Below are 243606 nucleotides of genomic sequence, written 5' to 3'. Positions count from 1 at the left end.
GATCAAGACTTGGATGCTGAAAGTGAAGTTTGGAGAGGATGGGATCAATTTACCATTATGTGGCTGAGTTGGAAACCTTTTGGTTGGCTGCAGCAGACAAACCCTGATTGCTTTGTGCTACTGGGCTCATGTTTATCATGATGTTGGGAGCAGCTTTCAGTCAGTGCTCAACTGACATTTTTTATCCAGGATGAAGCTGATACAAACTTAGAATTTTCAGTTTGTGGGACATTCTGAATTCCACATTTTGTTTTTATCTTAGTATATAAATCAATGCACTTTCCAAAACAATTCTCAATGCAGCTTTGTTTAAACTGACACATTGGTGGCAAAAATGGTCTGTGATAGTCCAACATAATTTTTCCAATGGCTGCTTTCTATGTAAAGCTTCATTCTGGTTTATTCTGGGAAACTTCAGATATGTAACTATGTGTCTTCTGTCCTTTGGGAAACAGAGTGATACCATTGTCACAAAACATACAGGACACTATGAACACTGCAAGTTTTACTTCTGAAGTTAAGTAACAGTGTTGCCAGTTTTAACTTTTGCTTTGGATTATTTAGTTTTCCTACTTTTTGAATTGCAAACTCCATTTAATGGCCAAATTCCTTTATTTTCATAGCCATTTTTCAATGTTTTCAGGAAAAACCTGTTGAGGTGTAAATTTTAGATCATGACCTCACTCTGATGGGTCTTCTTAAAGCTGAAAGAAAAGAGATCTTGTCCTAGAGCTCTGTGAAGTTATTCTATGTCTGTTTGTCAGAGAATGGTCAGTCACATTGATTGTGTTAGATCTTCCCTGGTTATCAATTTACAGGTTATCAGTTGCTGTGTGGGTAAACCTTCCTGCAAAACCTGCTGAAAATTGCTGTCCCCAGTATTTCTGTTACAGTGTCAGGTGCAGCTCTTCAGTGATGTGGATGTGTCTTGAAGCCCAAACTTCACAAACTTATTTAGATGAAAATGATTTTATGGTTTTTAATAAAATAATTATTTTCTTTAATGCTTACTGTGTAATTAGATAATATGACTTATTTTAATGTTGGAAAATAGAAATAAGACAAAAAGAAAAAGAAGCTGGGGGTGTTGACTTCTATGAAATTTGTGGTCCTAAGGCAATGATCTGAAGTAACTTATTGTTAATGGTTTTTATCAGTGAGCATAATTTAAAAAACTTACCATTTCTTTCTGTGGCACTATAGAGTATAGACTTTAATTCCTCTGTCAGTGACTGTTAATACAACTGTACATCAATGCAGCCATATTCCATAGGTGTTGATGAGAGCAGTGTTGTGTACATGCTGATTTTCCCACTCCCTGATCTGTGCCTCAGCCTCTCACAGGTGCCATAGGAGTAAATGTCTAGGAAATGTTGGTGGATGCTCTTCAGCTGTCTTGATGACCATGGAGACAGACAATTTTCTGTGTTGTGGGCTTCAATTTTGGTCCTCATCACTGGTTACCACACTCAGGTGTTAGAGCTGAAGAGCCATTATATCTCTGCCATCTGTTTGGGCTAGTTTAGACTTGGAAAACAAGAGTAGTGAGAAACTTTTCAATGATTGTTTTTAATGGCAGGGTGGGTTTTCAATCAGTTTGTTGGTAACTATTGATTATCTTCTCATTCTCATTGATAAATACTAAGGGAAAAGAAATAGTGTTTGTTCATCTGGTGTGCAGGAAGTATAATTTGACACAACCAAGTGGATTTTAGGTGGTAGATTCTTATAAATAATTACATAGGAGTTACTTTAACTTAATTATATTTAAGAAACAATGCAAAATGTAGGTACTTAGCCAATTGTCTTCCAAGAAAGAGGAAATGTAGGGAATATAATAATATGTTACATTTAGAAATCCACAGAAACATGACTTTTCATTGCATTCATTGTTTTATTACTACCAGATGAAGTCATTATCTCATAGACTGTGACTGTCAGCTCTTCCCTTCAAGAACAGATTATTGACCATTTTTTGAGTTTACTGTTGGTGAAGAAGCTATTTTAAATAATTTTAGTAGGATTGGCTAAAGTCCATAAGTCACATGCTATTTGAGCTTTTTATCTTATTGAATTCAGGAGCTGAAAGTGACATAGTAATGAAAAGTCAGAAGGGGGAGAAGTGGATCAATATATTGCTAAATTCTTATTGAAATTCTCATGCTTAGACTGTTCTAGGTGTTTTTATTTCTGCTTAACATTTGCTGAGTAAAAGTCATTGCCCTAGAGATGCAAGATTTATTGACACAGAGAGATGAAAATGATTAGCTAAAAGGTTTCTGCACAAAGAGAATCAGAATCAGCTGAAGCACTATAGGGTGGCTCATATACAGGAGGCTGAGCTATTTCAAATAAGTTATTAATGTTCAGAGCTGAAAGCTGAGGTTGGTAATATTATACCAATTGTTTATTCTTTGCTTCCTTTGTAGAGACCATAAAATTCTGAAAAAAACCTAGCTATATATATATATATATATATAGGCTTATATACTCTATACACATACATTTGGCTTTTTAGAGTTCATAAAGGCTGTATTATTTTTCCACAGATTTATTTTCTAATTAAGCCCATGGCTGTTTATTTATAGACACCAGCTTTTGAAGAATTGACTTTATGGAATGTTCCTGCGGTCCTGACAAAGGTAAAGCTCTATGACAATATATTCTGGTTCATTAGGAATCATGCACACTCATTTTTTATTTGATTTCACATGCCACATACTCAGCATCTTGGTACACCCTGTTTAGCTTTTCAAACATCTGAAAGATGTCAGCATGATTTGGCTTACAGTGCACATGAGCCTGCCAGGAACACAAGGCAGAATCTCTGCTTTTTGGCCTAATGGAGAGCAGGTTTTGCCCTCAGACTTGACTTTCTCTTGACTTTGTACAGGCAGAGTATAATAAAACCTGGAAAGTTTAATTGTCAGATAGTTCAAATTGAATTACAGTGTGGTTCAGTGCTTTCTGACTCAGTGGCATTCAAAACAGTTTACTATTCTTACAAAAGCTACTTAAAATCCCAGTGTGACCACATTTCTAGTGATAATCTCTGGTGGGCCACATTTTGCTTCCTTCATCCAGTTGCTGAATGGACTGTCACCCACAGGAAATTTGTGGTACTTGGTAAAAACCTGCTGTGTCCTGCCCAGCACAGGATGGGTCTGGGATAAGCAGAGAAGGTGCTGGAAGCTGAGCCCTGGAGCCCTGAGCTGGGTTTGAGGAAGGAGACATTTCACTGTTGAGTCTTGACCAAAGAACAGGGCTTTATCTATCTTGCTGTTTCTCCTTATTAAAGCTGGAACATTCTAAGCAAAAAGTGCTAAATAAAAAAGATTAAATACAACTCACAATTCAGAGAAAATGAGATGAGAGATTACTGAACACCAGACAAACCTGGAAGTATTGAATAATTATATATATTGTTGCAGGCAATGTTGTATGAAATTTAATTCTAGGTTTCTCACAGGTTTTAAAGCTCTGAGCAGGTTTTATTTGAAATAGAAATGATTAAATGTAATTTTTCAATAGTTTTACATGATTAATGTAATAGGCTGATTTTCCTTTGAGTACATCGTAAATACCATTCACATTGGTGTGCTATATATGGAAAATTTTATTGCTGCAGCACTTTATGAAATTATTCTTTGGGAAATTATAGATATTCAATGAATAATTCAAGAGGAAGAATAAAACAAAATCTAATAAACTCTGTGTATGACTGAACTTTGACATTATTACAGTATATGTGTGTGCACAAACCTCACTGTTATTGTGGAAAAATGATCCAAGTAGAGACTGACTTGTAAGAAGAGATGTTTCCACACTTCAATTGTCAGAGTGGAAAAGTGACAATTATTAACTAATTGATAATCTAGACTCCAATCACACTTTCTTCCCTTCCCAGAAAAGTGAAGAGCAAGAGATATAAAAGATAAACTGTTGAGGAAATACTGGAATTTTGCCTGGGGTTCCAAGCATTATAACATATCCTGTAAGTCTAAAATACTCCTCTAAATCAGAAAACTAAAAACCTTGCAGAGAGTCACACCTTAGAGGACTATACCTAAAAAGTGCCTGTACCCTTGTCTCCCTTCACTACTTTGGGGAAACTACAGGGGTGAGGCAGAGGTGTTTACAACAGGTAGGGAATGGAAATGAAAAGACTGGGGCAAGAAATGAGAGAGACTGAGCAGGTAACATCTTGCTGCTTTTTTTGTGTTAACAGCTGCAACCCAATTTCCTGCCTCTACTTAATTGCTCAGCTATGGAAAATACTTCATAAACTCTTTAATGTGTGCTTTAGTGTGTAGTGTCCCAGGCATGAACATTGTTTAACTCCTTACAGAAGCCTTGGGTAGCTAGAAAGGATGCACCCAAAAGCTTCTCATGTTTTTACACTCTCACCACCCCAAAGGACAGTGGAGCAGGGCAAGAGAGGGGCATTTCCTTCTCAAAAGGGTTAAAGCTGATTCAGCACCATACTCCTGCTCTTTTATCTGCCCTCAGGATTTTGTGCTGCCTCCCTCCTCACTGCACAGGTGTCCTGTAGAGCCTGACCTCCTGGCTTAGCATAGAGGGGACACAAATACCTGAGGTAGCTTCATGTTATGCACTGAATTTAGAGACAGTTTTAGGCAAAATACCCCCATCACTTCAATGGTCCTTGAGCCTGGGAAAAGGACAAAGCCAAAATCAAGCCCACCCTGTATTTCAAACAGATGCAGCAATTTCAGACATTTGTTAGAAAAATAAAGTCTTGTAGCTCCTCTCCCAGAAATTTCCTACAAATATATCAAATTTTTCTATTTTATTTGGTATATAACATGGCAGCACTTCTTTACTGACTGTAAATCAAAGTAACACCACGGACTTTAAGAGCAGTATATGAATTTATTCCAACTGCTGGGCTCATGAGTAACTTCAGTAGTCCCAGGGAGATTTATGTTAACTGGAGGATCTAATGCACTGATTTCAGTGGAGCAGTCCAACTCACTCCAGGTGGAGAGCTGCCTACATCCTACCACTATTTCTTTCAAATTTGTTAAACTAAAAAAAGTAATCACAAGACGCAGAAAAAAAAAAATTACAAGTTTGACATGTTGATGACTGTCATGGAGTTTCCTTAATGGATATTTAGGTATGGAACTGAGTCTTGCTTTCTCCCTACTGTAGATCCCCAACTCACTTTGTTCCTAACTTGGATCAAATGAACAATCTGACTGCAGCTGAACCAGACATATGCCATGGGACTGTGATGCTGCTGGAGTCCCTCCACTGAAAATAATTGACAAAGTTCTCTAAAACTAATGTAAAAGAGAGTAGGATCAAGTCTTTTTCTGGCAGTATTTGCTTCCATTAGAAAAGGGGAAAAAAGAGGGAATGGTGAAAAAACAGGTAACAAGTGTTCTTATTTGCCTGGAAAAGGCACTGGTGTTTTTTTGGAATTGCCTCCTGATTTGTTATGAAACTCTAAAACTTTTATTTTTAGTTCAGTTTCATGACTAATCACAGTTTGACAAATATGGAAATTTGTAAGTGTGGGGGAATTGATGTGCAGTAGTTTTTGTTCTTTCCCCTGTTCAGTTTGAGGATCTGCATGTTGATGTATTTATTTTGAATTAATGTTTATTTCAGTAAGCTGAGGGATTTGTTATGATTATTATGAAAGGGCCTGGTATATATGTAAATGAAATGCAGAGAAGTAGGAGAAAGCAACTAATTTGCTCTTGGAATTGGAGAATAAGTTAGCTTGGTCAAAGCTTCTAGGTAAATATTATTCCACATAGCAAACCTGTTTCCTCTTTGTCTTAATGAATTCTTGTATTATAAATTTGTGTAAGGGAAATTGATTTGGAACACCAACATTAGTTTAGTCAGTCATTTTATATGTTACTGGAATGTTTTCAGTTACAAGCAGGACAACTTATGTCCACCTTATTTTTAAGGAATTTAGGGAAACAATATTCTTGTCAATGTGTGGTGACTGGGTAAAGATCTGGGTCTTAAAGTGCAGTTAATTTCTATTTCAATTTATTTTGCTTGCAAGGATTTTACTTAGCTAAACTGCATAGAAATGTGGTTTTAGGAGACTTGGTTCTTTAGATTTAAGACAGAGAAAGTGCTGTGCTTTTTTTGTTTGAAGAAAACTTGTTTTAATGTGAATTACTTTGATACTTGCAGTGTAAACAACACACAGTGGGATCAGTTATCAAAAAGGTGACTTTCTAATGCAAGTTAAAGGCTGAAATGATGAATTTCACATCTGTTAAATAGGCTTAATTTCTGGTGACATTATAAACTGAAAAGGGCAACAAGCTCCTTCTTCATCTCATGCAGATCTCTCCAAACAGATTACAATTTAGAATGTGTTCAGAATTGAAGGTAAAACTGCTGAACGGTCTGAAGAATTCAAGTTACCCTGTCTGGGGAATATTTGCTGACTTTTAAGGATTTTGGCTCACTTTCTTGACAGATGGATGCAGTTTTACAGTTACAGAGATGGGCTCTAGGAGCAGATATTTGGTATCAGTAAATATCTACAGTAACTTGAATTATGTGACACCTGGCAAGAGTCAGTCTCATGTTAATCCCCTGTGTGGTTGAAGGATACAAACATCAGAAACATACATGAATCATAATTTATGGTTAATATGTCCTATGAAAGACATAGTCAAATTTTTTTACATCAGGACGGGCTATGGAATTATTGCTGGTGTACACTGAAGGAAGCATCAACAAGTTATAGCTGAATCCATTACATTTGTGCATGTGTCCAAGGTGCAAGAAAAAATTTGCAGAATCAAGTTTGTAATGCTGCTTTTCTGAGGATACTGCACAATGAAATACCTGCAGGTTTGATGCATTCTGTAACAATTACTTTGCAACAGGATTTCCTATTGCTGTATGATTTCTTTTCATGATAATTTGCCCCATTTTTAGTCCACTTCCCTCCAAACCCCTTTTCTCTCTTCAAGGCAGTGATCATATATCTACTATTTCTACTTATCTGATGAGTCTGTTATAGTACTCATCTAATTATTTCCCTTTCCTTTTATTGCTTGTGAATGAGATATATTCTAGCTTTACAGCTAAAATTAATTTGGAGGATTTTTATAGCTGATTATTTTTATATTCATTTCTGAACTATAATTCATGTGCTACTAGTTAAAATACTTTGTCATGGGTACACTTCCAAGTTTTTAATTTAGTGATATTTTCAAAGACATTTCAATTGTTCCAAAGCTTTCTAGCAGAAAAATACACTTGTGGAAATGGCCTAGGCCATTTGTTATTTTGTGGTTTTCATAATCTGTACCAGCTCTGGTCTACATTTTCAGAGAAGATTTTTCTCTTCCAAAAAGACACTGTTTCTTTTATGTAAGAGCCAGCTCTAGGCTCTGAACCATGCAAATTAGCAAGGTGGCATCTGTGGAACAACCACACATCCTCCTCAGTGCATTTGTCTCAATTGTTACCATTTCTCTGAACCTGAGGAAACAGAGGTCAGGAAAACACAGCTGTAAAGGCACCACACCTTGACCCTTCCAGAACTGCATACATGAGAAGCATAACAAGAATTTAGAGAATAAAAGTTCTTTTTAAACATTTGTACTAAATAAAAATATGCTGCAAAGTCACAGCTAAGAAAAGGACAGAAAGAAGTTCTCAACTTAGAGTGGCTGACTTATTTTCCAGCATTGCTATTTTGCAGTCCTTTTACTTCATCCCTACAATTTCCTTCTGAGTTATAACATAACTGCCCATCCTCACAATTCCTTTTGTAGGTACCATAATTGATTCCCATTCAGAAAATGTGATGTACTAAAGGGCTCAATCATGGGCCTTGCTCTGATTCAAAACTGGCATCAAGCTGCTTTGAAGATTGCATCACAATCCCAACACATCCCAAGACAATATGTTGAAAATAAGGATTCAACAATATTCTAATATCACTTACAGGAATGTGCCAAGATCTTTGTATCTTTCAAGAAAGGGAATGTCAGCAATGGGAAAGTCTGAGGGGTCAAATATTTAGCATGGTAATACTTTGATAATACTCCTGAGGTTATTAGTTGTCTTTTACTTTACACTTGTGCCCTGTACATTTTAATTAAAATCCTTTTCTCAGAATAGAAGGGAAATGATAAGTATGAAATTTTAATCAAATGCTTATTTTTATGAAATATTTATACTTTTTCATTCTAGTAAACATTTTTCATTGTCATTTTGGGACAGCAGGTGCTTGAAGGGCTTTTGTTTTGTATTTTCAATGAAAGTTTGATGTTATTTGATGTAAATATCTTCTGACAAGCTAAGGGTATCACTGGGTCATAGCAAAGGTAGTCACCCAGAGGACAGATTCACTGAGGTGTGCTGTCAGACTCATTTTCCATGCAGCCAGTTATTTAATAGGCAAGATGGTATCACTCCTGTTTAATAAAATGAGTTTTACATTGGAGAACCAACAAAGAACCTTGCAGAGTTTGACATTTACTGTTAGACAGAGAGAAGAGTGATGCAGTTGCTAATGACTGTGTTGTCACCAGGTGTCTGAGAATCAAACATTATAGCAACAGGTTTTTTGCTCAGGCCTAATGATTCTGTTTCAACACTGAATTAATGAGCAAAACAGAAACTAATGTCCTGTTCAGGTGTACCTTTAGTCCTACAGAGCTTATTTCTGAGAAAATCTGCTTTCTGAGTACTTTATAACCCATTTTAAGTATCCACTTAAATGTCAGAAGGGTTTTAATGTAGAATACAATGTGGCAAATGATTACGGAGGGCCAGCTGATGGGAGGACTGAGGTCTAGTAGTCAATCCCATATCTTGAGTTCCATCCTCATGGTTTATGAGTAGAAGGACCTTCACACTGTTTGTCTTGTATATTACTATGAAAAAAAAAAAAAAAAAAAGAGTCAAAATTGACAGAGAATTTCTGTCCACACTGGATTGCAAGCAGTATGTTTTATGTTTTGAGTTGGTGCCATCCATGGAGATGCTCTGGAGTCTGTCACACATGGGGGCTGCAGTCTGTTTGTAGTAACAGACCCTCAGAGCTGCTGAAACAATCTGGTACAAGCAGCCCTGCTAGTGAGGTCTAGCATGTGGCTCCTCTCTGCTTCAGACAGGTCTGGCTGCTCAGTTCCCTAAGCACCAAGTGCGATCCTATCATTTATCTGTCTTTGCTCCCTCTTAGACACTGCCATTGCCTTCCACCCTCTCAGCTGCCTCCATCTCCCTTGCAGTTTTTTGCAATAGCACCCAACAGTAATAGAAGGGATGGCTGAGTAAAGGCAGACAGAAAATGAATCTTCTGTGGGATTTTTTATGTTCAGTAAGAAAGAACACTATGGAGCATTGAGACAGTGTGGCTCCAAAACAGAAAGTCACAGAGTACTGTGACCAAAAGAAGGGTTGTTCCTCTGATCAGGAATAAAGAAATGGGGGAGATGTTTTTGTGGGACCAAAGCAGAGGTGAGTCCTGTATCATCTAAGACATTTTCTCCTTGAAAGCATTGGATTTCTTCTGATCTGGGACAATCTGTGCTCTTACTCAGTCCTCACTTTAGTAAGTACTCATCCAAGCTAGTGCCAGAACTGAAGTCTTCAGCCATGAGATTGCTCTCAATTTCTCATAAAATGCATTGCTTTTTCTTCCTCATCATATCATGTCATATCAAATCAAGACAGTGCAAATATCAGTGCCATCTAATGAACTGCAATGGCAACTCATTGGTTCCAGACAATAACTTTTTATTTAACTCTATTATGCAAAGATTAATATTAGAATGATAACTTCATCTGATTATTATTTTTAAGCTGTCCCAATTTTATGGACGTTGTTTGACTAAATTGTATTTGTTCTTCTTCTTCCCCTTGCAAGCACAGTTTCCCTAATATTAAATCTTCCAACATCCTGCATCCTTTCTATCAGGGTGTGCTGTTGCTGAGCAACACCAGATTTGCTCTTTAAAATTATCCAGGTTTCTTTAGCCAGCTTTGTGAGTTGGTGCAGCAGGGAAGCAGTAATATGTCTAAATGCTTTAAAAATACACATACTTTTAATTCAAATTATTTATTAATATTTCTTGTCTTTGGGCCATCATACATGGGTATGTGGTTATATATTTAAAAATAATACAGTTTCACATAATTTTTTAATTTTGCTATGAGGATTTTTGTAATTATATAACTGTACTTGTATAACATACATTAACTCTTTATACATAGGTGTGAGAAGAGAGAAAAATTAAAACATACATGTACTTGGGAAAGTTTTTTTGCAGACACACTATTAACTGATATTTTTTTTTTCCTCTAAGGCATATATTACAGCTTAACTGCCTATGCTTAGATGGCCATAAAAGATGGCATCTAAATGGCATTTAGATGACAAAAATCTTTATTTTGACTGTATAATTGAGTGTTGCATTTTCCTGTAGATTAACTGGTATTAACTATTTCAATTCAGACCCTGATATATGACCATAATATGTTCCAAATGTTTTATTCTTTAGTGTCAGTTTTTAATGACAATAGCAAAAACTTTCATCACATATTTTAGTGAGCTGTTGCTGTGAATATGACCATTACCAGCAAGGTTATAAATGATTAGTGGGGTTGCAAAGCAGGGCAGAGGCTGAGGTTTTGCTTACCTCAGCTCAGACTCCTAAGGACCCTTGTGAAAATTGGAAACCTCAGCCTCAGCAGAGGACTGGCAGTGCCTTTCTGCTGCTGTGCCATGGCACAGGAATGCTTTGGGAGAGGAGCCTTGAGCATCTGAGCTGTGTACCAGGAGCTGAGTCTATTTGAAGCATGTTCTTGCCTGTGTTCAGCAGAAAGCAATGTTAGCATGAGTTCAGACTGTTAGAACAAGGCACTGAGAGAACAAACCAGTGGCAATAAGTTTGGAAATGAAGCTGCACTTTCAGGCACAGGAAGGAAGAGACTGGGCTGCAGCATCACACCTGCTTTCAGATGATTTTCAGCTTGCTGTTACTAAACAGAGCAATATCTTCAGACTGGGCTGCAGCATCACACCTGCTTTCAGATGATTTTCAGCTTGCTGTTACTAAACAGAGCAATATCTTCAGTCCCTGCCCTTCATCCTCAGCAGCATATGTTCAGTGTGCTCCAGAGCTGGTGCTTGTAGAGTCTTGCAATGAGTTATATCAGGGAGCTTATTTGACTAAAAATGAAAATTCAGGGGGGTCCTGCTGGTTTGATTTGCAGTTGCATCAGTTTCTGTGTCAGACTCATTGTGCAACCATGGGAGAGTTAAAGCCAGGGTTAGTGAGGGAATGAGAAGGAGCAGCTTCATAGAGAGGGGAATTTAGAAGTCCCCCATTTCCCTGGCAGACTGGGTTTATGTTGGATTAAAGCAGCTGTGTAACCATGGCCACAGATCTCCTAGGATAGCTCAAGGGTTTTACAGGTGCTCTCTGTGCTTTTCTGTGAAGCTTGTAAATACCTGCTTTGCAGAGGAATAGTAGTGCAAGAACCTCCTGTGTGAACCCATGAAGGTTTATGGAACTTCTTTTGTGTGATATAAGAAGAGGGAGTTCTGGGAAGATACTTTTGCATAAACCAACAGTGTATCCATCAGCTGAATGTCTACGGAAGAATCTTGCCTATTCTCCATCATAGCTTCCTTGTTATTGACTCTCTTCTTGTGTGCTCAAGTCAATTTAACGATTAGAGATCAATTTTAAATTAAAAGCAGAGAATATCCAACTCCTGGAAGATGAAAAGAAGTAGACAGTTGAATACACATGCAGAACACAGACAGCTATAATAAATCCTTTGGCAGCCATTGCAGAGGAGGCAAGGAAAAAAAGCACAGCAAATAATGATCTGAAAATGTTGATTACCACATTTTTAAAGCTGCGAGAGCTCCTTGAAAATGTTGACCCAAGCAATGATTACACCTAAGAGAAACAAAAGGTAATTACTTAGGAGATAATAAATCCAAGAAGGAAGGCAAAAATAGTATCAGGGGAAAGTGTTAAAATGTTGTGCAAAGGATGAAAGGATATTTTAAGTCCAGATGTTCCTTTATGAATTTATGGGAAATGAGCCTGCATTTGGATAGTACTTTGAAAGCTCTCCAAGGAGAGGAGAAAAAAAAGGGCATTTTAAAATTCTGTAATTCTAATATAGCTGGGAGAATTCTTTTTATTAATCAGCTCTCAGAAGGATGCTCTCAGATACAACTTCGTATTTCTCTTTAAGAATCTAATTTCTAGCAATATTTGTAGAAAGAATTGGCTGCACTTAGGTTGTTGATGTACTTGCACCACAATTTATGACACTAACAGGCAATGTCTGGATGTGCTTGTTTCATTGTGCTCTGCATGTGGCTACTCACCTGTCTCCCACCTCTTTGCAAGGGTGATAAGCTCTCTCTGGACAGGGATAATTGTTGATCCTCTGTTGCTACACACGTTGTGTGTCTGGGTCCCAGCCCTTGGCTACGAATCTGCTTCGTGTCAGAACAAGGAAAATGCCATTCAAATACCACTAAACTTTGCCATGTTTCAAAGTCTTCTGGCCTCTAACCTGTGCCCATAACAGCAAATTTCTGCTGCCATTTCTGAAGTAAGTTTGGCTGCCTTGGACTCCTGACCCTCCCTGACCCAATTTATCAAACTGAGTGACAGTAATTCCATTAAGTTGAACAGCTAGTTGGAGAAGAGAAATAGACTAAGAAGTGAAACACACGGGCTCAAGAAGTATTAAAACAAAGAAAATAGATCAATGTTTGTCACTAAAAACACCCCCAAACCCTAAGATTTTTCAGTTAATCTCTTTATAAGGTGTTAAACAAGTAGATGCTATGTACTTTGCTGAATCATAGAGCATGAAAGGAAAATAATTTTAAAAAGACATAAATCCGTGCAGTGGACATGAGAAGTGGCACTGGGCATGTTCCTTATGATGAAAGACAAAGTTAAGTATACTATCTAGGTTCTAAAATTTACAAGTCACCTTGTATTTAGTTTCCTTTTTAGTAGAGCATTGAAGGTATTTGCATGTGGCCACAATCTCTTGGCAGCACCTTTCAAAAGCTGACAATTTTCTTGCTGCCACAGGTTTACATTTTCACATTACCAGCATACAAAGTCTTGGAAGAGGACCATGGCCAGTTAATTAACTGGAAGAGTTAGCTGAAGGTGGAGGAAAAGTGGATTTGATAAATGAAGCTGTTGTTTACTCAGCAGTTGAAGGGATTGGAAGCTTCTGGCCCCCTGATGCACAGCTCCTCTGCAGGTCAGAAGAGCAGCTCACCAGTTTGGTGTTGTGTACTTCAGTTCTTATGAAATCAAATTATATCCACTCAAGTAAGTGAACTTATGCTTTACTTAAATCATACTGCAAAGCATTCAAGAAAACATTTCTTCCAATTACATGAATATGAAGCTAGCAAAAGTCTTGAGCAGTGAAGGATATTTTAATGATATGCTTGATATTTCAAGATCTTTAATTTCAGTTTTTCAAAGTCACATGAATGCTGCACATCATTATCTAAAACAAACACTTCATGATTTCCCTAAGCACATCCTGGAAATAATGATCAGTTGCCGCCTACAGAAGATAACAAACAACAAATACTGCACTGTAAAAAGAATGAAATTTTGCATTGAAGCTCTTACCCTATGCCTTTTTTCATTTGCACATTATTCAGATGGTATCTAACAGAGTATTTATTTATACACCAAAAGTTAAACTCATTAAAAAGTGCCACTACACTGGCAACTCAAGATGTGTATTTATTTTCCATAATCTCATTAAGCTCAGGTAGTTCTTGTACAGTTCCTTTCATAATAATGAAGCACGTGCAGCATTTCTGCTTACACTGAACAAGGAATTTTTTAAAATAAGGTGTACAGTTCTTAGAGACAAATCTGTAGGACAAATGGATTCTGCCTCCCTTTCTACTTTTGACTTAGTGATCTGCCAAGGACTTCTTTGCACACTTTGCCTGGTCCCCTTCTTCAGATACACTTTACTACTACTACTTAAGTTAAAATGCTTAACTATAATAAAACTGCATACTATTAGTAATTGGAAAGAAGCATGAGACAATAACAAAGGCTTCTAAGTATAAAGTTGACTCTTAATGTGGAGTGTTTTGGGGGTTTATATAATTAAAACCAGCACTAGATCTCAGAAAGGCAGTTTGGAATTGGTCAGTCAAGTTATTCCCTCAGCAACATCATCATTTTATTGCCCTGTCAGGAATGTATGTATTTATCCACACATGTCAATAACTCCTTGGTAGTAAGCCTGTACTCACAGGTATATTTATAGAATATATAAATATAGACAAATAGATAACATTTATAATAAAAAAATAAATAATATAAATATTAAAAACTCATACAAACACCCCACTATCTATTAGCAATTGAAAAAAATGTATGAACTTTACATAACTGACTTATCTAAATGTTTTGGCCTCACCTCAAAAGTTTCACGTTTTTCAAAGTTGTTTTCAACTGGAATGACATTTCAAATCCCTCCTAGTATGAATAATTGGACTAAAGCCTGGCAAGTGTTTGTTACAGTGGAAAAAAGATTAAAAAAAGGTGCAACTTCCAGTGATTTTTTTTTTCTTCCCTCCACCTCTTTTTCCTGAAAGGTTCTGTAATTTAATCCAAAGAACAACATCAAAAGAAAAAAGTTAAATCTATCCTCTCCCCTTGTTAATGTGACAGTGATATTTATTTTTGGCTTTTTTGAATTCTCTGCAGATTCACCTTATGTTCATTTATGAAATAGTCTTTTGAAGAGATGTTCAAAATTGAGATGTTTAATGGAAATGTGTGATTAACACCCAAGCATACCCGAAATGTCCTGGGGAAAAAGTCTATTGTCTGTAACAGTGATTAAAGTATCTCTGTAAATTCTCTATAGCAAGTTTGCCAACTTCTTTATAGCTCAATCTCCACTGCAGGGGGAGAGCAGGGGATTAAGGAGTGGGAGTTACACTTCTTTATTTTCATTATTGTAATAAAAGATAAGTATTGTTTAATAAGCATGTGAGGATGAATTCAGCAGTAGGGCTTGAAGACTAATGAAAACATTAACTTCATAATCTTCCTAGAATTACCATTTCCATAGTCCAGGAATATTCCACTTAATCAGAACTGTTATAGCAGTTCCTGATTCTCTTTTCCCAGGAGTGGTACCACAACCTGACATCACTTCCTGAGAAGTCATGGTAAAAGTTATTGTGCAGCATGAATGTCCCTTCTCATGCCCAGCCCAACATCTGTGCAGATGTGATGGAAGTGAATAATACAGAACATCATGAGGCATCATAATATTAACTGAGGAGGGGCTTGTTGCAGCCAGAGATGTCTCTGCTCCTTGAGATTTTACTCTGTACCAGAATAAGGGTGACTTAATTTTCCAAAGATCATCAGCTTGTGGTAAGGACTTGGTGGGCAGTGCTTGTAACCTTTGTTTAAAACCTGTTATTGAGTTTCTTTCTAGTGATGAAGTATTCACTGCTGAGAAACAATCCTGAGCACGATGATAAAACATTGCAGATGCCTAGCTGGGGATGTTCATCTGTAAAGGTGGTGTTTTTTACAGCTGAAATATGTTATGCTAAAGTACTCCCAGTAGGCCTAATTAAAACTGGGAAGCAAGTGAACGCTGTATTTGCCATCTTTATGTTCTGATGCTCTTAACCTATAGTATATGCATTTATTCCTCAATAAAATTCATTAAGAACAGCATAACTCAGAGATAAATGGCTTTGTAATCATTGGATTATAAACCCATGACAGTATTTTACAGTAGTTATAATGAATTTCAGAAAACTCCTTCCAGTAACTTTGGGTTTAATCCAAAGAGTATCATAAAGCTCTAAATGGTCCTTTAAATGAACAAATATTGAATTTTCTTCATGTTGTTGTACACGTGAGCTACTGGCATAGAAGCCACAGTAACTAGAGAATCCTTTTCTCAAGGCATTAGGGTGAACTAAAAAGAATTTCCAGAAGGGAAATGCCCTTGTCTCTCTGCCTTCAGTGTTAATGACTGAATGCAGTTATCATTGCTTTCCTGTTTGGTTTGATATTGGCTTTCAGATTTCCAGTTTCACATCAGATTTTACTGGATTGGGAGAAAAATTTAAGTCATCATCTTTGTTTTTGCTGTATCCTTTGTACCCATTTGAGGCATTGCATTCAGATTCAGATCTCTTGCTGAAGGTACATAATAATTAATAATTACTCAAGAATTAAAACTCCATGTTAAAAAGAGAAACATTTTAAAGACAGTATTTCTTTGATAATTAATAATTAATTATTATTAGACTGTCTACCTAATACCTTACTGACCTTTATGCACATATAATTGTCATGTTCCAGTAGATTCTTTATTTTTCTTGATTGTTTTTCAGTTTTCTACAGGATGTGTATATCAACAAGCTCTTTTTAATGTTGATTTGAATAGTAGCTTGTATCTTTATTGTTTATTAGGCTTTCAAATGCCTTCTATGAGTCTGTATGACCCTGAGCTAATAGCTGGGTCCTAGGCAGGACAGTGACCTCTAATGGTAAATGAGCAGCTCACAGAATGAATTGCTGCTGTTTTTCTCATTATACCTGTAATGAGACTGCCTTTTCTGTGCCTTTCTTCAGGGCCACAGGAGGCACAGCCAGAGCAGTGGTCTCCCAAGGCAGCAAGAGAATTAGAAGCAGCAACCAAGAGCCCTGAGCCGCTGGCAGGTCCTTGCTGCAGCCTCAGGAGAAGCTGGTGTGACAGCACAAAGCCCTTTGCAAAGCCTGTCACCCCATTTTATACCATCCCATCCCTCTGAACAGTGCCAGCAGAACCCAAGTTTTGCTTCCTTTCCAGGTCTCTGCCTGACTTCCCCCTCCTTTTTACCCCTTCCTGGGAAAGGTGTGCCCTGGTCCCTGTCCTAGCAGATCCCAGTGTTCCCTGAAGTGTTGAGAAACCCTGGGCCAGTTTCACTGCTCCTAAAAAGGCACTGGAAGCTTTTCATAGGTGAAGGTACAGTCTAGAACACAGCTGGAAATTAAGGACAGGGATATGCTTGAACCCAGAGAGTTGAGCTGGGAAGTAATGTGATAATCCTTTTTTTTTTTTTCTGGTTAAATGTGGCAAAACTTTTACTATTTTGTATGCAAAAATCACCGACTCACACAAATTCAACTCCGTATCTATGTATAGAAATCATAACTTTGTGATTATTTTGAACCTTTTAATAGCATTTCCCAGATCCCATTGCACAATTACCCATTGTTATTGGAACTGGGATGATGCTGTTGGTAGGTCACACACAGATGTGCTCCACCTGGATCTTTCAGCCCCAATCCCACCCTGGTGCCAACAGTATCCAGCAGTGCCAGCACTAACACAGTGCTTTGCACTTTGCACTTGTGGGTGTAATCACCAGGTCAAGCTGAGAAACATTTCTTCCCCAGTGAAATCCTGAACTTCCTGGGCTGCAGAGTTTGATTTGTTCACTTTTAGCTGTGTGGGAAACTGGAGATGGTTTAGCCAGGAAATGTCCCAGAACCTCGAGCAGGAACTGCTCTTCAACTGCTTTGGCTGAACTTACCCTGCATCTCAGCAATGTCATCTTTTATTTTTTGCTGAAATTCACATCTTGATGTTTCTAACAGTTGGCAGGGATTTTATTTTGCCACTTGGTGTATTGCACAGATATAGGCTGCAGATATAGGCTGCAGTTCCCAGGAACTCAAGGTTTTTTCACACTTATTTCTAATATTACTGTAATTTTGTGTGTTTTGGGTTCTGGTTTTCTTTTTCTTTCCCCCACAGCATTATGATCTGGTTTGCTTTTAGCGGTTGTAACAAGAATATCAGTGTTGACACCTTCTGGTTTCATCAGTGAGATTGTCAAAACTAATCTGAAATCTCAAATCTGTTCCTGACTGTTTGCTTCTGCACTGATATCAAAAGGGTTTTATTATTCTAAATTTTTTTTGCAATACAGGATCTTGAATATTTCTAGCATTCTGGGTAAAAATTTTGTGGAAAAATCTGTGATTTGAGCCTTAATTTAAAAATGGATTTCAAAGAACAAACTGTTCCTGTACACATCACTGGATAGATACACCGCTGAGAACATATCAAATGCTTGTACTTATATTTAAGGCTCCTATTTTAAATATAAATAAATAATAGAGATTCATTGGGAACTGGTAATCAGTAGACTGAAGAACTTCACCAAAACAGCCAAATTTCCATTGTGGTTTTTTTCTGCAGTAAGAATAATGATGTTGCAGAGACATGCTAAAACAGCCAAAGGAGAGTGAGACAGAGTTCATAACTTCCAAAAATTTATTTCTTGATGAGGGCAGAAAATCTGATATTTTAAGACTTGTGTGATGGCAGAGAGTAGATTGAAGGTGTGCAGAGAGATCATGAAAATTTAATTTTATTATTTTTCCTGGCAGAGTATTCCTTTTTGTCAAAATTGTAAACTTCAGGTTAATGTTATAAACTGAGATTTAGGTTAAGGAAGCACAAGCAGTGCTGTATGGGCCTTCCTGGTTTAATAAGCATATTAAACTAGAGGGATTATCTTGGAGTTTTCTAATCTACACTAACTGGATCATTTGAGGATAGACTTGAAAATATTTGATATAATAATTAGCATTCCCAAATATATTTTTCCTGAGAACTACTGGAAGATTTAATTTAACCAATAATCACTTTGTGACAATTCTCCAATATATTAAAAAAAAATCCAGTTACTGTTTCATAATCCTGTAAAAAATTGCAAAAGGTTAGGTGGTCAGAAAACTTTAGTGCAATTTCAACTTTAATGTGAGCAATTACATTGAGTGCTCTTGTATAGTCAGTAAAAGAAGATATAAATATTTACTGTTGCTCAGTTGTTGTAAAGCAGTTCTTAGTAATTTACTATTCTTTTTTGCCTTCATGTTTCCATCTTTTTATATAGCACTTGTGTGTATTAGATACAAAAAAAATGTAATAGGGTATAGAGGATATAGGTAATACAAGTATTTCTGTGGTGTGTTTCCATCAGTTCATATGTAATATTTTCTACTTTCTGGTCAAAATACATAGTGGACTTTAGAAGTACTTGCTGGAATGAACTGTTTATACTTTGCCTTTAAAATCCAATGTGATACATGATTATATGAAAAATAATAACTCAGTTTAATTTAAAAAATTTGGTTAATAATCTTTCGTAGTTGTGACAAATACTGATATATATACACTCCAGATTTGTGTATTCACGTATCTGCAGTTTAGGAGTCATTATGTTTTAACAAGACATGAGCAGCTAATAATACAATAACAACACATTTCATCTGTGTTCTGAAATTACAACCAGTAAACAATCTGAAGCTAATAACTGTGCAGTATTGTGTAGCTCTGTATTTGGAACTTCCTGATGATTTGGGCTTCTCTGCAGTCTTTCTGGGGACAACTGTGTGTGTGTTCAGCACTGGCAGAATGAAAAGATAAAAAAGTGCCAAGGATGTTAAACTCTACAAGATAATATACAGGAATAATAAAAATATTGTAGGTGACCTGACCTTTGAGTTGCAATTATACACTAACAGTGGTGGATTATTAGAATATTCTGTATGATTCTATCAATCCAACTTTAAAATGGGCCCTGGGAAGAGCAAACAGAAAGGCATTGCATGGATGTAGGCACACAGAAATAGCTGCCTGCCTGAGTCCTGCCTCTGAGGTGCCACAAGCCTTGTTCTGTGGGAGCTCAGAGTCTGAAAAACAAAAACCTCACCCATTTAACAATGAATACTTTTCCAAAGCTGTTTTCAGGAGCTCCCACCCGTCACAATGAGGTGGAAACAGAGTCCATGTGATAACTGCAGTGGCCTGTCCAGGAATCCAGGTAAAAACCCTGAATCCAGGTCCCAGCTGAATCCCTGTGCCAGGTGTGGAGTGCTGTGTAAAATGATGGAGCAGCCTCAGTGTCTCCTGTATCTGTTCTCTAAATCCTGGAAGAACTTCTACATGTATCCCTGATTTTATGACACTTTATGATCTCCTGTTACAATTTTATAATGTGGAACTTGAATTTTCACAGAACATATCTTCCAAAAGAAGGCTTTAAAAATCACTAAGAAATGTTGTGACTTGAAAAGTGTGTGTGCAGTCATTGAGTTATACAGCACCCAGAGACACAAATCAGTCACACAAGATTATTTAGGAAATATGACTTCAGTTCTTAAATTCTTGAATTTGGAAGTCTATATTGCAAGCATGAATATGCACTGTTTAAAAGACAGAGAAAATCTGTGATGAAATTTTTTGTGGCTTGTACCTTGAACCACAGATTTTGTGGAGAGAACATACTTTTTCTATGAAAGGAAGCAGTTCAAATTTAGGACAATAACCACTTGGAGACTTAAAGAGTCTAGATACAATGAAGTTGTACAATTAACCTTAAAACTATGTAGAACTGCAGGTTAATCTTATATCTCAATCAACCATGAACAAGCAATACACTGCATTGAACAAAAGAATAGCATATTTCAGCATAGCAATAAATTGGATTCTTAATGTATTTGTAATAGGAAATTTAATCCTGTAGTTCATCTGTGTCACTAATTTTACTTTAGGTTATGGTAAGTGATTCCCAAAAATTTCTTAATCTGTTCATATTATATAAGATGGACATACATGTCCTGTTTGACAAGTGTGTGTTATTTAGAAACACCTTTTACTTAACTGTAAACATCAAAATAGCTGATAATAGCATCATAAGTCATTGATAGGGTGGAAGCACTATTAAATTTGTGAAAAGCACTCTGAGGCAGATTTTTAAATTTAATTTGTACACCCTTCAGCATTTCAGCTGGAACTGGAAAAAGAGCTTGATTTGTTGTATTATGTGAACAGAACACTTATTAATCCAAATAGATTAAAATCTACAATGACAAAACAGGGAAAGGACTTTTTTAAAAACGTATTTTCTAGGAAACTCTCAAGGATGTGAAGTTTAAAATACATGCAGTCAATAACTGCATGTTATATAACATTAGCTGTGAAATTGTAGTGAAATATGAATAGTGAAATTGTATTGAGTTTGGATGGGACACATTTAAGGGTTAACACTGTTCAGGTGTCCACTGTGGCTCTGAGGTCAGCCAAGTGTGAGTTTGTGTCTCATGCTGAAGGAGAAGTGTGATGTGATGTGATGGTCTTTCTGCCTTTCTTCTTGAAGCATCCAGATTTATTTGAAAGGGGTGAGCTGTTGTACTCAATGTGTTCACAGCAGCTCCCTTCCTATCTTCATCCTTTGCTGCCATTAGCATTAACTGCAGGTATGCACAGAGAAAGGAAATTAAATGTCTTAATTTTCTTGCATCTGGTAGACAGCTGTACTTTTAAAGCACAGCATAGAGGAGAGTGAGGAGAGAACAGCACTTCCTTTTATCTGCTGATCCCTGCTGTAATAAATACAGGGTAGGGAATGAAGTATTACAATATCCAACTATTGCTGAAGATTTTACAACTAAACCCCTGGGCAGCATGTTTGAAAGGAATTAACAAATTACTGTTCAAAACTCACTGTGGACAAATTCAAATAGTACATGGCAGTTTGGGAACATAAAATTGGACAGAGTTAATGTGAAAATATATATTCTTCTTCCAGTCTGTGCATATTTATGGTGAATCCATGACATTCCTTTTTTTTTTTTTTTTTTCTGAAAGTGAGACTGCAACATCATTTTCCTCAACCACCTCTGTACCCAAGAGTCTAAAATTAGCTGGGTGTTATTAAGTGTTGCCTGTGACAGGATCAGACTCACAGCACCAGGGATCAGGGCTGCTGGCTCATGGAGAAAACCAGGTTAAGGAGGAGTTCTTGATGTTAAACTGTGACTGAACTGCCCACAGCTGGCTCAGACACCCTCTGTGTGTGTAGCCACACAAACCCATATTCAGTGACCAAACACTTGATACTGATCACAATACAAGGAGTTATCAGGGCATTCTAGGACCCAACCTAACTAAAGTTAGTGTTTACTGCTCTGTTGTGGATGCAATGTTTTACTTTGGATCCTTTTTCATGATCACACTGAGGTGATCTATGGTGAATGGCCACTGATCTCCCATTTTTCAGCCTGACCAGGGCAGAAGGTGGGACAGCCCATTTTGGTGACAGTGCAGTTTTAGATTGGATTAAACTGATTATGAAACCACATCCTTACACAGCAATGTCAGTCTAATAGGAATGTAGAAAACAATTGCATTGTCATATGAATAAGCAAATTATTTTCTTCAACAAAAATATTAAATTTTTTATCCTAACATATGCCTTTCCACCTCCTGCAATTTGCCATTCACCATAGTGCAACTACAGCAATATTCCTAGTATCCTAACATCCATTATACATGGATATATAACAAAACTTGTCTTTTACCCAAAAGACCTCACTATCTGATCAGGAAAAAATAAGCTCCAACCTCAACTAATCCTTCTCTTTCAACTCCCCATTCAGATTAATATGTGCAAATTCCCTCACAGAATCCCTAATTGCTTATAAACTTTTCCATCTATGAACACAATTTTCTTTTATTTTTGTTTGCAGTGTAGAGCTCTTCTTAGTGCATGCATTTTCAGCACATCCAAATAATCATCTTAATTTTTCAGTTTCTGTATAGTTTTGAAGAATTGCCAATTTTCAAGTGGTCAGTCAGACAGTGCTCAGTGTGTGCTCTCTAGTAGACTGTGATAAATTTTTGCTGATTTTTCTATGTGAAGATTATTCTAAAAGGGAAAGTGGGCACTGACAATTCCTCAGAGTGGTATGTATTTATTTTTGCTTTGGACTCAAATAGGCCAGTCCCTAGCCACAGTGGCAGATATATCATCCAAGTTATGTAATAAATTTGTCACTTTTAATTCTGTTTGGGAAGATTTAAAGAATTTAGGGCTTTATGATTTGGGACTCAGTCAGTACATAGTGTTCTTTCTGCACCAAGGGAGGAATAAAAGGTCTTGCTTTATGACTTGGCTGGTTGTCCTGTCTGTGATAGTTTTCTCAGTGTGTGTGTTTTTTTTATTTTTTTTAATAGAATTATGAATGACAAAAGAGAACCAGACATAGCAAATTGCCAAATGACAACTTGACTTGAAAGACCTGAACTGACCATGAATGAAGTGAGAACTCTTTCAACAAGTGTAAACACCTAATTCTTTTCTCATGTGAGTATCAATGAGAATAACTCCTGTGACCTGCAGTGATTCAGCTCAAAATGAAAGATGTGCAGCAGCCTCATTGTCACTGTTTGCAGTATGATGCTATGTTTGATGGGACATGGTAAGTGATGTCAGAATTAAGACATTCAGAGTAACAGCAGGGGGTAATCTCAAGAACTAAATTTAAACAGAAGTACAGCCCAGACATGTCTTGTTCCATTTGAAAGATGGGATTCTTAGAGCATTTAAGCTGGCTGTACAAAATCCAATTACTATTAAATAAATGTTTATGGTAACAATTTTGCTGAAGCCAGTTAGAGCATCTTTGAAGCAGATCTCAGCTAACTTCTCTTGCTTTTCCTTGTTTGCATTTTATTGTCTCATCTTGTGCTCTGCATAGCTTGAGAATCACAGTCAGCTGACAAAAATTCCTGCTATAAACAGAAAACCTTTTTTTCACTCAGTTTCCAGAGTGTAGTGCTTCACTGAAGCAAGGGAGACCTTCCCAAAGAACAGGGCACTGCAGAGATCAGCAATATAATTGCTTGGCTGCTGAGCACCTGAAAGTTTCTACAGGGCTTTTGAATGCCTTGGCATAAGGTGGGGTAAAACATGGGTCATGTTTACAGGGTGTTATTATTCCTCTGTAATGATGCCAGTGTACCTCTGCTTTCCTGGGAATGCTCTGTTCCAGAATAATCCTTTAAATCTTTTATTTGAAAATAGAATGCCTGTAGAAAGGAGAAACATGACAATACTTTGGATCTGATACCTGTTCATCTGCAGTTCTCCTGAGTCAGTATAGCCATGCAGATAAGATTTTATCATGGTGTTGGAAAACCAGAAGGGTTTCTCTGTTTTGCACTATAACATATTGATATTTCTGAATCTCACAAAGATTTTCTCCCCATGTTACAGTATGTGATGTAGTAGGCAATGCTCTTTTAAAACATTCTCTCATGTAATGTTATTTTAAAGAAAAAAATCTCATGTACAAAACAAAGATACACCATTACAGCTGCTGTCTAATTTCCTTTATCTCTCTCAAATATTCTATTCAGCCTTGATGCATCTCCTGGGTATCCAGATCCAGCTGGTGAGCTTTGACTGTCCTATTCACTCTTTACTTTCTTTTACCTCATATGATCACCTAATTCTCAGTGCCAGCTATTTGTAATCCATCCTTGAAAAGAAACAAAGCCTTACAGCACAAGGAGCATCTTCTAACATACATATCCAACTTTTCATGTTTTTCATGTTTTTTTCATCCAACTTTGCCTGTTTGCAGGGGAGAGCTCCTCTATCTGATCACCTTGTGCCTGTTTCTTTCTTCACACCTTGCTTGACACTAAAACCTTCTGAGGCAAGACTGGGTTTTATTCTGTGTTTTCATAGCAAAGGGGTGATTTTTTCCTTGTCCTCCAACTACTGCTAACATATGTATTTTCATAATAGTAATGAAGAAAGGTTCTAACACTCCAGAGAATAAAGAAAGAAGAAAAATTACAATTAAAAGGAATGGTGGTAGGGATGCAGAATTCAGACAGAATGAAAGTAGAAAGATGGAAGAAAATGCTGGACTTCCCAAAACTCCACAGTTATACAACTTCATATAGATTTCAGAGGAGTGTGAATTTATGTCCATATCATTATCAGATCATTCTACTTTATTATTTACTTTTAATAAAAAAAAAATCTCCTGAAGAGTGTGTTTATCCCTGCAGAGTTCTTTCAATAAAATAAAACGAAAGGCAACAGCTAAGTCATTATTCTGCATCTCTCAGGTCTATACCTGTCAGAAAAAAAAAAAAAGAAAATGGCAATGGAGTAAAACTGTCTGATCTCATTTTACACTCAGACCTGATTAAGTTTTTACATAAGATGATCAGTCACAGTAACCCTACACAAATATAATACTTTTAAATTCAGATAAACTGAATTTTTAATTTATATTTGTAAAATAGCTACTTTCACTTACTAAAAACACTCCCCTGACTGAGATTCACTAAAACTGGATTAAAATCTGAAGTAAAGCAAATAGAAGCTAAAATAAAAATATTGATTGTTGCAGGGAGTTGGGACAAAACAGTTTTTGAAACAGATCAAAACTGCTATAAGGTAGTGGCTTGCTCTGACCAGGAAGACATGAGCAATTTTTATTTTCCTTTGGCTTAACAAAACACATTGGGCAGATAATTTAAATCAGATGAATTCATCTGATCCCAGCACTCTTTGCTATCCCTTATGAAATCAGTAAAAGAAGGGAAAGAATAATGGGCTGAAATGAAACATTTTCAGTATGTTTGTCAGTGTGATTCATGCCCTCTCCAGGAGGGAAGTACCACAGAAATCAGGAAACTCTTCTGCTGATCCCATCACTCCTTGGAGGCTGGAGGTAAAAATCACTGGCCATGGTCCAGATTCCCAGAAACTTCACTGATTAATCAATAGGGTTTAAGAAGAAAAAAAGAGGATAAAACAAATTCCTTAAGAATTCTGTCACCATTCACTAAACCAATCACAGTCTTTCTGTTGAATTCCATTAAATTTTGGATGTGGCCTTAATAAAACACAATGCTCCACGGGGCCATCACAAAGCTCCTAACTAGATCTGTCTTTGGGAGGATGTTTATATTGCTTAAATACATTACTGACAGAAATATTGACTGAATTATAGCTGGCTTAAATAAAAAAATTTCTGCTTTTATGGAATCATTTTACAACCTTAAGTGAAAAATGAATCTCTGTATGATTTTTGAAACTTCTTCTGAATTTTAGTGAGAAATTATATCCCTATCAAATTCCATTGAGAATCTGAAAGGTCCATTACAAATATGGAATTCTCTGGCAAAATCAATAGTTCTCCAAATGTGTCCTACAGAGTCCAGTGATATCACAATGAAACCTTGCTGTTTCATTCTACTTGGAAATATTTGGTTACACAATTAATGGAGCAAAACTGTCTTTCAACACTCACTATCTCTCTCTGGTAGCTGCAACCCATGACAGAAACCACTGAGCTCCAAGCAGGAATAATGGCATGGAATTCCACTGAATTCCATGAAATTCTTTTATGTTGGCTCTCCAACCACAGGCCTCAGGTAGCTTTGAAAGCCACCATGGTCTTCAAAACTCTTTCTTCCATAGGAAGAAAATAAAATCTAATTCAAGTTTTTTACATGTTCCTCTGAAATATTTCACTGACCATTTCAGGTCAGTTCTTCTGGATGCAAGGTTCTGAACTAGCTGCTTAAGTCCTTTAGATTTTTTTTTAATGGAAAATTTATTTCTTTTTATGTAATTTTTTCATTGTTATGGCTGGAGATCTCAGCAGGGAAGTAGAATTTTGCAACAGTTCTTCAGATTTCACAGACGTTGATCTGCCCAGAATTGAAGCAATGAAAAGTGTCTCCAGAACAAGGTGTCCTAGCTGAAAAGGAATATAATAGAACATAAAATACAGAAAACTCAGCTGTGTTATACTGCATCTTGGAAAAGCTTGCAGTCAAAATCTATTCTAAGAGACATTTAGAAATTGTGATTAAAAGTTATTTCATTTAATTAATTTTCATCCAAAATACAGTAATACCTGAGTGTGATTGCCTCTGCTGTGATACCTTCTGCAAAAAACAGTCATGGATCAACTTGATCCCTGGTACAATTATATGGTGTTGAACTGTCAATTATGCTTAGCACACACACACACAAAGACAGGAGGTCACCGGTGACAGCAAAGCTTGAGAACATGGAATCTTCTGCAAGTGGCTGTTGTTTTGTAAGTGATAGTTGTCACTTCAATAGCTCTTCTGCTGTCAGGACTTTTGGTTGAAGCAATTCCTCAGTGCTGTTATTGACTGGGGGATGCAGTGAACGTGCTGTTGCTGGGAGACTGAGAAGGAGAGGCAGAAGTGAAACATGGCAGGTGGTTGCAGCCTGTGGAAATGGTGGTGGTTCCTTTCAGTCTGAACAAGGTGTCCTTGGCTTTTTATTAACGTGCCCCTGCTGTAGCTGTCTGTGAAGAGGTTGGGGAAGGAGGTGCTTGGCTGTCATTGGGAAGTTGTGGTGTGGTCAAAGCACAAGGAGGTGTGATTTCAAGTAAAATGTTACATTGCTGGCAGAATTTTAGGGGAGGAAATGTTTCAAGAGAACTATCTAAATGGTGATTTTGTATTTTCTCTGCTTATTTAGGGTAAAGTTGTACCCATTTAATGGACTGTAAGGTAATGAAGAACCAAAAAACCACAAACAAGCCAAAAAAACCCAGAATAACTTGGGGTGAAGTATCTCAGTTTTTAATCAGAGGATTGTCAAGAAAACGCCTTGACTATGATTCCAGACAGAGATCTGCAAATACTACTAATACATAAATTAAAAAATAATGGGAAGATAAAGAAGAGGGACAGAAAACATATTGGATACTATTTATGTTTGCAAGAGCAGGGCATGTTGATGCATCATGTTTATCCTGATGGATCAAACATTTTTGAAAAGGATATGGTAGGAGATAAAAATGACAAAAAATTTTATTTAGAATAAATTTGTATATGATGGCTGGCATCTTGGTGGGAGCTAAATCGTGTTGTCCAGAATGAAAAAAATTAGATAAATTTGCCTCAGAGACTAAGAGACCCTGAATGAGGTTGTAGGATTTAAACTCTACAAGCTGGACACCAAGGGAAACCTTTAACCCACATTCCTCAATGGCAGAACTCAACAAAATGACAAATAACATTTTTGGATTAGAGCCAGCTGAGTTTTCCTCTCATGCCCCCCACTAATGTAGGATCTACAGGGAGTATGTTAAACCTAGAAGTCAATAAATTTCTTACTTGATTTGGAACAAAATCGGCAGGGAACCGTAGGAAGTATGAACTTTAATTTTAGACACCCATTCCAAAGATAAAAAGCTTTTTGTCTTCCAAGGGACAAACTGACCTAGGATGTTACAGAAATCTGGTTTTTTTTAGTACTCACATAATGGGAAATGAAAAGTTCCTTTTTTCAGTGGTGGAGATTACAGAAAAAGAGCTAAGGACCTTCACATGGGAAGGAATATGTTAAAGCAATTTAAATATAGCACAACTTCCTTCATGTGCTATCAAGGAGGCAGGCTGTTGTTTTTTGTCTTCTGAGAGAGAAGAGGTAGTAGGGGGTAATCTGGCTGCTGTAGCTCATGGGTACAGTCAGATGATCTGAGACAGTATTTATGCCAACATGTGAAAATATAGTAATATATAAGGGCTATACATTGAACCACACAATTAATACTGGAAGATATAACACTGAAACTGCAGTAAAATAGTTTCCCAAATTAATATGTGCATCAGATAACAAAGAGAATATTTCTTGGTATTATTGGAGGTACAACTGACTATATAATAAAGCAAGGATCATAGCCTGAATAGATTTTGAATAGATTTTTGAAACAAAAATGGAAGTGAGGAGAGTGCTGCCAAGAAGTTAAACGTGGAAAAGGAGAAATGTGCCCTGGAAACATGCTGTGTTTTATATTGCAGAGCTTTATTAGAAAGAAATATTTCATTAATCAAGTCTGGGGCAGGGAAATAGTGAAATATGCCAAAGATGACTATAATAGGTAATAACATCCAAAGAATAAGGGCAAAATCTGCCTCATGGAAGCCAATGAACTTTTGCCATTGATTGAGTAGGATCAACATCTTCCAAAAGAAGTCACATGTGGGAAATCACTATGAGAAATGTCCAGTTTAAATACACTGAGGACACTTACACTTGGATACCAAAACTTCTTTAAAAATTAATTGTTAAACCTGACCCACTGAATATAAATTAAGAAAGGAATCACTGTCCATCCAAAGTTGCTCAGTCCTCATTCTGCCAACCTTACTCAGAAGTAAAATCAATAGGACTCTTCAAAGGGCAAGGTACTGCTCATTGTAATGCAGTGACTTGCTAAAATGTATTAGGAACCATTTCTAGGGACTGTTTAATTTGTGCAGATGTTGATGACAAATAACTTAGTGAATAAAGTGTTATTTTACATACGTTTCCTTGAAGTCATTCTAGTTTCCAAGCTTTGCTTTGATGTAGAGTTCCTGTGATCCCTTGGCACATCACAACTCTGACTGCAGCTCAGACAGTGTAGGTACTCTCATTCCAACCTTCCATACACTAAGAATAACTGCAAAACAAGTTAATGTCCAAAATGCATGAAATATTTTGGGGTCATATGTATTTGGAGTCATGCCCAGCATATGTATTGCAAGCTTTCAGCATGTTGGAAATGCTAATACATTTTAAATATATTCCATCAGATTCAGCCAAGACATGCCTATGAGCACAGAATGATGCAAAAAGAAGGATGTGCCAATTAAAGCTAGTAGCAAGTCACTTCAGTGTAGGCAGAGTGCTGCTTTCTTCCAGGTGAAAATCCAGCTGAATGACATATCCACAAGTCATCTGCTTGTTAGAGAGTATGGCAGGAGGAAATCTGGCTTGTGTTATGCTGTATTGGCAAAATGTATGCAGAAAGTGAATCAAAGCAGCATAGGCAAGAATTAATGGAAAACCTCTGAGCTTCCATTGCTTTGGCTTCTGGAACAGGCCAGCCTTGAGCCATGTCAAGGGAAGCTGAGAATTTTTTGTGACACATGAGGGGATGTAATGCTGTGGTACAACCTTTTGGTGCCATCCAGCACCAAAAGAAGAAAGAAATTTAAAAAAAAAAAAATTTCCAGTAGGAGCTGCAGTGCCAGGTTCATTCCCTGTGGTGCTGGACACAGATGTAGTTGGCAGATAAAGGATAGATGGGAGCAGAGAGTGGGAAGGAGGCAGTAGAGCTGGAGACTGGAGTTTCCCTAGCTAAGGGAGAACCTTGGTGTGAGGCTCACACTCAGGTTAGCTGACAGGTCTTGAAGGCTAAATTTTAAATTTAAATGGACAGCTATTAGAATTGCAGATATTGGCACTCTATTTTGGGAATTGAAACAATTAGTATATAACTCTACCTGACTTTAGTGATGGCTGTTGTCCTTTTCAGATGGAGACAGGAAACACTTGTGAAGAACATTACAGTATTCAGCTACAGGGAATCAGAAGAATTGTCTCCAGAACCTAAAATAATAAAAATAAAAATAAAAAAAAAAATAATAATGTTAGAGAAATTCCTAATCTTTTAGAGTGTTTGTAAGCAGTGGAATTTTTTACCATGGTGCATAGTCTCTCAGCCTTATATTCCTTTAGCAGAGAATTCCACCTGGAAGCTGCTGTAGGTAGAAGGTGAAAGAGGAAATAACACTGTCTACATTTTGCAAATGGAAAATTAAAGAATAATGCTCAATGGCTAGATTTGCAAAGAGTTATTTAAAATCCCCTGGAGTCGGATGTCCAGATGCCCATAAAAACCTTGCCCTGAGCAACGTGCCAAAGGTCACAGGGGAAGTCTGTGGCAGAACAGGAATTTAAATCAGCTCTCCTTACTCTCTTAAACAACATCATATTTCCTTTGAATTAAGCCATACTTTTCCAGCCACAGATTGCTGAGCTTTTCTGGTTTTATGAAGACCCCAGTTCTACAGTAAAATCCATGTCTCCCTCAGCTTCCTTTATGGCTAAAGCAAGACACTGAAGTTAACCTGCTCATACCACCAAATTTAGATATTTAATTCAGCTGCCTGCAATAGGACCTCTGAGTCTGCACATAATCAGGGAATGGATTAGGTGGTGAGGATGCTCTGAATTGCTCTCCAGACTCCATTGACTATATTGTCCATTCTACTACAGTTTATTGTTAGATAGTTGCCTAAAATGAAGAGCCATTGGAAATAGGGAAGTTCTTGCCTGTCTCTAAAGGAAAGTGGGGCAGAAGGGTAGAGAGACAAACTCCTTAAATAGATTTTTACTGTATTTTTATCTGCCACACTCGTTATTCAAACAGAAGAAAAAAGAGTGAATAATTTTTAAGAACTAAATATCACTTTGTGAAGTCAGTCTAAAAATCAATTAAATGTAAGAGCCTTATTTATTAAATAACTGTTCTTTTATATTGTTCTTAATGCTGATTAGAGAATGATTAATTTTGAAGTAAATGTAATTACCATAGTTAATTGATGAATAGAAATGGTGGTGAAAATCTCAGGGAATCCCTTTTAGTACTACAAAGGTATGTATTCCAATATATAAGTATATACATTTATGACAGATGGATCATTTTAGGAATTGATCTCTATTCACCACCTTTATATACAGTATAGAATTCTGCACCATGTACTGTACTCTAATTAGGGTAGGTGATTCAGTTAAATGATCAGTCAGATAATTTATTTATAAAGCTGTTATCCAAACTGTGAAAAAACAAAGACATGAACAATTAGAGGGTTTTTTTTTTAGCCATTCCTTAAATGCTCTATTTTTGAATGAGGACTCTGTCAAGGGAATGGTATGATTTCCTCAATTTTGTTATTGAAAGGGGCATTTTACACATTAGATTTTAAAAGACTGATTCTAAGCTTATTGTTGTCAATGAATTGACAACTTTGACAATTTACTCAGCCCATAATTCGAGTGTGAAGAACAAGGGAGAAGCCCTGAGTGCTCATTGCAGGGCAGGAGGAGGGCAGGACACAGGCTTGTCCCTCACAGTCACATGTTTCCAAAAAAGTTTTTAACAGGAATTTCTCCTAGCAAATTCCTACACTGAAGTTTGCCTTTTAGAAGTCTAAGGTTTTACTACTGAAAAACAGCAGAAGAAATTACAATTGTTTAGAAAACTGATTCAGTAACTCATAGTTCTGTGGGATTAGTAAAACACAGAAAAGTAGCAAAAACCCCCAAGCGATCATTATCAGAATCAAACAGATAAATGTAAATTTTTTGGGGAAATATTTGTTCAAGGCAGTAGCTTGGATTGCCACTGAAAAATTCTCTCTTCAGAGGGAACTACTGTCCCTGTTTTAAATTGTCTGACTTTCCTCAAGGGTAGAAGTGTCCCTGCCCAGGTGGGCTGTGCTCACAGCTGGTTAGATAAAGTACCCAGTTAGTCACATGTATAGAAACCCAGGGCTCCCTGGAGGGGGCTGTCAGGGTTATAATCACCCTGGGATCTGCCTTAGGAAATAATAAGGCATGAGGAGAATAGTTAATTCTATGGAAAATGTCACAGAAGAACTGAACATCAAGCTCCAGATAAAAATTCACGAAGTAAAAGGAATGTCTGTATTCAATGTGAACAAAATCTCCCATTTCAGAATTAAATAGTACTAGAATTCTTAATATCAGTACAAAACTTACAAGCTGTTCCATTTTTTTAGTCTTAAACATTCCCAAATATATGTTATAATGTCTACAGTGCAGAAAAAAAAAAGCCCAACAAACCAGTTATGCTTGAATTATGGCTTCAAGGGACTTGTACTTCAGAGCTCCCCACAGAGGAATCAGTGGGAGGATGCAGAGGCACAGCTATGTTATGGGCATATGGCAATGCCTGGAAGTGGAAGATGCATTCCCTGGGTCAGGAAGAGCCTTTGGGTCCTTCATGCCCAGGTAAAACCACACTCAGCCAGCAGCAGCTACTTCAGATTAAATGATGGCAACAGACTCTCTCTGTTGTTCTCTGTTGTTGTGCCTGCATCTGCAGGCACATTGTTTTAGGCACCTGTTCCTGATGTTTCCTCTCTGCCTGGGTAAATTTCCAAAAGTTTAAGACCCAATATTGCTTGGAGTTTCCCTGGGGCTTTGCTCTGCAGCTGCCCTGCTTTCTAATGGTACAATCATAGTCTAAACTGACAGGTGTTGCAAGCGTAAGGGAGCAAGGAGAAATAATAAAAAGGAATCTAAAGAGCTCAGAAATATGTGCAGGAAGCAAAATGAGATTCAAGCTGGAGAACTGCAAGCTGATATATCTGGAGGAATTGATAAATTCAGTTCTGGCCAGCTCAATAGCAGAAACGTGAAAGGAATTTAGAGACGACCGACAAAAATGGTTTAGAGGCAGGAGAGTGTAACTTCTGCAGACCATGAGTTGCACAAACTGGGCAGTCCCTGCTCAGCACATGGAGGGTGATCATGGACTTCCAGGATCCAGTCCTGTTCTCAGCCCCATAAATGACAGAATTAATGTTCAGGTGAAAGGTAATGAGGAAAATTCAAAGGGAAAGAAGGCTGAGGGATAGGAAGTGACCAAACTAAAGTGCAGGAAGCCACAGGAAACTCAATATTTTCCATGGATCAAATCTGCATGAGCATCAGGACAGGTCTGAAAGAAAACCAGAGCATCTTATCTCTGATTTCTTGTTCCATAGGTTTTTTGGTTGCTTCTGCGCGTATTACCTAGATGTGACTTTGTTTCTAGTGGCTGGAGGAGGTAAAGGATGATAAGTACTCAAGTAAAAATGTGAGGGAAATGTGGGGTTTTGAAACAGAAGCTAGAAAGTTTTCTTGCGCGTTTAAAATGGCATATTTTTGTTTGGTATTACTTGTCTGTGAAATGGTCAAAAGAGATTGAAGTTGCACTTGATCTCAGATTAAAATTTATATAAATGAATTTCAATTTCTCATATTATAGTTTTATTTTAAAATTGTTTTATGAAAACGAGCACAATAGACAACTCTGAAATATTGTACATATTATTAAATACTTTAAAATTGTATATGGACATTAAAAAAGTTCAGCTGCCATAGTTACTGTTTAATTTAAAAGAAAACCTTGGTGAATTGAAAGATAATGTTTTCCAGGACACCTGAGCCTCACAAGGCACTTTGAAAATTCATTTACAGCTGGTATTTTCAGTGTGCATTTACTTCAGAATAATTTTTTTCACTGCTACTATATACTTTATTCTTGACATTTGCTTTTGTTCCTAAGTACAATAATACAAAAGAAACAATTGCTGTACTTTGTTGTGAACTATTTGAATATGTCCATGGTTCCACTGTACATGGCCAATGTTTTAGACACAGACAGCTCCATATAAATCATGTACTCCTGGAGGATGATTTTAGGTGACTAGGAAGCTGAACATCTGTTCTGTAGGTGAACAGAATGGCAGCTAATCCCATATTGCCAGTGTGCTGATTCCCAGCCTTATTTTGTTTGATGCTTGGCTGTGCCTCAGTGTGGATGATGCAAATGGCATCTTTTGAGAAGTAAGAGCACACAAGTCTTTGAAACACGGGCAGGGCTGATTTAAAATCTTTTGCCACTGGTTGATCATGCCAGCTGTTGGGAAGTGCTCACCAGCAGCCATATGTTGTGAAGGAGATAAGCAGCTACTGTGCACCACCCAGGTTTTGTACTGACCAGGGAAATCTTGGCTGTTGAGGCAGAACTCCTCAGGAAAAGCATCACCCCTCTCCCTCTGTCTGTAACCACCTATTAGAGGGCATTGTATCTAATAAATACCATCAGTAATACCTAGTGAGAGATCACTGAGCCAAATAATACAGTCACTGCATACCCTAAGGTTATAATTCCATGTCTCTGCAGGGATAATTTTCCCCAGCAAGAACTGGATGGGGCTGTGTTTGTGTTATTGTTGTTTCCGCCTCACAATTGTTGTTTTCATTGTCACTGAGCCCTCAACCATTTGTTAACAATTTAAGTTTTTGTCAGAGGTGTGGCAGAGAATGTGAGTTGTTTTGGAAAAAATAACAGTTGGAACCAGTTACTTTAACTGGTCTATAGAATTAGTCAAGATGACAATAAAAACAGGGATGCAGCTCCAGGCTGTTCCTCCAACAGTGAAAGACAGGCCCAGAGGGTCTTAGTGGAAGTTTTCTCCATGTTTTTCCAGGAATCTGGTGAGAGCTCTGTTCCCCCAGCTGCTGTTTCCCCAGCCTGCAGCAACACAGACTTGTTGAGCAGCTTTGTCCTGCTGTCTGTGGCCCTGAGCAGACACTTGCAGGTGAAAAAATATGGGGAAATGAATACTCTGATTGCTTTTGCAAAGGATTTGGGATTATAATATGGGATGTTCTGTATTAGAGGATATCTAGCAACCTACCCAGAATCATAATTTTTACAATAGATTTCAATGATGTAGAGGACATTTTTTCCTGTTAATATGCAGTAGGGCCAATATAGAGATTGAAATGCCACTGCTAACATTTGCAGATCACAGTGCCTTTTTCTGTTCTTCACCCATGTTTGTCTTCCTTGAGCTTCAGGAGAACTTTCTCCAGTTAATATGTAAAAGCAGATGCTCTGCTGAGTTGCCTTTAGTCTGTCTCATGCAAGGCCATGCATCCTGAAGAGGATCAGTGCAGTCACACAGTGCCTTCAAAGAGCTGACTGACCATAGGATAGTTTCAGATACTAAATTACCCTCAAAAATGTATAGAAGGTCTTATTATTTGTGTATGTTTCTGAAAGGGATGTACTAAATTATCTTACATGGAATAATAGATATTGATGTGACCTTGCAGTCCATGAAGAAGACTATCAAACCTCATGCTTTTTTATTTCCATAAGTGGAGAATTCCACCTGCTTCAATAACTATACTTTGCATTTGGTATAAGTTTGGGACTTGTTTAATAGTTTGTTTAACAGCTCATAGAGCTGTTGAATTTTGTATTTTGCATTCATAGAATTTCTGCCTAATTTTGGGGTAATCACCTCAGATATTCAAATGGATTAGTGAGGAAATGGCTTTTCCTACAATCAAATCCTTTGAATGGGTATTTTTACTGGAAGGGGCTGTTTTGGGGGCTGTAGTCAGACAGCAAAGCCTGGATTTGTCATATTTTGATGAGAAGGAATTGGGTTACAAAGCAGCTTGCCATTGCTTTGGAGAGGCTGAGAACATTGCAGTGCTGTGGCTTTTCTCCTGAGACCCTGAAACTGGAGCTGAGCAAAGCTGAAAATCAACTTCACCATGTAGGTGCTCTGCACTCCTAGAAACCAGTGCCAAAAAAAGTCTCCAGAAAGGGACACATTCTAATGACAACCCCATCCATGAGCAAATAATGTCCTTTTGAACTGTTGTCTTGTGCTGCTTCATCTCATTACATTTTATTTTGAGGCTTCACATACACAGATGCAGAACAGTTCAGAATAAGAAGCTAAAAAGGCTTGTATTACGGATAGCTCAAGAATTTTTTATATAGTTACAGAAGAAATTCCTCTCCCACCCTCCTGAAATGTGATCATTGCAATAACATATATTCCAAAAGAAAGCATCTGTATCAACACCTCCTGACATAAATGAATGGAAATACTGACTTTGCCTATTATTATTGTAAAGGTTGTTAGTTCTGCTAATAAAATGTTTCTTAAGCTCCACAGCTAGATGGGTTTCCTGTGGAATTGTCTGAACCCTTCCAATGCTAACTGTTTGCAATATTCAGAAAAGTATTTGCAGAACTGCTGTACCAGAATAAGGCCACCTTTCCCAGGAAATACAGCTCCAGTTACAGTTGTATTGAAAAGAGGCCAAAGAGGCCAGAGCAGAGCACTTATAGACACATTTCCTGGTCATACATGGAATGCTGAATTATTGCTGCCGTGCAGTGCTTGGGTTTAGAACTGAATTTGCAAGGGGAAGCTGAGTGCAGCAGGACCTAAGGGCATGGAGACAGAGTCCTGCACACTTTTACCACTCCAAACCCTTCTGTCCCACACATACAGTGCACTTTAACTGCTCATGGTTCTTGTCTCTTTTCCAAAGCCCACAGGCTGCCTCGCCCTTCATCTTCCTGAATTCTTTACCATTTTCTGGCAGCCATCTGCTGTGTCTCAGTCGGAAATGTCTGCTCCTCTGTCTTAATCTAAAAAAAAAAAAACAAACCCACAACATTTTCTTCCAGTTCTTTTGGAGAGCAGTGCACACCCTGGGCTGCTGCTCACAGTGAGCTGTATCTTTGTCTCCATAGCTGTAATTTTGTGCAGAGAGAAAATGGGCAGATGTAAGATCAGCTTGCAGAGTAAAAAGTGGATGAGCCTCCAAACAATCTTGTATTCAAACCCAAATTGATTGCTGAACTTTCAGCTCCATTTTAATTTCCCTTGATGCCTTATTTTTAAAATAAATTTGCAGAGCTTTTTTTTCCATTGGTATTATCCAGGCTCCTATGGCAGCTGTTGCCAGGATGTTCCAAGCAGCCACACGGGGTAGATGTGAGAGGTCTCAATATCTGCAGATTGGTTACAATAACAATCTGCCTTGTCCCTCAGTTCAAACAATTTAAAATGTCATGTCAGGAATGGAAAGATATTAATCACTGCACAGCTAGAGAGAGTTCCTAGGAAGAAGTCAAAGTGTGGATTCAGAAGCCTGTTGAATAAGATGAGGAGAACCTTTGCCTTGGAATCTCAGTTCAGCTGATGTGAGATCCTGTAGGTTCTGATGCAGGTCCACAGAGCTCAGCTTCTCTTCTGCTTCAAAGAAAACACCAGGTTATCTGCAGGAGCATTGGCACATGAAGGATAATATTTGGCTATTTTGAGATAATTGAAATGCAAAACTAAGCAAAATAGTTTCTTTTCACCGTGATATAAGTAGCATTTTGTTTAAGCAGCATTTAGTGATTATAACAGCAGGGACCAATGATTTTCTTTCATAATTAGCCCTATTAGAGTGAAGACATGCACATGGTTGACCTTGAAACAAGAATCAATATGGTTTTTTTTCTTTTGTGTATGTTTTCCCTTTTTCATTTCTTTAATCATTTAACATACTCTTTGATCAATATCTGATGTGATGTAATATCCAAGAAAGGATTAAATGCAGATGTTTAATGTAAATTGCATGTTCTTTCACTGTTCTGATGAATCAAATTACAAAACCTTGTAAGAGTGAACAAATGTTTATCCAAGTGTAATGCAGATTCATTATGGTGATGTTAGATTATGTTCTGAGGTAATGATTACATGGTCCATTGAGACGTGTTTATTCTTGATTTTTTTTAGCTGACCTATTGTATGATTTTAGGCAAGTTATACCCTTACTCCCTGCCAGTCATTTTCCTACCATGTTTATCCTGTCTGTTTATGTAAATAGTAAGATATTTACAAAAGAGTGAGTCATTGACTGTATTTAATGGGATTTACCACAATATGTTCTGGTCTTGTTTGAATCTGCTTTGCATTAAATAATTACTTATAATCATGGCTCTTAATCCACTGCAGTCACCAATAGCACATTTTCTTTAGGGAATCTGTACATTAATCCTCTCTTATACTGATATTGTTGTAATGATATTAAAGTTGTAAGAGGTTAAACTCTAAAATTCAAATCTGGTAATTTAATAACCTCAGTGAACTTTGAGAATTGTTTGGTTAGTAAAAATTGGAGTAATGGGAATATCATTTTGTGCAGTAACACTGGTCATCAGTAGCTCAGATTGTCCTTCACTTCTCCCTTCAATTTGAGGGCAGAAGTTTTAAGAACTGGTCAGATATTGCCCACCCTTTTGTTTCCATAAGAATGAAATTCTGTTTTGCAGATCATTTCTCTTTTGCTGTCCTGCTTGCAATACTCAGTTAAATATAGGAGAGTATCAACTTCATGAGAAGCTTCAAGTTTTTATGATATCATAGGAATGGCTGAGCTAAAATTGCAATTAAAGGCTGAAGCCAGATGGAACACCCTCAGTAAGACAGGGTAACATTGGAATAGGGAAATTTCTAAAGAAACTCAGAAATGAATAAAACAACTCTTTGTCTTAGAAACTTGGATAACCTTGGAAAAAGCAGCATTTTAGAAATACTTAGTCTGGTCATAAAAACGTTTTTTTTTCTTTCTTCTCCCATGGAACATGATAGGTACTAGTTAAAATACAAGGCCAGCTGGAGGAAGAGTACAGCAGATTTCTTGCAGACATTAAAAAAACCCAACTGCTTTTCCCTGACCAGAATTGGTCATATTTTGATGCATTCTTATTCAGTAGCAAATAATGTTTGAATAATCACTTAGAGTGAAGGGGTGAAGAAGTAATGGAAGAGGGTTTGAAACTCTCTAGGAAGAGATTCTTTTTCCATGTGGACAAGGATTTTTCTAGATTTGTTTACCAATTGTGCTCCAGCTTAATTTCCCCTTTAGCTCTTGATGTAACTTATTTCATAATCAGCATAATTTACAGTCAGAGCTATGTCTTGAGAGATCCTACATAAACTTTAGTACTCTGTATGTATATGAAAAATTCCGTGATTACCATAATGATAAATTATTAATTTAACTACTGACATGATAAGTATGACATTTATATAGAATATTTCAAGCTTATTTCTAAAAACTGATACAATTCAGAAGAAAATTTGGCTCTTGTTGAAATATTTAATTGGAGTCACTTTTAGAGCCAAAGTAGTTGATGTCTGTTCCTTAGTTTGTGCATCTGTATTTGTGTGTACACAGCCACAGGGAAGGCAGGTTTTACAAAGGGAAGGTACAGAGATGAAAAACTGATTAATTTTAAGAACCTCCCCCAGAATCATGTACATTGGTACATGTATATTGTACTTCTTGCAAAACCTGCCAGGCACAGAATGAAATCCCTTTTCTGAGGACAGCTGGAGAGTTATGCAACTTCAGGAGGATTATGCAGATGTGTATACACTGTGAAGTTGCCTGATGGATTATGAGCCTGTGTAGGTTTGATTTAAAAAGAAAAACTACTTAATTCTCTGCTGTAGTGAATGGAATGTTTCCAGAGAGGGCCAGAAGCCTGGAATGTTGAGAACTGAGAGAATCTGATGAATGCACTGAAGGTCTATCCTGGTGTCTTCAGTTAGACCAGCAATGAGAATTGACTGAGGTTCAGCAGGACCTGTGTTACTCTGTACTCCCAATAATGGAAATTATGTTCACAGTCTACAGAACATGTCCAAAGCTCAGTGTAGACAAACAGATTGTGAATTAGCCCTACTGAAATCCTTTTTAATATGCCACCTAATGAAGATGGGTATTTTCAGTTTTATTAAACTGTAAAACATTAAGTAGACATGTTCTATCAAGAATTGTTGTAATTAGGAGGCAGATGTAATTTTACCTGCTGTTTCACTGGGAGGGTTTGATCCTGTTTGTACTCAGGCATTGCTCTGGCAGAACTGAGTGCCACAGTCTTCAGCATTTGCAAACAGGAATGCTGGAAGCAAATATGCAAAGGGAAAGGCACAGCTATTTCTGGTGACTGAGGGCTCTGTCAACTCAACCACAACACTCCTTTGAGATGGAAAAAGCTGCAGGGAGTCCAGCAGGTCCATCATGGTGTTTCCACAAATGCTTTGGAGAAATGAAAGGCCTTGTACTCATGAGCATAGATCAGAAACTAGAGCTGTTTCTGCTTTTAAAGAACTCATCTTTGACATAGAAAAGATTCACGGACCACTTATGAAGTTCAGCAATCCACATACAGCAGTGTCTAAAGAAGACAGAATCCAGAAATTATTTCAGGTGGAAAAAGTTGTCAGGGAATGCAAAGCACATGCAGTTTGATCATTGATGCAGTATCCCTTATGTAGTATCACATCATTATTTTGAGCATAAAAACAGATTGATAAATACTCCACTGCAGTTGGTTAAGTATTCTGAAACTCAAGCAGCTCAAAACCCCCCAAACTGCCCCATGATGCCTGAGGAAATAAATTGTAGGGCATCACATTTAGTAGATATACTTAATATTTTTCTCCTGCTTCTGTGTTTAGGGATTCTTTGCTGTCTGAATATGAAATGCACCCTAAATAATTGCCCAAAACTACAAGTTAGAGGCAGGGATGCTGTAAGCACAGCAGGCTGAAATGATTCAAAACCACATTGCCAGTAGGTGATCCTGATTGTATTAACATCCATTTCACATTGTATTAACATCCTTCACATGAGGGTCACAACTTTTAGTTCAGTAAATTTACTCTTGATTTATATGTCTATAAAGGACAGGAACAATCATAAGATACTCCCTGTGATACTCTGAAATCAATAGAAAGGACCAAAGAACAAGGAAGGCTGCTAACAAGCTTTCAGGTCATGGACTGAGTGCTGCAGTCTGCTTGTCAACCATTGGTTGAATGTGGAGCAAAAGCCAGTTATAAATTTTCTAAACATAAGGTGTCCATTTGAAAGTGATTTTATTATATTTGTGAAATGAAGAAGGTCATTAGAAACATTAAGATTTTCCCTTTGTTGCCCTGGGGCACTGAAATGCCTAATGTGTGATTTGCACTTACTGCACCAAGACAGCTTTCTGCAGCTTTGAATTTTCAGGTGAAAATGATTTCTTATTATACTTTCTGAATGTGTTTTCTTAAATTTCCATTTCTGTGAGCTTGGTCTACTATTATTTCCACTAAACTGGACATTCTGAAGCTGTAGCAATTCTTTTTGTGTAACATAGAGCAGGCTTACCCAAGTCAAAGCTCTTCATATTAGGCTAGACCCTGACACGTCATTTGAAGAATAAGCTGAAGATCAGCCAGAAACATTGTGTTGTTTTACTGCATGTATTTCAATAATAGCCTTGGGCTTACTAGAGATTTTCCATGCTGTTTTCCTTTGATGCTAGTGTGACACAATTTATAGTTCACTCTTAGGAGTACCAGTTCACACTCAAGTAAGTTCTTTTCAGGGATTAAATAGAAGTCAGGGATAGGAATCAATTCCTGCATGATAAAAATGAACAGGAATTATTCTATTCTTAGTCCTTGTCTCAAATTTTTCTTAGTGACAAATGATGCAAGTGGTTTGCTAAAGAATTCCTGCCCTCATTTCCTCATGTGAATGAGTGAAGGATTAGGTAGAGCTTCCATGTGCAGTGCCACATCATTTGGCAGGCTTGGAGACTGGAGCAAGAGGAAGTGCAAAATTCACAATCTTAACATAACTCTCTTTTTGTAAGGTAGAAAATGCACATTCCCAAAAGGTTCCCATTTCCCAACAGCCTGAGAATTGTTTTCCTTTATCCTTCAGGCACTGTGACTGTGACCTTCCCCCTGAGTTGGCAGTTCTCACTGAGTTGAATTCCATGAACCTTCTGAGCTTGTTTGACTTGAGGCTGCAGATATTCCATATTGGATAAGATCCCAGTAATCTGCTGTGCTCTTCCTTCTGTGATACTTATATACTGAAACAGCAGCTACAGAAATTCTATCATTTCTGTGACTGATGAAAAACCTCTTAAAATAAAGGGTCTTGGGTAGTAGTAAGTTTTCCCTACTCTAATTTGTAAGGCCTTTTCTGATGAAGCGTGGTGGAGCATATGAATTCAGTATTTCTGCCACTGCTCAAAGCTTCAACTCATCTCTGAAGATGCAATTATTTACGGTTTTCACCCTTGCAGCTTTATGGCTCCCAGCAAGCATGATTAAGGGGGAAAAAAATAAAAGAGGCTGAGTTGCAAACGCGCGGCATCTCTCGAGGAGATGGAGTAGGCGGTGAGAAGGGAATTAGCTTAAGACTTCTGTTGTTAAAGGATAAAATTATTCAGATAAACTGTTTGCAAATGTAAAGAATAAATACTATTTGAAAAGTTGTGCCTACGAGTAATAGATAAGGACTGCAGAGATGATTTTTTAAAATATTATCCAACCCTGTTGGGATTTTGGGATGGAAATCCTTCTTTTTGTACTTGTCTCACTGAAATGCTATATTGAATTTTGTAATTAGGGAGGTCACTTTCTTCACTGTCTTACTAACTCAATAGACCTCAGTCTCAGCTGGGCCTTCCAGGCATTACTTCAATACAAATATACAAATAATGATTCTGAAACTGGAAAATCTCCCAGTTTATTTTAAATAGGTATTTGTTTTTAGTGGAGATATAAATTACTAAGAGGTCCTATTATCAGAGTTGCAGCTGTGAAGCAGGCAATAGGAAAGTAAAGTTTGTTTTATTTGAAGAGAGAATTGAATCCAAACATATTGATAAATTTTGATTTTCAAAATTTCTCTGTTTTAGGAATAGTCTTGCTTTTTGGTTGTACTCAGATTTATTAATAAATATTTCAGAGGCATTTGCTACTAGATATTAGGAATACTTTAACTTTTTCTCTTAATAGATACTCTTTATGTGCATCTTGACACAAAAATACAATGCTTAAACTGAACAAATGACCGATTAATATCAGCAGTGGGTGAATCAGTGAGAATGAGTGGTGTGGTTTTTCTGGAGAGTGAAGAAATCTGCATGGCTGAAATGCTTCTGAAATGATTTCTTTCTAGCAGAAAAATTTGTAAGTATGGTTGGTTGAAACTGGTCCATCGAAATTGTTTCTCAACAATAAGTTAGTATGTTGACTAGAAACATGTTTTTCTTCCAGAAATGTTTCCTCAGGAAGATGTTGATCCTTCTCTTTTTAAAAAGTCATGGTGCACAAAGCCAACATATTTTGGCCAAAGCTGCTGAATGTTTTTCAGAGAAAATTATATATGGCAGGATTTGCACAAGGGGAAAAACTTTCAAATCCTTGTTTGGGGCCTAACTTCCTTTAGAGGTAAAGCTGACAGATCTGAGGGCCATCAAACTTTATTATATTTCCCAGATCTTCCACAAATCTGAACTTAGTGACTTGTCCCAATTTGTTCCATAATAAGATGTTAAATAAGGCCTGTATTTCTGTAAGGTTGGAAGCATGTTGATGGGCAGGATAGGAATGCTTTATTGTCACAGCCTGTGTACTTGATGATTTTGAGATTTTTGACCTAGGAGAGTTATTTTGGCATCAGATTGACATGAGCAATATGAAGAAGAGTAGAACAGTATTGAAAAAGTGTTGTTCATTCAGTGGCTCTGTTCTCTCCCCTTAAAATAGGTGTCTCATACTGGGAAGGAACTGGTTAGTAGCAAATGAGAATTCTTCAGGAGGGAAATCAAATGTCCCAGTACTAATTAGTTGAAATTAGGATCATTCAAATATTTATATAGAGAAGGCAAGTATTCTGGGAACATGCTGGGATAAATCACATGGCTGGAATATTAATAGTGAGGCAATAAATCTGAACAGAAAGAATCAAGGTGAAAACATAGGGGAGGGATTGTACTATTTATCAAAAGACAATTACACTAGCTGATAAATACAGATGGGTAGTGGAAGAAGTGGTAAACGATGAAATTTTGCCTTTTCTCTGTCAGCATAATACATAAAGGGGAATTAAGATGGAACATCTACCACAGGCCACAAAATCAGGACAAAGTCACTGAATCAAATGCTGAAGGTGTTGAAGGAAACTTGGATCCATCCCTGCAATACTGTTACTTCCTTCCCTGGATCTGAGTGCAAACTTGTGTGTGTGAACAGTTCAGATGCAAGGCTGAGGTCAGGCAGCAGCCCTGGGTCAGCACAGAAGGAATTTGCAGCTGATTTATCAATGAGCACAGACCTGAGAAGGTGCCCACAGCTGGTCCCTGTGTGAGAATCTCCTGGCCTGAGAGAATTGCAGGCAGTGTGACCTTTTTGCTGTGCCAGGCTGCTGAAGGCTGCTCTGCTCTGTCCTGGAAGAATGGACACTTGAATCTTCGACAGCTAAAGTGAGAGCTAAGTCCCATGGTCCAACAGTGACAGGCTTCAACATGTAAAACTGCCCAAGTTCTTCCAGGTAAAGCCCCTGAAATTTTGGGGTATGTTCCATGCTGCTCCTGGCTCAGCAGAATCGTTGTCCCCCAAGGAGCCTGGGCATGCTGAGCATGCCTGGGAAGGGCTCAGGAGCTGGATCTCAGAAATCCCAGCATGGACAGGCAGAGGGGATGCCCTGCTCTTATACCTCCAGTCAGTAGTTTACTGCTGAAGGCAGGATTTTATTAGTTAAAGATGTTATATCTTTTTTGATATTACCTGATTTCTCACTCCAAGAATCTAAGGGACTGGTCTGGGTATTACTGCTTCAATTTGGTTAATTTTTACTTCACTTATCTTAGAATATTTCATTGGCACCTTGTTAAAAAAAAGTAGAAGTGAAATTATTAGCAAGTGCTGAATAATTTGATAATTTATTAATAGTTCAATTTACCTATTTTTTGTGCGATGGATTAATTTTTTACCCTACTAAAGTAAAAGGGGGGGAAGGTAGGACTGTTCAAATTTTAATTACTGCTCTTTAGCTTGCAATGCTTCAAAATCAGCATTAAATACGTGCTTTTTTTCTTAGGTAATACATCATAGTGCTGCATAATGGCAAAAGGGTCCCAACAATATGAAGCTTGGAAATATCAAGTGTGAAGGAAATGAATTGGCACACTGTTTTAATTTTTCTTCCTTTCTATTAAGCTTTTTGAGGTTGCATAGCCACAAAGTGAGCACGGCAGTCAAGGGTGGGAGCAAAGATAATCATCTGCATGAGAAACACGAGAGAAACACCCTGCAAAACACAGTCCTTGTGCAGACAGGCACCATCCTCCCCACCACGAGGTCAGGAATGAGAATTCCCCTTTTGGGGAACCTTTCACCTGAGAGCTTGGACTGCTTTGAGCCATAAGCAGACCCAAAATTACCTGCTTATGTGTTGGTGTGCCCTTTGCAGAAGGCACAGTGCTGCAGTTCTGCATCTCCCCTTACAGCCCCACTAATAAAAGGAAATGAGAGATTTTTCCCTTGAAAACAGCAAGAGATCTTAGAAATTCTAGATACAGTAAATTTCTCATTGCAATGTACAGTTATATGTGCTAAAAACACCTTCAGATCAGTATTGGTTATTAAGCTTAGGATCTATTAATTTTCCTAAGCAAAATTAAATGTTGTGAGAACATCTCCAAGGGAAAGTCTGGCTGCAGTTTGTGCAGATGTACTCTAGCTGGAACAGGAGCAGATAGCACAAACTTGGTGTGGATTAGAAAATGTGTAAATCCAATAAATACTCCACAATTTGTGCTGAACCCCATATCTGTTCAGTTACAGAGCTGTTCATACCTCTGCTGGCTTCTTTAAAACTAATTCAGGTGTTTCAACTGCTGGAACACCTTTTCTTCATTCTGGGCATTCATTCAGGACACCCAGAGCATCATTTTCTCCTTTCTGTATGCCTGTATCCAGTGAAGGCAAACATCTGTGTTACTGTAGTCATGGCTGGCAGCAGCACAGCCATAATCTCAGACTGAATTATCCAAGTACAGTTGCAGTATCTAGTCCTTCTCCCTTCATTCCAGTGAAATAAATATGGTGTGACTTCATTCACACCAATTAATTTAGAGGGTTGTGGACTATAATTAATATAGCAGTCCATACATACCACACTGACTTTTTTCTAGTTGATTTTAAAATGTATAAAAGCATCATTCTGGAGACAGCCATGGAAATGCCCCACTAAGGAAACCCAGGCCACAACCTCATCTGTCTGTGGCAAGAATCCCAGTTTAAGAAATGAAGAACTAGTTTTGAGGAGGATATTTCCCTGAATTTCTCTGCTACAGTGGCATAGTGGCAGGGATGTGGCAGGACTTTTCTTGAATTTCACTGCTCTGGGCTCTGTGGTGGTTGGCACGCTTTGGGTCACCTCCTCAGGGTCAAACGTGCATCCACTTTTCCTGTGGAAGGATAACAGGCCCACTGCTGTGCCATGTGGCATATCCTCAGTTGGTCTAAATCTCACTGAGAATTTATTGCAGAAGATCTTGGCTCTGCTGAAGTCAATGGCAAAACTCCCACTTCAGTGGGCATCAGGATTTATTCCAGAGAGTGCAGTGGAAGCAGTTCTTACCAACTGCAGATCTGGCTCCACTGTTTGACACTGGTTCTTAGTTTGGTTTTGTTTAAAATTTTAGAGGAGGTTGTAAAAGAGTTCCCCCAAGCCCTGGAGCCCATGGAGCTTTTGTCTCCATGTGATAAGGTGACAACATGTGCGCATAGAGCTTGGTTTCTGTATAGAAATAAACTGCATGAAGGCAGTTACTGATTTTTTTGTTTATATCATTACTCTGCAGTACAGCTGTTATCCATATTAAAGCACATTTTCTAACCTCCAGTATTTTTAAGAGTAAAAATCCATCTTAATTAGTAGAACTAATGGCTGGGTTGTTTTGTATTTGTATAATCTACTCTGTCTCTTTTTTTGTTGGATGAATCACATACAAATAAAAACTTTGATTTCAAATATAGAGGGCCAACCCCTCTCCCTTTCAAGTTTATGTGCAGAAGTTATTTCAATTTGAGCAGGATGGGATGGATGAAACATAAAAAAGCCACATCATCAGCTTAAAATACAAGTCCAATAAAAATGGAGTTGGAACTTTACCAGCTGTGTACTGATGAAAGCATATGAGATTTTAAATAAGAGAAGCTGCTCAATATGGACCCAAACCCAAACCAAACCAAAAAAAAAAAAAAAAGCCAAACCAAAAGGAAGAGCTAAGAGAAATCTGGTGCAGACAGTAATTCCAAAAAGGGGTCATTTGAAAAGATAAGAAAAGGCATGTTTGAATTCAATGTACAAGTTGATCTACCTCATAATTTGAAATAATCTTTTCCTTTATATCTTTAGCCTAAAAAATGGGAAAGCCAAGCCAGAACTTCAAACCAAGCAAGCAGAAATCATATACTGCCATAACTGATCAGGGGTTGGGTCCATAAAATCTCTTCTTGGGCTGGGAGCAGGGCTGGCTTGCTTTTATTTTTCTTCTATACCTTTCATTTGTATCCATAATATAGGGGTGGAAGGTAATAACTGGACCCTTAGTCATAAAGGAGCAAGAATAGTCAAGGATACCCAGGAAAATTCCTTGGCAGAAGACCAGCTTCCTGCAGGAAGCCATTGCCTGCAGCTTTCCAGAGAGGTCTAACACATGCAGATACAGTGAGAATCATCCTGGGCTGGCAGGGCTGTGGGCTGGCAGGGCCAGAGGGAGCACAAGAAGGGCCAATAGGATTCTGCAAGGTTAAAGAGTAAAGTGGTGAAAACAGAAGATGATCCCAGTAATGTAAAAGCTGAGTAAACAGATACATTATTTGAAGGGAATAAGCAGTATGGCATATATCCTGGCCATATGGAAACAAATATAACTTGTTTTTTACCATAAAGGCCACTCTTGATTATTTAATTATTTAAAAATCCTTCTTCTATATTGTATTTATAGTATTCCTAAAGACTTTCAGGATCTATCTCTCTGATTGCAGACATTTAATATAAGATTACAAGAAGCAATTTCAGTCTTATTAGCAAATAATCCAAACAACTTTTCCTGTGAAATGGCTGCTTAGAGTAATTTATTGGATCAGATGAAGGTCTGTGACCGTGATTTGCCTCTGCTGGTGGCACTTTTTCCATTTGGGTCCCTGCTCTCAACTGGAAACCAAGGCTGCAACAAGCTCATGCCGAGGTTAAGTTTGCCAGCCTGGTGTGTCCCTGGTCGCTCCGTTAGGGATGCAGAGCCGGGACGGCGCGGCCCGCGGGGCTCGGGATGGGGACGCTGCCCCGGCTCCCGGGGGCTCCCGGGCGGGACTCGGGGCGTTTCTTTCCGCCGTCCCGCGGGCTCTGCCAGCTGCCGTCCCCTCGGCGGGCCCGTCCCGGAGCGGGGCGCGGCGCGGGGCGGGCGCTGCCGGCCGGGGCTGCCCGGGGCGCGGCGGGGGCGGCGCGGGGGCTCCCGGCGGGGCGGGCGGTCCCGTCCCCGCTGCCCGCGGCCCGTCCCCGCTCCCCGCGGCCCGGCTGCGCCGTGTGGCAGCGCCTCTGTCAATCAGCCTGACTTCACTCCGCACGCCCTGTGCTTCCAGTACTATACCCCCGCCGCCTCCTGGTGTCTCTGCTTCGCTGCGAGCCGGGAGCGCGGCCGCCACTGCCGCTGCGGCTGCGGCTGGGCGAATGCGCGGGCGGCGGGGCGCGGGGCAGCGCTGAGCGGCGCGGAGCGGCGCGGAGCGGGGCTGCCGCCTGGCCCGCCCCGGCTGCGGGCAGCCCGGGACCGCCGCGATGGAGCCTCCCGCGGGCATCGCCTGCGTCCTGCTCTGCTGCGCGCTCGCCCTGCCCGCCGGCGCCCTGCGGCGCCCCGGGGACAGAGGTAGGTCTCGGCCGGGACGCCTTGGGGCTGCTCGCCCTGCCCCGCCGCCGCCGGACGCTGCCCGCAGCCCGCCCGTCCCAAGTAGCGGCTCGTCGCCCCGCGGCTTTCGGCTCCCCTTGAACTTCTTCTGCGGCTACTTTTGCCGGGTTTCCAGTTGTTTCCTGCGAGCGGCAGGCGGGGACGGGGCAGCCGAGCGGCCGGCGGGGAAGGGACGCGGGAGCGCCCGGCAGTGACAGCGCTGCGCCGCTGCCCGCGGAGCGGGCGAGCCCCGGCGGGCAGGGAGCGGTGCCTGGGGTTCCCCGTGCGGGCTGAAACACATGGCAGCCCGTCTGCCTCCTCCTCCTCCTCCTGCCCGGGCCATCGCCTCCGTCCAAAACTCCCGGGCTGCCCAATGAGACCGCTCCCGATCTCTGCCCGCGGTGTCCCCATCACCGCTCCACTCAAATCCGCCGCACCGGGGGTAGTTTGAGGGACGTGCCTTTGCCTTGCGGGCTTACCACCTGCAAAGCCAGCCTTTACCCCTGCCCCTCGAGCAGTCCCGAAGTGAATCAAAGCCCTCTCTTCAACGCTGGCCACCCGGGAAAGCCCCAGAGCCCCCGAGGCGACCCGGTCACTGAGCGGCTGTGCAGGGCTGCGGGGTCCGGGCTGGGTGGGCGGAGGGGAGCGGGACCTCGCTGCAGGGGCAGGAGAACGGAGTTCTGGCAGGGGGGAAGGCTCACGCTGCCATCTGGTATTTTAGGGAAGAAAAGGCAAGTTTGAGTGAACTCTGCACACTTCATGCAGGTGAACCAAGTGCCTGCAAAGAGTGCAGTGTCCATCTGCCTTATGTAAGTGTCTGCTGTGCTAATGAATAATGGAATAAAAATCCCGCGGCATCAGGATATGTTTAGTTCTAGTATCTCTGTCCTCTCTTGCTTTCTCCCTGTAAAGATTCAATCCTGAGGAATCTAGAGGAGTACAGCCTTGTCATCCCCACAAGCACCGATTCAGAGGGCAGGTTCCTGTCCCACTTGGTGTCTGGACCGCCAAAAGCACGCTTCAGGAGAGCTGTGGAGGACTTGCAACATGAAGCAGCAAATGAGCAGATATTTTACAATGTCACTGTTTTTGGAAGAGAGTTTCACTTCAGGTTACGGCCAAACTCCAGGCTCGTGGCCCCTGGAGCAACAGTTGAGTGGCAGGAGGACTCTGAGGAGACTCATATTGAACCTCTCTATGGGAATTGCCTCTATGTTGGGGATATCACTGACCTGCCAAATGCTTCAGTAGCTATCAGCAATTGCGATGGACTGGTAAGTTACTTTTGTTACTATATCAAAGATAATGGTATTAATTTCCTACAGTCTTCAGATATAAAATGTGTGGACTGTCAGAAACTCACACCTCATATGGTAACTGTGAATGCAAATTAACTAATGTTCCCTTGTGTGGGAATAGCTGCGCTGCACCACGAGCTGCTTTACAGACAGTGGCACTAGAAGTTTGAGTACATGCTCTGAGGTAGCTGCTCTGGAACAGCTGAAACCAGCATTTATGTTGATTTGTGGTAAAGTTACTTGAAGGGTCTGATGCTCTAAACCAGAAGGTTAAATGCCAAGTTCTCAGCATCTTCTTCCACTTCTCACTTTCAGCCTCCAAAGGTAACTGTTAGAAAGAGTTAATCCCAAATAATGGGCTGGACTACCCTGGAAAAAAAAATTGATAGGTAAAATATGGTTTTGTCCTGGAAAATTTTAATTTATTCAGAGTCTGTTTTCTTGGATATTTCACTTGGTGAGTTTCATTGCCTAATCAAGTGATTGATGAAAAGTTGCAGAAGACTTTGAGTTTTATGAGCAAAACAGCCCCCTGTGATACATTTGTCAAAGCTGTGTGTTTTAAAACTGGCTGCAGCTTTCTGTTCTGGAGTGCATGTTAAGCACTCAGATTATCACTGTCCATCCCTGACATCCTAAACTGTCACACTGTCATTTGAGCAGTAATTACTGCACAGCAATTTGTTTATTGAGAAGAGGGCTATATTTTTTATCATAATGACCAGTTTATCCAGCCTGTATTTCCTTGCTATGGCCTTTAAAGTTTGTAATTTTGAGATTGCTTAATTGTAATTCATTCTGCCTCTGCATAAAGGGCCAGTAGGAGTCAGTTGTATTTCTATTTATTTAGTCATAGGAAGTTGTTCATTTGCTGTGCCAGGAAAATGACATGTATGGAGATAGTATGTTGGCTATCTGAGAATGGAAGGGAATCAAATTCTTTTCCCCTTAGTCTTTCCTTTCCTGTGGTTTCTCCTAGCCATGTGCATTCCTGTTTTGAGAAGCAGGTTTTAATGTTGCAGTTGTTTGATGTGGACAGCTGGCTGAGGGTAAGAGAAGCACCAGGACTGAGCAGGGAAAGCTGTTCAGAGAGCAGAGTGTGAGCCTGCAGTTCTGCCTCGGGGGGGAAGCAAAAGTTCTGTGCTCTCCCTGTGTCTAACACAGATCATTTTGTGTAAGGCAAATTTACTCGCTCTTTACTTTTAGAACTAGGGCAGAGCCAAAGCTCTTTGTTTTTCATCTGTGCTGAAAGGTGGAGGAAGATCCTGTTCATGGCTCCTCCTTGCCTTGTGCTCCTCTCCTCAGCACAGGTGTTGACTGTAAGGGCAAAGGGGAGCTTGTTCCTGCTTCCTTTCAGTGTTTGGTTCCGTGTGGGTTTCTAATATTTAGAAAAAAGAGTTATGATAACATAGAAGTGAAACCCATACTCCGGATGAGACCCTAAAGGTCCAAGGCCTCGTGTTGCATGTAAACATGGCAAAGAATGAGAATGGTTTATAAAATGAAAATATAAATGAAAAGGCTTGATAAATTACTGCTATTTGCACATTTATAAATACACTCATAAATGACTGGAATCCAGAAAGCTACCAAAGGAATTGTAATTTCCAACCATGGCCCAACCCTTGTGCCTACTTTTTCCAGAGTTCTTGCTTTCATTAGAAGAAGCTGGAGAGTTGGTCTGGGCTGGGAGGTGCCACATTGTAATCTGTATGATTTTCACATGGAATTATTACAATTTCTGTGGTTCTGCTAATGCATTTGGAAATGGATTACTGCTTCCTCCAGGGTGTATCTACATGGTAGATGTTGCAGGGCAGAGTTTTTTTTTTTTTGCCCAGGTCACTGAAGCCTTCCTGCATTGCCTCAATACCTTTAGGCTGTAAAGATTTCCCTGAGATTGTGCAGTAAATCTGTTTTGGAACAACAAATTGAACTCCAGTCCCTTGGGTACCATGTTCCATTTCTACCCTTTCCCGCCACCTCAATTTCTTTCTTTCTTGTGGCGTGAATGTATAAAACAGATTATCAACAGAATTACATAAACTCGAAGGAATTATATCATTTTTTCTTCAAAAGCCATTGCTATGTGGACAGAAATAAGCAAGTATAGCAGAAGTTAATACTGCTTGTAACTGTCTCTCCCTTTACCTTTTATTTCTTGTTTTTTGCAAGGAATATTGAAGAGTCCTTGGAGCAATGTGTTGCCAGCAAGACAAGAGACAATTGGGCTGTATGCTTTCCTGGGGTTATTTGATATTTGGATGTGAATAAACACATGGACAAGGCTATTCTCAACTGTTTTTCTATGTCTGTTTCTTACTTCACACCTAATTTTCTTCAGTGGACCCAAGCTTTTCCATCTTTTCTAGGTTATTCTGGAGATAGGGACGGTGGACTTCTCTTACAACTGAGTTTTCAACTGATAAGTGTTAGAATTTTACATTATAAACTTGATTAATTTAATTCCTAGTATTTATTTTTGAAGTGCTTGCTTTTGAAAGTGGTTTGACATCTCTCTATGCTTCTCATGGTCTCCTGTCTTTTGCATGAAACATCAGGGCTGAAGCAATACTGGTCTTGAAGTGCCCTACTTTGATTTTTACACTGCAAACTTTTGTTGATTGAATCTGGTTTAAGCCAGCCAATGCATCTGCCACCTTGCCAACTTCTGATGTTATTTCCTTTGATCATCCCTTCTGGTTTGCACTGCACTGCCAACTATGTCTTATTTTCCAATTTTTGTCTTAGAAGAGTCTGGCTGGTGGATTTGGTAGTGCCAAATGAGAAGTTGTTGGAAGGAATTTAAATGAAAATAGCAAATGTGTGAAGGGACTTTTGAACCATACTATAAATGATAAAGATCTGCTGCCCTGACTGAGGAGATACACATTAGTTAGGGTACTCTTGGTTTCCTGTATCAGAAGTAAACAAAACATTTATTGACCTAGAAATCAAATCTTGATTTTGAGGCAGATGGAGAGAGCTTCTGAAGCATGCAATCTAGGTGTGTTGTCACCTGATTGCATGGAGTGGATCACTAAAAACTGTGGGTGAAGACTCAAAGTTAAGCTAATCAATAGATTTTTAACAGCTTTCTGAATTATGAATGTGATTTTTACCATAGTAAAAAAAAAAAAAAAAAAAAAAAAAAAGCACTGTGAAAGCTTTCCCACTTAAAATCATTTTGGACAACTTGTTATCATCTTGGTTGGCCTGATAGCATTCAAACTAAGTCTCCACTGAGTGGACAGAGCAAGCATGGTCAGTTCTCCTGGCTGCAGGCTGTGGTGGAAGATGTACTTTGAGTTTGTTCTTGGTACTTGGCCAGATTTTTACTTGTGGATGCAGTTGGAGGATGAGGGAGCTGGCTGTCCTCTCCAAGGCTTGTGAAGGAGAAGTGGTTGGAGGCTTTAAAAAATGCTATAAAACAACAAAAAGTTAGGATTATATTAATCCTTCCAGATTACTGCCTAACTATGGGAACTGTCCTTCTTCACCTCAGCATATGAACCTGCCATTGTAGAAGAACTGTTTATCCATATAGATTTTTGATAAATAATTCTGCAGTGCTTGAGGCAGATGTGTCAAAAATGTCTTCTTCATGTTGACAGGATGGCATTCTTTGTTTGTGGAAATTCAGAGGCATAAACTCTCTCCCAGTCTCCTCATGACATTAGTAGTTTGTGAGCTAGAATGTGTGCTCAGACAGGAAAAACACAACATGAACACCACACCTGAAGTGGATAATGAACAAATGATTAACTTAGGCTGCAGTGCAGAGTCAGATGTACTGACAGGACTGAGAAGACTGAGGATCACTACTCCATGATGAACAATCAATGTGGTCTGATTGCACCCACTGAAGCAAAGGAAGGAACATCAGTTTCAGTAACACATCATGTTGTCCTAGTTTGGCTCAATTTGTATAATCTTCCTTTTTTAAAGCCAGAAGATCAGATGTCCAAGAATTTCACAGTATTGTCATTAAAATGGAAAGTTATTAGAAGCAGATATGTAGAAACTGAGCTTTTCAAGCTATCTCTGGGTGATTGTTTTCTAAATGAGCTGTAAGCATCACATGGTTGGGGTTACCAAGACAGACTCCTTACAAGTGCAGTGGACTTGTTTCTCCTGTGATGAACCAGGCAGGGTTTGCTCTACAACATTTCAGTCTTCCCTGTGCTCTGTGCTAACCCTCCCAAACTGTGAGAGAGCAGCCTGCTGGCTGCTTGCCCAGACTCTGTTTCTTCTAGAAATGCTTGGAACACCAGCAGTGCTTTTTTGCCTCATGCCCAATGTGACATTATCTGTAGCCCTGGGTTCACCTGGGTGGGTTTGTGGTGATCCATTCCCAAGCACTCATGGATCCTCAGGGACTGGCTGGTGCTTTGGCTGCTGTCAATACAAGTGCACGTCTGTCAGTTGTCCCAAGATGTTGTTAGGTATTTATATTATGGGTATTTTCTTTCCTGTTTTGAATGAGAGAACAAAACTTTTTCACAAAGCTGTATTAATATAATCTAATTTCTCAAGTATAAATGTAGAATCTCATGTTCAGATCCAGTCAATGGTGTTTCCTAGGAGCAATTCCAGCTACCCATGTGAAATGCCCATCTTTCTCCTCTTTCTCCTCCTACCTTCCCTGCATTCCTAAAGGCATTTAGACTCCTTCTGAAATCTAGCTTTGTTTAGTATAGTTCTTCTTCACTTTGAGTATGAGTTTGGTCTCTCAGAAGTCAGTGAATTTTAAGGTTATATTGTTATATACTGTCCTGACAGAGGTGCTTTCTTGGGATTGCCCACAGAGTGGAAGGTGAATCTAACTCACCTTAGGTGGAACATGGAATTTACCTGGATAAGAGGGTGAAGGAGCTGCTCACAATGAATATACCAGGAGAAGACAGACATGCTTATGTAACCGTGTTATTTTTCCTTTTAGACATCCATCTCCTGCTTTCATATGGATTTACAATTTAGTCGTGTTTCTTTTTGATCTGGTTTTTGGATTACACTGGTTTGTGATGTAGCAAAAAAGCAGAGCTCAAGGTAGCACAATATTATCTTCAAAGTCTGGTCAGGTCTAGTGCCTGACAGTTAAAACAGATGCCTGCTACAAGTAATTCCAGTAATTCCTTTTCTGTATGCTAAATTCTTAGCATTTCTATTATGATGGGGTTGCTCCATTTTAAGGAGATCAAAATTGGTCATATATAATCTTTTCATTTGGGAACATTTTCTCATTAAATTAAACCAAAATCAAACCAAAGTTGCCATCTGTGGGTTGTTTTTTTTTTTCTCTTTCTCAATTTTTTAGTGTAATGGCAAAATTCACCATGGGATTTTTTGATAAGTAGAACTGCAATACAACGGCAGAGGAAGTGCAAATTTCTGTGTCACAGTATAGAACAAAATGTAAAAGCCATTCTCATTAAGGAAACAGCAGCTCTTCCTCTGCAGATGATCAGTGGGATCACCATTAACCCTTTACCAAGGGAATTTTGAATTCAGCTGGAATTTTCATATGGGTAAGCCAAGCATGAATGTGAATTCTAGCACAACCCCATCTACACACATCATTTGAAAGACCTGTATTGCCTGGCAAAGCAATGGTGCAGTTTTCATGCCTATTACTCCACCATGTCCATGTTTTCACAGGATGGAGACTTTGCTTTGTAGCCCATTCTCTGGGTTTCTGCTGTTCATTTCCTTGGCCAGCACAAGCCTGGTTGGACAGTCCCTTCTGCTGTGTGAATTGCACAGGCTTTCCCTTTTAAAAGTTATGGTGTGAAAGACAGAGTGTAAACACTATGATTCAGCCTCCAACTGGAGTAAATTATCCTCTGCTGTCCTTAGAAGAGACTCTGTCATCAGTAAATACTATTTTTATTTCTTTGCATCTTCAGTGCATGGATCATCTCACCTATATTTTATCTGGGAGCAGAGCAAGTAATTTCCTACATCATACAGGTGGACACCATCTGGACAGAGTATCCTCAGGCAGTCAAAACTGGTGTCTTTGTGGTATGTTATAGGCCTTTGGATAAAATATAAGTATTTCTTTATGTTCTATTTGACCTTGTGGTGCATTGTCCTCATTGTAGTCGTGTCTCAGCTGTACTATACCCTTTGACCACACAAAAACTAATTTTCCAACCAGAATATTAAACTCTCTACATGCAAGCAAAGGTGCCTGGTGTCTCTTGCTTCACATCTTGAAATACCCAAATATAGGAACTAATTTTGATAAGGTCGTAATTAATTTCTGGGGTAAGCAGAACATCTATTTTGAGAAAGTCTGTCCCTCCTTAGCTTCCAAAGGTGTGTCCCTCAAAAAGTGCTATCAGCTCACTTACCAAGGGGCTTGCTGCCCCTTGGTGGTGTGGCAAGGGTGAATTCAAATGGCAAGGCATTACCACATTTCAGATTAGTTACATGTTTACTTTTTGCTACAGAAGATTCCAGCTCTTGCATGGAGCAGGACCTTTTCTCCAGAGATCACACCAGTGTTTTATTCGACCTACTTCTGAGTACTTTTTATTTATGGTGACTGTTGCTTTGTAAGCAGGTCATGCCATTGCTTAATGGCACACCAGGACATTTCTCACACCGGGTCTGATTAAAACAGAACCAGGAGCAGGTCTTGAGTGTCTTGCAGGGGGTTGCACAACCTTGCTCTGATGTGCACACCCTCCTTTTTTGGATCACCTTGTCCCTTTATTGCTTTCTTTCTTTCTTGCAAAGTTTCAGTAAGTTCTCTAACACATCACATCTGGTTCCTTTAGCTCCTTTATCTGAGTGTGTTTTAAACTCATCTTTGTTTGCAGAGTCTTGACACAGCGGGTTCCCAGTTTTAATAGTCTGCAAATGAAAGGCCCACATTTCACACGCTATTTTCAGCACTGTTCTATTAAACTGTAACATTGAAAAGAAGAGTATCCTCTTCAAGTGCAGAAGAGCACATTGCTTCCTCATATCTAAATCCCAGCTTCTGTTATAGATCTTCTCAGTTATTCCCAGCTCTCAAAACGTCTGATACTTTCTTCAGATCTGGAGTTCTTGGAGTTGTAACTGTGAATCTCAGCATTTATGTTTCTGCTTTTTCTTCTAAGTAACTGGTTTTTGTTTAAAGAAAGAGTTTTAAAGTGTTTCCCTCAAGGAAAAGACAGAGATGCCAATTCTCCTTCTTGAAGTCTCAAAAACCACCAGTGAAAATCATCCCAAGTATGTTGTTTTGAAGGTGTCATTTTACAGTACAGATCAGTTTCTCTTTGCACCTTGTTTTTTTCTTGTGTGTGCTTCTGAGAGATGTTGTGCACTGGTGTGGGTTCTGTGGGCTGGCTGCCCCTCAGGTGAGGGAGGTTTGTTTACTGAGCATGGTGACCTCAGTATCATTTTATCCACTCTAATGTCACAGAGGGAACCTTCCCTCACCACTAATTCCTATACTTGCTTTTCCCCCCTGCTTCATGCCCCTTGTAGGACTGATCTGTTTGTTTTCCAAATCTTTGCCTGGCTGAAATGGAAGTCCCATTTGTACAACTTGCTGTTACTTTTTGGTCCTGGCATCCCAAGTGTGTTCAAGTTTTTCAGTGTTAACCATCAAGTTTATATTTTTTTTATTCCTTTTAAGTTGGTTTATGTAAAATTTAGTATTTTGCCCTTTTATTGCTGCATTTGTGACCCTTATTTTCAAAATGAAGACATTATTAATTCTTCACTTATGCAGCTCTCTGTGGAGAATTCAGACCTTGGAATTGCCCAGTGTCCCTGGTACTTTCTGAATCTTCCACCTGCAAAGTACAATTTTACCACTTTTCTTTTGATGTGCTATAAATACAGCAACTTTAAATTCTTTCCTACACTCATTCTCTTTAACTTTTCCTGTAGTTGCCACCTCTGGGTTTGAATTTCATTATATGGTCAGTCTGCTTTTTCCCAGCATTTAACCTCTAGCCTACTGGACCTCAGGGGACAAATTACAATCTATTTTCCACTGAAATTAAGTGTGAAGCCAAATAATCCTGTAATGAGAAAGTCAGTGGACATCACTGGTATCTGTGGATGAGAAGAGTTTCTTCTACCTGTAACTGGATGCAGCTAATTTATGCATTTAAGTTATTTCTTTTCACTGAGTGTGTTGATCACAGGTTGCTGTTATTTCCCTGTAATGAAGGTGAAAGATTTTTAGAGATTTTTGAGGCAAGAAAACTGGAAAGGAATACCTGGCATATGGTGAACAGTTAAGCTGTTTTTTTGAAAAACATGAAATCAAAATATCTACCTAAGTTTAGGGTAGCACAGAGCCACACCTTGATGTAGGCCCTGAGTCTTTAAGCCTTTATTAATGTGTTTTCTGATTTACTGTCACTGTACGAATAATTAAGTGGATGTGTGGAGAAGAACCTGCCTGGCTAATGAGCAGGCCAGCAGCTCTTTTCTTTTACCCTATCACTTACAATCCTGACAAGAAGCAGTCCATGAAATGGCAGGGGACATTGAGTTTTTGTGAATGATACAGCAAATTTCTACAGAGCCCTGAGTGCAGCTCTCTCAGCCTGCTGCTTCCCAAGGCTGTGGGCAGTCCCCCTTTCACCCCTCTGTGCCCTGGGGGCTGCTGGGCAGCAGCTTCCAGAATGTTCAGGGGAGCCCTGGAGAGAGCAGCCTTGGGTTTCTCAGGATGCTCAAGGACAAGAAATTATAACAGTGATTAAACACCTGCTGAATATGTAAGGAACATGCAGAAAGCAGGTTTCCAAAGAGGTGTTGCCTTCTTGGACCAATGAGCCTTTTCTATGCTGTACTACCCTATATAAATGTAGTGTTTCCTTAAATAAATTTCTCTCTTTTGCTTCTCCATTACACAAAGAACTGTGTTGCATTATCCTTTTTGCTGCTCTCCTATAGCCTCAAATGCAACAGGCACCTTCACACCACACACCCAGGATGGGCACTGCAGACTCAGGGCTACTCTTGCACAGTTTGTTCCGTGGGAGGGATTTCTCTTTCAAGTTTTATTTCTGAACATGTGCTTTTCTGGCATGATTTAATGAGTATTGTAGAGTGTAGAATGGAGAAAGTCAAAATAATACATCGAGTCCAACAGGAAAGAAAGGCTTACTTTCTTGGGAGTAAAACTATTTCAAGAGCTAAGCACAGTAATGCACCATTTGCATTTTAATTCAAATACAGTAAATAATAGAATTTAGAAAGGGAGAGCGGAAAGCACAGATTTTACTCCAAGCACTTGCTGAATTTTTAGATTAGATGTTAGGAAAAACTTCTTCACCAAAAAGGCTGTCAAACCTTGGAACAGGCTGCTCAGGGAAGTACAGATGTGGCACCTGGAGCCAGGGCTTATAGTGGACTTGACACTCCTGTGTTAATAGCTGGACTTAAAGATCCTCCAAGTCTCTTCCAACCTAAATAATTCCATGGTTCTGTGATTCTCATTTTTCTGCTCTTTCCCCCATATGCAAAAGACAGAACTAACATCCAGTATCTGCCCTAAGCAGCTGCATCTTGCATTTCTCCCATGGTAAAGTGTGTGACTCCCAAGGCTGGTCCCCTTGGCCATCACATCACCTGCAGGGCATTCCCATTCCCAGGACAGAGCCCAAGCTTTGGAAAAAGAGCCTACAGGAAACACAAAGATTAACCAAGGGTAGGTGGCAGCACAGGCTCTGTGGTTGGTGTTTTAATAGTGGGTTTTTTTTGTTTTAAATCATGGGGGTTTTTTTTGGTAAATCATGTTCATCCAACTCATATGCAGAATATACTTCTTCATTTTTCAGAGTGCTAAAATTGCAAGGCTTTTCTCTTTCTCCAAGCAGAGGGACTGTGGAAGGAATGTGAGGGATGTTGTATTTAAGAAACAGTCTTTGAGAAATAAATCACTACCTGATGATGAAGACAGCAGAGCTGGGCCAGGAGCCTTTCACATGCCAACACTCTCACATGACAGGAGTTATATTGGAAGATGACAGGCTTTGCAGTTTACAAGGCTGAAAAGGTCTAAAAATTTTTATATACCTAAAGTAATAGCTGGATAAAATGGTGTCTTTCAGACCTCAAAACACTCTCTGTAGAGCACCATGAATATACATAAGGTCACAAAAAACCCACACCCTAGAACCCAGAAGCAGAAATTTTATGCCACCTCTGTTCAATACCAAGGACCTCAGGGATAAAGAAGTTTTAGAGGTGAATTTGGATTGATTTCGAATTTATAACCAAGCTTGAAATCAAAGTTTTCTAATAGTTTTAGGTTTCATTGTAAAAATGGTAAATCCACCATTCATCAGTAAACCAAAATATTTAATTCCCATATAAGTGCTAAGAGGCATCTGTCAATATTAAATTTGTTTGCAAAGTTACAGCACATTAAGGCTGACATAAGCAGCAAGTGCAAAAATGGGATTAATCAAAGGATGATTTAGTACTCTGAAAGAAGAATATGAAACTCAGTCTGGATAAGTAATAGACAAGCAAAGAAAGACAAGACCATTTACAAGATGTTTTGAATTAATTTAAACTCCTCAGTAGGAGAGTGTAATGAATTTCTGTGAAAATGAAGTGCTTAGTTCACTGCAGTCAAATTAAGCCCAACAATAATCATACACATCTTATAAAATAGAATGAAGATGCTGGACCTAGGAAAATACAGTGTAATCTTGCTTTTATCTAAACAGAAAATCACACAGGAAAACACCCAGATCTCTGTCAAAGTTTGTGTCATGATCCAGCATCATTTTACATAGGGGCCAGGGAGGTCCCATGGCAAGTAGCTGATTTTTGGGTCTGTTCCAAAGCTGCTGAAGTGAATGTGTTTCGTTTCACTGGCTCTGTTTGGCTTTGTGTGGACAGGTTGATTAGCAGAGTATTTGGGACAAAAAGCAGGCCATGGAGTATTCCACATCATAACCTTGTTTTTCACCTTGTTCTCCATCTCCTGGTGCCCTGGTGGTGGGGAGGGAGGTGAGTGTGAGAAGCTCAAGTGCAGCTTTTCCCATGGCTGTTTATATCCCGTGTGCTGGATGGAACAGGACAGAACTGTGTGCCTCTGAACCTGAAATAGCTCTGCTAAACCTTCTTCCCCTTCTGCCTCACACCACATCCCTACCACAGAAGAGGTGATGCATTAAGTGAGGGGGAGGGATCAGGAGAAACCCTCCAGTCCATGCCAGGAGAATGAGGCAATTCCAGCTGCCTTGAATTTGCAGGCTCATTCTGACAATTTTCTGTCTCCATCTTCCTATGAAGATGAGGCCAGAAGGGAGAAAGATTTTCCTGCTGAGACTTCCTCTCTTTGCTTCTGCACTGCTGAAGGAATGGTGGTGGGAAAAGGAGATGTTAGCTTTGACCTCAATAAAACTAGCATCACTTGCATAAAACCCACCCAAACGCCAAATACAATCCCCCAACAAAAAAACCCCAAGTCACAAGAGAGAACAGCATGAGAAAAACTCTAATTGCACATCTGTTCAACAGACTTTTGTGATAACTCAGCAACAGCTAATTGAAACTCCTAGATCATAAATATGCTTTCAGCCAAACTGGAGTTTACTTTCCCTGATGCTATCTCCTTTCAACTCCCCATTGCACTCTGAGGTTCTGGCAGTCAGGATTCCAACAATCTGTCATTAGATGGGAAAATTAGAAGTTGGGTCCATTCAATTATAATGAGCCAAACCTCTGTTAATCTGTATCATCGTGTCTCCACGGGTTTCTGGGAGCTCTGTCACTTTGCATTAGTTGAAGACCTGGCCTTATGTAATTCGATGTTTTCACACTGGTGTGGAGATATGCCCTCCTCCAACAGTCTGGATTACAGGCTCCCGTGGTTTGAAAAGAGATACACTCCTTCTTGGAAGGCAGGACATGCCAGATCTGTGTACATGTTTTCATGAGATTTCACTAAGTAACATATTTAGGGTTTGCTTTTTGGAAATGGCAAAGTGCATTGGAAAGGGAGACCAGGAATCCCAGGATCTTTGAATGGTTCTGGGTCTCGAATGGGCAGATGGGTGAAAGACACAGCTCCAGGCTGCTTCTTGTCACACAGAGCTCTCTGAGGTCCTTGTGGCTCCCTGTCTCTGCATTGCCATTCTGATGTAATTTTTGTGACATTTTCATGTTGTTATGCTACCCTGTAGAAATCATGACAAGACTAGGGAAACTGTTGAATAAATGTGATGCTAGTGATGTGAAATTCATCTGTGATGGATATACTTAGGTCTTTGAAGGATTGAGCTGCTTCTGGCAGTTTTGTGTTCCTTTTGGGTGATTTGAAGAGGTGTTTGCTTTCACTTGTGGATTTAATATTTGTGCTTAGGTAATGCTTTTATAGTGCACTTCCAGAATGAACTCCATGCAGTCTTTAACCCAAGGATATAATTTTTAGAGTAATGAATCACTGCTTGCAAGTTCTGCAGTAGAGTTTAGCTATCCCACTGTGGGAAAGCATTGTTTTCCTCTCTTTTAATTTTATATTTGTTTATATTAAGACCACTTTTCACTGACGTCAGAGATCTATCAGGTCAAACCTAATCCTCTATATCTCACAGTGTGCTGGCTAGATTAGCCCTAATACTTGTGTCATCTAGTCTATGTGGAGGCAGCTTTCACCTTGCAATGATGTCCTCCCTGGAGCTGGTTCTAAGGGATGGTTGAGCCTGTAGATTCTCACTCCTCACCTTCACAGAGCCAGGAACCTTGTCAGCATCCCTCCTTTGCTGAGGAATGTGGAGCAAATGGCCATCTTTGAAATTGCTGCCAGGAGCTGGTGAATTCACTCCACCACAGTGAACAGGTTTGGATTCCAAAGCTGCACAGATTGTGTGGAAGTCTACCTCCCTCCCTCTGGCTGCTGCTGGGCTGCTGGGCAGCTCTGCTCTCCTTTTCACGAGCTGGAAAGACTTCATTCACTGGGGAAAAATGCACTGTGGTTCCTGTGGAGAAGTGCTCGGAGCAGTGAGATGACTGTCTCTGTGTGGGATTTGGGGGAGAGGAAGGGATGTGTCAGAAAGAAGGCCAAAAGAAAGAGCAGTTGGAGACATCTGATCACTGTTAGCAGGGCAAGATGCTGAGCACTGGCACTGCTGTGGTGGGAACAACTTGCAAGTGGCCCATGCAGCAGGAAGGAGCAGAAAATGCTCAATTCACAACAGCATCCTTGCTCAGTGAATATTCTCCTTTAATGGATCACTCTAGAAGGGAGCATGAAGCAAGAAGTGATTTCCCCATTAGTCCTCAATGCAAGTTTGCAGGGCAGGGCTGGAATTTCTCCATGGGAGAGCAAATGGAGGTTCCTGCACCTCCCAGCCCTGCACGTGGCATGGTGAATCAGGGCTGCTCAGAGGCACTGGGCACATGGGAGCAGGGAGCTGGAGACACCTGCCCACATCACCAAGGTGTCCTGGTGTGATCCAGGATAGTCCCTTCCAGAGCTGCTGTGATTGATTCCATGGGAAGTGTCACAGCTCCAGCCCAGAAGAGACTGAAACATTTCTCATCCTCATCCTGAATTTTCTTCTATCTCTATTAACATTCTACTAAAGTTGTTTTCAAGGAAATTTGTCCCCCAGCCTACAGTGCTGCCTGGTTGGAATAGTGTGAAATGAAAAAAACACATTGAAACCAACAGCACAAGTTTGTTTTTTTTTTTTTTTTTTTTGTTTGTTTGGGCTTTTGAGAATTAAAAAAAAAAGGATCCTGTGGCTCTGCTGCTGAGTCAGCACTGGCTGGATGTGATTTCTGAACGTGATTTCTGTGGTCAAACTTTACACAGATCTTTTGATGTTTCATGTGCCAGTCAATTAAAGCATGCTGCTATGCTGGAAATGGTGTGGTGGCTTTGTGTGGCTTGCTTGGTATTGCCAAAATGGGTCAAAAGTATCAGGAGAAGGTTTAATCTCCCTGTTTACATAGTGTCATTTTGCTTGCTTTGTGGTTCATTGCTTTTTGCTGTGACTGGGGTATAGTCTAAGAGCAGGAAGCCTCCTCTCTCTGTGTGACAAAAATATCTGGTGCTCTCTCCTGCTGGCTTGATTAAAGTGGTTGTGGATGCTCAGCTGTGCTGCTCTGGAGCTGCTGTGCTGAGCAGAGCTCCATCAGCCGGGCACTGCCTGTCCTGGTGCCCCTGATCAGGTGTGGATGTCCCTGGCCAGGCAGCCTTAGTGGGTGAATCACACAGGTGAAGTTTTCTGCAGAGCAGCCCAACAGACCCAGTGTTGGCACAACTGTGGTGGTTGCAGAAAAAGAATAAATGTTTGGGGCAGAACATTTTAAACAGTTCTGTTGCCAGGTCTGTCCTCCCAGGGTGAGCCCTCCTGTCCTTGCACAGCCCAGGAACCCCAGGAAAAGCTTCCCACCTTCTGCTGTGGGAAGGTTTTTCACAGCAAAGCTCTGCACATACTGCCCTCTCACACTTTAATCAAAAAAAGAGCTGTCCAGCTGTTTTTGTAAGATGCTCAATAATGAGATTTACTTTAAAGAGGGTAAAAACCTTAGGAAGGTTTTAAGATTGTACTTTAAAGTGTAAGCTTGGTATATCTGTTCTTTTCCTAGGGGTGTTTTATTTGATTCTGGTTTTAAACCAGGAGTTGGTCCAAAGCCCGTTAATATAAATGAAAAGAGTTTTATTGACTTTGATGGGATTTGGATCATGCTGCACTAATTAAATAGTAAAGTATCCATTAGTAGTGAAGAAAACAGAAGAGAGGAGAGCCAAATACTGTTGTGATGAGCCCTGTGAAGTTGAGTGAACTGCATCCAAAGTTTCAGCATCTTTCCAGATGAGCTTTTCCATATTTCTCTGCCTCTGACCTTCTGACACAGATACATGGTAGATTTGTAAGAGAACTGAATTTATAAAGATCCTTACATTTATCCTGCCTATTTACAAGTCTTCATAGACACATTTAGTCAATAAATATTACCTTATTCAAGAAAAAAATGGGAAGGGAGGTGTGACAGAAGAAAAGGTTATGCTTTAAACAACATTGAAATTGAGTACTAATAATTTGCACTTACTTTGCCTGAGTATACAGATTCACTAGATCCCAAAGAAAGGAGAAGCAGTTTTTCACTGTTATTGATGTTGTAAGTAGAAGGTAAAGTAAAAGTTAATATCTTATGTGTCTGGAACATCTGCATAAAAAGTGGGTTTTATTCAAAAAATAAAATTAAAAAAGGCTGTTGTGGAACTGGCCAAAACCCAACCATGTACAGACAGCTTAAAAATACAGTAATAAATGAATTTATATGGGCTGCTGGATGGATGTTAAAAGGATCTGGCATTTAAAACCCAGAAATGCTGTCCCTCATTCCTCTTGCTGTGACCCTTTTGCTTGGTGGCAGCAGTGGCCCTGGAATTCAGTAGCCTGCAGCCCTGCTGAGACAGGAGGTCTGCACTCACAAAAAGCATTTATGGGAATCTCCCTGTGACAGTGGGATGGTTGGAAAACACCCTCATTTGAAACAAGTTGGATGTACTGGGATTCAGCTGTAACCATGTGAGCTGAGGTTTGGAGGACATGAGGAGCCCATCTGTGTTTGGCTGTCAGTTCTCCTTAGACATCTTTGACAACACAACCCTAAATGAGATGTTTTCTAAAAGCAACTTGCTGCCATTGTTTGCCTGCTGCTGCATTTACTGAAGGACAGTGCTCTCATACCAGTTCATCAGGTTTTTTCCATTTCAGATATTGTCATCAGGTTTCCTAGCACCCTCTCTCTTAAACTTAGCAAAAAAAGAAGTTTTCCCACCTTCACTGTTTAGGTATTTATGAAGAAATTAAGTCTGCAATTTGGTGTAGATTTTTACCAAAGTTATCAGGCAAAAATGTTGATCATGCCATGCCCATACCATGACCCCCTCTTCTGTATTTATAAGTGTACCTTGGTCTTCTACTTGCAAAAATCATGAGGTCTTGTCAGCAGCAGCTGCAGATTGGAGAGTAATTTAAGTTGAATTGTAGATTAGTACATTTTTCAATTCTGTGATGGTCCAAACTCCCAAACAAATAAATGTTCTAGTAGACTGAAATTTTCTAGAATACTCAAAATAGGAAAAGATTAGAGTCAGTCTGAGGCCCAGCAGCTCAAATGCTCTTTTGTGCTTCTAAAAATAAAGTGTCAGAAGTAGAACCCTGTGTCCCTTTTTATAAATCTTTACTTTCAAATCCAGTAGATAACTAATAGAAAGTTTTCAGAAGAAAAAACAAGAGGCTTTATGCTTTATGTAAGAAAGATTAAGTGGAGAGAGGTTTTTTTCCCCCTTGAGTACATGGGTGTGTAGGAATTGTGTTTTAGAATCAGGCTTTTCGTGAGACCTTCAGAGTAAAACTGTTACTTGGGGAATTCAAAATTGTTCCTGTGCTTGTTGGGAGGGCAGGGAATGAAGCAGAAGAGATTGGCATTGAAAGATGCCACTGCACAGCAATACCCCAGAAGGGCAGGTGTCACCTCACAATGGTGACAGGTTGCAAACAGGGTTATAAAACAGGGCTTAGGAAGCAACTGAGAACTGCCAGACTGCCCAAGAGTGTAATTCTGCTCTTTTCTGATCAGTTCTGTATTTGTTCTGTTGGCCAATGTGGGTACACAGGCAAGTAAGGTTATATAAGAGTTAAAGGTTTAACCCTTCAAAAACATAACCATTCATTAAAGTGGTTTAATTAATTATAAAAAGAAAATTAGATAGAGACTCCAGCACATACGAATATAGAAATGGATTTGCTTCAAAAGAAACTCTTTCAATATAAAATTACTTTTTGCTCTGAGACAAGGAAAATAATCCAAAATATAGGGGAAATGATTTCATTACATTTAGCTCTATTGTTTCTAAACAAAAAATATTTCTGTCTGAGAACAAATGACAAACTACTTTTTCCCCATCCTAAATCTAATTTGGCAACCAACTAATTTGTTGGTCCAAGGCTGTTTTTTAAAAAAATTCCCAGTGTAAAATGTTGCCTTATGTTCCAGGGAATACTGCATGTGTTTCCATAGCAACCTCTTCTCATGTCTTGAACCTGTCAGCATCAACATATGACATTTTAAACTACAAAGCATTTGCATGTGCTGCTGCCTCTGGACATGAGTGAGATTTGCCAAAACCTGGGCTCTGGCAGACAGCTGAAGTTAGGGAAAGGTGATGGACTCAGACATTCCTTGTACCTCCTTGTTTACAAAGAATGAGAAAGTTCTTTGGGTTCTCACTGAGCTCGGGCAGTGGGACACAGATTCCTGCTCCCAGCTCCAAGGTCAACAACTAACTCAAAGTCTGGTTTTCCCCCAGGACTGTTTGTCAGTGGGTTCTGTGTCTGATTCTCTGCACTGTGTGTTTTTGGGCAGTCTGACTTCTCTCAGGTGCACCTGCTTCTCTGTTCTGTGCTCAGCAGAGTTGTTCTTGACCCTGGGCATGCACAGGCTTTGGACAGTGATGTACACCAGATCTCTCTCTCTCTGTTGCTCTGATTCTTTTCATTTTAAACCCAAGGAATGGCGAACCCTTTTCAGGTTAAGTGCAGCCTAATCCAAGTGACAGTGTTTTGCTAAACATTTGTGAAATAAAAGAAGTGAAGAAGGGGAGCAGAAAAGCCCTAGTCAACTTGGAGGAAATAGAAGAGATAGTGTTTCAGTGAGCAGTAAAGAGAAATTGGTTTGACTAGCCAGACATAATTGTAAAACATTCTCTAGGAGGGAGCACAAATATAATTATATGATATGTCTTTTACTGTCTTCCTTTTTCTGTCTGTAGCATGGGTTGGCTGCTGATTTGATCTTCTAAAATATATATTTGCAGATATGGACAAGCTGCCAAAAATGTGACTAATACAAAAATGCTCATTGATCTCTTTCTAAAGCCTGTATTAACACTGCTCTCTGGAAGATAATGATCACTTCTCAGTCTTTGTAGTATTTATACTGACACCTTCCTGAAGGATAGCTCTACTTTCCCAAAGAGAGAGGAACATTTGTATCAGGTTTGTGAGGCCAGGTTTTGATATTGTGTGTGGGGACTAGAGGGGTGGCTTCTGTGAGCAGCTGCTAAAATCTGCCCCCATGTCCTCCAGTGCCACTGGCTCCAAAAGGGACTCCCTGCTGGCCAAGGCTGAGCCCATCAGTGATGGTGGTGGTGGATAACATACTTTAGAAGAAGGGTAAAGTGGTCAGAGGAGTGAGAATATGTGAGAGCAGCACTTGAGTGGCCCCTAGGTCAGTGCAGATGAAAGGGAGGAGGTGTTGCAGATGCTGAAGCAGAGATTCCCTGTTGTTAGGATACTTCTGGGAACCAAGAAAACAGCCTTTTCTCAGGCTGCTCAAGGACAAGAAATTATAACAATATAATTGTGAGAGGTGTGATGTTTTGCAGAAAGCATGTTTTCAAAGAGGTGTTGCTTTCTTGGACCAATGAGCCTTTTCTGTTCTGTATTGCACAAACTATTCTATGTAAGTGCAGTGCTTCTTTAAATAAAAGCTGTCTTTTGCTTCTTCATTACATGAAGAACTGTGTTGCATTATCCTTTTCACTGCTCTCCTATAGCATCAAATGCATCAATTCCCATGTGGGTCTCAGTGTCCCCATGCAGCCCATGGAGGAGCAGAGATCCACCTGCAGCCCAAGGAGGATCCCACACTGGAGCTGGGCAGAGTGTGAGGAGTCCTCAGCAGCACAGACAGCATGTGATGAACTGACCACAGCCCCCAGTCCCCATCCCACTGCACCATTGTGGGGAAGGAGGAGAGAATTCAGGAGTGAAATTGAACTTGGGGACAGAGGGATGAGGTGAAAGGTGCTTTTAAGATTTGGTTTTATTTCTTATTACTGTACTGTGATTTGGTTGGTAATAAATAAAATTAATTTTCCCCAAGTCGAGTTTTGCAGGTGGCAGTAATTGGTGAGTGATCCCTCCCTATCCTTATCTCAGACATTTATATTTTGTTATATTTTATCTCCTCTGTCCATCTGAGGTGGGAGTGATGGACTGGCTCTGGTGGGCATCTGGCATCCAATCAGTGGCCCCCAACCACAATATCACTCTCCTGTTTTGGCTGTCAGTGTGTATTTGGATTTATCCTTCACACCATTACGTAGGAGAGAGCTGATTTATGCAGTAGGGCCTTAAACCCTCACTGCATGGTGCATCTCCACCTAGGAATACAAACAGGTCAATGGCTTGTTTTGCCTTGATTTATGACTCTATGGCTTGGAGCAGGAGACTCCTTTTATTGATGACTGTGCATTCAAAAGATGTGGGTGTAGATTCTTTCCTCTGTCTTCTCTGAAAATAGGTATCACAGTGATATTTGACTCCTAGGAATCATGCTGAAGCATCTCCCCATGCCCTGCTCCTGACAGGGTGTCCCTGTGCCATTCACTGGCCCACAGGCACTGACATTCCTGGGGGAGCTGTGACCCCCTGGTATTCATCAGAAGGGATGGTTTTTCCAGGAATGGAATAGAACTTTCTCTGTGAGACCTGGCAAGAGAAGTGATGGTGGAATGAACTTTAGTGATTTGTCTAGGATTGGGCATGAGCTCTTCTCCCAAAGCAGAGCAGTTACTGTTCATGCTGAAGTAATAACTGCAACAAAAACCACTTATAAAACCATCTGGGCATGTGTCTGTCAGTACAGGGCATGAAGAACCCATGTTTATTTTCTGGGGTAATAACTTTATCAGGAGGGATGAGAAGTAGATGCTTGAATTTCTTGTGGACTTTCTTCATAGCTAATCTGGTACAGTATGTTCTTGGGCCAGTGCTTTGATCTATCTGGGATATAGCCAGAGGAAAAACAATTTCATACTTTCAGTTTGCTAATCAGGAAATGAGATAATTCATATTAAAAAATCTCTTTTTGGAAAAAAATTTGAAGCCTTCTGGTCAATTTGCAGGCATTAATTTTTAGATAAAGAATTTGCTTCTGAACCAACCAAATCTTTAATACAAATAACATAAAGCTCAGTGTTTTCTATGTTCCTTAAATCCAGTTTCAGAGAAGAAACTGACCTTTCCTTCCTTTCAAAATACAGCTGCTCCTCTTGAAAATCTAGCTGTGTAAATACACTTGTTGCTCTTTTCTGTTAGCTTTCTGCATCTTTTGCTCACTAAAGTGTAAAACAATAAATGCCATCTTCAAATCCTCTTTAGAAGACTGGGATAGTTCTGTTCTGTGCTGCTGGGAGAATTACCAATTTCAGTATTGCCCTTTTTTTGTCCCTGGTTTGTAAGGAATGCTACAGTTTCCCAGAGTTGTTCTTACATGAGCAGTTCTAAAGAGTTTGTCCCTTCCTTGGTAAGTTCTCAGATTTCATTCTCTGCTCCATGTTGAGGCCCAGGTTACAGCATCACCCACTGCTGCTGTGAGAAGGAAATTTGGGACTCCAGTGTCCCAACATTTATGTCTGCTCTCCCTTGCTGGAACTGTCACCCTCTGAGCTCCTTCTGCCTGGCAGCTCCTTGAAGGATGCTGGTTCAGCCTCCCCACACAAGGACAGGGTAGAGTTGGGGGTGGCTGAACACACAATTTTTGGATCATAAAGAGAAAATGGACCAAACGTGGCGTATGCAGTGGCTGCTTGATCTCCCTCTTTTAATCTTCCCCAGGCCATAGACATGAGCCATGTGAGGAAGAGGTAGTAAAGCATCCTTCTCTTTCCCATTTGTAGGAAATCAGTGAAAGTGGCAATGCTGTGGTGGTTTTAGAGGGGCCAGCTTGGCTGAGTCCAGCAAAAAGTGACTGTAGTATTACCTTGCTTTCACACTGAAGTGGTTGCACCAATTTTGTGAGTTATTCAATTATTTGGGCCAGCAAAGTTAAAAGCAAACAGATGAAAGTTAATAATAATTTTCATTTTGTCAGGCATCGGGTCATGTTTTTATTTTTATATAACTTTTATTTGAATCTTCTGCATAGACCTTACCACGTACATATTGCTCTTTCCTTTAAAAAAAATCTTCTCAGTTTCTGGGTTAAGATTTATGGAAAATAGTGGAAAAGGGAGGTTTCTTGGAGTAGTCTGTGTATATCATTATATTTCAATGTACTTGAAGCATTATATTGTATATTGGTCCAAGTACCACCTTTTGCAAAAGAGAATTGACTCTTTGTGGAACTCACAGAAAATGAACATAAAACACTGGTGAAATGAAATTTGGGCTGAATAGGTTAGACTTTTGTACATTCAAAATCCCTTAAATACTTATAAAATGTAATAAATTGGCAAATGATGCTAGTGCACCTCTAGAACATATGGGAAAAATGGGTAAAAGAAGTAAATCTCTGTTACTTTCAGTACTTACAAGGAGCATAATGTCATTAAGAAAGGAAAATGCAAAACATGTGATAGCAGATGCCAGACAAACCACAGTGCTGCAGCTCTCACAAGAAGCCCGCTTTTCAAGCTGAATGTGGCCCTGGCCTAAGCATTCTTTTTGGACTGAGATTTTCATTCCTGGTTTTAGGCCAAAGGTAAATTCTCCTCTGTGTGGAAACTTTGAATAAAACCAATTTAATAATTTTTCAGATTCTCCCTCTCATCAGGGTTCCTGCCCCTTTCCCATTGCTGTGCCAATGCTGCAGCAGCTGTGAGGACTCTGCCCTACCTTCTTTTGGAGTGTTTTTGCACATGTTCACAAAAATATTGCTATGGTCCTTGGCCTTTTATTTCTAATATCACCAAGAATATTTATGATGCTGCTGATTGATCTCTTGGACAACACAAACCACAAAATCACCTGAAGATGTGCTGCAGCCAGACCAAGAGAGCAGCTGAGACCCAAATCAACCATCTCAAAAAAGCAGGAGCTTGAAACTTCCACTGACACCAGAGGTTATGGTGCATTTTGAGTTTTTGTAGAGTTATATAGGGAACTAAAAAAGATATGTGGTACCTAGTGACACTTCACATTCACCTGAGCTGTGATCTTAATTCTCTTGACCTCCAGGGGTTTAAGTATCTAACTCACTGAGGCTGGGGCTTTGCAGATCCCACCTGCCTCTTTGCTGGTGAATACCTTTGGTTATGTGACCCCACACAGATGAGTTTCTGAACTGTTGGCTTTTGCTCCTTCTCCTTCATAGGCTCCAGAAGAAGTGAAGTCATGTGCTGGGCTTCACTGTCCTGTTCTGAATTTGACCCCAACTCCTTTCAAAATGCTTTGTTTAGGTCTTGTTTTTAGTGCTTTAAAAAAAAAAATTGAATTATCCCTACCTCTGCAATAGCAGTGGTGAGCATCATTGTACTTAGCAAAGAAGGAAAAGTGGAACCAAGGACTTTGAAGTTGCTACAGCTCTTGAACAGGTCAAGCAAGAGAAAGAGGAGCTACAGCACATTTCTAATGTTACTTGAAGGTAATTTTCAGTTTCATTTGGTCTGGCTGGTGGAAAGACATCCATTCATGAGCTTGCTTGATTTTAGAGATTTCAGAGCTCTTTTCATTTCAGTGACTTCACACCTTGGTGCCATCATTGTGTTACAGGGACCTTCCCCTGCTCACTTGGATTTTTCTCATCAGACAAGAATGGTGGATGCAGAATGGGTCAGTTTGGGATCCTTGACAGGCTTAATCTAAACAGCCAATTACTTGCTGTGGCTTATTTAATTTCACTCAGTTTTTTTCCCCTGATGGTTTATAAAGTATTCATACCATGTTTTCCCTAATTGACTTAAGTTAGCTCTTCCTTTTCCAAAAGGAAATATGCCAAACTAGAAGGTTTCAAATGAAGACTGCGCTAACATTGTCATTTTTTCTTCATCTTGACTACAATATTTAGTAGTGGAAAAACTGCTGGTGAAATTATATGGTAAAGTGCTATCAGACATTTAAGGAAGGCAAAAGCCAAATGGAACTGTCAGGAGACAAATCTGGCCACTACAGCAGTTGTATCTCATGCAAGTCTCAGCTGTCAGCTGGGTTTCCATTCATTGAATAGCAGATAAGGAATAATCTCTTCTTAATGTAATAATGTGGGCACTTGTATTTTTTTGAGAATTAAGACTTGTGTTCTGAAGAAAGAAATGCTTTATTTCAATTTGGCTGGATATTTTGAAGCTTTTAATTAAGAAAAAAGGAGAGCCTTTTAATCTAAAGAAATAAATGTTGAGTTTCCACTTGAATCCAGAGAGAAATTTACTGTTGCTTTTACTTTGTTTAGTTAATTTATTTTTTTTTTTAAGTGCTTGTGCGTTGAAGGCTGTAATTGGCTCTGAAGAAGGCCTTTTACTTGTGTTTCCCAGTCATGGATGTCTGCACTTATCTCATTCTTGGCAACCTCCCATTTCAGAGTAAGACGTGGCAGTAAAGAATTCTGAGGCAGTGCCAAAGAGCAGATTGTTGTAGGGAAAAAAAACTGTGCCTTATATGTTATGCTGAACTCTTAAGCTTTTAAGGAATTGAACTTACCCATTTTTCGTATAGCATTACAGGAAAGGTTAGTTGCCACCCAGCTAACAAGTTGCTCATGGGTGTTTTTGTGTACAGCTCATGTATTTGGGAGAGGAATGACTTCGGTGTGTGTCCCTTTACCTGTTCCACTCCTGAGTGTGGCTGGGCTGAGCTGGAAGCAGCTGCTGCAGGAAGCAGGGAGGTTTCTGGCATCACCCATGTGTGCTCTGCTCTGCTCAGGCTCCAAGGCAGCTGCTGGGGTGAGCAAGGTGGTCATGATGTAAGAAACCCTGTGAAAGTCAGATTTGCTTTGTTTTTATTAATCTGATATTTTTGGGGTTTTTGCAATTGATTTTTTTATGAGGTGGAAGTGAAAATGAATGAGGGTTAACAAAGGGGGAAAAGCTGCTGATTTTAAACATGTGGTAAGTGTAGATCAGCCTTCCTTATAGCAGGATTTTGCAGAAAATAAATCCTCTGCTAGTTTCCTGTGGGATGGATTAAGGCATTAATTAATGCTTTTGGATATAACTCTATTCCACTGTAGATCATGTGCCTGAGAATATGGAGTGTGGTTACAGAAGGGGCGGAATCTCCTGTATGTTGATTCATAAATCCATGTGTATTAATCTGTGGGAATCTACTCTGGAAATGGAAGGGATCACACCACATTTTGGTGAAGTGTTGAGTTGGGGTTGAAGGAGAAAGGGGTGGAAAATGTGGCTGGGAAGAGGAAATTGCTTTGCTTCAGTGTCACTGGGCCATCAGCAGTGCTGGGTGAAATGGTGCAGGAGAGCAAACTGGGACTGTCTACAAAGAAACAGGAGATGAAGGAGAACAGTATTTTTAATTATGTTTCATTTGAGGCACATGTTCATTGTCTCAAGGCAGATTTTGAGATTTTGTCCATATTTGAACTGGAACAGGAGAACAGTTTTTCTTCAGTTTTGCATCTGACTTGCATCCAAAGCAGATTTGGATGGGTGCCCCACCTGAATTGTTAAGGACTTGGAAGAAATCTTTTAGTCTTGGCCTATTTCTGGTTAAAATACATTCTTCTGCAATGGAACAGAAGTATTTTTTTAAATAAATGAAACAGACAGGAGGCGGATATAATCTCAAGAGATGAGTTTAAGATTTCAAACATCTTTTAAACTGATCTGTTTTTGATAGGCAGATTACTAAGACTTGACTGTTGGGCAGGTTTATTTAAACTCAGTAGTGTGTGGTTTTTGAGAAACCTGCACCATCAGTGCAGGGAAATGTGAGTTTGGGCACATCATTTGCCTTATTTACTTGAAAAATCTCTCAGTGCACTCACTACACAAAACAGTTCTCCTGCTGATTATGTGTTTCCTGTTCTGTTAATTAGGATGTCACTGCTCTTCCATATCTCATTTCTTACAGTAATTTCTTAATGAGTCATTTGAAGTTTTTTGGGCATGGGAAATCTGGTGAACTGGCTAACGTTTTCCTCTGATATCTGTTTTGATATCAATTATGCTTCAGCTTCCAATTAAGCAGGTCAGGGTGCATTTGCAAGTCTCCAGTTCATGGCAAAATACAACATAGAGAGATGGCATAAGACTAAATTCAAGATTATCCAAAGTAATTGGGACAGAAAATTACTTAGTTTGCCTTGCTGGAATTAGTCTGACTTATTGTTGAAATGCTGCCCGCCTTAGTTCAGTTCTCTCTGTAGTTCCAGGCAGAAGAAAACCATTTGCAGCAGACTGTAATCTTTAATAAGGTTGTATTATGCAACTAAGTAAACCAGGGTGAGGAAAGACTGGAGCTGAACTCCCTGAAAAAGTATGGACTGAAAATGCAAAAGAGATGAACTTGCAATTAAAGGGCAAAAATTACACATGATCTGTTGGACAATAGGCTCTTATATTAAAGAATGGTGACTGAGAATATAATTTGGGAAAAGAAAAATAGACAAGTCTTATATCACTGAGTTATTCATGAACATGTTTTGTGCCTTTTTAAAATATTTCTAATAGCATCATAGGCAACGTTCTTGCATCTTTGTCATATAGACTTGCAGGACAAGTGAAAATGATATCTGCTAAGCTTTATTAGAATATTTTAATTTGGCCAGGCTGTGTAGGATGTGCTTGGAATGTAGCAATTTGTACACTAAGGAAAACGAGAATTTTTTCAAATTAAGTGATAAAATTTGGCAGCATTTCTTAACACAAAATGTATGTTGGGTTGTATCTAGAATGAAAACATGACTTTTAATTTGAAAAAATTGCTTTGCACTTATCAGAGATTCTTCATACATCTGGTCATGATCAGAAATGATAAAGGAAAAAAGTCTAAAAATCAGTATACATCTTATACTGCAAAGTTCCAGAGTCTCCATTGCTTATTTTTTTTAACTTGTTTTTTGTGATGACTAGAATTCTACAGGATCAATCAAGTGCATTAGTATAACTCTTATTAGTAGTATATATCTTTGGCTCGGGTTCTTTCAAAGTGAGAGACCTCTTCCCCCTCCTCCCATATGAAAAATGAGATTTAAATCTATGTATATGCAAGATTGTTCTATGCAGAGTTCCTGTTCTTCTCTCACTACAGTTCAGCTCTTGAGACCTCAATCACTGATGTTGAGTGAGGCATTCCACAGTTGTCTCCAGGCTATGGACTGGATCCAGGGACAAGACAGTGAATTTTTTAACTGCTTATAAAGAAGTTTCATATGTATTGATATATTTTTTGTGCAGTTTTGAAACCTGCCTTTTAAAACCTTATTATGCCCTAGGAAATTACTGGATGCTGTTCTACCAGATGTGCATGCACCAATTTCTCCTCTTTAGGATTCTGCCTTCCTGCACATCTAACAAAAAATCTCTGCACCACAGCTGTCATTTAGCACTTTGAAATCGAGCTGTCTTTCATTACAATTGGTATTTCTGACCTTCAAGACTGAAATTCTGAATGTGCCCCCTTGTTGGCATTGGGTTTTATGCTGTGCTCTAGGCAGTAATTTGCTGAACCACTCCTGTGCCTTCCAAAAGCCATTTTGTAATTAAAAAACTCTTCAACAGAGATAGCTGCAAGGAAAGTAGAGGATACAGAAGACTCCTAGGGCTTCTAGCTTTTTTTCTGTATCAGGGAATGATTTTGGAAAAACTTTGATTCCTAAAGGCTTAAACAACAGCAATAAAAAGTGAGATGAAATTTGATGAAAAACTGATATAATAACTCATGAGAGCCAAGGTGTTAACCTCCATAAATGGAGCACTTCCTATAGACAGCACAACTTAATGCTGTGTGTAAAGTGCTGGTTACATTACATATGTGTCACAGAGCTGCTTAATTTTCTTAAATGATGATGGGATAGACTCTTCCCTATGTTCCTGCTTAGCAGATAGACTCATGCATGGCATTCTGATACCTGTTTTTGCTTGGTGTATCCTTTCTCTGTGAGACAGGGTGGTGTTGTTTTACTCAGGGATAAAATACCTAAGGTGTTCTTAACCCCTTCTTTAATTGTCTTCCAATTAGAAGTGCTGCTTCAGGTGTAATATCAGGGCTGTAGTTTCCTTGGGTTGATGGTACAGGCAGCTGCAGTTGATATTGTGGCTTGTCAAGCTCTGCAATTTAAATGGAATGAAAGGAAGTTAAGTGTCTAAAACTAGGCCATTTTTTAGTGTTTAGTTAAGATTTTGAAGAGCCAAACTTACACACAGAGCTCAGTGTTCCAGTTTTAGTTTAACTAGTGGTGATGGTGTTTGCTTTGTTTTGTTTTCCTTACACAATGCAAGAGGATTTTAAACTACTGCTGCTTTTGTGAAGAGAGGAAAAAGGGGTGCTCATGACACCAGTATGCAGGCAGAAAGAGAGCAGAGATGTGCACAAGAGTAAAAGATGTTCTTTTCTGTAAGGATGAGCCCTTCTGAACTTAAAAAGCTTCTTTTCATTTCTTAAGGCAGACCTTTGCTCAGATTGCAATGTTAAATTTCTTGTGCTGATCTAAATCTTCTATGTGGTTTCTTTTCCCTGGACTTTTTATGGCCTATTAACTAAAAGGAGAAATTAAAAAGCATCTACTTGTTTACTCTGGTCCTGTCAGCTGAAATAAATGTCCCAATTTATCCCAAGCCCTGCTTACACTAAGGAAGTTCAGTTAGCTGATGGTAAATGGGCCTGGGTCATTAGTTTCTGTAGCTGGACAGACTGTTCTGTGTTCTGCTCTACCTTTTTTCCCCCCTCATACTTTTATATTTAAATGCTCTTGTTCAGGATGGGCGTTTTTACTCTGTCCCCTGAGGCTCCTTATGAAAATGAGATGATGCATCTTAGCTTATTCTGTTAAGCAAAGCTGTCTGAATAAAATACAGATCCATGTCTTATGACAATAGCTGACTGCCATGGTAGGGAACACAAGTCCCTCAGGTCTCACACACTCCTTCACACTCTCCTTTGATCTTGATGAAACAGATGAAAACTTCCTTTTATTTTTAATTACCCTTCCCTTGCTCTGCTGTAGTTTGGATTGAGATTTCAGAAAGGCTTTAAGTGATATTAAAAGACCACCATGAGGCACTGCTAAATCCCTGTGTCCCTCCCTTTGCCAGGGGTCACCTGGAGCATCTGTGCCAGTAGCAGAAGGAGCTGGAGAGTCCCAGTTCAGAGACCTGCAGGAGGCTCCAGCAGCAGAGCATTGCTGGAAATCAGTGCTGGAATTTCTCCTCTCTCCTCTTGGCATATTTTGCTGTTTGGCTCCCAGAGGCAAGGTCTACCTCTTCTGTGATGATGATGCTTCCCATTATGTTAATACTAATTTATGGCCAAGGCAGGGAGTTGTGGTAGCAGGCTTAGGCAGTGGGCTTGCTGTCCCAGCTAATGCATTTATGCCTGGAGCTGTTTTGATATATTCCCTTGCTTCCATTGTGATTACAAATGCCACATCTCTTTTTTCACTGCTCCCAGCCTACAATTTAAGAGAAATTCTGCCTGAAACTTCAGAGAAGATGATGAAAGAGGGAGGGATTTTTTTCTCTCCAGTTATCCATTTGTTTCTTGACTTTATGTGAGTTTTTTTCTTCTTTCTTTCTTTCCTGTCGTACAGAGATTTGCAGACAGTTTCTCATCCTGGTCCTCCTCCTTTGATCTTCCTCCAAAATAAAAAAATAATAACTCCCCTTCCCCTCAAAGTCATGTTTTCTTTAATGATTATTTGTAATCCAGCTGTAAGAACTTTATCTATTCGCAAAATTCACAAACTGAGATTTCACAATCTATTTTATTTATCTATTTTATTGCACCTGCCAAGATTTTCATCTCAAGATATTTTCCTTTGCTCCTGAATTTTGGAATAACTGCTGTCATGGCCAAATCACATATCCCAGTGCTGACATCCACTCTGTCCAGATTACTTGCCCTGCACAGAATGTACTCTTGTGTTTGGTGTCATCCTCCAGCGTGACATTGCTCTGTGCAATGGAAGTTTCCTTGTAAACTGCAACAGCTTCTGGAACTGGATCAACCAAAGCTGGAGATAAGCCTGGCTCTTATAGGTGAGGAACTGAAGGATAGTATTTACCACTTTCCTTAAATTGTAACTTCTCTGTGTAGCTCAGCTTACTGTGATGGAACTTCAGTGGAAGCTGCTGTTGGGAAAGGCTCGTGAACAGGTTGGAAGTGGTATCTGGACTAATGGTAAGCTGCAGATACAGATAGATACATCTTGAATTTGGGGTTTGATTTGGTTTTAGAATTTAAGTTACAGTTTCTTTTGTATACCTACACTTTTCCACGGCAGTAGAATACATCTTCTATTGGTCTCCTTTGAACAAGGTAAATCTGGATAAAGTTAGAATAGTAAGAACGCTGGTCAGATTATATTCCTAGCATTTCGAAAAATTATTTCCTTCCCTTTTATTCCTCATAGAGAATTGATGCAAAGTGCCCTATGAAAAGAGCCTCCATTATTTAAGGACCTCAAAGAACTTTATGTAAGTTAAGGATTTTTAAGAGCACAGAGTGGAAGAAACCTCCTGAGCTGCCGTGTGCCGCTGGCGCGGGTGCCGCGCTCGTGCGAGGTTGTCCCTTCCTCATCTCCGTTTCACAAACCAGCAATCTGTGGCAATTACACAGATGGGTCAGTGGCAGGGCTAGGACAAAGCCAGGGTTTTGTATTGCAGTTACACTACACTGCCCTCTAAACAGAATACTCACCAAGTGTAGAAGTCCCCACAGCAGTTCTGCCAGTTTCTACGATCAGTGTTATGACTGTGAAGATTACAAACAGCATGGGACAATGCCAATAACTTGTTTTACTGTAGATTTCTGAAGCAAATGGAACAATTCAACTGAAATTCATTCTGTGATAGGTATATTAAGCAATTTTATTCTGAAAATGGTCTTTGGTGTTTTACAGTGGAGATATTGGAAGGTACCTACCCCTGCTATGCAGTGATAGGAACAGGCACTAACTCTGTTGTGATCAGTGAAATTGTTACATGAACACAAAGAGCCTAAGGGCCCATTTTATCATCTGGTGTCTGTTTAGAAAGCTGGTTGAGCTAGAGGATAGGGTTCTGTCTCACAGATGTGTAGCCACAAGTCATTATGAGCTTCCTGCTAATTCAGAAACTGCAGAAACCGAATCATGCTGCTCCCAGTGCTGTGTTGATTTTGCAGCCACTTTTTGCAGGAGTCTAAGAGAAAGAGAAGTTTTCCTATATGTAGCTCATTGTTAGGAAAATAGCAAAGAATAAATATCCAAAGGTAAAGAAGTTGCTGCTGAACATCATGGAATGTTGCAGTTAATCAAAGTGAACATGCAGCAGTAGTTACTGGCTGGTGGCCTTTCCAGCCAAGAGTGTATTTCTTAGGAGGCTGCTTCATGGGCTGAGAGTAATTAGTAAGTTTAAGTGCAAAAGAAGGAGGAGATGAGAATCTTTTGTTCATTACTAGTGCATTTGGAAAACAGCTGAAAATGGTAATAAATTTTTGCAAAGCATTTAGTATGTAATTTTTCTGATCAACTTTTTTTGCAGCTAGTTTACCAGCAAAAGCTCCTTTAATATCAATTCAAACTATTGTTAGAGTTCCTGAAAGGTTCTCACCCTAACTTGTGGCTTCAAGTGGATTGCTAACCTCTTAGCACAACACTTGAGTAGTGTGGATCAGGCCACAGAAATTTCCTTAGTCTCCAAAGGTATGAATGTTGACATTGGACCTGATTTTAGGAAGTTGAAGCACTCCAAAATCCCAAAGATGTTAATAGAAAAAATATGGAACAAAACTCTCTTTCTGCTAGAGGTTTTGAAGCTGATTGGTAATGGGACTGGGAAGCAGAGGGCAGGATTTTCAGTTCAGATCTTAGAATACCTTTGAATAAGATAGAAGTGGTAGTGAGGAATGAAAATATCTAGTGTAGTCACCAGGTAGAAAGATATGAGAATTTTAAACTCTGCAGGATGTCTGCCCTTTTCTTTGTGGAAGGCTTATGCAGCTAATTTTACAGAGTGGTTTGAAACTGTTTTGATTTCATTCATCTGTACTAGAGATGATGTGGGGAAAAGGAGACAAAATTGTTGGCTCTTAAAAAGACAGGAAAAAATGTCTTGTCAATATAAAGATATTTATTGATATAAAAGTGTTTGTGAAGTACATGTGTCAGAATCATGATGTGCAGTGTAACTGCTAATGCATATATATAAATACTATAGTGAGCAAGTGGCATTATAAATTCTAGGGCACATAACAATGAATTATCCCAGTGACCTAAATAATTTTCTGTCAGAATGTTTTTCCCTTTTACATTTTCAAATTGTCTGTTGTAAATCTTCCATGTGTTTCACTGAGATTTATTCTTAAATCCTCACACTATTTACCCCTTAAGGTTGAAAGCTTGAATTTAAGATAAGCAGCTGTAGAAAAATTCATGTTTCCCTTCCAGACAAGCAAACTACTTCTAACACTCACCTGACTTTACAGGGAAGGATGTGGAGACATGAGCCTTTGCCATTTAGGCTCCATTACACATGTACATTAGTGCTAAAACCAGGATGTTTAATATTGTTCTCACTCCTTGCAGTTGTTGTGGCTTGGCAGGTGCTTTTGATGGTGTCCTTGGGGCTGCAGCCTTGTCACCAAGCATGTGTGAAAAATAACTGGTTGAGATTGCAATACAAATGGGGATTGTGAAATAAACTCATTGTGGTATCCTGGAATTATTGGCCTATAATTAAATATTCTATTAAAATATGCACTTTATGTGGGGTAACAGGGGTCACAGACAGGGACAAATTTCATGTGCATAAAATATTCCATTACTCAAGCAAAGCACAAAGGAATAAGGACTATTCTTAACCAGTCATTATTTGATTGTAATACAAAGAGGAATATTAAGATTTATCTGCTTTTCTGGCAAGCGTGAAATTCACTAATCCCTTCGAAGAACTCAAAACCTGCCATATCACTGCCTTGTGAGCACACTTTATAGGTACTTTATATTTCTGCTTGCAGTTATTTTGCAGAGAATTTGGGCAGAAACTGCTCTAGGAGAGGTCTTCCATGTCAAAGTACAAATGCTTATGTGGTTTCATGATTTCTTCTGTAACCTTTGATCCAGACAGCTCCTGGGCTGAACACCAAGGCTTCTGCTCTTATTTTCTGGGTTTAAATTCTCCTGGGGATGTGTTGCAGTAAAGCCAATTTAAAGCATTCCAGCCCAATCCTGCTATTCTACCTCCAAGTACAGAATAATGTAAAAAAATAATAATAAAGATTTTTTTTAGTTATTCACATTAATTTTTGCCTCTTGATGCTGAGCATACCTTTTTGGTTGTACTAAGTTGTTGTTTACAAGTTGTGATTGCTTTTTTATTTACTTTTTTTAAAAAAGGCCCACCATATGAATATGAACATATAAGTTTAAAGACAGGAACTAAAACTTGATCCTGTGGGGCTTTGGATAAAACCAGAGGAGTGAATTTACAGTTGCTTACAATTAAAAAGGCAACAGATTTCAAAAACTTCAGTAATTGATTTTAGGTCTGGGAGTCTATTAGATTCCTTCTGTACCAAATCCTGTTCCCACTGGGAACTGGAGGAGCAAGCACTCTGGTTGATTCTCAGCTCCTCAAAGAGCTGCTGTAATTTGAATAATCAGTAAGGGCTGTAGAAATCCTTCAGTGGGATCTCCAGTGCTCCCAGCATGGCTCTGTGCTCCACCCTGCAGGCAGAGTCCTTCCCCTGGGAGTTTCTCCCTGGCACAGTGATGGCTCAAATGTCCCAGAGCTCTGTTTTTTCAAGAGCCCATCAGTGGACAGTGGCACTTCTCAGCCCGCCAGCAAATATTTAGGAAGTGTCAGGATTTTCCCCTGAGTTCTCATTTGTTTGCTGTGGATGGACAAGGCACACAACATCCCACCATAATATGAGATTTAAATATTTAATGAGGTAGAGAAAAGCATCTGCTTTTGAGTGTTTCAGTTCCCATTGTGAGCTCGAGGTGAGAATCCAGTCTGACAGGGTTTTGGTTGCTTTCAGGATCTGGAGTTTGGGGATTTGTGATTCTGATCTGTCCTGTTTTAAGCCTAAGATTTCCCTGTAAAATTTTGAGAAATAGTGGTGTATTAACCAGCAAAACCTGATTTAAGAGTGGGAGAGTGGAATGGCTTCATGCTTGGATATATCCCATAAAAGACCACTAGGTTATTCTGTGTCTAGGATTGTGTGGTTTTGTGAATGCACTGGAAGTGTCTTTTTCTCTCTGCAGTCCATCATCCATTGGGATCTGCAATATGTTTTGAAGAGGGTCACAATAACACTAAACCCACCAAGTCTATAATAGTAGATAATTTCTCCCTCATCTGGTGCCCTGTTTCCCTGGAAATTGTTAGATGTATGCATTAGAAAATGTATTGATAACAATGGCAAAACAAAAATTAATAACCACCTCAGCTTTCACCAAATACTGAAATAAGTATTCTGAGCTTTCCAGAGTCTTTGCTCATTGGAATTGATTTTCTGCTGGAGTGTGCCTGCTGTGCAGCACTGGAATGAATTCCTGTAGTTTTACAAATTGGCTAGATTAGAAAGTCCAGCTTTACATGTCAGGAGTGGTTGTCAGATTCTCCAGATAAATGGGGTACTGCTTGTCTCAGGATTTTGGCTGGTTCTTAAGGCACAAGTGTATTGGGTTTTGGGGCTTTTTTCTTCCTTTCTTTTACTTTCATACTTTCATGGAAATGACTAGAAACTGTCAAGGACCACAAGTGGTAGCTGGACATTCAGAGGCTTGGATTGCTTTGGCTGCAGCTTGTGCAGCTACCAAAAGGTTCCAGGTGATGAGATGTTGAGACTTAAACCAAAGCAGGAACTCATAGGAGTGTCAGTGCTGACTTTTCTGGAAGATGGATGGGAGGCTCTTCCTTTTGTACCATCAGAAGTACACACCACAAGGTCCTCATGGAACAGCACTCCCATCCTTCTCCTCTCCTACCCAGTGATCCTATGAAAATGACATTCTCCTTCAGAAGGACCAGACAAGCTTAAAAGTGGTAAAATTGTAGAGTAGACTTTGCTTTCCAAATGCCATTTTCCCCTTGCCATCCCATGGAAACACTTCCATGTGAACTCTGGGCTCTGGGAATGGATAGAGATGGTTTGTAGCCTGTGGTTCCCTCATGGATTTCTGGAAGCCTGAGCTAGCTGGCCATTGAGAGGGCAGTGATGTGTGTTCAAACACACAATGTTTAAAGGGAGGAGGAAAAAAGCACCTTTCTTTCTAGAGGAACATCTGGAATATAAAATCCTGGTGTGAGAATTGGAGCTGGGCAGAGTTGTCTTCTTCCAGTTCAGTGTAGCTACAAAAGGGAGACAACTAAAATAAGCAATGTGGGAGCAACTTCATGTGGTCTGTATTAAAAAATAGAAAAGAGAAAACAGAAAATAAATAATTTGCCATCTCACAGCTGGAATATTTCCTCAGAGAGCTACCTGGAAAGTTGTGAAGGGATTTCCCAGTTGTGTTTGGGGATATGTTCAGACATGGTTGGAAACAAGAAGCTTGAATGCAGGGCTGAGGGCAGCACATCAGTGTTCAGAGTTGACCAAAGCCACAAATAAATGAAAGGGGATGGATAGGATCAGTTCCCAGAGCTGGGCACAAAATGCAGCTAGTAAGCCTCTGCTGATCGTGCCTGGAACAATTGTAGAGCAGTTTTATAATGTTCAGTGTTAGAAGCTCTCTATCTTCAAACTCCCCATTTTTCTCATTTGCTGTAAATAAGTTTTGTACATGCCAAGATTGTCAAATAAATGCCTGCTTGTTTCAGCCAAGCATGTATTTAGCTGACTTCTAAGGCATTTTGTTCAAATGAGGACACATTCATGGAATGAATCATAGAATGGTTTGGGTTGGAAGGGAACTTAGAGATCATCTAGTTCCAACCCCCTGCCAAGGCAAGGACAATTGCCATTTATATTTATATTTATAAACTTTGCCATTTATATTTTCGATTTGAGAAGACAATTGTGACTCCAGTTTAACTCAGTTCATGATTATGTTTTCATGACAGAGAATATTCTTCATATTATGAATATAATGATCTGTATGTTTTCAGTGTTGTGTAAAAGCTGCTAATAATAATTCAGAGAAAAGAAGTTCTGAATCAAGTGTAAACAAACTGTAAGTGAATATCCATTTCCTGGAGCAGCTTTTACCATTTTTAGGTTCCCATTTTATGTAAAGATTTAAAATATGCAACAATTTCATATAAACAGACATAAATACATGGAAGTTAGATACAAACTGCAACATGAATTTCGAGTATGTGAGTATTATTTTGTATCTTAGTGTGTTGTGCAGAATGGAAAAGATGTTTCACTTGTATTCTGAACTGTGTGAAGCAGCAGAGCGAAGCTCTGAGCTGTTAAATCCAACCTGGAGTCCTTTTGAACTCAATTTAGGTCTGTGGCTCTTGGGTCAAGGGTGTGATTGCAGCTTGTGTAGACCACATGCAGCTGCTGAGACACCAAGAGCTTGAAGGAGAGGCTACAACCCCTCCAAAAAACCTGTAACTGCAGCCTCCCTCTAGCCAAAAAGGCTGGTGAGCCTGAGCTGAACTTGTGGTGCAGTGAATACCCAGGGAACCTGTTTTAAACCTGCACGAGCTGCAGGAAACAGACGGATAATCCGGAGAGTGTAGAGGGAGGTTCATGTGCTAAATCCAATTGCTCAGAAAATGAGATTTGGTGAAAAATCCTCAGATTTGTTGTTTAATTTCTCATCATGTTTGGGTTTATATCTGCTGCCTCCCCTGAGGTTTTAAGATTGTGTTAAAGTTCAAACGTTTCTCTGCAAGCACAACAGCTCCAGTTGTTTTGTTTTAAGTGCAGGGAGAGAATTGCAGGGAGGTATGCTCCTGCCAGAGCAGGCTTTAAAAGAAACCCCTGCTGGTATCATAACAACAGTGATAAAATTGTGAAATGAGTTCTTTCCTCTAAGTATGAATTGCTTGAACTTTACAGTGGTAGAAAACAGACTTCACTGGGATAGCAGAAGCTGTGGTCGTGTAAGGATAAACCACTAATTTTGCTGTCTGTCACTTTTCATCAACAATAGTGTTCTGTCAGCTTGAATTATAACTTGCAAATCTTATATTGAGATTGGAGCTTAACCTTGAATTGAGACTAAATCTTTAGATGGCACCTCTATGACCAGTTTACAGGAGGTATGATGTGTAATACCAAAATAATATAAAACAAACCTGTGGAATGTGGCACTATTACAGAATTGAGGATGTAGAGTAGAACAGCCAGTGAATTGCAGTGATAATATGTAACATTTCCACAAAACTCTTCCTCATCTCTCTGGAAGACCAGACTGTTTGTATGGCAGTGTGGGAATCAAACAAAACTGTTCTTGGGCCTTGAGAGTGGAACGGGGACTGTGATGGACCTGTCTCCAAGTGCACTTTAAAGAGTGTTGCAAAGGACAGGACAGTTCCAGAGGAGAGGAGATGGAAAATGATACTGAGATCAAGATCTGTAAAATCATGAGTATCAGGAGAAGGTCCTATGTCTCTTCCTATGTAACAACTAAGAGACATCAAGTAAAACTTAGAGAAAGCAGTTTCAGACAAGGAAGCCATCTCAGCACAACAAAGCCATGGAGATATTTGCTGAGTGATACTATGGATGGTAAAGTGCTGCGAGAGTTCAAAAAATCATCAGAGATTCACAGAAGGAAAATTGATTAAGAGCTGGGAAATATCCATTCACCAGCACTGCTGCAGGAAATCCCAGACTAGCATTTTGCTGGAAGTAGGAGGTGTATTCTGGAGAACATCACTGCTTGCTTGCTAGCAGGAGATATGATGTTTAGTACCACTTAGTCTTACATAGTTTCTTAGGAAGGAGTTACAGAACACCTTTGGAAACAGGATATTGAACTTTTATTTGGGAGTCTCAAAGTACTGAAAATATTTGTTCTTATTGCAACTGAGGACCCTTGGGGCTTCACAGGCAATCAGTTGGCTCACAAACACTGCTGTCATATCTTTCTCTATCATCCTCTATTTATACAGAAAAACTCTGTGTCTGTCTTTGCCCAGTGAGGACAGACATTTGCTCTTGTGCATCATATATTATAAAAAACCCCTCATATTTCTCCACAATCCCATCAGCACACCTTATTATTGCAGTTAGGAGTGGCTTGGAGCTTTGCTGTTAATGTAGTTCTCATAGCTTTCCTATATTATATTGCCCAAATATCCCATTACTTTCCATGTAATAAAATCTCCATTTCTTATTATGATACTTCTCCCATCTTCTGTTAGTTGGCATCAAAGCTTTTCAGACACTGGAGAAATTGTTTTCTTTTTCTAACTCACCATTTACTTTAGCAGTATGGGGTTTGTGTTCATTGTGATATTTTTAAGATATTTTCTTGGCATAATGATGGATTTGCAAGAAGCTGAGAAGATTCAAAAAAGCCCAAGATGGGAATTTCAATTTGATTTAATTTCTTGGCAATGTGAAAATTCATTTCCCCAGCCTTTCCACTTAACAGGGAGAAATTTCAGCCTGTTCTTGAGCTATCAACATTCTTGGGTCTTCCAGTGGCTGCAAATCCATTTCTCACGATCTGTGTTATTGGGACAGGGTGAGAAGTGACCATGTAGGCTGCTCCATCCCATGCTTTTATTGCTGCTCTGACTAATGGGTGTTCAGGGACCCCTTGCTAATGGGATGTTTTGCTTATTCATAAAATCTCATCAATGCCAATTTCTGAAGGAATGTCTTGCTCTATGTGCAGCGCTGAACCCAGAGGCAAGAATTTGGCAGGCCTCATAATAAGTCTGAGTGTTGAGAATTGTTATGTCTTCCTCACCAATATGTCTAAATAATGGCTCATAATTAACTCTGGCAATCTCTCTTGTCCAAGCAGAATTCATCATTTAGTAATTCTCTGGGGCTTTTGCCAGCTTTCCTGCGAGGAGTGTTTGGACTGTGTGTGAAGAGGTTGCAAGGGCAGCTGAAACAGGCAGCAGATGATTCTTCCAATTAGTGTGGAGTGGGTGTGATGCCCATCCTTGCTGGGAGCGTGCCTTTCCCACCCTGGCAGTGGGACAATCACCAGTCCCTCTTTGTACCAGAGAGCACTTGGCCTCAGTGGAAAAGAAAGCCTTCAGGCTTTTCAGAGTTTGCTTGTTTATTGTGGCATTCATGGGGGGTGAAAATGCAGTGGAGGTGGATTTGAATATTTCACTTGAGGAAGACAGATTAAATTTGAATTTGCTTTCCATCTTTCTTACCATTTTGTGATCATGCTGTAGACTATTTGAGATTTGTAGAGGACTTTTATTCTAGCCTTATTCTGGGTAAGATCACTCATCATTCTTCAGGAGAAATTCCAGGACATTGGTCTCAGACTGAGAAGATAATGTGCGTTTCTTTGGATGGCTCACAATAGCCATGTATATCCATCTGGTCTGCATTTTTACCAGGCTTGGCAAAACAAAGTTACCACATGTCTTTAGAAGGATGGACTGAGAAAAAGATCTTGGAGTTTCTATCTCCATTCCCAGATATCACCATTACAGGAAAATGCTGGACTCAAGTGCTGACTCAAGATGGAAAATCCCATGTGCACTTGGGCCATATGCAAAGGATTTGTGAGTCACATGGAATTTACACGTCACTTGCTGAACTCAAAGCTTGGAAAAGACTAATCTTCTATTAATTTATGTAAACAGGAAGCTGTGTTTGGCCATTTCAATGTTCTTAAGCTGCATGCTTTACCCTTTTAAAATGTTAGATTTCCCAAGAGAATTGCAGTGTCCTGTCAGCATGCCAGTCCTGATTTGTATTTCATACCTGTACATTGACTCTGCCTGAATGCCTAATTCCCCTGCCTAGGTTTGCATTATTTTAGTTTTCAATTGGAAAACTGTGTACATCTGTAAAAACAGAGTATAATATATGGCAGTGGTCTGATATTGTATTCGTTTGAATTAATGTCCCTTAAAGTGCAAAGGCTGCAGAATTCATGCATTGCAAGACAACAGAGCTCTGTGTATTTAAAGACAACAAATCCTGTTTTTATAAAGGCAATTTTATAACTTGTTCCAGGTTCATTTAATTTTGGTGGTGCAAAGAGGAAAAGTGGTGGCAAAAACTTAGATTATCAGTCTGAATTCACAGACTGTACAATCTTGTTTTTGTTGCCTCTCCACCAACAGGAATTCTCCATGTTCACATTCTTGATTCTTCTCATCTTCCTTGAGGAAACACAGCTGTGGAGCAGGACCCATGATTGTATTGCACTTCTGAGGAGGACAGGGGGAATTGGCACTAGATGCAAATGGGATTGCATTATTTCTGCCTGGCAGCAATAAGTGTTTTATCATATCAGTTACCATCTGCTTTCCCATTAATCAGGTTTTTCTGTCTTGAAAATGGTCAAAGACAAAAGGCTACAGATTAGTAGCAGGTGTAAAGTCATCCCACTCTGGAGCTGTGAGTTGTTGCTTATTTCCCCTGAAATATGATGACTTATTTATTTGGTGTAATAGCCTTAAGAATTCTTTAACAATGCTTGAGGGATGGTTTATTTGAAGAAAAATTTGGTCATAACTCCCTAAAATTGTGACATTACTGGAACTTAGCTAGAGCATATCAAGCCTCTGCCAGAATGGTCTTGTCTGGCAGTGAAGTGAGTCTAGTTGCTGAATGCTCGTCTGGGTAGGATTATGTTATGACAAACAAATTCCTCTTTGAGATGAGCATAATCCCCAGCACTTAGTGAGCTTTAATTTATGTGCATCAACTTTGTGGAATTAGTTGATTCATTTGCTTCTGCTTTTTCTGCTCATCTTTCTGGCTTTGGAGTGTGATGCTTCTTTATCTAGTAGGAAGCCTGCAAAGCTGGAATTTCTTTCCAAACTGCTTCAAGCACCTTAAACATGTCTCAAATGCAGATCTCATTGTCCACATTTTCCCTTTCATGCATTTTGAGATCTGCTTTCCTGGTTGGTGCCTGAGATCCTTTATTTAAATTAGTTGCAGCAACATCTACACGGTGGAGTGTCTTCTTTCTAAATAACCTGGTCCACAAAAAATGCTGGCACAGATGTGATGTTGGCTGAAAATGGGGTCCCCTCAGCCCCTCACCTCTCTGCTCCTGGATCACAAGTGAGAGGCTCCTCTGGGTTCAAAGCCTTCCCCACCTGCTCCCTCATTGCCAGAGAGGAGATCAGAACTTTGATCTGTGAAGCTCCCCTCAGAAACTAATTTTCTAATAATGATGGAAGTTGACTGTTATTTAGAGATGGTATTTCCCTTTATCTCTACACAAACTAAAATAATCCACAGAGTGTGTTAATGCCCAGAGAAGGTGTGTTTTAGAGAGAGAACAGTGACAGTGGAGAATATTGACCTGAAATTGTGAGTTACAGGGTTGATACTCCATGAGCAGAAATATGTGATACAATATGGGACCCAGTATGTGGTTTCCATTTACATGGTAATTTTCTTCTTTTTAAATCTGTTTTTCTCCCCTCCTTTTGCTTTCTATCACTAACTTTTAAAGTTCTTGGAAGAAAGGTCAAACCATTTTCTTTGGAGCCAACAGCAACACTATGGGGTTTTTCTTTTGGTTTTGGCAGTCTGCTAGCACTTTGGATTTTGATTTCCTTTACCTACTAGATATGTTTAGATATGTAGATATTAAAATAGCACAAAATGTATTTTGTCTGCTTCTGTTCATCTTTAAAACAATGTGCAGCTGTTGAACTGCACATGAGTGTTCCCTTGATGTGGGTCATTCTTGATGGATATGTTGTATTGCTGTGCCAGGCAGTGATGTCTCAGAACAGTGAGATGGGCTTGGTTCTCTCTCCTTTAAAGACATAAAATTAATAAGAAATAATTCCAGGTATGTATATGGTGAGAAAGAAACTTTGAATTATGTTCTTGGCATAATCAGTTTTCATCACCTTATATTTCCTGTGATAAAAATTTCTCATTTCTAAAAATTCACTGGTTGCAGCTGTGTAAAAAACCACTTGTGACATTTCAGTTGGAACCCTGTTCTCCTCCTTGCCACTCCATCCTTTCTCTTGGACCTTTATGCCATTTACTGCAGGTTCTGCTTTCTCTCCCATTCTACCTTTGCCATATCTTTATCTTTCCTTTCTTCCCTTTGGAGTTTTAAGTTGTGGGTCATCCCATTCCATCTTCCTTCCTGCTCACAGCAAGTAGAAGATTTATCTTAAGTGTTTTTCATCTGCAGGTCATCAGACACTCAAGGAAAATGTTTTCTGGGGTTTTAGGCTGGTACAGAGTAGACATGAGAGGTCAGTGTCCAGCATTTTGAGTGATCAGACTACTCCAGCATGTTAGTCATGCTTCTTGGATGCAAAGAGGAGGCTGTGGCTGCATAGGGTCAGGGTAGTGATGTAGCACAGGGAACACAGCTGTAGATCCATTAGGGTTAGATGGAAGTTTTTAGTCTTTTCCCTCTGAAAAGAACACTTACCCTCACCCTCCCGAGCCCTAAATTTGCTCAGAAATATCTGTGTAAGATTTAGATTTTCCTTAAAAAATGAGAAGCAGCAACTTCACTGGGACTTGTAGAGAACTCAAACACTGCAAATGAGAACAGAGGATTTGAGAACAGAGTTAGTTTATTTAATGCTGACATATTTCTCAGAAAGGGAATGGGGACACCCTTTATAGCTTTTCAAAGAGCCACCCTGCCTCTGCTGTCCTCTGTTTCTCCATCCCCTGTGCATAGCAGCACCAAGCACAGCAATGCCACAATCCCCTCCTCAGTGAGCACAGGCTTCCCCTCTGTCACAGCAACCTGGAGGGACAGAAGTTGTTCTGAGGTGCATCACAACCTGTCCTGGCTGCTCTTGCTAATTGTCCTGAAATGCAGAATTATGTTTCTTTTCCTGCTTTTGCATACTTCCATGCTTACTTGAGCTGCCATCAAACAACTGGCAATCTGGCTAAGACTGGGAAAGAATGTAAACATTAGATTTGCATTGTGAATCTCCTTCTTTCAGTGCTGCCTGGCATTTGGGATCCCTGTGTGCCCAGAGCAGGATGTGCTCAGAGCTTTTCTGCTCACATGTGCTCCTGTCCTCTGCTGTGGAGCTGCATTTTGTTCTCAGGGCTGGGACTACAGCAGTGCTCTGTAATGTGCTGGTTTGCAATTCCCTGACATATGCTGGTTACAATGATCCATCAGGTTTTGGGAAAACAGCCCTGCTAATATACATGAGAGATAACACAGCAGATGACTGCTCTGAGAGAGATCTGAGACATCTTATTTAACGTAATTGCAAACCAAATGGAGAAACCTTGCAGCAATGACTGCCAGATTATCCTCTGTGGACCACAGCCTGGCTATTTGGCTGATGATAAAACTGCATATTTTTGTATTTACTAATATGGGAGAAGTGAACTCTCCATGGTGAGTAATGCAGACAGCAGCAGCTCCAGTTCTCTTCATTCATCACTGCACTGTGTTCCCCAACAGAGGTCAATGAGTGAGTTTCCTCTGTTGTAGGATTTAAGGTCATGAGTCACTAGAGGGTCTGTGGTTGCATCCTGGCAGTGTGGAGCAAGAGAGCTGCTGTTCCAGGAGCCTGAACCCCTCTCCTGCTCTTGGACAGACCCAAGTGATGATTTAGTGCAAGGGGAAGGTTGGGATGTAGAAAGTTTACTCTCTTAACCCGTGACTCACCTGACCTTAAGCATGTTCTTTCACATGGCAAGGGAGCAGTGTGTGACTTCATCCTGAGTTTTATGATATCCAACCACTGCCAGAAAGGCAATATCTTCTAAGTCTGCCCATGATTGTCTGGGAAGTAGGTCAGTAGGTCATGCCCAAATATCTTTTGTTTCTTTTTAAGGATAGCACTTATATTCCAGATATTGGAGTGTCCTTTAAACTGCAGGTAAGAGAAGACATTCTGCATTTGTGTAAAACAGGAATTTCAGATGCAGAGCAGTTGGTTGTAATGATCAATCCGTGTGTGCTTTCCTTCAGGGTTCAGTTAAGTTTATTTTAATGAATATGGTATTGAGCTTTTCACAGTAGGGTTTAGTGAACAGATTGGAAAGTCTGAAAAAGATATTAGAACTGGGTGAATAATTCATAAAGAGTAATTTATTTTATGAATGTCACCTCTTTCTATTTTGAATTGCCTGGGAATAAAGCATGGCTTACTTGAATTTAGTTGTTAATTAAAATTATACACCAAATAATTTCTGTCAGTAATCCTTACTTTGTAACTCATTTACAAGAGTTTTGTTGTGAGCACTTGATGTTTAGAAGCTCATGTGTTACACTGGACACAGAAATCCCAGGATTTATTTTTCTATTTTTTAAATTAGATTATCATAACTTGCTAAGTTTTGCTTTGTTGAAAGAACTGACTAAAATTCCAGAGTATTCTGATTCATAAGTTTATGGGAATATTGTAGTATTTGTCAGAATTTCATGTTTCAGCTAGCTATTCTGCCAAAAATTATTTAATTATAAGTCAGATGAAGCAATTGTATCGTTAAAAATGGACTGTCACATTTGTTTCTGTCTTCTACTTACTTTGAAATGGAACTTTTGATTTTGGGAGTAACCAATGCAAAGGCTATCTCCTGGCAATATTATCAGATTCCAGTGTTGACTTCTTCTGGGCTAAACTGGATGAATAAAGAAGAACTCTGACTTTTTGTGTGTTATTCTGCTCCTAATAATGGGTCAGAGCAAATCCATGTCAGGCTCAGAGAATAAGAGAGTATAAAATTGGCTGTAAGTAGATTGGTTTGTAGGTTTTTTTTTTGTTGGATTTTTTTTTTTTTTGTTCTTTTTAATTAGTTTCCTTATTTTTTATTTTATTTGTTTTAAAAACATGGACTTACTTGCACAGTAGCAAGAATTAATTCCCTTCAACTGTCTTCCCCATAATTTTTACCAATCTTGTCAGCTAATGAAAACTAAGTATCTTTACACCTTTTCTAAACTGGGAGCTAACATAACACTGATGTGCAGAAATTGCTGCAAACTTTCTTGTGCCCATTTTGACAGGCTTTATTAATACACCAGATTCCAATATACAAAATTAAAGGCATTAGACATGTACACTGCTGCTTATTTGCAAGGTGCTGTGCATTCCCTGGTTTGCTGGCTGCAGTGGCTCAGGCTGCACTTTATTGCATGTGCTGGGCTGGCAAGAGAAGCTGACCTTCTCAAAAACCCTGTTTTTCTGCCCCTCTTTCCAGTCTGTACTGATTGAGTTGTCACTATAAACGCAATTTAAAATCCTGTAAGAACTTCAAGAAATGTGTGTAGTTTTTTCCCAACTCTGTTGCTGGAGGAGTCCTGAAAGGGCAATTTCAGGAGAGCACAGGCTGGCAGCCCACGCTGCTGGAGTCAGCTGCTCCCCTGGTAGTGCCAGGTAGACTCTTCTTGAAATAGTTTTGCCCACAGGGATCGTTTGTCTCATTTGAATTGATAACTCTGGCAATCTGCTGTAACCTGTGTTGCTTTTTCATCATTTCTTGCATGGTTTTATGCCCTCAGCCTGACATGTGCCTCCCATATGCAGTCAGCCCCTGGGGCTGTGTGCTTTGGATCCTGTGTTTTAGGGCTGGACTTGATGATCTTAAAGGTGTTTTCCAGCCTAGATGGTTCTGTGATTTCATGTGCAAGCAGCAGCTCTGCACTGGGTTTGGGCACACCCAGGCTGCTGTGGATTGGCAGATTGTAATTCTTTCTGATTACCTTGTGTTTACCCCACTCCTGGTTTGTTTTTTGTATCTAATCCTTGTGTGCAGGGCTGTAGTTTGATCATCAGCAATTTGTGGGTTGTATATTTACACAATGCCTCTTTACTCCTGAGTGACTTCAGCTGAAATAAATAGTAATACTGCATGTTCAATATTTGTTCTCCCTTTTCCACAGAGTAAGAGCAATATAATAGGATCTATTTAGCTTTTGTTCCTTTGCTTTGCAGAATTCTTCCTTCTTTTTCTCTGATTCTGTAGGTGTCTACTATTTCTCTTAGCTGTAGATTGTACTGTGTAGGTTTTCACAGAGTAAACACGTACTGAAATCTGTACAAAAGATTCTTGGTTAATAATAGATGTGATGAACATAACCTGTTTAGATTTGACATTATACATCCCTAAAAGGGATGTAGGGGAGGCAAAATGTGCTGTTTGAAATGCACACAAAGACAACCTCCCCAAATATTTATATATATTTTTTTTTTCAATGTGAAGTTCCTTATACTTGGGACAAACAAAAGAGAAAAACCAAATTCCAGTAAACCTATGTGTATTATTAATGAGCATTCACTCACTCAATAGGACGTAGTGCTTAACTAAAAAGATGCAGAACAGATCACTGGAAAACAAATTGGAAAAAAAAATCAGCCCATTAATTCACCCATTGTCTTCTACAGAAAAGCAAAATGAGACCAGATCCCCACAGATATGGACTGCATGGAAGGATGAGCTCTTTTAGGCAGTGTCTAAGTAATTTCTACAGCCATGGATACTGATATTAAAATTAAGAGTGGCAACTATTCCAGGTCAGGCATTTCCAGTGAGAATTTAGAGTATGGTTAGTCCCTTCCTTGCTGAGAAGAGTTACAGGCTTAGCCTGACTTAGACTGAGACTGCACTCAGGGGAGGGAAAGGTGACAGATGGAGGAGCTTCTTCCAAAGTTTCTCTATCCTTGTGTTTTCCATATGAATCCAATGCTTTTGAAAAACTTTGTAGTCACATTAGATAATGCAATCACATGGTCTGCCCTGTACTTACATTCTAATGATCATTTTTTTCCCTGTATAATTCCCAAGGGTCTTCCAGTATCAGGTCCTGGCTATTGTTTTAGACATACATGCCAAGTACCTGGCTGGCCTTTGCCTGTGTGCTTCACTGAAGAAAGATTAAGTTCAGGTTTGAAAAGAGAGTTACTTTTATATGCATACAAATATTTGATTATATTTCAGCTCTTTTTAAAGTAGTATTAGTAAGTAGTTAAGAATACCTTCATGTTAATTTTAGCCCTCTGTAAAGAAATCTGTAAATGCCCAAGTTTGCCTTTGCAATGAGCAAAAGGAATTTGGAAGTAAGTGGGTCTTTTAGCAATTTCTCCCCTCTGAATTCCTTGTAAAATAGGAAACCCCTCTGTTTGCCCACATCTTTCATGTGTCCCAAGTGTTTTGGTTGCTGCAGAGTCTTGGAGAAAAACAGAGCTCCAAAGCCCAGTTTCTGCTACCTGAATTTTGTAGTTTTTGAGGTTTTGCTTTTATAGCCCCAGGAGCTGAGCACAGAGAGCTCTGGCCATCGTGAGTGACTTTGCTTTTTGAAAGGAGATGTTAGGGAGAATTTTTAAGGTGTGATTTAGTTTACCCCATGAGATAGAAGCAATAAAAAAATAGTGCAGAAGTTGTATTAATGTTTGATTTTTAATTTATTCTTTTCCAAGGAAGTTAAAAAGTAAGGGAATTTGAATAGCTGCTGAAAGGAGGGCTCTGTTATCTTCTGTAACTCGAACTTTCCAAGGTTTGGCCAGTATTTATATGTCTCTCTGCTGAGCTGTATTTTTGGCACCAAAATATTGGTTGTGGTTTGCATAATCATGTGTTACACTAGCTGCCTCAAGAAAGCTGAAGTTATTATTATTTTAAAAATGGAATTAATTTTAAAGCATTATACTAATTTTTAAAAAATCTCTACAAGATGTGGAAAAAAGTGAACTTTTGTTCAATCTTGAGGGATATATAAAGAGGCTTGGAAAGAGTAAAATAAAAAATAAGTAGTTTTCAGTTCCTCTGAGACTGAATTAAAATGACTTTTTTTCCTTTTATTCCAATAAACTATAAAAAAAATCAGCATAAACTCTGTAAGAGAAACCTTAAAATCTTGTAGGAAATTGTTGGCCTTTACTATTCTCTTCTCATTTCTGCCTCCTCTTTGCCCAAGGTGGGAAGTAGATCCCAAAGACTGTTTCTGTCAGAGCTATTGTTAAGTGTCACTACCTTTAGTGACCAGTTACAAATACAACACACTTGTGAATGAGTGTAGGAGTTGGTGGGTGGGTGAATAAGTTGGTCCATGCTAAAATCATTTGGTTCCCATGAGCACAGTGATGTGCTTATAACCAAGGATGTGTTAATACATTTGAAGTTTTGTCTGTATTAATATTGTCTGATAAAGCAAAGACATCCCAAATGTACTGCTTTGAGGATCACAAGTCCAATGGAAATCCAGGAGGAGTCTGAGCTCTGGGAACACAAAGGTATTTTATTAATCCCTTTCTTCTACACAGGTGTTTTTCCCAAAGCAAGACCTCAGAGCTCATTACTTCCTTATGTTTCCTCTCTTCCTCCTCTAGTATTATCTCCATGGGTTGAAAAATGACATCTCCCTCTCCATGGTAATTTATCATGTTTCTAATGGGAAGTATCTCAAATGGAAACCAAAAATGTGTATCTGAAAATTCCTTACTGAATTGAAGTGGCCTGAAATATTTCCCTGTGGTCACTCTGGAATGGGATGGTGAGTTTGTGGAAGAGGAGGAAAGGCTCCTTCAAACACACCTCTGGTTGCTGATGTGATCAGTTGGAAGTGTGAGCTCATCATCTTCTTTCTTTTGTGGCAGTTGTGCCCAGGAGAAATCTGGACCCCTGGAGTTGCCACTCTGGGCCCTTTGTGCACAAGAGCCCACCTGAGGAAGGAGTGGGTCCTGTTTGTAAGCAGGACATGACCTGGCCACAGCAGGGTATTTAAAGGCTGTTTCACACATCACCAGGCTCAGCTTTCAGAGATGGCTTGCTCCATGTGTCTGCCAACACAGCAGAGTGCTTGGCAGGCCAGGGGTTAATTGTCACTGCTTGGCTCTGTTCAGAAGCTCTGTGATCCCAGTCTGCTCTCATGAGCCTACATGGCCTCTGGCTTTCCAAGATGGAACAAGTTCCTTCCACAAACTGTAATTCTGACTGATGGGAGGCTGCTTAAGAAGTTGAAATATGGTTAAAAATGACAGTACTTATCCTCAGGCTCTTCTGGGAGAGTCAGCATATCTTGTTCTTTTGTTCTTCTAGTTCTCCCTAACTCCCCTTGCCCATTAATCCTTTCCTGAGGTTTGTTATTCTTGAGGACCTGGGAGGAAGGTGTCTATTGGTGTTTGATCCTTGTGCTGCCAGCTGGGATGTGCCATGTGTGTGCTCATCCAGGCTGCCCACAGGCCAGTTTGGGTCCAGGGGATCTGGAGAGTGCCTGGTGCTGCCCACTGCCAGCTGATGGCCACAGCATCCCTGTCCTTGGCTTGCAGAGCTTCAGCTCACCAAGCAGCTGTGAGCAGAGCAGAACAAAGCAATTGCATTTGTCCAGGTACTAAAGCAAATGTGAGCGTTGTGCCCTCTGTTCTGCAGAGACAAAACCCAGAGAGCTCTTTGGAAAAGGCACAGAATATTTTCAGGATCTGTGGAAAAGATGGATGTGAAAATAAGATACTGAGAATTGGAAGGAGCCTGGATACCACCAAAACACACCAAATACAACTAAACAAACACTTGCAGGAGCAAACACAAGAAAGAAAACTGCCTTCAAGTGCAAGAAAACACAACATTGATTGGATTTTTTGTCTTGTATCTTTGTATCTGCCTTTCATACATGTGGTAATTTTTTTCCCAGTGATTCCACTCAGGAGAGCAGATGCAGAGGGCATTTCACAGCTCAGAAATGCCATGGCAGTGGGGGGGAGTGGTCCCTCCTGGCTGATAAGAAGCCCCAGATAGCTCAGGGTGACAGTGGCTCACCAGCCTGGCTTGGAGCCTCCTCTGCCTGCTGCCAGAAGTCACAGCTGTGATCCAAAGCACAGCTGTGGACCATTTCTCAAAAGCCAGGAAGGAGAATTGCAGACTGTGTGAAAAATGATAAAATCTTGGAAAACTTTTTAAAACAACCTTAATAGTTTTGTGGAATTCCTGCTTCTCCAGAGTTCAGGTGAATCCCATGGAAGTGCATTGGTGTGAAACTCCTTGTTGCATGGACAGGCAGGGCTGGTGGCTGTGCTGGTGGTGAGCAGCTGGCAGAGAGGGTCATCCCTTGACCGAATCCTTGCAGCTGACTAGAACAGGAGCAGCAGGTAATGAGATATCCCACACCTCTCCTGCTTTTTAAACTGAGAGAGCTGGGTTGGAAGTGGATCTGATGCTGAGAGATTCTGCTGGTAGGAGTGAAAAGGGCACCTTGTGGATCATGCTCTTGGTCTTCAGGACATTTGGTTTCTCATCTCTGCCAGAGTTCCTACCTGTCCTTGTCAAGTCATGCAGCTTACTCTCCTCTCTTTCCCCAGAGAGGAGTGGGGATGGCTCTCCTCCAGCACGGGGCTGGAGGCTCCTGGAGTTGGCAGTTACCATAGAGATGAGGGACCTAAATAGAATTTGAAACCTGTTGAAGGAGAGCTGGAGACCTGACAGTGTTACCAAAAGAACAGCTTGGCTTTGGCTGTGTTGTGTGGGGCAGCTACAACAGGTTGTAAAGCTGTCAGAGTAGGTGTAAGTCCTGTGAAACCTGGGTCATCTGGAACACTGAGTTGTAAAAACAAAAAGCTACTAGCACAAAGTCAGCCAGTAAATATGAAGCAATATCACTAGTTAAACAAATAAACTAAAAGAGATTTTCTCTTTAGGATCCTCTGGACATTTTCATTTAATAAAGTTTCTTGGTTTGGCAGGAGTCCAAAACCAAGAAGTCCAGACCTGCTTTGGTTCTTTCTGGGGCACCTGGGAGCTTCTGAGGCTCCTCACTGTTTGTATTAAAGGTCTTTAATTTGCTATAAAATGTCAGCTGGAGAAGAAAAACTGTAGAGTTAGTCTGTGATTTGTTTTAGGCAGAAGGAGGCAGGGGAAAGAATATTTAATCTAATTGATACCCTCTTTATTGTGAAGACTTTCAGTCAGTTCTTATCACACCATTAATTGTGTTTCTCTGTCCTGCTCATTCATATTAAAACAAATATTTAATGTTTTCAGTCTCCCTGCTGAAATGGGGATGGGTTTGAGATCCTGGTCATTCCCATTCAACTTCTTTGGGAACATTTCAGTTTGGTTGTATTTGCAGGCATCCTGCATCCAGTGCTTTCAGTGCAGCTATAGGACTGACTTGTGTAACAACAAAACAATGCAATCTGTCTTGTCTTTTTTTATCCTGTATTTAAACACACTTTATTTTATTTTTTTTTTTTTTTTCCTGTTTTGGTGCTGATTGAGTTTGTAGACTGAAGTGAAAGGAAATATTTATTGAACTTTTTGCAATAGTTGTCCATCCCTCACCTGAGCTGGAAGTGGCTAACTTAGAACTTTGTGAGATGCATAGGTTGGTTAAATGTTTCTAACAAAGCATTTTGGTTTTTTGTCAGTATTATCTTCCATGTGACAGGTTCCTGTGCCTTCATTCCTTGATCTTCCTGAATTCTGTCTCTTGGGCTCCTAATACTGCTATCTCTACTCTAAATTGTGTAGCTGGCAGCAAATTCAAAGTGGAAGTGCAAAGATTATGTTGACTTCCTTTGTACTTTTTCAAAATCTTTTGGAAATGCGTTGTGAAGCTCAGTCCTCACTGGTCACAACTCACCACTAGTGTGTAAGTTCACCTGTCTGGTCTGGGATAAGCAGGAGTTGGTTGGAACCTCTGTTTCCTGGATGAGGGATGTTTCTGTCAGGCCCTGGGTGCCCCATGTCACTGCTGGGTGCCCTCAGTACCACCCTTGGTGTCCTCAGCTGTTTTGTCCTCTGCTGGATATTTGGTCCTCCTCTAAACAGGGCTTGGAGACACAATTGCAATAATTGACTTTAGAGTGGGGACAGGGTAGATGCAGATTATGTGATAATTTATTTTGAAAACGAATTTTGGCATTTATGGAGGTAAATAACTTGAACCCTTATTACAGTATTTTCTCTGACCCATTCCCAGCTTGTAGTTCTTGTAGCTGTGCTTGGACAAATGGCTTTGAGAAATTTTTGAGATTGTTGTTGGCTCAAGAACTACAAATGTTTATTTTTTTTTCTCTCTGCCTAATCTGTAATCTAAATTAATAATGACTGTTTTGTTATAAAACAATCCCATGAGATTTTAAAGGCAACTTTAAGTGAGAAAGCCACGTCATTTCCTAGTAGACATGTAAATTATGGAAACCACCCCACCTCTTGAAGAACTTGCTTAATATCTTCTATAGTAATAGTATTGTCCAAATAAACACACACAGTTGTAAATTTACCAGAATGTGTGGTGGTGCTAACCCAGCTCTACTGGTGTTAATACATTAGCCCACTGACATATGGTGTGTAATTTGATTTCTAGTAGCTCTGAAAGATTTACAGGCTGACTTATGCTTCTTGTTTTGCCTTTATTTTCCATACTCTCTTATGTTCCTTTACAGGCTCTATTTGACTCAATGTATGTTGTGTCCAACTTCCAGCTACCTGAGTGCTGCTGGATATTAATTTCTATTTATTTCAGGGAAACTGTTATTTTCTTTTAACTTTTGCCCAAGACTATAGGTGCTTTTCCAAAATAAAACATTACTACCAGTCTACCTTCTACTGCAACACTTCCTATTTTTTAAACTTTCTACAGTTATTATCTAACTGTGGTTTTGGGCTTTAGAGTTTTGTGTGTGATATTTAAATCCTTTTGTGCTTCCTGGTGTATGGGGGAAAGTTTATGGTTACTGGAGCCATAGTCAAAGCAATAGAAGGAACATTCTTATTCTTCAATTCACACACTATTGAATTGTTTTATTAGTAGCTGCAGCCTTGGAGAGAGGAGAAGAGAAAAATATCTGGAAAAACACAAACAGCAAAAACCATAAAAAATGGGGGTGGTCAAAAAGAAGGAAAGAAAATGGCATGAGCCACACTGTGTCTGACCAGATGTCCATGGGAGGTTTTACCTTGTCTTCAAAACCATCCAGTAGCAGGTAATTGCCTTTGGTGGCTGAACCTAGCTCATGTCTGATTTTGCTTTTCAAAGGTTGTAGATCACCAGCTACTGCTGAGCTCCCTGAGCCTGTTTTGGGCTCAGCTGATGTTCTTTATTTTTTCCTCTGCAGAAGTCTGCTAAAATGTCTTTGTTATTGTGCAATGCCAAACGCTTGTCCTTGAACTGAAGGTACCAGCACAGTGTAGACTGTAAGGTTTTTAAAGATTTTTAAAGACAAGTTTTGAGCTGGTTTTGCATAATACTGCCTATACTATTGCTGGCTAAAATTTCTTGTCAGAGTTTATTTTTTTGTTTGTTTCGTGGTATGTCCAAGCTTTTCTCATCAGCAATTCTTATTCTTTCTGTGCTTTCAGATCTTGGAGAGTTATCATATGCCTTCCTTCGTCTTTGTCACACAGACAAATAGTGCACATTAATTCTTTGATTTAATCCTTCTTAATAAGCCTGTTCCTCCAGGGATTAATTATTTTAGTTTTTGTACTGTATCTTGCACTTTGTTGACATCTTGTACTGGGAGCCTACAGCTGAGTGCAGTATAAAATTGAAAGCTCATCTCTCATTAGGTTTTCATGCTCTCATTTGAAAAACTGCTTTCCAGGTTCATTTCTCCAATACAGGGTTAGAGAAAGAAGGTTAAAGTAAGCCTGGCTATACCATGTGAAAAGAAAAACAAGCCCCAGCTGTAGCAACCTTTTGTTACTTTTGTTTTCCTTCACTCTTGTGGGCATCCTGTTAGAGTAAAGCTGACATTTAGCAGAGAAGGGCCCAATTTCTGATTTCCAAGCCATGAATCCAGACCTGTGGCTGGCTTTGGGTTATGAGCTGTTTCATGGAACAGTATGAAGCGTGTGTGAGATAAGATGCTCTCTCCCAGGTGGGGGTTTTTAGGGTTTTTACCTGCTGGGGGTCTTGCTTTCCCTGTGGTGCAAATGTCAGAGGCTGCAGACCAGGAGCACTGGGTTCTGCCAAAGGGCCCAGCTTCCTAGGAGGGGATTTTGGGGTGAGCTCCCTGACCCTGCCCATGGTGTGGCTGTGTGGGCACTGGGCACTGGGGTGGCACTGGGAGGAGCAGGAATGGGAATGGCAGGGCAGGGCTGGCTCCTGCTGCTCTGCAGTTCACACACTGAAACGAGATGCTGCTGCAGCAGAGCATCTTCCTAAGGGAAGAGTCAGGACTTTTATAAGATACTTTGAAATTACTTTAAATGCTGGGTTTCCACTCAGATGAATTTAATAGATTAAACTTTTTTTTTTTTTTTTTTTTTTTTTTTTTTTTTTTTTTTTTTAATATACAATAAACAATTTTCTGCAGTTTTCTGTGGTCTGGATCTTTTTATCTTGTTTACCATAGCAAAGACCTGGACTCTGTTTCCTACCCATTAATGGATCTGTTCCAGCCCTGCTGCAGACAGTTTTTGGGAGGCTGCAGTGGTGCTTTGCTAAAATGTCTCTGGCCTGTATTATACAGAATATCAGATTAAACTGCTTTAGTATTTATGAATCAATTTATAAATTCTGGCCTTGAGACTTATGAATGTGACACCCGTTGACTTAAGTGGGTGGTGATTTGTGCCTTAAGCAAATATATTTTTGAAAAGAAACTTGTGTAGCAACTGTCCCATTTTGTGAGGGATTGAGCTGAAGAGCTTTCCAGTTGGACTTGTTTTGTTTTCTTGCAGAATGTCAATTAAGTTTATTGCTGAGGGTAGAACGCAGCTATGTGCTTTGTCAAAGTGTCCTCAGAAATGCTTTATTTCAAATGGTTCTGTGTGTCAAAATTGGGAAAGTTAATCTTTTTGGATCTTGCTGTTAGCAAATCCATGGACTTGATATTCATGCTTTTCCTCTCTGCAAGATTAAAGTTGAGAAACTCTGTTTCAGGGCACTGCAATTACTATTCCCTGCTTGCAACAACAGCAATCAAGTTTAGAATCCCCTGAGTCTGCAAGATCTGCCACATTTGTCATTTTCATTCTTAACAGCTATTTAATAACTCACCTCTTTCCCACTTGGAATTCTACATACCTGTGGGCATCAAGCCTAGAGAATTTCCAAAATGTTCTTGCTTATGCATTATTTTAGCTAAAGGAGCTGCTTGTCTCTAAAAAGTGACACAATTGTAACCCTTTCATAGCTGGGCTCCCTGGAGATGAAGTTCCTAGTGGTGGAGGTGGAGATATCCAAAAGGTGGAGCCAACCTGGCAGAGGTGCCAGGCTATTCCCTGCACAGCAGCTGCAGGGAGATCTGCTCTGAATTTGTCTGCTTCAGAGCCTCTTTGGACTTTTGCAGGCTGTGCTCTGCAAGAGGAGTATCTGTGGCAAATGCAGAAAATTCTGGGTTTGTGTATTATCTAAACTCCTTGAAAATGAGCTTTGTCTCTTGGGATACCTGAGGTGCTGCTAGGACAGGGCAGGTTGTGGGGACAGAGGCAGGAGATTTCCTGGAGGGAGTTCTTGGGGCTGTGCCCTGCTCTGCTGCTGGCCCTGGGCAGGCGCTGAGTGACAGAGGTGAGAATTTGGTAATTTTCTTGTAAAGGCAGAGAAGTTGAAAGCAATGTTTTCAGCATTGCTGGCTGGTGAAAGCCAGGCCCTTTGGCCAAGACCCTTGTCTTGAAAGCTGCTGGCATTGCTTTGTGAAATCCCTTTAATTGTGTCTGTATTCTGGATGGTTCTCTGAGAATGAGACACAGGCTGTCTCACTATTGTGCCTCTGAAAAACCACAGAAAACCCTTCTGAGTCTCTAAAATGAATTATACCATAAAACTGCAAGATTTGGGTTCAGATTCCCATCTGCTCTAAACTAATGCAGTTCTCTTAACTTCAGGTTATATTGGCTCAGATTTGTACCCCTGCTGTTATCAATCACACCTGCAATTGTGTAGTGACTAAGCTGGGCTCTGGGGACAAAATTTTATTTTTGGTAGCAGTGGAAGTCTGTAGATGCATGAATGGATGGATACCCATCCTCCCCTGAGCAACAAGGACTGTAGAAAACAGCCTGTCATGAAAGAGCTCTTAGTAGCAATAATTCCTGTATGGTGCTATTCATTAGTAGATCTCAAAGTGCAGTAAAAATGTGACCTTATCCCCATGCAGAGGATAAATGGGGGCCCTAAGGGACACACAGCTTCCATAGAAGGCTCTGCCTCTCAGTGTCTGGCTGTGTAATTCTTACCTGCATCCATAATTGTTTTCCCCCTTAATTATTTCGAGGATATGTGAAAATAACACGACTTCACTGCAAACTTGAAAAATAAGCTGAAAAATACTAACAGAAATAGAAATATGTATGATCAGTTGGAAACTTTCTTCCCCATCCAGTCTGGGCCTGAATAGATCAGTGTAGATTGAGGGCAGCAGCAGCATGCAGCACAGTATGTTCCAAATATTTGCCACAATTCCTTCAGTACCTCCCTTGCCTTGCTGTAAAGGAAGATGAATTTGCAGCACTACACAATTCTTCCTCTGCAATGCTTCAGTAGTTGGAGGCATGTTCTCAAATAATTGAATGCAAATGTAACATAAGAAGGTTTTTTTTTTTTTTTAATTTAATTTAATTTTATTTTATTGTTATCTACATGAATTAAGCTAATGGAAGTAAAAATTCCAAACTCATCTATTCCTGAAACAATGTACTGTGTGGTTGGGAATGAACACATTGCACAAGGGAAAATATTGAGAGATCCCACATGGACAGGGAAGGTCTGTGGCAAATCCATATCTCTGCCCCAGACTTTGTGGGTGAACTTGCACCAGTCACTGGAGCTCCTGGTGCATCAGGTTCATTCCACTGTGATTGAGCAAAGAATATTTCTGTACTTGGCTTTCATAGGGGAAGGACACATCTGTTGTTGCCTGGAAAAAGCATGTCCCTGTGGCTTCAAGACCTACAGAAGGATCATGGAAGTTACATGTGGGATTTGCTTGCAAATTCTCTGCTCTGCTAGTGCCACTTTAGTCAAATGTAGAACAGTTGTGTATTTAGTCAAAAGCACTTTGATATAAACATGGAATAAGACTTTGTCCAATGTCTTGTCCTGAAAATAGAAATATTTTCCCTTTCAAGTCATCTGCAGAGTATTTTTGGCAACTCTATGTTTAAATGCAAATCTTTCTCAGATTCTCTGTGAATTGATTGTTGGGAGAATCCCATATTGCCAGTTCCCATCTGGAGTGTTCACTGGCATTGCAGGGAGTGCAAGCTCATAACCCAGGCACTGAGGGTAAATATCAGATAGTTTGCATGTCACTTTTGTGTCAAGAAAATAGCCTATATTTCACGACTCTATTTAGGATTTGTTCATGCACAAGTATGTAATTTTGCTAGTTACCTCTTTCAGAATCAAAAAAATTAGATCTTTCTCTATTTAAAGAAATGCTATGTCTAAGGGTTTCTGAAACACTATTTTTCTAGGTTACTGATTTAATTAATTAACCAGTTACATGGATTTTTAAAAAATACTAATTTCGTGTTTGTTCGCATTTAATTTTATCTTCCTCTCTGTATTGTGCTCAGAGATTAGGATGTAAATCTGCCTTTATATGGCAATGAGAAACTTTGAAAATCTGTACTAATGAGGAAGAAAAGGAACATTAATTAAAGCTGTGGTTGCAGGATGGGCTGAGGCTCTGGAGTCCTGCAGCAGCCCCTGGATGGGTTTCTTCATTACAGCCCAGAACAAGGAGCTGTGATGTGAATGCAATGAGGAGACAATTAAGTCTCTCACCAAGTGCAGAGCCAGAAAGACATTTAATTATCCACAGGAGCCAACACTCCAACACTTGGAGTTTTCTGTAGATCTAAATATGCCAGGCAGTTTTTCTGTCAAATTAGGCTTCTGAAGAATGTTTTTGGAAATGCAGAAGGGGCTGGGGATGTTGAGATGGGAGAAGAAACCTGCATTGTGTGGGATGGGATTAGTGTCCTTAACCTGGGCAGAAAGCCCATGTGGCTGTGGCCTTTGCCAGTATATGGAGACCCTGTGGTCCTTGGAAGCCTTGGGAGGAGGAATCCAGGGATGCACAGGATCTGTTACCCTCAAAAGAGATTAGGGGAACTCTAGACCCCAACTCCATGTGATCCACAAATGGAGTGATTTGTGGCTTATCAGTGTAATTCATGTCACAATTAGACAGGGCAGTCACTCTCAGTCTTCCTTGTGATTTTTTTTTTTTTTCTGTGTGGTTTTCACTTCTAAATAACTGCCTTGCTAACCTTAGCAGAGGTTTTGATTCTCTGAACTGCCATTTCCTTTTGATTAAGTGTTTTCTGCTCTAGTCTTTAATGCATATTAATGAGTGCCAAGCAGTGCTTGACTTGAGTAATTTGCAGCTGGGATCTAAAAGCCCTTGGAAGGAAGGCCTGGGGATGTCCTGCTTTGGGAAATAGTGGGATATTATAGGCTCTTTGCTACAATTTGGTTCAATTTCAAAGGCAAACACTTTTTGTATTAATTTATATTTTCATTAGTCACAGGACACAATTGCAGCTGCCATCATCAATATTCCCATCTTCAGCTTAGTTTCAGGTTAAAAGTCCCAGAAGAGGAGAGGAAGAGGTAAGAGCTTAGCATTTTTTTCCAGAATTGGACTTCCTTTCCTTGGAGATGCACAATCCTATGCCTGGTTATGGGTTGCACAGTGTATATGTGGCTGCAGGGTGGTAGGGCAGGGTGATCACTGCCAACCCATAATGCCTGGAAGCACAACATTCATGGGATGGGTGGTGATCAGTATAGGATAGAAAAACCCTACAGATAGCAGGTACTTTTAAGCTCTTACTTTGTGTAAATGTTCATGTTCAAAGCATTTGACAAAAAGAAAAAAACAAACCAAATCAGGCCTTGTAATTATCCTGCAAGACTGTTGTTATGCTGGTTCAGAGGTGGAGAAATGGAAGTAAAGAGGTTAAATGTCTTGCTCAAAGCAGTAAGGAAATGTGTGGTGGAGACTTTCAGGAGCCCCACATATTTCTTAATGAATCATTTATAGCTGTGGTTATATTATTAGGCAGATGACTTGAACTGTGGATTGCTGTAGGAACTCTGCCTTGCCATCTAAATGAATTTTCTTCTTAAAGTCTGGAACAGCCATTCTTTCTTATTTTATTTCATTTCATGACAGTATGTTGGCTAAATCAAAGACTGTGTAGGACATGCAATATATGCAAATGTAAAATTATTTTACAGTTCAAACATACATTCTTTCCTAATATTTCTGATCAAAAATAACTGATGGGTTTCTAAAAGAAAGGGAAATTCCAGTGTAGTCCAAGATTAAAATGAGAAAAAGAATATTCAGCCATGCAGGGCCAGGAGTTGGGCTTTGATGGTCCTTGGAGGCCCTTCCAGCTCAGGAGATTCTGTGATTCTGTGTTTGAAGGTAAAATTTCTTCCTTTTTACACCCCTACAGAAGTAGAAGGGATGCTGCCATGGGGGTGTACAAGTGATGCCATGTTCATCCAAGAAGTAGAGTGTACCTGATGTTGTCCTGCTCTTTGGCAGCTTCCAGTGGCACATGAATCTCCCTGCACCAAAAATGGGCAATGATCTGCAGAAAATGTCAGTGTTTGAGCACTGTTTTATGTCTTGGGATCCAGCATTCAAATATCTCATTCTGTTTAGTCTTACAGCCTGTCCCAGGGTGTCACCATCATCCTCTCAGAGAGGAGAATTCGCTCTGACCAACTGTTTCCATTTCCAAAAGGCCACCATACCCTGAAAGCTAAAATTCACCTGTAACAGTTATTCCTCTGTCCAATCAGTTCAACTACTAATTGCAGAAGCTGCTTCTCTGTTAATTTTCTCAGAAGGTCTAAATTCCTCCAAACTCCCATCAGTACTCCCTGCTGTACACAGTGCACAGCAACATTTCCTGAATTATGGTCTACATTCCAAACTAAGGTCTGGCATTAGCTGCTTAGTTAATATTAGGCTGAATGTATCAAAAAATGCATAGGAACATGTGCACAACCAGATGCTTTTTTCATTTGCAAAACCCAAAATCATGTATTTTTCACATGATAGTCAAGCTCTCACTGTATTTCTCCTGGGTGTACATGGCATGTGCATTGTGCCCTGTGCTGTTGAACTTGTAAATGCTTGTTCCTTCTTGATGTTTAGTTGTACATTTATCATAAAAAGATTTCCAAATTTCTCGATGTAATATTTAATATCCAGAAGAAAGGTGTGTGTAATGCAATTAGAATAACGTTAAAAAGAGAGTAACATCAAGCCTGAATTTTTAATGTGTTGCACTTTACAGTAAAAGATCAGTTGCTGTCTCTTTGGGTTCAGCACATATTTTCTTGGTTGTCTTGACTTCCTTGAGCTGCTGAGCTGGTCTCACCTTTTCTGTGTCTGATGTAGAATCTAAATTAGTTAAGAAGAAACAGGACATGACTTCAAATTAAGTTTCCTCTATATAGGCAGGATGGCATCAGCTTAAATTGCTTTGATATAATTTTGCTTCTTTAATTCTTCCTCTTCAATCTGTTTTTGTATACATTATATATACGAAGTCTGGGACTGAAAATCTTGCCTAATGTAAGTTAAGACATGACAAATGAACCTGACATTTTTCCAAGGAGGGAACCAGTGAACATACTGTATTTATAGCAGTAGGAATGTAGTTTGCTGCTTGTAGGAGAAAAATATGTGCTGCATGAGAACTTTAGTGCTGGAATATGATAAGTGTGTTTAGATGTACTTGTTTCAAGTGAGGATACTGGGTTCAAAGGAGCCAAACTGGCTCCCCTGGAAGCTTAAGGTAAGGCTTCACTGAGCAGGGGATTTGGGCTCCCAGAAGCTCAGATAGCAGGATGGAGAGTGTCACAGTGCAAGTTTGAAACTGCAGTGTCTCCAGGATCATCTCTGGGCACAGTGGGGAAGAATGTGATGAAGGATCTTCTGCAGGTTGGATCTGGAACAATTTAATTTGTGTTAATAGTAAGACTTTGTCTGCAGGCTGAGAGTTCAGTAGCTGGAGTTCTCAGACATAGATGTGCAAACATGCAGAAAAAATTGATTCAAGCCAACCATCTCTGCAAGTAGCTCTTGGCTGCTGTGACCTCCTGCAGTTGGGCAGGACTGCAAGAGGAGACAAGCCCAGGTGATCCAGGTGCCCAAGTTGTTTCACTTGCATAAAAATGATGAAAATTCCTTCTCTTTTTTAAAGTTTTCAGTCTTTATGAGGGTTTCTCCTGAACACAATGAGAATTGCTTGGATGATGTTCCTTTGAGGTGCTTTGTAGAAGTGCATATTTTCATACCAGGGTATCTGGTCCAGTCTGAATAAGTTGTTTGTTTTTTTTTTAACTGGCACTCAAACTAGTTGTGGCTAATTCTTGAAAGATTATTTTGTTGGCTGAGCTCTTGGTGTCACAAGGGAAATAATCACAAAGCTTAGCAGCCTGAATGTAGGATGCAGTATTTTTCTATCTTCCTTCTGAACAGAAAGGCTGATTCTACAACTTTTGACTGTTGAACTGCACATCAGAACCAGCTTATGGCATTGATCTGATTAGCAGAAATAGTTAACACTGGAGTGGTCTGGGCCTGATGGATAGCTAAGGTCATAGTAACTTTCACTGTAGCTGTTTTTTAATGGAGAGGGTGATTTCCTAGACAGATTCTTAGACCTGTACTTGGCTTGTGTGGCTCAAGGAGAAGTCCTTTTGGTTCAGAGTTGTGCCTTTTGCCCTTTCTTGTCAAGCTGGGAAAACGATGCTTTGTTTTGCTCTAATAAAGAATTCACCTGGTTTCCTCCCTGCATCCTGATTGCTCTCCAGAGAGCACTGAAGTGTGCTTAAGCATATTGTAGCTGTTTGCTTGCAGCTCCTGCTGTATGTGCAGTAATGCAAAGTGCTCCATCTCTGCCCTGTGCTGCAGGCTGGCATGATCCGCACGGACAAGGACGAGTTCTTCATCGAGCCCCTGGAGAAGGGGGCGCAGGAGGAGGAGGAGGGAGGAGGCAGAACACACGTGGTGTACCGCAGAGCAGCTGCCAGCAAGCTGCTTCCTATGGACAACGGGGATGCTGTCTACACAGGTAAGGCAGGCTGTGGGACAAAGTGTGCCTGGAGCCAGGCAGCCAATGTCAGCTGCTACCCTGGGCTTTTCTGTCCTTCAGAGTGGAAATGTGCTCTCCCCCCAAGGAGGGAAAAACAGGGAAGGAGTTGAACACTTTGTATGGGCTAAGCAAATATCACAGCAGCCAGAGCCATCTCTGGGATGGTGGCACTGTCTTTGCCTTGAAGAGTTTCCTTCAAGAGTTTCTTTCCCTTGCTGGCTCTTGATATGGCCAAGATAAAGCTGTGTGTCCCCCCGAGCCCTGGGTCAGAGGGGAAGGGGATGGTGGGTGACACAGACACAGAGGGACAGGTGGCAGTGCTGGCTCTGCAAAGGCTGTATTGGAAAGATGCAACCAGAACACTCTCATGAGTTTCACTGGGCTGCATTAGTCCCAAAAGGAAAATAGTGGTATCTCCAGTATGACCACAAACTGTCTTGATTTATTTATCTGCTGCCAAGTGTGAAATATAATGTACTAAGTATGTGATAGACAGTGATGGAATAGCAAGAATTAAACATAAACACCCATTCTCTGTAGTGTTTTCTGTTTCTCTGATAACTGCTTGGTTATTGCACCTTTTTTTCTGAATAAATAGGGGATGCAAATCTGCTAAGTGGATGTTTTGACAGCTGATGTTAACACTGAAATTAACTGGGTCATTTGAGTGGAAACAACAAAATAGCTACATTTTTGTTCCAAATGTGTGTACCAAACTGCAGAGTTATTTGTCTGGTATTATCTTATTTCAGTATAATGGGGTTTCAAGTATAGGAAGGAACAGGGAGCCACAGGGATGAGGCACTGGAATTAGGGCCACGTGAACAATATCAACTTCTCACTGTTCAGGCTGGAACAAGGATTAGAAAGAAAGCAAGCAATAGCATTCAACCAACATTTTTTTCTGCACTTTGGAAATGACCTGTGAGCTTTGTGACTGACACAATGCTTTGCTGAGTTCTTCTTGTTGCCTTTGTACTCACTGTGGAGGAGATCTGGGTAATGCAGGAGTCTGAGTGCCACAATCCCAGAAGGATTGGATGCTGGGTATGGTGGAAGTTGCTCTGTTAGTAAATGTTTATAAAATTACTGCATGTTGGAAAACACCAGCCACTGCCTGTGTTTCCTCTTGAACAAAAGAGACTTGATGTTGTTCACACCTTATGGCAGTGTTTTTGGTTTCGGGTGGTAAATATTCCTCAGGAGTAGGAGTCTGGAACACAGGAAAACACAAACTGCAAATCAGCTCCAGTTACTGGCACCTGGTACCTGCTGGAGCAGGCTGTGACAGCAGTGGCTGAGATGAGCCTGTACCTGGCAGCAAAGCCACACGCCGTGTCTGATGCCACCAGACTTGGTGTCTGTCACCTCACCTGTGCCAGAGCTGGAGTTAGTAAACTGTGGCAAAAAGGCACAAAGTAATCACAGCCACCAGCCAGCACTGTGGGATTGAAAAGCAAAGGGAGGCTGAACTCATGCAGGCTGGGCTGAGAAGTAGCAGTGACCTTGTCTGGTACAGCAGGTGTTGGAGACAGGTAGGAATAATTGTGATATTTTGAATTTTTAAACTAAGGAAAAAATGCTAAGGGTAGTAATCTTCTCTTCTACCCTATCACCTTTTCATTTGTGAACTTGATTAGTTTTTACTCTGAAAAAAAAACCCTCACTGTTACCAAAAATCAGTAAAAAATAAAAACTGTAAAGGGTGGTTTTTTTCCATGAAATTGTCTTTGCCTTTAACAAAAAAAGTGAACAACCACTCGAAAATGGTTTGTTCTCTACTTTTTATTAAATCTGGCTTCCTACCTCTGATTGCTCTAGGCAAAAGGCATGGACAGGATGTGCTTTCAGAAATTGTGATTTTTTTTCCCACCTGATCTTTTTCCAGAATGCATTGAGTTTTGGTTAACAAACTCCAAAATATTTAGTGATTGGGCATTGATAAGCACACTTTGCTGTGTGTTTTAATAATGCTCTAAATTGATTGATGGGCTGAGTTAGGAAATACTTAGTAGGGCACTTTCAGCATGCTGTATCTATTAAAAAAAATAAAAATAAGGTTAACCAAGAGCACTCGCCCTCTTTCCAACATCCCTGGAGACAACTGTGTTGTTGCCAAATCCCATAAATTTACATGTGATGAATTGTTACAGTTGGACTATTTTTAAAGGTCCAGCCTCCAGGAATCTTATGAATATGTGATTATTTTTTTTCCCTAGGTGAGCTTTTGGTTCTTTCAACTCTTGATAAAAATTTGTAGTTTCTGGCTGTGTAAATATTTTTAGGTGATGCATGACAAACAAAGTTTATGTATTCCATAATTTTTAAAACAGCATCTTTTAAAATCCCATGATATGTTAATTTAATCCCATGATTTGGGAGGGGATTGTGAGTCATGATTTTTGAATGTTCTGGTTTGGATAGATAGATAAAAATTCCTTATAAATATTCCCTATCTTTGGCAATCTTTTCACGAGAAGTAGGACAAGCTGTTCTCGGCGAAACAGGAGGTGAAGGAGTTGAAAACTCCATGAACTTGGAGTTCAGAGGGTCAGACACCATCTCAAGGTCTTGGGTGTGCAGAGGGCAGTGGCCACGCTGCACCTCACAAGGCACAAGGGTTTGGGATTTATTATTATTAAATCCTTTTGGAGGGTGGTTTGTGGAAGAACTCAATACCCCAAGTCAGTGTGCATCCCCCACAGGCACCGTTATCTTTATTTTACATTATTACAAGAAAAATGGAGATTCCATCTGTCTAAAAATTGTGAACAAACAAACCCCACATCCTCCTAAGCCCTGCAGAGATCAAGGTGTGCATCTTGTGTTATGGAGGCTCTGCTGACGTGCTGGGTTTGGAAAAGTGGAATGTGCTGGGAGAGATCTGCCCTGCCCGGATTCCAGACTGTGCCAGATCTGCTTCTGCATTTACGTAAAACGTTATCAGAAGATTGGGAAATGTAACTACTTGTTTTGGCAACCTGACTCATTTGTTTTGACTGGTGTGGGATTATCTGGGGTTTGGGAGAATTGCAGAGTATAGGGTGTAATATTTCTGCCTGGTCTTTCCCCCTCAAACAATGCTATTTGTTAATGTACTGGAAAAAGCTTGAGCATCATATTTTAGGCAAGCAAGAATTTTCAGAAGAGTAGTAGTGTGAAAGTCTGTGTGAGCTCACTACAAATTAAGCTAATTGTTTCAGAAAGAGAAGTATTTTCATGTAGTGGCTGAAATATTGCAGGTGTGACGAGAATAAATCCTATTTTCTCTGGCAACTGCTTTTAGTGCTTGCATACATATAATAATTTATCTTCCTCTAGATAAAAATAAGCAGCATGTTGAACATATTTTAATATTTTCAGTTGAATTCCTTCTTATAAACATGAGAAATGTTCCTTGATAGCAGTAAAGCTACCTACATAATTGAAATGGAATTAAATAGATAAGGTAGAGTGGGTTGTTTTTTTTTCTTGAAACTGCTGGATTTTTGCTAAACATTCTTTGGATGTTAACCGAGGAGATGGTAAGTATTTAATTAATGGTTATAATGAGGCCTGGAAAGCTAGCTTGATTTTTGCCTCTGAAGGCAATCTGATTATTGTATGCTTTACATTTCTCCAGCTAAATTACTATATCTGTTATGTTGATCAGCTGAGAGCAAAAGATTATACTAAAACTTCCTTAAGGTTTGCCTTTTCTCTAAAAATTGTTGTTTAAGTACTGTGCTCTGAGTTTTATTGTATCACTTGATTGATGAGAAACAGAAACTCAGCTTTAGTGACAGTTTTATTTACTGTGTAGATGAAAGATGACCTTAGCCAAGAACAGTTTATTACTGATGAAGACAGTAAGGTAACTCCCCAAATGTGCTGAAACCAGAAAGATGTTGTTTCTGTAAGTGCCAGTTAATTCCCTTGGAATGGCCAAACAGAGTCTGACACAAGTCCCATCATGAATAGCTCTGGGCTGGCAGGGTAGACAAACCCACAGCCTCTGCTGGAGACTTGGGACTCCTTCCCTTGGCAATACTTGGATTGCTGGAGGTCAGACCTGCAGAGGGGTCATGCCTTGGTGCTGAGTGATGTGATCATTTAATGTGACCTTGTGATGTTCTTCCTGCGACACACCCCATAATGTTTTTATTACTTTTTTTTTTTGAAAAATTTTCCACTTTTTTTTTTTTTTTTTTTTTTTTGACATAGAAGAGTTCTAACATACCCCTGGCCATAAGTATATGCCAGCCAGATAAAAAGAGAGAAATAATTTGTTGCTCTACTCAGTAGTGGTAGCCAGGTTCTTTCTGACAGACCCAAACCTCATCAAGGCAGAGCTGGTCCTCATTTCTCTCACTGGCTTCTCCTGGCCCTCCACAGTGCAAAAGGACATTTGACATTCAGGAACCCTGAAAAGTCAGGGGCCAAGTCAGCAGGAGAGAAATCCACATAAATTTAAGATGAAACAATCTCACTTAAGAAGTTTTTTGAAAAGATGAAAGTTAAAAATATGATAAAGTTGTAACAACTCAGTTGCCAGAGCTTTGCAGGTTTTGGAGATGATATTTCAGAGGAAGACTCCTCCATCATAGTCCATCAAACTGTCAATGCCATTGATTTACTAATGTATTTAAATTACTCTTTAGAAACCAACGTGCATCTGGTGTGTGTGTTTCTGGATTGCCTGAAATGGCTCAGATTGGCCAGTTGCCATTTTAATTTACACAAACTTTCCTGGTTACCTTTGCAAGGGAACAGTTTCTTCAGGAAACTGAAGTTTCCCCAAATCCAATCAATATTTCCTCTCAGCCTGCACTCTTGCTGATTAATTACTGCTCCTTTATTTTGCAGTCAGTAAGACTCTGATGACAATATTTTTTGTCTCCTTCCTACATCATCTGTGCATGATAAATACATCTGTCTTTCTCTCCTGTCTTGGGTTTTCTCTGAATTCCACATTACAGATTCATGGGGATTTCTGGGAAGAGGAAGATTGATAATTCAGTTGCAAGTCAGCTTTTGATTCAGAAGCAAGGTTATGCACTCATGGGAAGAACAAGTCTCCAGAGAAAGTGGTTTTAGGCCATGGGATGTCACCCTTTCCAGTATCTGCATCACCACTGATGAGGCAGTTCTTTGCCAGCACAGACAAATGAGATCCTTCCACTAATTTTGGGGAAAACCCTAAAGGTTTCTACTTTTACAGTAGTGCAGTAAATCATGTGAATAATCTTCACCTGAAGGCTAATGAGCAATGCTCTTAAATGTACCTGATGGGAAATGCAAGGAACAGCCTATTGTCTACACAGCTGATGGAGTTTTCTGCTGTGAACTTCCTCAGTGGGTGGCCTTAGCTGGGCCATGGAATGGTGTCAGGTGAAAAGTCAGCCCAGTGTTTCTGGGGTAGACAGTTTAATTTTGCCTGGAAATAAAATTATTACAAAACGAATTTAATTTCTTTTTTCTTACTATCAGTAATTTTGCTTGTTTTTTTCGATGGGGATGCGCTCATGTAGCTAATGATGCGTGGTGAGGCATATGCATATCAGAACCACAGCAAAGCTGTGTGGGCTACCTTTGCAGTGTGCTTTTCTGAATTTTCCTGTGCTTTGGGAAGTACATTGCATCTTCAAAGGATTTTTCTTTTAATTAAACATCTCCTTTTTCCAGGTGCTCTAAATTGCTTCCAGAATTATTGAACACTCCTTAAATAGTTTCTCATTATTATTTCTTCATGATATCAGATCTGTAGTTGCTGCTGCACCGCTTTGTTTCACCAGGAACACAAATCCTCTTGTACAGAGGTGACAATTGGTGGGGTGGCCTGGAGCTGGAGCAGAGCTGCCACCTGGGCCAGCTCCACCACAGGTTGCTGGCACTGAGCTGTCATCTCCCTCTCCCACACACCCCACCAAACTCTAATAAACTGTTGCCAAACTATTATTATTATCCTGGAGTACAGGAGCATAATAATAGTATGTGAAGAAGCTCAGTTTCTGTATTTATCCCTGCCTTCTTCATTAGGCAGCTTGGGATCCATGTAGACTTTGAGGAAACACTTCAGTGCAGGCTCAGCTTTAAGCAGGTACTTAAATCAAATTGATTTCAGTGGGATTCAGGTACATACCTTAGGCTAAATGTTTTTTTAATTCTGAAAGGGTTTCTGTTGTGATTATGAGGCAAGTTACTGGAACAGTTACTTCCATTCAGATATGCATCAATTAAGGGTGAAGGACTTAATTATTTGTGCTTGTTTAACTATCACTGATTTGCCTGTATTGACAGCTAATATAAAAATAAAATTAATTTACTTCTCAACTGATGGGTTCATTTTAGTTTCTGTGCTGTTCAAAGCTCTATAAGGCTCTCCAAAATGATTGCTGTGAACAGCTTACAGCTGGAGTTGAATATTACCAAATGTTGCTAAATATAACAAAATTATAATAGAGCTGATACTGGTCTATAAAACAAGTTTCCAGTTCTCATATAAATACTCCTGTAAAATTTTTGTGATCAGCTCTGATGGAAGTATTGGTAGAAGTAAAATGATACACTTTTCCCATCCTTCTACCAGTTCATTCAGCTTTGGGGGTGAGTGAAACTGAGGTTGATTAATCACTTGTTTGTGTTTACATTTAGTCAACGCTTGCTTTTAAAGACCAAACGTTTTCAACAGATTTCATTAAAGTTCATTTTTTTCTTCCTACTAATATCCATTGATCTCACAATCCTCAATGGATTTAGCATCTCCGTCTCCTTTGAGGAAAGAGAGAACAAAATATTTGCTTTTACGAAAGGGTAACATAAACCTTGTTTTTATTCAAGCTGCCCCTGTTGCTGTAAGAGCCCTGTGCAAGGGCACAGTTCACTGGAGCAGCAGTTGGGGAGTCAGGCTTTGCCTGCAGAGCCCCAGCCAGAGCTCTCAGTGAGGGAGTGCAGCCGCCCACAGGCGTGTGGGGAGGTTTGCCTTATGAAAATGTATGTGCACACCCACAAGGTTTTTGCAGTTTCACATCTACTGGTGTGTTTTTCTGTGAAGTGTCATCCTGTTGGGGTTTGTTTATTTACAAGCTGTGTTTGTGTTGTCCAACCTGCTGAGAAAAACAGAGGATGGCGAGGATCCAGCGGGTCCTGCCAGGCTCAGAGAGGGAGAAACTTGTTCACAGAGAGACCTTAATATTCTGTTCTGACAAACTGAAAGTGTTCTGCAACCCGTATCTCTGTTTAGGAAATTGATTCTGAAAGTGAGAATTCAGAAATATGGGTAGCATGTAGTGTTTGCTGTTTTGTACCATGGGATTCAAACTCTGTGTTTAATAACAATACATAAAATAGCATCTGGTAGGCACCACTAAAATAAGCTCTAGCAGAAAAAGCCAATAAGGGTTTTCAGTTTAAAATGTTTTCTGGCAAAAAGTGACATACATTTTGTCTGCTGTCCATGATGATGGTGATGTAGTGGTTTGATGAGGCTGAAACATCTTCAAGTGAAAGTGATGGGTAAGCCCAGAGCAAGAGAGATGCATATCCTTCAAATATCTACATTTCTATAATTTCTTGCAACAGGAGATCCACATATGAAGCGGTCTGAGGATTAAAAATGTGTTTCATCTGGTTCTGGCTGTTCTCAGCAGTGTGAGATGCTCCTCCTGGGCTGGCCAGAGCAGCAGTGCTGTGTGCTGCTGTTATCTTGGTGCTTGCAGAAGGGGCACTGGAAGGGTCTCTGCATTTATGGTGGTGTGAGACCAGCTGGAGAATGAGAAACAAATGACTTGGTCTTTCTCTGCACTGATTTTCATGGTTGCCACCAAACCTTTCCCTACAGCCCAGTGTTGCTCATGAGCTCAATGCTGGTTTAAAGGAGAATTCAGTGCCCAGAGCTGCTGCTGCAGTCAGTCATCATTGGACACCTCCAAAGCAGAAGCCACTGCCTGAGCTGCAGGGTGTTTCTTTAGCTGACTCTGTGTGCTGAGTTCTGCACTGTACAATGTATTTCATCACTGCATTATGCACTGCTCCCTTTAAAAGCTGTTCTTCCCCCTGCCCTAAAGCCAGAGGCAGGACTGCTGCTTATCCTGCCTGTCCCTGCTCAGGCAGGCACTGCTGCTGGGTGAGCTGGCAGGGTGGAGGACACAGAGCACTTCTCCTGCCTTTTGTAGACAGGGTGAGAGGAGGATGCAGCTTTCTGGACCAGATTCTGCCCCAGTGTGTGCCAGTGCAGGATGAAGCTCGTGCTTCTTGGATGTTTATGCTTTAGCCAAGCATGTGTTGCACTCTGCAGGAGGTGGGCAGAGCACCTGTGGCAAGCTGTGGTTGGTATGAATGAGGTGCCTGGTCTGCCCAGCCTTGGCTTGTAGCTAAAGCCTGTGTTGGGTAATAACTTTCCATAACCATTTTGTGACTCTTCCTTATGTTTTTTTTTGTGCTTCGTTTGTTTTGAGTTGCCTATGCAGTGCTTGGGGCTGCTTGGACTTTTTAGGTAAAATAACTTTCATTTGAAGAACAAGCAAAACAGCAGTGTTAACTTTCCTTTCAGCTAGTGCAAGGCTCTTTTCCCTGTGCTTTCCTGAAATTCTAAAAAGCAAGAATGTCTCAGCCCAGGAGGAAAACAGCAAAGTTTTTTATTATAGATGCTTTACAGTTTGGTAACTGTAGTGAATGAATTTCTTCTTGAAAATTTGTGTTCTTTCATAGAGCAGAAACACTGTTTTGAAACAGTGAGTAAGTGGGGTAAAGCAGTAGCAGAAACTGTTACTGCAAACTATGAGTGCAAATTCTGCTTTTTCTAAATGATCATATTACAAATGATTTATAATTATTTTTCTAAATATCTTGTCCCAAACTGTGTAGATCATAAAGCCCCACATACATGCTTGCTGCTAATACTTTGAATTAAAATGTCATTTTTCATTTGAATATAAACCTTGGGAGTTGTTTTACAGTTGTAAACAGTTGTTTACATTTGCATATCAGATTACAAATGGCCTGTCAGCAGGACTGGCTTGGACCATGATGCATTTTCAAGCCAAACAATGGCTATTTGTTAATACAGAGGTGTTTTCTTGATCCCTGCAACACTGCCTGCACACACCTGCATTCTTATACTCCGTTACTGAAACTTTACTATTGTAATAAGAGCAAAGGCATGGTCTGGTAATTGGTTTTAAAGCAGAATGCTAATGAGAGAGTAGTCCCCTCTCTTGCTGGCCACAGTCTCTGGCCAGCTGTTGGTATCTGGAAGGGATGCAGCCACCAGCTGGAAGCTGTTGGATATTCCAAGAGCCAAGGCAGGCAATTGAATCACTGCATTGCTTTCCTCAATGCCATGGAGACCCTGTGCTCCACTGGCTGCATTTCTTGAAAGAGACCCACAGGGTGGCACCAGGTTCTGCTGTCCCCTTGTCCATCCATGTGCAGAAGATGAAGTCTCTTGCAGACCAACAGTTTCTACATTTTCTGTATTATATGGTTGCTCAGCTCATGGAACCCCAACGCTTGTTAATGGGTTAAATATCTTGTATTTCACTTGTCAGCAGGTTCTTTGATTAAAAGCCTGAGATGCATCTTTGCTCTTCCTTTTATCTCTGAGTTTTTGTGCAGTCTTTCCTTGTTCCAGCTCTCCGTGTGTGCTTGGACCATCTGGCACAGCTCAGCAGCCTGTGCTGCTTTCAAGGGGGAAATTATCAACCACAATCTGCATGGTGAGGGGGTTAGGGATGGGTTTTATTTCCACTCCAGAGCTGGCAGTCCCACAGGTAGGCAGCTCTTCAGGGAAGGTTTCTCAGCAGCCTTTTGCAGCGTTGCCGATGGGTGTGTGAGGAAGGGTGGCCAGCAATCCCTGGAGCAGGTGTGAGGGATGGGAGCAGCCATCCTTGGCAGCTCAGCCCCCACCCTGCCTGCTGCCCTGCTGCAGGAGCCTCACAGGGCTGAGCATCACCTTCTTCAGCACTGCTGGGCTGAATCCAAGTTGTCCTTGGATCAAAATTAATTTCCCTGGGCTCTGCTCCACTTCGCAGGGTTTGGTCATTACAGGCTGTCAATTTTAAGAGACAGGGGTTGTTTTTTTTTCCTGGTAACACTAATATTTTAGCATTCCTTCAACAATCACAGCTTTGTAAACATTGCAGTGATTATTTACAGAGCATTTGAGGAAGGATTCTTTTACCCAAAGAGTGAGTTGCACACAAGACGTGCTCAGTCTAAAAGTAACCTGAAAAGACAAGCCTAATGGTGATTTCTATGAACTGCCACCTGTGGGAATTCTTTAAACTTGTAATCTCATCAGGTGTCTGTGCACTTTGTGACCATGTCTGTTTGCCTGTCAAGGAGATATTTTTTCCTGTGGTACACATGGAGGCATATGGCAGTTGTTGAAGGTATTTGCAGATTTTCAATGGTGAGAGACACTAAAAAATGTTTTGTGACTAAAGCAGCTGCCTCCAAAATGCCCAACCCTGCACCTCCTTCAAAAACCAACTTGCAGCTTGGTGGGGAAAGTTTACCTTGCTGCTGCAGGGATTTTTTTCAACTTTTAAATGAATATGAACCCTATTTTTTCTTTTATCTATTTCATCTTTCCTCCTTCTTCCCTCCTTCTTCACTCCTTCTTCCCTCCTTCTTCCCTCCTTCTTTCCTTCTTTCTTTCTTAAATGGGTGGTGTGGTTTTAAGTGATGCAGGTTTTTGAATGGATCTTTGGATATAGGGAGTCATGACATTTTGGAAACTTTTCTCTTCCACAGACCAGCAAACCCAGGTCACTTAATGGGAAAGCATCTGGTGTGACTGGTAGCAACAGTATCTAAATAGTCAAGTGAGAAGCTGCCCTTGCCTATTGAAATATATGAAATTAGCACTGGCAATTACCTCTTGTGAGCTGTGTTTTGTTGTTGCTGAGTGGGCAGCAATCCTGTTTGTCTAATTGAGCTTTGCTAGATCATAGTGTTCAGAGTTCATTCATCATACTGGGTTTCTTTCTAGGGTTTTCCATTTTTAGAGAGACCCTGTTATATATAGCAATGAACACATTGCAGTCGTGCATGCCTTTTTCCCTGTGGAGCAGGGCAGAAGTTTGGATCTCATTTTACAGAGCTCTCGTTTGCATTTTATTCACAATGAAACTGGGAATGCCAAACCCTAGATATTTGGGGATTGTATCTATTCGTTATGTGGCTTTTAAAGCAGATTTTTTTCTTCAATGCATCAAAAAATTTATTTATTGAGGTTGGGAAATCAGAACTTTCAGGGGCCTGAGCTTAAAATGATATCTTTTCTAAAGCCATAGATTAAATCTCTGCTTGAGTCCTTGTTCACAGACTTGCTGGCTGTTCTTTTTGCCAGTTCAATGCAGCCTTTTCCCAGTCCCTCTTAAAAAAGTGTTGACTGAAGAGCAGGCTGAAAACCATGTATGTTAACTTTATATTCTACTTGCAAGCAGAAGTATTTTTTGCTTTGTTTTTCTTTAAGCAGAGCCTCTTGAGACTTGTTAAACTATGAAATGGTTACAAAAAAGCAGCCCAAAGGCTCCAGCTGAGCATATTAAATGTCTTAGGAAGCCCAAAAAGCTGCTCCAACTTCAATGGAGTAAAATATAAGGAAAGGGGTAAATCTGATTTTGAGTCACTGGAAGATGACTTGAATATAATTACTAAATTTCCAGGTATTTTTCTAGGATATCCTAATTAAATGTATGCAGAGAAATGAATGATATTGACATTTCCATGGCAACCCATTGTAGCATTTCAGATATTAACCTGCAGGTCATATATTACTGAAGCAGAATATTTTTGGAAGACTGGCAAAATCTATCAGTCTACTGCAAAATGTGCAGGCAACAGCATAGCAACAAAATGCAGATGAGGAAACACAGGCTTTGGAATAAAATCTTGGCTTGAAAGTTAAGTGGAAGTTTTGTTCAAGACTCCCCTGGTGGTAACATCACATTCCAGCCCCAAGGGTTAATTGCTGCCATTTTTTGGCTGTGGGTCTGTATTTGTGGCTGGGTGTAAAATAGAGGTGGGATGATTGCAAAATTGTTGTAGGAACTTTTCTTATCCTTAAATTCCAGGTGCTAACAGACCCTGGGGAGCCTGAGGTGGCCCTTTGTGCTCCTGTTCCATGGATCACTGGTGATGGGTGGGGAATGGGTGGGAAGGGCACATGGCCAGGGTTAGTTAAACCTTAGATCTCTGTGGATGTGTTTGCTGGTCCATGATGATGAATTGCCTGCTGTTCCACATGGGAGCCTCTTCCCAGACATCCTGAAGAGAATTAGATGTTTTTTTGTGCTGCTGAAACCCTGGAGAAAAGTGTTGGCAAAGGGCAGAGTGTTCCTTGCAGGGAAACTGGAGTGTGTGTGGTACCTGGAGGTTTGCAGCAGATCAGATTGATTGCACTGGTGGGATTTACAGACCTGGAGGGTCTCAGGTCACACAGCCTGTCACCTCTGAGGTGACAGCAGAGGCATTTCTGAGATCTCTGCAAGAAAGAATCCCCTTTACTAGGAGACCACATTTCTTCCTTAAGATTATTTCAGGTTTTTTAAGTTTTTAAAAGGAGAATTTGGAGTATTTGCAACGTAAGATGGAACTGTACTCCCACCAAATAAATTACAGTGTCTCTTTCAAAATCCCCGTAGGCAAGGCGTGCTATGTGAGAGCTAATTCTCACAGACCTTATATGAATGCATTTTCTGGGAACTGTCTTTGTAATAATAAATTACTGGTTAGCAAGTGTATAGGGTTCAGCCAAGCCATGCACTTGATCCTGTTCACACTGATTTTAATGGAAAAATTCCCAGTGAGTTTAGTGGGGGCAGACCCCATTGCAAGGCTGTGGGAAAATGGATGAATTTGTCTGAACTGCAAAGTGTCTTTGCTTCTGTTTAGATTAATTTTGTACCTTCTGGTTTCATGATTTACTTTGAGATTTTGTAACTTGAAGTTATGTTAAGAGCTGAGCATTGGAAACATGACCTGTGTATTGCTAATGATTGAGTGTATGCATGGACATTGTGGAATGGACCCAGGCATTCCTAATGAAGCTACACTGCACAGGTGCTTGCTCTCTAACATTCCTTTCATGTCTGTTGAGAAACAGCAGCATCTTTCATTGCTCATAAAGAATTATCAGAGCCCCTTTGAAAATGTGTTTATTTTTTCTCCTGGTTTCCCACTGTACAGCTTGCAGGGGCTGTGTGCTTTTTGCTGCTTTCCAGTTGCAGCAGATGTGTTTTCACCATACAGGACACAGACAAAGACTTGTGACAATGTCATACAGATTCATCTAATTTGCACAGAATTCAGGCAGAGTCTTTCCCTGCCCTTAACATCTTGGCCACCAGGAGATGAGTTTTTCCCTCCCCCCCTTATGCTTTGTCAATGCCTTCCCTTTTATCAAGAAACACATCATTAGTTTCAACCAGTTCAGCCAATTTGTCATTAATGAACCAGATAAGAAGCTCCCAGATCATAAGTGACCAGGTTATTTGTCCTGGGATTTCAGTGCTGCTCCTTTTTGTTTTAATGAGCACTGTCTTTCTTCTCTCACCTGGTCAGGTGCACCTTCCTGCAGCCTTTGTCAGATGCATTCAGAGGTGGGGTCTCATTTTATTTAGCCCTGTCAGTAACAATTGTACCTCCATTCCTCCTTGTGCTTCCCAATTAAATAATTTTCTGAATTTTCTTTGTACAGCTCTCTCCTTGGATATGCACTTCACTGTGCTCAATCTCATTATTCCATTCATACTCTGTTTTTAATCCAATTTTCAGGAAATGCATTGTAGCTTCTTTTCCTATAGTACTTTCCAAAAACCACTGCTTTTTGTGCATGTAGAAGTATCTTTTCATCCCTCTGCTGAAATTTTCTGAAAACTTTTCAACTGATTTCAATAATTGATTGAATCCCCATTGGGCTGTGCTTCTGTATGTTTCTTCAATTCATCAAAATTATTTCAGTGCTACAGTGTATCTGCAAGAAGTCTGAAGTTTTGACTCATCAACTGTGTTGTTACTGGTTGTCCTTCTACTTCCTTTCTGTCTTGTCCAGGTGAGCTACATTTTTTCTCTTTTTTTATTTTTTTTAACAACAGTTGGTCTAATTTAGGGTTCCAGGTGATGTCTTGGTGATTTCCATGTTTCCCAGATATCTTAGTATCTTTCAGGCTTCTCATTCACATTTTCTAAGGGACCCATCAATGCCCTCTCAGTATTTTGACCATTTTATGCCAAGATGTCATGGTGCATGAGGCCTTTTACCACACTCATTTGTCATTCTTCATTCATTCATTTATAGTGAAATTGTTGGAAGAATTTGATATTGTGTTAGCATTTATAAGAATTTCTCATTCATGGGCAAATTTGGCTTGAAACACAAAACCTTGCTCCCCAAATCCCAAAATAACCATTAAATCCAAGCAAAGCATCTCCTAAATCTGATATAGCTAAACAGGATAGTAACACATTTTCTGGGCACTAACACCAAAACCATCCTGCAGTATTGGTCTCTCCACATTCTTCCAGAAGTCATGGTCATGTGCAAATACCTTTTTCCCTTCCTTCATAATAAAGGTAAATAGTTCAAGTTTTTATAAACAAGCTTCAAGTTCTTCAGATACCCAGGAGATATCACTGTCTTCAGCCTTTATAGAAAGGATCTCAAGAAGATAATTTTATTGTTTTCAGGATCTGAAGGGAGAATCAATAAGGCATCTACAGGTTTTGAAGTTCCTGGTTTGACCTCTGTATTCCCCTTAGCTGCTCTCGTTTCTCCCTCTCACAATCATCTCAATGATTGTAAACCCTTGGACTTCATTTCACATTTTCCTCTTAAAAAACACCCACAAAATGCTTAACAGGATGTTTCAGAAACACTGCCAAGAGCTCGGGGTGAACTTCCTTCCCTTGGAAGGGCTGACCTCAGGCTGCAAGAGGAGGCTGCTGTGGAAATCCAGCTGGGATCTGCTCTCCCTTTGCAGAGGGGTCTAAAGACTCTGCACAGCTGCAGGTGCTTCCTTTGCTGCAGGCTCTGCCCTTGGCAAGGGGGAAACTCGTGTGCTGAGAGCGTGGCCATGTGGTGCCCTGTCCCTGCCAGCCCAGCTGGCTCCTGGACAGGCTGGATGAGGACAAGAGCACAAATCCCCTGATCCCTGGGGAAGAGCAGTGCATGCCCTGGGCAAGGCTTCCCTGCCAGCATGGAGAGCAGGCAAGGTGGAATGGCAGGGAGAGGAGAGAGGAAGCAAGGCAGGAGTGCCATTTAGTGTCTGCTTGTACAGAGAACTGTATGCTTGCAATATGTTTTTCCTTCTGCTGGCAGTTCTGGTGTGAAAAGCAGCATAGCTTAATTAGGCAGTGTCAGATACTCAAATCTTCCAATCTGCCTTCCAATCTGAAGTGTTGTTCTTTGCTGATTTAGCTGTATCTTGCAAGAAGTCTGTATACTTATGGCTAAATGATTGAGTTGCATGAAAAATTTCAGTGTCACCTGATTTTCGATGTATTTTTTAATAGGACTTGGACAAATCTGTCAGGCTCTGTGGATCATCATTCTGTCAGGATTTTCCAAAAAGGGATCTGTGTGTGCTTTGACCAGAGTTGAATCTGCAGTATCCAAGTTGTGTGGGATTTAATATGCAAGGCTGGGACTCAGTGTGCTGCATGTCCTGCAGCTCAGGTCCACCTATGTGTTGTAACCCCAATACAGGCCACTTACATCCTGCTTGCTGCATGTGCTCAGGAAATTTCAAAGCATGCTCTTAACATGTGAGACAGTGCTGAAAGATGTCCCAAATTTGCTGGATACATGTGTGACTCACTTGTTTCAGTACCTTGCAGCTGTACCAGATTTACTGGGCTTCTAGAGCTGGTTGCCTTGTGGCCAGTGCTTTTCCTTGGAGGAGTGGTTCAAATCACCAGTACCTTGGTCAGGCATCTGCACATTTAGAAATGTGAGGCAAGCAGCCAGTGTTATTTACTTCCACCAGGGTGAAATTTCTGGGAAGATAAGGAGCAGAAGCAGGAGAAAACCCAGATGAACAAGATAATGCCAAAACCTTGGTCTCAAGCATGGTTTGTTAGCATTGTGCTTGATAAGAATCAAGTTTCAGTGGGTTTTGGATTGTGTTGTTGAACGAGATGAAGTGTTCTTTGCTAAACTTAGAATGAAGAAGACAAAAGGAAGTTGTTATTGGGTAAAGAATTTTTTTCTTACTAGAACCATCTTCCCCTGAAATATGAAAGATCCTTTCCAAATGCAAAAGTTATGCAAACATGTCTGAATATAGAAGTGAAACTGGAAAGCAGTGGGTTTCTTCTGCCAGCTTTGCAGGAGGCCACCCACAAAGGTATATCTTATTTTTTTTTCTCTTTCTGATTTTGTTTTTTTCCCTTCTGGAAAAATACAGAAAAATTTTGGCCAAAATCAGAGCCTATCTTATCAAAGCAAGATTGAAATGTAGCTTGAATTTTCCAAGTAGTGCATAATTAGTTGAAGGAAAAAAAATTAAAAAATAAAATTATGGATTTGGTGCAAATGGTTTATCACCAAGGCTCCAAGTTGTTGCTTAGACAAATTCATACATATTAGCCTTTGTCTACATGAAATGGAGAAGAATTTATTCAGACAGTTTGATGTAAGCTACTTGCCTTGCTATTAGTTGATACTGTCTGTATTTTTGTCCTAGCTTTGAGTGTTTGATAATGGTTTGCTGTATTAAAATCAAAGGCCTGTTTTGATTTGATATTTCCAATCTGTTTCTTGACTGCGGTATTCTCAAATTTTACTCATCTTTAAGAAGCTGTTACTTTTTTTTCTGCATATCCACTCCCTCTGGCCAAATGGACAGGAAAAGTGCTCAGTTTGTGTGTAACCCACAGAAATGCAGGATTCCCTGTGGAGGGACACAGTGCAGTCTCACAGCCCATCCTGCTCTCCCCACATCTGCCTCTCCCTGCCTTCCATTGATGGATGATTTCCCAGCCAAGCAAAACCGTGGAAATGCAGTTAGAATGTGAGTTGTTTATCATTCATTTAGGTTCAGAAGCCAGATATTCCAATCTCTGCAGTCACTTGTACAGCAGGGTCAGTGTCCTCTGTCTGCTACGGAAATGATCTCCCTGGTCCTTTGGTGCACCCTGAGCCCCTGTCCCACCACTCCCTCCTGTGCATTGTTCAAACTCATTTAGCAGAATTCCAGAAGAAGAAATTCAACAATTTGCACTTGGAGCCTACATTGTAGTCTAAGTGATCTCACTGCTTTAAAATGTTTTCTTGGGTCTAAGTTTAATAATTTTTCACAATCTAGCCTTTGTAGCTAACCCTCCCCCACTTTCTTCTTTAAAAAATTCCTTCCCTTCCATGTGCCAGTGTTTTGTAGACATATAAGCTGTTATCAGGTTGTCTCAGCCATCTTTCAATCAAGATGTACTTTTTAGTTCCTGTAGATCATTATTTTTTTTTCTTCATCTTTATGTAAATACAGAAATTGTACTAATGTAACCTCCTGTAGTTAAAATGATGCAACCTTGCTGGTGTCGTTGTGTAACGTAGTTCTGTGGGAAGACAAAACTTTGCTTGGGATAAGGCACCTTTATCCAGTACCCACACTGGTGCTTGTACTGATAATTATCACTCAGAAGGTAAGTGATCTAGGACAATAAACCAGAAGGATGCCTTTAAATGAACAAAGATTTCCACACCCTTAAAACAAGAAAAATATAGCAATGGGTAGGCAGCTTGGCAGCAGAGTCCTCAGCTGAGTAAAAGTGTGTCCTTGAGCAGAGTTCATGTTCTGCTGTGGTTTGGTGGTGTTGGATGGAGGAATGACTCTTATTCATACATTTGTATTCCCAAATAAGTCTCAGTGATTAAAACATCCTGACTGAGCAGAGTTGTTTTTTATGGATTCAAAACTGGGACAAAGTAATGTTCAAATGTGGAGGCCGCTGTTAATCCTGCAGTGCTGTTTTGACACTGGGTGTAGTTGTTTTCTGTAAGGGATGCTTTTCCAGAAGTGTCGTGGCTGTGTGTTGTTGTCACACCCTGACTTTGAATTAGAAAAAGGTTTCAGAGTTAATCAAACTCAATGACAACCAAAACCCCTAATAATGTGAGTGCTGGATTCTTAGATCTGTGTCATATGGAGACTTTTTAAGAGTTGGAGTCATTAACCTCTTTTAATTACACTGGTGATGGTCCAGAACTCTTCAAGGACATTGAGCTTATTGAGATTGCACTAAATATCTACCAGCACAACTGCAACTTGACTCTAGTCCCACCATTTTCTTTTCCATGTGCTAGATTATCTTAAAAAATGGGGAGAATGTGGTTCTTTGCAGAAAGAAAAGTAGCTCTTTGAAAGTCTGTGCTGTGGTATATACTAACTAAAACAGGAACTGGTGCCAGAAAATTCCTAGCTAATATAACCAACCTATTTCTTTAAATGGTTTGCTCATCAGTTCACCGCAGTCTTTGATTTAATAAATAATGATTTATTAAATCATGAATGTTGATAAGCTTTAAAGGATAGGTATTATCTAAAAAATGTTCAGTCAAAATAATGAATTCTTTTTTGTTTCTAGAAGTGGCACAGTAAAAATCTGTGTTCAGTGCTAATCATGCATTAAGTTTTAGGTGTTTAGATATGAGATTCTTCTGGTTATCTGTGATTACCCTGTAAGTGGCTCTGTTGCAGTGACACTGAGAACCAGACATCTCTGCACAGAGTATGAATCAATCCCTCTGAGGGTACTTCCCAATATGAATATGTTTTGTTTTTATCAATAATAAAAAGGATGCATATGCAGTAGCTCTGTTAGTGCTACATCAGCACTGCCTCCTCTTTAAACATTGGCACCAAGAAGTTTTTGCCCAAGGGCAGGGCAGGCTGGCCAGGACAGGCCCATGGCACTGACTTGGGCAGCTGCCATCCGTGTAATCCTGGAGAAATCTACCTAAATCCTCCAAATCAGAATTTCATGCTCCCTGTATGATGCTGGGTGTGAAATTTTAATTTGCACTTGTCAGTCTGAAGTGAGGGGAAAAGGGAAAGCAAAAAATAAAAGGCATATGATAAATTTCACACTTTTCCCCCGAACAAAGCAGCGCGGTTCTTCCTGCGGGCGCCTCAATGAGTCTGGTGTGGGCAGCTGGGAGCTGGCGGTTTATCTGCAGAGATGGCACAGTTGTAAGCAGAGTGGGAAGTGTCAGCTAGCACTGAGTTTACATGATGCTTCCTATTATTGAACTCGGATTTAAATTTGCTAAAAAATTGCCAAACCTTCCTGGTTTGGGCTGAAGGTTTTTGTGTCAGGTGTCTGCCAGGGCTGGGTTGCATTGGAGGCTTAGGCCAGACTGGCTTTTGGCAATAACTGATGAATGGAGTAAAAAAGGCTCTCCAGGGAGAAGCTACTTTGGGTTTTGTTTTCTGTTTGCTCTCCAGGGTTTGCCTTTATCCCCTCTCTGATGACTGAACTTTCTCCAGGGTTTTTCTCTGATGCTCTAAGTGGATATTTCACAGCCTGTAATGCATCTGTTTTTATATCCCTCCACAAAAAGAGAGTGTTTTTTCCACATCTTACAGAGGAGAGAACCAAGTAACCAGAGGTTGGAGCTGGAACTTCCCTTGTGTTCTGACTGGCCCATTTGAGGCATCTTTTTTTGAGTGCTCTAAACAGAACATGTCGTTTGGATACTGCTGGGAGCCAAGAAAGCAACCCTTTCTCCAACTGCTCAAGGACAAGAAATTATAACAATTATTAAACACCTGCTGGATACATGAGAGACATGTTGTTTTGTAGAAAGCATGTTTTCAAAGAGGTGTTGCCTTCTTAGACCAATGAGCCTTTTCTATTCTGTTCTGCACGAACTACCCTATGTAAGTGCAGTGTTTCTTTAAATAAAGCTCTCTCTTTTGCTTCTCCATTCCACCATGAACTATGTTGCATTATCCTTTTCACTGCTGTCCTATAGCTTCAAAGGCAACAAGAACACAACTGAGCAGCTGCAATGCCCAGCTGCAGATTGTTTGAAAATCCAAGGCTGATGGCTCCAGGACATACTTAGTGGTACCTGCACAGGAAAATCTGTGGAGCATGTGATAGAGCAGAGTTTGCTTCTCCAGCACATCACTTTGTATCCCTTCCTTAGACACTTTTCAACACGCTTGTCATCTTTTGCAATATGTGGTAAAAAATATTCCATGGAAAATTATTCACTGTCCTCTCCTGAATCATGTCTATGCATGTTTATTGCTTGCACAGTCGAGGGTTCAATGGAAAAAAAAAGGTATGTGAAGATCTAGAAAACTGCATCATAATGCATAAGGGCTGGGGTTCAGGATTGGGGTCACACAAGCATTATTCAAGCATTTTCAGTAAGCAACCTTTGTAGCTGAGAAAACCTTTGACACAGAAGCTTTCAAAATACTATTTAAACATGGGATTTATATTTTTTGGTATTAGGAAGCTGAAAGGATCATCTGTAATTTTTGTTTCCCATTGCTATGATGCAAAGTGTTTTCTGATGGATTGCTGGGCAGTGATTGATTCTTGAAGTATTTCCAGTGGGAGTTCATCCACAGCTCAGTGAAATCATTGGTCCCTTCTAGCACCAGACTGCTGGAGAAAGCCTAAATAATCTATAGTTATGTGACAGATAAGTGGTATTGCAAATGTCACATTATAAACATCAGGACTTCTTTGACTGATTTTCCTCATTGCAAAAAAACCTTGCTCTTCAAAATGCAATATCAAAAAATGTGCATTCAAATATTTAGTTACAGAGCTTTTCCTTTGCCCTAATAATTTTCTAGAAATTTGGGTGACAACCACTGCTTTCTTCTGGAAAAGGATTTGAAGCATTTTGTTTGTCTCTTTCTGAATCACTGTCAGGAGATGCCTTTTTATCTTTGTTGCTGTTTGGAGGATCTCAGGTGAGTGGATTCCTGAACAGCCAGCTGCATCAGATGCTCCAGCTGGGCACCATGACTCACCCATAGATTGTGACCTAGTTTGGGTTGTCTGCAGGGGAAGGTGTGTGAGAGATTCAGGGGTGTTGTGAGGATAACAACAGCCATGGAGCTGGGCGTGTCAGGGAAATTCCACTACATCTGTGTAGTGCTTTTATAGGACAGACCTCTGGTGCAGCAGATTCCAGGATGGAAAGGAGTTCATGAGACACTTTCCTAAACTGTACAGACCTGACTCACCTTCCTACTGCATATACTGAGTGGATGGTTCTTAAGGATGTGCAACAAATACACAAATATGGAAATATATAAAGGGTTTCTGACTGGGGTGGGTGCATGAATTTTGTGCAGGGTTTCAACTCAAAGGCCAGTTTCCTGGAGCTACTGAGCAAAGGCTGTGGATGTAGCAAAAAGACAGAGAAGTCAAGCAGAAATGTTTACTCCCCTGAAAGGAATAAGGGCAAACCATCCCATCTCATTTGCTGAGTTAAAAATTTCAGCTGCTTTCTTAATTCACAGAGCTAATATTGAGGAATTCTTAGAGCTTATATGGGCTAGAAGGTACCTTTCCAAATGTTTCTTGTATTTACCTGTAAAGATGTCAGTAATAGAAGGATGTTTGGGAGGGTGGGAGGGTAGTATAGCTATGCTTCATGTGGATATGGGAAAACAAAATTTAATAAATAATTTTTTTTTGTTCATTGCCAGAAATTATATTTTATTTAAAAATCTTATCTATATTCCATGATATAAATTTATCAACCTGCTCTCATGGCCGTTTTTCTAAAGTTAATCTAGATTTTTCAGTTAAAAAATATTTTCAAGTAAAGCAACATATGTCTAAGAAATGAAAAGACAGTTAAATTGCCTCTATATTCCACAGTTTAATTAGTGAAAATAGTGTGTGTTTTATGCAGAGCAAGGAGATATGTTGGCTTTTGTGACTCTTCGTGGGATGCAAGATTTGACAGCTTGAATGTAGGTTACAGAGATTCAGTTCATTAGTGATACTAAGAAAGCAATTACAGTTTCTGAGAGACAGGTAAAGTCTACAGTGACAGATTTTTAGGTTGTTGGCACTTGTTGCTCTGGATGTGTGAAAGACTCTTTCCTGTTTATCTATCTATCTATCTATCTATCTATCTATCTATCTATCTATCTATCTATCTATCTATCTATCTATCCATTATCTATCTTCAAGGAGAGCTAAATGCACAAACTGATGACCAGGAGGAGTAGTAAATAACTGCTTTGGTCCACTTCATTATGTTCACTTGTGACTGCCAAATTCTCAGTGACAGTTGCTATTCAAGGACTAAATCTGAATCCCAATTTTTCTCCACCTCCCTCACTACAGAGTAAAACTAAATTTTTTTTTTCTGTTCTACATTACTTTGAAATGTGTTTGATGAGAATCAAGACTTTCTTATGCCTTGATAGAAACTACCTGATCTTTTGGGTCCTGTTGAGAGGCAGGACTTCTTTTTCCCAAAGGTATTTTCCCTCTTTTTCTCCCCTCAGCCCCTGTAGTCATGCTGAAAGCCCCTTCACAGCACTTCTCATGAAAGGCTCTGCTCTGGGTGTATTTGTGGTTGAGTCCCTTTCAGCTGCTCTTAGCACATCATCTTTCCACATAGATGCAACATCAAAACTGAGCATCTCTTACACAGTTGGCAATCTACAGAAAGAAAATCAAATTTCACAGCCAGTTTGGGTAGCTTGAAGAGAATGAGCATCCTGATTATTTTTCCACTGACAGGTGGAAACAGGTGACCTACATTTTTGAAGGTACCTGCTAAGTTACAATCTTAATACTTTTGCAAAGGCCTTGTTTTCAAAAATTGCTGATCCATGCTTGCTTGAGAAGTCAGGCTTACTGAAGACATTTTAGGCACCAGAAAGCATTTGTAGCCTGAGAACATCCTAATTACTGAGATTGTGTTTGGATTTTGATAGATAAAACTACTTCACCAGAAAGTGTAAAGCACTAACAATGCCTTAAAAATATAATTGGTTTAAGACTAAATTCTAACATAATGATGAAGTCAACTATCCTTTATTGCAAGAAAATGATTTTTTATTTCTGTTGCTAATCATACTGAAATCAGTCTTGGGTCACTGGAAGGTCATTAGGTTTCCATTTAGATGTTTTCTTAACGAGTATTAAAGTACTGCAACTTCATACTATTCTTAACTCTCTGAATTAAAAGGAGGCATAAATCAAGCTTGAATGGGCCCTAAATACACACTAAAAATAGTCTGGGATGCATCTGACCTTTTCACAGTGGGTGGAAATCTGCCTGCTGCCAGCTGTTTATTTAAGCCAGTGATACTGGTTTTCTAGCAAAAGCTACCAGTGGTGGTAAGAAGGGAGAGCTGGCAGGAGTTCAGCCCTAAAGCATTAAACTGTCATGTGACAGGACACAGAAAATAAATAGCAGCACCTTTCAGTGATGAAAATTCTGATCCCTGAAGAAAATGACAATGTTTTCACTTGCTTGTTCAGGTGCAGGTACCAAATCTGGGTTGTGGTCCAAAAGCCACTGGGTGAGCCCTTCCCCTTGCACTGAGCTAAGTGGGAGAAACCTCCTGTCCCTCCACCCAGTAATTGTAGGAGAGCTGGGCTGTGATGGCTTTAGGCCTTTCAGTGGTATAACCTCTTCTCCATTTGCAGGAAACCTTATTGTTTTGGCCTATATTTGAAGGCCTGACCCATTTCCCAATGGAATCAATGGAATTTTCTGCTGGCTTTAGTAAGAGCCAGATTGATTTTTAAAATGTAATAAATAAATATGCTGCTTTATTAACTGAGTGCTCCATTTTGCAAATAGAGGTGATATTTTTTCCCCCTGTATAGCAAACAATAACATTAAATGAGGTTGATGAAATGATGAGGGTAAAAACTTACATGAAAATGAAATGAACTGCCTTTGACATTTTCCATAGTGCCTTTCAGTTCTGAAATTTTATTTGCTCATGAATAATGACATCTGAGCCTCTGACCCTATAAACTTTTAAATATAAAAGCATCATAGCAAGTTTTCTGGAACTCCATATGTGCCTGCAGATAAAGATGGTAGTGAGCACTGTGTAGTTTGAAACCATAATATGGGAAAAAATCCATTTTAGGATTAAACTTCTTGGAGCAAGTTCTGTGCTCCACAGACCCTCACTTTAGCCTTTTTGAGGTCTTTGATAGGGCTCAGTGTGGGTAGTTCCCATCATAAATATATATTGCATGTATTGTAGGTTAGATATTGCATCCATGTGCATTAGAGAAAACACCATGTAGACACACAAGATATCAGCCTTGTTGTAACCAGGAGAATCTGTACAACTATCCATGGAAAAACTTTGCAACTCCAAAAAATGTGCTAATTTAATGTAATGATATGGTTTATCACCACTCAGGTTTATATTAGCAAACTGAAATTGCTGAAATGAAGAATTAAGAATAAAGCTGACTTCAGTTTGCTGGAAATGGGGCTGATCCATGGCTGTGTTTGCTGAAGTTGGGTAAATACTTTGTGTCTTAGAATTGACTTCAGAGTAAACAAAATGTTTGTTCCTTCTGGAAAACTTTGTTGGCCTAAGGTATGTTTCACCTTATTTCAACTCCAGCTCAAAATACTCTTGCGTGCCTGTTGTTGTTCTTGGAAGCTAATAGAGAGGAACATATGCTAAGCATTGGTAATGTCAGTTAAGCCCTTAATTAGTGATGAACGAACCTCAGTTTTTCCCTGTGGTTCAATTCGGATGCTGCTCAAAAGCTGAGCAGTTCTCCAGGTTTTAGCCAAGTTTTTTAAGCATCTCAAGTTGTGCAAAGCTGGTTTTGTTACTCTGGTAAAGTTAAGACTTCTCTGGTGTTTTTAGATTGGGAACAAGCTGTAATATCCTCAAGCCTTTCCTGGCAGTGTTTTTGGCACTTTGGGATGAGGATGAGGAAGGTATGAACAGGTGTTCAAGAGACAAAAACAAGTTTGGATCAGGGATGACATTATGTTTGCTCCACACACTCTTCTCAATTCAGGAAAATCTTAAGTTTAGAGAGTGCTCCAGCAAAGCTTTGGGTGCAATAGATAAGGGTTTATTGTGTGTCCTCCAAGAAGGGGATTTGGACTGTAGGACCTGCACTGGGAGCACCTGGGCAGGTTGTACCTGCTCTGGAGCAAGGCAGCAATGATGAGGTTTCCAATGAGAAGAAATCTGCTCATTACTTGTCTTCTGAGTAAGCCAGAGTATCATTCAGAGCAGGGTGCAGGGATATCCAAATGTCTCCAGAAGGGGAACAGAGTTCTGGAGCAAGGTCCCATTTGCCATTTTTGTCTCAGCACTTAGGGCAGAGGAATTGCCTCATCTCCATGTCTGGGAGAGGAGGAGTGAAAATGCAGCTTTGCAGAGCTGGGATATCTAAAGAGTTACAAAACTGCAGTTGTAGTCTTGGTTTACTAAATCCCCCCAAAGTATTCCAGCTTTTTTTCAGAGCTTCTCTGTGCTATGGTTTTAGCAGGATGCTTTTAAAGTGGGACCAAAGCCATAGGTTTGGACTGAGATGAGCAGAGCTCCCAGTGCATGACTAGGCCCCTTTCCATGTTACCTTGGCTGGCCTTTGCTGCAGTGTTTTCTTGACATCCTCTTATAGGCACAGAATTAAAGGTTATTTCCATTCCTGCTTCTTATCACTTTGATCTTTTGCCAGCTCTTAACATCTCCAGCAGATTTGCTCTGGATCTGTAATTCCCATACCTACCCTCTGCCTGCGACATTCTCTGACATTTCCATTTCTGCACCACCCCTTAGTTTCTTTCTCTCCCCATTTATTCTTAAAGACTTTATTTTTCTCCTCAGTGGAATTGATATATGAAATTACTGATATTTGCATGCAGTTGCTACCAAATTTTGAAGTCTCACCCCATGAATCCCAAAGACATTAGACTGCTCAAAATATTTGTTGCAATTTCTGGCTGCTTAAAAAAAAAAACCAAACAAAAAACAACAAAAAAAAAAGAATTGCTGTTTAATTCTTTCTGCAGTACATCTTCCAGGTGGCTTTCAGCTGTGGTTTAATTGTTTATTATCTCCAGGATCTTTTCTGAAATTAGAGAGAGTCAGACCAAGGACTGGCAAAGATTAAGACCCAGTTATGATGGTGTGACTTCTTTCTGCCTCTATCTGGAGGAAAAAAAACCCCAAAATAACAAAAAAAGATGTTTGGGGTGGGAGAGGAGGAAGAATAAGCAAAGAAATGAATGAAAGAGAGAAATTAAAAAAAAAAGAAAACCAGAAAAATGAAGTTTCTCTGTTATTTTTTTAATTACTGCCTATCTGTTTCTCAGCTAAATATATTTTCCATGGATTAAACAAAAGAATGGAGTGTGTCTGAACCTATTGTAGCATAAAACAATATCTTTGTCAAATGATCTGCAGCCATGACCAGGAGGTAGGATCCCCCTCTATTCATTATTCTGCTGCTCCATCCTGCATGTTCTCAGGCCAGTCATTAATGGCATTTATCACTCTTCCTCCCCTGCATAACATTCCTTACAGTGAGCTGGGTCTGATAAATTATATTTGAGGAAGACAGCACCCAAAGTGAATCAATTTACATCTTTTACCCTCTGGTGTACAAAATACAACCCAGTGTTGTAGCTGAGTCTTTGAAGGAGATCCAGACAGACAGTGAAATTAGAAATTAGTGAAAGAAGTTTTATATTATTTTCTGTAGGGAAAAACAGACACTAAACTTCGGATTTGAGGTTTTTTATGCCTGTGGTCATGGGATACCTGAAAAGAATGAGAGTTGGGAGATTTGCTGTTATTAAAGGTGCAGAATAGCTGGTGGGCACCTCCAGGGAGCAAAGGAGTGCAGGTGGGATATGGTGGTGGCACTGGGCTAGGATGTCTGCTCTCCATCAGTCACCTCCCTTCCCAGAGCTGCATTTTTCCTCTCTGCACCATGGTGTAACAATAAAAGTCTCTTTTGTAAGTGTTTTGAGAGCTGTAGATTAAAAATTTGGCGGCTGCTCCCGCTCCCGGTGCTGCTGCTGCAGATGTGGTTGTAAAATCCACCTGGAAGCTCAGGCAGAACATTTCTGACTCCTTTAAAACCCTCCCTGATCGGGTGCTGTTCACACAGAGCACCTCTGTGCAGGGTGGATGGGCTGTCCCCTGCTCTCAGGGCACATCCCAGGCCCTCAGAGCTCACCCCTCTGCTTTTGGGGTCTGTTCCTCACCAAGACTTGTCTCTCACCCAGCATGACAGCCTGGCAGGGACAGCTGAGCTGCAGATCAGTTGATTTAGGAGTGAGATTCAAGACTTGCTGTCTAGACGTTCTCTGCAGTGGATTTTCAGCTTCAGATTTAATGTGTTCCTTTTTCCCAAAGTCATTCAATTCAACTGACCTTTGGGGTCTGCTGAAAGAAAAGCAATCTATCATTTCGAGATGTTGTAGTGATATTTCTTTTGTGTATTTGTAATAAGTGGCTTTAGCCTTTCCTTCTGTCTTGTTTATTCTTATCTCAATTTATTCTCTTAAATTTATGCTGTCTCCTACTATAAAAGCAGTGTTAAAGATGTTTTTGAATATTATTATGAATATAAAATCCAGTTGCTTTTGGAATGCTCTAACTGCTACATGGGTTTTCAGGTTTTAGAAGAATTTATCCCCTGCTTGTAAAAAGTAAAGTTTGTGGGCACATAGGTTTGGATTCAGGTAGCTGGCTTGGGAAATGGTGCAGAACATGATTTGCTGTTGGTTTTTGGGTAAAGGCAAGTTTTGTTGAAATGCAGACTGAGGTCTTCCATGGCTCTGCTTGCTGACGGATCAATCTCACTGCCTGGGTTTGGCAGAATGAACCTGTGGCTTTATGAAACATGTTCTAATGGAAATGTCCCATAGCAGAGATTAACAAACTTTCTTGCAGACAGTTTTGCTTTATGGTGCTGGCTCTGTGTGTGCCTCTCCCAGGACTCCTTACCCTCCCTGCAGAATACAATCTCTGTTACTGCACTTAACTGGGGGCCATTCCTCCACTAAATAAAACAAAATGCTTGTTAATTCTGGGCCAATTTTAGTTAAAATATGGGTTTGGGATAGCACAGGATATGTTCTTGGTTTTAAATAGTATCTGATTTGCCATGTAGACAGAATATTTCTTTATAAGTTTGATATGTTTAACCTTTGTTTTCCATAGTGCCAATTTATCTGCCTTCAGTTACTCCTAACCTTGATAGAAAAGAATCAGAGTAATTTTTGATCAGTAACAACCTATTGCCAAAAATGGCTGTGTATACTGAAATTACAATTGGGAGTAATCTAAAAAGATGATACATTTTAGATTATGAAATTATCCCTAAATTAGGAGTCACAAAAAATGAGTTACATCCAACACTGAGATTAAAGCCAGAGAAGTCCTAGCAAGTAAAGACATAAAAATGAAAAGAAGAATGGTATTTTTTTTTAACTTAAAATTTTAATTGCATCTATGTTCTCAGGGCAGGATGCTATTCTTAGTGATTAAGTTGTGTAACTTCAGGCAGGACATTCTGTATTCTTCACAAGAAGATGGCTGGAGCCATCTGAAGTCTGGAGTCTGAAGCATCCTCCAGACTGTGCAGGCACTCACTGAACCCACACAGCAAACATGCAACTAACTTCATTCTCCCTTTGACAAACCTGGGAAAGTTTCTTACCATTTGGCTGTGCTGGCCATAAAGCATCCATACTGTCTGGGTTTCAGAATTTTGCTGAAAATTCCTTGGAATGGGTTAAAGAAGAAAGCAACTTCACTTGTTCAATTTACTGACTTGCATTCCAGGATTGTGAATGTTCTTCCAGCTTCCAGCGATTATAGAGCAGTGCTGATGTCTGGACAGCCCCAAGGGACCTGGCTGTGCTTTTATGGGCACAGGCTTCTCTCCTACAATGTGCTCTGATAAATAGCCATTGTGTTGCCTGCTCTTTTCCCATTACCAGGAGTTCCACAAGAGCATCACTCTGTGGTGAGCTGAAATCAAGCTTTGAAATAATCTGCTCAGAGAGATTTGAAATGGCTTTTAAAAAATAGTGGGACAATGATTGTGAGCTCTCTGCTTCTTCCTAGCAAGTCAGAAGCAAAAACTGTGGTTGGGGTTTTGGGCTGACTTCTCTTTTGATTTTGAGACCAATGAAGCTGCATGTTGGTTGAGCTAATGATATCACCAAGTGTGCTAACAAAACACTGCTCTGGTGGTCTTGGAAAGCTAAAATACAGAATAAATACCTCACAGTCCTCTCAGTGATTATCTCTGGCATAGATGATGTCTGCTTAGTAATGCTTTTGCTCTTAGTTGCATTTTGGTTATCTTGCAAAGATTAGGATGAAACTGTGGTGCTCTTAGTTAGTGGGAAAATCTCTCACTATTGTCTGGAGTTGAAAATGTGCTTTCACATTTTGGAATGGAGGTCTGAACTGCCACTAAACTGTGTGCTGCAAGACAGGACCTTGATAAGGGGAAGGAAGAGAAATATGAAATGCTTTATGGGAAAGGCAGAGCAACCCAATAATCTCTGTGGTGTTGCTCCTAAATGATTTTCTGCTGCAGAAAGTGCATTTGATATATGGCAGCCCAAACATAATCTGTTGCACCTTTCTTTTTCTCTTCTGTGCCATTTTATCCTGAACATGAAGTATCTCACTGGAATCTCAGTCTGTTTAATGCTCAGGATACTAGAATATGACTTAGACCTCTACATAAAGGACACCCAGCTGTTCCTGTCTGCAAACAATTTGAGTTAGATCTTTATTAGCTAGTAAAATAAAAGGCTAGGTAGCAGAATTGTGGAGATTTTTCCACCAATGCACAGTTCAGTGTGCCTGCAGCTCACACTGCATGATGTTTGAAACAGCTTTGGCATGTTTTTCTGTCTCTCTTGCTCAGCTGAGCACATACCCGCTTCTCAGAACTATTGACAAGGTTACTTCAATTCACCCACATATTTGGATTAGGTTTTCACTGGTCTCCATGGTAAATAACAGAACTAAGGGCCTTGGCTGAATGGAAGCTGGAAGAGCAATGCAAGAACATCTGTGCTGCTTGCACACGTTATTTGAAAATCTCTTCTGTCTACGTATCAAAAATTTGTGACAGCTTTGAAGGTCCTACAATTCCTTCAGTGCAACTGAAAGATGAAAAACCTAAAAAAATCTGGAATTGTACTTAAAGCAGTCACATCCAAGAGAATTTCTAAAGGCAGCTGCTGGGGAATGAATTTAAAGCTTTTTTATGATATCTAATGGAACAGAAGTAGAAAAAAAAATAGGCTGGGGTTTTGAGAAATTAAATCCTGCTCTTACTTTTCATGGGTTGTCATCCCAACATTGGCTTGTCCCTGGAAAGATGCTTGAAACACTGCTGGGAAGAGGAGCCAGCAAGACAGAGGAGGGCTGAAATCCATGAGAGTGTGTGTAAGTCACTGTGGGATATTGCTGTCACTGGGAAGTTTGGAGAATCCCATCTGTATCCTGAAAGTCAGAAATACCATGAGAGCAGCTGCTGAGCCCTGAGCCTGCTGCCAGCTGGACAGGTCCCCTCTCATGGGGCAGGCAGGGCAGGCTCTGCTGGGGACATGTAGTCCCTACAAAGATCTGTTTGCTCTGTGCTGCCTTTACTGTGGAACAGCCTCAGGAAGGTCACTGGGCTGGATTTAGGAGGTGTCAGGTCCAATGGACACCACCTTGCTAAAGCTGAGCACCTGAACCATGCCTTGTGCACTTTCCTTGTTTCTAGTGTGGAAACCAGGTGAGAAAAGCACTTGTGCAATGTGACTGCTTTGGTGCCACTGCACCTTACCTGTTTGCGATGGTGTGTGAATGTACCATAGACAAAAATACACAATAAAATTGCATAGGTTCTTTGGGACTCTTTGTTTGGCTTTTTTTTTTTTTTTTTTAAATTTAATATATGTAATAAACTCACTGGAAAATATGGTTTAGATTACCAGTAATACCCATTAATGGAAGGAGCAGCATGAGAAGGATAATCCTCAAGCTTGTCTGAAGGTTGAATGGGGCAGTGGTGGTTCCTGGGATGTACTTGGAAGGATGCTCAGTATCCTGCTTAATTTATTGCTGCCTTAAATCTTAGCAAGGACAAGACTGAGGACACATCCACAGGGCCCGTGGGAAAGGCTGGTTCTTCTCTTTTTGGTGCCCCATGTTGCTCTCTCAAAGTAGAAGACTCTTCTGACCCAGCCTTGGAGGCACAAAAGCTCTTGGGTGGGATCATCTCCTCCTGCTGCCATCTCCCTGTTCTGCTGAAAGGCCAGCTGATTATCGTGAAATTTGCTGTTATTTGATATACAGCATTTTCTAACAAAATCCAAAGAAAGATGTGATGAAAGGTTTATATGTAAGTAATTATCATGCTGCAGTATTCAGCACAGGCAGAAATTAATATATGAGGTGAAAATGTCAAAATAAAAGGTCAGGAAAGTGAATTACAGAGAAAGTTGAGCATTAGCTAAGAGGCACTGTTTGTTGGCAGAAGCTCCCTCCAGTATAAAAAAGGTTAGGAAGGAGGCTTATGAAGACTGAATATTTCACACACAATTAAAATTCTGTATCGGTTATCTTGAAGAGTCATGTAGCATAGTTAAACTAGGACAATTAATATAATGAAAAATTCATGTTTATAGCTTCTGGCTTTTGCCTGGGGATACTTCATAAACCAAAAGTGACCCTTTCCCTTAGAGGTGATTCCAGGAGCTTGACATGACATAGGTGGGGCAAAGGAAATATAGTCTAAGAAACAGATTTCTTAAAATAATGGCCACCAATTATAAACACTGAGAAACATTTAATAACAATTTTTTTTCATAATAAACTGAGCTATCCCTTTATATAAGTAGGGCAGCCATGCAGCATTAAACTGTGATTTACTAGGGCTGTGAGTGGTGGAATCACCGTTTCTATTTTAGCAGTAAGCAATAATAATAAATTTTTTAGGAGGATGCTACAAAAAAAAGTGTTGGAGGAAATGCACAATGATCGATTTCTCAGAATTAAACTGCACAGACATATTGAATCAATGAGCTCTTTGTTCTTAAAGCTTCACCTACTCTGGCTGCTGAAACTGGAGATTTATGTTGTCAAAAAATTGTAATAACTATAAATTGATATAGTGTTAAAGTTAATCCACTTGCTTCCAATATGAAACTGATTGTTTCTGGGTTTTCCTAAATTGCCTTGTAGATTTAGTCATCTGAATAGCTGGTTTTCCTTCCAGCAGAGATTTGCTATTAAAGCTGTTGTCCTACTGAATGTAGATTTCAAGGATTATTCATTCATTTACTTAATGCATTGTCCCAAATTACTTATGCAAAGTAATGCAATTTAATGGTGGAGTTATCGATTAATTTTGCTTTTTACGTGTACTTTAAGAGGACAGATTAAGTGAATCTTAACAAAATCTCAAGTTAAGTACGGAAAGGATTTCTCCTTTGTCAGGTTTCTGTAGGCAGGGTGCTGTAGACCTTGCATAACCTGGCAGGGATCGATGGCATCTGGTGACGTGCTGGCTCTTGGGGATGCTGCTCCAGCAAAGTACCCGTGTGTGGTGTCCTGCCTGTGAGCCTGAAAGTGACTCTTCTCAGCTGCACAGGGACCTCCTGCACACAGTACTCACTTCTGTCCATCTTTATTGATAGCTGTACCCGAGTCTTCATTAATTTTTAACACAGATGCACTGTATGCAATGCAAGAAAATGATGTTTCCCAGGCAGACGATCCCAGCAGGTCTGCTGGCTGCAGTGAGTCTGCATCCTGCCCCTGTGCTGGGAGCACAGCCCACAAACCACAGCTGTCAATGGCAACTCTTGGCTGTGGTTTCACACCAGTTGCACATACAAGGTCCAAATCCAAAATGGATGTACCTGTGTATTTCCTGTGGTATAAGTCATTTATCTCACACAGAGTTTCCTGTTCTCTAGAGCACTGTGAATGACTGTAACTGTCCTCTTCTTAGATCCTTTGCTCCATATCCCCTGGTTTTTAAATCTATTTTAAGTAGGCAAAGTTTGCTGGTGTGTGTAACTCTCCTCCTCCCATTTTTCCATTATTTGCTTCATCTCCTTTCCCAACATCCTAACCCTCTAACTCATATCAGTATCCTCAGCCAATTGACCATCAGCAGCAGGTATAGGATCAAGTAGTTTCTTGAGCTATTAAAATATTGCTTTTAATTAAATGTTTGTTGGGAGGGGTTTTTTGTTTGAGTTTTTTTTTTTTTAATATTCAGCCCCTGCTGTAAAATCCCAATATTTTTATGTGCCTGACACAACCTGGTCTAGGTTGCAGTGGAGGAATTTTTGATGGCATGGTGCAGCTGTGGGTGTACTTCTCTCCTGAAGATGACTTTGCAGAGATGACATTGTGGACTTCCATATGCATTGCTGTGAAATGCTGCCAGATTTCATTGTACTGTTGGAAACAGAGCATTTCTGAGTGCTGACCTATGTGAAGTCAAGCTTGGGTCACAAAATCAAGGTGATTTCTCTCCTTCTCCACCTATCAGCAACAACAGTCTTGTATGCAGAATTTAAGTAACCTTGTTACATCAGTCCAGATTCAGTCCAGGTCATTTTTCCCTATCTATCTTGATCCTGGAGTAAAATAAAACCCCAATTAATTATGAGGAGAAATGGGTCAGCTACAAAATACATCTAGAAACAAATACATGATACCTTAAAATATCTTTTTAAATCAGGCATGGGATAAGTGTAAATCCTAAATCTCCTTAAACTGATTTTTTTTCTGGATGGGATTAGTAAACCTGTGCCTTACATTACCTTACTCACCTTCTCTGGATGTCATCTGCTCTGTCACAGGCTCCTGGGGCCCAGGATGCTGCTCCTGTTGTGTTACAGCCCCACTGATGTGACTCAGCTTGGAGACTGCAGTTCATGCTCTGTCCTTTGGCTGTTCCCAGTGTTAGGAAATCTCCATTTCCAGAGCAGTTCACCTCCAAGAGAAGGTGTTTGCTTGGAGTGCCAGGGCTGGCTGTGCTGAGCCCTTTGCTCTATTGCAGATCTCTTTGCAGTGGCCTCAGGATGCCCCTGCAGATGTAACATTGATTTAAGAGGAGGGACCAGGTTTGGAAGAGCAGTGGGCTCACTGAGGGTTGGGATTTTTAAAGCTTTTAATGGAATCTGTAACATCTGCATCTAGAACTGCAGCATAAAAAATTAATTATCAAATGATAATGCCTTTGATATTAATCTCTTGGTTAAGAAAGCTGAAGATGATTCCATGTAAATTCTTCCCTATTTGAATTTTAAGAAAAACCAGTATTTCTGGTCCTTCTTTTCTTTTAGCAACTTAGATTATCCTTCTTATGGTAAGACCTGATCTGAACCTGTACATGGATTTTGCTCCATGTTCATCACTATGAGGTTTGAAAACTTTATTCTAAAGTAGCTACAGGGAAGTGTTCAGCATCTCAAGATCTGTGTTTGGGAGAGGCACAGTGACCCATCTAATAACTGACTTCTAGTTAGTTATTTTTTGTGCATTATCTTTCTGCAGATACAAAACTATTCTTGTCTTTTTCATTTTGCTTATCATTATTGCTGTTTAATGATAGATGATTCAAGGGAATACACAAAATGAGGAAATGTTGGAAACCTCCCTTAGGGTGCTGTGGAGAGTGTATGTGGGAATGCACAGTTTAATTAAGACTACCTGGCAGACATTCAGCCAAGGGAAGTCATGTTTAAGTAATTTGCTGGAGTTGTTTGAGGATATAACTGCCACAAGAGATAAGGGGAAGTCAGAGCTGGTGGTATATTTAAATTTTGAAGGTGGTTTCTGCATCCAGAGGCTCATGACTGGTAGGACACTGAATCCAGGATCGGGTTCATTAGGAATAGGAACAACCATGTTCCTGCTAATCCTCTGTGCTAAATCCTCTGTGCTGCTGTGTGCACTGGAGAGATGTGTTGGAAATGATCCATCAAGGAGTGGGACAGCTGAGGAGTGGAGAGTGTCCATGGATATCTGTGGGGAAGAAGGTGCCAGTGGAAGCCACGTTCAGTGGGATTGGGGACAAGGGACAGTGGCACTCTGCTCTGCTCCTGGGGTCTGCTGCCCATCCCTGCCAGGAGCTGGGTGTTTGTGCCTTGTCCTGGCCCTGCCTGTGGCTGCCAGAGCACCCTGGGGAAGGGACCTGCAATCCCACCCCTCTGGAATGTGTGTGCTGGGATAACAGAGCCTTTCTAAGCCTTTGCCTACAGCAGAAGGATGGGTGTGTGTGGAAATTATCTCTGCTGCAGGGTGTATAGGTGGCTGTACAGGAGCACCCCTGGGTTCCTGAGGTGAGGCCAATGGTAATTCCCAGTGAACAATTTCCATTTGTGTAATGCAGCCAGCCAGGAAAATCCCCTGTCCCCTGCAAAACAAGGAATGATGCAAATGAGCAGCACTGTAGTATATATAAACTTTTATCCAGGTTTGTGTTATAAATACATGGAGTAGGTTTAATCACACATAGCAGGGAATTGTGTAAGAACTGTGCAGGAAGATTAACCTTGATTTAATGGGAACAATTTTTTTATTGCTTTTAAATAAATTGACAGGTAAGTGCTGGCTCCTTAGACATGACAGCTCCCATGCTAAGTCTGAATGACAGAAGATTTGAGAGGTTTCAGCATTAAAACATCCAGAGAGGCTTTTCACAGCCCTGCACCCAGTTGATGTGATGCTAAGAAGCCCCCACCTCCCCAAATCTCAGAAGGGCTGCAAAGTTAGGCACAGTGTTCCTCCACTTAGAGTTTCAACTTTTAAATCCCAACCTGCCAGGCAGTCAGAACAGGCCTCTTGTGCAACTGAATTACATTTAGCATATGGTTTTATTAGATGAGACTTTTCTCAGCCATGTCAGGCATGAAAGACTGAGTATAAATAATGTGTTTAAAAGCAGTACAGAACTGCTGCCTGTAAAACAATGTGTTGCTCAGAAATTGCCAATTAGGTCTCCTGTTTGTTTTGTTGTGGCAGAAAGACATGCTCTGACAGTTCATACTTTTTTCTTGTATTCAGACTAGGAAATAGAAAATCCTGATCTTTTCTCACATTTCCAATTGACATTCTAAAGAGGCATATTCAGTACTGAGATGTGCATGAGTTACTGAGTTTTATTGGGTTTTAGTTATGGCTAATAAAACCCATTTTCTGCACAGTTATTTAATTTGCATCTATAATTGCAGCAGTTGTACATAAATTAGACATGCAATTGGAAGCCTAATTCAGCTTGTCTACCCCTTCTGCTACATCCATAATTATGGAGCTGTGGTAGCTTCATGTTAAGAGATTTACAGAAATTTTGGAAAGCATTTGGTTCCTGGGAGAAAATGGCCTGTTGCTATCAGCTGCTTTATGATGGTTACACAGAATGCCCAGGCTGGGCTGGAAATAGCAGCAGTGCTGAGGGGCACTGCCTGCCCTGCAGGGTTTCCAGTGGCAGCAGATCTGGCAGGAGCTGCAGCAGCAGCTGGTGCTTGGGGCCAGCTCAGAGCCTGGTGTCACCTCTGGCCCTGCATTACCTGCCCTGGTACAAGTTCTGTCCCTGGATGTGTCTTCCCAGCCTCTTTCCCTTTCCCCTCAAGGTGCCCAGGGGAAGAGCTGGGAAGCTCCTGGAGTGTCTGCTCTTCTCTTGGCCTCTTGCTCTCCCATGCATCTGTAAAACTTCAAACGCTGAGAGCTGGTGCTACTGGCATGGGTGTTATTCCAAGCTAATGTGTGTCAGGAAGGCAGGGGGAGGAAAAAGGCTGTGCTGCTGCCAGCTGAGCTCTGGAGGTCCCATGTACATGAAATGGCTCAGTTCAGTGTCAGCCTCACTTCTTGCAGCTCTTCACCAGTGTTTCCATCAGTGGCCCAGCACTTGAAAGCACATTAAAAAGCCTCTTCCCAAAACCCTCTGGCTTCATGGTCATACTCTACAAGTATCTGCCAAACAAAGCAATCTTCTCTCCAAACCTAAACAACCCTTCCTCCCTCTCACACATGCTTTTTGGCATGAACCTCTCCTTGCTCAGATAGTTATCTATAGAACCTGCTGGGGTTTTGCCATGACTTGTCTTTGGGGAAGTGGGTTGGTTTTCTGGAGGTTATTCTGAGTTGCAAGGAGTGAAGAGATGGGAACTTGTCCCTGTTGAAATTAAGGTGCTGATAGCAGTGGGGCAGGATGCTGCTCACAGGACCCTGGGCATGTTCTGGCCTTGCTGAGGTTGATAGCTGTAAGTAATGTCTGGATTGAGCTAGGACCCTGCTGAGAATCAGGGAAAAAGCAGCCTTGAAGCCTTGCCTTTCTCAGGCTTTACAAGGACAAGAATTTATAACAATGATTATTCACCTGCAGGGTGCATGAGAGCCCTGTGAGTGTCTCATGATATTTTGCAGAAAGCATGTTTCCAAAAGAGTGTTGCCTTCTTTGACCAATGAGTCTTTTCTATTTTGTTTTGCACGTACTACCCTATAAATTGTAGTGTTTCTTTGAATAAAGCTCTCTCTTTTCTGTTTCTCCATTACACGAGGAACTATGTTGCATTATCCTTTTTGCTGCTCTCCTATAGCCTCAAATGCAACAGGTGGAAGGTGGAAACAAAGAGACAGGAGCTGCTTTTGCAGCTGGATGAGACAGTACTTTTTTTACCCTCTGTTTTCCCTGAGTAATGGCAGCTCAGGGGTTCTGCAAGAGGAGCTGGTTTCCCTGGGTAAATTCGGGACACATAGGCAAGACCACATGCTGTACTCTATAGGTTTTGGGTTTTTAAAAATCTTTGCACAAGGAAGTTCAATCGGTTGCTTTAGTTTCTCTGTTGTGAGACTTCAAATGGATCTGAAATTTGTGACGTTAAGATATAATCCTGGCAGGTTAATGCTTCAGACAATTTGTTCTTTGCTGACTTTCCTTGTACTTTAGGTGATCCAAGTGCTGATGTTCTCTTTTGTCTCCTACGGCATTGCTTGGCTTTCCAGATGAATTTTTAAACCATAATTTTAGTGGAATTGTCTGAGAATCTTTATTTCCCCTCACTGCAGAGCTGACCTTTGGTCAGAGGAGACAGCTAAAACCCATGCAGTGGGCAGTGGCTGCTGCACTAATTTCATACCACAGTTTGACACTCTAACTTTGTGAGGAAAAAATCCCCACCAAACCTTTAAAAGGTTTTTCCCTTCACAATCTGCTTTGTTTCCCCTCTTTTCTAATTGTAATTTTTTCATTGCAGTTGGGTTTGTTTGGTGTGGGTTCTGCCCCTCTTCCCTCCCTCCACAAGCTGGCTGCTCAGAATTGGTATTTTCTGATTTTTATCCAGGCTAAGATCTATTGCTGAAGATGGAGAACAAACTCCCATGCAAACGGTCAAGGCTAAAAGTTCAAAGCTTAAAGTGAGGCAAGTCTCTGCAAAAAAAAAAAAAAAAAATCAAGGTCTCACTGGGAGGGTTGAGGATCTCCCTCATATTCCTGGTTTAATTCCCAAAGACTCAGTCCTTTGACAAGGTGCAGCCCTTTGCCTCTTTCTGTGAACCAACTCCTTTAATTCACATTATACCTTCAAATCCCCTGTGTTTGATTTGAAAATAATTTCAAAACAATCACGACTTTATTTTTGGTGAACCAGTTATTCAGCAAAATGCAAGAGTTGCCCAGCTGCACTGCAGTATTTGAAACCAAGGCACCTTGGACTAAAACCAGAATGTAAGAAACCTTTCCGAACGCTTCCGAAATTTTAGAGAAGATTAGCCAGAAATAGATTCAAAAGTGCAAAAAAGTAATACATTAAAATTCTCAGATCCTAAGAGAAATACAGGGAAGGTCGAATGGAAAGCTTTGCACTGGAAGGCAGCCTGGAGCTCAGAGAGGCTGGGGGAGCAGGCACTGGGAGCAGCTGGATGCCATCATCCCTCAGCTTTCTTCTGATGCTCACTGGGGCTGCAGCAGCTGTTGATATCATTTTTATAATAAAGTTGAAACCAGTGAGAAAGTGATGGGTATTGATTAGTGTCAGCTTCAATAAATACATGTCTAGCTCCCACACAGCACAGGATCACTCAGAGTCCTGCAGGTCCAGAGTAATTGTTGAGGACTCATGGGGGCTTCCAGGGCACCACAGCAAAGAGGAGCCTTTATTGACTGTGGTGCTTTCATGTCTTATTTCATAACTGAGTAGCACTGTTGTTGGGAAAGTAAATGCTGTTTCGTATGACTTTCAAAAACATTCTTTTTCAGCACTGATTTGTGGTCTCAGATCTGGTTGAACAGGTACAATAGGTGAACTGAAGGAGACTGTATTTGTGGGACTTGTGTTGCTGAGGAGACAGGTAGGAAGTTGCTCTTGGGGAGCAATAATCTGTTGAAGAGACAGACCCTGACACCCAACAGGTGTCTTCTTCAGCTGCCAAAAAATATTACTTTTCCCTCCAGCCTTGCTTCCCCTTTGCTACAAATGTCACTTTATTCCTTCAAAGTAAGTTCAGTTAGTGTTAGCTTTGCTGTTTATCTTTGTAGATTTTTCTTTTTGGAGTAATGGGAAAACATAAAAAAATTCTATGTTGAAACACTGAAGAAATAATATTATCTTGCTCAGCAAGAATGGAAAGTGGATGGAGCCTATTCTGACTTCAAATGAGGGAACCACATTATTATTTCTGTTAGCACAATATGCATTAATAATTAATATTATCAGAGTTTATATAATCTGTTACCTAAACCTAAATTTAGGTTTTTGGAAGAATAAAGAAGATGAATATACTCATGGGCATATCTTTGCCTCTTGATTCCCAAAATGGAACATTAACTATGGTGTTGCAGCTGATGATTTGTGGAAGATTTTAGAATTTCTGTTTTCTTCCTGTGATTGTTATTCAACTGATCACAGGTATCTTTATAATCAGATAAACAAGGAGTAACCAGCTGGCTTGGTTAGCCAGTTCTTAACTAGGTGGAAACAGGTGATAGGGTTCAGCTAATCCTGTCCAGGATTTGGATAAAATCCATAATTCATTGCAGGAAGTTGGATCTGGACTGTCTCTGATTTTACCACTTTTAGAGAGAATGTGTTAATTACTGGAAGCCTTTACCATGTATGTCAGCATTGCTCTCAGTTAACTTCTTGGTTACTTTAGCAACTGCTTTTTAAGGCAATTTGAAAGAGGTTTGGTTTTTTTTTGGTGTTGGCTTTAACATTTCCATTTGTTCCTATGCAAAAGTAATAGGCTAGAGGCTAAATGGTCTTTAAATACTGTTCCAGAGGCAGAAACTACTTGGAGCTTTGGAACAGCTGTCTACTTTTATCCTTAACAGCATCCACTGTTTCTCTAACATCCATTGACTTGTCTAGTCCTCTTAGCCTCCAATTGGGTTAAAACCATTTAAATAGAATTTGAGTTTTAAAAAAAAAACTTAATATTTCAATTTTCTGTTGTTTCTGATGGTTTTCTAATGTTTGACTTAATTTAAAAACATTTCTAATAGAAACGTTAGCCAGCAAGAGAGTTGTTCATCCATCAACCCTCCAGGCACCTTTGTACCTTGTTAAAATTCACAGTTCTCTTATTTTAGCATTACTACATGTAAGTTTATCTATACATGTGTATATATATGTTTAAGAGGCTTCTCAGCCCTTCTTATTGGGCATTGTGCATCTGCTTTTCAAAGTCTGATTTCATTCTCTGTAGTAAGAGCAGAGCAGTCATTACTATTAAAACAATTTTATAGCACTCTGCAAAGGGAATACAAATGCAGTTTCTGACCACTTTAAGCCTTATTTGCACCAAGATCATATCTTTAATTCAGGAGATAAATTCCTTGCTACTTAATTCTTGAAAGGCTTTTATTTTGAGGTAGGTCTGATTTGTCCCTATAGGAGAGTTGTCTGCTGCCTGCCAAGAAGCACTACATCCTACCAACTACATCTCATTTAGTAGAAAGATGACCTGAGTTTGATTAGGCTCCAAGCCAATTTGAAGGACAAGCCAGTCAGTGCTGAGTACAGCTTGTTTATCAACAATATGTGAATAACTCAACAAAAATACAGAGGTCTTGAAATGATGATCATTCCTTTGGAGGAAGGGGGGTGGATGTTGGAAAGAGGAAATGGAAATTCCTTTTAGTCTTGGCACTTACAGTTGAGTTGGGTGAAATTTTTTATTAGTGATAAAAGTCCTGTGTTTTTCACTGAACTTCACATCAATAAAGAAGGAAAAATCCTGAAAATGTAGAGGGGTTTCATGGCAGTGCATTTCAAACAAACCATCTCCCTTCTTTCCCTTGAGATATCTTATAATTTCAAATTATTCTCTGCATTGAGACTTGAAATGCTTGATTTTGTATCAAATGAGTAAAACCTGATTTCAGACAAACTGAAATGTTTAATCTGCTTGTTCACTTTAAAAAAGTTTGGTATTCAAGTCCATTTGACCTGAAAGGAATTAAAAATATTTTGGACCTGCCAGAAAACTAAATAAATGCATGCTGACCTGTTCTAATCCCTCTAAAGCTCCCAGATATTAATGCTAAATTTATCTTGAGAAAGGAACATTAAAGCTCTGCATGCAGGTGCTGGGGAGCTGGTTTGCCTGGCAAACCTTGGTGCTTGTCCCTGTGTCCCCTGAAGCTCAGGGGCTGTTCCAGGACACAGTTTTCAGGGATGGGGAGTGGGATGTGGGAGGAAGCCCTGGCTTTGCTTTCCTAGGGCCAGTGGGGAACTGCAGTGGGAAAACCAACAGTGATTTCTTCTCACTTTCCTCTTTTGCATTTGTGTCCTCTCAACTTCTGCCTCTAAATTTGCCTTTTCCCCAGAGGGTTTTGTTATCCTCACACCCATTCATCCTCTTTCCCTCCTCCCTGCCTTCCTTTCCCCTCTCTCCAGCCCCAGTCCATGCTCATGAAGAGGACTGCCCTTTAAAGCATCTCCCCTCTGCTGTCACTGCCAGGACCCATCTCCCACCCACCCACCCCAGCAGAAGGGCAGCATTTCACAGTTTGCCTTTTGTAGGGCCTGACAGATTCAGAGCTCTTGTACAAATAACAAAAGAAGCCTTTGCCCTTGATTTTGAAATGCCTTGAGACTAAATCTCGTGTGCTTTCACAGGAGCAGAGACTGATTCTCTCTTTCAGGATTTTTTACTGTCATTTTGAAGTTTAAGAAACTCCTGCATCCTCCAAGTGAGTTTTGTCTTTCCTGCAGTCTCTAATCAATTGCAGCTGAGTTTGTTAGTGCACAAGGTCCAAGCAGAATTAGCAACAAGGGTATTTTCAAAACATAGGTAAAATTATAACTCCTTCTTGCTCAGTTTTAAATCCTGCCAGCAGAAGTAGCCAAGGCATCGTGTATTGCCCTGCCTTTGCTCAGCCTGTCTGGATGAGGTTTTCTTCTTGTAATTCTCAATTTAACCTCATTTTTTTGTCTGACTGCTAATTTATGGCAAAATTTTTGAGATGCACAAGAAATGTGTTGAACTCACTGATATTGCAAAATACAGACATTTTTTACCTTAGCATTTGGGAAGATTTCTTCCTATGCTTTTCTTCACAAGGTGAAATGAGCAGACTGTTTACTTTGTCTAATTAAAAGATCATTATGATTATGTAGGAAACAGGAGCTGTTTGCATTGTCATTTTTTGCTGTATGTTGTTTACACTGATGAGTTTTATATTCTACTTGACATTGAGAGCATTAAATTTTATAATTTACAACTTTTTGAGACTTTATAACTGAGAAAAGTGCTGCCCTTTTAAATGGATGGAATAATTCTACTTCGAAATGTTACCAAAAGGCAAAACTTGAGGTTATGGCTAAAAAGCATAGGAAAGATAAATATTTGCTTCAGTCATTATTTTTCAGTAACATTTCCAATGATGTATGGCTATTCTGTGTACTTCTTTGCCTTTTCTCCCTCATCTCACCTTCCTGCCTAGGAATTTAACTTTTGTTACCTGTGTGGTTTTTAATGCTATTTTATTGAATTGTAATTAAACTGCATTTCCCTTTCTTGCAGAATACTTGGTTTATGGAAGGAAAACTGCCATCCCATGTAATCTGTTGTTATTCAGGTCCTGTACCATGGCTTGGCATTTCATTCTGTTAAAAATGCAAGTGGGATTGTTAGACATGTCACCTACAAAGCCAGGGGGTCAGCTTGGCAGCTTATTTAATGTGATAATTTGCTGTAATTTAATCATGCTTGGAATATGGATTGGACATTCTGAGTATCTTGGTGGCAGACTTGGACTCAGCCCATAAACTCTTCCTTAAAGGCTGGTTGGGAAAAGTGAGTTGTGGTCAGCTCCTGGTCCTTTGCCTTTGGGGCTTCAGGTGGGTCTTTGGGGCTCTGTGGAGCTTTGGCTGCATGCCCAGAGCCTGTGTGGCTGCACTCTGCAGCTTAATTAATTATGCATTAGCTGCAAATGAGATGGAGCTGCCTTTGTGGCTGTCTGTGAGGGATGCAGAGCAGAGGCTGCTGAGCTCTGCAGGGCTGGGAGGGATGGAGCCCTGTCCCAGCCAGATGTGGGCTCTCCTCCTGGGTGGGGTGTGGTAAATCAGGCACCTGGTTGTGCAAGTCATAGGCTCTGCAATACAGGCCAGCTCACAATGACTTGCCAAAATATTTGCCAGATAGCACTTCTCAGATGCAATCAATTAAGTCAGTGAAACTTAGAAGTTGGCCTCTAAATTAGTTTTCTAGAGTAGCTTTCTTTTTGAGCTAACTTTTAAGCACTGACTTTGGACATCTTGGTCATGCATTATTTGGTGCTAAATTGTGAAACCTGTATTTGCATTAGGAAGGCTGATAGCTGAAAATTTTCCAAAGGATAAGTTTCACTGTTGGAAAAAATTTGTGTTCAGTTCTCAGAGAGCTCCATTTCAACCAGGTCACACAGACTGGTTTCCTGGCTGGTTTGCCATTTCTTTCATTTCCCGTTTCTGACTATTATGTTCTAAGACTAATGTTAAAATTTTAACACACTATGTTGCACCATTAAAAAAAAAAAGTTTCAGCCTGGGGTATTCTATTACCTTGCTCTCACTTAATCTTCCAACAGTGCAATTATCTCTCATCTTTATGTTATTCTTTGTGTAACTCTGGCCCTGATGAGATCAATTTGGTTTTCAACTTCTCTTTTTAGTATTGTGATATCTTTCCTCTTTGTTGTGATATGGCAGAAAAGATCTCCCTGGTAACACCTAGCTGTGGTTATTCTTAGTGCCTCTGGCCTGGCCACTTGCTACTGTGTCCACCTGGCCATTTTTACTGCACTAATTGGTTTGTCCTTTGAAAGACTTTTTTTTTTTTTTTAAGAGTGTCTCTTTTCCAACTTTGGTAGGTTCATCTTTGTTTTTCTTTATAACCCCGATTCTCTGATCTAGGTTTAGATTGCATATTATGAAAAAAGTCTTCCCTGTGATGATGATGATGGCACAGGTTGTCCAGAGAAGCTGTGGCTGCCCCATCCCTGGCAGTGCCCAAGGCCAGGCTGGTCAGGGCTTGGAGCACCCTGGGATAGTGCAAAGTGTCCCTGCCCATGGGATGAGATTTAAGGTCCTTTCCAACCCAAACCATTTTGTGATTTTATTATTCAGGCAGACACTTGGGCATGTCCCAAGTTTCAAAGTCACTGTGCTGTTGCAAAGGTGACAAGAAAGAAAAGGAACATTTCTTTGTGTGTTTGCAAGAATGTGCATTCACTCTGTAAATGGGGCACAATAGTTCTGCCCCAAGCACTTTGCAGCAATTGCTCTCTATATGAAATACTGTTCAATACTCTGAACTCCTGGTTTCAAATGCCAGGATCAGATCATTCCAGCAGGAATTCAGCTGCTCATCTGCAGGCCTTCCTACAGCTGGAATCTGAACCTACTTTTGGAAAGCCCAGCCCAACTTACCCCAGCCATGGCAAACTGCCCCTGGCCAGATGAAAGGTAGAGCAGGCTCCGTGTTAAAATGTGATTTGACCAGAAACAGCATTACCATAACTCAGAGGCAGGGAGCTTGTAATGAGATCATATGGTCAGCAAAGCACAGAGCCTTAAAACTTCCTTCTAACTGGCTGCTGCTTTGCACATCAGGGCAGGACAAGGATTTGTAAAGGAGAGGTTTGGAGGTTGTAAAGGAGAGGTTGCCTGGTGGATACCAGTCTTGAATTTACTAGTGTAGTCTTACTTTTGGTTTATGTAAGAATGTGAAAGGAGGAATTTGATCCCACTCCTCAAGAGAATTCTGCTGCAGTGATTGCTCTTGGTTAAGGATGTACCAAGTAGCATTCATTGTTAACCTGTGAGTCAAGAAATCACAAGGATCCCATGAAAATTGAGCTCCAAGTTAAAATTGTGTTGAGGCAGTGTCCTCCTGGAGATGCCTTTTAAACAGGGCTGACTTGGTATCATGTACCCAATGCACTCTGTGGATTCCTCTTGTTTAGGCTGTTTTCAATTTGCTTTCACCTCACAGAAGCTCTCTCCCATTTTAATTCCCTGCTGGCTTTACCCAGTTTTCTTATGAGTGATCTATAGCAGAAGGGTCCAAATTCAGACTTTAGTATGGGAAAGGGATTTATAAATTATGAAACACCAGTGTAGCTGAGCAGGATGGTTAAGGGGGAGAAGAAAGACAAGTAGAGGACATTTAGAAAATAAAGCAGAGAGCAGAGGAAGGTGAACATGGCTGTAAAACCAGCCATAATAAGTTTTTAAAGAAATTCAAAATCAGAGAAACTATTGATTAAGGAATGAACATAACACAACATGGTTGTGTGCAACTGTAATGAAAAACAAAACCTGAAGTGGAGGAATTTAAAAATGGCAGAATTAACCACTGGGAGATAAAATCCAAGGTTTGATGACTGTTCATTGTTGACTTGAACCCCCATGGGTTGGGTTTCAATTTACCATGGAAGACAAATGAGGGTTTTGGTAAAATGCATGAACAGGCTAATTGGAGGCTAATTAAGGAGTCAGTCAATCACCAAGGACTAACACAAGAGAAGCCCACAGGATCCAAGTGGCAGGGAGTAGAGCAGAAATAGGGCTCGTGATTTAAGGTACAGCTCCCAAAAGAGCAGTTCTGTGCCAAGCTCTCAGCAGGGTTTGGTGCTTCCCAGAGGTGCAGATGTACTTGAGCACTGGAAACTGAGAGCTAAAGCAAGTCCACCCTCCCTGCCTCTGCTTCCCTCCCACACTGCCTGTTCCCCCTGCATTTGCAGCACTGGGGGAGGATGGGCTGGTGGATCCCTGTGCTGGATTGCAGTCCCAGGCTTGGAGTGGCACTGCCACCAGCTGTGGTGCAGCTGGGCAGGGCTGGGTGCCCCAGGCTCCTGTGCTGTCACTGATGGATTTGGACCACAGCAGAGCAGGCTCCAGCTGTGCTTCACAGTCCTCAGTCTGAGTGAGGGTGAAAAACATAAAAACAGCACCCAAGCTGGTGGTTTGCAGCAAGGAATGGGAGGCTGGGAGTCCCTTCAGCAGTGTGTCCCAGGAATGGGGATGAGTGGCAGAGCAGCAGCTCAGAAGTGCTGATCCTCGTGTGGCTGCACAGAAGGTGCTCAGCAGTCGGCTCAGGCGTCTGTCTGCTCTCTCTCTGACAGATGAAGTGTCCACAAAAGCAAACCAGCTGCATTTCAATGGTGCCTGGCTGCTCTGAATGCTGCACACTCAGGTTCAAAATGAAATGAAATTCCAGCTCGTTGCAGATGATGGCTGTGAACATGACACACAGTTCAGTCTCCCAGCTGCTCATCCTGGCCTCTGCTCTGGGCTTGCCAGAAAGTTCCCTTCTCCCTATCAGAAAAAGGAGATAAAATATTAGAAACTGCTTTATTAGGACAATATTGCTGCTGTGAGACTGGGGAACCCTAAGGCTTGTACTGTTAAAGTCCAGTTGTTTCGTAAGGTCTGTAGGTGCAGCCGTGTTTTCCTGAGCCTTTTTGAAAGGGATAATGAAAAAAACAAAAGATCATGAGCTGGCAGCTGTGGATTTGGTGGATGTCCTAAAGGGAGTGACAGAAAACACAGGGAGAGGAAGTTTTTATGGCAGGCAGTGTGTTTGTGCTTCAGTAACTCAGAGCATCTGTTTGAGCTTCGCCTGCCATGGTGGGTGAGGCAGAATCAGGAGATGTCATGTAACTGGGTTTCCATAAAGAACATGATATCAAACATTCATGAGCAAGGCAAAAATTCCCAGAAAATAAGGTGGTGTCTTTCCAGACTTTTGCAGATGGAGAATTCTTCTGAAAGATGGTCTGCAGTGGTAGGAGAAAATTACTGAAATATCACTGAGTTTTTAGCTGGCTTTAGAAAAAAAGAGGAGGTTTGAGGGATTTTTGGTTGAACCATTAGAGTGCTGCTGTCATTTGATTTATTATGAATGTACAGCAAGAGAGAGAAATAGAAGCTTCTCTGTGAGTGGTTAATTTCACAAATGTGAATTTTTCCTAGCAGGACCAAGAGGGTTTCATTCAACACAGGCTGTTGTGAGGCGCTGCAAATGCCAAATGTCTGCTCTTGGGAGATGGAGAACAAAGTTGGCACCAATAATTAGTGGCTGATTTGGCAAAAGTTGCTGAAAATTGACATCTGAGGGAGAGGTCTTGGGATGATTTAGTAAAACAGTGCAGTTTGAGATTACTTTTGTGATGTTACTGTGCAAAGTGCAGGGGTGATCAGAAGGAGTGTTATGTGGAAAATGTGAAAGAGGAATTTGGTGTCTTATTTAGTTCTTTGTGCTTTCTCTTGAGCTCTTCTAGCATATTATTAGCAGTACAATTATACAGCAAAGTCATTGAAATTAACTAAGGAAATCCGAGATGCCAAAACATAACAAATTTCTCATTTACTACATATGAACTTTGTTTCTCTTCCTCTTTGCTAATGAACGGGTATTGATTTCACTTGGAGGTAACTGTCATTTAGGAGTAAATCCAACATGGGAATAACATTGCACGATCCAGCAAATCCAGCAATTCATCATCCTGGAGGCTGAGAGGCAGAGCAGCACTGGAGGAGGACTCTGTGGGGTTTGTGGTCAGGGGTGTGTGGAGGCATCCCTGCCTGTCCAGGGGCAGCCTCTGGGAAAGAGCACTGGGTGGCAACTTGGGATATGAACCAGGAATCTTGCAGCTACTGTTGTAAATGTTTAGAGCTGTGTTTCTGGTTTTGGGATGGTTCCAGCACCAGCTGGAGCCAGTGTGGCTTTCCCTCTGCTGGGAAGCACATGGGGTTGGTGCCTCAAAGGCACCAGTGCCCAGCACTGGGTGTGTTGTCCTGAAGGGAACAGTGGAGGGCTGAAGGTGATTGTGTATGTGAGGAATTTTTATGCTCCCAAGAAAATTTAAAGTGTTTGGTTGGTGCCTTCTGGCAGTGAGATGACTTCCAGGGAACCTCCTGATAACTTTTCTCAGGAGTTGACAGGACTGTAGGGACTAGAGAGTGACAGTGATGAAGTGAGCAGCAAAGAGGGAGGACAGGCAGTTTTCACTGCAGGGTGGTAGGATCACATTTTGCCTCTGGCTGATTTACTCACAGCAGGAATAAAGGTACCGTGCCAGGAGCTAGTCTGACACATAAGGGAGAGAAATGAAAGCACAAAAGCTCAAGATACCTTGACAGCCAATCACCCACCCAAATAACAGCCCCCCAGCCAGCAGGGCTTCCTGTCCACAACCTCAGTGCACTGCTCAGCCTCTCCCCCTGCTCAGCTGTCCTGCAGTAGCAGCTCTGGTAGCTTTGCCTTGCTGCTGATTGCTTTAGCAGAGAGAACCTGCAGCCCCTGCCAGCCTAAGTTCACTTTTCTACAGAGTTTTAAGATTTATGGTCATATTTTATAGTAACTGTGATTCATCTTATAAATCATTAATATATGATTGCCCCATGTTCCCATAGTGAGTCTCCACTGTAATGGCTTGGTCACTACTTCTGACCACTAGCAAGGGAATTTTAACACTGATGTTTTAACACCTTGATTTTTTCAAGGTGGAGTAAACCATGATGCAGGGCTGGAGCTGCTTGGCAGGTCTGGAGTCAGGTAAAGAGCTGCCTCCAGTGCTGCCAGGCCAGGCTTGTTCACCCTCCATGGCACACCTGGGAGTGACAGCTGGGCTCTGTGAAGAATGAATCCTCATGCTGAATCATGGATACTGACCACACTAATTTTAAGAGCTTATGGCCCCAGGAGCAGAAGCTGCTGGAAGCCCTGAGGATGGCAATGAGAATGTGGTGGTTGTTCTTGTTAGCTACATTAAATTCTGCTGTTTGGGGAGGACACTGGGCTCCATGGGGGTGTTGGACATTCTGTCTGTCCACTGAGCAAGGGGAGCCCTGCCAGGACAGTGCAGAGGAATCCTTGCAGCTTTGGATCTCAGGACAAGCTTGAAACTTGCTGGAAAGTGGCAGGACTCTGTGTCTTTTGGGGGCTGTCCTTTGCCTGGATGTCTCTTCAAGGAGAACAGAGCAGTTCTCACAGCACGAGGCACAGCCTGGGGCCCCAGGCAGTAAGGACTGCTCCATGGGTGCAGGGGATGCCTGCTGTGTGTCCCTCCTGGCAGCCAGAGGCTGGGCAGGTCGGAGTGCTGTTGTCACCTCAGTGGGGAGCTGAGGAAACTCTGCTCAGGCTGCACATCACCCAGGACCTGCTGACACAGCAGCCTGAGGCAGCGCAGCTCAGGCAAGAGCACAGATGTTCTTGTAATGAGCCCAGTGATCTGGTGACTCATTCCCTTCTCAAGCAGACACTTTTGATGTAAAAACTTCAATAAATGGAAATGGAGAATCCACTTTTGTAACATTTCCAAGAGCTGTTTCTCATTTCTGGTTTGAAGGTGAGGGCTTGGGCTTCATCCCTTTGCATCCCATTATATTTCTGTGAATGAATCATTGGGACCTTTATTCAACCCACAGCCCTCTCTGTACTTTTGCTGATCTAAGTGAGTCTTTCCTGACATTTGCTAAAATTGGGAGGTTCTTGGTGGTGGTTCCAGTCTCTTGTAATGCAAATGGTAATAATGATATGAATGCTAATCATTGCTGTTCTGTGGGATGAAATGTCAAGATTCTATGGTAAGTGCCACATTAAGCATGTCCATCCTGTCAGGGAACATGCTTTTCATATCACAGGAACTGTTAGAAATCATTAGTAATGAAGGAGGCAACTGTTGTGCCTGATGGGTTGGTCTTTGACATGCAGTAATTCAAAGTGACATGGAAAATTTGGAATGAAGGATGAAAAACTGTTAAAAAATTGTGGATGTAGCAATAAATGAATTAATCTCATATCTATACTATGTTGCTGAGCTGTAATGAAAATAGGATCCATGACACTACTGTTGGATTGCCTGTGTGTAAATAGGAAAGAACTAAAGTGTTGAGGCTGAGGGGCTGGTTTGGTGGTGGATAACAAAAGGTTGTACTGGCAACTGCACTTACCTTGAAATAGAAGTCTGTGGGCAGTAAGATCAGGTTTTGAAGAACATATCTATCTTTAGCTGTTTTAAATAGAGGCTATCCTGGAGAGCACAGGATCCCTGGACAGTGTATTTCTGTTAGCAGTACTTTTAAGCAACAAGTATTTTACTGCAAACAGCTCCATTCTTGTCATCAAGACATTGGTATGACCTGCTGCTCATTTGGGCCTGTATTTATTAAGCAGTATTACTCTGTAGTTTCTCTCTCACTTAGGCAGTTTTTAATTGACATTTCATTAAACTAACGCTGTTACATAACACTCAGCGCGTAACAAACGCCGCTACTTCAGATTGATCTGAGCTGAAGCCTGAAGCTCTCCTGGCTGGTAGCTCTGTTTGATTTGTTTGATCTGTTTGTCTGTTTGATTTCAGGCTCCAACCTGACTGGTTTGGGCAGTCTTGGCGGGCTCGGCCTCGTGGAGGAGCAGGTGCAGCGGTGGCGGCGCCGCAGGCACGCCGCTGAGGACGATTACAACATCGAGGTGCTCCTGGGGGTTGATGACTCAGTTGTTCAGTTCCACGGGAAGGAACATGTTCAGAAGTACCTGCTGACCTTGATGAATATTGTGAGTATACAGCCCTGCCAGCTGCCCTGTGGGAAGGCTCTGAAAGGGCTGGGGAATGTAGGTTGGGTAAGCCATTTGAATAAGACGTAGCAGATTTTTCTTGTGGCAGGAGATAAAATAACTCTAGGAGGGAAATCCAGGCCACTTTCAGAAAATCCAATAAGGGAGAAGCAAAAAAAAAAAAAAAAAAAAAAAAAAAAGAAAGAAAAGAAGAAAAGGAGCCAAGACAGAAGCTGAGTGAGGAACTCTTAAAATGCTCAAAGTCTTGCTTATGTGCTTTGGTGTGTGGGGACACAAGGTCAGGGGCTCAGGTTTTTGGAAGTCATTATGTTTTAGCTGTATATTCCCTTAACCTAAGCTTCCTGCTGAGGGACACAATTTGGAGAACTGTCTTCAAATAAGGTTCTAACAGAAATTCGAATTGGCTTTTACATTTTTAAAGCTACTCTGCTAAATTCTTTGATTTCTCAACAGCCACTTTAGGTCCCGGGCCACCTCCCTGCTACTTGTTCACACTGCAGTAAAATGTTCTGCACTGTAACATTGAGCTTTCTTAAATTGATTTAGTATTTACTCCATGGCTGACATCTTTAGGTTTCCTTAGTTAAATATTTAATCTTTAGAACCATAGTCTGTGCAACAGTCTATGTAGTGTAGGAGTGATGGAAGGAGACACTAGGGAATATTGCTTGAAAGAATCTCTTTTTATTTCTAAGTATCAATGCAGCAGCCCTGTAGTACCCCAGACAGTAAACAAGGACACTGGTTTTTGGAAAAAAATGAATACCTGAAAAATCATCCCTAGTACCTAAAAATCAAAATGTTTTTTATTCTTTTGCCAAAGAAATAGAAGTAAGTGGTAGCCCCCCTCATAGGCAACTCATTTGGTAATGACTTTCTTCCTTCTCCTTCTCATCTGGAACAGGAGTCTTTTCTCAATAGGACACACTTCTGAAAAAAACTCTGGCCTCAGTGAATGTGTGTTCTTAGTAAAATAGTGTTGAGTAAAAAATTGTAGGTCTGCTCTGTTTTTGACAAATGGAGTCTGACTGCTGAAGTTTCCAGTCGTGTCAAGAGGATGAGCCTGGAGATGACTCCTTTCACTTTGCAAACCACAGAGGCAGAAATCCAGGCTATTAGGTAGATTTGTCTGGGATATAGTTTTTCCAAGATATATTTTTTTAATTATGAAGCTTGGTTTTTTTTCTTTCTTTATTATGTTCTTTTTGCAATGTGCAGAATATCACTGTTTTTCATTTTAAATGAGAGGTGGAATACAATTTAAGAAAATCCCTTGTGTGATATAAATTCAGTTATGACTTTTTATAACAGCATTGTAAATAGTTAAAAACCTGCCCTGACATTAGAGTTATGGGGTACTTGGTGTCTGCTCTGATGGCTGTAAATGCATATATTCTAACAGAAATGACATAGTGAATTTCATTTATTTGTGTGGTTTGTTTCCTCTGAGGCTTAAAACAAAGTCTACAGTGAAACAGATGGTTTTATGCAACTCTAAATTAACAAGTCAAACAGGCCAAACCAGGAATGTGGCAAACAGGCCAAAATAGATTAAACAGGACTCTTTACTTATCATGTCACTTACATCTATTTTTAAGAATTAAAATATACAGTAATGGTAAAGAAGCCATAAATGTTCCAGCTCTGGAATATACTTTTTTCCTAATTATAGTAAACCATCCAAGACACAAATTGCAAGGAATAACAACTCTCCAGCAGCCTGTCTCTGCAAGTGGTTTAGAAAGTGCAGCCTGTGTAACCATCCCTGCAGGGCATGGCAGCTCTTGGCACAGGCAGCAATTGTTCTGTTGAGAGCTCTGAGGTAGAAACATGCCTTTTGGGGACTGAGGATGTGTCCCATGCCTTGTGCCCAAATTCAAGGAGCTATTTGAAATCCCCAAAGCCTCTTGAAAGGCTCTGGATAGTTGCTGGCAGTCATCAGTGCTGTCCTTTCTTTCAAAACCCAGCTGGTTTCTAGAGCCTGTGTTTTAGCAGAGAGCTGGGTGATGGTGACCAGTCCTGTTTGCAGCTCCAGCAGAGAGGCAGGAGGAGTTTGTAACTGCAGATGGTGGTTCTGGGGACCTGTGTTGTGCCAAGGACAGCACAATGCAGAACCTTTCCTTCCCCACAGCAGGGCAGCTCCAGCTCTTGCCCTCATTGCTAGATGGGTGCAAGGTGTAATTCTGTGTGGAACGTGGCTTTGGTCTCCTTTCCTGAGATTCACAGTGGCTCCCCCATTGCCCTTCCTCTCCCCCTTTGAATAGTTGGGGGTTTCTCTTTAGAAAATGAGACCTTGGGGTCCCTGGCTGTTAGGGGTCACATGTGTGCAGTGTGTTTTGATGAGATGTGTAGGTCCAAGGTCACTGGAAAAGAAAAGACAGCTACAAACAATTCCAGCTGTATTTTTAAATCTAATCAGGGATCCTCTCATAACCATCAGATTGTGTGTACCCTGCTGGGTTTAGGATATAATCAATTAGTTTCCTGTAGCAACAAGGCATAGAATCAATTAGTTTTGTACGGTAACGAGGTAGTAAGCATAAAATCAAGAATGCATGGTAACAAAATAAAGTAATTGTGAAGGTATTTACTGGAGATGAGACAGGTGATCAAATAGTTGAATTTCTGAGGTTCCAAAAAATGAAATAAATCTTAGGTCAATTGCTCCTCCTGGGACAAGACATTACTTTCCCAGGAGCAATCCCAGCATGACTGCTTTTCCCACTGTGCTTGATTTACTTGTGTGTGATGGTGTGAGCAGTTGTCCTCAACTAACTCTTCTTGGGTGGAACCCTACCACCAACCCAATCAAAACAATGTGTTTTTTTTCAAGCCCAGTGCAATGACTGTAAATTCAGTAAAATCTGTTTTATGCAGCTTAAGTGATGTGTTACAGTCCACACCTAAATCCATGAAGTGAGAAAAAACAGGGGCTGGGTGTCCTGGCTATCTTGAATAGCTGTGCTAATAATTATCCCAAAGTTTGGAAATGAAGTCACTCCCAAACAAATGGTGATAGATGCCAGAGGATTTTTAACACGTTGGGCTGCAGCCACGTGTCGCTGACTGTGCGCCAGCCGTTCCACTGCAGTGAGCTCGGCCTCTTGCCTCCCCTTTTTCCTCCTCCAGTCATTTCCTCTGACAAAACTCTGGTTTCTCTTGATCTCCTCTCTTCTCTCTGCTCAGCACCATTGGGATTTTTAATCACCTTTGGAAACTATGCTGTTGTTTTTGCCTTGGAGACCCTCGGCTGCCTCTCGCCTGCACCATTTTCATTTGCACGTCATGCTGTGTTTTTTCCTGGGAAGGATATTGGCCTGCACAGTCCTCTGCATTTCCAAGCATGAGCCCACACATTGCACAAATTAACTTTGTATTTATAGCATGCAGAAGCATTTCCACAGAGGAGAGATATTTGGGTGGAATCTTGTAGTTCTGTGGTTACTCAAGAACACAGAAGGTAATTAAATTTCAACAAGAAAGCATCTCAAACCCCCAGTAATTGTATCTGCTTGTACAATTGTTTGGGAAATACTAGAAAAGTGCAAGGCTAGAAGTGGCATTGGAGAATTACCTTGTTGTTTGGGAAAGGAAAGGTTTCCACTGCAGGATGCTCTGTGGGGAGGAGAATGGATGTTATTGAGCTGAATGGCTTGGATGTGTGTGCTGACCACAGGATGAAAAACTGGCTGGGTGGTCAAGTCCAAGGGGTGGTGGTGGATGGAACCAAATCCAGTTGGTGGCCAGTCCAAGGTGGTGTTCCCCAGGTCCAGCATTGTTCAGTATCATTGATTTGGATGAGGGAATTGAGTGAATCCTCAATTCATGTGCAGGTGACACCAAGGTAGGTGTTGATCTGCTGGAGGGCTGGAAGGCTCTCCAGTGGGATCTGGACGTGGCCTCAAGTTGCTGCAGGTGATGTTTAGATTGAATATTTGTAAAAATCTCTTCATGGTTGTCAAGCATTGGAACGGGCTGCCCAGGGTAGTGATGGATTCACCATCCCTGAAGGTGATTAGAAAATATTTGGATGTGGCACTTGGGGATGTGGTTTAGTGGTGTCCTTGGCAGTGCTGGGGTTGATGGTTGGAATCTAAAGGATTAATTGATTCTGAAATGGATGGTGTTGGTACCCAGTCCTGATGCTGAAATTCTCTGTTTCATAACCATCTTAAAAGTAGTTTCCAGGATTAAGCAATTTTCAGAGGTAAAAATCTTTGTTTTCCATTCCTTACTGTAAAAGGGCTGATATTAAAATATTTATATATATTAATGTAATGGATATATGACCAAAATATTTGTGATTCTAAAGCCCATCTCCTCAAAGTAGCTAAGTGCCTAATTGCAGTTATTTCAAACTGAGATAGACCCTAAATAAGAATTATGCCTCTCTCTGGGCTAGATGTATCTGAGTATTTAGTCATTTATCTGCCTTTGAAATCAGTGAGAATTGGTATTAAAAATTAGCTCATGGGACTATATATCCCCCAGCCTTCAAGTGAAACTTCAACTCCAGAACAAATACATTAAACAACTTTTCATTTGAATAACTGAAATCAATGAGAGTTATGCAGCTGGGGGTTTTGGAAAGTCCCTGGAGTCTTTCACCTGCATCTTTCAGCACTACACATGTCTTTGAAATTGTGGCCCTGAGGCGCTGCTGAATGTGTTATCTGTCCTCTTTAATAGGATGTACATGATACCACTGTTATAGATGAGATTTCTGCTCTTGTATCTCTGGCTGATGAGGGATGGAGATTTGCAGGTACAGAACAGCAAGTCCCTAATGAGAGAAAAGGGCAGAAATGCCATTGGCTTCTAACTGTCAGTTGGATAAAAACCTGAAAGCATGTCTAATTCAAGCTGCTAAAAAGAAAGTGATGATTGAATACATTGAAATAATGGTGCTCCCTGTCTTCAGAATCATGCTTTTTAAACTAAAAGGCATTTCTTTTTGACAGCAAGGATAGTTCGATAATGTAGAATTTGAGTGGATTTTTGAAAATTAAATAATTCATAAGCTCCAATGCTCATTATTTAAAATCAGTTTATTTTAATGTGGGCACTTTAAATTTGAACTAACTCTAAGAACTTCCACAAATAACAAATGTAAGTCCAACTCTGTTCATCTGAGGGACTTCAGCTGTCCGTGGCTGAACTACAGCTTGTTTGAAAGTTTAAATATATGTATGTGAGTTAACTCCACATTTTGACTGTTCATTATAAACCAGTAGCTGTGACTGGTGTGAACAGTGTCTGAAGAGTCCTCCATGAGGTTATTTGTGTTCATTATCTTGATTGCCACCCTACAGTGGAAGCTGTAGTTGTGCTTGGGCATTCAGGGGCTGCTGCAGGACAGACCCTCTCAGAACTCTTACAGGTTGTGCTCGTTTTCACTGGGATTTTATTCCCAGTGTCAATGAGGTGAGCATTGCTCATTATTGGTGCCTGGAATGTGCCTTGCTGCCCTATCACACAAGTTTTGGTGCTGTCCTCATTGTAGAGGGTAGGTACTCTTAAAAGATAGATTTATTTTTTTTCCTTTACTCCAAACACTGTCATGAGTTTTAGTCACAAAGGTTTCAGTCAGGGACTTCTGAGTTGTGACAGTGTGGTTTGTGTGATGGAGTGTGGATAATTAGGATCAGCTTTCAAATTCTGGATGCTTTTCTTAAGCAAACCACTTAGATTTGAAGAGGTCACCATATTTATTACTTTGACACCACACCCCTATCCCTTGTAGTAAAGTGATAAATCATTCTGCTTAATTGTTTTATGAAGCTATAGTTGATTTTATTAACATGATCTTGAGACAGTAATTCAGAAAAATACTGAGCCTGTTGGTGCAAAGGTAATTTACAGTGTTTAGAGAAACTTCTCACTGCAGTGTTTTATCAGCAGGAATGAAAACTTCCAAGAGCCTGCGGGAGGAACTAAGAAAAATAAATTAGTCATGAAGTCAGAAAACAAAGTCTATGACCTTTCTAAAGCCAGTGTTACAGGCAGAGATGAGATAGAGACCTGTAACATGAAGCTACCTAGTGCCTTGCCAGCACATCTGCTGGGGAATGTTTTTCATTTTGATCAGAAGAAGCTAACTTGGACTGGGTAACACCTACTGACTCTGACACCAGGGAAGGTAAATCAGGCCTCAGACTCATGTTTGCATAGAAAACAGGAGATTCTTATCTCTGTTTTGCAATGTACACTGCCAAGCTCTTCTAAAACTGCCTGGTGTGTGTGGTTTTGAGCAGAATGATAGTTGTTTTCCAAATGTGAGATCACAGTTTGACCTTTAAGTTTCATGTATGTTGTGTGCTTTCATTCTTTTTTCCTTGTGATGCTCAACAAAGATTTCAGCACAAAAAGAGTCCCTCTATGAGCAAGTGAGGAAATGCCTTGTAAGGACTGTAAAGGGAGACTAGGAGCTCTCAATTTTGACTTATGACTTTCTGTGTGACCATAGTACATCCACCAGAGGAGCTGATCTAAATGTTATTCCTGTGGGATTAAGATAAAGCTTGGGAATGTCAGAAATGCTCATTTGGGATCTTCAAAAGCATAAAGAAGGTGATGAAAATCGAAGAGTACAGTGGCATTTGAAGTAGGACCACAGAAAAATAAAGTGAGAGGGGAAGGTTTCTGGGAGGGTCAGATTACAGAAGTTTGTGCTCAGTATCCACCATGACATTTCTGGTTACTATCCTGCAATTCAAACCAGATGTTTCTTACAGAAATAGACAATCACTGGATGCCCACCAGGCACCGAGGCTTTGCTGCAGATAATTATGATCTGATGAATGAGCTGCATCTCAGACTGGGCTCTAACAATGGCTTGCCAGGAGCTCTGCCATCCCACAGGCAAGGAGCTGATGCTCTCCAGCCTCTCCAGTATTGCTCTGGCAGAGATCCATGGTCCCAGCTCTGCCTGGGAGCACATAGCCATCAGGAGTTCCTGCAGCAGTACTTGTGTGAGGATGCTGGCTGATCAAAGAGCAGGCTAATCAGCTTGGATGGATCAGCAATGTGTGGTGGCTGCAAAACCAGATGACTCTTGGTTTGTGCCCTCTCCAAATGGTCAGCTGTGCCCTCTGATGGCTGCTGGTGCTGGGATGGAGCTGTTTGACCCTGATCAGCCCGAGGTGAGGCCATGAGATGCCCAGGAGGAGCTGAACAGTGCTCACCCGGGCGTGAGGAGCAATCCTGAGCTGCCTCAGGACGAGCCCCATGGTTCATGGCTCAGGAGCTGCTCTAGGATGAAATGATCTGCCTTTTGCACAGCAGACACCAACAAACTCTGCAAGGCTGGGATCTCCTTCCAACTGCGTGAATGAGTTTGCTGATGATTTGCCAAAATATTCTCCTATGGTGCATTGGTTTAATTAGGGATCCAGGGAACCACCTGACTTTTCCTAAAATTCCTGCCAGCTCTATCAGCAGGTAACCTGCTCTGCACCAAGACTAGTAGATCTGCAGGCTGTTTATTACTATTTGTGTTACAGGAGCTTTCAAAATTCTCCTTTAGGATCAGGCCATGCTTTACTCAGTAATCCAAACTTTCCAGTGCTTCTTTTACAAAGCATGAGGCACCTCACAGGTGCTTGGCTTGCCTTTAGCTTTTTGATGTGTTGTATGTGCTTACTGTGCTGACTTGAAACTCGCTCAAGGCAGAAGAATTATAAAATTAGGAGAGAGGGACAGATGAAAAAAGTAAATAAAGTCTTTGTTTTTCTTATGTAGCACCAATCTGTGCCAGCCTGATTTCTACACAGAAACTTTAAATAGAAATGCATGCTTTCCTTTGAAATATCCCAGAAAAAGAAACAAAAGATATCCCAAAATAGTTAGCGAACTACAATGGCATGATGAAAGTCTCTTTGCACTGTTCCACTGTGCTTTGAATTCTTTGAGATATACCCAGCCTTCTTCATCACCCTGTACAAATGCTGAATCACTGTAGGACATCTATCAAGACTGAATTCATTCACTGCCTTCAGTTCAGGAGCTGTGATTATGGGATGGTCTCTTTTTTTCTCCTATGCAGCAACTTAATTTTAGACTTACTGGTCTAAGAACAGCAGGAGATTAACTCCAGCTTTTCTTCTGTTGATATGAACCAGGATGTCCTGGTGAAGTACATGGAGGTGCAGTGCTAGAAAAGTACCTGCAGTCTTTTCCAAGCTGTGTGTATTTATTGCACAGACATCTGAACATGTATCTCCTCTGTCTGGCTCTCTCTGCTTTCAAACAATAAGTCTCAAAGTTGTGAGTTGCTCTCAGGCCTGGAGCTTTCTGATTGCACAGGCTGGTTGGTTGTTTTCTGTCCTATACATTGAGCTGCATTAGCTTGACTCTGCTTTCCTGTTGAAATAAGATGTGGAAATGTGGAGAATCTGAGCTCAGGACTGTGGTGACCCTTTCAGTGTCTGCATTTTCATGAACCTCTGAGGGGACAACATTGACTTGGGTCTTATATCTCTAACAGGTTCCTGAAACAAATAGGTGTGATTTAGACTGTGTGGAAAAAAAGAAAAAGCATCTATTTCAGCATATTATTCATGTGCAGTGAGACAATCCTAGCAACCCAGAGCTCAGCTCAGAGGAAGGTGCTGTGTGAAGAGGGCTTGGAATCATCCTTATTAATGAAACTAAGACCCAGAGCTTTGAACTGGCCTGCTGTGTTCCAGAAAATCCAGGATCCCAGGAGAACCAAGCAGCTTTTTACAGTGCTTGTGCTTTTCTGTTCATTCACAGTTTGTTTGTTAGATGTCATTTGCATGAATAGTCAAACAGTGTTTTAATTCTGTTCCATCAATGTTTTCAAGCCAAGTTTCCCTTTGGCACACAACAGTGATACAGTTGTTCAGTTACTCAATGATTGTTAAAAGAGGCTTAGGTTAAATTCTGGAAGTTAATGAGAGAGTTCTGTGCACCAATTTGGATTATGCTTTATGAACTAATTAAATACTTATTTACATGCTGTGTTTACTGTCCTCTCTACACAGCAGTTTTTGTTTAATACTCATTTCATGTACAGGTAATTTACAGTTTATTTCAACTTTATATCCTTGATGCAAGTGCTCTCTTCCCACACAAAGAGGGAGACAAATTAATATCCCTGCCTCCCTTGACAGCATTTAAGGGTCTTTTTCCTGGGTAAAAGAATTTTTTGTAAAGCAAAATGTGTTTATGTCTTACCTCTTTATAATCTGTGTTGAGCAACGGTCCTCAAAGTAAAAATAAGAGAGTTCTTAAAATTTCAGAATATAAACTTAGTCTTCTAAAGTCCTTTTTAAACATGCAAAGAGATGATCTGATTTCTAGAGGGGTTGTTTACAAAGCAGATTTGAACATAATCAACTCCTGCTACCCCACAATGAAAACAGAAGCCCCTGGAGCCACTCATAGCCATGGGCTCCTCATCCACCATCCTAATCTGAGGAGCTGATTGTTCATCAACCAGTAACAAGCCTGGATCCCAGGCATCCCCCAGAATGTCCCCCAGGTGCCCTGGAGGGTGGGAGCCTCCTCCTGGAGCTGTGGTTCAGCAGGACACTCAGGACTGCTGAAAACTTGGATGCCTACCAGGCATAAAATAAGGCTCTTCTGTCAAAAAAATACTGATGAAATTAATTAAAATTCACTTTAAAATGTCAGTGGGGATTGCTTAGCAAAACCTACACTGATGTATTTAATTTTAATGGTTTTTGAAGAGATAAAATATGGGCCATTAAAACTGGGGCTGATTGAAGTAGCAGGACATTATTTACCAGGTTTCAAATGAAAGGTTCCCTGAAAGTTATTTATTAGCTTGAAATAATGAATCTAGTTTGCAGGAATAAATGGAATCTAGGTCCAGCCAGCAAACAGTTCAGTTTGGTGTAACCTTTACCAAGGGAAGGAGGTTTTAGGGAAGGAACTTGCCTTGCAGGGATCTCATCTGCCTCTTCTAATTTGTAAAGCTAAACCCCTGCCATTTGGCCAAGTCTCATGCAGACTTCATCACTGAATACTTAAATCAGCCTTGTTAACAGTTAATATTTGCCCAGCTTGCTTGTAGCAGTGTTTCCTAAGTAATAATAACTCATCCACATTTCATTCTCTACTCTTTATTTGCAGTTTTCTTTTCAGTGTTCCTGGGGTGATTTCCTCATGTGCGTGTTCAGTTATGTGGCTCTGGTATGAAAAACAAACAAACAAACAAACATAAAATTTTAATCTGCTGGCATTTTTTAGCTTATGTGCTACATGCAAAGTTTAACACTGATGAGTTTTGACACACAACAAAGACAGCCCATGTGCCTGACCAGCTTTTTGGGGGAGGCACATCCTCTTGGCAGAGTGTGATGTGATGGGTCCCAGATGGAAGAGTTGCAGGGAGCAGCTGAGCTGAGCTGGTGAATGGCTCTCAGGAGAGAGGTCCTGTTTCTCTGCTCACTCATCCCCTTCCCTGTGCATGGTCTTGCTCAGCAGAGAGATATTTGGGATTTTGCTTGGATTGCCATGCTCCAGACTGCAGTGGGCACACATGGGTCAGCTCAGCTGCATTGTGTGGGTGCATCATGATACCTCCAATGCAATTAGACTGGCACTTACATACCTGTTAATATGAAGTCTCTGAGTATTATACTTATTTTAAATGATCCCCTAAATTATGGCCTGTTGGGAGACTACAGCAGAGTTTGGAAAAAAAAACACATTCCCTCTCTCATTAGTGGAATTTTTCATGTTTTAAATATGATCACAAAGTGGTGTCTGGCCTAATGACAAAGCATAAAAAGGTACTGACTGTATCACTGCCTTCATAGTTACCATTGTTAAAGCACTGAACTCTTTTGCAGGTTAATGAAATTTATCATGATGAGTCCCTGGGTGCTCACATTAATGTTGTGTTGGTGAGGATAATCCTGCTGAGCTACGGCAAGGTAAGGAAAGGTTAATTTAAATGGAGAATATCAATATCTATAGACTTCATTCTTTAATGAACTGGGCAGTTACTGGGGACATGTATTTGTTTTGTATTTTTGTCTATGTATATTATCCTTACTAGTCTGTGAATCTAATGAACTTCCACATTTATATATATCTGTTTATCATTTAAACTTTACATTTTAAATAATTTCAATTTCTTCTGGGTTTTCCCTATGTCATTTGAAGTTGCTGCTTAGCTCTGGCAGTCTGTCTTTTCAGATTTGTTTGGAATAGTCTATAAATCATAGAGAACATTTTAGTTCCTAAAGAAAACACAGCATGTTCTGGTTCAACTGTATGTAAGTAACAGTAAACACCAGGTCAGCTCTGCAAGATGCTGTGGGCTACAATGTCTTTCTAAGAACTCATTTATACTTGTGCTTGTTATCTGTGGAACTACACATGTGCTTGAAGTTAAATGGGTGCTCTGTGGAATGGGGGCCAGAAGGAAAGAGCTCAGCAGATCAAATCTGTAATTAAAAATATCAAGTCTTCTTTCAGTTTCTGTGGAAGGGGTTGCTCCACAGACAAAATATGTGTAAAGAGGAAAAAAATGTTAAATGGATTTCAAAAGTATTGATCTGTTCAGTACCTGTGTCCTGTTATTGCCAAGTCAACATCAGATTCCATGGAAACAGGACCAGGGAATTTCAAGTATGCTGATAACTGCTTTGGTTAAGGATGTGTGATTTTAATGCTCTCCAATGCAGCATCAGCTCCAGCTCTTCAGAGCAGAGTTGACATCTAATACACCTTCCTGTGACTGGAGCTGCTGGGATTTCCATGTTCATATAGCAAATCTGGATTCCATGATCCATGTCTGTTCATGGGAGTTGCTGGAATGCTGTCAGCAAAGAGCCAGCTCAGATGGTGAAGCTCCACTGGCATTCACCAGCTTGCCCTGCTCAGCACCAGCTGAGAGTTTTCCTTCCTGGTGCAAATGAGGGAGCTCTCAGGTTTAGTCTGGACTCTGCAGGAGACTGATTACCTGGATACAGGTTAAATTTTTCTGTTGGAGCTTCCCCATCTGAGAGCTAAACACACCAATCCATCTCTGCTTTTCCTGCATGATGATGATGATGTAGTTGTAAAAGGTGAAAAAAGTAACATTTGCTATTTTGTAATTGAAAGTTCCTGCAGTGTGTAGCTAACATTGAATTACAAAATGGTTGAAATATGATTGCTGTAATGGCAAAAAATTGATTGCCAATTGACTTACAAATCTCACACAAATCTGATGTTGCAATAGAAGCCAGCAGAATTAGTACCTGAACTAGTCACTTCTTTGCAGTCCTTAGTTCATGGGTGTTTCATAATTGTTATGTGTTTATTATTACTCATCTTTAGCCCTATAGATCTACCTGTGTGTGCTCTGGTAATTTCTGCCAGTTTTCAGATGGCAGACAGTGGCTAGAGCAGTTATCATTCCATCTTAGGAATCTTTGTTTTCTTGTGAAGAGCAAAGCCTTCTCCATTTGTAATTTGAAAGTTATCCATTTCATATTCTTTAGAGAGGAGAGTTGGGGTGGGGGACAGAAGTCATTATTTCTTGGCAGGCCTTTGGCCACATCACAAAAGTGGAATCCAGGTCTCTGTAATCTGCTTGTGGATATTCTGTGCTGGATCCTACACCCACAATCTGCAGGGGACAATGATTTAGCTTCTCAGTTGCCCTGCTGTTTTCAGTGGAATAATTCTGCTATCACAAGCTTGCCCTGAAGAAAATTTTTCTTGCATTTCCGTATCTGATTCTTGTTTACATGAAAGACAATCTATAGCTTTCTAAAAATAGCAAAAAGTAGATCTAAACCATGTAGTTCCAGAGCTCCTCTATTTTATTATGTGGGAACCTTCATGTCATGGCTTTTTAAGAATACATCCTGGTCATGTTTTTAAGGATCCTGATCAGAGGATTAGTACCAGGGAGTAGAAGGTGAGGAGATTTTTCTTTAAAGGTTTAGGATAATTTAGTAGTGGAAAAGCAAAGAGAAGCAGTGTATAGTTCTTATTTTCTGAACCTATTCTGTGGAATTCAAACAAAGCCTTGGATATTTTACTATCCCACACACCATCACTAACAATTCTTAGGAAAATATATATTCAAAATACATAGTATTAAGTAGGGTGCATGTACAAGTTAAGGCAGTGCATGAATGGAACAGTGTGATTGGCTTCACAACATGAAAATGTTTGAGTCTTGTTTGAGTAAGCATTTCTTTTCAAAGCATGGAGCTAATATCTTCAGATTCATTTGCTTCACTGCAGGCAATTTATATATATTATCAAGGGTACCATTTAAATAATCATAATAATTACATTATGGTTCTGTAATTGATGAAGTATGTACCATCAACGTCAGGTTTATGACAGCACTCTCAGCTATTGCCAATTCTCCACCCCTGAGCAGCCTTCTACTGTATTGTGGGGATTTTTTAGATGATTATATTATTTTATACAATATGTCATCTGTTGATAAGAATAATATGGACAATACTTGAGTTGCATAGCAACCAGCCTTCCACTGGTTCTTGCTTGAAGGTACTCCACTCTTTCAAATGTACTTATTTTTTAATATTCTCAAACACAGACAGCTGTGCATGAAGAAGTTTCAGTAATTTCAGGAATAGCATTAATTGCCCTGGTAAGATGAAAAAATGGAAGATATTCCTTAATGATCACGTTCTGAAATTACTTCAGGGATGAATTCAAAAGATCTGACATGGTTTTACTGAATTAGCACTTTGTGTGAGTGGATTTTGAGGGGGTGGCAGGTTGGCCCTGCCAAGAGCCCCAGGCTTGGGCTCTGGCTGGGTGCTGAGTTTGGGGAGCAGGCAGAGTGTGGCTGGGCTGGGGCAGCTTTGCAGGACTTTGCAGGAGCTGCCAGCCCTTCCCTGAATCCCCACTTTTCTCTTGGTGCTTCCAACAAATGATGCACCACAGGCTGATGTGAAGGTTTCAGCTGTGCCTTGCTGCTGCCCACTCATTTATCAGTTCCATCATTAGGATAGAAAAATGTGTTCTGCAAAGGCTGCTCCATATCTGTGTTGGCCTCAGAAGCCACCATGCATTTCTCTGCACTTTCTTGACATTAACTTCCAAATTCACTAGCTCTTTTGAAGTGATGGGATACTGCAAATAAGTAAATAGGGTGCATGCACTGCATTTTTCTTCAAATGGGAAAAAGATGAGCTGGTTTGCTTCTGCCTTTTTTGACTTCAGTAGTAGGTAGATAGGTTCCAAATTTTAGCAACTGTGGATACATTTGAGATTAATATAATTCAATGTTTGTGCAAATTGTTCCACTTAGACCTATTTTGGTTGTAACAGCTCTGTAATCCAACTAGCTCTAGAATACTCAAGGAAATAAGCAAAGCAACCATGAGCACCAAGTGCAGAGGAGGTTGCAAGAGATGAGCTGAGCATGCATTTAAAAACCCTGATTGGTTATTTTAAAATTTGTTTGGAAACATTTAAATACTGAGCACTGCATAAAATCCTCTCATCGCCTCTTTGAGGTGGATGAATAAAGATTATTATTCCCATTTTACAGCTAAAAAAACAAAGATGTTAAGTGTTATTTTCCAAGGCCACACGGAAGGCCATTGGCAGGCTGGGGATAAGACCTCATAAATTCCTGGCTCCAGCCCCACGCTCTGTCCATTGACAATGGTGACTCTGTGCTGATGAGCTGCCCCTGCACAGTGCAGAGGAAAGCACATGGTACCTGGCATGGATGTCATTAATACAGTGATTAATGAAAAAACACTTGGAAAGAATTTTGCAGGGGCTGCAGGGATTTCATTAAATGCAGCCATCAGGGGATTTGTGAGGGTTATTTCTTGGGAAATGTGGATGTGGCAGTGCAGGACAGCCTGAGCTCTCCTTTGGCACATGCACAGGCTGAGTGGCCTGGGTTCAGCCTGGAGCAGGGTGGGATGGGCTGAGGGATGCTGGCTGTGCTCTGTGACATCTGGAAATACAGCCAGCAGGAGAGAAAACTTACACAAGCTGTGAACCAGTGTTGGCACCTTAACAAGTGGTTGGGCTCTGACCATGTGTTAACTTGGTCAGAGTGAAAGAAGAACCAGATTACCACTGCAGAGCCTTTCAAATAGCTTAGAGGAGGGAAGAAAACCTAAATGACTTTGAGATGGCAGTTCAGGAAGAAGGTACTGTGGGGTGGATGCCTGCAACCTCATAGGACAGGACTGTTCAACTGAGGACTTTTCAATTTTGTATGTCTGAGATATTAGCAGAGCCCCTGCTGCCTTCATGTGGGATGGGACTTTACCTTTGATCTTTTCTTGAAATGATGCTCTCTTTGTCTCTGACATCTGACCTTTTCATGTCTAAGCTTGAGGCAAGCAGGAGAGATGTTCTTGGTTCAGTCAGGATGGAAGTGCTGGTTCAGTCTGAGTTAGATTCTTCCTTCTCTCTGTTTCCCAGAGGGCAGCCTTGGAAACACAAATCAGGTTTATTCCTCAAATCTGATGTTTGTCCTTACTATTTTGCTGCTGACCCTGCTGTTTCCCTGGAGGGAAAGGGATGAGCACCTCCACTTACCTCTGCTCTTGCAGGAAGGAGCAAAGACTCTGGCTGAGAGCACCTGTGCCTGGCAATGCAAGGAGGTTGTTAGCTGCACATCAGGGTCATGGAACAGCTGGGCTTGACCTCTGGACATCATCTAGTCCAACTGCCCTGCTCAGAGCAAGGTCACCTGTTGCAGGTTGTTCAGCACTTTGTCCAGCTTGGTTTTTAATATTTCCAGAGGCTCAATAACCTCTCTGGACAGCCCTTCCCAACATTTGGCCACTCTTATGGCAAAACTACAGTAACACTGCTAAAGGCTTTTTTTCTTGCCCATTGCCTCTTCTCCTTTCTCTGGATACCTCTGGGAAGACTGTCTCAGTCATCTTTATTCCCTGTCTAATAAGTATTTATATATATTGAGATCTTCCTGAGCCTCCTCCAGCCTCTCCCTGTACTAGGTAACAATGTGAGTTGAATATCCTCCTTTTCCACTGACCCTGGTAGATGCAGAAGACCTGAAAGAATCATCAGGAATCAAGCCCTGACCTTACCAATGTTTCTGAAGATGGAGTTGTTGACCCCAGCATTTGGCCATATCCAGCAATAAGTTCTGCACAGGCTGAGTTGCAAGGCCAGGACCTACATATGATGTAGCATTTTGGCAGCTGTTTGTATTTTTGCAGTTTCCATATGTTTGGTATGGGGATAAAGAAAAGAGATATTGCCCCTCCTTTTTTTATCTGTGTGAATTGTTGAATTCCCTTATTTACATGTTAGACTTATAGCTTATAATTTCCCAGTATATTTTGTTGGGACCTTGAAGAATGTGGAGCTGGCAGATAGCATAAACAGTGCTTTGTATTCCTGATCTGCTTACATTTATATGGAATTAGAGACTGAAAAATATTTACAAACTGGTGCCATAAGAAAGCTTTACAAATCCTTTGAATGCAAATGTCAGTTTGCTGAATGAGCTAGTTTTGTTAGTTTGGTTACCATGGACATTCAATAATTGTATTTATTTATCTTTTGCCTGTCTTGTTCAGGATGAGAGAATATAGAAGTTCTAATCCAATATCCAATGAACAGTAGAAGTGCCAAGTAGAAGCAATGTAAACAGTGTGTTTTGCAGAAAATTTACACATTCAGCAAGGGAAAGTTATATATGAAATTGTTTTCTGAATGTGTGCACTGCTGTGGTCCAACTTTTCCTACTATAGTTTGAAGCCTGTCATGTTAAGAATACTGCTGCTCCTGGAGCTGCTGAAGAGCTGCAAATCCTTCTCCATTGGTTCTCTTGGAGCACCACCTAATGGATGAGTTAGGAAAGGTCCCAAGCTTCTGACCAGCCTGAATTTCTGAAGTTCTTACCATCAAGTACCTGCTCATCATCACTTTTGCAAAGTGGTACCGAGGGATGCCAAATATCAGATAAATAAAACAGCTGTTGAAGGGGAGATTCCATCCTGTGTGTGACACCAGTGTGTCTTTCACATCGGCCAGCAGCTTGAACATTCTTGAAAGTTTTGGGTAGAGTATAGACTAAATTTGCAGTTTTCTTCTAAGATATCTTTAAGAGTGTTAAAGAAAAAAAAAACTACATATTTCTTCCTTGCCCCACAGTCTCCATAAGCATCTGAAGGATTTTCCAGTCAGCTTCATGAATGATTTGTTCTTCAGTGTGTTCATATGAGAGAGCTGATAACTTCCCAAAGGATAAGACAGATAGCAAAGAAGGTTCAGAGACCTCTCTGGCTTTCAACCATTTCTCACTGCCCTGCTTTGCCTCTTTGTATGAATGGTAGCAGCAACTCACTTGTCTTCTATTTTTTGGTTTTGTTTGTTCATTTGTTTGTTTTGTTTTGTCTTTGTTTTTCTACTTCCAACTAAGAAGGAAGGGAGTGGAGAAGAAATTAAAGCAGAATCAAAGAAAGGAAGGAAAATGTGCAGCACTGGTAGATGTTGAGTTTCCCAGAGAAAAGGCCATGGCCAGTTCTGTAGGGCAGACTGTCCTCGTCACCCTCTGTGGTGTCTCCTTGCCTGGGGGATGTTTTCCCAGCTGAGCCCTTTCCACTTCTTGGCCAACATCTCCATCTGTTTCCATCAGCAGTTCACAGATTTTTTTGCTTTTCTTGCTGCAAGAAGGAAAGTTTCTCTTTCCACTGGCAGTTTTCCTGCTGATCAGCTGAGTAATGCTCTCCACAGGCTTGCTGTCCTGCTTGGAAAGAGATGCTTCCAGCCAGGTCACAGCTCCCAGCCAGCTGCAGGACCTGCAGTTCCTGCCAGTGTGTTCCTTTTGCTGGCCAAGAGTAACACCTACACCTCTTCTCCATGCTGGCCCCCAAACTTCCCCTGTTTGCAGTGTGACAAAGAGGGATTTTCCCTTTCAGCCCTTATTACTGCACACAGCTCATCTCTTTTCCTCTTTCTCATTTGCTTTGTCCATTTAATAAAGGGCTTGGATCTGATGAAACACACATTGACTTCCAAAAGAAAATATTATTATGTGTTATCTGATATCTCTACAAGAGTAATTTTTGGACAACATCCTTCTAAAACATATGACATCTGCCCTGCCTGCTAACAAGTTCTGCCTGGTCCCATGATCTCCTAAGCTACTTTCTTCAGGACAGCAGCATTTATCTGTAAAGGCAAGGCAGCTGGAAAAGTGGGTAATATTTTATCTAAAGGCATGCCTGGCTTAGGAAGTCTTTGATCCAAAGACCATTGGAGCCTTGGAGGTTCTTTGGAGGGAAACACTACCTCTAATTCCCTTCCCTGGCCATACCAGTGCCCACTGTGAGGAGAGGACCATGGTGTTCATGGTTCTTTGGTCTCAGCCAGTGCAGTTGCACAGCACAGACAGCTTGACTTATGTCAAAGTGATGGTTCCCCAGCCATCCAATATTTCCTGTTGAAGCCTTTCTGATTTGCAAGTCTTTGGAAAATTGTGGAAAGTGAAATTTTTTCTCTTCAGGTGAAAATTTGCTAGGAGTCAAGTAGGTTTCTCTTTTCAGGCTGCTGCATTAAGTGAGGAAAGACAAGGGATTAGTGGCCAGATGATTTGAGTGCTCAGTGGACTTGGCAGACTGAGTGTTTCTTCTCACTCTTTGAAGTCCTCCTCACTTACAGACCCTCGACTTGCTACTTACATTTGTAGCACAAGGACACTGAATACAATTGACTTCCTACTGGATGTCTTGTTTCCCTACTTAAAGAGCAGTAAGGCTCAGTTTTTTGATGTTAAAATTGTGTCATTGGCCAAAAAAGTTGGGTCAACTGATACATGTATTCTAGGAGTTGTGTGTTCTCAGTTTTGCCTTTAATGTGAAAGGGTTTTTTTTTCTTTCTCCCTATCATGTTGGATGCAAAAACCCCACAATGCTCCACATTAACCAGCTGGTCCAACCAGCTTGAAGACAAACTGTAAATCCATGTTTTGATAAGTAGGCATTTACCCTGTGAGGACTGAGCCTGTGGTTTTGCTCTTGGAATGGAGCTCAGTGCACAGGGAGGGAGTTGCTGGCTCTCTGCAGATGCCAGTGCAGTGCCTGGGAGCTGCTGCTTTGCTGTGCCAGACTGGCCTGGCCTCTGGCAGACTCCATGTTAATCAGAGGAGTGCTCTAACCTGCCCTCTTTGTTCATTCAGAGACAAATACTTTGCTTTTGTGATGGACTCCACCGAAAACAGTTTGATTTAGCAGGCAGGGAAGAAAGAGATGGCAGAGGAAAGCTATAAAGCAGTGGTTATTAGGAAATAATTGACATTTTATTTTCTGTGCTTTTTTGCTGATCGTGCAAATTCAGGACTTCTTTTCAAATAATTGGATACCCTTAAACAAAGCATATGTTGATGGGGTGTGTGTTTTCATTGTTTGCTGAACAATGTGTCTTAAATGATGTGATTTTTCATTTGGTAGAATGTACACAAGGAGGTTATTATGAAATAAGGAAGTATTAGCAAGCATCAGAAAATATTAGAAAACTTTAGGTTTCTCAACTTAATTTTACAGCATTCTTTGCTTTTGAGTATTGCAGTCAGATTATTTTATTGAGCTCCTTGAAGAAATTGATCTTTTTTTGTGCAGTTCTGAAGAAATAAGAATGGAGGTGATATAGATAAGTTTTGTGTTTGTTTGCTTGTTTGTTTCTGTTTTACCACTGATGGATGTTAATAAAGACCTCAGCAATAGTCAAACCCTGTTTAACTGACTAGGATTCTTACTTGAAGAGCCAGGATTTTGCCCTGTATTAGTGACTCAAAGTTTGTTTAAGTATGTTCTTATAAATATACAAAGATTCAATTAAGGCACCACAACTGTCCCACCATTTAAAATACAGTTATTAGTTCAATTTCCAAGGGAATTATGGCTGGAAGGAGCATGATCCAGCACAGGATTATATTACAACTTTTTCATTCCACAGTGGTATCAGAATCCAAACTGTGCCTCTATTTGGTTTATAAATTTGTTTTTCTGAACATTTGCAGAATTGTAATATCTTAGTTTTGCCAAAATCAGACCTCAGTTTGGCAGACACTTATTTTATCAATTCCAGTTGTTCTTCCACAACCCTTTGAGGATTTTTTTTTGTGTAGTCTATACTCTATGTACTCCATCATGCATTCAATTAGAGGACACGTCAATTGCATCTGTATTTAAACATGAATTGTATTACTTCTCTCTTATTTTTGGCTCTAGGCTAAGTTTTGCTCTACATTAAGTATTTTGGAATGCCAAAAGCCTGCAGTACAGCATAGCATCTAAACTGTAGTGGTTTTTGTTATGATTACAATGTTGTCATGGTAATATAAATTTTGCAAATGAAAAGCCAGGTTCACATCTGTAGTTCTTACAAATCCTGGAAGGCCTGGGACAGGTCAGTTAGTCATACATTTTACAATATCCCACATACAAGAAGCTTGCTAAAGTCTTAGCAGAGGTACAATATCAAGCAGAATTAGCTGAGAGCTCATTAAGAAAGTACTACTGCAAAAACAACAACAAAAAAAGCCAAACAAACAAACAAACAAAAAAAAAAAAAAAAAAAAAAAAGAAGGCAAATGTAATAGTTGGATTTTAAAATACCTTTCTCTTCCTTGCTCAAGAGAACTGCCCTTTGCACCTCACCTAACACATCAGCTCACTGGACCCAGCCAGGCTGTGTCAGCTCTCCACCCATGTAACGTGGTTTACATGGAGAATGGCATCCCACAGGGGGAAGTTGTGTTCCACCTTCTGAATGAACCTCAGCTGAGTAATGGGATAAAGAAAACACAATTTAAAAGACAGTCACTGAGAAAGTCAATTTCTGGAAGTAATGGTTCAAGTACAGCTGAAAAAGTACACTTAGTTTTACACTGACAGGGCATCCAGGAGTGTGCCAAGGTCTGACAGAACAGCCTAACCAGCTCTGTTTTGTGACAGAAGCTGCTGATGAGCAGGACAGGGTGCTGGCTCTCTGCAGTTTTTGGGATAGGCTTCACTAAGCCATCAGGCTTTGATCTTCCCCAGCACTGGGTCAGTCTCTCCTGGTTGAGACCTGTTGTGGTCCCAAAAGTGGCATGGGCCCCATCAGGAGCTGTATATCCAGACTGGAAGTGATGGTAAAGAGATGATAAAATGATGAAAACTGATGCCAGGGTGGCATAGAAATAATAAGAGTGCACAGCCAGGTATCAGTTTTGTCATTAAAATACACATCTTTCTATTTCTTGTCTATTTTCTATTTTTGTTATGTCTTAGATCTCATTAAAGGCAGAAATCACAGCCTAACCATGAAATTTACCTATTTTCTTGCTTTCTTGGTCCTGTAGAATTTGTTTCTGAAATCTAAGTATCTCTTAATCAAGAGCAAACTTGTGATGGAAATGGGGTGTTTAGCAAGTTTAGCCTGAAAAATCTGGGAAAAAAAAAATGCCCACTCTTTAATAAACAACTCCTGATGCTTTATTTCCCCTGTGTGACTGCAGTCTATGAGCCTGATAGAGATTGGGAACCCCTCTCAAAGCCTGGAGAACGTGTGTCGCTGGGCGTACCTGCAGCAGAAACCCGACACCGCGCACGCCGAGTACCACGACCATGCCATCTTCCTCACCAGGCAGGATTTCGGTCCATCAGGCATGCAAGGTGTGTGTCTGGGCTTGTGTTGCATTTGCATTTATCACCAAGCCAGGCTAGTCATGTAAAGTTTAATGGTATATCTTTTGCTGAGCTGTGCTCTGTGTTTTCTTTCCCCCAGAGCTCTGCGTTAGGTCATTTTTAGTTGTAACTGCTTCACTTACTATTTTATCCTTTCTTACTGATTACCTATTGGATCATTTCTATGTTCTTACTGAAGCCAAGATACAAGTGTAAACACTCCTGAAAATGCCCAAAGATTAAAGAACAGGTTTTGTGTTTCAGAAGTTCCAAAGCCGTTGCTGTGTTACAGTTGAATTGCAAGAAATGTTCTTATGGAGAGGTCTGGAACAGCAGGGCCAAGAGCTGCCCACTTTTTCCTTTTTTCAGACCTCTGCTTCATGTGAGATCAGGTTTTTCACCAGAAGAGAGAAATCTCAGAGCTTTCCCATTCATTTTGAGTTGGCCAGAACTGCTGTCAACACAGAGCTGGCTGGGGATTTTCTCCCTGGGGTCTGGTATTGGGCTCCTCCACACAGCAACACGTGGTGTCCTTTGCCTCTGTTGTCTTATGCACTTAAAAAAGGCAACTGTAAGGCAGTCCAAGAGGTGACAAGAATATTGTTGGTGAGCCAGAAAGTTTTAATTTGTTCAACAGGCTGGTTTCATCTGTTTCGTAGATGAAGGAGGGCATTGTTAAATGTTTGGGGGCAGAGGTCTTGAGAGGACCACTTGTGTCACAACAAAGAACAGATGCTCGCCCTAGAGCTTCCCACCACGTTGATTTTTGTGTTTTTGTTTGTTTTCTGAAACACTTGCTGATTCTCACAGGCTATGCTCCTGTCACTGGGATGTGCCATCCTGTCCGAAGCTGCACTCTCAACCATGAAGATGGATTTTCATCTGCATTTGTGGTGGCTCACGAAACTGGTCATGTGTGAGTACAACTGGACATCTGGGTTGTACCTGAAATGGTTTTTGATACAGACAAATGCTGATGATATTGGACACATGCAATTGATATTAAGGAACAATATTTAGAGTTAACTCAAGTTTCAGGTCTCAGCTCTCACAAAGCTTTCTTTATGACCTTAAGCTTTGTATTTTGGGGTTTCCAAATGGGAAAAAAAGAACTAATACCAAAATATCTTCCAGGGCTGCTCTGAGACTAGATTGAATGATGTGTTGTAGTCTCCTGGTGGAAATGTAAAGTACCCATAATAAAGAAATATGATTTCATAGAGTCAGTGGAACACAGTATCCTTGCAAGCAGTCCATACTAAATAAGCACATAATCTTTACATGTTACTGCTGATAAAGGAAACAATACCGTATAGAAGCAAGGTGCCAGGCACTGCAGTTACAACTGTTCTATATCTCATATATAAAAATGCAATAATTTTACCTTTTGATGTGATTTGAACCAATGCCTGGGCAGCATTTGTCAGAGCTTTGGTTTCTCCCAGATCTTTTTAGTTTCCTTGTTTTCCCTGCAGAGAACTCCCACTGATTTCCCATTTTCTCTTTGGTGGAATAACAGTTACCAGAAGGCTTTTTCTGAACAGTTTCCATCTATTCTGTTTTCCTAAGAAAGCCTTCAGGCCCTTTCTCATTTTTTTAACAATAAAGAGCCAAAATTTATTGAAATCACCATACCCATATCTTAGACAGGGACACCTATTTGAGACAGATAGTATTTGATTCCAGAATTTTTGAATTAAGAATAAAAAGAACATAGCATGGGCTTTAGAAGAGACACCACTGCTGAAAGTTGGAAACCCTCAAGTCAGTCATATTCAGCCCAAATCTGTTAATTTGGTTTAATTGTGGACAGATATTTCCCAGATTAGTTCAACAGTGCTAATTAAAAATGCAGTAAAAGATCAAACAAAGAAATGGAACAAGTATATTCATAATAAAGCCAAAAAGAAACTTTAAAGTATCTGTAATTTGGGGTAATTTTCTAGAAAGCATCCACCACTTTCCAGGCTGTTTCACATTTAAACAATGTGGGATTGCTTCTGGGCAGCAGCAGCAGCTTGTCTGAACTAGCTTTCTGTGTGATGCTTTTCTTTATTTCCATGCAAAGGACTTGTCTGCAGTTGCAAAATACTTTGAATTAAGCTAAGGTGTGATTTTTTTAGAAGTCCTGAATAGCTCCAGATTATAGCCTGGCTACATTTCTGTTAGTATTCCTGGAGGGTGGGCAGGCTCAGTAATTCAGAAGTGGATTCACATTTAGCTGTAGTGATTCTCAAATGTGCATGTGCACAGGAATCCAAAACAGGCATTTGTAGTGGGTTTAGTGGATTGTGGGCATTTTCTGTAAGCAAATTGTGCTAATGACATGAAAGCACCCTCAAGGGTCAATCCTATATGGGAGTTACTCCAGATGAGCTCTTTAGCTTCAGCCTCACCCTGCCACGAGTTGTGGGAACAATGTCTGTGGGATGTGAGACCTTGCTGGTGCCCCAGGGCCCGCAGGGTCAGCGCTGTGTGTGTGTGGCAGGCTGGGCATGGAGCACGACGGCCAAGGGAACCGCTGCGGGGACGAGGTGCGGCTGGGCAGCATCATGGCCCCCCTGGTGCAGGCTGCCTTCCACCGCTTCCACTGGTCCCGCTGCAGCCAGCAGGAGCTGAACCGCTACCTCCAGTGAGTACTGCCCTGCAGGCTGCCCTTCCCTGGGGGAGCACTGGGAACCATCCTCCAACAGCCCCGCGGCAACTCTGCGCCGCGCCTTCCGTTCGTGTCAGCCCCTTCTATTCCCGTTGCATTTATGTCTGTTCGTTTTCTGCACACTGAGAGGGAGCATGCAACAATTCTGCAACAATTCTACAACAATTCTACAACAATTCTATCACAATTCTACCATGATTCTACCACAATTCTGCATCTCGCATTCTGTTTGTTGTCAGCCCCTTCTATTCTCGTTTCATTTATGTCTGTTCATTTTCTGCACGCTGAGAGGGAGCATGCTGCAACAATTCTGCAACAATTCTACAACAATTCTACAACAATTCTACAACAACTCTACCCCATTCTACCACAATTCTACCCAATTCTACAGCAATTCTATCACAATTCTGCATCTCATGTTCCGTTCACGTTCCGTTCAATGTCAGTCCATTCTAAACTATTCTCGTTTCATTTATGTCTGTTCATTTTCTGCACACTGAGAGGGAGCATGCTGCAACAATTCTGCAACAATTCTACAGCAATTCTACAACAATTCTACCCAATTCTACAACAATTCTACCACAATTCTACCACAATTCTATCATAATTCTATCACAACCCTGCATCTCGTATTCCATTTGATGTCAGTCCATTCTAAACTATTCTCGTTTCATTTATGTCTGTTCATTTTCTGGACACTGAACAAGGCTGTATTTGCTCCTCTCTAAAGAACACACATGGTTCTAGAATTAGTCCTTCAGTTAATTTTTCTTTCTGTTTAAACAGCTTCATCCATGCCCCTTGCCTTCCTTTTGGATTTGACACTTCAGACATTGGACCTGTGCAGGAGTTCCCTGACAAATTCTGTTGTTTATGACCTTTTTTTTTTTTTCTCCTTACAGAAAAATAAAGCCTCCCCTTGTTATATGAAAGTTGTACAAAAAATATGGGGAAGCTACTAGCATAACCAACAATAGGTGAAAATAAGTAGGAAAAAAGTGCAGCAACATATGTGAAGTAAACATGAGTCAGTCTTTTCGTCAGTACTTTTATTATCATAAATATCTTAGGTGTGGCAATAAGGAATAAAAACATTGTGAGGGAAGTGTGATTGTTTCAATTAGCAAGATCCTCCAGAGCTTTAGCCATTAAATAAAAATCATCTGGCCTAGAGAGCTGCTTTACGTTCTTTTAAATACAACTATTTTTAAAATGTCTTATAACAAAACAGAACAATGATTTGCTTTGAAGTAAATCTAACCTCAAAATTCTGCTTTCAGCTATTGGTAACTTCAAGGCAATCTTAATGATTGCCAGGATGGGCTTGTGTATGGTGTCCTCATGTCTGTTAAATAACTGAGAGACATTTCAGAGATCCTGTCGACTCTGATTGTTGTGAATCAATGAATACTTACACTGTGTTAACCATTTGGTGGCACTAGCTTCAGTCCTTTGTGCTGGCATGACTTGCTCAGATGTAATTCTGCAGGCTCTCCTCACTCCTTAGGAGCAGAGGAGAAACCTCTATGCTGGTCACACAGAAAGGAAACTTAGTTTAAACTATGGATGGAGTTGGGAGTGATCAGGAGAAGCAGAGAGAGAGAACAGGCACTGGTGAATTCTGTAAATGAGTCACTGCTTCTCAGGGAAGACAAAGGGAAACTGTAAGTTCAATGGTATTCTGGGCTGGTTACCCTGGCCTCTGCTTTTGAAACCTCACTTGAGAGACAGCTGCAGGCAGCAAGAAATTCCACAAATGGAAAATTAATTAAACTTTCTTTTCTTCTTGGTCTCGTGGATTCTTCCTTTGATTCCTTTCACATAAGGAGCCTGGAGACTGATAGGAATTTACCTGCAAGCTAAATGGAAATTACAATGGAAGGGCTTCAAAAAAAGATGTATAGAATCCATTGAAGGTGGATGTAACATGCTAAACTGAATGTGAGAGTAAATACAATATTAGCTGCTCTTCAGGACGAGCATCTGAGAAATTGTAGGCTCTATTTTGTTTGGAACAAAAAGGCAATGAAACCACAAAGAGTGTGCAAGCCTGACAGCCCCATCTGTTCGTGTAATTTCTGCCTGTTGCAGTTCCTATGACTGTCTGCGGGACGATCCCTTCGAGCACGACTGGCCCTCCCTTCCCCAGCTGCCGGGCATTCACTACTCCATGAACGAGCAGTGCCGCTTTGACTTCGGGCTGGGATACATGATGTGCACAGCTGTGAGTACTTCAGCTTCTGCTCCTTCTCAGCCAGGAGTGCCCTCGGTGTCTCTGGAATGTCCTTAATAGGGACAGCCTAGTGAAACCCACGGGGAAAGATGTCGTGCCCTGGTAGCTGCAAGCGAGGATTAGCAACTGAATGTTGACATATATGTTGTTCTAAGCATCTCTTGGTTTGTTTGTTTTTTTTAACTGAAGTTACAGAAGTAATTATTGTGTAGTTTCATAAAGATCTGTACTTGTCAAGCAAACAAACTTGCTGTGCTGTTGAGCCTCCTCTTGCTGGCAGCTGGTTATTTCACTGCAAAACTCCCACCAGCATGTGGAGGAGATGGATTTGCTGCCACATCTCGTGATGTTAGCACAGGGCAGCATGCTTTTATGATCCAATTTTATGGGAAGTGTGATGCATTTTGATACTTTGCAAGAGAAAATATGTGTGACAGCAAGTAAAGCAACTTGTGAGGACTCTTGATGACATGGCTGACTCTCATGTATGAGGAAAACAAGAGACAAAGTCTAAACTTAAAGCAAGGCAAGATTAGTGCAATTCTCAATGGACTGGCCTCAGAAGATGGAGTCCTCTGCAGCAGGACTGTGCCTCCCACCCCCAGCTCTTGAAGAATAACAAAATATTAAATGGAAAGAGACGTTTTCAGCTGCTGGCAGCTGCTGACACATAACATTTCTGCTTTCATTCCCATCTGCAGGAATATATGTGCTGAGCAGTGTCCCTTGATAATGGAGGAGAACCTTTAGAGCATGAGCTGTATAGTATTGTGTCTTGACACAATTCCCTCTGATGCTGAAAGAATGTCCCAGCCAAAGAGAATATTTTCTTACAGCCATCCTCCAGAGCCTAGGAGATGGAGACTTTCTATTCTTCTTTGTTCAGAATAGCCAAAACCATGTCCAGACATCATGATTTAGTATGTTTTGTGGTGGGTGGTTCCCATCCTCTCCTTTGCATTGTAGGTAAAATGCTGATTTATTCACTGGATTGGGGACCTGATCTCAAATTTCCGTCCCCCTGAGAAGGGGATTACAACAGCTGAGCTAAAGTCTGAGCAGTTCATTTCCATCTCCCATGGGTGCAGAGGGATTTTTTGCTTTGTTTGCTGAATGAAGCAGCCCCATTTGGAGAAGCTGTAAGAAAAAGCAGAGTGTGTCACTGCCTGAGGAAACTGGTTGGTCACTTGTGTAAAACTATTTTTGCCCGACTTTATTCCAGTAATTGCATGCAGATGGGATCTCGCCTCAGAGTGATGATTCTGAATGTTCAAATATTCAATCCACAGCCATCCTCAGGGATCAGCACTAACAGCTGGCATTTCATACCTAGGGAAAGAACCCCCATCTGCAGCCTCTGCAGTAGTTTCCAGCGGGAGCTCTCTCACAGCATCATCCACTCTGATTTCTTTCCTGTGTTGCAGTTCCGTACGTTTGATCCCTGCAAGCAGCTGTGGTGCAGCCACCCCGAGAACCCCTATTTCTGCAAAACAAAGAAAGGGCCTCCGCTGGACGGGACCATGTGTGCACCAGGAAAGGTGAGAGCAGGTGCCCTGGGTACCCACGGGTGCTCACGTGTGTTTGTGTGCAGCTGGGGATGCTCCCCTCAAAATCAAGAGGAGCAAGAGAAGAACCTGTCAGGAGGAGCTGAGGTTTGCTGAGATGTGGGGCAAAGTCCTGAGTGCCAGTGAAGTGCTGAGCATTAGCCCAGCTGGTTAGAGCATGGTGCTAATGGCACATGGGTTTGATCCCTGAAGGGGCCATTCACTCGAGAGCTGGACTTGATGATTCTTGTGGGTGCCATCCAACTCAGAATATTCTGTGATTCTGAGCAGTGGGATGAGGGCTGGTGTGTGTGTCCTGCATGGCCACTCTGGGACCATTAAACCCTGGCACCTCATGGCAGTATCTGCCCCACACAAGCCAAAAATGGGGAAATTTCCACTCTCCTACGACTCTTCTGAGGTCAGGGTGTTGTTCTTGGATCAGCAGTGCTGCCAGGATGCAGTGAGCAGTGGGGCTGGAGGTGCAGCCAAGCCACAGCCCTGGAGCTTCCCAGAGGGAAAGGATGGATTTGGGAGCTGAGTCCAGCTAGAGAGAACCCACACAGCCCAGAGGGGCTGGGCAGGGAAAGGCAGGTCTGTGCAGGTGGATTGGCTGCTTGGAGAGCCCAGGGAGGAGCAGTGGAGGGATGGGGTGAGGGGGCAAAGGCTCAGCTCAGTGCTCTCAGCCCCAGAGCTCCTCCCTGGAGATCACACTCTGCTCACAGTGGCTCTGTAAACTCCAACTCCTTTGAAGTCTGATGAAAAAAATCTGGCTTCCCTGGTCTTTGGATGCAGTGACTGAGGGGGAGAGGAAGATGTCGCTACTTGGAAAGGTTTTTTTACAACCCAGTGTATGACATCATTTATGCGATAAATGAACCATATTAGCAGCTGCTGTTATGGTTTGGAAAGTCTTTTTTATGAAAACATTATGTTAAATTAATTCCCCAGCAAGTCATGCTCTATGCAAACCACTCAGTTCTGGTTTTCTCTTCTTTAAATTATTCCTGCTATGAAAGTTTTGTTTCTTATTAAAAAACAAAATTAAGAAAGAAAAAAGAATTAGGTTCCAATCCAAAATTATAGACAATTTATTTGGATACCTTTTATTTATCTTGATTTTTATATTAAAAATATTCATTACCCCCAACTGAAAAATACAGTTATATTCCATTTTGTTGCATCACTCTCTTCCCTGAGCTATTCATTCATATTAGTATTTGAACAGAAATGAGAAGAAAAAAGGAATTTGTAACCCTACAGTTAAGGATCTGTCAATGCTTCCATTATAAACAGTTTGTCAGGATATTATGCAACTCAGCTGTAAAAATTTTCTTTGGACTAGAACCTGGGATCCAAGGCTTCAGCAAGCTGTGCAGACAGCCAGGCATTTGAGCTCAGCAGAGATGCAAGAGAGTATGTGCACATTCTGAAGTTTCAGTAGATGATAGGACTCTGACTGTTTTATTCTCAAGGGACCTGTCCCAGTTTTTTGATAAATAAACTTGCTGCCACCTTCCAGAAGAACCTGAGAAAATATTGTAAAATGAAAACCATTTTATTAGACAAGGCTCAGCAGTCTGAGCAAAATGTTTTGGGGGTTTTTTTTTAAATTGTGTGAGTTCTGAAGGTTATATAGCTGACTTTATGTATCTGAGCTCAAGTGTTTGACCAGTGTATTTATTAGATGTTGGTGTTTTTAATACAGATACATCAGATCAATGTTTTTACATCAGTTCCTTTCATTTTTATCCCTGCCCTTGATTTTGCCTTCTGTTCACTCTCTTCACCAACTGGGATAATACAGAGGCTCTTGCTTGAATGCATAGGGCTGTAAAATGCATTTACTGCCCAAAGCTGGGACTCAGTTGCTGTGGGGCAGCTTCCTTTCAGATACATCTCCCAGGATACCTCATCAGCTCTTGAGAAAAATGAAAATACTTTCAAACACCATCTCCTGTTTTCTTTGGAATTATGCCAGAAAAATACAGCAACATAAGCAATTAAAGATGTCAATTGAGAAAGATTCATTTGTTTCCCGCTTTAGAGACTTGCAGTTTTCATGATTTCATGCCACTAATTCCCAGGGCCTATTTTAAGCTCAAACCAATCACAACACTGCTGATGTGTCACAGAAACATCCTGGCTGTGATGCAGCTGAGGGGGAGGATGCCAGAAATGTGAGTGGTGCTGGGGAGGGAACACGGTGAGAACTCACCTAGGGCTGGTCTTCACCTGACTGAGAACTGATCCCAAATTCAGCAAGGTGCCATTGAGGAGAATCCAGCCCAGCTGCCTCCTTCCTAACTGGTGGTCAAGGGGGAAGAACAGCCAGGTGGGAGACATGAAATCTGTAGCATATTTTCAGCAGGAAAGGTGGTAATGTGTCTGCACAGCCAGGCTGCGCCCTGGACCCTTTGAAAGGGAAGATGAGACTTTCTAATGCTGTCTATATGTGTACAGATAAATGTATATTTATGTAAATGTTTGTAAGCTCTTCTGTGCCTGTGGTTATTTGAACTAAGTTGCCAAAAGAGTGAGGTTCTACCATTTTGAAAACATCTTAGAAAGTCTTCTCGTGCAACTGGAGATACTGAGCAACCATCATGGTAATTGGCAGCAAACTAATAATTTGATGGGTTTAAAGATAAAAATAAAAAAAATAGCATATTCTCCTGGAGCTTCCCACTGAGAAAAGAAAACTACTGTTTTGATAGAATCAAAGGAATTAGAATAATTTATATTGCTCCCAGCTTGACTTTTTAAAACCAGATTGAGTTTTCAATAGCAAGAGGGAAGTTTCTCTCAGTTTTGTGAAGCTTTGATCATGCAGTCACTTGCAATGGTCACATTACCTTCCACAAATTAACTCCAGTGTGTAAAGTTAAGCACATGGAGGTTCAGAGTCTTGCTGTGGAGTCAAAGACACTCCACAAATTGCTGTAGTAAACCATGCAGACAAGATATAACTGTACAAATCTTAACTCTGCCCGGAATTCTGTAGATTGAAAGAAAACATATGCTGTCAGCTGATAATTTATTTACTTGTACATAATTCTGTCAGCTCTACCATTAGCCTCAGGCTTCTGAATCCAGGCAAACTTCAGAAATCTATCATCAGTTTTTGTTATTCCATTTTTTAAACATGAAACTCTTCTGGGGGACATTTATGTCAGCTGAAGTAGCTAACTGCTCTCCACAGGGTAGAAATAAAACCCAGAGTCAGTCACGCAGGGAGATCACATGCTAGAGTCCATCTGCTTGCTGCAGTGACTAACATCAAGGTTTGCACCACCTGAGCCTCCTTTTTTTTCTTTTTTCTCTTTTCTTGGAGAGAGGTAAGAGCCTGGTAGCTGCCCCTGCCAACCAAGCTGATGTTGATCTTGGATTTGGCTTCTGTGCCAAGGATCCAGCACAAACCTAGCAGATCTCTTTGCTTGCACTGTGCTAATGAGATGATCTAAGTAAAACTTGGAATGATTTTTTTTACTCTGTCAGGAAAGGAAGGGAATGATTAAATATTGAAATAAATAGATATTTTTTGAGCAGAAAAATGGACCAAGAAAAAAGGTTTCTGAAAACACTAATGTGTACTCAAAGCAATCCAGTAAATTTCCCACTGAGAAAGCTGACCTCAGCTTCTCTCAGAGACAGGAGACAGATGGGTGAGTGTGTGCTGTGTTAGTCACCACAGAAACTGGGAGAGCACTTGATTCTCCACTGAAGAAACTTTTACTGCCTCAGAGTAGTCCTCAGTGTTGGAACTTTCAGTTCATCCCTTGCAGCTAATTATTCTCAAACAGATGGAGCAGAGCGAGCCAGCCTGTGTGTGATGGGCAATACAAATAAACAAGTAACCCACTCCTGATGGGACCTCAGGAGAGGAGGAGAACTGAGCACCCCCAGCAATGCTGAGGATGAGGAGCATCCAGTGAAGAGGTTGGAGAGGTGCCCATTGCTGCCCCATATAAAATACTTACAGATACCCACAGAAGATCTTCAAGTCTCTTCTTGGAAAATTGACTTGGAGATGTGTTAAGCCCACAGGAACACGCTGGCTCTTTTTTTGGCATCCACAGCAGTTGTTTCAAAGAACTGCTGAAAACAGCAGTGGAATGTTTTACTGCAAGAAATTTAAGCTCCCTGTCCTGGAAATTGCACTTGTTTTGGACTGCCCTGTTTGCCAGAAAAATAGGAGAGTCTGCAAGAAGTCATCTTGTCTTCAATTAAGAAAACAATTTGCATTTACCCATTTTTTTCTCATTAAAAAAAAAAAAAAGATGCTTTAATATGCTTTATTCTTGAAGTGAAACCCCCTGTTTATGAAGGGAATAACACTTGAAATTGGCCCTTTTTCACCTCATTATGTGGTTAATGTAGTAGCAATGGGAAGGGTTGGCTTTAACTTCCTTTATTACACTGGAGATTGCCCTGTCTCTGGTTTTACCTTCTCATGCATTTTCTTGCATGGATCTGCCCAGAGTAAGATTTGTTAGTGAATCATTTTGTTTTCTGTAGGCTCTTTTCTCTTAACCCACAAAAAAAGGCAGAGCTGGGGGTGACTCATTTTACACAAATGCTTCTCTCCTAATAGCTCTGCCTCAGCTTCCCAACAATCACCATCTGACCAGCTTCTCCCCTAAAAACCAGTGCTGCTCTTCCCTTTACACAGCAAAGTCAATAACACCTTTTGATGTTTGCCTTCCAGTTCAGGGACCAGACTTAATGTCAGAGAGGGGTTTGTTAGAGGTTGTCTGCTCTTCCTGACTAAAGCAGGGAGAAAAGGCTGGGAAATACAGTGTCATCACATCTCCCTCTCCTCCACGAGTCCAAGCACTGCATTCTGGATCATCACAATGAGCAGAGGCTAAATGGTTCCTGAAGTGGATTTGGTGACTGCTGTGGAACTCACACCTGAGAGATGCAGCAGCCTGATAAAAGGATGTGTAAGCAAGCCCAGATCAGGAGCTGTCACTTCACATCTGCTTCCAAGGCCAGCTGAAATGTCTCTTGACAGGCTGAACCATTGCCAGCTTCCCCTGCATCACTGAATGGTCCCCAGGCTGTGCAGGGCCCCACGACTCAGCCTGTTTGCTCAAACAAACCTCTCTAAAGCCACAAGTAAACAGTCCCTGAAGGGTACAGCCCTGAGTTTCTAAACCAAAAAAAGCAAAGGACATATCAGGATTTTGCATTTCTTTCACACTTTGCTGAATTATCTCTTTTTCTGTCAGACATCTAAGAAAAATCTGCCCATTACAGCTCTGGAGCAGGATTGGTATAATTGGCTTTATGGTAACTCATCTATTTCATAGGTTTTGAATTCGAATATCTGAAGTTATGGGAAAGAAAAAAATAGTTGAAACCTAATTTCTACTCTCTCTTCTACTCCTTGTCCAACCAAATCAGCCCCAAAATAAATTGCATGAATAAGGAGCAGATTAGCAAATCAGTAAGCTGTGCCTTGTCACCATTATACTAATGATTCTCTCTTTAAATTCAGCATTATTAATGATTATCCTTCACTCTTAGATTTGTCTTCCAGATCACTAATCTCTCTATGCTCAAGAAAGCTCTCCTGTTATATATCTCCTGATTTTGTTTTTGCTGGCAGCATGCATTTAGCCATATGCTTGTCTTGTGCAGCCTGCCAAATTCCTGCGTTCCAGGGCTTGTTAAGCTGTGTAAAATGTTGTTGTTGACTTGAATGTTAAGGAAAGTAAGTGACTGATTTCACTTGTTGTTGCAGCCATCTGTGCTCCTGAGCCAGAGCTCTCATCCCAGCAGTAACCATTAACACAGACGAACTGTGGCAGTCTCATTTGTTTGCTGGAATATATTTTCCAGCACCCACACTTCATCAGTAGACTTTTATGAAAGCAGAAGTAGTACTGAAAGGGGCCAGAATCTTGTGATCCTTGAGAAGAATTCTTTGTGACTTCAGCTGAGAAATAATTCCTTGATTAGGGACTGGAGAAATTAGTGGAAAGGCATTGACAGGTTTCTATAACAGGAGATGACAGTAGAGATGATCAGTACTGGAGCTATGAAGGCTCTTAAAGAAATAAAATAAATACCTTAATGGTTTGGGGAATGTAGCAAATTCTGTGTTTCAACTGCTGTAGAATGAGTGTGTGAAAAACCAGGTAAAAGAAAGGAGAAAGCAAGAAGGGCCTGATGAACTGTGCAGCTGTAGCACTGTCCACAGCTGTCCCTAAGGAATGCCTTCTGATTTTTTGGTCAGGTATACCATGAGATCTCCAGGGAGACACTTAAAAACTTTTTATTTAACAGCATTAATGTCTGCAATGTGAGTTTTCTTGAATTCCATGGCACTTTGCTGATGGCATTTATTATAGGAATATGTGTGTGGATTTGGGAGTGGCTGGGCAGGATGGTGCTGGGGCAGAGCTCCTGCCACTGCAGAGGCTGCAGGCAATAGTGGAGGCAGGATGTCACTCTTAGCCCCCAAGATTTGGGATTCTGCCATTTCCCTTAAACAATATCCCTGCTGCAGACAGGTGATGAGGAAATATAACACTGAGAGCAGTTTAACAAACTTGGTTGGCTTGAAACCTGTGTGCACACATGTGCATGTTGAACGTGTATGTTTATAAAATCTGAGTTTGGATCATGGGCACAATCTGACAGCAGGTCCTTCTACTTTCTACTGGAGAGGTGAAAAAATCCAGAACTCGTGCTGAAAATTATAGTGTGTTGTACAAGAGCTTCTCATCTGATGTAAGTTAATAATCTAATCATTGTGACATCTGGCTCTGTCTTTCAGCATTGCTTTAAAGGTCACTGCATCTGGCTCACACCAGACATCCTGAAGCAGGATGGGCACTGGGGGGCATGGAGCAAGTTTGGCTCCTGCTCCCGCACGTGTGGCACCGGGGTGAAGTACAGGACACGGCAGTGTGACAACCCACAGTAAGTGACACCCACAGTGACACCCACAGTGACACCCCACAGTGACACCCACAGTGACACCATACAGTGACACCCCACAGTGACACCATACAGTGACACCATACAGTGACACCACACAGTGAGTGACACCCCATAGTGACACCCCGCAGTGACACCCCACAGTGACACCCCACAGTGACACCACACAGTGACACCCCATAGTGAGTGACACCCCACAGTGACACCATACAGTGACACCCCGCAGTGACACCCCATAGTGACACCCCGCAGTGACACCCCACAGTGACACCCCACAGTGACACCACACAGTGACACCCACAGTGACACCCCACAGTGAGTGACACCCCATAGTGACACCCACAGTGACACCCCATAGTGAGTGACACCCCACAGTGACACCCACAGTGACACCCCACAGTGACACCCCACAGTGACACCCCACAGTGACACCATACAGTGACACCCCACAGTGAGTGACACCCCATAGTGACACCCCGCAGTGACACCCCATAGTGAGTGACACCCCACAGTGACACCATACAGTGACACCCCACAGTGACACCCCAGAGTGACACCACACAGTGACACCCACAGTGACACCCCCAGCTGATGTGCAGAGGCTGAGGATCCTCAGTGCATGACCAGAGCAGCAGTGCACTAAAGGGTGCTGAGTGGTGCTTATTAAATCTGACCTATAGCATAAGTTGTCAGAAATTCTACTTTTGGCCCTTAGCAAGTCATGAATCATCTTTACTTCTCAGTTTATTCATCCATTAAACTGGTTATGCTTGAAAGTGCTGATACAGTGCTGTGTAAAGCCTAAGTAAAAGTTTATGGTCCTATATATCTCATTTTAAAATGTGAGTATGAAATAATAGCAGTGATTTACTGGATTTTTTTAAACCTTTTTAAAAGTTTTCTTTAATCCACCTTTTAGGATATTTCAACAAGGTTTAAAAATATTTTCCAGCTGTTTTCATTCCAAGTTGTAACAAAGCTCCTGTGATCTGAACTTTCTCAAAGTTAATTTTAGGAATTTTAAATTGTCTTGATTTAATAACTTACATATGGGTCATCTAGATAATGTAGAATGATTCCATTTCAGTAACAATGGAAGTAAAGTATAGTTAGTACAAATGATATGAAATGTGTAATTATTGCTATCTTGGTGTGGTATCATTAAATGTCAAGATCCTAACAGCAAGAACTAAAGTAATTGTCAGAATTAAATTATTTTAACAGAGAGAATATTTTAACATTTAATTTCTTGGTTTGTTGATAAAGCAATTGAACTTGACTAGTATTAAAAATCGTCTTATCATTGATTTGGGGTTTTTTTTTAGTTGTATGAAGCAGCATTTTCCGATGGAAATTGTTCTGTTAAGAAAAAGTTTGCCAGCTCTCTTTTCAGCCTTTATTACTTTGGCAATAGAGAAGTGACCTTTATAATCATGGGCACAGTTCTAGTTGTAAAACCTATTTGCATGTCAGAAGAGCCCAATGTGCTATTGAAAATGTTTCTGTGTTTCCTGGAGAGGGTGCAAACCCAGCTCCAGGTCCTGATCAGTGTTCTCAATCTGCCAGGGATGTGGTGCACATCTCAGCACCGAGCTGGGCTGTTGTGCCTTTGCTGCTGCATTAGGGGTGAATGGGAATGAGTTCTGCTGGGCTTTCCTCTCCTGGCTGCACCGAGAAAATGGCTTTTCTTGTCTTTATCAAGTAGTTTGAACCTCTACTTGCAGGAGTTGCTTTTTAACAGCTAAATAGTGGCAGCGAGTTTTGAAAGAAAATATACCTTGTGCATACAGAAATAGAGCCCTGGCTTCATCAGGTGCATACTGATATGACTGGGAAAAAAACTGCTGCTCAAAAGATTTGATAGACACCTGATTAATGAATAATGGCAGAACTAACCAGGGGTTTCTGTGCCTGCTGCAGTCCTGCCAACGGGGGCCGCACGTGCGTGGGGCCGAGCTACGAGTTCCAGCTGTGCAACACCCAGGAGTGCCCCAAGGACCTGGAGGACTTCAGGGAGGAGCAGTGCCAGCAGTGGGACCCTTACTTCGAGTACCAGAACTCCAAACACCACTGGCTCCCCTATGAGCATGTTGATGGTGAGCAGCCCCACTCCTGTGAAAGCTGAAATCAATTGCAAATAGGAATAAAAAGTTATGGAGGGAGGGGTAAAATGTCTTCCCAGGAAATCGTGCCCCCTAAATCTGTTAGAAGTTGTTTGGAGGGATCAGTGAGTATCAGTGTATGAGTGATTCAATTTATACAGTGTACTCGGATTTTCAAAAAACTTTGGCCACTGTTCCCCAATGGCAGCAGTTAAATGGATTTACCATGAGATAAAAGGGAATGGTTTTGCCTGGGAGGGTGATCTGCACTCTGAGAGCTGCAGAAGGAACTTGTGACACTGAGTGACAGAAGAAGGCAAAGGAAGTTTGGTGTTAATGAATGCCAGTAATGGATATGGGAGTAAAAACCTCTGTGTGTGTGTGTGTGTGTGAATCTGTACAGTGGTGGGCTCTGAAGAGGAGGGAAGCTTTAGGAAAAGATCAGTTCAGTGACTGTGAAGGGAGGTGGAGAACACTGACCTGTCCCTGTGTATCTGCACATCCTATCTGCACTTTAAACACCCAGCCAGTGCAGCTCAGGCTGTCCCCACCTCATTGCTGCCCACACTGCTCAAAACCCCGAGCTGAACTCAGGCCAGAATAAAGCAAACATAAATAATGACTTCTGGATGAGGAGGGTTTGGATAAACCAGGACTTTTCACCCTGGAAAAACAAGGATTTAGATTAAAAAGATAGAGTTACAGAGTTGTGAGTGGCCCAAAGAAACTGAACGTGGAATAATTTTATTGAGTTTCTCATAACACAAGCCTGGGAACATCAAATAAAATTATTGGGTGGCAGATTTAAAACAAATAAGAGGAAAGACTTAGTACAAAGCATCTAATTATCTTGAAATTCACTGCCACAGAAAGTTGCAGATGCCAGAAAGTTCTAGAAATTATTTTGAAAAATTCCTGACAGTTCTACAGTCTATTAAGAGCCATTGAACACCAAGTTCCAGCCATGATTTTGGAAGTCCCCAAACTGCAGTGTGGGAGGAACAGGGAGATTATTCTGAGAAAAGCTTCCATTTTGTTCCTGTGTCTTCCTGCAAATGCTGTTGGGTTGGATGGGTGCTGGCTCTCAACCAGCAAGGTCAGGCTGATGTTGTGGTCTCTTGACAGAGATCACCTCCTACAACAAAAATGTTCCTGTTCCTGTTAATGCCTCGGCTTGACTGCCAATGCAAGTGCAGCTGGTTGATTTGGGCCATGTCTGCCCCTGCCAGAAAACACACTGTGATGTTTTAGCAAACAAAAAGGCACAGGGCAATGAGTCTCAACTTGTTGAATAAGCAGTGTGAGCTGCTCGCTGGCTTTGAGCCCTGTCACTTCACTTGGCAAATTCTTAGGGCAGGGTTGTCCTAGCAAGGGGCATCTTCTGGGCACCCACCCCACCCTCAGCCCAGCTCCCATCACTGGGAGGGGAAGGGTCACTTTGGGTGAATCATTTTGCATTCCAGTGAGAGGATACTCTGCCAGAAATTAATAGCAAATTCCTTATAATTAATTTGCCTGACTTTCTTCCCAAACAGTTCCCAGAGTTCTTCCCTCATTCTTTTCATGCCTTCTTGGTCAGTCTGGGATTTTCAAAGGCACAGACACAGTCTCACAGCTTAATTTCATGAAATAGCTTTGGTGGCATAGGGTGAAGGGATGAAGGCCTGCAGGACCTTTGCTTATGCTTTAGCCTTTGGAACAGTCTGCTGCAAAGACCAGTGAAACAAAAATATTTTTTTCAATTAAATTCAATGGCTTCTGTGTCAGAAACCAGCCCATTGATGTCTGAGCACTGATCCCTGGGCTCTGCTGGTTTCCAATATAACTATGGCATAACTGAAGACACCTTGAGATTCAGGTTTACCTGTGCAGGATGATTAGAGGGAACAGCTTTTGTGTGAAAACAAGGCCAAGAGACAAGCTTATGCCTGAAATCAAATCTATTCAGAACTCCCTTTTGTAAGGATAAGGCCTATGAGTGACATACTTGTGAGGATAATGCAGTTGTGGCTCAGAAGTGACATAAATCCATACACTTCACAGGCAGCTCAGCTGGACACGTCTGACACATTGTCAGGGCACAAGAGCAGAGAGGAGTGCCTCATGCTGTGGCAGAGAAAAGCCACTGAGCTGGGTACACCCCAGTGTGTCTGAGCATCCCCTGCCCTGTTGTGCCATGGCCTGTGTGCTGTTCCAGCAGCCCCACCATGCTCAGACTCCTGCACTGAGCATCTGCCAGGGCAGCAGGGAGCTGGGAGCTCCAGCCTCAGGCAAATGGGGACTCACAGGGCAGGCAGTGGACAGGCACACCATCACACCCATCTGCTGTGCCCAGCACCAGTGAATAGGAAGGAAATAATTCTTTGCAGTAACAGGGTCTAATTTAACAGCACTTGCACACTTGCTGTTCCCATGGAGCAGTGGGAGCAGAACCATCTCTAAAATAAAGCCTTTGTACAGAGTTGTTGGCACCCAGTCAGACCTGCTGATATTTTCATTTAATGACATGCAGTGAATGCATGGTATGTGTGGGGTGGGGGTGGGTGCATACCCAGGGCTGGTGTGTACACATCTATCTTGGGCACTGTTTCTTATATATACAGTAGGTCTGTCATTATTATGACCTTAATAGTCTCCTATTAGGAATGTGCACTAAAAAAGTACCTGTTTTAGTAGACTAGACCCTGGATTTTCAGCTTGACTTCTCTGCATGGTTTGGGAGCAGTAACAGAGGTCTCTGATGTACCAATACCCAGTGGCCTTGGGGACATCAACAGCAATAACAAGGACTTTATAAAAAAAGGGCAGAGGCCATGGAACCGTACAGGGGAAGAACGCAGAGGGCCTGTGAAGATTTATTTCAGTTGAGTTGCTATAATGGAAAGGTTGTTATTGTTTTAAATGGTGGGAAAAACATTCCAACTTTTAATCATGTTAAAATAGCAGAATCTCTATTTGTTTCATCTAGCAGAAAGGCCATCTGCTCTTCAGTGCCAAGGAAAGCATAGTGAATCCTATTATGGGACTGAGGACAGCAAGAGACAGATGAAATGAAATACACTAGTGGAATACAACTTTATTCAGCAACTGACTAGTCATTTTCAGCTTTATTTTTTGTTCTTAGCTCTTTGGAGCAGATTAGAGAAAATACTGCTTGTCTGGCTGTTTGTGCATGTGTTAGCAGTAAAAAAAATGCTTTTTTGTCTGAATCTTTTTGACATCTCATCTTGTTTAATGGTTTAGATTATCATAAATGCAAGTACAACCATGAGGGAAAATTAACTTTGTGGTTAGGATGAAATGCTATGGCCCAGCTGTCTCTGAAGAAATTTTGAATGCCAGGTTCACTCAGTGTCAAACAGCTGCTTTTAATGGGAAAATTACTTTGGCTTTTTTTTTCATTTAAGTACAGTGCAGGAGAAACCAGCATCTCTCACAGGTAGTCATGCAACTGAGGAGAGCTCTGCCAGATAGCATCATCTGCAAAGGATTAAATAGATCTCCCCCTCAAAGTCAATGATCTGTTATTTTTAAGTCTGTCTCCTAATGGTGACACGTGGATGCTTTATGATTCAGCATTTTCCAAGAGATCACAGAATTTTTCAAAGGGGATAAGCATCAATGATTTATGGGTACCATGCTGGGCTCTGTGATGTGTGCAAGGAGGAAGGGAGAGCCAACACTCTCTGAAAGTGCTGCTCACAACATCAGCAGCTAAACTGAGAGCTGAACAGGCACAATTTGGGTTGTTTTATTTTTCAGCTAAGGAGAGGTGCCACCTGTACTGTGAGTCCCAGGAGACAGGGGATGTGGTGTACATGAAAAGGATGGTGCACGACGGGACCCGCTGCTCCTACAAGGATCCTTACAGCATCTGTGTCAGGGGGGACTGCCTTGTAAGTGCCTGGGGCTTCTTCAGAGCTCAGTGTTGTGAAAACAACTCAAATTCTACCTCCAGTGCCTCTCTGAGAATGACTAAGTATAACAACACTTTGGGCAATAAGGAGGTTTCATTAGGATTGTTGTCACAATATTATGTGATGTTCACAGTTGCCGTGCAAGTCAGTGTGACTCGATTCCAAAAGCACCTACCTACACAAGTAATAGCTCATGCAGTATTTGAAGATGAACTATTACAATTAGCTTTCAAGGAAAGCTCTCCCTGCTGAGGTTCAGTGGGGGTGGAATGTACAATGAAATAGGAGCACACAGCAGCTTTCAAGGAAAGTGGTGTTAGGAAATGGCTGATGTGCATTCTCTCGGTATTTGATGATCCTATTTTTAAAAAATCAATGACAGTTCCTCTAAGTTGGGATCTGCTGCAGGTCATCTTTCAAAGGAATTAGTCTCTGACTAGCAAAGCACTGGTGGAGGTGCTTATCCCCACACAGATGCCTAGAATCTCCTGGAATTTAAGTATCTGTCTTAAAATAAGCTGAGGCTTAAGAGCTTTTCCTTGCCCATCCTGCTTTCCCTCAGTAAGAGAACCACTGTGAAGCACAATATAAAAATATAATCACCCAGTTGACAGCTATTACAGGAACTGAAAGTGTTAGAATCTGTTTAGGTGTTGATCTTTCAGGAGAATACCATGAGGTGTGCTGCTTTGCAGAATCTGGGGGTTGATATGTAAAGTGAAGGCTCATTTGACTTGAAAAGTGGATAAATAAAATACTGATTCTCTCTTTTGTGCACAGAAAGTTGGGTGTGACAGGGTCATAGGTTCCACGAAGCAGGAAGATAAGTGTGGTGTCTGTGGAGGAGATAATTCCCACTGCAAAGTGGTGAAAAGAACATTTTCAAAGTACCAAAAAGCAAGGTCAGTACATCCAGTGTGGTTTGTCCTGGGGAATTCAGGGTACTTTTTCTTGATCTCTTATGTTTCATGGGAAGTGCCAGGACAATTACCAACAATTTGCAGCATCATTAATTACAATAAACAATCTGGACTTACTTCCAGGTGTGTTTATAATTTGAAAATAAGACTTGTGTCCAGTGAGCAGTGAAAGCTGCTGGTGCCAAGGCCTGTGCATGGGAAAGGGCTTCCCTGCTCCTCCTTGGAGAGCTGTGGGCTCTGCTGCTGCTGTCTCCCAGCTGCTCTGACACTCCATGCTGCAGTGCTGTGTCATCATCAGGCACTGGCAGGAGGGGGGTGTGTGGTCTCTGTGCATGCACACAGCACTCAAAGCCCATTTTAGTCTGAAGCAAAGCCTGTTGTTGATACTTCAGGCATCTTTCTTCTGACCCAAAGCCCTTTGTCCCTGTCATGTTCCATCACCTGCCACAGAAATGGGAATAATGCTGGATTAGGTTCATCTTGTTTAATACATCCTACTTTCAGAATATAAGATTTGTTTAAAAACCTAAGACAAAGCTTCCCTGCTTGTGGCATATTAATCCATAACTATCTTTTCTACCTCAATATAGGGTACATTAAGATGCTTGAAATTCCTGCTGGTGCAAGGCATTTGCTTATACAGGAAACAGATGCCACTGCTCATCATCTTGGTAAGTAACAAGTAGGAAAATTTTCAGTCAAAATAATTTTTTCTGATGTTTATTTTTGTCTCTGGGGCTGACAATGTGTTTATAGATTTGTTTACCCATTACCCACCCACACAATGTACTTTTCTCTAAGTATGTTAAATTAGGAAACTTGTTTGGCAATTTGATTTCCCTGCTGTATTCCAGGGTGTCCCAGCCAGATCTCTGTGTTGGTATGTGCACGTGTGAAAGCTGCTGGAAGAGGCACTGAGTTACTTTGTGGAGCACAGTGCATTATCTTTGGGGGTTGGAAGTAGATGATCTTCAAAGGCACTTTGAACCCAAACCATTCTATGGTCTTTGTGTGCATCTTTGTGCTTCCCACCCTCAGTGATTTCCCAGCCATGTCCAGATCTGTACCAGATTCTGCCCCACTGCTGACACAGGGCTGCCAAATCAATGCAGCAGTTTAGGAGGTCATGGAAAACCACTCCTCCACGGCCCTGGAATCAATGGGAAGCAGTGATTATTAATTGGCTGCTATTAACTGGAGGTAGATTCACAGCCAATGATCTGCTAATTCTAATGTGAGTCATGCCAGCTTTTCCCCAGTGAATGTTTGCCTTGCTGCTCAGGGCAGCCTGGCCCTGTGGATCAGGGATCAATCCTCGTTCAGACAGAGTTCTCTTGGGGTGGGGTGGGTGCTGTGCACATGCACAGCTGGCTCTCTGTGAGGCCACTGCTGAGGGAACAGGATGCTCAGGTAGCTGCCAGAGTGAGAATGGAGTTAACATCTGGTGTTACATAACAAATAGTCCCTTCTTCTAATGAGGAGGGCAAATTGTCCATCTCAGGGGTAAACCTGTCCTCACACAAAGGTGGCTGAAGTCTCTCCAGGTGAGGGATGGAGCACTGGTGAGAGCTGAAGAGAGGAACCAGGCTCTGTGTGCAGTGGCAGGTGCCTGCAGAGCAGCAGGAGCTTAACAGGGCTGTGTTGGTGTCAGGACTGGATCTGAGCAGGAGAATTAATGCTGTTTCTATAGTCTCTCTCTCACTGTGGGACCTGCTGGGGATTAGCTCAGTATCTTTTCTCTGATGGAGCAGTAACAGCCCCCTGAGCTGCCTTACAACATATGAAAGAGCTGAATAGCTCTGGGACCCCCACTGGCTCTCAAATTGGCTCAGATTTGGCCAGAAGTTGTTATATGGGAGCAGGCAGCTGGACCCCTGTGGTGCAGCTGCATTGGCCTCATTTCTCTGGCAAGGCAGGCTATGAAAAAGGGAAAAAAGGGCAGCTGATGTTCCTGGAGCTGAGCAGAAAAGCACTGACAGTTCAGTGAAACACCTGAAAAAGTCTTTCCAAACCTGTGAGGGAACAGAGGGAAAATGCACACCGGCCATTTCAGCTCCATCCATTGGGACACGAAGCAGAACAAAACCGGAGATGAGAAATGAACCTCTTATATTCACTCTCCTTGTGCTGTTCCCAGCTATTAAAAACCGTGAAACGGGGAAATTCATCCTAAGTGAAGACAACTACGTGCCAGACTCCAAAGTGTTTATTGACATGGGTGTGGAGTGGGAATATCGGAACGACGACGGCAGGGAGACGGTGCAGACCATGGGGCCGCTGCGCCAGGGAATAGTTATCCTGGTGAGTCACATGGAACCACCTTCCAGAGCCAGAGCAGGCCAGCAAATCCTTCAGATTCCTCTTGTGAGCTGCAAGGAGACATCTGCTTCAGTTATAAGACAATAGGAGATGTATTTTAATTCCTTTCTCGCAGTTCATTGCTCTGTAGGAGAGCTGTTATAATTCAGGGGTGTGTGTTGAGCAGCCAGCTGTCCTGGTTATTTCCTGTGGATGGTATAGCAATCAGCCACTGAGTAAAGGCTGCAGCTTACTTATCCTTATGAGCACCAATCAAAAAAAGGCCAGAATGGTTCACATCAGCTAGATCTAATAGTTCCTTCTCCCACCCATGTTTTGAAAATGTATCCTGCAATCCAGGTGCAGGATTCCTGTGCTTCCTGGCTCTCTTTTTCAGGGCAAAACTGTTTCCACAGTTCCCTAAAACACCTAAATATATTCTTTTTTTCACTGCAAACTAGCAAACAATAGACTTCAATTAGCAGGGGTTAGTTGATTTAAAATCCTCTGAAAACAATTGTAGTGTGTTGAGCTACACCAGCTGAACTTCAAAGAAAGAATAAATACTATGTTTCCAAAGGACCAATATTTTGCACTTTGTTCACACTGAGTTCCATTTTCTTGCATTTGTCTTAGTGCAGTGTGATAACAAAACCTCTTTCAAATAGTTTATATTTCTGTCAAGATTAAGCAAAAAGCTTTGCAGAATTCTAAGATTATCATAATAATATTTTGTTTTATCAGAAACATACGCAATTTTCTTTGTCACTTTTACTTATTTCTGCAGTTGAATTTGCTTTGTCTTTTAGTGGAACTATCTGTTATCATTTCGGTACAAAATTTCCTTCCTTTGTGATGGGAGATGGAAAAAAATTAGTATCATGATGTCAGTCCAATGCTGGCAAGGAAAATAAGTCTAAACCAACAACAGTCTTTCTTAATATGCAGTTTAGAAACTCTGTGTCATAAGGATGGAGATACTTTTTCATCAGGGAAAAAATGTGTTGAGTGCAGCTAAAAGGTTGAAACCCCTCCAGGAATGTTTTTATATGTGAGCCATGATTACTATTTCACATCATCTCACATATGATGTCTCATATCAGTCTTCCATATCTTTTTTCTTTACATCTCTCTTGCTTATCAGGTGATTCCTCATGGTGGTGCCAAGATAACTTTGACTTACAAGTACATGATCCATGAAGATTCCTTGAATGTAGACAACAATAATGTTTTAGAAGAGGACTCAGAGTCATATGAATGGGCTTTGAAGAAATGGTCCCAGTGTTCAAAACCTTGTGGAGGAGGTAAAAACAAAACTGCAGATCATTCAAATTCATTCATTGCCATGAGGCATTAGGGAGATCAGAGTACATAAGGAGTTTTATTTAAGTAATAGATAAATAGTGAATGGGGTCAAAATCTGACTTAAATGGTTTGGGGGCAAATCTGGGTTGATTAATTTCTAATTTACGGTTATGAAACTGTAAAATTGGACAAATGTTATGAGGGTCTCCAAGCTCTGAAGGTGGTGAACCTCAAGGTGCCATGAGGCAGCCCTTTGTAAATCCACACCCAGTCATGTGGCCTTTGCAGTGTCAGACTCCTTTTTGGGGCCAGATATGAATGCTGATACTGTTGGATTGTAGCTGGGCAGGTTTGCAGAATGTTTTTGAGATGCTGGATCTGGGTGTTATTTTCATTAAATATTATTTAAATGTTATTTTTATTTTCATGGTGAGGCTGCACCTTCAGTGCTGTGTCCAGTTCTGGACCCTTCAGTTTAGGAAGGACATTGAGACACTTGAGCACATCCAGAGGAGACAACAAGGCTGGAAACACAAGTCCTGTGAGGAATGACTGAGGAAGCTGGGGTTGTCTCAAGAGTGACCTTATCACTCTACAATATTCTAAAATATTCCAGAAAGGTGGCTGTAGTCAGGTGGGGTTGGTCTCCTTCTCCAGGAAGCGCTGACAGAACGAGAGGACACAGCCTTAAGCTGTGCCAAGGGAAAATTAGGTTGGATATTAGGAAAAAGTTTTTACAGAAATAATGATAAAGTACTGGAATTGTCTGCCTGGGGAGGTGGTGGAGTCACCATCCCTGAATATGTTTAAAAAAAGATTGGATATGGCACTCAGAGCCATGGTTTATTTGTTAGGACATGGGTTGGACTCAATGATCTTAAAGGTCTCTTCCAACCTTGTGATTCTGTGATTAAAGGAGTGAAAATACAGGGAGTGAGCAATAATGGGGATTCAACTTGTGTTGCAAGTATTTATTCAGTGCAGCTTGCTCCTCCTTTGGTAGCATGTTCACCTGCAGTTCCTAGTGCAGCCCTTGACAGGAGTGTGCAGTTCACCTGGAGCTCTGTGTGACCTGCCAGTCCTGAGGGTAAGAGCAGTGTCTCCCCCAGGGTACCAGCTCACCAGGTACGGCTGCCGCAGGAAGAGCGACCACAAGATGGTTCATCGCAGCTACTGCGAGCTCATCCCGAAACCCAAACCCATCCGCAGGGTCTGCAACCTCCAGGAGTGCTCCCAGCCCATGTAAGCATCCCTGCCCTGCTCCCTGCAGGGCCACCAGCCAGCACTGTCACCTCAACGAGGGTGGCTTTAGCTCCACCTTCATGGCCATTACTGACACCCAGGGCTCTGAGGATCTCCTGCTCTGTTCTGCTCATGCAAATATTCTTCCTGTGGTTGCTGGTTCCTTTGACTTATGAAATAAGTTGGATTAGGAAAGAAGTGCTGTCCTGATCCAGGCTTTTGTGTTGAGGCCATATTGAGGTGATACAAAATAGACATAAATTCAATTTATACCGGCAGATTTTACACAGTGTGAGTTAACCATGTCAGAACAAATGGACAGAGTGCTATAGAAGACAACCAATGTCATCCAGTCTCTCAAATCCAAATCTTCATAAAGTTCACAGTATATTTTTGGACATTTAAACACAGGAAAATATTTGGCCTGTCAGATTTCTCTGGCTGCCCCTGTACAGCACGAAATACCTGACGTACCTGCATTTCTGCTCTGCGTAGTCAAGTGGTAAATATATTTTAATTCACATTTTACAGGTGATTTTTTTGACTGGCAGCAGGTTATTCCTGCCACATGTAGAACTAATATATTCTTTGTGCTACTACTGCAACAAAAAAGGAGTGTGTTGATCCCAGCTTTTATCTCTGGGGACTGAGTATAGGTTCCAGGAATCACAGCAAATAAATAGAATACACCACACAGTATTTCCTAACTTCCTTTCAAAAAAAAAAAAAACTTGAAAGAGAGAAAAGGCAAGAAACTGTGCCCCATAAACTCTGCATGGGTCACAGTTGAATGTTTATTTATTGGAAAACTGAAGTAATGACCTAATCATATCTCAGGCTCTCTGGAAAGGACTGTATCCTTCTTTCAGCTGCAAATGTAATTGGGCCCAGGTACCACAAAGACTCAATAGGATCCTAAATTGTACTTGGATCCCTGAAGTTTCAGTTAGCTCTGTTTCCATAGAATGTCATCCAAGCATTTTGCTCTTGTGCATAGGAGAGGCAATTATTAAGAGGTTTTACAAACCTCTGGGACACTCACTACACTAATATGCTGCTTCTTCACTTCTGGGAAAAACTCATTTTTGTCTCAGGAGTCACCTCAGGATTCATGGCTGCACAGTTCTTGCCTTTCTTCCCAGCTGTGCAATTTCTGTAGGTTACAAAGAAAATTTGGGAGAAATTGTTACTTTCTGTTTAACTGGAATGTGTAGTGCAGTGCCTTGTATTGTTTTTTTGACCACTTCCAAACCTGGGATTTTATGAGTACTTTAGGACAAATCCTTCAAGCTCAGGGTGTTTCTCCAGACAATGTATATTTTTTGGTTAAGTTTATCCCATGAATACTGTTTACCTGGAACAATATTTCCGTCTTGCAGATCTCTGCACTCTGTAAATATTGATAGACTGCTGTAGGTTTTCACTTAATTATAACCAAATTTTCAGCAGTCTAGGTAAATTTCCTTTGGTGCTGTCTGTCCCTGTTGCTCTTCTCTAAGTTGTTTACAATCTGCAGCTATAATTCATGAGTTGGTTTGGGTGACCACATTACAAACAGTAGATTTAATTTCTCAGTGGCCAAACTGATTTAGAAATTATGAACTCAAACATTCTGGTTTTCAGTGGAGTCTTGCCTTCCCCCAAACCAAACATTTAAGATGATGAGGACCCTGACCTGCCCAAGCTCAGCACTCACAGCTCTGGGTTTGCCAGTGCTTCAGCAGATTGAGTCTGACATGGGTATGGTCCATGGAGTGCCCAATGTGGGCCAGGCAGGAGCTGCATTTCTAGCCCAGGTGTTTTAGCTTCACTCCTATGGGAACCTGCTGATTCATACTGCTTTATGAGACAAGCACAACTCCTGCACCCAGACCTGGGAAGCTCAGCAGTACCTTTGGGTGGCTGCTTTTGACATAAAAGTGACCATATTTTTATGTGCAGTCTTGGAAAGGGCTGCTGAAAATCCAAGCAAATACAGAAAAGTGAGAATAATGCTTACCTTGGAGATAATGAGAAAGAGTAATACTGAAAATCTGAGTCTTATTAGTGATATTTCAGGGGCAGTCAAATAACCCTCACCATAACTGCTTGTGTTTTTTTCATATCTTCTCCTTTTTTCCGTATTAGAACTAGTATTAACATCACGTTAAACCTGTGCTTAAGACCGTCAGACCAACAGTCTGAATTTTACCCTGCTCACTGTCTTTTCACCACCCCAGATGGGTTACAGGAGAATGGGAGCCTTGCAGCAAGTCCTGTGGGAAGGCAGGGTACCAGGTGCGGGCAGTGCGCTGCATCCAGCCCCTGCACGACAACACCAACCGCTCCGTGCACACCAAGTACTGCAGCAGCCAGCGCCCCGAGGGCAGGAGGCCCTGCAACAGGGAGCTGTGCCCTGCACAGTGGAGGCCAGGACCCTGGTCACAGGTCAGTCTCTTTATGGAGTCTCAAATGGCTAATTTCTGGGTGGAACGAGCATGGCGAGCAATGCCACCCCTGTGTTGTGAATAGGTGGCTGTGTGAATAGGTGGCTGTGTGAATAGGTGGCTGGCACGTACAGTTGTTTGTGAGTGCTCAGACCATAGCTCATTCCTAGGGTGTTTCACAATTACTGGTGCACCACAGGAAGCAGTGAGTGGCTCTCCATCTTGCTTCGTTACTGTTGGCTCAAATAATGTGCCACATCAGCTCAAATCGAGGGCAGTTTAAAATTGCACAGCTAATTTCTGATCTGCTGTTTCTGGGGGGTGGCTGGGGTGTAACTGCTGCCTGTCCTTTCAGTGCTCTGTCAGCTGTGGCAATGGCACCCAGGACCGCCCGGTCCTGTGCCGGACCAGGGACAACGCCATCGGGCTGTGCAAGGAGAAAAGGCCAGACACTGTCAGGATTTGCAGACTACCTCCGTGTCCCAGTAAGGGCTTGTCTTCTGTTATTTGTTGAAAAAAAGGATTACTCTATTTGCAATGCCTTCATTGGGTTGATACTTGTGTGCTATGTCTGCCAGGGATGCACTTCTCCACAGTTCCTGTTTTGAGCAGGATTCCAAAAGTGGAACTGCTGTGTGGCCAGTGGGTTTCTTGGGCATTCTTCTGCAGGAAGCAGTGCTTGGCCCAGGACAGCCTGAGAGTGTGGGGCAGAGCTCAGCACAGTGCTGATGGCTGGATGTGGCCAGCAGCCACATCCTGGGAGAGGGGCAGTGCCTGGGTCCAGCCCTGCACCCTTGAGACCTCCTGAGCTGTGGCTAAGCAAGGATGCCTCTCTGCTTTCCTCATCTCCACCAACAGTTCCAGGCTTCTTTTTCAGTGTGTCAAACACAAATTATCTGCAGGGGTTATCTAACTCAGTTTTAAGAAGCTGTAATTAATTTGTTCCTGTTTAATCCAGGGCAATAAGGCCTTTATCCTTGTTAGCTTTTCAGCTGTTTGAAAATTATACTTGTGAGATCATTTCAAATATTCCTATTATTAAGCCATTCATATTTTTCTTTTTTTCCTGATGTATTTCTCAGGGTAGCTTTTGATTTCTAATTAATTAGAAGCAAGCTGTCGATTATAGTGTCCAATACAAAGATTTTAATGAGGCACTGTAACTAAACTAGACTGCATGTCTCTGGGGGTGCCTGACACTGCCATGAGAAGAACTGGCCCTTGGGCTGTCTTCAGTGCTGGCTGTGAAGTGCTGGGCACAAGTTGTAGCAACCTCCCCAAATACCATATTTTGCCCAAAATCACGTGTCTTGGTTGTAATCCTTCCCTGGGCTCCTTCACAACTGGAGCCCACTCTTTCTCTGAACTTGTCCCCTTCTGACAGGGCAACAATTTAATGCTGCCTAACATATGTTGTGTTGCATCTTTTTTTTTTTTTTCTCTCTATTCAAGGAAACGTTTCTGATCCTTCAAAGAAAACCTACATGATACAATGGCTGTCAAGACCCGATCCAGACTACCCCATCCAGAAAATATCTTCAAGTAAAAGACCCATTTATAACTCTGCCTTTGCCCTTAAATGCATGCCACATCGAATGTGGACTTTGCCTTTTGCTCTCTTCTTCTCTCTATGCGGAAAGTTCCCTTGACTTTGCCAAGTTTAAATCTTGGGCTGAATCTGTTTTTTCACACCAGGCACTCGGTGCTGGGTGTCTTTCTTCTCTGGAGCTTGCATAGCACTGGTGGTGGAGGTCTTGAAGTGTTGGATGTGTGAAGTTGGATCTCCACAGTATGTTGCAGTCCTCTGAAAGGGAGCTGGGATCGGTTTGCTTGTTGCTTGGTGGTGGTGAAAAAAGGCTCTTAATGGCTCCTGATGTTCAGTTTGATAGCAAAACTGAGAACTTATTGTGAATGTGATCACATCACAATAATGACACCTTGTAGTGCTAAAGTTCTCCTTTATCTAAAAGCCCGAAATCTCGTAACTCTCTGGTTTCAGTTCGCTGACAGGGTAGTCTGATGAGTGGAAGAATTTTTTCATTCCATTTTCCTTTGTGGTGCTGTTGCTTTCCTCACCCTTGCTGCTCATTTTTTTATTCCTGACCCTCACCTTTACATTGGTGACCCGGGGAGGGCTCACTGGGAAGCAGAAGCTGAGTTTCTGTCAGTACTTTCCATGCTGCTGATGCAGTTGCTCTCGCCAGACTCCCAGTGGTTGTTTGGTGGGTTTTTTTCTTGAGAAAAGCTGCGTTCATTTTTCCCATCGCACAATTTTTGCCAGTTTTGCGCATTTTCAGAATCAAACCCAAAGCAGAGCAGGCATGGTCCATGGTGAAGGTGGTGTGGTGGTGTTTTTCTCAGCGTGGCGGAGGCAATACGATGTTTTCATTGACTATGATGTCTCCAGCTGCTCAGCATGGAGCTGTTTATACTCATTACATCTCTGGTCTTTTTTCACCATGTGCATGTCTGACTTGACTGGTACGGTTGTGTGTGTGTGTGTGCGTGTGTGTGCTCTTAGATGTGTCAACTGGCAAACATAACAGTGTGAACTACTACAGAATTACCTCAATTTTTATTGCTTTTTTTTGCTTAGGAGATGAATTTTAGAAAAATGCCTTAATGTTGAAATGTAAATGGCATTAATTTACCAGATCCAGCTTTAAATATGAACAGTACACTGGTACCTTGAGTTAATCTTCATGTGGAATGTTTTTACTTGAACGATAACTACTGGAAGGCAGTAAATTAAATTGGAGGTTGATTTGCACAGTGCATATCCATATCTTCATCGAGACAGGATTGTGGCCTGACTTTATGAAATTTAACTGGCAGTCGTGCTTCACCTTCCGTGTTTGTTTGGAAGATTTGGAGTTCACAAGTCATAAACTTCTTTGTGACAGTCAGTACCAATAGTAGAAATTGCAGTAAAATTGCAGTCTTGGAGCAAATTACTACCTTATTGCTTTGATCATATTTTTTGGAAAAGTGGCATTTTTGAATCTTTGGGTCGTTTACAGTGTAGCACTTCAAACTTGTCATTATCATGTGATCACATATTTAAATTTTGCTGTTAATATTTCCTGAAACATGTTAACAATTTACATGACAAGGTGAAAAAGCAAAGACACGTATCTGGCACTGAATACTGTTATGTAAAATAATCGGTGTTTAACTGTATAAATATATTCATGACTGTTACCTTTAAATAGACAATGTTTAGTGATGTTTCAAGAGATGGGTGGCTATAGAGAATGGTGCAATAAGGTATCTGGGCATTGTGCACTATGTCTATATGCACTTTGGTTTATCAGGGATATTTTATTAGTGTTTTGTATGTATTTAACATAATATTAAAGATGTGCCAATTCAGTTTGCTTTTCAATATTTTTTTATGAGACTAATGTGTACCAAAGTGACTGTGAAACTGATTTATTTTTTTCTTACTGATGTTTTGAATATATACTTCCAGTCTGTCATGCATACTGCAAGTAAAAATAAATAAAAGTTCAGCAAATCTGGATATTTTTTGTTTGGATAGAGGATCAAAATTTCATTCTGGCATTGGGAAGTTGCAGAGTTTATTTATATAACTTATCCGATGTCACAAATCTTATTACATAATGCAGTTTTATTTCCATGTATTGTTAAGCTTGACATTGCATATTTTTATTAGGAAAAAAGGCATTTTTCTAAAGGTGCTGTTACTGATTCTTACAAAGCCAAGAACAGACCTGCCTTGTTAAAGTCACATTTAAATATTATATCTGTTGGCTTTTATTATGGAAGCCATTTGGAGGAACGTGCATAAGGGTTGAGCATCACAAGGCACAATGTTCAGAGGGGACTCTTATGGGGTATGTAAAAAATATATAAATTGTATAGGCACATGCAGGCCTTTGTATGGAGCTGTGCATGCAGGTATGAACATTTTCAGCTCTTAAAGGCTGGTTTGAAAAGCTCTCCAAAACCAAGGTACTATTCTTAGGTTCCTAAGGAAGGAGTCATTCCTAATCTCCAGAAGTATTTCAGTTTAGAGTTTGAAAAATATGAAAATTACCTGACACATTCTAAAGCAGGAGCTAGAATTTTGCTCTTCTGCAACAAAAGCAACAATCAGGGCATAAATACAATGTTCAGGAGGTGTTTTCACCTGCCTCAGCCAGCACTAGCATTTTAAAGCAGCAGGACCAGCTCTTAGTTTATTTTGGACTGATATGTTTGCCAATGAAACACCCACCGTGCCCTGTTTTGTAAACTGAGGATGAGTGAAGAGGTGGCACCTACGCTTTCCAAATCCCCTTGGTTCCTCTGAACCTGCTCTGCTTCTCTCCTTTGCTGTGAGGGTGCTGACACAAGCAGTGCTCGTAGCAGGAGGGTGAAATGTGAGCTTCAGATGAGGCTCAGAGCACTGTCTCTAAATAAAGGCAAGTAATTGGAGTTACTCACCCTTTACTGTAAGAGTAGGTGGAAATGTAAGAGCAGGGGGAGAGAGACAAGTGATTTCATCTCTGGCTCAGCACTGTGGTCACAGAGAAGATGTTTTGTTGCTGGTGATGCCAGGTGTTGGTCAGCCTGCTTTTCTCCTCAGCCCTCTCTGCTCTCCTACAAACCCTCTGACTCCTCTCTCAGCAGGGGCTGCATGTTGGGATTTTTTCTTCACTGCAGTGCCTGGCTCCATTGCTTCATCCTGGAGCCACAGGAGCTGAAGGATGTCTGTGTAGGACAGAGGACAGGCAGATTTATCTCCAAGGAGCCTGCTAGACCCTCACCACCCAAATTCATGCAGTCCTCTGCCTCCCCTGAGCAGAAATCACAGGGGCTTGGGGAATCTCTGAGTAAACTTCTGCTTATGTTTCTTAGGCAGGAGCACTTTGACCACTTCACATTTAATGCCTCAGCCTAAAATTTGCCACCTGCATTTCAGCAAGATCAGAATCTGCCATTAACACCTTTATTATAGTGCAGATTGTTGTAACAGCTGTTGACAGCTTAAAACTTATCGATTATCATCCTCTCTTTTTTATTACAGTAATTGACACAAAAATCAGGACTTTTAGTGACCCTCCCAGTCATTAATGGACTGGCTTGGCTCCATTGCACTGGAGTTTATTGTTCCAAAAATATCAGCTCCCTTCTTAGAGGGGTAGAAAAGCTTCATGGTAAACCTACCACTTTTCTCTCAAAAAAGAGACATGCTGAGATAACACTGCTATTTTCAGAGTAGGGGTACCTGGCAACGATATCACTCCAATTAGTGGAGATGGATTAATTCTGAGAGTTACATGGTACACATCAAAATAGGACTTGACTTTCCTGAGACAGTGCAGATAAATATATGTTACCCTGACCATGGTTAGTCACTGTTTGATTGCAGAAAGGCATTAAAAGGAGCAAAGAGGGAAAAAAATAGATTTCTTAATATAAAACTGGATGACTTTGTGGGAGTTCAATGTAGTTTCAGCAACAACACAGCACAATCAGTGTGTTTTGAAGTTTAAACCAAGACAGTAACACAATTCATTGTGGCTTCATGGTCTTTAGGGTAGTGCTTCCAGGATGTAAAGGCAAAAATCAGAGTGTGGTGGTCTAGAGCTGGTACAAACAGTTCAGCTCAGCTTTTGCAGCTCTTGAAGTGAGTTGACTTTTAGGTTGAATACAAGCCTGCTTCTGCTTATAGAAGGCTCATTTGCCAGTTTCCCATCCCACTTTAAATATCAAACCCTCTGCCCACTGCCAAAGCTTCAGCTGTGTTTCTTTTTCTGATTAATGTGATGATGCTCTTTATTTATCTGTTCCCTTTTTCTCTTTCAGAAGATCATTGTCAAGGAGACAAGTCAATGTTTTGTCGCATGGAGGTTCTCTCCCGGTACTGCTCCATTCCTGGGTACAATAAGCTGTGTTGCAAGTCCTGCAACACGTACAGCAACGTGACAGAGGATGGCAATGCCACCAGTGCCAATGTAAATAAGAATAATGTCATTGAGGAGGAGCTCCTGACAACCCTCAGCCCTCCTGTGGGAGTACCCACCACCCAGTCTGCCACCAGCCCTCCTCTGCTTTCCAAAACACGTGCACCCCCTTCCAATGCAACTGAGGAGCACCCAGAAATCAATGCAGTGGATGTTCCCTATAAAGTTGATGGGTTGGATAACGAAGTTCCACAGCACAACATCATTACAAGGAGGAGGCCTTATGAAAGGACAAGGAATCAAAGAATCCAGGAGCTGATCGCTGAGAAAATGAAAAGAGAGACTCTTAGGAAAACAAACTAAAATGGAAATATGGCACGAACAACATTTTTCTCTTACAGAGATGTTACCAACATCATAGTATTGGCCATCGTAGAGACTAAAAATGGGAAAAATTGAAGTGGTGCTATGGCAGAGATACCAAATTCTCAAGCCTACTATAAATGGAAATGACAGATTGTTTCATAAGTGCTAATCTGAACACTTTGATGGCTAGGTTAGGTGTACAGGGTATGGCAGAGTATTAGTGCAATATCCCTACAGTGTCCCACTGAATCCAAACAAACCATAGTGCTTAGGTCAGGTTAGCAGGTTTCCCAGTCACAGGCTCCTTAAAGTCTCCTATGCCTGTGTAAAACTGCTTGGGAACAGTAATGGGAGTCACACTTACTATGGAAGAAAGCAGTCCCAAGACATAATAAATCCCTTTAGCTCTGACAAGCAGGGGTCAGCACTCCTGTGATGCTTCTGTGCCTTGCACAAAGCCTGGCACTAGCTCAGCCTGCTTCGGGAAGCTCCTCAGGACATGCCAGGCTGGGTTTGGCTGACCTTGGCAGAGCTGCCTCTGTGGCCACAGCTCAGCATGTGCTCACGGAGCTTCCTGAACCAGGGCTGTGTAAGAAAACACAGAGAAAATTCTGTAGCCATATATTTATGTGTAAATTAAAAACTGACAAACAGTAGTTTGCATACTTCCATAAACAATTTCAGAGGATTCTCCTAAACTTTTGGATACACGCAAGACATTTAGTAGGGTAGATCTGGCCAACTTGGACTGACATCCTAGTTTTCTGTTTACAATTATCCATATTTTTTATAGTCTTTAAGTTCCTGTAATGCAACAGCCTCAGTGATCTTTATTGGTGGTGCTTTTTTTATTGGTCTGATTTTTTTTCTACCCACATTCTAGTTAACTTAAAGATGACTGATTTCTTGTTGTCTTTTCTTTGGTGCTTTGTTAAGACAAACTTCTTTCCCCCCCCCCACAGGATGCAGTTATTTTTGAGGAATTAATTTTGTATTATCTTCCTTTCCTTTATTGGTGCAGAAGTGAACAGCTGTTTGCTGTGCCCTTACATGAACACACACACACACACACACACACACAGAGCACCTGGTCTGCCAGAAGACTTTAAGATGTGTAACCTGACAACCCTTTGAGTACTTTTTTTCCCCTCGGGGTCATCATGGTTTTCATAGGTCGTTTTGAATTCCTGGTTGGAGAACAGATGAACTCAGCTTGGCTCTAACACTGCTGAGACAAGGAGGATGGTTCCTGCTGTGGGTTGCATCTGAGCAGTTTTTTTCCTGGCTTGGATTCTTCCATTTGTTTCTTCTTTGCTGGTAAATCTCCTGCAGAGCCTGGGGCTTCCCTGAAATCCTCTCTTTACTACTAGGTACATCTGGTAGCTCCAAGTTCAGATTTTCCAGTCTGAGAGGAAGATCTCACTCTCCAGCCTGAGCTGGTCTTGGTTTGAAGCAGCACCAGCAATAAGCCTGTGTATAGAGTCATAGAATTATTGGGAATGTGCTGCATTCCCAGCAATGTGTGAGCTCTTCTCTGGCCCAGCTGCTGGCAAAGAGCTTCACAGCTCTGCAGGGTGAAGCACACATCACTCCCTGTCCCCTGCCTCTGCCCTTGACCACCAGGACTGAATGAACTGCAGTGTCCTCTTCCAAAGCAGCCATTCCTGCTGGAAAGCAGGCAAGAGCCTGCAGGAACCTCAAGCTTTACTGCACCTACATGTGGGACTGTTTTGGCCTGAACTGTGGCCAGAAGTTTTTGAAGCATAAGACCTGCTCTAAGAAAATTCTTCATGAAGGTGCTAGCCCAAGGAGAGAAGGAATGTTTTCAGCTGGTGTTGTGGCATCAAGTGCCCCTTCTTACACAGGACCAGGTGATATATTTACACTTGGAGCAGCTCAGATAGCACAGGGATGAGAGATACACTGAAGACCATGAAAACTGGGAAGCCCAACAGGCCTGCTGAGAGTCCAGAGCATTAGGAAACATCTGGGCCAAGCAGATGTGGCTGCAGATGTAGAAGCAGCAGCCAGCACAAAGCAAAAATCTGTTCTGTTTTGGAGAAGCAAAACTCAGGCTCTGTGCAGTTTGACAGCACAGCAGGAAGAGTTCCACCACAGGCTTTGACTCCTGGGACATGGAGTGTTCTCCTGCAGCCCAGGGGTGACTGTCCTTAGTGCCCTGTGCCCTGAGTGCCCTGTGTCCTTAGTGCCCTGTCCCAGCCCTGCTCCATGCCCACCATCACACAACAGGAGCCTCGTGCCAAGGGATTTGTGGTTGCCTCCAGATGGGACAGGTTTCAATAACAATGTAGGGTCAAGTCATGTCTGTGAACAACAGCAGCAGCAGTAATGAGCACTGGAGGGGAAACAACACCACCATTCTATTTATAAGCAAGGAAGACATGTCTAAATCAACATCATTCCAGCTGCTGTGCCATGGGAGACACAAGCTGTAGTCATAGTATTTCTTGCCTTCCACATCTCCTTTAAACAGATGTGGTTAGTATAAAACTCATCTTTTCCCCTTCAAGTTAATATCCTTTCAGCTCTATGGACAATAAAAATAAACCACAACCCCCAGCTTTTTCATAGACTAGAAGCTCATCCAAGCATATGAAATTTAGGAAAAACCCTTAAAAACCCAAAGATAGAAAGGGTTGGAGCTGCATTTATGCAGATGGGGAGGTAAAAGTTTGCTGCTTGGAGGGCACCAATCTTACCCTCTGGGACTTTTCTGAGACCTGTTTCTCCAATCCCCTGAGGTAACTCATCTAATAGATTCTGTTTTGCCTTAGCTTCTGTAATAGTCTTAGTCAACCAGGCAGTGTGAAGAAATACCACAGGAAGCAGTGCCTTCAGCTCAAGAGAGCATTTTTCCAGATAAAGTGGGAAGTTTGCTGCCTCAGGGAGCAGGAGCTGCCTGCTGGAAGGCTGGATGGTGCTGTGTTAGCTCCAGTGTTCATTGGGAACCCCATGCAATGCCTGGTGGCATCTGCATTTTGGAAGGGCTTGTTCTCTTCTCAGTCTCACCTTTTGGGAGATTTAATTTGTTTTTCAACAGTTTAAATTCTACTGGATATTTCTGTAGCTGTTTTCTGGGGGGGAACACTAAACTACTTGAAGCAGCAGCTTCAGTCTCCATTGCTCAGGACTTGGAGAGGCTGATGGACCATCTCTTTAAGGAGCAGGAGCCACCAGCTGCCTTCTGTTCACAATCTTCCTGTATGAGAAGGGGGAATTAAGTCTCTTCAGAGCAGGAAAGATGCTTTCTTTTCCAGCTGCCATGGGTTCTTCAGAGGTTGGGTGTTTTTAGCAGACCCCCAAGGTCACAGACATTACTTCTACTGGAAAACACAACACGGGGCTCTTGGTAAAGCAAACCCAGACAAAAGGTGGGGGGTTTGCTCTCCTGTGCTGACCTCATTTCTATGTCATCAGTGGAAAATTTGGTCACGTTTTTGTTTGGTTGAACTTTAACAACTGTTTCATCTTCTCTACAATGCTGTAATTGGGCAAGAGCATCATCAGTCAATCTTCTGGAACCAGTTTGCTGTTGCCCAGGTGCTGCATTTTCAGACATAACATGCCAAAAGTGATATTTTAATGTAACCCAGAAACTAAAGCAGGTTTATAAACAAATATATTCCTGCAGAGACCATCTCAGACAGCTGAAAGATAAAGTAATGTGCTCCACAAAGCAATGATCTAACCATGCAAGTATGCAGTTTTCTCAATTGTCATTTTTCTGGCTGTCTAAACTTAAAATCCAAATGACAGTTTTTAATGAAAAAAAAAAAAAAATCCCAAACAAATTCTGGTTTCTTTGGCTTCAGTCATCTGCCATTTTTTTTTCCACCATAATTTCTTTTAAAATTTCTGTTATCCATTATGAATGCATCACTTTTAATATTCATATATCCATTCAATATTTAGAGTCTCACAACACCTCCATAGAATGCTTTCAGATATCTTGAGAATTCTAGAAATGGTGCTTAACCAGTACTCAAAGGGGTTTATGTTTTATTTTATTACATAATGCATTTAATGTCTTATTTACTCACCTACAATGCACAGTATTAGCTATGTTCATCTGAATATCTATATGCAACTTCCATTCACTTACATATGCCTTAACAGCAATTGCAATAAATAGCCATTTCTTGTATATTAAAAATGTATATACAAATTAGAATCTTTAATTTTATAATTTATTAAATTCAAATGTCTGTGTTCTTTTGCAAAAAAAAAGTGTTTGGCTTTTCCCTGTGCTTTTTTAATTGAGTTGATCTTATGCAGAGATGCTGGAGGATGAAGAACCAGCATCTTCAGATTCAAAACCAATTCAATTTCTACAACTTAATGAAGTGGGATTGGGATGCACTTGCTGCCAAAGTCCTACATCCTTGTTATAACATCCATTATCCAAGGCTAAATATCACAAAGTCACTGGACCAAAACCTCAGCTGATAACTGCACAGAAATTAATCAAACTCACTTAAACCTGCTTAAACCTGCCCAAATCCACCCTGGTCCATGTATCATCTCTTCAAAAGGCTCAGTTATCTGGGCTTCTGCTCAGGACTGATGAGTGAATTCTGCTTTGCATGTCCTATTGATAAAATAATTGCTCATTTCCATGAAATTCTCTTGCACAAGTTCTCCTGCTGTATCCTGCACACTCATAGCCAGGTTCCCCTTAAAGCAGAATTGAATCTTTCCCTTCTGACTTAAGTTTGTTGCTTGAGGATTTGAAACATCCCTGCTTACTGTGATTATTCAGTGAGCACCATGCAGTGGATTCAAGTCCAGCATTCTTTAATCAGCTAATGAGCCACCTCAGCATTTTCCATCTGGAAAAGTAATTTACATATTTAAATGCCCCAATAGAACAGTGGACAAGCCCAAACCTGGGGTTCGTTTACTGTGATAATTCATGCAGCAAGAGTCATATTTAACTGCCTTTTGCTTTCATAGATTTTTTGATTTTTAGAGTGGCCATGGCAAAGGGCCTCATGTGCACAGACACAAGGGACACTCAAGGTGGGGTCATTCATGTCCAACACCTCTCCCTCCCCCTGGTCTTGCTGTCTCTCAAATGCCAAAAGATGACACTCACAGGAGGCATTCTCTTCCTTTCTTGCCCTACATCAGATTTTTAGCCCTTTTCACCATCATCTGGCTCTGAGAAAAAGTATTTTTTTAAAAGGCAGTTCAAGGAGCTGCAATTCCAGGCCGGGAAAGCAGTTTTCCAGTTATTCTTGCTTACACCAGGCAGAAGGCAGCTCCTCCAGAGTGCTGAGCAAGTTTGACTCCCCTTTCCCACAGCCAGGGGGGCACAGGATAATTTCATTCCTTTCCAGCTCAACACTTGGCTTTGCTCACAGGGGCCAAAAAACGCTGCTGAGCCTTCCTGGGAGATAAATGCCTGGAAATTCCCTTAGGGCTGTGTGTGTGGATATGTGGATGTGTGTGTCTATGTGTCCGTGTCTGTGTGCGTTCACTGTTCACCTTTGCTCTCCCCCTGCCCCTCCCCACCACCTTTCCCAGTCCCTCCTCCTTTAGCAACACAAGCACAAGCGGCACTTCTAAAATCTCATTGCAGGAAGGAGCAGAGCAGGATGGCACAGGTGGGAGAAGCCTTATCCTATAACCTGCTGGGTTTTGTGCTCCATCAGCAGCGTCCCCCCAGAGATGGAGCCGGACGGAGCAGCCCCGCGGCGCTGGGGATGCTCTGGCAGCCTGAAATGCTCCTCAGCCGGGGATGCTCCCGCAGCCGGGGATGCTCCTCAGCCGGGGATGCTCCCGCAGCCGGGGATGCTCCTCAGCCAGGGATGCTCCTCAGCCGGGAATGCTCCTCAGCCGGGAATGCTCCATCAGCAGCCGGGGATGTTGGGGCAGCCGGGGATGCTCCATCAGCAGCCGGGGATGCTCCATCAGCAGCCGGGGATGCTCCTCAGCCGGGGATGCTCCATCAGCAGCCGGGGATGCTCCATCAGCAGCCGGGGATGCTCCATCAGCAGCCGGGGATGTTTGGGCAGCCGGAGATGCTCCATCAGCAGCCGGGGATGTTGGGGCAGCCGGGGATGCTCCATCAGCAGCCGGGGATGCTCCCGCAGCCGGGAATGCTCCATCAGCAGCCGGGGATGCTCCCGCAGCCGGGGATGCTCCTCAGCCGGGAATGCTCCATCAGCAGCCGGGGATGCTCCCGCAGCCGGGGATGCTCCTCAGCCGGGGATGCTCCATCAGCCGGGGATGCTCCATCAGCAGCCGGGGATGCTCCCGCAGCCGGGGATGCTCCATCAGCAGCCGGGGATGCTCCGGCTCGGGCAGTCACCGCTAGATGGTGACACGGCACAAGGAGAGCGAGGATGGAACTGCGATCCCAGCCTGGAAAATCCCCTGCTCTGGTGAGATGCACTCAGGAAGCGCCAGATGGAATAAGACCCGCCCGGCTCAGTCCCCATCAGAGTGAGGATGGGATGGAAGGTGCTGCTGTGCTCTGCTGTGCCCTGAATGCGGCTGGGGGCTGCAGGAGAGAAACACACACAGCACCTGCAGTGCAGAAATAAAACCATGATCAATCCCACCACCCAAACCACTGAAAATAAGAATAGGTTTTCTGGGATTGTTATTTCTTAGGGCATCTAAACACATCCCAGTCCCTCCAGAAGAAAGTTTAGAGGCCAGTAACATTACAGGAGGTTCCACTGGTGATTGTAATTTAATTAAAAATAATATTTTATTAAAGAAACACAACTGCTATGGAAAGATAAACTTGTTTTAAGTGCCCCGGGGACAGGAAGTTTCATGTGACCCCAGGCAGGGGAAGGTTTTCAAGCAATGGCAGTGCTGCCCTCTCTGAGACCTGCAACAATTCACAGTGCTCAGCTCCAGCCTCTTTGTGTGGTGTGTCCAGGAGAGACCAATCCACACCAGTGTCCAGGCACGTTGGGACATGCATAATCTAAAATGATGATGATGAAAATGCATCCATGCAAAGATACTATTTAATCAGAGACAGATCAGTAATAACAAAAATAAAAATGTTTATATTATTTTAAATAAATAGCCTGGGCTGGATTCCCAGGGGAGGTTGCCAGCGAGTTGTCACCACAGTTTGTACTTCTGAGACTTCAAAGTATTTTAAGGAAAGTCTGCACTGGCACAGAACTCCCTCTCTCTGCCGGCTGTGAGCAACCACTGCCAATGAAACCACGACCATGACATGGCCTAGAAACTCCCAGTGAATGCTCTGGAGTCATTTTCCAGCTTTCCAATGAAACCAAGCACCTAAATCCCTCTGAGCCTTTGCAAAGGCTCCCAACAGGACTCTACCCATGTTCCCAGCTGGATGGAGAGCAAACAAGCCTTGTGCCCTGGGACAATGTGCTACAGCCACCCGGCAACTGGTTCCTCACCTGCAAAGGGCAAGAAATAGCCAGGAACTCCCAGAAAATCTGTGTGCATCAGTGACAGTGTTGGCACACGGAGCCACCACCACTTGCTGTGTGAGCTGCAGTCAAGGCAACAACTGTGGGGGCAACAATTCCAGCCCAACTCTGTCTAGTTAATACAAAAATAGCTCATTAATATTTCATGGTAATATCTTCACTGGTACCATAGTGGCTGCTTGCTGTAATGCACAGGAGATTAATGGGTTGGGGGATGCAATTAGAGAACACAAATCATCTGGAATCTGGCACAAATCAGGTCAAAACATTTTCCTTTCCTAAACATTTAATGACAAATGTGGAAACACAGAATCACGGAATGGAAGGGACCTTAGAGATCATTTGGTTCCACCCTTCTGCCATGGGCAGGGACTCCTTCCACTAAAACCAGGTTACTCCAAGCCCTGTCCAACCTGGCCTTGAACATTTACAGGAACCTACAACCTGTGCCTCAACACACTCACAGTAAAGAATTTCTTCATAATCTGAATCTTTCCTCTTAATTTAAAACAGTTCCCCCTTATCCCATTCAATATCTGCCCTGTAAAAAGTCACTCTCCCACATGCAAGAGAGGAGCAGCTTTTCCAGGTTGTTGATGCACCTTCAAGTTGGACCTGCACTGAGGCGTGGAGATGTTCTGTGTTTTGTTAACCCAGTCCCCCAGCCCCGGCAAGAGCCAACAAGCATCAAAAATGCCCAGAGGAGAGTCCCTTGTTACACTTACCCAACTCTGGATTTCCCCAAAATTGGAAGTGTTTAAAAAAACCCCCAAACTAACAAACATAAAACCAAAACAAAAAATAACTGTCAGCATTTATATCTCAGACACTCAACCAAGCCCTGCAGAACTAACAACTGGTGTTTTCCTCTGCAGCTCAGGCACTGCTGCTGTTGCTGTTTTCTTCTGCCATTAGTCCTATTTGGTGGCAGTTTTCATGCACCAGGAATGCTGATTCACTGCACTTTTGGAGAATACAAATACAGGAAACTGGGATGATTTATCTAGAACCATATTCACAAGTGCTTTTTGGAAAAACCTATGGCATTCTTGCAAGAAGCATTCAAACTTGTCCCTTTTTTCTTTTAAAGTAAGATTTTTGAGGGTACAGCTGATGAAAGAAGAACCCAAATGGCCATGGTTGAGGTTAAAAAAAAAAGTTATATTATAATTTTCCCTCCCATCTGGGCATGTTCTATTCACTCCATCAGACCTCTGAGAAGGAGGCAACTCCAGCAGGGAGGAGATACTTACCAGGGACCATCTTGAAGACTTTTTGAAAAGAGAACGTATCCATGCACATCTGCATATATAGAGTTTTTTTCCAGATCAGTGTTCTTCACAAAATGTTTTTCCCAAGGTCCATACTGCAGCTGCTTAGCATGGCTGGTGTCTGAGGGTTTTTTTCCTTTTGATGGTAATCATGCTTCCTGCAAATAAGAAGGAAAAATTGAAGCTCTGAGTTTCTACAGCATGATCCCAGCTGTTAGTGAATTTAATGAATGAAGGTTGTGGGTCATTTTTAGCTAAATTCAGCTGTTTGGCACCAGAAGTCCAGAAAAACAGCTTAAGCTTACATACCTGTTATACTGAAATGCTAAGCAATAGCTATTCCTAGAAAATAATAACCTGCTTGGAACCGTATCCTGAAGGGATGCACAAGTCTGTTGAGCTGCTTACTTCTTTTTACTGGAGATAAAGAAAAAACCTGAATCATTAATGTGGGTTTGGGTGACTAAATCAGCTGTTACAGCCAATTCCAGCCTGGATGCTGTAACACAGAATATTTGCATTAAAACTAAAGCAGAAATTTTAAAACCAGGATTTCTACTCATCCCTCCAGCAGGTCAGGACAGGCATTGTGGGGAGCAGCAAGGCTCAGAAATGCAGTTGTACTCCCTGGCCTGGGCACACAGGGATGTTGTGTGGGATGGCTGTTCCCAGGAAAGAGGAGCAGCCTTTGGGGCTGCCTCTGAGGACAGTGTTGGGAAATAAGTACAGAAGGAAGATTCTGCTGCAACATAACAATTCATCTCCCAACACAACATGATGCTGCAAGAGAGGCTATGAGAGGGACAGCAAGATTACTCCAGAATTGCAATCAGTTTACAGCATGTTTTATAATCCAGGAAAAAAAAAGGCAAATTGCTGCTGCCCAGGGAACCACAAGGTCAGATGCTGCCAGTCCTCCTGGCAAAGCAATTTTCTGTAATGCACTTGTGTGGTCTCGGAGAAACATGAACAGGGATGATGCTGGGAGCAGTGGGAGAGAGGGCTTGGAGGAGCAGAGCCCTGGGAGCTGCTGTGACAGGGCCAGCTGCTGCTGTGCCTCCACAGCAAAATGGGTATACAGCTCAGTCCAGGAATGTACAGCTCAATCCAAGGATATGTGGCTTGGCCAGGGATGTAGAGTTCAGCCCAGGGATGCACAGCACAGCCAAGGGATGTACAGCCCAGCCTAGGGGGATGTACAGCTCAATGCAGAGATGTACAGCTCGGTTTAGGGATGTGTGGCTCAATCCAGGGATGTACAGCTCTGCCCAGGGAGGCACAGCACAGCCTAGGGATGTACAGCTCTGCCCAGGGATGTGCAGCTATATCCGAGGATGTACAGCCCAGCCCAGGGATGTACAGCCCAGCCCAGGGATGTACAGCTCAGCCCAGGGATGTAAAGCCCTGCTCAGGGATGTACAGCCTGGCTCAGGGATGTACAGCCCAGCCCAGGGATGTACAGCTCTGCTCAGGGATGTACAGCTCAGCCCAGGGATGTACAGCACAGCCCAGGGATGTACAGCTCTGCCCAGGGATGTACAGCTCAGCCCAGAGATGTACAGCTCTGCCCAGAGATGTACAGCTCTGCCCAGGGATGTACAGCACAGCCCAGAGATGTACAGCACAGCCTAGGGATGTACAGCCCAGCCCAGGGATGTACAGCACAGCCTAGGGATGTACAGCTCGGCTCAGGGATGTACAGCTGTGCCCAGGGATGTACAGCTCGGCTCAGGGATGTACAGCCCAGCCCAGGGATGTACAGCTCGGCTCAGGGATGTACAGCTGTGCCCAGGGATGTACAGCTGTGCCCAGAGATGTACAGCACAGCCTAGGGATGTACAGCTCGGCTCAGGGATGTACAGTCCAGCCCAGGGATGTACAGCTCAGCCCAGGGATGTACAGCACAGCCTAGGGATGTACGGCTCGGCTCAGGGTTATGTGGCTCAATCCAGTGATGTAGAAGCTCTGCCCAGCAATGCTCAGAGCAGAATGGCAGCAGGGACAGAGGAGAGCAGAGAGCAGCACTAATGAAGCTGCAAACACACAGCTTGGCCAAACCAGCACAAATTTGTTCACAAAATAAGGCACAGAAGGAAGACAAACAGCCCCAAACCCTAGCGCTTCCCCTTTCAGCCATAAAGCATGAAGGCAGCACGGCTCCTGTTTTGGCAGCCCGTCCCCTCCGCCCGTCCCGCAGCCCCCGGTCCCCGCTCAGGATCGTCCCGGCGCTGCCCCGGCGCCCGGCGGCTGCGGCTCGGCAGGGCAGGCGGCCAGCCGGGTATATTTAGCAACAGCAACAAAACAGGCAGCGGGATCAGCTGACTGAGGCAGGGAGCTGGCGCATGGGTTAGTGTTAGACAGCACATCCATCTCCCGAGCTGGGAGCGGGCAGGAGGAGCGGGCACGCCGGCAGCCGGGGACACCGCAGCCGCACCCCAGGTAAGGGCAGGGGGGCTGGCCAGGGCGGGGGTCTCTGGAGCAGCCGGGCTGCTGCAGGGGTGATGCTCAGGGCGTGGCGGAGGGAGCTGCGGGGCCGCGGGTGCCGCTCCCGGGCCGCAGGTGATGGGGAGGTGACCCCGGCCGGGCAGGAGAAGGGGATCGCGGCCGGGAGGGACCTGCTCCATCCCATCATCCCAAGAGTTTCACTGCAAATAGGTGATTTAATTTCCTTCCAGAGGAAGGGCGTGTTGGCAGGATTTAGGTACTGATTAGCGCTATCGTGATTTTACACCCCACGCCCTTGCCCCTCACCAGCACCAGCAGCTCTCGCTGCCGGGCCCGGGCTCGGACACTGCCGAGCCCAGGCAAGGGCTGGGAGGGAGGAGGAAACACGGCTTGGAGGCAAGAAAGAAACAGAGCAGGCAGGAAAAAGGATAATCAAAAGGCCCTAAGGTTTAAATAAGCATCTCCTACTCTCAGGTCAGCAAATCCCAGCTGGGCTGGCTTTACCAGCAGCTCCTGAGAAAAGCCAGCCAGGGCCTGCAGCAGCCTGAGGAGGGATGGGCACCCAGAGAGCTCTGCCCTGTGCTCCCTGTGTGATCTGCAGCTTTGCAGGGAGGTTCAACAAAGCCAGATTTATTTCCAGCAATGGCAAGCAAGGCATTAAAATAGCTAGTAATGCACTTCTGCATTTAATCACACAACAAAGCTATATTGTGTCTGCAGATTAGTCACATACAAATTTCATTGGGGGAAGCAGTGAAAAAAAAAAAAAAAATTCAGGCTATGTAGTCATTTCTGCCAGAAGGGGAGATAAGCAAAACACAGAAGGGAGTATATGGAGGGAAAAGAAATAAATCAGTACAGTTAGAAAACACTGCAGCACAAAACATACTGAAGTATTTGTAATTCAATATGTATAACTGAACAGTTTAGTGGAAATCCATCCTAGGAGTTGAGGATGACTACTGGAACATAAGGAACATGAACTAAATCCCTTTGACTCTATGTAAGCACTCAGGGGAGGACCTGCCTCTCCATAACTACATTTGTGAACTATGGACAAAAGTGATTCGGTACATTCTCACCTGCAGCTTGTAGAAGAGACCACTGTAGTGTTGCTTTACTTAGGTGGTGCTTCCCACAGGGGCAGGACAGCTCCCTTCCTGCTGGGTTCAGCTCCTGCCTGCTTGGACTCAGGGTAAAGTAAAAACCCTGTCACAATGAAAAGACATGGAGCATTAAATAGGGAGAGTAGTTTGTGCCTTGCTTTTCCAAGAAGGGCAGTGAGACAAGCTCATGCCCCTGCCCAAACCTCTCCAGCTGTGCTCCTTGCATTGCTTCAGGAGGGAGCACTATTGCTGATCTCCTTAATGAACCTTCTATTTACTGCCACATTTAATGACTTGGCTTCTTTGGTACATTTATGAAACTCTTTATGAAGCCATGGATATAAAATTACTTGCCAGCAAACTTTTAAAATGCAGTTTTTGTTGACAGCTGTGTTTACCACAAGAAAACCTCAGGTGGCTCAGGTAGAAACAAGCCCAGGGTTTCTTTACCACAGCAGGATTTCACACTATGGTCATGTCTGCTCTGCTCTTTGCAGCCATGGCACCCCGGATCAGACTGAGCCTTTCAAAGCCTCTCCCAACCATACGGGAAACCCACGAGGAGGCACTGGAGGATCCCAGCAGCACCCCAAAGCAAGGGAGTGCTGCAGGCAGCCCAGACTCACACTCCAGTGATGACTACATCCAATCCATCTGCCACCTCGCCAGACCCACCTTCCCTGCCCTTCTGGAGAGCAGACGTAAGGGTAAGGACAGGAAGACCCTGAAGAGCCTTGAAGGGGTGTCAGGTTCTCCACTGCTTGTGGGGACACAGCAGGAAAGGTCAAAATGTGAATTGGCCAATTTCATCTCAAATGTGGTGCCACTGGGAAAAGTCCCACCTGGGGAAACAGACTTTTGGTCCAGAGAGGACCCCCTGGAACAAATTTACACCAATGCAGGAAATCTTTGCTCCTCTAAGGCTTCTTCCTATGGTGAAAGTGCCAGCAATGGTTACTCACAGTGCAACTCTTCTGTCCCAAATGGTGACCTCCATCCCACAAACCTGGAAGAAAAAACCACAGGGAAAACCAGTTTTCCAAGAGTGTTCAGTTTTCCAAGGCTCCCCTCCCCAAGACCAGTTCAGAAAGAAGCAGTATGCTCAGAGCTGAGGTATCTCAGAAGGGATGAGGGAACAGTTTTAGGGAATATCCACAGTCAGAAAGAAAATGGCCCCGTGTTCATTAACACTGAAGAGCCATTGGCACCCTCAGCCAGAGGGAAGGTGGCAGGAAACCCAGACCTGCCCTGCTCTGGCAGGCAGAATTTATTCAATACAGGAGGCATAGATGAAAAAGAAGGAAGAGAAACTTCTCACTGTGACAAAAATGTCATGGGTGGTGTTCTCACTAAGCAGAGATACTTCGAGTCTTTCCAGGTACCTAAAAAAACCACTATCCATAATTGGATTTCAGAGCACAGATGCATCTGGAAAGAAGCAAAGATAAAAGCTTGTTTGCTCCCAGCCATTGCTGAAGTGTGAAGTAGTTGCTCAGAATAATTTTATTCACAAGATGTAACCACCCTGTGCTCTAGTGGCTCTCCCTGGAGTCCTCTCACAGAAAACATGGCTTGAACATGCATGCGAGTCAGGCAGACTCTTGTGATCCATCATATCCCTCATCTGTGGGCAAAGGGACAACTCAGAGTCTCATCTGCTAAGGAAACAGCAATCAGTTTTCATTTTGGAAAGGCAACAGTTCATAAAGCATCTCCTCCCACCTACTGCCTAGAATTACCCTGAGCATGAAGAAAAGCTGGAGAGAGCTGAAGGGAACACAAATCCCATCTGTGCTGGAGGAGAAGTGGGAACATTGAAATACCAGTGTTTTCCAGCCAATGCCAAGCAGCCAGATGTTGCTGACACTTGGGTACATTATTCATGAAGGAACTCTTTGCCCAAGGCTCAGACAGTATGAAATGCACTCTCTCTGACACACATTTACTGGGAGACCCATCATAGACCCCTGCCTCAGCACCAGGATCCCACTGGAGAGGTCATCCATTACAGGAGTAGCATAAAGAAATATTTATTTTAAATAATAGAAAGTCTGTTATGAGGATTTGCTGGAGGGCAACGTGGAGAATATTACAACTCCTTGGGTGGGGATTTTCCTGGTGCTTACCCTGGCACAACTCTGTTCCCTTTACTCCTGGACTTGTCCCTGGCAGAAGGAGAACTGGGAGCCCTGGTGGGTATTGCTGTGCCAGTGCTGTGGCTGTTGTGGAGCCAGCTGTAAAGAAACAGGCATCATGTTGGACTCTGCACTGTCACAGCCAGGCTGGACACCATGGGCACCCAGGGGATGTGCTGCTCAGGTGTGGGAGCCCCACGAGCCCACACAGAGCTCTGCAGGCTCAGAAGAGCAGCCTTGGCTGAGGGGCAGCCTGGAGATGCTGGGCTGATGTTCACAGAACCTGAATGTAAAATAATAACCTGTGTTTCCCTTCGTACCTGTGCTTCTGTATTCTCACCAACCTGACCATGCTGACGGTGTTGACTGAGCTTTGCTTCGTGCTGTGAGACTGAAACATGGAAAAAACAAATGTGCATGTTCCAACCATCCAGCACACAGCATATACAAACAGTTAATGCTGATGGTTTTGCTACATGGGGTGCCTGTAGGATGAGAAGCATTCCCACAAGGCTGGGAGGTCCTGGCAGGGCGTGGTGGGCACATGCCCAGACCATCCCTCATTGCCACACAGAGACTTCATTAGGGCAGCTGCCCTTGACACTTTATCCTGCAGCCAGGGAAACCTCACCTACCTGTGTCTGATGCCTGTCCTGCCTGTCTCTGTAGCCAGCCAGGAGATGTAGCTGAGAAAACTGCAAAGCAATACCAGCCTAATTATTACTACTACCAGGAATAAATGTTTTGGCACAGTGGAGAGCAGAGGGACCAGGATGTTTGCTCAACAGCAGCTAAGATGAGAAACAGCACTGGAAAGCTGCAATTATAAAAACGCTCACAAGTGATTTCCAAACCACCCTCAAGCAGATTAAATGAAAAAGCAACTTCTACTCAGTACCAACATGAGTGTAAATATGCTCAAGATCAAAAGGTGAGAGTGTTTGAGCTTCTCATCCTCACATCTCTTACCTCAAATATTTTTTTCTCTTGTTAAAACTCATTAGTGCTATGGAGTTGAGCTGCTTCTCAGTTCTGTTTTTGAACTAACCACACAGAAAGAACAAAAGTGAAGGTGGCTCCAGCATTCATTAAAGCTGATGGAGAAAGTTGAACCCAGGAGGTCCCAGCCTGCTCTGCCTCCACCACACCTGTCCCTCCCTTCTCAGGTAAATGCAGGGTTTAAGTGATGCTTGTCCTCATTGCTCTGCTGTCATTTAAATTTCTCTCCATGTGAATATTTATGACTCTAATGCCTAACAAGTCTTGTGCCAACTGCATGTATCACTGATTTTGACAGAGGAAACAAATAAAATCCTTCCATCCAGTTGTTGTTTCCATTCTGCATTCCACAGGGGTTTATTTTTAGTGGTGGGCTGATCCACAGCACATGGGCTCTGACTTGCCATGCAAACACCTTCTCACTCCACTGGGTCACCAAAGGCCTTCTCACCTCACCCCTTCAGCAGCTGCTGCCCAGGACTGTGATTCCTTCTCAGCTGCCCCTGAGAATCCTGTGAGTCCCTGCACTTACAGGATTCTGAGCTGTAATCCTGCAAGTCTCTACACCCCTGAACCCATCACCTTTTCAGAGCAGAGAGGCACAGCAGCAGATGAGAGCTCAACCCAGGACACACTGGGAAAAGCCTCCAGCTCCTCTGATGCAGGACTGGGAGTGGCTGTGGGGGCTGGACTCAGAGCTGGGGACATTTAAAAACACAGTGTTAGCTCCAGGTTTGCTCAGCAGTGGCTGTTATGTGCCCATGGAGCACCAGGAGTCTGAAATTAGGTCCAGCCAGGTTTGGAGAAACTAAGTTTGGAATGAACTGGTTCTTTCTGGAGAATAATTTTTCTTTAGTCAAAACTCAGATTCTACTCAAGCAACTGGGTTTTGCAAGAGGAGCCAAAGATGCTGGGATGCAGCAAAGATGGGGACAAAGAGACATGGGCAAATCAGTCATAGAAGTGGCAAGGCAGGAAAGGGAGGAGGGAAATGTGGGGCTGGGGGTGCCAGTGGGTGAGCAGGGCAGCTCCCAGCAGGAAAGGGAGGCTGGGTGGCAGGGCCAGGAGCCCCAGGCTGAGGAATTCCAGCTGTGCAGTAGACTCTGTGACAGGTAAGAAAAGAAAAGCTGGTTTAACACAGGACAGAGGCAGCATATAGGAAGAGTTGTTTCTATTCAGGTTCACTTAACTCCTGCTTTGAAAAGTTCTCACGTTCTTCACCATCAGCTCTGTTGGAAATGGCTATGTTGGTCCTTGTGAAATCACTGCACAATTAAATATGCACCAGTTCCCTGGAAAAGGCAGTTCTGCAGCTGTACAACATCACCCACCTGCTGTAGATGTACTTAGGGCTGGTTCAAGGAGGGGATGGGGCTTGGGGCAGCCTTGTCACTCCCCTGTCACAGCCTCTGTGCCCCCCAGCTGCTGAGGGAGCCTGCAGTCCTACCAGAGTAAAAGAAATTGGATGCTGTGGGTGGGATGATGTGGCCTGTAGTTACACAGCACTTTTCTCCCTGTTCACCCCATGGGTGCTCACCTGGACCATCAGAAATGCTCCCTCTCTTTCCCTGTCTGCAGAAGAGCCCCTGAGGAATAACTGGTCAGGATAAGCCTGCAGAAGTTGCTGCCTGTTCAGAAATGCTTCCAGACAAGAAAAAAAACCTTATCTAGGAATTTAGGTCACAGAGAGAGATAAAAGCCATGCTGCTTCCATGGCCAATCTCATGGCAGGCTCCGCATTTGAAGTCACTGGCAGAAAAATCTCATTTATTGAGATCATCAGAACCACCGAAGGGATTTGGATTAATTTGAATGGGGAATTGGTATCCAAATCCCACTGGCAGCTTTCAGTCTCAGACAAGCAAACTGTGAGTTAACACGGCAATTTTGTTTGCATGATCATGCAGCCTCTTCCTGCTGCAAACAGTAAATGCATTTGGACACAGAAAATCACGACCAGAATTTACAAACCAGAGATGGCGAGGCAGAAAGAAAACTGTCCCACTCTTTGCTCAGATTCTTGTCTTCTAAATGACAAAGATACCCATCAGCTGAAAGCAAAGATGGGGAAGCAGCAGCCAGAGAGCCTCCCCCAGCCAGGAGGGGCCTTTCTGTGCCCACAGCCAGCCAGCAAGAGAGATGCTGATAAACTGAAATATCAGTGAAACTGAACCCAGTGCAGCCTGATTACAGACAGGGACAGCCATGGATGGGGCTCCCAGCCAGGGGTTTTAATGTGAGGGACAAGAGGGAGAAGATCCAAGGGCTGCACACAAACAGGGAGGTGCTGGAGGGGTATGAGCAAGGTTAGGAAATCAGTTTCTGGAGTTAGGATTAAAGCAGCTATTCTTGATTTCAGAAAAAAATCCAACTCTTAAAGCTCCAAGGAGAACTTAAAGCTCCCACCTTTTAAGGAGATCAGACCTGAACCTGAGGCAAAACCCAGGATGGCTCAGCTGGAGGCTGGAGTTCTGTGGGTGCTGCTTCAGGCTTTCCCCCTGCCCTGAAGTGCCTGCATCTGGGCCTAATTGCTCATTGAGGACATTTCTTAATTAACTTTGAGCCTTCCTAAGTGGCGACTAACTTCATTTATCATGATGAAAATGAAGTTAAACTGCATTTAGTGACTAAGCAGCAATCCCTTAGCTTTGAATGAAACCTTGACTGAACCATCAGCAACGTGATTAATGGCAAAGTGTTTTTGTATTTTCCATTTGCAGCTGTAACCGTGGGCAGGAGAGAACTCAAATGATGGCTGAAAGCTTTAATGCTTGTGTTTCAAGAGGCAGAAGTTCCAGGCACAGCTCTCTGCCTTGCTCACCAGGGCCCACATGTGCTTTTGTGGCTGGCATCACTTATGTGGGCCACAGTTGAGAGCAGGGATGACCCTGGAGTGCCACACCAGGGGCTTGTGGCCTTTCCCCATGCTCAGGGGTACTCAAGTATAATCTAATTTGCTTGACAGGAGCTTGAGCTGATGCAAAATACATGTTGTGTAAATAGAGAGATATTGTTCCTGGTAATTGCAGCCTTCCTGGAATTAATGGTCCTGGAGGCAATGCTTCCTAGGACTGTTGCAAAGAGCTGTAGAAAGACTGGGCATTTTTAGAATGCCAGCTTGTTGCTACATAAAGTCTGACCAAATGCCATTTAAATCAAAGGGAGCCTTTAAGTGCTTTGGAATGGGCTTGTAATGGGAATCATTTTCTGCTGCATTTAAAGCACAGATTTCTAATAGCAGCAGATGAGGAAAATCAAATTATGAGTTTATTTATTTGCATGTATTAGCCTTGAATCAACTGTTTCTTGTCTTTGCTTTTAAAATTAACCTAGCTGCAAGCCCAACAGCCTGCTGTGAGCTTAGCAAAAACTGAGTGTAACCCACAAGGCTTTATCTGCCTGTGCCTCCCACACCTGCAGTGGCTTTGTCCCTGAGGATCAGCAAATCCTGCTCTGCAGAGAGGGTGGTCACACACAGGGAGAGCAGAGCAGCCAGCAGGGACACTGCCACCTCTCATCTGGCACCACAATGTGACACTTGCAAGTCAGCTGAGCTTAGCTGGATGTTTGGTTATTTTTTCCTGGATGGTGAGTGTGTGGGAGAGAAAGTGGTTTGTACCAGAGGTGCTGGGTTGCTCTCTCAAACTCTCTGCAAGGGGCTGGAGCCAGGTGGGTGTTGGTCTCTCCTCCCAGGTAGCAAGTGGCAGGACCAGAGGAAATGGCCTCAAGTTGTGCCAGGAGAGGTTTAGATTAGATTTTGGGAAAAAATTCTGGGTGGTTTGTCAAGCCCTGGAACAGGGAAATGATGGAATCACTGTCCCTGGAAATGTTCAAAAACATGTAGGTGTGGCACTTGGGAACACAGTTCAGCAGTGGGTTTGGCTGGTCAGTGATCTTAGAGGGCTTTTCCAACCTTAATTATTTTATTTTATGTTCCATATCTTTCCAACTCACTCAATGAGCACTGGCTGAGCTCCACTAGCTCAGCTTCAGAACAAGGAGATGGCACAACTCAAGTGTCCAGGCTCCAAAGCAATTACACAAGAAATACCAAATTTGCTCCAGATGTTCTTCACATTCCCCCTCAAAAGCATCAAAACTGCACAGAATAAATTGTGACTTTGGCTCACAAATGCCCTTCAGGGTTGTTTAGCAGTGCCAGCCTCCACCAGGCCCTGTTGAGCTGGGGGCTGTGTAAATGCAGAGTGCCCATCCCTGACTTGCTGAGCCCACAAACCATTCCAGCCTCATCAGTGGGATGAGCTGGGAGCTTCACATTGAGGTTGATTTGCAAAAGAGCAAAGGAACCTGCACATGGTCCCTGCTCACAGAACCAGCTGTGGAAAACAGTAAAAACATAACTGCTTTTTAGGGGAAACAAATACAAGCACAGGCCTGATCATGCCCAGATTTGAATCCAGAAATGTCCAGGTCCTACCTCAGACCCCAGTTTAGGACAGATGGTTGTCTAATAACAATCTGCAGCTAAGAGTCTGGTGGTACAAATATTGCAGTTGAGTTCCTGCTCCTGCCCAGAAGAGCTGATAGAAATGGCCAGAGCAGCTGCAGCTGGGACTCTGCTCCAGCCTGGTTCAGTCCCAGCTCTCTCCAAAACATCACTGCAGCTGTTCTTCAGGCACTACAAGGTGACATGAGCACAGCTAGGCTGTGGTGATATTTGAGCTGCTCAGTGTTCAGCTTCCCTTCAGGTGTGCTGGGCTGTGAGGCATCCCCAGCCTTGAGGGATGGTGACATCCCTGCCTCAGATGCCAAATTCCGTGTTGCCCCTCCATGCTGCCTCTGCTGGAACAAGGGCAAACAGAGAGAAAACAACACAGCCTCCTTGCAGTGCAGGGTCAGCTCCTGGAATTGATTGCTGCAGGATGTCAACAAGATAAAATTCAGCAGGATTCAAGAGAGGATTAGACAGTCCTGTGATCAGGAACATTTGTGCAATGCTAACTAGGTCAAAGAAAAACAAGAGAAATTAAGGGTTGTGCTTCCCTGAAGGGCTGAGCTGGTACCAGCTGGGTTTAGAACAGATTCCTCCCCACCTCCCTTTCCCAGTCTTTTTATAGCAACAAGCAAATAGCAGGATCTATTGCAAAGTGTCTTCTCTTCCCATGGAATAATAAAGCATTGCCTGCTCTAGGAAGTCCTTGAGACCAAAGTGACAACTGATCCATGCTACAGTGCTCAGCAAAACCCTCCCCTTGTCATTTTAAATGCAGAAAATTAATCTGCTGCCTCTAAGCTTCAGATCAACCATTTCTCAAGAAAGGAATGAACCACACAATAAACTGTCTGCAGATGAGCAGCTTGTATCTCCACCCTGAAACTCTTTTCTAAGCATAATTAACCAAATCAATTATGTAACTGTACAGTATTGTCAACCAGAAAAACATGTAGGGTAAATAGCTGGATTCAGAAGCCAAGCTGTGGGGTTACAGTGAAATATCAGGGGGATAATGGGAATGATGGTTTCCACCACCAAAGACAGCAGAAGAGATTAGGTCTTGCAACAAGTAAAAAGAGGAGCAAAATCCTCAGGATTTTGGAATAGAGTTCACAAGTTCACTCTCCAGGTTGGCAGATACTGCAGCAGGTGCTCCAAGGTGGCACTTGCCATGGAGGTAGAAGGTGGAGGCTGGGGCATCCAGTGTAACCTTCTCCTAGATTTTATTTTTCAGTAGAAATATGCTGACAAACATCCATAATCTCTGCACATTTTTCTGACATGTAAAAGTGCTCCTGGCACAATTGGCCAGCAGGCACAAGGCACTGCATGTGACAGCAAGGGCAGTGCAGCTGCTCTGAGCACATCAGTTCACTTCATTAAATCTCACTGGCTTCAACAACAGGATTCTGAGAGAAGTATCACTGAGGCAAATGCTGGCAACAGAAAATTACCTGATGATCTCAGACAGGCAGCAGAAATCTTGGGATTCTGTGCCCAAAGATGAAGCCTCCTTCCTACAGCCAATTGCAAAGGATACAGACTAGAAAGGAAAACATGTCAGCATTTAAACATCGCCCCATTAGGCTTGGAAAAATTTGTGATGCTCATTGTATTCAAAATTTTCATAGTATCATAGAATGGTTTGTACCTTAAAGATCATCTCATTCCACCTCCCTGCCATGGGCAGGGATAACTTCCACTAGATCAGGTCTCTCCAAGTCCCATCCAGCCTGGCCTTGAATGTTTCCAGGGATGGAGCAGCCACAGCTTCTCTGGGAATCTTTGCAGGGCCTCACAGGGAAGAACTTCCTAATACCCAATATAACCCTGCCCTCTGTCAGTTTGAAGCCACTCATTTTCGTATTTGCTGCCAAAATTGACAAAGAAGCAAACCCTCCCCAAACTGCCCCACCACATTTCATTGCATCTAATACTAATTCTAGCAATTTAATTTCAAAAGGAAATTCAAAATGTTTTAATTGTTTCCCTTTTCTTTCAGAAATATCAGTGGCTAATATGGCCTGTCCCACTTTGTCAGACTCTGAGACCTGCAAGGGCTGTGAGGTCCCAGCTATCAAACCAAGCATTGTAATTAGCCTTTATTAGACTGCTTTCCTTTCTCATCAACACTATGAAGCACCACATCTGCACAGTAGTTTGTCACACATTTGGGTTTTTTTTTTTTTTAGAGAAGTGTTTTTTGACTGGACCACAATACAACAGTTAAGGCTTATAAATTTTACTGCTTCTGGTACAAGCACTCACATCCTGATCCACATGAGCTCCCAAGGTCTCTCAGCTCCATTGTACTTCAACAGACAACACAGATTTATGTATCTTTATGGATCAGAACCTTTCAGATGTATTTAAGAAGTCATTGCTTGTACAGAACCTTGTACAGAGTGTTCCGGGCCATCAGTACAGTACTTTTTAAATCACTATGAAAACAAAGCACTGCACCACAGGCATTCCTTTTCCTGGGGACAGGAGGGAACCAACCCAGCTGACAGACTGAAGGCACATTGTTCATCCTGCTGTGGAGAGGAGCTCCAGGCAGGACAAGGCCATGGCTCTGTACTCTCCTCAGACATTTGATCTGCCTGAATGCAGAGCAGATTTACCCTTGCTAAAGTGCCTCAGCTCATGGGATGAGATTCTCACCTGCAGGACAAGAGGGAGTAGAACCAATCCCAGTCCAAGTTGGGGACTGTGGTATGACCTGCTCCACCACCCAGAAACTCAGGACCTTCAGCTAGTTGCTGGCTTTTGGAATTAGTTCTGTTTTCTGTAGAATAGGAATCATTCCTACTTTGGGGAAGAAGATTCATAGATTAGCCAAACACACAAGAAAAAATAATTATATAGAATCAGATTTTTCAGAGCAAGCAAAGAATCACAGAAGTAAAAGAGGAACTTGTGTTGCAGTGCCAGGTGTTCTTTCTCTTTATTCATTTCACCAGTTCCTACAGGACATGAGTAATACACAGACAAATGTAAGGGAAAGGCTGGCTGACTCCTGAGGATGATGTAACAAGTTGAAACTGCAGTTTTCACACCATCAAATTGAAAGCTTAATTAAATTGTACAGCCACACCAGAGACTTGGCACTGGACTCAGCAAAAATGCAAACTCAGTTCAGTGGAATGTGAATCCTTGTTGGGTGCCACAGGTCAGACACTGCCCTCGTGCCTGCAGGGCTCTGGGGGTTAGCACAGGTCTTATGGAACACAGGCTGTTCTACATGCACATGTGGTAACTTCATTTTTCTGTACTCCTGACAATGTTTTCCCAGTGAAAGCCCAGTGGAGTAAATGGAAAATTTCCTGTGGCTATTTTGGGCCAAGACCCAAATTTCTATCTTTTATTCTTCTCCCTCTTCTCTCACTGGTCTGTGGATAAATGATTCCACCTGAGAGAGAAAATGTTATACAGGGTAACCCCAATCCTTCCTGTAGTCTATTACCTCAATTTGCAGCAGAAATACTCCTAGTTTACTACCTGCAAGCATTAGCAGGCATATCCCCCACTTACACAGGGGTATAGCCTCTCAGAGAGCAGCTCTAAAAACCTTCAGCTGCCTCACACACCAACTTAGAACACTGCAAAGGACATGAAAATACATCACCTTGTAAAGTCAGACACTGAAAATCCAAGAGCAGTTGACAGAAAAGCATGTTTGATTTGACCTTGTCTCACTGGGCAATGCATGTAGAGTTGTTATTATTCACTGGAAAACTGGCCAGCCCTTAATCCAGCACTGCCAAGCCCACCAGGTGCCACGTCTTTAAACCCCTCCAGGGGTGGCCACTCCACCACTTTTCTGGGAAGCCTGCTCCAATGCTTAACAACCCTTTCCATTAGGAAATTTTCTAGGGAAATTTAATACACAATCTAACCTTTCCCTGACAGACCATTTCCTGCTGTGCTGTGCTGGTTACCTGGGAAAAGAAACCAACCCACACCTGGCTGCAGCCTCCTTCCAGAGAGCTGGAGGGTGGGATGAGGTTTCTCCTGAAGCTCAGTTTTCAGAGGTATTAACAAGGTAAATATTCACTATCTCCACTGGTTTTCTTTGCACAGTCACCTGTAATTCATCTTTCTGAGCCTGCAGCAGCTGCTCCATGGCTGGCAGCTCATGCACCCCATGTGAGTGCACAAGTGTGGCAAGGACTTGGTTCCCTGCACTATGCTGGCCATGAAGCACTCTCACAAACAACAGGAGCCTGGCATGTCCCCAGAGACCAGAAAACTGCAAAGAAAACTTAAACTTTAAAAAAAAAAAACCAAAAAAAACAAACCAAAAAACCAAACCAACGAACAAAAAAAACCCCCAAAACCATACCCTCATTAAGTGACCAATGTGCTACTCCAATCTCTGTGGTCACTAAAACCCAGGAGGGTATGTATGTTTTTATTTTCTGAAGAGTGTGCCTTTCTATGATAAACATCTAGCATTTTTAAATAAACCAGTAGTGTCCACTGATACGAAGATTTGGCCAAAATGTACTGTCTTACTTTTTAAAAACTGATAATCTGTGAGAAAACCAGGGTTATTTTGGAATATGAAAATATTCAAGTGTACCAAAGAACCCTATAAACAGCTTAATTAGATTTACTGCTTTGTCTACAGAATAAGGGAACATTTAGAGTAAACCATTGCTGCTACTGCCTTTTATGTTAGGGAGGATAAAAAGCAAGAGAAGTGCTGCCTTTAGTGAAATATGAATTCTCTCAAGTGGTCACTTCATGTACCTGGTGTAGTCTTGTCCTTTCCACTTACCTTTTCTCTTTGGGCTCAATTCCACAGGTTTTAAGGTTCCTCTGCTTCACCAGTGCCAGTAGAAAAGGTAAGTCACACTGTCAGCTGCTTTGATTTGGGAGATTCTCACCCTAGAAGGCCCAAATCCAACATTTTTTCTCTCACTGAAGAGCCAGTGGACATGGAGTATGAAGGACCAGTAACCAGAATCTGTCCAGAAAGATTGTGTAGTCAAATCTATTAAAATAACTCCAGTTATTTACTGCACACTAGGCAAAGACAAGATTGCTTTGACCTGGCTGAGGATGACAGGACACAGGCTCAGCTCAGTCCTTTGCCTTTGAGGGAGAGATGCTGTTTTCTCTCTACATTCTCTGACAAGGACACTGGCCTGCTAATTTTGGCAGTTTCCCTCCAAACAGCTCTTTCCTTACTTACATGTCAGGTTTGCAGATACTACTTAAGAGCTTGTAAACTCCAATCTGGAACCATGTAACTGTACTTATCTGAAAACATAATGTTAAATAGATAAATGCAACAAGGGCCTACTGAATGATTTTGTCACTGAGGACCAAGTAGGACCTTTTCATTCCCATTCTGACTGGATTTATAAAACTGGTATTAATTGGCATGGATGTTACCAAACCAACTGATGCCACTAGAAAAGGTTCATCCCTGGGCCTGAATTCCTACAAAAATTCTTCAGAATAATTCTACAAGCCACCCTTTGTGCATGGCACTGAAATAGGCTGTGTGCAGCTCAAGTCTGTGTTTCCCACACCATCTAGTGGCAATCCTGCAAATGTGATGGGAACTAACTCCTCACCCAAGAGACAAAATCCAAAAAGAAATCATAGCTAGGCCTGCAACAGCCCCATCACACTGCTGGGAACTTAGAGCTGCTTTCAGAGAGCACATTTTAAACCTACAAACTAGCTGAACATTCCAGCAGTAAAAGGAAGGAGTGGGGTCAACAGGACTGAGACAAAACCTCCACTGCATGAACCAGCTATGAGGACAAGGGATTGAGCTCTGAGTAAGTTTGGACA

The 243606-nt window shown here is 41.5% G+C and overlaps 2 protein-coding genes across 3 annotated transcripts; both read left to right on the top strand.

Moving 5' to 3' along the window:
• Positions 1 to 48910: 48910 nt before the first annotated feature.
• ADAMTS2 (ADAM metallopeptidase with thrombospondin type 1 motif 2) lies at positions 48911 to 220796 on the top strand (the record flags this gene model as incomplete). The annotated part of the gene is given in 25 exon segments (XM_079320047.1): positions 48911 to 48938; positions 48941 to 49001; positions 49003 to 49103; positions 50034 to 50395; positions 111210 to 111369; positions 162205 to 162398; positions 173261 to 173344; positions 183892 to 184048; positions 184871 to 184976; positions 186549 to 186692; positions 188808 to 188940; positions 190374 to 190487; positions 197281 to 197426; positions 199365 to 199540; positions 203309 to 203442; positions 204244 to 204360; positions 204363 to 204369; positions 204974 to 205054; positions 206521 to 206684; positions 207826 to 207985; positions 209096 to 209228; positions 211448 to 211655; positions 212010 to 212139; positions 213107 to 213196; positions 217469 to 220796. Coding segments are annotated over 25 exon segments (3651 nt in total). The 3' UTR covers positions 217930 to 220796.
• Positions 220797 to 228979: 8183 nt separating this feature from the next.
• Positions 228980 to 233663, top strand: LOC306808675 (uncharacterized protein). Of its 2 annotated transcripts, none has more exons than XM_079319462.1 (2): positions 228980 to 229309; positions 230703 to 233663. In XM_079319462.1, exons 1-2 carry the CDS (start codon positions 229156 to 229158, stop codon positions 231686 to 231688), a joined length of 1140 nt encoding a protein of 379 aa, XP_079175588.1. In that variant the 5' UTR covers positions 228980 to 229155; the 3' UTR covers positions 231689 to 233663. The 2 variants fall into 2 exon arrangements, with proteins under 2 accessions (XP_079175588.1, XP_079175589.1); XM_079319463.1 differs by having other exon boundaries at positions 228980 to 229093; positions 230703 to 233657.
• Positions 233664 to 243606: the final 9943 nt, after the last annotated feature.

Source organism: Erithacus rubecula (assembly GCF_903797595.1).
Source record: "Erithacus rubecula genome assembly, chromosome: 16".
NCBI classification, from domain to species: domain Eukaryota; kingdom Metazoa; phylum Chordata; class Aves; order Passeriformes; family Muscicapidae; genus Erithacus; species Erithacus rubecula.
This window is presented reverse-complemented; position numbering and strand designations above follow the sequence as displayed.

Bases quoted from the DNA above. Each gene is read 5' to 3' on its own strand.
- LOC306808675 (XM_079319462.1), top strand. From the start codon at position 229,156: ATGCTCAGGGCGTGGCGGAGGGAGCTGCGGGGCCGCGGGTGCCGCTCC. The intron at 229,310-230,702 runs GTGATTTAATTT...TGCTCTTTGCAG, and splicing joins AAGAGTTTCACTGCAAATAG to CCATGGCACCCCGGATCAGA.